The following is a 275,332-nucleotide window of genomic DNA, read 5'->3' as shown; positions in this document are numbered from 1 at the left end:
CTCTGCAAAGAAAAAAAAAGAAATAAAAAATAAATTATATTCATAAGACATCATCAAGAGAGTAATGAGAGTAAAGAGAATAATGAGAGTAAGCAAGTAACCACAGAGACACAGAATGATACACCCCACACAGGGGCACACACGTGCATACCCATGCACACACGGGCCATTGATCTCCCCAAAAACTCACATGCTCAGTGTTACAGCCAGTAACTCTTATCCCAGCACAAAGGGCTTTGGCTGCTCTCTCATTATTAAACACCCAGAACTGGACGAATCCTGCAACAAATTCCCCTGAAAAAGAAGAGGTGAAGAAGGAGCCAAGCATTCACAGGAGGAACTAGAAGCAGCATCCCATTGGCCAGTCCAGGAATTCCCTAAGCCAAAAGCTGAGGCTACAGCCAAACACCCCAGGCTGTAGGGGTGCAGCCCAGCACCTCTATGGCCCGTGGCTTGTGCATGTCAGTCCTAAACTTGTCCCCAAGGGAACTTCTTTTCATCTGGGGCAAGAGGACAAAGGCTGGGTCTCACAAAAGGACCCTTGTCTGCCTACAGCTTATAGGAGAAGACAGACTCCACAGAAAGATCACTAAAAAGATCCGAGAAGGCCCAGCAGGAATAAGCAATGATCAGATGTGGCTGCCTGTTGCTGTTTACACACTTCTCATCCAATTACCATGGGTTAGTTTCCCTGGCCATCACCTGCTTTCATCGAAATATCAAAGGCAAACAGTGATGTCTTTGATTTTTTTCATCCACAACTTAACTTCTGTGGTCTTATTATACTGAAAACTGTCTTTTTTAAGATAATTAATAGTTATCCTTCATAACAAAAGTAAATCTCTCTCACCACTCTGCTAGTGGTTCTTTCCTGTGAACTCAGTGTGCACCTTATCTTTTTTGTTTTTTTTGGTTTTTGTTTTTTGTTTTTTGTTTTGAGATTGGGTTTCACTCTTGTTGCACAGGCTGGAGTGCCGTGGTGTAATCTCAGCTCACCGCAACCTCCTCCTCCCAGGTTCAAGCGATTCTCCTGCCTCAGCCACCCGAGGAGCTGGGATTACAGGCATGCACCACCATGCCCAGCTAATGTTTTGTATGCACCTTTTCTTAACTATTATAAGAGGCCACACAGGTGGTGATGAAGAAGCTGGGATTACATCCTGTGAAATGGGGATAATAGCAATTCTAACTTCATAGTTTTCTCGTGATAATTAAATGACACAAAATCATGTTAAGTTCCAAGACAAGAGTCTGGTGCATTTTAAGTGCTCAGTAAATACTAGTAATTATGAATCGTTCTTATTTGCCACCATTCTCCAAGAGTGCAAGAAAATATTTATGACCAGACTTAGGGAGAAAATACTCACGTTGACCATATGGTGAGTAACAAGATGCAGTCTTCTTAGCATCACCAAAGTCATAGACCACAGGTATGGCTGGGCCATTGTCATTCCAACATTTCCCTCATCCGTATTTCACTGGGTATTTCTGCAGAGACCCAGAAGAGAGGTTTTGTGAGGACAGTAGAGATGCTGCCACAGTGCAGGGAGAGGAGGAGTTTCAAGTTAACTGCCATTAACCAAAACCAATCATAATAATAGTGATTCCTTTTCCCCATAGCTGTGTCTCCCCAACAGCCCCAAACCTCTTGTCCCTGTCTCTTTCTCCCTATGCTCTCCTGCCCCACAGGCCTCTTCATTGCCTGGCTTAGAGTTTCTAAGAGGCCAGACATGAGTTCACAGTGAACCAAAGGAAGGAGAAACAGCCAAACACTCGGTAGTGATGTGGAACCACAGGACAGAGCTGCCCCCTACCCTAGACACTTGGCTCTCTGTTCACCAAAGAAAGTGCCCCCCAGCCAGCAGCCCCGTGTACCTGGTAGAGGCCAAACAGATGATGTCCCAGTCTCTGGAAAAAGCCAGTGTTGGTGCGGTATCTCAGCAGGGCACTGTTTCTCCAATGCTGCATGGGGGACTTGTTGGGCACATGCCAGATGCTCAGGTCCTTGGCCTGGATGTTGTAGTAGCGGGGGTTCTGGAAAGCAACAGACACTGAGCCTGATTGGGCCAGGAGGCAGAAGGTCCACACATGCAGCCTCAAGTGGGCTGAGAGCTCTGGGATCCAGTAAGCAGATGGTTAGCCACGCTCAGATACCCTACTCCCAGCAGATGATCCCATCACCACTCAGGGCCCTAACAACCTTGTTGGGAGGAAGTTGTGATTCAAGGCATGTATTTCTCTCTTATTCTTCAGCCCTTCCCCACATCCCCACCTTCCACCCCTCCCTACTGCAGGCTTGTGGCCAGCCACACTGCACTCCTCACCCTCACCCTCACCCTAGTGGGTGGGAAGTGGCACCAACCTTGTAGTCATCGCTCGTGGCTGCCTCTGCAGACCCAAAGGTGTTGTAGTTGGCCCAGTTGCCGTCCCCCTCTGGGTAGTCTGCTTTGTTGCCCTGCTGACTGGACCAGCAATCGCCCACCGTGCACTTCCCATGCATGTCATTCTCATGCACGCTGGCCACCAGGGTCCAGCCACCACCCCCAGAGGTCTTGTCACAGAAGGTCTGGTAGACAACACCATTCTTGGTGCAGAGAAAATACAGGTCATCTGTAGAGAGAACCAGCCCAGAGCCTCCCTGTCTGAGAGCTCAGGGTTCATCTCAGCCCTGTGAACAGAAAAGCCCTAGGAAGTCAAAAGTACACTCAGAAGACTGCAACACATACTTGCTGGAAGATGATGCTCCGCGCGTCTTGTGTTCTGGTCACCTATGAGCAGAGGCACTGACTGCCTTGGCTTCATACTATCTTTTCAAAGAGTTTGTAGAGCAAATAGCCTTAGAAGAGACAGAGATGGTATCTCCCTCTCAACAGTGCCACCCTGTGGCCAGGAGAGGCCAGAAATCAGCACAGAGACACATCTGAGTCTATAGCAGGATGGGGCCTCTGTACAGCTCAGAGCAAAGGTTGTGCCCATTTCATAAGATTCAGCTTCCCTAAGCTCAGAGTTCCCCTTCTGTTCCCAAGCTTGCAGGAGACTGGCTCCACTGTGGCATCCCGGTGACCTTGCACATTTGCACATAGGCCACATAGGGACAGCTGACCTAAGCCTTGGCAGAAAGCCTGTGGTCTTCCTGAAACATGGAAAGATGGGAAGCTTGTGAGGACCTGCAATGAGGTCACTTCTCACCCCGCTCCCTATCTTTCGTGGAGGCTGTCATGAGACAGCTGTCATGACTGTGTCATCACCTCTTGGGTTCTGAAGAGGTATGAGGTTTTTCGCCTCACTTGCCCCCACCCCATAGGGTACACAGGCCATGAAACGGCTATGGCAGCATGGACTGGCTCCTCAGCCACTGCCCGTGTTGCATTGTCACCCGCCCTCTTTTCTGTGCCGTCTTGTGGGACAAGGGATGGGAAAAGCTGACACTTTTGCCAATTTTGAACTTGCTATCTATGTGAGTAATAAACTCTCTGGCTCTAAAAAGGGCTCGTTGTTTCCTTGCCAGCCACATTTGTCAGCCAGCTTGACAAACCCACTACTTGGGCAGATGTCACCTGGCCCAGTACAAGAAAATGCTGATGCTCTGGCTGCTGCTATTTCTGTGATTAATAAAGTTCTTTGTCTCTGGCTCGGGAGTTTCAGGTTTTCTGCCAGCGTCTATAAACCCCGGGCAAGTAGGGGCAAATCAGACTCATCACAGTTCTTGCCACCACTGTAAGCATAACCAGGAACACTGCATTCTCCCTGTGTTCAGAAGACTTTGTGACTGGAATGGGACACAGAAGCCTCAAAATTCCCACTAGAAACCTCCTTGCGTGGGAGCTGGGGCCAGAATAGTCTCCACGTGGATATGTCCCTCCTGATTTCCATAACTGGGCTCTGTTGAGCTAAAAAGTGGCTTTAAAGAGAGAATGGTGAGTTGGTTCATTACTCACCACCTGCACTATGGCAGCATTCCTTGACTTCTTTGCAGCTTCTAGTCAGGGAAGAAAAGGAGGAGGCACAGGTTTGGAACTCCCTCAAGAGCATCTCAAGAGAAGAGGCCGCTGTTGGAAGATGTGAGAATGATTCTCATTAAAAGTCTGACCACTGAGGTCATCTTTCCTGGCCAACCTCTGCCCCTGCATCACTCTGCTCTGAAGTCCCAGGAGGTCAGGGATTCTCTATGCTAAGATGGTCTGATCCAACAGCTGGTATAGGTTAAACACCTGGAATCTTCCACTCAACTAACTTTAATTAAATACCTACTGTGTGAACTACCTAGATGCCGGACAAAGACAATTTGACACATTTCTTTAAGAGACTACATTCTACAGGGAAGGAGCACATGGAAAGGGACCCAACTGAGATGGGAGGGCAAACCCACCTATGGGGGTGAGGCCTGGGAACTTGCTGGGGAAGGGACCGGCTGTAACTCAGAGCAGGCTGATTTTGATGGAAGAATGGGAGCTGGCTACAGGACAGGAAGAAAAGGGGAGAGTACACCCAGGAAGAGAAGAAAGCACATGAGATGGCCTGAAGCAATAGCAGAGCCCAGCCCAGCCCAGCCTGCTGAAAACTATAGGTCAGTCTCTTACTGCGGCTGGAACACATGTTGTAATACAAAGAGGTTTGGAAACCAAAGCTGAAAAATTAACAGAGGCCAGTGGTGGAAGCGCTGTGTATATTAGTCTAAAAGCCTAAAAATTATTCCAAAAGCCTGGCAGAGTAGGAAAAAGTGTAAAATTACAGGACTTAGGCCAGGCACAGTGGCTCATGCCTGTAATCGCAGCACTTTGGGAGGCCAAGGAGGGCGAATCACAAGATCAGGAGTTCAAGACCAGCCTGGCCAATATGGTGAAACCCTCTCTCTACTAAAAATACAAAAATTAGCTGGGTGTGGTGGTGCACACCTGTAATCCCAGCTACTGGGGAGGCTGAGACAGGAGAATCGCTTGAACCCAGGAGGCGGAGGTTGCAGTGAGCCAGTATTGTGCCACTGCACTCCAGCCTGGGTAACAGAGCAAGACTCCGTCTCAAAAAAAAAAAAAAATTACAGGACTCAAGTTAAAACCCAGACAACCCCTGATGACAGTGCCTCCTTGAGCAGACACTTAACATCTCTGATCCTTTTTCTTCACCTTTAAGATGTCATTAATAACTTCTTTATACTCATGGAGATCAAATGAGATGCATATGTAAATGATGGATTGAAATAAACAATAAACTCAGTATCAATGAAAAAATATCACTAGTGTGCCTACTGGAAGAATAGAATTGTGAAGATGGCAACCAGAGGAGGGCGTACCCTGGGCACAGCACTGATCACCCAGCTCCCTCTGGAGATCCCAAGGCCAAGGCCACAAGAGCAGCCAAGCAGGGACACAGTTTACTGTCTCACCTCATGAACCCCTCACAGTCACAGAAGCAGAGAATCAAGCCCCAGGACACACCCGAGCTAACATCCTGACTGCTTCAGACCAGACCCCAGGAGAGGCCAGAAATCAGCACCCAGTCCACACCTCAAGTTGGCTGCCTATCCTGGGTTCCGTGCCTCTCCAGGACTTCCCCCCTGGCCCTTGACTTCAGAGCCCTGCCCAGCTCTACTCCCTCCAGGGCCCTGCAAAGCAGAGGAGAGCCCAGGGAACTGCAGCTCCTACTGTCAGGAGTGATTTACCTGCACTGCACCTGCTGGTGGCCACAGAGAAGAATAACAGGAAGCAGAGTCTGGTCATTGTCCTGTAAGGAAAAACAAGACGCACAAGGTCACTGCTTGGCCCCTCCTTTGTCATCCTCTCATTCTTACTCCCTGACATTTCTGAGTCAGGAAACCTCACATGGAAAATGATGGGCTTATGAGCATTCTAGAACCTCCTGGAATATCCCCCATGGCTGTCCAGCACTACAAATACCCCAGAGGCCACGGGCTCATTTCCCTGAAACTCTCAGTCTCTAAAACTGAGACCAGACCTGAGCTGGCATCATTGCTCCCACATACATGGATCAAAAACACTTTTCTCACCAGCATAGACAGCTCCCTCCTTCCTTCCTCACAGATGCCAGGAGCTGAAAGTTCCCTTCTGGTGGATACTCAGAGCTCCCCTGCAGAGGATCCTGATGTGGGGTGAAGTGCTGGTCCCTTTATGTGGAGAGCTGTGGAGAGTCCAAAAGCCTGGCAGACTGGCACCCAAGCCCTGCCCAGCCCAGCCCTGATCAGCCTAGACTGCCGGCCCCTCCCTCTGATTCCCTTCCCTCTGAGGGTACCTGAGCCTGGGCCCCTGGAAATGAGAAAGGATGTGTGACTGGCTGGAGGAGCAAGGAGCTGTGTTCCTGGCCACACAGGTAACTGTCACCATCTGAGGAGGGGCGTCCTGCTTTGCCAGGGCAGGCCATACAATGTAGCAGTATCTAATCAGATTTGTGGATAGGTCACAATCCTCCCCTGAGTTCTTCCTCTCCCACCTCCCCCAGATGCCCTGGCCCCCTAGACACAGCTCTGTCAAGAAATCATCCTTTTAGACTGAGGTGACACTTCATGAAAAATAAATTAATTAAGAATAATAATTGGCTGGGCGCAGTGGCTCACGCCTATAATCATAGCACTTTGGAAGGCTGAGGTGGGCAGGTTACCTGAGGTCAGGAGTTCAAGAGCAGCCAACATGATGCAACCCCGTCTCTACTAAAAATACAAAAATTTAGCCAGGTGCATGCTGTAATCCCAGCTACTCTGGAGGCTGAAACAGGAGAACTGCTTGAACCTGGGAGGCGGAGGTTGCAGTGAGCCAAGATCACGCCACTGCACTCCAGCCTAGGCAACAGAGCAACACTTCGTCTCAATAATAATAATAATAATAATAATAATTAATAAATAGAGGAAAAGAAGACATCATCCTTCCAATCTTTCCTCCAGTTTCTCTATGAAGCCTTCCCTGACACCTCCACCCCCAGACAAAGCTGATGGCTCCCTCCTTTATCCCATTACTATACATTGTCCAAACACTAATTATTGCATGTATCCTGCTGTAATTTTATTGTTTTATTAACTCTGTTTTGAAACAATTTAAAATTTATTAAATGTTGCAAAAATAACAATGGTATAAAACCACACATATGCCCTTCACCTAGATTCAACTATTGTTAATATTTCACCCCATTTGCTTTATCATTCATGCTCTCTCTCTCTCTCTCTCTCTTTATATATATATATATATATATATATATATATATACCCACACCCACACAAAATTTTTTCGGAACCATTTGAGGGTAAGTTACATACATCATGGGCCTTTATTTTTAAATAAGTGTTTATGGGTTTTGTTTTGTTTTGTTTTGTTTTGTTTCATTTTTTGAGATGGAGTCTCGCTCTGTCACCCAGGCTGGAGTGCAATGGCATGGTCTCAGCTCACTGCAACCTCTGCCTCCTGGGTTCAAGTGATTCTCCTGCCTCAGCCTCCCGAGTAACTGGGATTACAGGCACCCGCCACTGCACCCGGCTAATTTTTGTATTTTTAGTAGAGACAGGGTTTTGCCATCTTGGCTAGGCTGGTCTTGGACTCAAGACCTCGTGATCCACCCACCTCAGCCTCCCAAGTGCTGGGATTACAGGTGTGAGCCACCGTGCCCAGCTAAGTATGTGATTTCTAATAATAGGAATATGTCATGTATAACCACAGTACAATTATCAACATCATATTATTAAAAACTCTTTTTTTGGACTGGAAGGGGTGGTGCATGCCTGTAATCCCAGCACTTTGGGAGGCCAAGGCGGGTGGATCATCTGAGGTCGAAAGTTTGAGACCAGCCTGACCAACATAGAGAAACCCCATCTCTACTGAAAATACAAAATTAGTCGGGCATGGTGGCGCATGCCTGTAATCCCAGCTACTCAGGAAGGCTGAGGCAGGAGAATTGCCTGAATCCAGGAGCCGGAGGTTGCAGTGAGCCAAGCTCACACCATTGCACTCCAGTCTGGGCCACAAGGGTGAAACTCCATCTCAAAAAAAAAAAAAAAAAAAACTCTTTTCTGTAGAAACGAGGTCTCCCCGTGTTGCCCAGGCTACTCCTGAACTCCTGACCTCAAAGGATCCTCCTGCCTCAGCCTGCCCAAGTGCTGGGATTATGGGTGTGAACCACTGAGCCAGCCTGTTAACTCTTTTTAATGTAACTGATACTTCCCTAGGGTACATTAACCCAGGGGTCATGGTGAGTTAGCATTAATGAGACAGAAATTTCTCTGGCTTTCATGCCCTCCCATTTTAAGGAGACTTCTGGTCCCCTTTTAAGTCCATAATCGCAAGGGGCGTCTTGTGTGTGCTAACAAACATTTCTGCATTCCACACATACTCCCAGCCCACCCTGACTCCTTTCAGCGCTACCTACTGCTGAGACCACAGCTGACCGCCAACCGTATGATTTGGCATCCCTGTTCCTCTGATGCTGAATCTGGTGTCGGGACAAGTTGCTGGTGTTTAAGGCACTGTTTCCGCTCACTTCCAGGCCTCCAGCACATCTTCTTGCTATTCAAGGCATGAAAAGTATTTTTCAGTGTCTCTTGCAGTCTCTCTCTCTTGGACTCAGACAGGAATCTAAGGACATGAGGATAGAGGACAAACCTGGAAGAAATCATACTACTCTGATGGACCTTTGTCTCTGAATGCTAAGATACTATTATTGGAAAGATTTTGTAAGCTCCTTCTCATGAAACTTTTGAATTTTTTTATTTGAGTACTTATATAGGTATTTGCTTAATACCTGTCTTGTGGGGAAAAGAAAGAAAGATCAGACTGTTACTGTGTCTATACAGAAAGAAGTAGACATAAGAGACTCCATTTTATTCTGTATTTGAGATGCTGTTAATCTGTGCCCCTACCCCTAACCTTCTCCTTGCAAGAGACATGTGCTGTGGTGACTCAAGGTTTAAAGGATTTTGGGCTGTGCAGGGTGTTCTTTGTTAAGTGCCTGAAGGCAGCTTGCTGGTTAAAAGTCATCATCATTCTCTTAATCTCAAGTACCCAGGGATACTCACACTGCCAAAGGTCGCAGGGACCTCTGCCTAGGAAAGCTAGGTATTGTCCAAGCTTTCTCCCCATGTGATAGTCTGAAATATGGCCTCGTGGGAAGAGAAAGACCTGATCATCCCCCAGCCTGACACCCGTGAAGGGTCTGTGCTGAGGAGGACTAGTACAAGAGGAAAGAAGGCCTCTTGGCGGTTGTTGGCAGTTGAGATAGAGAAAAGCATCTGTCTCCTGCCTGTCCCTGGGTAATGGAACATCTCAATATAAAAACCTGATTGTATGTTCTGTTTACTGAGAAAGGAGAAAACCGCCTTAGGGCGAAAGGCGGGACTTGCTAGCGCAATGCTGCTCTTTATGCACTAAAAAGGTTTATGGAGATGTTTACATATGCATATCAAGGCACAGCACTTTTCCTTAAACTTATTCATGTCACAGAGATCTTTATTCATATGTCTTACTGCTGACCTTCTCCCTACAACGATCCTATTATCCTGCCACTTCCTTTTCTTTAAGATGGTAAAGATAATTATCAATAAATACCAAGGGAACTCAGAGACCGGTGCTGGCGTGGGTCCTCTGTATGCTGAGCACCGGTCCCCTGGGCCCGCTTTTTTTTTCTCTATACTTTGTCTCTGTGTCTCATTTCTTTTCTCAAGTCTCTCGTTTCACCTAACGAGAAACACCCACAGGTGTGGAGGGGTAGGCCACCCCTTCACTGTCTCCTTCTTTATAAAGACAGAGTCTATGTCTGTGGTTGTCCACCAGATGTCCAGGCCTATGCACAATTTCTGGCACACAGTGGGCCTTCAATATGCATTAGTTGAATGAAAGAAATTGACTCCAGGTGGTACTAAAAAACACACATGAACGCTTCCTCCAATCCAAAAAAATTTCTAGGAATGAAAACGGCTATGCCATCTTTCCACCATCAAATATTCAATAAAAGTTAGAATGCATGCAACAGCTTGGTGTTTACCAATGCTTCAGAGGGAAAAAGGAAGAGATGTGGTATCCTGTTTGGGAAGGAACAACAGGGCAAAGGAAACCAGAGAAAAACAATGGCAGCCCCAATCAGATAGATGATAAGAAGTAGATGAGAGCCCAGGAACTGGCTGAAATGCAGAAGCACACAGGAGAAAAATAGGTCTCCTTGGTACTCTTCAGTTGAATTGGGTAATTTTCTACAGTAGATTTTACCCGCAGTACCAGAACTACTGGGAATGGCAATGAAAACATAGCTGGAAGAAAGGGGACCTGAGGCTTACATTACATATTCATAAATGTTTATTATCCACTTAGTACCTTTCTTTGTAAATTCTGGATTTTTTTTTTTTTTTAGACAAAGTCTCACTCTGTTGCCCAAGCTCAAACGCAGTGGCATGATCTTGACTCACTGCAACCTCCACCTCTGGGTTCAAATGATTCTCCTGCCTCAGCCTCCTGAGTATCTAGGACTACAGGCATGTACCACCATGCCCAGCTAATTTTTGTATTTTTAGTAGAGACGGGGTTTCACTATGTTGGCCAGGCTGGTTTCAAACTCCTGACCTCATGATCCGCCTGCTTCAGCGTCCCAAAAAAACAAAAAAAATTAAAATGCTTTGACTGTGCCAGGCATGGTGTCTCACGCCTGTAATCCCAACACTTTGGAAGGCCGAGGCGGGTGGATCACGAGGTCAGGAGTTCAAGACCAACCTGGCCAAGATGGTGAAACCCCGTCTTTATTAAAAATACAAAAAAATTAGCCAGGAGTGCTGGCAGGCGTCTGTAATCTCAGCTACTCAGGAAGCTGAGGCAGAGAATTGCTTGAACCTGGGAGGTGGAGGCTGCAGTGAGCCGAGATCCTTCTCAAAAGAAAAAAAAAATGTTTTGACTGGACTTCAAAAATTGTTTCAAAACTTTGTTGCAATTTTTAAAATATTTCTCAAAATTAAAATGTTTGGAAGGCTGCCCAAACAATGTAAACAAATTCAATTGAAACATGCATTTAACTTTTATAACTTATATTTATGACTCAACAACAAAAAAGCAAACAACCCAATTAAAAATTTGGGCAAAGTAGGACTTATAGTATGATGTTGAAAAAAAAAATGGACAAAGGACTTGGATAGAGTTTTCTTCAAAGAAGATATACAAATGGCCAACAAGCACATGAAAAGATATTCAACACCACTCATCATTAGGGAAATGCAAATCAAATCTACAGTGAAACACCAGTTCACAATCTTTAGGATGGTTATTACCACAGGGAAGGAAGGAGGTGAGCAGAAAACAAGAAATGTTGGTATGAATGGGCCGGGCACGATGGCTTATGCCTGTAATCCCAGCACTTTAGCAGGACGAAGTGGGTGGATCACTTGAGATCAGGAGATCGAGACCAGCCTGGACAACATGGTGAAACCACATCTCTACTGAAAAAGTACAAAAATGTGCTGGGCATGGTGGTGTGCACCTGTAATCTCAGCTACTTGGGAGGCTGAGGCAGAAGAATTGCTTGAACCCAGGAGGCAGAGGTTGCAGTGAGCCAAGATCGCATCATTGCACTCTAGCCTGGGCGACAAATGCAAAACTCGATCTCAAAAAAAAAAAGAAAGAAAGAAAAAAAAGAAATGTTGATATGAAGGTAGAGAAATTGGAAACCTTATGAATTGCTAGTGGGAATGTAAAATGGTGCAACCTCTGCAGAAAACAATATGGCAGGTCCTCAAAAAAGTAAACAGAATTTGGTTGGGCACAATGGCCCATGCCCATAATCCCAGCTCTTTGGGAGGCCAATGCAAGAGAATCGTTTGAGGTCAGGAGTTGGAGTCCAGCCTGGGAAATGTAGCGAGACCCCTATTACTATTTTAAAACATTTTTTTAAGAAAAAAATTAGCCAGGTGTGGTGGCACATGCCTATAGTCCTACCTACTCAGGAGCCTGAGGGTGGAAGGATCACCTGAGCCCAGGAACTCAAGGTTACAGTGAGCTCTGATGGTGCCACTGCACTCCAGGTTGGGCACAGAACAAAACCCTGTCCCGAAAATAAAAACAATAATAATAAACAGAATTACCACATGATCCAGCAATCCTACTTCTGGGTATATACTAAAAGAATTGAAAGCAAGGGCTTTCAATTTTACAGATATTTGTACACCCATGTTCATAGCAGCATTTTCCACAATAGCCAAAAAGTGTAAACAACCCAAATGTTCAACAACAGATTAATGGATAAACAAAACATGGTATTAGGAGTCTCTCTGAACATATTCTGGTTTTGGAGTCTGCTCAATTCACAAATTGCAGAAAATAAAAATAAATATAAATATAAATATGTATTTTTTAAAGAGTTGGGATTTCACCATGTTGCCCAGGCCGGCCTCAAACTCCTGAGCTCAAGCAATCTGCCAGCCTTGGGCTCCCAAAGTGCTGGGATTACAGGCGTATGCCAATATGCCCAACCAAAAACAAATTTTTTAAAATGTGGCATGTACAGTCAATGAAGGAAGGAAATTCTGACAGATGGTACACCATGAATGAACCTTGAAGATTATGCTAAGTGAAATAAGTCAGAAACAAAAAGATAAATATTGAATGATTCCACTTATAGGAGGTGCCTATAAAAGTCAAATACACAAAGACAGAAAGTAGAATAGTGATTACCAGTGGCTGGAATTGGGAGGCAGGAATGGGGAGGTGTTGTGTTTTTCTTCAATTTCAATGGCTTTAGAGGTACAAGTGGTTTTTCATTACATGGATGAATTGTACAGTGGTAAAGTCTGGGATTTTAATGTACCCATCACCTGAGTAGTGTACATTGTACCCAATAGGTGGTTTTTCATCCCTCACCCCCCTCTCACTCTCTACCCTTCTGAGTCTCCAATGTCCATTATACCCGCCTGTATGCCTTTGTGTACCGATGGCTTGGCTCCCACTCATAAGTGAGAACATGCACTGTTTGGTTTTCGATTCCTGAGTTATGTCACTTAGAATAACGGCATCTAGTCCCCTCCAAGTTGCTGCAAAAGACATTGTTTTATTCTACTTTATGGCTGAGTACTATTCCACAGTGTATGTGTATATATGTTATATACATATGCCATATTTTCTTTCTTTCTTTTTTTTTTTTTTTCTTGAGACAGAGTTTTGCTCTTGTCACCCAGGCTGGAGTGCAATTGCATGATCTTGGCTCACTCCAACCTCTGCCTCCCAGATTCAAGCGATTCTCCTGCCTCAGCCTCTTGAGCAGCTGGGACTACAGGCGCCCACGACCACACCTGGCTAATTTTTGTATTTTTGGTAGAGACGGGGTTTCACCATGTTGGCCAGGCTGGTCTCGAACTTGTGACCTCAGGTGATCCCCCCGCCTCAGTCTCCCCAAGTGCTGGGATTACAGGCGTGAGCCACTGCGCCCGGCTCATATACCATATTTTCTTTATCCACTCATCAGTTGACAGGCACTTAGGTTAATTCCATGTCTTTGCAATTGTGAATTGTGCAATAAGCATACACGTGCAAGTGTCTTTTTGATAGAATGACTTCTTTTCCTTTGGGTAGATACCTAGTAGTGGGACTGTTGGGGAAATAGGAAGTTATTGATTAATGGGTATAGTATGATTGGAGATAAAATATACCCAGTTTTTCAAAAAATAGGTATAGTATGAGATGATGAAAAGCTCTGGAGATAAATACTGGTAATCATTGCTCAAAATGTAAATGTACTTAAGGCCATAGAACTCTATACTTTTTTTTTTTTTTTTTTTTTGATACAGAGTCTCAGTCTGTCACCCAGGTTGGAGTGCACTGGTGTGATCTTGGCTCACTGCAACCTCTGCCTGCCAGATTTAAGCGATAGAACTCTACACTTACGGCACTTAAGACAGTGGCTGATGTCAGTAATCCCAGTACTTTGGGAGGCTGAGGGAGGTGGATCACTCGAAGCCAGGAGTTCAAGACCAGCCTGGCCAACATGGCAAGATCCCTGTCTGTACTAAAAATACAAAATTAGCCAGGCGTGGTGGTGCATGCCTGTAATCCCAGCTACTTGGAAGGCTGAGGCACGAGAATTGCTTGAACCTGGGAGGCAGAGTGTGCACCACACTGAGATCATGCCACTGCACTCCAGTCTGGGTGACAGAGTGAGATTCCGTCTCCAAAATAAAAAAGAATAGTACTGACCACCAGTTCAAGTTATGAGTTGGAAGGCTCAGGTTCAAATCCTGTTGGTTCTGCTTCCTACATATCACTTAAAGTCTTAAACCTTCCCCTCTTGGCTGGGTTCAGTGGCTCCCGCCTGTAATCCCAGCTCTTTGGGAGGCCGAGGTGGGCGGACCACTTGAGGTCAAGAGACTGAGACCATCCTGGCCAACATGGTGAAACCCTGTCTCTATTAAAAATACAAAAAGTTGGCAGGGCGCGGTGGCTCAAGCTGTAATCCCAGCACTTTGGGAGGCCGAGACGGGCGGATCACGAGGTCAGGAGATCGAGACCATCCTGGCTAACCCGGTGAAACCCCATCTCTACTAAAAATACAAAAACTAGCCAGGCGAGGTGGCGGGCGCCTGTAGTCCCAGCTACTCGGGAGGCTGAGGCAGGAGAATGGCGTAAACCCGGGAGGCGGAGCTTGCAGTGAGCTGAGATCTGGCCACTGCACTCCAGTCCGGGTGACAGAGCGAGACTCCGCCTCAAAAAAAAAAAAATACACAAAGTTAGCTGGGCATGGTGGTGCGTGCCTATAGTCCCAGCTACTGGACTAGCTAGTTTGAATAATTTCATCAGGCTCTGGGGCACAGGGGCTGTCCCTCGTTGTCAGGTATCTGGCACTGGATGATTAGGGTAGATGTGTAGCAAGGCAGAATATGAGCCTAGCAGAGGAGGTGGTTGTATGGGCTCTGGATTGGTCATTTTGCATATGAAAGGCATGCTCACAGGCAAGTTGTTTGCTATCTCTAAGAATCAGCCAAACTTAGGAGAGATAGTCTGTCCAGGGTCAGCAAGTTTTAAGGTGAAGATGTCAAAGTATCAGAAAATAAAAAGAGTGGCTAATACAGCCTTACCCCCATAGACTGAGATAAGTACACCTTAAATACATTTCTATCACCAGATTTATTAAACTCCACTGTAATAATTGTTTTGTTGGTCTTTTGCCTGTTGGACTTAATTCTGCTGGATAGGGCTTTTGTCTCCTTCATCTTTGTGCTCTCAGCTCAGAGTACAGTGCCTAGTCCAGAGCTTCTGAGCTCATGTATCGTAGCACCCTGGTATGGCATAAACAGGTTACAGGTGTCCCAGGAAATGTCGATGATTGTAAATTTTTTATAGTGATACAGAATCTAAAATTGTGTTTTCATAGGCATTTAGATTTTTACTCCAGTTAAAATTATATTTAAACATTATTTGTGTGACTCCCTCTGTATACTTCTTAAATTCAGTTATTATTATCTTGGCAAAAGACTTTGGGCATAACACCCACCATCAAAGAGTGTTCTCTATGGGCTACACCAAAGAGCATGTCCCCTGGAAATAGCAGGCAAAGAGTATCCTTCTGTGTGTCCCATGATGCAAAATTTGGGAGCTCTAGTCTAGCAGGATTAAAACAAGGGATGTTAATTAAAACAAATAAGATTGCATAAATGAATTGATGAATGTAATCAAAGTACTTGTTTTGCCTCTTAGACACTGCAGAACACTAGCCTCTCCAACCCTTGACTTTCAAGCTACAAAGAGAAAATAATACTTGTAAGGGTAAATTGAGGCTGGAGCCAAACCAGGAACGAAGACGTATGTAAGTCTGAAGGTGTGTTCAAAGATGAAGGGAAGTCTCGAACAAAGGGCCTGCTCGAACAAAGGGCCTGCTACGCCGAGTGACACTGCCATATGGGGACTAGATCCCTGCCTAACATTCTGACCTCTTTCTAATAAGAAAAAAGGGGCAACGTGTTCATCTGGCTGCTTCCTGTTGTTGTGGGTCATCGTAGGGTTTTTCGGAGGTCAGAACTTGGGTGTAGGGGTGGAGTAGCATCTGATTGAAAGTGATCCAGAAGACTTCTTTTATGCGGGTCTGGATGAAGCAGAGGATACAGGGAGCTATGAGCAGTAAGAAGCCAATGATTAGTAAGGGGCTTAGGAAGGGTAGGACCCAGCAAGCCATGGACGACTGCCACCACCCGAGTGGGGACTCTAATCCTGAAGGTTTTTTGTGGAGTCCTTCTCGGACTTTTTCTAGAGTGAGGAGGTTGGTTTCTACTAGTCCTGACTCATTGATGTAGTAGCAGCATTCTTCATTAAGGAACATACAGGTCCCGCCTTTGTCAGCCATAAGGAGGTCAAGTGCTCTGCGATTCTGGGTTGCCACCTGGGCCACTGAGGTGATCTGTCATTGGAGGGAAGCCAGGGATTCTGCCGAAGCTTCGATTGCTACCTGTAATCGGGCTGAAAGGTCTTTAGACGATCGGACAGAATGAGTTAAGGCTCCAGTTCCAAGGCCAGAGGCCACAAGGGATGTGGCTAAAGAGACTCCAATCATTAGCAGAAGGAATACTGCTCTTGCCTGGCGGGGGCGGGCAAGGAGCAGAAGAGAGGATAGCTCGGCTTCACTGTACAGGGTGATGCTGGGGACTAGGGAGATGGGAACGCATAGGGTAGTGTTGGAAGCCTTGAGAGTTTTTGACAGGGTGGAGTTGCACCAAAAATACCCACCTGGGGGGGGCAGTGAGATTTGTGGCGCTGATCCTGTCCAATTGCACCAGCAAGCATTAGGGGTGGAGTAGCAAAAGGGGAGTTGTTGTCTAAGCGGGTCTTGGAACAAAGGAACTTCCCCCAGGGTTTGGCTGGGATGGGGAAAGGAGGGTTTAGGTTAGAGGAGTTAAAAGGGCTAGGTAAAGGTACCACAACCAGTGGGGGCTTATTTAATGCTGCATACAAGAAACAATGGGAGATGTTGTGCACTCCGCCCATATGTACTACCTGGGCCCCTTCTCTGACTAGGATTAGCCAAGAAAACGAGTTACCGCTGCCCTGAGGCTTGTTGTCTGAGTTGGCTGTGTTGTCTGGGTTGGCTAGAGCTGAGATGACTTTTTCTTGTTTGATGTCAGAGGCCATGCTGACGAGGCTGCTTGTGACCCTGATGTAGGCTCTATAAATCTTGAGTCAGGCTACGGGATAAGATTCGTAGCCATGGTGGTAAAGGCGAGCCTCTATACCTGATGTCCACCGAGGGTCCCACGGGTTAGGAATGGTAAGGAAGAATGTAGGCACTTCTCCTCATCCGTATGATCTGACTAATTTAACTGCTGATGCCGGTTGCTGCCACTTGGTGTATGATATGTCAAAGTAAGTAAAATGAATGTTACAATAATGACATGGACACCCGCCCTTGGTTTCTACCCAGTAATTGAGACAGTCGTATTCTACCTGATCATAGAGAAAGCATATGACCGGGTTCCACCAGTCAGGGCAACTGTTAAAGGCAGAGAAGTTAAAGGCAAACTGACTCTGGCACCCTTGGGGCCAGCAGTCATCTGTGGCTAAGATGTGGGAACTTATGTGATTGTTTTGTGTGGGGAAAGAGAGGTCAGCCTGTTACTGTGTTTATATAGAAAGAAGTAAATTTAAGAGACTCCATTTGGCTCTGTATTTGAGATACTGTTAATCTGTGACCCTACCCCCAACCTTGTCCTTACAAGAGACATCGCTGTGGTAATTAAGGTTTAAAGGATTTTGGGCTGTAAGAATGTGTTTTGTTAAACAAATCCCTAAAGGCTGCTTGTGGTTAAAGGCCATCACCATTCTCTTAAATCTCAGTAAAAGAAAAACATCTGTCTCCTGCCCGTCCCTGGGAAATGGAACATCTCCATGTATCTGTATGTCTTACTGCTGATTTACTCCCTTATCTTTTTGAGCAATAAATACTGAGGGAACTCAGAGGCCGGTGCCAGTGTGGGTCCTCTGTAAGCACAGCACCGGTCCCCTAGGCCCCGCTTTTCTTTCTCTATACTTTGTCTCTGTGTATTATTTCTTTTCTCAAGTCTCTCATTCCACCTAACGAGAAGCACCCACAGGTGTGGAGGGGCAGGCCACCCCTTCATCTGGTGCCCAACATGGAAGCTTTTCTCTAAGGTGAAGGTATGCTGGAGCGTGGTCATTGAGGACAAGTCGACGAGAGACTCCCGAGTACGTCTACAGTCAGCCTTGCGGTAAGCTTGTGTGCTCAGAAGAACCTAGGGTAACAATGGGGCAAACTAAAAGTAAATATGCCTCTTATCGCAGCTTTATAAAAATTCTCTTAAAAAGAGGGGGAGTTAAAGTCTCTACCAAAAATCTAATTACGCTCTTTCAAACAATAGAACAGTTTTGTCCATGGTTTCCAGAACAGGGAACTTTAGATCTAAAAGATTGGGAAAAAATTGGCAAAGAATTAAAATAAGCAAGTAGGGAAGGTAAAATCATCCCACTTACAGTATGGAATGATTGTGTCATTGTTAAAGTAGCTTTCGAACCATTGCAAACAGAAGAAGATAACATTTCAATTTCTGATGTCCCTAAAAGCTGTGTAGTAGATTCTGAAAAAGAGGCAGGGATACAATCCCGGAAAGGAAAAGAAAGTTCACACTGTAAATGTGTAGCAGAGCTGGTAATGGCTCGGTCAACACAAAATGTTGACGATAATCAATTACAGGAGGTAATATATCCTGAAACGTTAAAATTAGAGGAAAAAGATCCAGAATTAGTAGAGCCATCAGAGTCTAAACCACGATGGCCAACTCCTCTTACAACAGCTCAGATGCCTGCAACCATAGAACCTCAAATGCAGGTTAAACAAGTACAAACTCCAAAAGAAGATCAAATAGAAAAAGATAGAATCTCCGTTGCGGCAATGCCAATCCAAATACAGTGTCCACAATATCAGCAGGTAGAAAGTAAGATTCAGCCGCCAGTAGCCTATCAATACTGGCCGCCAGCTGAACTGCAGTATCTGCAGCCTCCAGAAAATCCATATGGACAGCCAGGAACATTTCCAGTGCCACAGGGCAGGGCGCCATATCCTCAGCCGCCCACCATGAGACTTAATCCTACAGCACCGCCTAGTACACAAGGTAGTGCAATACATAAAATTATTGATGAGGCAAGAAAACAGGGAGATATTGAGGCATGGCAATTCCCAGTAATATTAGAAGCAAGACCACCTGGAGAAGGGGCCCAAGAGGGAGAGCCTCCCGTAGCTGAAGCCAGATATCAGTCCTTTTCTATAAAAATGCTAAAAGAGATGAAAGAGGGAGTAAAACAGTATGGACCCAACTCTCCTTACATGAGAACATTATTAGATTCCATTGCTCATGATAGACTCATTCCTTATGATTAGGAGACTCTGGCAAAATCTTCACTTTCACCCTCTCAATTTTTACAATTTAAGACTTGGTGGATTGATGGGGCACAAGTGCAGGTCCGAAGAAATAGGACTGCCAATCCTCCAATTAACATAGATGCAGATCAACTATTAGGAATAGGTCAAAATTGGAGCACTGTTGACCAACAAGCAATAATGCCAAATGAGGCCATTGAGCAAATCAGGGCTATCTGCCTTAGGGCCTGGGAGAAAATCCAAGACCCAGGAACTGCCTGTCCTTCCTTTAATACAGTAAGACAAGGCTCTAAAGACCCCTACCCTGATTTTGTAGCAAGACTTCAAGATGCTGCTCAAAAGTCAATTACCGATGAGAATGCCCGTAAGGTCGTAGTGGAGTTGATGGCATATGAAAACGCCAATCCAGATTGTCAATCAGCCATTAAGCCATTAAAAGGAAGGGTTCCCACAGGATCAGATGTAATCTCAGAGTACGTTAAAGCCTGCGATGGAATTTGAGGAGCTATGCATAAAGCTATGCTTATGGCTCAAGCAATCACAGGAGTTACTTTAGGAGGACAAGTAAAAACATTTGGGGGAAAATGTTATAATTGTGGTCAAATTGGTCATCTAAAAAAGAATTGCCTAGTCACAAATAAACAAAATGTAACTACTCAAGTTACTACAACAACAGATAAAGGGCCACCTGGCCTATGTCCAAGATGTAAAAAGGGAAAACATTGGGGTAATCAATGTCATTCTAAATTTGATAAAAATGGGCAACCACTGCTGGGAAACGAGAGAATGAACAAGCCTTCATCGCCATGGCACATTTATATAGAGGAAAAGGGAGAGAAAATGTTGCGGGAAGTCAGAGACCTTGAACGGAGGGACTGGCTGGAGCCACAACAGAAAAACATAAAATATAAAGATTTCATGGACATTTTATTACTTCTCCAAAATTTATACTTTTGTAATTTCTTATATCTGTCTTTAATCTCTTAATCCCACCATTTTCTTTGTAAGATGAGGAGGATATATGTAACCTCAGGACCCTGTGATGATTGCCTTAACTACACAAATTGTGTGTAAAACATGTGTGTTTGAACAATATGAAATCTGGGCATCTTGAAAAAAAAAAAAAACAGGATAACAGCGGTGTTCAGGAAACAAGGGAGGTAACCTTGAACTGGCCTGCCGGTGAGCCAGACGGAACAGAGCCATATCTTTTCTCCTTTTGCACACAAATAGGAGAGATATCGCTGAATTCTTTTTCTCAGCAAGGAATAGAGAATGCGCTGAGAAAGAGAATGCGCTCTAAGGGTAGGCCTATAAACGACCCCCTTGGAGGCGTGCCACCTTTTACAGTTGAAGCCGAAGGGATGAAATAAGCCCCGGCCTCCTGTAGTGCTCTCAGGCTTATTAGGAAGAGGAAATTCCCACCTAATAAATTTTGGTCAGTCAGGTTGTCTGCTCTCAAACCCTATTTCCTGATAAAATGTTATCAATGACTATGCATGCCCAAAATTTCATTAGCAATTTTAATTTTAACACCATCCTGTGATCTCATCCTGCCCCCACTTACTTTGTAACATTCTATTACTTTGTGAAGTATATAATCTCAGTGTCATGATGACAATGGTGGTTTTGTTGAAAAGAAAAGGGGGAAATGTGGGGAAAAGAGAGGTCAGCCTGTTACTGTGTTTATATACAAAGAAGTAAATTTAAGAGACTCCATTTGGCTCTGTATTTGAGATACTGTTAATCTGTGACCCTACCCCCAACCTTGTCCTTACAAGAGACATCGCTGTGGTAATTAAGGTTTAAAGGATTTTGGGCTGTAAGGAATGTGCTTTGTTAAACAAATGCCTAAAGGCTGCTTGTGGTTAAAGGCCATCACCATTCTCTTAAATCTAAGTAAAAAAAAAACATCTGTCTCCTGCCCGTCCCTGGGAAATGGAACATCTCCGTGTATCTGTATGTCTTACTGCTGATTTACTCCCTTATCTTTTTGAGCAATAAATACTGAGGGAACTCAGAGGCCGGTGCTGGTGTGGGTCCTCTGTAAGCACAGCACTGGTCCCCTAGGCCCCGCTTTTCTTTCTCTATACTTTGTCTCTGTGCATTATTTCTTTTCTCAAGTCTCTCGTTCCACCTAACGAGAAGCACCCACAGGTGTGGAGGGGCAGGCCACCCCTTCAGTTTTGGGTCCAGGTCTCTGACAGATAGAATCTCCAGCGGAATGGGTTGATAGGGGGAGTTTGGGTAGGAGTCTTACCTACGCTCAGGAGTACTGGATAGCTGAGGAAGGTTAGGCAGAGGGTCGTTACTGGAAGAACACATTCCTCCATACATCACAGCCTTGAGCCCGACACATCACATCCCCCATATGCCTCCACTTCCTGGGCCCGACACAAACACATCACAGCCTTGAGCCCAACACATCACATCCCCCCATATGCCTCCACTTCCTGGGCCCAACACAAACACATTCCTCCATATATCACAACTTTAGAAGAAAAACAACACCTGGAGAAGCTCCGATAAGGTTACAACCGTTTGTAAAAGCGCAGGAACCAATAGGAAGGCTGCTAAAAGCATAACTTAAAATGTAAACCAATTGTAATGCTGTAACCTAGAGAAATGCCTTGTTCCTCTGTAACCTGACAAGTCCTGTTTACCTCGAGCTATAAAAAGCAAGCACACGCATTGTTCGAGGCCCTCTTGAATGCTGTGGAATGGAGGGACCAAGTTCGAACTTGCAGTAAAGATCCTTGCTGCTTGGCTTTGACTCCGGACTCTGGTGGTCTTCTTTGGGGAATAAAAGGTCTGGGCATAACATTTGGGGGCTCTCCCGGGATTCCCCAAGCCCATCAGACCCCTGGTCAATGGAGCTACCAGGATCGATCTGCTGATAGGTGAGCTGGCTCGTCTCTGTTTGTCTGTCTGTGTCCGTTCTGAATCTGCGGCTCTCTGGGTCCGTTCTGAATCTGAGCCTCGTCTGTTAGCCTGTCTGAATCCGTTCAGAACCTGAGGCTCGTCTCTGTTTGTCTGTCTGTGTCTGTTCTAAACCTGTATCTGTAACTTGCGAGGTCTGAAACTGAAGTTGATGCAGTCCTGGCGGATGCGCTATAGGACAGCCAGCGGAGACCGGTGGGAGATGTCCCCCGGCTCTCATCTGATCTGATTCTGACCCAGATTTCTGGTGCGCGCTGGCGGCTCCCGTCTGATCCGATTCTGACCCAGATTTCTGGTGCGCGCTGGCGGCTCCCGTCTGATCCGATTCTGACCCAGATTTCTGGTGCGCGCTGGCGGCTCCCGTCTGATCCGATTCTGACCCAGATTTCTGGTGCGCGCTGGCGGCTCCCGTCTGATCCGATTCTGACCCAGATTTCTGGTGCGCGCTGGCGGCTCCCGTCTGATCTGATTCTGACCCAGATTTCTGGTGCACGCTGGCGGCTCTCGTCTGATCTGATTCTGACCCAGATTCCTGGAGCGCGCCTGCGGCTGACATAATTTGTTCCCTTGCAGAACCTGTTCCAGACGCCTCTCCGGGCACTACCGTTTAAAATGGGTAATTCCCAGAGCACTCCCCTATCTCTCCTTACAAGTAATTTCAAGGATGTTAGAGCAAGGGGCCGTGATCTTAGTATGGAAATCAGGAAGGGAAAGCTAATTACTCTATGCCGCTCCGAATGGCCTGCCTTTAATGTAGGGTGGCCACCCGAAGGGACATTCTGCCTTCCTGTCATCACTAGAGTCAAGTCCAAAGTTTTCCTATCAGGGCGTGCCGGCCACCCAGATCATATCCCATACATTCTTATATGGCAGGACCTAGCTGAGAACCCGCCCCCTTGGCTGTCCCCCTTCCTATTAGCCCCGGAACCCTTCAAGGCACTGGTTGCTCGGCCGCTAAAATCCAAGCAACCGACGGCCCCCCCATCCTGTTTTACCTGAGAGCGAGGACCCACTGTCCACAGAACCCCCTCCGTACCCCTCCGGACCCCAGGCCCCAGCCCCCTGGGCTGAGCCACGGGAGGGAGCAGGCAAACGGGAGGTGGCCAGAGCTCCTGGATCTGCTGAAAGTGAAAGTAACTCTGAAGGGCCAGCTGGGCGGACGTGAGGGCACACTTTGCAAGCTAGCCCCCACCCCCAGCTGCCCGACTCCACAGTGGCTTTACCCCTTCGGGAAATAGGACCCCCAGATGACATGGGAATCTCCAGGCTTCAGTACTGGCCATTCTCCACTAGTGATCTGTATAACTGGAAGACTCAGAATGCCCGGTTTTCAGACAACCCCAAAGATTTAATGGCTTTACTAGATAGTGTCATGTTCACCCACCAGCCTACTTGGGATGATTGTCAGCAGCTCCTCCGGATCTTGTTCACAATGGAGGAGCAAGAGAGAATACAGGTAGAAGCTAGAAAGCTGGTCCCGGGTGACGACGGTCAACCAACTGCCAACCCTGACCTCATAAATGCGACTTTTCCTCTGACCAGACCGGCATGGGATTACAACACAGCAGAAGGTAGGGGACGGCTACACCTTTATCGCCAGACTCTAATGGTGGGTCTCCGGGCGGCTGCTCGCAAGCCCACTAATTTGGCTAAAGTATACTCTGTTTTGCAAGGAAAGACAGAAAGCCCAGCCAGCTACTTAGAAAGATTAATGGAAGCCTTTAGACAGTACACCCCCATAGATCCAGAAGCTCCAGGAAGTCAGGCAGCTGTTGCAATGTCTTTTGTAAATCAGGCAGCCCCAGATATTAAAAAAAAACTCCAGAAATTAGAAAACTTAGAGGGAAAACAGATTCAGAACCTCCTCCAGATAGCCCAGCGAGTTTACAATAATAGAGATACTCCAGAAGAAAAGCAATTTAAGGCCACTGAAAAAATGACCAAGGTCCTGGCAGCAGTAGTACAGAAAGAGCATCTACAGCCAGAGAACACAACCTAGGCAGTGCCCCAGACATGATAATCTGAGCAAAGACCAATGCGCCTACTGTAAGGAAGTTGGCCACTGGGTAAGAGACTGCCCTAAGAAGAAACAACGAGGACAGGGACCCCCTAGGCCTACACCCATACTAGTCACTCAAGACGAAGACTAGGCAACGGGGTTCGGACCCCCTCCCCGAACCCAGGGTAACTTCGCAAGTGGAGGGGTCCCCAGTCCAGTTCTTGGTCGATACGGGAGCACAGCATTCGGTCGTAGTTAAAACTAATGGAAAATTATCCACCAAGTCCTCATGGGTACAAGGGGCCACAGGAATTAAGAAGTACCCCTGGACGATACAAAGGACAGTAAACCTCAGAGCCAGGAATGTAACCCATTCTTTCCTGGTCATCCCTGAGAGCCTCTCCCCCTTATTAGGGAGAGACCTGCTGACTAAAATGGGAGCACAGATCCATATCCTCCCTGAGGGGCCCATTGTGACCAATTCCCAAAATCAGCCCGTGCCCATCCTGACTATAACCCTAGAAGATGAGTACCAGCTCCACCAAGAGCAAGTGACCCCTGACCAGGACATAGCAACCTGGCTCCAGCAATATCCAGGAGCTTGGGCAGAGACAGGGGGCTTAGGACTAGCGAAACACCGTCCTGCCTTGTTTGTCGAACTCAAGCCTGGGACAGATGCTGTTCAGGTACGGCAGTACCCAATGCCCCTAGAGGCCAAAGTAGGAATTACGCCCCACATCCGTCGGCTCCTCGACCAAGGGGTCCTTCGGCCCTGTCACTCACCCTGGAATACTCCATTGTTGCCAGTAAGTAAACATAATAGCGGAGAGTACAGACCTGTACAAGACTTAAGAGAAGTCAATAAGAGGGTTATGGACATACATCCAACTGTGCCTAACCCGTACACCCTCCTGAGTACTCTAAACCCCAAACACCAATGGTACACTGTTTTAGATTTGAAAGATGCCTTCTTCAGTTTGCCTTTAGCCCCTCAGAGCCAAAAGCTCTTCGCCTTCGAGTGGAGTGACCCTGAGAGGGGCATAAGTGGCCAACTGACATGGACCAGACTGCCTCAGGGATTCAAAAATTCTCCCACCCTGTTCGATGAGGCCCTCCATGAAGACCTGGGTGAGTACCGACGCAAACACCCTGAAATAACTTTATTACAGTATGTTGATGACCTCCTGATTGCAGCCGAGACCCAAGAAGCTTGCCTCCAAGGGACCAAGGGTCTCTTACAAGCTTTAGGAAATCTGGGATACCGGGCCTCGGCAAAGAAAGCTCAAATCTGTAAACCAGAAGTAACATATCTGGGGTACCTGCTAAAAGGAGGGTGGCGCTGTTTAACAGACGCCCGGAAGCAGACTGTTCTGCAGATCCCCAGGCCACAGTCCACCCTGACAAGTAAGGGAATTCCTGGGGTCAGCAGGATTTTGTAGACTATGGATACCTGGGTTCGCAGAGCTGGCTAAACCCTTATATCAGGCAACCCGGGGACAGCAGCCATTTAATTGGACAGAAGAAGCCGAGATGGCTTTCCAACAGATCAAAACCACCCTACTCTCTGCGCCTGCACTGGGACTACCTGACGTCACTAAGCCCTTCCACTTATACGTGGACGAGAGCAAGGGTGTCGCCAAGGCGGTGCTAACTCAGAACTTAGGCCCCTGGTGGAGGCCAGTTGCCTACCTGTCAAAGAAATTAGACCCAGTGGCTACCGGGTGGCCCCCTTGTCTCCGAATGATTGCAGCCACGGCCCTGATGGTACAAGATGCTGATAAACTTGTCATGGGTCAAGAATTATGGGTCGGTACCCCACATGCCATCGAGGGTGTACTCAAACAGCCACCTAATCGGTGGATAAGTAACACCCGGCTCACCCACTACCAAGGACTACTACTAAACCCTCTCAGGATAACTTTCTTGCCCCCAACAACCTTAAACCCTGCCTCGCTGCTGCCTAACCTGGACCTGGATGCCCCGCTCCATGATTGCACTGAGATACTAGCTCAGGTGCACGGAGTTCAAGAGGACCTACAGGACCGCCCACTTCCTGACGCAGACCTCGTCTGGTTCACTGATGGAAGCAGCTTCATTCACCAAGGCCAGAGGTACACTGGAGCAGCAGTGACTTCAGAGACTGAGGTAATCTGGGCGGAACCCTTGCCCCTGGGGACATCGGCCCAGAAGGCCGAACTGATAGCGCTCACCCAAGCTCTTACCCTAGGGGCAGGGAAGAAACTGACAGTATACACAGACAGCCGATATGCTTTTGCTACGGCGCACATACATGGGGCCATTTACAGGGAGCGAGGGTTACTAACGGCTGAAGGAAAAGAGATAAAAAATAAGCAAGAGATCCTAGCCCTGTTAACAGCCCTATGGGAACCAGAAAAATTGGCTATTGTACATTGCCCAGGGCATCAGAAACCAACCACTCCAATTGCTCAAGGCAACTTTCTGGCAGACCAAACTGCAAGGAGTGTGGCAAAGGCTCCCAGTCAACTCCTTGCACTCCAGCTCCCTGATCCAGGCCCCCGGGACCTGCCATATCTCCCTGATTATTCAGAACAAGATCTCCAGTGGATCGACAAACTTCCCCTGAAACAGATCCAGAATGGGTGGTGGACTGATACTAATGACCAAACCATCCTACCAGAAAAATTAGGACAACAAGTGTTAGAACACATCCACCAAACCACCCACCTGGGTGCCCGGCGGATGATAGACCTGATCAGACGCTCCAAGCTCAAAATCAGACATATAGCTGAGACGGCCAGCAGCATCGTGACCAATTGCAAAGTCTGCCAGCTTAACAACGCCTACCCTCAATCCCAGGCTGCAACGGGAACAAGGCTCAGGGGAACCAGGCCCGGTATCTACTGGGAGGTAGATTTTACTGAGATAAAGCCAGGGAAGTACGGGTATCGGTACTTACTTGTCTTTGTAGATACTTTTTCAGGGTGGATTGAAGCATTCCCAACCAAGAGGGAGACTGCTCAGGTTGTAGCAAAGAAAATTCTGGAAGATATCCTTCCCAGGTATGGCTTCCCCGTCCAGATAGGGTCAGATAATGGACCAGTCTTTGTTGCTAAGGTAAGTCAGGATTTGGCTTCCATCCTTGGGGCAAATTGGAAACTACATTGCGCTTACAGGCCCCAGAGTTCAGGACAGGTAGAGAGGATGAATCGGACCTTAAAGGAGACCTTAACTAAATTGACTATGGAGACTGGCGCTAATTGGGTGGTCCTTCTCCCCTACGCTCTGTTCTGGGCCCATAATACCCCTTACAGACTGGGCCTTACCCCTTATGAAATCATGTATGGCAGACCCCCACCCCTGGTTCCCAGCCTAAAAGATGATCTGCTCAAATCTGTAACAGAAAATGTCTCTGAACTCTTATTTTCCCTACAAGCCTTGCAGAAAATTCATCAGGAAGTCTGGCCCAAGCTGAAGGAACTATATGAGACTGGTCCCCCACTGACACCCCATCCGTACCAGCTGGGAGACTGGGTCCTGGTTAAGCGACACCAACAAGAGACCTTAAAACCCAGGTGGAAAGGACCACTCCAGGTACTCCTAACCACACCCACCGCCCTGAAAGTAGAAGGCATCGCGTCGTGGATCCACTACACCCACGTCAAACCGGTGGACCCAACCTCCGACCTTCTTGGACCACTCACGGCAGCAACTGAAGCACCAACCACGTGGACTATGGACAGAGCTAAGAATAACCCCTTAAAACTCACCCTGCGCCGGCAGCATAGCTCACTGCAAACATGCAGCTAAGCAGTCTAACCCTAGCGCTAGCTGCCCTAGTGGCCACTGGGGCAAACACAAAACCAGTTTCTAATCCCTTTGTCTGGAGATTCTGGCTTTATGAAAACCGAACCCACCCTGGGCAACCTCATAAACCCGGGAAATTATTAGCCAGTGCTGATTGCCCCCCTCAGGGTGCAGTGACCCAATTTTGCTAAATTTTACTGGTTTTCAAATAGCCGAACCAAAGGTGCCAATAATATGTTTTGAGTTTGATCAGACTAAATACAATTGTAAACACTATTGGTGGCACCAAAACGCAGGCTGCCCCTACAATTACTGTAGAATGCATTCAGTCAGAGGGTGGTGCGAGCGATCTGGGGGGAACTTCTACTGACAGGGTAGAGGCGGCATCTATACTTGGGTAGTTAAAGACCCTTGGAACTCCCGCTGGACCAAGCCTCAACATGGAGCTGTATACTACTCCCCTTCCTCCACGTGGCCTAGCAGTCACCTCTATCTGTGGCGGGGCCTAGTTCTAGTACTGCCCCTGGTCCATGGGAATATCCAACGACAGGAAGACAGACTAACACAAGAGTTACGTCCTTTCTCCTGGTTAGAATTATTACGAGAAGGAGTAGAACTTGCTAACCTTCCAGGACTTCATAGCTTGTCCGGTTGCTTTCTATGTGCCACCCTAGGGCGCCCACCGCTAACCGCTGTCCCTCTGCCATGGGAATCCTCTACCCAAATTAACGACCTTCAGAATCTCACAAACGCCCCCATTCTTGATGTGCCACTGTACCTGAACCCCAGTCAGGAGAAGTTTCCCTACTGTTTTTCAGGCACCAACTCCAGCCTCTGCAACATCACTGTAACGCCCCCCAACACCAACCTGAGGGCCCCGCCGGGCATATTCTTTTGGTGTAATGGAACATTATCTAAGAACCTATCTGGTCCCTCTGTAACTAACCAACTGTGTCTTCCCATTACATTAGTTCCCCGGTTAACTCTCCTAACTGCTGGCGAGTTCCTGGGGTACACAGGTAACTGGACTAGTACTACTATTCACCCAGTCCCTAGACCGAGACCTGCACGAGCCATATTTCTCCCCCTCATTGCAGGAATCTCCCTCACATCATCCCTCATTGCGGCCGGACTGGTAGGGGGAGCCCTAGGTCACACCCTCACAGAAAATAACAAGTTGTACCAACAATTTGCTGTTGCTATGGAGGAGTCGGCTGAGTCCCTTGCCTCCCTCCAATGACAGCTTACATCCCTAGCTCAAGTAGCCTTGCAGAACCGGAGGGCCTTAGACTTGCTCACTGCTGAGAAAGGTGGTACATGTATGTTTCTGAAGGAAGATTGTTGTTTTTATATCAATGAATCAGGGCTTGTAGAGAACCGGGTCCAGCAGTTATGCAGGTTAAGCATAGAAATGAAAAAACAGCAGTTTGCCTCAGCTGCAAACTAATGGTGGAATTCCTCTATGTTTTCTCTGTTAGCCCCCTTCCTTGGACCCCTGCTAAGTCTGCTGTTTCTGCTTACTGTAGGACCTTGTGTTATAAACAGAATTTTGCGGTTTGTCAGGGAAAGGTTTGACACCATACAGCTCATGGTCCTCAGAGCTCAATACCAAACTGTGGACACTGAAACGGAGTCAGACCTATAGGACCCAAGATTGGCTCCAAAGGTACCTGAGAAAGGGGGAAATGAAAGAACACATTCCTCCACACATCACAGCCTTGAGCCCGATACATCACATCCCTCCATATGCCTCCACTTCCTGGGCCCGACACAAACACATTCCTCCATACATCACAGCCTTGAGCCCGACACATCACATCCCCCCATATGCCTCCACTTCCTGGGCCCGACACAAACACATTCCTCCATACATCACAGCCTTGAGCCCGACACATCACATCCCCCCATATGCCTCCACTTCCTGGGCCCGACACAAACACATTCCTCCATACATCACAGCCTTGAGCCCGACACATCACATCCCCCATATGCCTCCACTTCCTGGGCCCGACACAAACACATCACAGCCTTGAGCCCGACACATCACATCCCCCCATATGCCTCCACTTCCTGGGCCCAACACAAACACATTCCTCCATATATCACAACTTTAGAAGAAAAACAACACCTGGAGAAGCTCCGATAAGGTTACAACCGTTTGTAAAAGCGCAGGAACCAATAGGAAGGCTGCTAAAAGCATAACTTAAAATGTAAACCAATTGTAATGCTGTAACCTAGAGAAATGCCTTGTTCCTCTGTAACCTGACAAGTCCTGTTTACCCCGAGCTATAAAAAGCAAGTGCACGCATTGTTCAAGGCCCTCTTGAATGCTGTGGAATGGAGGGACCAAGTTCGAACTTGCAGTAAAGATCCTTGCTGCTTGGCTTTGACTCCGGACTCTGGTGGTCTTCTTTGGGAAATAAACGGTCTGGGCATAACATTACCAGCATGCGTAAGTCGTAGTTTAGTAGGGGCAACAGCCTGAGCAATCCACCTGGAATCATGCTGGGTGGGTGCTTTTTTCAGCTGGGACAGATGATACCAGCAGGGAAGGCTGAGGAGCTTGGCAGCAGTGGGTGTGGTAAGGATTACGGTATATGGTCCTTCCCACCGGGGAGATAAGGCTCGGGGCTGCAGCTGCTTGACCAGTACCAGGACTCCTGATGCTACAATGGTGGGATTTGTAGGGTTTGGGGAAGCGGGTGGGGGGAGACAGCAGTCTGTGTGTTTTCTTAGAAGCTTGCCTAGGAGGGTTAAGTAAGGGAGGTAGGAGCCTAAGGGAGGGGAGAGGGCTGGTAGCTCCTGGAAGAGGAACAGGCATCCATACAGTAGCTCAAAAGGGCTGAGCCCTGTGGGGGCCCGAGGAGCTGCCCTGAGACGAGAAAGAGCCAAGGGAAGGAGAGTTATCCACAAGAGGTGGGTTTCTAGAGTGAGCTTGGTTAGATGCAGTTTTAGGAGGCCGTTTGCGGGTTCTACCTTGCCAGACGACTGCGGATGGTAGGGAATGTGGAGCTTCCAGGTAATCTGGAGTGCGGCTGCCACCTGCTGGGTGAGTTTGGAAATGAAAGCCAGACCATTGTCTGATTGGATGGTTCAGGGGAGACCAAATCTGGGGATGATGTGCTCTAGGAGAATAGTTGCCATGACTTCTGCAGTCTCTCGAGTGGTGGGAAAAGCCTCAATCCATCCTGAGAAGGTGTCAACTAAGGTCAGCAGGTAGCGAAATTTTTTATGTCAGGGCATGTGAGTAAAATCAAGTTGCCAATCTTCTCCTGGCTGGTGGCCTCTAAGCTGATGAGTAGGCCCTGGGTGTCTCAGCCTACCTTGGGGGTTAGTGGCCGAACAGGTGACACATTGTTGATGTACTTTCTTAATTTGGGCCTGCAGTGAGGGAGGGTGAAAGATGGGTTCTAGGAAGTTATACATAGCCTTGGGTCCTATGTGGAGAGAGCGGTGTATGTCGGTCAGTATACATACTGCCTGAGTCTGAGGGAGCACTATTTGGCTGTCAATGAACACCCACCCATCCTTGTTCCGGGTAACACTGGGGTGGGCCATCAGGGTTTTAAGTTCTTGAGAAGAGTAGTCGGGGGAATATGCGGGGGAAAGAAAGAGTAAAGGCGCTCGGGGAGGGGAGGAAGTAAGGGCAGTGGCCCATGTGGTGGAGTCAGCTAGGCTGTTACCTTGTGACACAGGGTCCTTAGAATGCTGGTGGCTTTTGCAGTGGATGATGGTTATCTCTTTGGGGGCCTGGACAGCATCAAGCAACCTCTTTATATGTGGTCCATTGACTACTGGCATCCCTTTGGTGGTAAGAAACCCACGCTCTTGCCAGAGAGTGGAGTGAGTATGTGCAATAAGGTAAGCATATTTAGAGTCTGTATAGATATTAACCCTCTGCCCTTCAGAGAGAAATAAGCCACGAGTAAGGGCAGTGAGTTCAACCTTCTGGGAGGTGGTGCCTAAAGGCAAGGGCCTGATTTCAACCATTTGGGTTGCTGTTACGACAGCGTATGCCGCCTGTCCGTGGCCATCAAGGGTTAGGACAGAGCTCCCATCTACAAACAGGGTATGGTCTGGGTGTTCTAACGGCTGTTCAGAAAGACCGAGGCGGGCGGGTGGCAAGGTGGTGAGAACTTCCGGGCAGGAATGTGCGGGGACAGAATTGTATCCTGGAGTGGGCAAGAGGGTAGCAGGATTTAGAGGGGGTGAGGTGGTGAGAGTGATGTGAGGATTTTCAATGAATAGCAGGTGGAACTGTTGAAGCCAGGACGAGGTGAGATGGCTGAGACACTTGTGTGTGATGAGATCTGACAGTTGGTGAGAAGAGTAGACTGTGAGAGGATGTCCTAGGGTAAGCTTGAGGGCCTCTCGGGTAAGTCCTGTGGCAGCTGCCAGGGCTCGCAGAAAAGGTTGCCAGCCCTGGACTGTGGGATCTAACTGCTTGGAGAGATAGGCCACAGTCTGGTATGTGGATCCAACTGGCTGGGCTAGGAGGCCAGTGGCTACCTTCTGGCACTCCTCGGTGAATAGATGAAAGGGCCGAAGGGGGTTGGGGAGAGAGAGAGCAGGGGCAGAAAGGAGACAGTCCTGAGGCTTCTTGAAAGAGCTGGCAACCAAGGAGGGGTTGGACAGCAGTCCGGTGGGTGTCTCCTTGGCAGCCTGGTAGAGGGGCTTGGCTAGGACCCTGAAGTTGGGAATCCAATGCCTGAAATACTCTACCAGTCCTAGGAAGGACAAGATCTCTTCCACATCCTGAGGAGGCTGGAGAGTTTTAATGAGGCTTATTCTATCTGCCATAAGGCTTTTTGTAGTGGGTGTGAGTAGTATGCCTAGGTAGGTGACAGAAGGGGTGCAAAGTTGAGCCTTAGCCAGGGTAACCCAATAACCTCGGTCGCCTAGAAAATTTAAAAGTGTAGCAGTGTCTGCAAGGGAGCACCCCCAGGAAGGACTACATGGTAATAGATCATCTACGTATTGCAGAAGGGTGCTATGGGTTAGGAGGCAGAGGAGGATGTCCCATGCCAATGCCTGTCCGAAAAAATGGGGGCTATCTCAGAACCCATGAGGCAAGACAGTCTGGGTCAGCTGGGAAGAAACATGAATGTCTGGGTCTTCCCATGTGAAGGCAAACAGAAAGTGGCAGTCTGGGTGTAGAAGGATGGTAAAGAAGGCATCTTTCAGGTCAAGGACAGTGAAATGAGTGGTGTCAGGGGGAACATGCGAGAGGAGTGTATATGGATTAGGAACAACTGGAAAGTTAGGGACTACTGCCTCATTGATGAGGCGTAGGTCCTGCACAAGGCGATAGGCCCCAGAGCTTTTCCATGCAGGCAGGATAGGAGTATTGCATGGTGAGTTGGCAGGAACTAGAATGTGCTGTTGGAGCAGGCGTGTAATGATAGGTTTTAATCCCTGTCGATGTTCAAGGGAGATAGGGAACTGGGGTCAGAGGGAAACTTGGAAGGGTCTGTTAGCTGGATGCGGACTGGAGTATGGTGCTGGGCAATGATTGGGGTGGAGGTGTCCCACACTTTAGAGTTAATGGTGACTGGAAACGGGAATGTGGGGTCAGCCTGGCAAGGTTTGTCAGGTGAGAGGAGGGGGAAGAGGAATGCGAGGTGTGAGGAGAGGTTGGGTCAGAAGTGAACTGAGGCCCCTAGCTTGGAGAGGAGGTCTCGTCCTAACAAGAGGAATGGGCATGAAGGAATTATAAGAAATGAGTGCGAGAAGAGGGAGCCATCCAGGCGGCAAGACAGGAGGAGTCTGGCAGTAGGTGGAGGGAGTGCCGTCAATTCCCATGACTGTGACAGTGGAGGGGTGGCCGGGGCCACTGAAGGAAGGCAAAACAGAGTAGGTAGCCCCCGTGTCCATAAAGAAGGATATGGACTTACCCGCTACCTGGAGCATAACCCTGGGCTCGGCAAGAGTGAGAAGGGACCCTGAGTCTGGGCCTCTTCAATCTTCGTCAGTGTCAAGGACCTGGAAGGCGCCTCCAATACCTGGAGGAAGGTTGTCACGTGGAGGCGCAGTGACTATCCTTAGGTTGGGGCAGTCTGACCTCCAGTGGCCCATCTGCTGACAGTTCTGACAGGGGCAAGTTGGCTCCTTTGGGTTAGGGCACTGCCTGGCCCAGTGGCCGTCGTTGCCGCACTTGAAGCAGGAACCAGATGGCGCTCAGGGAGTACCTCCTTTCTGGGAGCTTCTGGAGCCGGCCGGCCTCAGGGCTGCTACCAAGACCTGGGTTTGGAGTTGTACCTTCTGTTTTAGCCTGGCCTGTCGTTGGGCCTCAGCTGCTTCTTCCTTGGAGTTGTAGACCTTGAAGGCCAGTTTGACTAAATCCTCGATGGGAGTTTGAGGGCCGTCCTCCACTTTTTTTAACTTTTTTTGGATATCAGGGGCTGACTGAGAAATGAAATATGAGGCCAAGACGGTCCCTCCTGCGGAGGAGGCAGGGTCAAGGCGGTTGTACTGAATAAGTGCCTCAGTCAGCCAGTTAAGAAAAATGGCCGGATTTTCATCTGCGCCTTGGACTACCTCCTTTAGTTTGTTAAAGTTGACTGATTTGTTAGAGGCTGCCTGCATGCCGGCAAGAAGGCACTGAACCATCATGTCTCGGTGGCGGTGGCCTGCCTGCCCTACCTGGTAGTCCCAGTTGGGCTCAGCCGAGGGCACTGCCTCGGTGCCGACTGGCATGGCAGCGTCAGTTAAATGAACCTGGTTAGCGTGCTGCCTGGCTGCCACTAGGATGCATTCCTGCTCCTCAGGAGACAGGGTTGAGGTCATAACGACATGGAGGTCATGCCAGGTGAGATCATATGCCTGGCATAGATACCTGAACTCTTTGATATAATGAGTAGGATTGGCCGAAAAGGAGCCTGCAAGCTCCTCAACCTTAGACAAGTCTGCCAATGCAAACGGCACATGGACTCGGACTACTCCTTCGGTGCCTGCTACCTCTCGTAAGGGACACAGGAGGTTGGTCCTGGACCAAGTATGGGCTGAGACAGGCGAGGAGGGGGAGGAGGTGGAGGTAGGGGAGACATAATCTGTCGGGTTTGGTAAGGGCACAGGAGGGGTGGAAGAGAGGGGAGGCGTTGACAAGGACGGGGATAATGGTGGGTCAGGGTAAGGAGGAGGTTGGGCAGGAGACTGGAGGGGTGGCTGGGATAGGGTGTCAGGAGGCTCAGAAAAAGAGGAGGAATCACCCCTCTCCTTGCTCGAGGGAAGAGACTTTGCGAGTAGGACCTGAGCTAACAAGCATTGGGTGCAGAGATCTGGGCAAGAATGCAAGCCTCAAAAGCCTTGAACATAGGGTATCTCGTGCCATTTACCTAGTCTCTTGCAGAAGCTGGTCAAATCCATGAGAATGTTAAAGTCTAGAGTGCCTTCTGCAGGCCACTGAGACTGATTATCCAATTTATATTGCGGCCATGCTATTGTGCAGAAGAAAATGAGCCACTTCCGTTTTATGTCTTGGCTGCGACTTAAAGTCTGGAGATTCACCAAGAGGTACCCCAGAGGGGATTTTCAGTCTGGTTTGGACTGGGTAGTTCCCATGGTCTCAAGGCGGGCAGTCCAGAGGCAATGGGAGTGTCCTCTCACTGCCACACGGAGTGCGGGGTATGGTGGCTTCCGGGGAGGTTGGACATCTCCCAGTCCCCGGTGCTGAGGTCACAGTTGACCAGAGAGAGCCCCTGATGCAGTCGTGCATTTCGGACAGGGACTCCCGGAGGGTGCCTTTCAGGACGGGGGAAAACTTACCCAGCAGTGATCAAATTGAGTCTTAAATTTGGTGAGGCGGCTCCAGGCTTGAGGAGGGGATCCTGGCTCAGGGAGAGGAGAGCCTGCCCGACCTAGCAGGGGTCTGGGGAGGGGTCTCCTCCTGGGTTTTGGCACCAAATGTAAGGGTAAACTGAGGCTGGAGCCAAACTGGAAACGAAGACATGAGGTGAATGGCAGTGAGAACAGCCTTTATTAGGATTCGCGGGTGAGGTTCCTTGGTCCAAAGGTGCGGGCCGAGGAAGTCATGCTGAGGGAGGAGGGTAGGGGCTTCTTATAGCCTGAGAGGTAGGGAAGCTGGTTGTGCAAACAGGGCCTGGGGTGTCTTGAAACTACTAGGGCAGGAGTTGAGTAAGGGTCACAAGGAAGGGGTCTTTGGAAACTGTTAACTGAAACTGCTGTTTATGAACTTGTGGAATGCAGGTGAGCTGCAGGTCATGGGGGAGTGTGGTTGCCCAGCCGGAACCTCTGACGTATGTAAGTCTGAAGGTGTGTTCAAAGAGGAAGGGAAGTCTCGAACAAAGGGCCTGCTCAAACAAAGGGCCTGCTACGCCAAGTGGCGCCGCCATGTCAGGTCTAGATCCCTGCCTAACAATACTTATCTTATAGGATTATGAAGATTAATAAGGAATAAGTGAAAATTTAGATAAAAAGCATTATGCAAATCTAATTATTACCACCTTTGGCATGAACAATTACACTACCATTTCCTCTACTGATAATTCTTCAACTTCGCCAGTCTGCCATATATCCTGCTCTCATTAGCAAATTATTCTTCAAACTCTTTTCTCCCTCAAATCCCTCTTCAAATTAAAAAACCTTTGGCAGCCTCTCTTTGCCTACTCAGCCACAAAAACCTTCAACTACCTAGCTGCAACTTCCCTCTGTTCTCTATGACAGGTCCTGGGGAGAATCCAGGGCCAACCTGACAGGTACACCAGCCACCAGGGGTGTAAAGTCTCAGGACCAAGCTATATTAGGCAAAAGTTCACCCAGAGAAGTCAGAAGCAACAGCATAAAGGGGCAACAGATGAGGCAAGGAGCCAAACTGTAGAGCTCTAGGAGCATGAATGTCAGGGTTAGAGGCAAAGTAAGGACATAAGCCATGTGTTTTCATCAAGATGGGCTCTGTGCGGCCGGGCGCGATGGCTCACACCTGTTATCCCAGCACTTTGGGAGGCCAAGGCAAGCAGATCACCTCATGTTGGGAGTTTGAGACCAGCCTGACCAATATGGAGAAATCCGTCTCTACTAAAAATACAAAATTAGCTGGGCATGGTGGTGCATGCCTGTAATCCCAGTTACTCAAGAGGCTGAGGCAGGAGAATCGCTTGAACCCAGGAGGCAGAGGTTGCAGTGAGGCAAGATTGCACCATTGCACTCCAGCCTGGGCAACAAGAGTGAAACTCCGTCTCAAAAAAACAAACAAACAAACAAACAAAAGATGGGCTCTGTGATGCTGCCCTAGCCAACAACTTCAAAACTCCAGTGGCTTAACAGTAACAGAGGTTTATTGGTTGCTTATGCAAACTCTGCTGCAGGTCTGAGTGACTCCCAGGGTAACTGTCTCCCACAGAGAAGCTCAGTAACTTTACCATCAAACCTTTTTGATTTCAGAAGGAGATAATAGATCTGGAAGATTGTGCAGGCTTTTTTTTTTTTTTTTTTTTTTTTTTTTTTTTTGCTTCACCTTGGAAATGAAATATGTTGCTTTTGCTCACAGCCCATTGTCCAAAACTAGTGAAAGTCCCCGCCTAATTCCAGGAGGAATGGTAAATGTGGATGTAGTAGATAGAATCCAAAGATGTCACCCACAATCTCTCCCCTCCCTAAACACACATACCACTCCTCCCTCCCATCGAGAAGAATCCTGGCCAGTGCCCTGGTTCACGTCTGTAATCCCAACATTTTTGGAGGCTGAGGTGAAAGAATCGATTGAGGACAGGAGTTCAAGACCAACCTGAGCAACATAGTGAGACCCTGACTCTACAAAAAATAAAAATAAACATTAACTGGGCATGGTGGTGCATGCGTGTAGTTCCAGGTACTCAAGAAGCTAAAGCAGGAGGATCGCTTGAGCCCAGGCGGTTGAGGCTGTAGCCTTGGTGACAGAGTGAGACCTTGTCTCTTTAAAAAAAAAAAAAAATTTAAAAATGGAGTCCATGCCACGCACAGTGGCTCACGCCTGTAATCCCAGCACTTTGGGATGCCAAGGCAGGCAGGTCACCTGAAGTCAGGAGTTCAAGATCAGCCTACGCAACATGGTGAAACCCATCTCTACTAAAAATACAAAAAGTACCCTGGCATGGTGGCCCATGCCTGTAATCCCAGGCATTTGGGAGGCTGAGGCAGGAGAATCCCTTGAACCCAGGAGACAGGGGTTGCAGTGAGCGGAGATGGTGCCACTGCACTCCCGTCTGGGAGATAGGGCAAAATTATGTCACTAGATCAATTAAGTAATTAAAATAAATAAAAGCATACTCAGCCAGGCAGCGGATCACTCCTGTAATCCCAGCACTTTGGGAGGCTGAGGCAGGAGGATTGTTTGAGCCCAGGAATTCGAGACTGGCCTGGACAACATAGTGAGACCCCATCTCTGTTTTGTTGAGAAATGAAAAGAAAAAAATAACAAATTAGAATCCTATTCAATAGGTGTCATCCTTAAGCACAGCTGTATCAGTTCGTAACACAACCACAGACTGAGTGGCTTAAAGAACAGAAATGTATTGTCTCACAGTTCTGGGGGCTAAAAATCCAAGATCAAGGTGTCAGCATGTTTGACTTCTTCTGAGGCATCTCTCCTTGGCCTGCAGATGGCCACCCTCTTCCCATTTATTCCTCATGCAGTCGACCCTTGGTCTGTATTAGTATCTTACTCTCTTATAACAACACCAGTCACATTGGATTCGAGCCCACCATAATGACCTCATTTAACCTTAATTACCTCTTTAAAAGCCCCATGTCCAAATACAGTCACACTCTCAAAGGTACTGGAAGGTTAGAACTTGAACCTAAGAGTTTGAGGGGACAATATTCAGCCCAAAACACCAGTGTTAGTGACAATATTTGTTACAATTCTTGACATTAAAGTGTAAAAGGAGGGATCCTATTGAGAAAAATCACGTTCCTAAAAAGAACAAAATAATTAGAGGGAAAAGGCCGTCTTTACACTGCCTCCCAAAAGACATTGAAAGGGGAGAAATCCTTAATCTTAATAATACTTTTTATAATCCCCTTTCTCTTCTCCATTTTTTCCAATCCCGCTCCCCTAACCCACAGAATCCTATTGCGCACCCTAAGTCCCCAGTCCCTGGCTCTTTGTAATGTAAATTAAGTCGCCTTCCCTGTAAATACCTTGCGCTGGCCTCTCCCAGCCTTTTCAATTCTGCCCTTTCTGTAATTCTGCATCACAAAAGTTCAGAACTGGTCTGGCCGGGATCTGCTCTCCCAGAGATGGGAAGTGGGAGGCAGTCTGGCAGTCTGGGTAAGGTATCAGAAATGGGGTCGGGAAGCCTGGAGGCCGGAACGCGGCACCGCCCCTGCACTAAGCCCCACCTCCAAACCCTGCGCAAGGAACATCCCCGCGCGTCTCCGCTGCCTGGCTTCAAGCCCAGCCCACGGTTCCTCCCCGTGCCTTGAAGATGCCACTGGGCTAAGCCTCCTTGCACAAATATTTGGAACCCACACCTTCTTAGAATCAAGACCTGGGAATTAAAGCCCCTCCACCATTAGGTCTTCCGCCCGGAAAGGAGAGCAAGAAGACGAGCGGCTACTTGGTGTACCCCTGGGCCGCATCCAGCAGGGCTCAGCCAGACCCCGAGGTCCCCGTGTTCCTTCCTCCCTAACTGGGACGGGCGGCATAGCAGGCTTCGTGACCCCAGCGCTTCCCTTCCGGCCACATTGGCCTCGAGGAAGCAAATTAGCGGAAGTAGTCTCCAGCCGCATCCAGGGTCACTCGGGGCTAGAGCCTCGAGGTCCCCGTGTTAGTTCCTCCCTAACTGGGCCCGGGGCGGCATAGCAGGCTTCGTGACCCCAGCGCTTCCCCTTAGGGCCAGACTGGCCCCGAAGGAAGCAAATTAGCAGGAAGTAGTCTCCAGCCCGGAGGCCTAGCTCCTTAAGAAGCGATCCCGGCGGGATCTTAAGAACTCCCTCGAATTTACTTGCAGGGACTTCAACGTGTGGAAGCTTCCTCTGTCTTTTGGGAATGGAGCCAGGTCAGGTCTGAGTCTCCCAGATCCCAAAGACACCCACAACCCTGGGGTACCTGGGACGGTCTCAAGCTTAAGTAGGAAAAAACCTGCATTTCAATGCATTTTCTACATCCTTCCAGGTTCCTTCTTTGAGGTACTGCATTTTAAGTCGTAGGTAATTGATAGTAAATTCTGTGACTTACATAATTTGTATTACTTCCTTTCCCACGCCCCAACGAATTTTTGCCTCCATTTGCAACTCAATGTGCTTTCACTCTGCATATAAATTTGTGTTTTTTCTATTCTCCCTTGAATCCGTTATAACATTTACCTGGCTCTCTCATACTGAGAGACAGGACTAGCTGGGTTTCATAGGCAGACTAAGAATCCCTAAGCCTAGCTGGGAAGGTGACTGCATCCACCTTTAAACACAGGGCTTGCAACTTAGCTCATATCGGACCAATCAGAGAGCTCACTAAAATGCTAATTAGGCAAAAACAGGAGGTAAAGAAATGGCCACTCATCTATTGCCTGAGAGCACAGCGGGAGGGACAAGGATCCGGATATAAACCCAGGCATTGGAGGCGGCAAGGGCAACCCCCTCTGGGTCCCCTCTCTTAGTATAGGAGCTCTGTTTTCACTCTATTTCACTCTTAAATCTTGCAACTGCACTCTTCTGGTCCAGTGTTTGTTACGGCTGGAGCTGAGCTTTAGCTTGCCCTCCAAAAACTGCTGTTTGCCACCATGGCAGACCCGCTGCTGACTTCCATCCCTCCGGATCCAGCAGGATGTCAGCTGTGCTCCTGATCCAGCCAGGCGCCCTTTGCCACTCCTGATCAGGCTAAAGGCCTGCCGTTGTTCCTGCGTGGCTAAGTGCTTGGAGCTGAACACTAGTCACTGGGTTCCGTGGTTCTCTTCCGTGACCCACGGCTTCTAGTAGAGCTATAACACTCACTGCATGGCCCAAGATTACATTCCTTGGAATCCATGAGGCCAAGAACCCCAGGTCAGAGAACAGGAGGCTTGCCACCCTCTTGGAAGTGGCCTGCCGCCATTTTGGAAGCCGCCGGCCCCCATCTTGGGAGCTCTGGGAGCAAGGACCCCAGGTAACATTACAAGTCAAATAAGGTCTTTCACCTGCGTTCATTTTCATATCGCTATTTTATATCATTTTCATTCATGATTTGACTTTTTTCTGAAAATTAATTTTTTAACAATGATTAGAGGCAGAATAATTATGATTTTTTTCCCTTTTTTTTTTTTTAATGTAGGGTGTCTCGCTCTATTGCCCAGTGGTGCAGTGGCAGAGATCATAACTCACTGCAGGCTTGAACTCCTGGGCTTCAGCGGGTCTCCCACTTTGGCCTACCAAAGTGCTGGGGTTACAGGTGTGAGCCACCGCCCCAGGGACGAAAACTGCAATATTAAAGAAACTGAAGCTTCAGGCCCCCATTCAAGGTCCTGTACCCAAGTTTGTATTTTTTTCTTAAAGAGATCCTCAGTCGGAGCCAGGCTCAGTGACTCACGGCCTGTAATCCCAGCACTTGGGGAGGCAGAAGTGGGCGGATCAATTGAGGTCAGGAGTTCCAGACCAGTCTGGCCAACGTGGTAAAACCCTGTCTCTACTAAATATACAAGAATTAGCTGGGCGTAGTGGCGCGTGTCTGTAGTCCCAGCTACTCCAGAGGCTGAGACAGGAGAATCACTTGAACCTGGGAGGTGGAGGTTGCAGTGAGCGGAGATCACACCACTGCACTCCAGCCCGGGCAACAGAGCTAGACGGTGTCTTTAAATAAATAAATAAATAAATAAATAAATAAATCGATCCTCAATTGAATGAACTTCAGGACTGCCAAACCTGTCTCTCCCCTGCTGCTGCCTGCTAGCTCTGACAGTTTCCATTAGGTAGTTGAAAGATAATTTGTTTTAAGGTAATATTCTCACCACAAAGAAATAATATTTGCTGTGATGTATATGTTAATTGGCTTGATTTGATCATTCCACAATATATACATGTATCAACATATCACTTGTACCTCATAAATATATGCAATTAATATTTGTCAATTAAAAATAAAAGTTGGCTGGGGGTGGTGGCTCACACCTGTAATCCCAGCACTTTGGGAGGCAGAGGCGGGTGGATCACCTGAGGTCAGGTGTTCAAGACCAGCCTGGCCAACATGGAGAAGCCCCATCTCTACTAAAAATACAAAAATTAGCCGGACCTGGTGACGTACGCCTGTAGTCCCAGCTACTCGGGAGGCTGAGGCAGGAGAATCGCTTAAACCCAGGAGGCAGAGGTTGCAGCAAGCCAAGGTCACACCATTGTACTCCAACTTGGGCAACAAGAGCAAAACTCTGTCTCAAAAACATAATAATAATAAAAATAAAAGTGTTACACGTGTCCATATAAGAGACCACCTGAGCAGGCTTAGTGTGAGCAACAAGGCTGTTTATTCACTTGGGTGCAAGTGAGCTGAGTCCGAGAAAGGAGTCAGCGAAGGGTGGTGGGATTATCAATTATCATTGGTTCTTATAGGTTTGGGATAGGCGATAGAGTCATGAGCAATTTTTTGCGGCCAGGGGATGGATATTACAAAGTACATTCTCAAGGGCTGGGAGGGTGTATTGTCACAAGGCCAGGGAGGATGTATTGTCACAAGAGCGGGGAGGAATGTTACAAAGTACATTCACAAGGATGGGGGAATATCACAAAGTTCATTATCACAAGGGTGGGGGAATGTCACCTCATGGTGGCTTGACCCTGGTGCCACCAGCTCAGAGGACCTTACCAAAGTTTCATACTTGCATGTGTTTTCTTGTGGCAAAAAAATAAAACATTTAATTTCTAGGATTTTTTTTTTTTTTTTTTTTTTTTTTTGAGATGTAGTCTCACTCTGTCATCCAGGCTGGAGTGCAATGGCATGGTCTTGGCTCACTGCAACCTCTGCCTCCCAGGTTCAAGCAATTCTTCTGCCTCATCCTCCAGAGTAGCTGGGATTACAGGTGGCCCGGCTAATTTTTGTATTTTTAGTAGAGACAGGGTTTCAACATATTGGCCAGGCTGATCTCGAACTCCTGACCTCGTGATTTGCCTGCCTCAGCCTCCCAAAGTGCTGGAACTGCAGGGTGAGCCACTGCGCCTGGCCGGGATCATCTTTTTTTTTCTACAGAGAGAAAATCAATTGTATCTCTACCAGACAAAACAATTTGCATTTCTATTAATATGAACAGGGATCATTTGTATCACTGTCAGGCTTCTACACATTTAACTTTTCTTTCTAGAGTTGCAAAACAGTACAAGACAAGGAAGGATACTGACCTCTAGAGAATCAGAAAACCCCCAGAAGCGCCCTCTCCTCTAGTCTAGACAAATCCTAGTAATCCACTGGAAGGATACCTGTATTTGTCCATTTCAGAAACTGTCACAATTTTTCCTTAACAGCAGGAATTTTGGTAGCAAAAAGTCATATTTATTATCACTGTGGGAGCCAAGGCCTTTGGTTCCCTGAAGTTTTCTGAAAATCACTGACACAAGGCAGATTAATAGGAAAAAAGGCATACAAAGCCTTCAGAATGAAGACCCAACCTCCCAATGAGGTGCAGAAGCTTATACACCATCTTGAGGTTACAGAAAGAATGAGAGTTTTGATGCTGCGGGAGAAAAGGAATTCTGTTGATGGGCAGTAAATGATTACTAGAGAAAATGATTGGATCAGGAAACAAATTGTAAATAGTTTTCTTTGGAATTTAGATGACTATGAGAAGCAGGCATTAACTTGTGAAAAGGTCTGTTCAGGTGTGGTTACATTTTTGGTCTTACAGGAGGAAAAGAAACCTACTGTTCTCCTTGGAGGGTCTGTATCTTAGGCAAATAAAGGAACTTCAGCTTCTTTGGGAGGGACCGTGTGGAGCGGGGATGGTCAGAGAGACCTTCTGGTTGCTTCTTTGGTTCAGTATGTCAACGTACTATATTTGGGGGTATCGATTTCTAAGCCTCAACATTACCTAAGTGTACTGTTCCCGATGAGCCTCCCTCCAATCCCTTTTCCCTTGTATCCCAATGGCCGGCAACTTGTGGAAATTCTTCCCAAGGCCTCTAAAAGTGGCACTTGCTTTTGCCTGGATGCTGATGCAAGTTGTGAATTGCACGCATGAATCACTATCACCGTCCATCCACCTCTCTCTTCTTCTAAAGCATTGAAACGGCACTGCAGAGAGGTGCCAGGTAACAAAGGCTCTCCTTCACCAAGCTCCGGCATGGCTTCTAGCAACTTAAGGCCTTGTCCCTAGGAAGACCTCACCCCCCCCCCCCCCCCCCCCCCCCCCCCCCCCCCCCCCGCTTAAAATGCCTGCCTGAAAAAGCTCATTGATGTCAGAAAAATTTACTGTTCATCCCAGCCCAAACCTAGTAATAGACATAGGCCCCTGAACTTCATCTTAGTGCAATTACTTAGAAAGAAAGCTTGCAATTAAAACATCTTTCTCTGCTTCTTTGAGATATAAATCTTCTACCCAGAGCTATTTTCAGTGGGACCAGAGAGTTTCTTTGAAATGCAAACATTTGAGGAAATAAATCTTGCTCCAGCTTCCAACCAGGTGGGTGCCTTTCTCTAACTTGCACCACTAGCTCCTGTCGTAAAAATAGGTGCTTATTTCTCTTCTGGACAAGCACCAATTCACAAATCCAGATTGTCTAGTCACATGGAGCAACTCTCCTTAATATCTTCATGCCTATCCCTTAGCACACCCCAGCCTTCAAAAGGCCTCCTGCCTTTTTTTTCTTTTTTTGAAAGTTGAGTTCAGTTCACCTTGGGCCCTCTTCCCTACTGCAATAGTTACTACTTTAAAAAACCTATCCTAGGCCGGGCAAAGTGGCTCATGCCTGTAATCCCAACACTTTGGGAGGCCAAGGCGGGCAGATCACCTGGGGTCAGAAGTTCAAGACCAGCCTGACCAACATGGAGAAACCCTGTCTCTACTAAAAATACAAAAAAATTATCTGGGCATGGTGGCGCATGCCTGTAATCCCAGCTACTCGGGAGGCTGAGGCAGGAGAATCGCTTGAACCCTGGACATGGAGGTTACGGTGAGCCATTGCCCTCCAGCCTGGGAGATAAGAGGGAAACTCTGTCTCAAATAAATAAATAAATACATAAATACATAAATAAATAAATACCTATCCTTACTTCTTGTCTAAACTATTGTCTAGCTTTGTTTAGCTTTGACACAGGCTTTACAAGCCCACAAATAACTTTAGGGCAAAGCCTTATAGATTCATCTGAGGCACTGTCTTGAAGCTCTCTAACATTTCTGTGATATGCTTCAAGCTCACTTCCAGCCTATTCCAAACCTTCTTTTTCGTTTTCTACTTCCAGAGACTTTTTCCTTTGGTTAATCACCTTGTAATTCTTAGGTCTGATTCTCGAGCTAGCACATTTCAGCCCCTACAAATAAATACCTTCTCCCAAAATGTGCAGCACCTTTGCCATGCTACATTCTATTTGTCTTTCTAGTACTATTTTAATAAATATCATAGCTCAAGCATGATCAACCCTCAACTTCTTTATACAGTTATAGGAGTCTCTGACAAGTCTTAGGACAAGCACGTGCATATTTTTTCTTGTCAACTTTTTTTAATGTGCAAAACATTAACATGGTTCCAAAAGTCAAAACTAGACAAAATGGTAAGTAAACTCAGAGAAGTAATACTCCATCATGTATCTATTTCATCCAGACCTTACCTACCTCTTGAAATAACCAATTTAGTTTATTTTCCTTCCTGTGTTTGTTTCTGCAAAAATAATCAAATATAGTTTGCTTTCTTATTTCCCCTCCTTTCTTATAAAAAATGTGGCCTTTTTTTTTTAATTTTTTCATAGAGACAGGGTCTCACTTTGTTGCCCAGGCTAGTCTCAAACTCTTGGCCCCAAGCAATTCTTCTCAGCCTTCCAAAGTGCTTGGATTACAGGTGTGAGCCACTATGCCCAGCCGCTTGTCTTTTCTTTTTTTTTTTTTTTTGACACGGAGTCTTGCTCCCCAGCCTTGTCGCCCAGGCTGGAGTGCAGTGGCGTGATCTCGGCTCACTGCACCCTCCACCTCCCAGGTTCAAGCAATTCTCCTGCCTCAGCCTCCTGAGTCGCTGGGATTACAGGCGTGTGCCACCACGCCCCGCTAATTCTTGTATTTTTAGTAGAGACGGGATTCACCATGTTGTTCAGGCCGGTCTCGAACTCCTGACCTCGTGATCCACCTGCCTCGCCTCCCAAAGTGCTGGAATTACAGGCGTGAGACACCGCACCAGGCGCCATTGTTTTTTTTAAATTGAGCAGCTTCCAGAACCTGCCCAGGCTCAGATAGACTCCCTATCAAGCTTTTGAATGTTTGCCAATCAGATAGGTAAGGTTAACTATTTTTATCCCCTCTTATCTCCAGCGAACCAGGCCTGTTACTTAGCATCACTGTTTAGAGGTTCCATGTCAGACCGGGCGCGGTGGCTCACGCCCGTAATCATAGCACTTTGGAAGGCCGAGGCAGGCGGATCACTTGAGGTCAGGAGTTCAAAACCAGCCTGGCCAACATGGTGAAGCCCAGTCTCTACTAAAAATACAAAAAAAAAAAAAAATTAGCCAGGTGTGGTGGCGGGTGCCTGTAATTCCAGCTACTCGAGAGGCTGAGGCAGGAGAATTGCTTGAACGGGAGGTGGAGGTTGCAGTGAGCCGAGATCGCGCCACAGCACTCCAGCCTGGGCGACAAGGGCGAGACTCCATGTCAAAAAACAAAAAAAGTTCCATGCCAGGAGAGTCTAGCTCCACCTAGTGGTAGCATATCTAGTTGCAGAAAAAGTACCTTTTCTTCATAGGTGTGCCTTTGTACTTTTACTTACCTACTGAATTTCCTGTTCTTTCCTCGCTAAATGGAAAAAAACCTGCATTCTAATCCCTTTCCTGTGGGTTGCAGCATGTGTCACACTCTCTGAGGGAGGTTTCTATGTGGTCCTTATTGGGCACTTCAACATCTTAAATCATGAGTTGGGCTCAAAGATAGGAGGAGTGGTGCTGAACTCTAGGATACACTTTCTCAACATACTAGAGACAAGGAAGTGAGGCTGGCTTGTTTGTTTGTTTGCTTGCTAGTTTTTTGGCCCTTCAACCTGCTCTATTGTCCACACACCAAGAACAAAGTGTTGGTAGTGGCAACTTTCAAAAATTCAGGGCCGACCTGAATGGCTCACGCCTGTAATCCCAGCACTTTAGGAGGCTGAGGCAGGTGGATCACTTGAGGCCAGGAGTTCGAGACCAGCCTGGCCAACATGGTGAAACCCTATCTCTGCTAAAAATACAAAAATTAGCAGGGCAGTAGTGGCATGTGCCTGTAATCCCAGCTACTCAGGAGGCTGAGGCAGGAGAATCGCTTGAGCCTGGGAGGCGAAGGTTGTGGTGAGCCGAAGTCTGGCCACTGCACTCCAGTCTGGTCGAGAGAGAATGAGACCCTGTCTCAAAAAAAAAAAAAAAAAGTTGTTCTAAAATGGGTATGGGTATCCCCACCGGTTACATGGCATCTCCCAACACTTCTCATTGGTTTCTCATTCACCCCTTTATCTTCATTCCTCATTCTTTAGTGGCTGCTCCCAACCACTCTGCCTTCTGCGTTCCTTTCTCCCCAGGGATGTTATAGACCACGACCAAAGGAATCTACATTTTACAAGTCTGCATTGAAAAACAAATTAATCTAGCTACTTTTTAAAAAACAGATTTTCAATCATGGCTAATCGCCAATTACCAACCCATCACCTGTTTTTGCACAGCCTGATATATAAAAATCGTTTTTATATTTTTTATTTTTTTGAGACGAAGTCTCACTCTGTCACCCGGTGTTGTACTCTCGGTTCACTGCAACCTCTGCCTCTCAGGTTCAAGCGACTCTCCTGTCTCAGCCTCCCAAGTAGCTGGGATTACAGGCACCTGCCACTGCACCCAGCTAATTTTTTGTATTTTTAGTAGAGACAGGGAGACAGGGTTTCACCATATTGGCCAGGCTGGTCTTGAACTCCTGACTTCAGGTGATTCACATGCCTCGGCCTCCCAAAGTGCCGGCATTACAAGTGTGAGCCACTGCGCCCAGCTGTTTTTACATTTTTAAATGCTTGAAAAAGATTCGATAATTATTTCATGACACATGAAAATTATATAAAATTTCACATTTTAGTGTCCATAAAAGAAGTTTCATTGGAACACAGCCATGATCATTCATTGTCTGTGGGTGCTTTCCCGATACAACTGGAGTGGTATCATTGTACAGAGACCTGCAGAACCTAAAAAATTTATTCTCTGGCTGGGGGCGGTGGCTCACGCCTGTAATCCCAGCACTTTGGGAGGACGAGTCGGGAGGATCACGAGGTCAGGAGATCGAGACCATCCTGGCTAACACGGTGAAACCCCTTCTCTACTAAAAATACAAAAAATTAGCCGGGCGTGGTGGTGGGTGCCTGTAGTCCCAGCTACTTGGAAAGCTGAGGCAGGAGAATGGCGTGAACCCAGGAGGCGGAGCTTGCAGTGAACCGAGATCGCGCCACTGCCCTCCAGCCTGGGCAACAGAGCGAGACTCTGTCTTAAAAAAAAAAAAATTGTTCTCCAGCCCTTTACAGAAAGTATGTCAACCCTTGAGCCGGGCGTGGTGGCTCACGTCTGTAATCCCAGCATTTTGGGAGGTTGAAGCAGGTGGATCATGAGATCATGAGGTCAGGAGTTAGAGACCAGCCTGACCAACATGGTGAAACCCCATCTATGCTAAAAATACAAAAATTAGCCGGGCATGGTGGTGTGCGCCTGTAATCCCAGCTACTCGGGAGACTGAGGCAGAAGAATCACTTGAATCCAGGAGGCAGAGGTTACAGTGAGCCGAGATTGCACCACTGCACTGTAGCCTAGGCAACAGAGTGATACTCTGTCGAAAGAAGAAAAGAAAAAGGGAGAGGAGAGGGGAGGGGAGGGGAGGGGAGGGGGGGAAGGGAAGGGGAGGAGGGAGGGGGGAGGGGGAGGGGGGAGGGGGAGGGGGGAGGGGGAGGGGGAGGGGAGGGGAGGCCAACCCTGACCTAGAATACCCAATTTAAAATTAACCATAGACAGCTCTTAGGTGAGGTGCTGCAAAGTGATTTACAGACCTTGCTACCTTATGTTTCCAAACTGCAGAATACATGTTACCGCAATTTTTTAAGTGAGAAAACTAAGGCTGACATAAAACTTTGCCAAGAGTCTGGAATTAAACAAGGTCTGTCTGACTTGGAAACTAGCATTTTTTCCAGTGCACAACACCCCCTCCTTAAATCTCTGAGGGGCACTACATTCTGAATTAATACAAGCAGTACCCATCCACTGGTCCTAATTTTCTCCCTTCAGTCCATTAATACAGTATATCTAGACTATAATTTTGTTTTGCCTGAGTCTTTATTCTCTGGGCTTAATGCTGATTCTTTCAGAAGTTTCTACATGACAAAATTTTAGGTCCCTTCACTCTCCAGATCACTCCTGAATATATTCATTTGTTGATAATGCCCTTAAAGTTTGGCACTTAAGACAGAACTTGATGCAGGGGTAGGGTGCCGTCAGCAGAGTGACCCCTAGTTCTAAAAATTCTACATCTTTCCTACTTTATCTATGAAGAGTTGACTTTTTGAACCCAAAGGCAGAATCTGACTTATTACTATCGAATTTCAATTCAATAAAATTTAATAAACTGGAGTTTACCATTCCTGATTATTTGAATCCTCATTCTGCACACTGATGATGTTGCAATTCCTACCAACTCCTTGCCATCCACAAATATGATATGCATGCCTTCTGTTTTTCATCCCGGTCACTAGCAAAACTGCATTAAGTTTTATCCTTTACTCCAGAAGGTTGCACTCATAGGCCCTCCATTTCATCAAAAGCCTCATACTTAATATGCCTCACTCTGTCCAGAGTCTGTCTGTTGGGATAGCAGACTCAAGTGAGATTTGTCACACTTCAGAGGAAACCCCAGGCCAAACATCATCACTTTTTTTTTTTGAGACTGAGTCTCACTGTCACCCAGGCTAGAGTGCAGTGGCGCCATCTCGGCTCACTGTGATGCCTGCCTCCCAGGTTCAAGCAATTCTCGTGCCTCAGCCTCTCGCGTAGCTGCAATTACAGGCACACATCACCACCCCACCCAGCTAATTTTTGGTTTTTTTGTTTTTTGAGAGAGTTTCGCCCTTGTTGCCCAGGCTGGAGTGCAATGGCGCAATCTTGGCTCACGGCAACCTCTGCCATCGGGTTCAAGCGATTCTCCCGCCTCAGCCTCCAGAGTCGCTGGGATTATAGGCATGTACTACCATGCCCAGCTAATTATTGTATGTTTAGTAGAGACAGGGTTTCTCCATGTTGGTCAGGCTGGTCTTGAACTCCCAACCTCAAGTGATCTGCCCCCTTGGCCTCCCAAAGTGCTGGGATTACAAGCGTGAGCCACCACGCCTGGCAATTTTTATATTTTTCATAAAAACAGTGTTTCACCATGTTGGCCAGGCTGGTCTTGAACTCTTTACCTCAAGTGATCTGCCTGCCTCAGACTCCTAAAGTGCTGGGTTTATAGGTATGAGCCACCGCGTCCGGCCCCAGTATTACTTTTAATGTTCTCTTTCCTCAAACCCACATACCCACCTCTACAAAAAAAGTTAACTTCTGTTTCCAGCTCCTCCTCCTGCATTATTTTCCATTCTGGGTCACTGAGCAGGATATAGGTTACCCAGCCTCCCCTCCTCAGTATCTTAATCCCAGACCTACCATTTGCCTAGGACTGGTTGTGTGAACTTAAGCAAATTCCTTAGCATTTCTCTGCCTCTCTTCCCATATGAGAAACAGAGATAGTAATAGTACCTAGTAAATAAGTTAACAGATGATAGTAGTAAGAAAAAGTGGGCCAGGCACGATGGCTCATGCATGTAATCCCAGCACTTTGGGAGGCTGGATCACGAGATCAGGAGTTCAAGACCAGTCTGGCCAATATGGTGAAACCCCATCTCCACTAAAACTACAAAAAAAAATTATCCGGGTGCGGTGGCAGGTGCCTGTAATCCCAGCTGCTTGGGAGGCTGAGGCAGGAGAATCGCTTGAACTCAGAGGGTGAGGCTGCAGTGAGCTGAGATCGTGCCACTGCACTCCAGCCTGGGTGACAGAGTAAGATTCAGTCTAAAAAAAGAAAAAAGAAAAGAAAAAATGTTCCATTTCATATCAGATTTTCATAGCTAGTACCAGAAAAGGGGCAATAAGCTGGAAAGGCTAAATAATTGGTTATTTTTTAATGTAAATTGTTGTTTTTCTTCATTTGTCTACTTTATTAAGCTGTCTTCATGTACCAAGAAACATACTGTCCCCTCATTTAGAAACAGACGAACTCCATTTTCCTCCACTATCCCCTCCCCTGTCCCCTGTCCCTGTCCTTGATCTGTAGATCCTGTTAAGACAGGTAAAACAATGTTGGTCAAAGGGTACACGCTTTCAGTGACAAGATGAACAAGTTCTGAATATGTAAGATAGAACATGGGAGGTGATGTGGCTGGGTGCGGTGACTCACGCCTGTAATCCCAGCAGTTTGGGAGGTGGAGGCGGGCGGATCATGAGGTCAAGAGATCGAGATCATCCTGGCCAACACAGTGAAACCCCGTCTCTACTAAAAATACAAAAACTAGCTGGGCATGGTGGCGCACGCCTGTAGTCCCAGCTACTCGGGAGGCTAAGGCAAAAGAACTGCTTGAACCCAGGAGGTGGAGGTTGCAGTGAGCCAAGGTCGCACCATTGCACTGCAGCCTGGCAACAGAGCAAGACTCTGTCACAAAAACAAAAACAAAACAAAACATGGGGAGGTGATGTATGTGTTAATTGACCATGGCAATCATTACACAAATGTATATGCATATCAAACCATGTTGTATACTCTGAAGAAAATTAAAAAACGACAGGAACAACAAACACATCCTTAACACTCAATCATTTTATCCCAGAGTACGCTGAGTTCATGTCTCAGGGGAAACACCAAAATCCATGGAACTGCTCTCATTTTCTATCCCCTAAATGTCACTTTAACATAGGAAATGTCCATTTTGGGGTTATTCTCATTCAAACACAGGCCAATGAAAAAAGCTAAATTAAAATGTAATTATCAAGGTAATGGAAAGATATCCTAATCTCTTAATTAACAAGACTATCAGGAATATTTCAAATGTCCAATCACTCTAGGAGTCCCAATTCTCTTAAGGTAAGAACTTCAGGATTTAAACAAACTCAATGTGAAAAATAAACATTTATTACAAAAATTAGTTTTGACATTTTAAAGTGAATGCAGACAAGGTGTTTTCCAGTTCAAAAGGTCTGTTGTAAGCTATAGAAGTAAATTCCAAGGCTGATAATAACTGACTCATATTCTTCATAAGTGGCCTAGACAACAAGGAACCATTCACCTCAAATTCACAGAGCCATGAATCACCTCTGCTTCCCCATGATTTTTTCCATATCCCTTCTACTCTCTCTTCCAACTATGACACAGAACTGAAACATACTTTAAAAATCTCATCCTTGGCTATGCACGGTGGCTCACACCTGTAATTCCACCACTTTGGGAGGCCGAGGCAGGTGGATCAAGAGGTCAGGAGTTTGAGACCAGCCGGACCAACATGGTGAAACCCTGTCTCTACTAAAACTACAAAACTTAGCCAGGCATGGTGGCATGCACCTGTAATCCCAGCTACTCAGGAGACTGAGGCAGGAGAATGGCTTGAACCTGGAAGACGGGTGATCACACCACTGCACTCCAGCCTAGGTGACAAAGTGAGACTCTGTCTTAAAAAAAAAAAAAAAAAAAAAAAACTCATCCTTACTGAACCATTTCATAAGCTTCATTTTGTCTAGTTGGATTTCATTTCTTCTGGAAAATTTATTTTTTTATTGGCATGTGACCCTTAACCGATGGCTTAATTAGCATTTTGTTTTTCTTTTTGGATCCTTAATAGAAAACTCAGTTCTGTTAGGGATTTGCAAATAGGATAGGGCAAAGTGGCACTCAGTATATCCTCCACAGAAAGAAAGAAGCAAAATCAAGCCAAGAGGACCCTTTATTTGTCCTCTTGCTAAGTTAATAGACTGGTGGGATGGTGGTAGATGCAGAAACAAAAATGTAAGGGCAAAGGGTCCAAATGGGGAGGAGGAAAGCAATGACAGCCAGGCCTGTCCTGCTCATTCGCATTTATTCACATGCAAACCACCCATGATCTGGTCTTCAAATTTCTTCTGAACTCCACCCCACTAAATATAGCAGCAGTTACTACTTTAGACAACTACTAAAGCACTTGTTCCCCAAATGACCTGAGAAATCCCCCCGCCTCAGCTCTGGGACAGTAGTTCCTACAGCCATAGGGAGGTCTGTTAATGCACCTGGCTGGACAGGAGGTACAAGAGTAAGTACTTTCTCCTCTTACTTGGTGGAACAGGCCAAGGAGATCCCCCAAGTACAGCATCAGCTTCACCCTGAGTACCTTCCTCCAGCAAAGGAAGGCCTGGCCACAAGAGGGCTCTGGAATGAGGGCCTGAAATTCAGAAGCTCTGCCTTGAGATAAGAACCCGGAAGGGGCAGGACAAGGCACTGGGAACTAGCCCCAGGTTGCTGGGAAGCAAGGCTTTGAGGCATTTTCCTGTTGTACAAAGGAGCCCAGGAACCCTCAAAGACTTTTTCCCCTACTTACTTCCCACAAAAAAGAGCCTTGACAAACCAAGGTTTTATTTCCAGCAACATCCAGCTGATACAAACACATAGAAATACAATCTCACCAAAGAGCTAAGAAGCCCTCTAACACACGCCCAATTTCAGCATACAGCTAAGACCACACAACACACACACACAGGCTCAACAAAGAGCTAAGACCACTACACACATCTCCACAGCACCACGAGCACATCTCAAAAGGGTCTGTCCAGTAGTTCCAGCCAAGGGAAGGGTGATGGCCTGAGCCACCAGCTCCAGCTTTCTTCTTTTCTATTCTTTCTTTCCTTTCTTTTTTTTTTTTTTTTTTTTTTTTTTTTGAGATGGAGTTTCGCTTTTGTTACCAGGCTCCTGAGCAGCTGGGATTACAGGCATGTACCACCATGCCTGGCTCATTTTGTATTTTTAGTAGGGTTTCTCCATGTTGGTCAGGCTGATCTTGAACTCCTGACCTCAGGTGATCCACCTGCCTCGGCCTCTGGGATTATAGGCGTGAGCCACCACACCCAGCCTCCAGTTTTCTTTTCTTTAGAGCAGTGGTTTTAAATATTTTTCACTTCACGTTCTCTGAAAATTTACTATGCTCTCCACAACAAGAGCTCCCATTTTCCACAGACACAGTCAATGTCAGTCGGCTTGTATTCAAGAGGAGGACAGGGCAGAGGGACTTCCCATGGGAAGACAGAACAGAGTGGGCCCCAGAGATAGAAAGACCCCAGTGTCATCACCAAACAACCATTTCAGCTGCTCTAGCCTCTAATCCCTACTCTAGAACAGCTGGCCCCGGTCCTCAGTACACAAGGAAAGAGCCCAGAACCAAGCTCAAGATCCCTATTTAAAGATCCCTACTGGCCAGGTGGGCAGTTGAGTGCAGATTCCTGGGAGCCCCACCATTTTTGCTGTCTGTTTAGAAGGGAAGTCAATGGCATACCCAGGATTCCTACCTGATCCCTCATAGAAATGGGGAATAAAAACTTTAAACAAGTTCCAGGCCACTCAGCAGTGGTAGGAAAGGAAGGGAGAAAATGAAGGAGGAAGGGGCACATAGTTGACATTATTAAAAACACATCCTAAGAAGTAGGGGGCCGTGTGGGGTGTAGAAGACAAATAAGGCATCCTGTGAAACGACAGACATCAGGGGCCAGAGTCCGGTAGCACCTGAGTAAGGCAAGTGCAGATGACAGGCGGTGAGCCCGTCTTGGCTCACACCAAGAATGACGAGGTCTGTTTGAATTCCCCCTGCAAAAATAAAACATCGGGTCAACTCTCAATAGTCGTCTTTAGCTGATAATCCCCAAAACACATAAACATGGGCTAGAAATCTCCTCACTCCAGCCCCAGGTAGCCCACCCCTGCCCAGGGCAGGCATACTCACTTCACTTCGAGCACTAGGCTGGCTGTAAATCACCTTCTTACTCGAAGTCCTGTGAACAAGCCAGAAGACAGAGACACTCAGCCACCTAGGTGCTTATTACCCCTCCTTGCCAACTTTAAAGGCCAGAACCGAGAATGCTACAGAAGCACAGAGTGCGCAGCAGAAAGGCATGGGTGGGGGGAAATAGAACAGGCCCAGGGCCAAGGCCACAGAGAAAGGGCTGGATATCCTAGATGCCTTCCCTCCAAACTGGTTGCTTCTGCCTTCAACCCATTCCCCCGGGCCCACTTCAGCTTCAAATGGCATGCATCCATGCTCTCAAACTTGGAGAACCCCAGGACAGCACCTCACTCACCCTTTCTTTGTTCCTGAAAGAGAAGAAATGGGATCATGAGTGTCAGCAGGACAGAAGACAGCATGGCTTGGGAAGATGGAGGGGCAGGCCCCCAGCTCTTGGTGTGTGTTAGATGGGTGATCAGTGTTTCCCCAGGGGACAACACCCACACACATGAGCACAGTATCAGGGTCAGTACTCAGATGACACCCATGCCAGGCCCTGGGATGGGGGCAGTACAAAGGAGAGCCTCTGGGGGCAGATACTTACTGTCAAAGTGGCCTCGGCTATAGGCAAACCAGATGCCAAAAATCAAGATTCCCAGGAGAATCAGGGTTACAAGGACAGCTGCCACGATGACCCCCACATTCCGCTCCACTGTGAGACACAAATGAGAAGTCAAGCACCAGGATACTCACTCACGGTACCGACAGGATCGCCAATGGCAGGATGAAAAGCAGACGCCGATCCCCACCCCGGGTCTGGGCTCAAGCCCTAACTCTCACCAGCTTCCATGCGCACAGCATTTGATGTCATGGGTGTCCCATACCCATTCCGTGCCTCACAGCTATATTCTCCAGTATCAGAGGCTGACAGGGGATCAAAGACCTGAGGGAGGAAAACAAATTGGCTTCCTGCTTGAAGAAGCAAAATAGCCATTTTTTAATGTCTCCTGACCCCAATCCCAAGTTCACCCTGCTGCCTGTTCTTCCTCCCACTTTTTGGGGTTCTATAACTGCATGCCCCACACATCTTTCACCACCACCCCATCCATACCAGCTCTCCTGTTGTGGGATTCAGGACATAGGAAGAGTTGCTGAAGGCACGGGTGCTCTTGGGATTCGTAGGCATCACAATCCCATCTTTGAACCAGGTGTATTCAGAAGGTGGGGAACCATCTTTTTCTGAGCATGTCAGCACTGCCCGGTTCCCAATGGTGGCAGAGGAGGGGATGCTAACTGTAGGCTTGGATGGAGGCACTGTGGAAGAGAAAGACAGAAGGTGCTGAGTACAGGGTGGGGGCTGCTTGAGTCTAAGTAACCAACTAGAATGGTACCCCCATCTATTCGGCTCAAGCCTCCCACCCTCACCATGCCCCTGGTTGCCACCTAACCAGGGCTTATCACCTCTCTGGCAGCTCCAGGACTCTGAATAGTCCCACCTGTGGGCATTCTCACCATCAAAGAGCTCCAAAGCTCAGCAGAGCCTGCTATGGGAAGTAACTAACTCCAGGCCCACCCAGAAGATATGTGGCACATACCAAGCACGATGAGCTTGACCTTGACCTCCCCATAGTTGTTGCCGCCTTCCTCAGAGACCATACAAGTATATGTCCCGGTGTCTTCACGTGTCACGGACTTGAAGGTGATACCACTTGGCAAGAAGGTCACTCGGTCCTCATAGGAAGCTACCACAAGAGGAGGCAAGGGCAAGGACAGAGTGAACTGGAGAGCTAAGGGAAGCTGATGAAGGGGGCATCCAAGGTACGCAAGTGCTCTCCTCTTCCCCCAGAAAGGGGAGTGGGAAGGCCATGAGGACTTGAGCCCCAGGGTGTGCCCTGGGATAAGGGCACAAAGCCTGGATCGTAGAATCCAGGCATGATAACCCCTCCACAACCTAGGCAATCAGGAAGGAGGAGAAGCAACTCACCTGTGATCTTGTTATTATAGCAAACAAGTTTGGTGGTGTCTCCTTGGTCAAACTTCCACTCCACACGGGGAGAAGAAAAGCCCGAGTAGGCACAGGACAACTTCACAGCTGCAGACAGGGTCAAAATGAGCCGGAGGAGGAAGCAGCAGCAAATACACGAGATGGGGAACAGCCCTAAACTGCAGGCTGGGCTGGGTGCTCTCTAGGTCCCCAGGCGGCCGGCAACTACTCACCCTCACACCCTCGAGAGCCACCCTCCACGGCCCCTCCCAACTCACGATTATTCTCAGGAATTCTGACTTCAGGTTCAGAAGAGTGCACTGTAACACTGCCCAATGCCAGGGAGCCTGAGGAGAAAGAGGTGGGCCCCGTCAGGAGTAAGCAGAGAAATGCCAGGAAGAGGGAGGCACAGACCCAGCAGACAGGGCTTCTCCACTCACAGACCCTAAGCAGAAGGGATTCCAGACTTATGCTCCTCCTGACTCTCACACTTTGTCACCATGATTCTAAATGTCTTCTTTAAGTGCGTTTTGCTACAATTGCAGACTAATACTTCTTTTATCAATGGAAATCTCTCAAATGCAGCTTCTTTTGCTTCTAATTTTTCTCCCTGTGACTCCCAATAATCTAATTAGATTTCTACTAGTCCAAGGGCAGCTTCCAGAATGACATTTCACCGTTCAGAGAAAGCTTCTCAACAAATGATTGCAGCCACTTGTCAAGACAATGATAGAAGGAAGCCAGCAGGGCTGGAGGCAAGGAATGGAAGGGAAGGGCAGAGCCATAATGAGGATAATAATACTCGACATTTGTGGAGCATGTGGTGCTTTTTAAAGTGTTTTTGCATACATTATGACACATTGCATCATTTGATCCTGGAAACAAGCATGACAGATCGGCAAGACGTGTATTATTATCCCGAGTTTACATGAGGAACTAAGAGTACAAGAAGTAAATGTGCCTAATGTCATACAGCTGGGGCCAGGCCCGGTGGCTCAGGCCTGTAAACCCAGCACTTTGGGAGGCCAAGGTGGGCAGGTTATGAGGTCAGGAGTTCGAGACCAGCCTGGCCAATATGGTGAAACCCTCGTCTCTACTAATAATACAAAAATTAGCCGGGCGTGGTGGCACGCCTGTAGTCCGTTACTTGGGAGGCTGAGGCAGAAGAATCGCTTGAACCGGGGAGGCGGAGGTTGCAGTGAGCCGAGATCGTGCCACTGCCCTCTAGCCTGGGCAACACAGAGAGACTCAATCTAAAAAAAAAAAAAAAAAAAAAAAAAATCACACAACTGGTTCTGAGGTGAAGCTGGGACTAGAAGTTGGTTCAGATCACCTCATTAGAATATTCTGCTCACCAAACGGAGAAAGAAAAGGTAGTGTGTGCTGGGTGGAGGGAGGGAGGAGCAACAAGGCTAATTAAGTAATATGGGGGAGGTGCATCAGGGTTCACGGGAGGGATCCACAAAGGTCAAATTAAGAAGCAGTGACCAGGCTGGGCGCGGTGGCCCAAGCCTGTAATCCCAGCACTTTGGGAGGCCGAGACGGGCGGATCACGAGGTCAGGAGATCGAGACCATCCTGGCTAACCTGGTGAAACCCCGTCTCTACTAAAAACTACAAAAAACTAGCCGGGCGAGGTGGCGGCGCCTGTAGTCCCAGCTACTTGGGAGGCTGAGGCAGGAGAATGGCGTGAACCCGGGAGGCGGAGCTTGCAGTGAGCTGAGATCCGGCCACAGCACTCCAGCCTGGGTGACAGAGCGAGACTCCGTCTCAAAAAAAAAAAAAAAAAAAAGAAGCAGTGACCAGGGATTCTGGGACCACACGGTGCAGCTACAAACCTGCACTTACACAATTATTCTCATTCACGTTTCCAAAGTCAAATTCATGAAATATCCTTTTATTCATGGCTTCAAGTCAGGACCCTGTCTTAGATAAATGTAGAATTCAAACACATCTGTTGAATTCAAGTAAATTTTTCCTTTACTTAATTATGCACATAACTGAATATGGTCTCTTGACCTCTGAGACTCCCCTTCCTCTCTGAAATATGAAACAGATGTGCTCTAAAGTCCTTTAGGTTTCTTTTTAATTTTGGCATTGATGTTTAGACAATATCTGTATACATGTATTTCAATCTGACATAATAACACTGGGCCGGGCGCAGTGGTTCACGCCTGTAATCCCAGCACTTTGGGAGGCCGAGGCAGGTGGTTCACGAGGTCAGGAGATCGAGACCATCCTGGCTAACACGGTGAAACCCCATCTCTACCAAAAAAAATACAAAAAATTAGCCGGGGGTGGTGGTGGGCACCTGTGGTTCCAGCTACTCAGGAGGCTGAGGCAAGAGAATGGTGTGAACCCAGGAGGCAGAGCTTGCAGTGAGTCGAGATCACACCACTGCACTCTCCAGCCTGGGCTGACAGAGCCAGACTCTGTCTCAAATAAATAAATACATAAATAAATAAATAAAACAACTTTATTTTTTTAAAAAAATAACACTATGAATTAGTCCAGATAAGTAGTCTCTCTCCCACTTTATAGATAAGAGACTCAAGATATAGGTTACTCTTACATCCTTTTTTTCTCTTATTATACTCTTTTTCTTTTTTTTTTTTTCTAAGATGGAGTTTCACTCCTGTTGCCCAGGCTGGAGTGCAATGGCACTCTCTCCGCTCACTGCAGCCTCTGCCTCCCAGGTTCAAGTGATTCTCCTCAGCTTCCCAAACACTGGGATTACAGGCACTTGCCACCACACCGGCTAATTTTTGTACTTTTAGTAGAGATGGGGTTTCATCATGTTGGCCAGGCTGGTCTCAAACTCCCCCTGCAGCCTCCCAAAGTGCTGGCATTACAGGCGTGAGCCATGGCGACCAGTCTAATTTTTTTTTTTTTTTTTTTTTTTTTTTGAGACAGAATCTCACTCTGTCGCCCTGGCTGGAATGCAGTGGTGCGATCTCGGTTGGTTCACTGCAACCTCTGCCTCCCAGGTTCAAGAGATTCTCCTGCCCCAGCCTCCTGAGTAGCTGGGATTACAGGCACCCGCCACTACGCCTAGCAAGTTCTAACTAGTTTTTTGTATTATTATTATTTTTTAAGATGGAGTTTCGCTCTAGTTGCCCAGACTGGAGTACAATGGCGCGATCTGGACTCACCACAGCCTCCGCCTCCCAGGTTCAGAAGATTCTCCTGCCTCTACTTCCCTAGCAGCTAGGATTACAGGCATGCGCCACCATGCCTGGCTAATTTTGTATTTTTAGTAGAGATGGGGTTTCTCCTTGTTGGTTAGGCTGGTCTCGAACTCCTGACCTCTAGTGATCCACCCGCCTTGGCCTCGCAAAATGCCAGAATTACAAGCATGAGCCACCGCGCCTGGCAATTTTTTGTATTTTTAGTAGAGACAGGGTTTCACCATGTTGGCCAGGCTGGAATTTTTTTTTTTTTTTAAGAGCTAGGGTCTTGCTGCATCGCCCAGGTTGGTCTAGAAATCCTGGCCTCAAGCAGTTCTCCTGCCTTGGCCTCCCAAAGTGCTGGGATTACAGATGTGAACCATCACGCCTGGCCATATAGTATGGTTTTCAAAAAAGAAGGGTATAGGCTGGGCACGGTAGGTCACATCTGTAACCCAGCACTTTGGGAGGCCAAAGAGGGCAGATCACTTGAGGTCAAGAATTTGAGACCAGCCTGGCCAACATGGTGGCCAGGTGGCGCGTGCCACCATGCCTGGCTAATTTTTTGCATTTTTAGTAGAAACAAGGTTTCACCACGTTGGCCAGGCTGGTCTCGAACTCCTGACCTCAAGTGATCCACCTGCCTCGGCCTCCCAAAGTGCTGGGATTATAGGCCTGAGCCACCACACCCCACCTGCCCAGCTAACTTTTATAGTTTTTTTGTAGAGACCAGGTCCCACTATGTTACCCAGGCTGGTCTCAAATTCCTGAGCTCAAGCAATTCTCCTGCCTTGGCCTCCCAAAGTGCTAGGATTACAGGCGTAAGCCACCATGCCTGTGGAAGTCTCTTACTCAACTCTCATTAAGAATGCTATTTGGCTGGGTGTGGCAGCTCAAAAGCCTGTAATCCCAGCAGTTTTGGAGGCTGAGGCGAGTAGGTCATAAGGTCAGAAGTTTGAGACCAGTCTGGCCAATACAGTGAAACCCCATCTCTACTAAAAATACAAAAATTAGCAGGGCATGGTGGCAGGCACCTGTAATCCCAACTACTCGGGAGGCTGAGGTAGGAGAATCGCTTGAACCCGGGAGGCAGAGGTTGCCGTGAGCCGAGATTGCACCACTGCACTCCAGCCTGGGTAACACAGCGAGACTTGGTCTCAGAAAAAAAAAAAAAAAAAGGGTGGGGGCACTTCTGTTCCAAAGCTGTCTGTGAGATAGGCTGAGGCCTCACCAGGACTACAACGCAAACTTGGCCTCTCCCTCTCTCCAATCTTGCTTCCTTCCCCTCCTTTCCATGGGCGTGGATCCCAAGTGCACTCCCTAATAAATGTCTTGTATGATTATTGACATCTCAGAGTCAGCTTCCCAAGAACCCAACCTATGGGTTGGGTTATTAGCAGCATCTAATTAGACTAAAAACTAGCCTTTGAAATTAACACACATATACACACAAATCACAACATATGAATTTGATGGTTGTTCCTCCACCACTTCTGGGTTTAGCTAAAGTTCTTTGTTGAGTCCTCTCAGATCATCACATTCACACCACATATGTACACAAACACATTGGGCTACAGGCATATTACCCTTTTCTTCATTAATCCTCACTGCCATCACCTGGTCTGGGCTTCTGTTCTTTTGTTTCAAATACATGAACCTCCGCCTTAGTGTCCTCCCACCCACCTCTGTTGCAGGATTAACTATGTCTGCCTGTGGCCTAACTGTGCCAATTCTCCCAAGGTCTACTGTGATGGCCTATCACATCATGAGTCAAGGCCAGCCTTATCACCATGCCTTTCCCATTCTCCAGAGGACACCTCAGCCATTCTGGTCCACATTCCCCTTCTTGTTCTTGAACAGGCCCCTGGAACCAGACTGCCTGCGTTCAAATCCCAGCTCTGGGCTGGGCGCAGTGGCTCACGCCTGTAATCTCAGCACTTTGGGAGGCGAAGCAGGTGGATCACCTGAGGTCAGGAGTTTGAGACCAGTCTGGCCAACATGGCAAAAATCCATCTCTACTAAAAATATATATATATAAATTAGCCGGATGTGGTGGCACATGCCTGTAATCCCAGCTACTTGGGAGGCTGAGGCAGGAGAATCACTTGAACCCGGGAAGCAGAGGTTGCATTAAGCTGAGATCATGCCATTGCACTCCAACCTGAACAACAAGAAACTCCGTCTAAAGGCCAGGCGCGGTGGCTCATGCTTGTAATCCCAGCACTTTGGGAGGCCAAGGCGGGTGGATCACCTGAGGTGGGGAGTTCAAGACCAGCTTGACCAACATGGAGAAACCTCGCCTCTACAATACAAAATTAGCCAAAGACAAAACATACAAAATTAGCCACGCGTGGTGGCACATGCCTGTAATCCCAGCTACTCAGGAGGCTGGGGCAGGAGAATTGCTTGAACCCAGGAGGCAGAGGTTGCAGTGAGCCAAGATCGCGCCATTGCACTCCAGCCTGGGCAACAACAGAGAAACTCTGTCTCAGAAAAAAAAAAAAAAAAAAAAAAAAAATTCCCAGCTCTGTTACTTACTAGATTATGTGACCTGGACAAGCCACTTGGCCTCTTCAAATCTGAGTTTACCCATCTGTAAAATGGGGATAATAACAGTTTCTACACCAAAGGGCTGTTTTGAGAACTAACCAAGCTAATACTGTACAAATAAAGTGCTTAGAGCAGTGTCTGAACAGGAAGCCCCAAATAAGTATTATATTTTATGATTATCATCATCTGCTCGTAGGACCTTCTGTACACGTACTTCTTTCTGACTTCAATGTTTTCTTCAACAAAACATATAAATAAAGCCTGAAAAGTACCTACTCCAGCCCACCAAACCACATCTCCCCTGTCATTGCAGCTGCCTTGGAAAGGCAGCCCCTTCTCTAGAACCTTCACAGATGGACCAGCAGAGCTAGGAGTTTGCTCTCACTGAATCCAATCTGTATCAGGACACTCACAGTTTTCCTGCCCATCCTCCTCATCTATTTTATATTTTCCCTTGCCTCCTCACAGCTCCCCTTTTGCACTTAACCTTGGGCCCATACATACCATACTGTACACACACATACAAATGCCCTACTAATGTACATGGTAAACCAAAATAGAAGGGAATTCCATCCTTTCCATTGTCAAGTTTAATTTTCTCTAAGTTCACAACAAGAAAAGCCACAAAGTTAAAGGCATCAGTAGATTTTTGGCCTGCTCAGGTTTTGGGCCCACGTATAGAAAGGCCATTCTCCGGCCAGGCGCGGTGGCTCACGCCTATAATCCCAGCACTTTGGGGGGCCGAGGCAGGCGGATCACAAGGTCAGGAGATTGAGACCATCCTGGCTAACACAGTAAAACCCCATCTCTACTAAAAATACAAAAAATTAGCCAGGCATGGTGGCAGGCACCTGTAGCCCCAGCTACTCGGGAGGCTGAGGCAGGAGAATGTCGTGAACCTGGAAGGTGGAGCTTGCAGTGAGCTGAGATGGCACCACTGCACTTCAGACTGTGTGACAGAGCAACACCCCTCTCAAAAAAAAAAAAAAAAGAAAGAAAAAAAGAAAGTCCATTCTCCATCCCACTACTGGATGAAGTGCTAGCATTTATTGAGCACATACTGTATTTGAGGCACTGTTGTAAGCATATTATAAGTAGTATCATTTAATCCCTGCAACAGCCTTTAGAGTTAGGTGATTCTATTGTTATCACCCATATTTACATGGGGAAACTGAGGCCCAGACTAGTTAGGTAGCTTGGCCAAGGCCACACAGTGAGTGGTAGTGCAGATTCACACCAATGCGGTCCAACTGCAGAGGCTATACAATGCTACACTACACTATACAGCCTTCCTAAAAATGCAAATCTGACAAGTCCTTTAAGCTTTTGATGATTCTACATTGCTTACATGATAAAATCCAAATTTTTCTGCAAGCTAAGAAAGTTCCAATAATCCCTATATTCTGCCAAACGCCCACCTCCCTCTCTCCCTGCTGGAAGTGCTGGAAGAAAGTTCCAGCACTATCTGACCTTTTGATAAGGTTATCATCTTCATCACCCACTCTACTGTTGCAATTTAACCTCTAGCAATACAAAACTACTTAAAATTCCTAGCAAAGACTGGGCTGTTTCACAATCTCTGCCTTTGCTCATGCTATTTCTGCTATGTGGAACACCCTTTTCCCCTCTTTATCTGGGAAGCAGTATTCATCCACATTATTTTCTGGAAAACAACCTCCCACATGCCCAGTCCTCACCATAGCCTCACCTAAGCCTCTTTCCTAGGCTTTAATTATCCCATCCAAAACACTGTCAAAGCAATTCCTACATTATAATGACATCATCTGTGTACAAGTATGTCTCCCATGGTAAACCCCAAGCGAAACAGGACCATGTGTTAATATTCTGAGTATCCCACACTTAGCATAATAAAACCGGTACCAGTTGACATTTAGTAAATGTTTTCTCAGCCTGGGCAACACAGTGAGACCCCCATTTCTACCAAAAAAAAAAAATTAACCAGCTGCAGTCACGCATGCCCACGAATACTGAGGACACTGCAGGATGTAATTCCTGGAAATTACTATGTACCTGAATAATAATGATGAAACAACCGTGGCAAATAGTATTTTCCAAAACAGCCACATCTATCTATATATTTATCTCCTCCCCCATGCTCTACTTACATTGTGACTGAGGTGAAGTCTAAGTTCCTCCCCAGGGGCCTGGCGCGGTGGCTCACACCTATAATCCCAGCACTTTGGGAGGCTGATGTGGGTGGATTGCTTGAGGTCAGGAGTTTAAAACCAGCCGGGCCAACATGACAAAAATTACAAAAATTAGCCAGGCATGGCACATACCTGTAGTCCCAGCTACTTGGGAGGCTGGAGTACCACTTGAGTCCAGGAGGTGGAGGTTGCAGTGAGCTGAGATCGTGCCACTGTACTCCAGTCTGGATGAAAGAGCAAGACTCTGTCTCAAAAAAAAATCTTTCCTCCCCATGAATCTGGCAGGGTCTTATGACTGCCAATGGCATAATGGTAGAAGTGGCATATTATTAAGGTTGGGCCTTATATGCATTTTCTCACTAAATTCTAAAATAAATAAATAAATAAATAACCCTATGAGACAAGTACTATTGAAGTGCTATCGTTACCATTTCATTTTACAGATGAATAAACTGAGGCTTAGAACAGTTGACCCAGGCCAGGCACAGTGGCTCACGTTTGTAATCCCAGAACTTTGAGAGTCCCAGGAGGGCAGATCACGAGGTCAGGAGTTTGAGACTAGCCTGGCCAACGTGGTGAAACCCCATCTCTACTAAAAATACAAAAATTAGCTGGGCATGGTGGCAGGCGCCTGTAATCCCAGTTACTCGAGAGGCTAAGGCAGGAGAATCACTTGAAGCCAAGAGGTGGAGGTTGCAGTGAGCCAAGATTAAGCCATTGCACTCCAGCCCAGGTGACAGAGTGAGACTTCATCTCAAAAAAAAAAAAAAAAAAAAAAAAAAAAAAATCCAAACCATATGGCTACAAATAGCAAGGTAGGAATCTTAACCCAACTTTGCCTGATTTTGAGGCTCTAAAACTATTATGCTATATGTAACTTTATTGGACAAGCAAGGAAATCCTATGTATCTTTCAAGATCCTGTTCAATGTCCATTGATCTGTTATACCTTTCCTCAGTCAAAATTAATCTCACTCCAATTTCTAGGCATATAACCTAAGACAACAATCAAAGGTAAGTTTAAAGATTTTGGCCGGGCACAGTGGCTCATGCCTATAATCCCAGCACTCTGGGAGGCTGAGGCAGACGGATCACTTGAGGTCAGGACTTTGAGACCAACCTGACCAACATGGTGAAACCCCGTCTGTACCAAAAATACAAAAATTAGCTGGGCATGGTGGCAGGCACCTGAATCCCAGCTACTTGGTAGGCTGAGGCAGGAGAATCACTTGAACCTGGAGGTGGAGGTTGCAGTGAGTTGAGATTACGCCACTGCACTCCAGCCTGGGCGACAGAGCGGGACTCCGTCTTAAAAAAAAAAAAAAGATCCATGTACAAGAATAATTTAACATTATTTAAGTTTTATTGTTTGTTTTTTTGGAAACGGAGTTTTGCTCTGTTGCCCAGGCTGGAGTGCAGTGGTGTGATCACGGCTGACGGCAACCTCCGTCTCCCAGGTTCAAGAGATTCTCCTGCCTCAGCCTCCCAAGTAGCTGAGATTACAGGCACACACTGGGCATGGTATGCCCAGCTAATTTTTATACTTTTGATAGACACGGGGTTTTACCACATTGGCCAGTGATCCTCAAGTGATCGGCCTCAAGTAATCCGTCTGCCTCAGCCTCCCAAAGTGCTAGGATTACAGGCATGAACCACCATGCCCAGCCAATTTAATGTTACTTAGTATAGCAAAGAAAAAAGAGAAATCTAAATGCCCAACAAAAGATGAATAAGTAAATTATGAGATAGCCATACTTTAGGAATACTATAGAAAGGACCTTATTTAAAGTATATTTTGGGTCAGGCGCAGTGGTTCACACCTGTAATCCTAACACTTTGGGAGGCCAAGGCAGGTGGTCAGGAGTTCAGGAGCAGCCTGGCCAAAATGGTGAAACCCCATCTCTACCAAAAATACAAAAAAATTAGCCAGGCGTGGTGGCGGGCACCTATAATCCCAGCTACTTAGGAGGCTGAGGCAGAGAATTGCTGGAGCCCAGGAGGTGGAGGTTGCAGTGAGCCGAGATTGTGCCACTGCACTCCAACCTGGGTAACAGAGTGAGATTCCATCTCAAAAAAAAAAAAAAAAAAGTATATTTTGTAGGAAATATAGACATATATCACACATTAATTCAAAAAGACTAGAATGAAACACCAGTAGTGTTTAGCTCTAGATAACAGAATTACACGTGATTTTATTTTCTCCATAGTCCTTTGCATTTTCCTATTTTTCTACATTGAGCATGTATCACTTTTTTTAACAAAAAGAAAAAACTTATCTTTTTAAAAAGTTACTCTCTTCTCCTCTATGCTCCCAAAACATTCTGTACTTTGTTGACAGTCCCTGGCACACACTGCTCTGTACTCTACCTAGTCAATATGTGTCTGCAATTTCTTGAGTTCTGCTTGTATCCTTCCCTAGCTCCCAGCACTACACTTTGCACAGAGGAGGTGCTCCATGAACTGCACCAAAGCACTGCTGGGGTGAGAAGACGGTCACAGAAGGCAGAGGCCTCCAGACTCTTAACAGAAACCACCAACAACCATCTCTTGTACATGAAGGGTCAGGTCAGACCCATAACAGAAAAGGACCTACTTCCTTCCACTACTTTACTAAGAAACCATTATTTTTTTTCTAGATATCCTGCTAATTATTAGAATTTTCTGGCCAGGTGCAGTGCAGCAGCTTATGCTTACAATCCCAGCACTTTGGAAGGCCAAGGTGGGAGAATCACTTGAGCCCAGGAGTTCAAGACCAGCCTGAGCAACATAGAAAGATCCAATCTCTGGAAAAAACTGCTTTAAAGTTCATATGGAACCAAAAAAGAGCCCGCATTGCCAAGACAATCCTAAGTCAAAAGGACAAAGCTGGAGGCATCACGCTACCTGACTTCAAACTATACTACAAGGCTACAGTAACCAAAACAGCATGGTACTGGTACCAAAACAGAGCTATAGACCAATGGAACAGAACAGAATCCTCAGAAATAATACCACACATCTACAGCCATCTGATCTTTGACAAACCTGAGAGAAACAAGAAATGGGGAAAGGATTCCCTATTTAATAAATGGTGTTGGGAAAATTGGCTAGCCATAAGTAGAAAGCTGAAACTGGATCCTTTCCTTACTCCTTATACAAAGATTAATTCAAGATGGATTAGAGACTTAAATGTTAGACCTAATACCATAAAAACCCTAGAAGAAAATCTAGGTAGTACCATTCAGGACATAGGCATGGGCAAGGACTTCATGTCTAAAACACCAAAAGCAACGGCAGCAAAAGCCAAAATTGACAAATGGGATCTAATTAAACTAAAGAGCTTCTGCACAGCAAAAGAAACTACCATCAGAGTGAACAGGCAACCTACAGAATGGGAGAAAATTTTTGCAATCTACTCATCTGACAAAGGGCTAATATCCAGAATCTACAAAGAACTCAAACAAATATACAAGAAAAAAACAAACAACCCCATCAAAAAGTGGGGAAAGGATATGAACAGACATTTCTCAAAAGAAGACATTCATACAGCCAACAGACACATGAAAAAATGCTCATCATCACTCGCCATCAGAGAAATGCAAATCAAAACCACAATGAGATACCATCTCACACCAGTTAGAATGGCAATCATTAAAAAGTCAGGCAACAACAGTTGCTGGAGAGGATGTGGAGAAATAGGAACACTTTTACACTGTTGGTGGGATTGTAAACTAGTTCAACCATTATGGAAAACAGTATGGCAAGTCCTCAAGGATCTAGAACTAGATGTACCATATGACCCAGCCATCCCACTACTGGGTATATACCCAAAGGATTATAAATTATTCTACTACAAAGACACATGCACACGTATGTTTATTGCAGCACTATTCACAATAGCAAAGACTTGGAATCAACCCAAATGTCCATCTGTGACAGACTGGATTAAGAAAATGTGGCACATATACACCATGGAATACTATGCAGCCATAAAAAAGGATGAGTTTGCGTCCTTTGTAGGGACATGGATGCAGCTGGAAACCATCATTCTTAGCAAACTATCACAAGAAGAGAAAACCAAACACCGCATGTTCTCACTCATAGGTGGGAACCGAACAATGAGATCACTTGGACTCGGGAAGGGGAACATCACACACTGGGGCCTATCATGGGGAGGCGGGAGGGGGGAGGGATTGCATTGGGGAGTTATACGTGATATAAATGATGAATTGATGGGTGCTGACGAGTTGATGGGTGCAGCACACCAACATGGCACAAATATACATATGTAACAAACCTGCACTTTATGCACATGTACCCTTAGAACTTAAAGTATAATAAAAATAATAAATAAATAAATAAATAAATAAAAGCTTTAGATTTCTATTCTAAAAAAAAAAAAAAAAAAAAGAAAGAAAGATCCAATCTCTATGTCTCAGGGATATCAATAACAAAAAATAAAAGAAGAAATACAACATAAAAAAGAATAAAAGAAATTTTAAAAAGAGAGGCTCTGATCTCTATAAAAATAAAAGAAAAAAATAATTTTCTTTGAGTTGAGTGTTGAGTTTGAATTTATTTATTTATTTATTTATTTATTTATTTATTTATTTTGAGACGGAGTTTTTGCTCTTGTTGCTCAGAGTGGAGTGCAATGGCGTGATCTTGGCTCACTGGAACCTCCACCTCCTGGGTTCAAGCAATTCTCCTGCCTCAGCCTCCTGAGTAACTAGAATTACAGGCACCTACCACCACGCCCAGCTAATTTTTGTATTTTTGGTAGAAATGGGGTTTCACCATGTTGGCCAGGCTGGTCTGGAACTCCCGACCTCAGGTGATTCACCTGCCTCAGCCTCCCAAAGTTCTGGGATTACAGGCGTGAGCCACCACGCCTGGCCAATTTATTTATTTTGAACTTTAATTTTAGGCTCGGGGTACATGTGCGGGTTTGTTATACAGATGAACTACATGTCATGGAGGTTTGGTGTAAAGATTATTTCATTACCCTGCTAATAAGCATAGTACCCAAAAGGTAGTTTTTCTATCCTCACCCTCCTCCCATCCTCTACAACTCAAGTAGGCCCTGGTGTTTGTTGTTCATTTAAAAAAGAAGAAGAAGAAAGAAGAGGAGGGGGGAAAAGAGGGAAAACAGTCAGCCAGTCTCTCTGGTTTTCTCTAATAATTCATCCAAACTTCCCTCTGGGCATATGAGATCACAAGACCCTCCAGTTGCCAGGGAGCCAGAGCCCTGCAATATGAAGGATGAGTCAGGGCTTCCTCACCCCACCAGCTATAGCATACCCAGTTTAACTTCATGTTTTCCCCCTAACCTCTAGCACAGTGCTCAGAATATAGTAAACACCAATGTTTGCTGGATTAACAAGTGAATTTCACATTGCAATATAATTAGAACCTGGACCTAGAGCTTCCACCCTGGTTTTCCCCTTCCTCCCCACCACTCAGCCTGTAGAGTCTGAAGTAACTCCCATAAGAGTTGGCCTCCTCGTAAAGATCAAGAGGCTCCACCGCCAGGGAAGTTCCACAGATGACAGGGCCTTTCCAGGGGTTGAGGTAGAACAGTTAAGGAATGCGTGGGCAAGAAGAAGGCTCTGTGAGGCCAACAACAGGTGAGCTATGTCTAAACAGCCATCCTTGGCTGCACTTTCAGTGATGTCAATCAGCTGGCTCGGGCCCTCTGAGGATAGCAGAAAGTGGTAATGGCAGGGTAAGACAGGAGCGCTTTCACTCCCTGGCTCCCTCCTGCCCACTCTGCAGAATTTCCGGTTCTACCTGCTCAGCTCCCCAACCACCCCTCTTCCCAGTGCAAAGGAAGGTTGAGCCTGCCTACCCAGGACTTACTTCAGGGGCCCGGCATCCACTTCCTGCCAGCCAGCTGCTTCCTCCTGTTCCGCCCCTACATTGTGAAACAAATGACGCAGCTGGACTTTAGACAGAAACCCTGCTTATCAGGGAGTCCAGGCAGATGAACTCTGGGTTTTCAATGCCAGGAAAACCCCAGTGTGCGTCTACTCTCACAGTATGTGTTCACTCATATTGCTTTCCACAACCCTCACACAATAGTGAAACCTCCTCCTCAATTACGTTGGACGCAAGGTCATCCAGGTCTTTCCTGAATCTCTGAAACAGAAATTGGTTTGAGTTTAGAGATCCCCAGGGTCTCTAGTGAAACCTAACAGATGTGATAAACAAGTCTCATTATTCCTATCACATAAAATGTGCATGGCATTTAAATCTATTTTTGGGTGTGGTGGAAACGTGTGTTGCCCATTTATGTGTCCACAGAACAAGTGCACATTGAACTCAGCTGACTTGGAGGGGGTGGGATGTATCCTAACAGCCAAGGCCACAATCCCTAGAAACCAATATGGCCAGGTGTGGTGACTCATACCTGTCATTCAGCATTTTGAAAGGCCGAGGCAAAAGGATCCCTTGAAGCCAAGAATTCAAGACCAGCCTGTACAACATAGTGAGACCCTGTCTATACTAAAAAAATTTTAAATTAGCCAGGTATGGCTTACCGCTCACACTTGCCTATAGCCTCAGCTATTCAGGAGGCTAAGACTGGAGGATTGCTTGAACCCAGGAGGTCAAGGTTGCAATGAGGCCGGGCACGGTGGCTCATGACTGTAATCCCAGCACTTGTGGGAGGCCAAGGAAGGTGGATCACTTGAAGTCAGGAATTCAAGACCAGTTTGGCCAACATGGTGAAACCCCGTCTCTACTAAAAATACAAAAATTAGCCAGGCCTGGTGGTGCACGCTTGTAGTCCCAGCTACTCGGGAGGCTGAGACAGGAGAATCACTTGAACCTGGGAAGCAGAGCTTGCAGCAAGATAAGATCGCGCCACTGCACTCCTCCCTGGGCAACACAGCAAGACTTTGTCTCAAAAAAAAAAAAAAAAAAGGCTGCAGTGAGCTATAATCATGCCACTGTACTCCAGCCTGGGCAACAGAGTGAGACTCTGTTTCAAAAAACAACAACAACAAAATGAAACCCCATGATATATATACATATAAGCAAGATGTAGAATATATGTATGTAGTATGCCTTTTTTTGTGTCAGAAAGGGGAGAAAAAACAAGTTTTATTTATATATACTAGTATCTGTAAAATGGAACACTGAAGAGAAACATAAGAAACTATTGGGGTTCAGGGGCCGGGCGCGGTGGCTCACGCCTGTAATCCCAGCACTTTGGGAGGCCGAAGTGGGTGGATCACGAGGTCAGGAGATCCAGGCCACCCTGGCTAACACGGTGAAACCACATCTCTACTAAAAATACAAAAAATTAGCCGGGCATGGTGGCGGGTGCCTGTAGTCCCAGCTTCTCGGGAGGCTGAGGCAGGAGAATGGCATGAACCTGGGAGGCGGAGCTTGCAGTGAGCTGAGATGCACCTCTGCTCTCCAGCCTGGGTGACAGAGCTAGACTCCGGCTCAAAAAAAAGAAACTATTGGGGTCTGGGGTGAACAGGAGCAATGTGGGAATGAGATACCCCACCCCTTTGATATCATTTTAATTATAACACCATGTCAATTAACCTCTTCTAAATAAATATTTTTTTAAAAAATCACAGTAGCTCTATCTTGAATCAGAACTGGGCTGGAGATTTCACAAGCCATGATCACAAAGGAACTGAAGAGCAACATCGTGAGGTAAAAGTGGTTTGGAGTGGCCGGGTGCAGGGGTTCACGCCTGTAATCCCAGCACTTTGGAAGGCCTAGGCAAGAGGATCACTTGAAGTCAGGAGTTCGAGACCAGCCTGGCCAACATGGTGAAACCCCATCTCTACTAAAAATACAAAAAATTAGCCAGGTGTGGTGGTGCCTGCCTGTAGTCCCAGCTGCTGGGGAGGCTAAGGCAGGAGAACTGCTTGAATCCGGGAGGTGGAGCTTGCAGTGAGCCAAGATCATGCTACTGCACTCCAGCCTGGGTAGCAGAATGAGACTCTGTCTCAAAAAATAAAGGGGGGGGGGGGGGGGTCGAGAGCCAGAAGGCAAAGACTAAATAAAGGGCACTGGAATTCCACTGCCACTCTTTTCCTAGTTTCAGGTAGAACTAGGAAGTGCCAGTCACCAGTTTCTAGTTCTGAGGGAACAATTCACTCTTGGGAGTAGGAGTAGAGGAAAGGAGGAGTAACTCACCAGTCTACAGTTTTGAGGTATGCCTGCCCCTGAAAGGGCAAAGCTAGAAGGGCTTGAGTCAGAAACATCAGTAGGAAACACTGGGACTCAGAGAATGACCCAGATGCAGGGCAGCAGTTCTGCCCTGCCCACCCGGAACTCCTCAGTGGTGATACTACACTCATGACAAGGGTGGGACAAGTATTACTTCTATTTTACAGATGAAAAGACTGAGCTACTGCCTAAGATCACAAACAGGGCAGAGAGAAAGCAAGCTAGAACGCAGGTGTGGTGGCCCGGCTCCCATTTCCATCCTCATTTGCACTAACCGAATGACTCCCCCCTCCCCCAACCCCATCCCAGATCTAGCCTGATTTAAAAGTTACAAGGTCAGTTCCTCCATCCCCTGGACATGTCACTTCCCAGGACCCACTGTCCTAACAGGCTAATGCGACATCATCTCAGGTTCCCTCTGCACTACTGTGGCTTGGTTCCCTGAAGACACCTCCAAGCTCAAAATGGTGCTATCAATGACCCTTCCAGTGCCAGTATATGATTATTTTAGGATTATCATAAATAATATAGGAAATTAGAGGAAGACAAAAGAAAGGAAGCAGTGGCAAAGGATAGGGAGGAAGCAGCTCCAGGAAACTTTTAAGCATGACAAATACTGTCACAGACAAAACTGTTACAAATACAGTCACTCACCCAGAAAAACTTCTGGGCTTAGGGGAAAAATACTGGCACAGTACAAAGGTTGGAAAAACCTTTAGTGCCAGAACCACATAACCAAAAATTAACTATGGGTGTCACTAGCAGTTCTAAAATACAAGCAGAAGTAAAATAGGCAAGGGGTAGGGGAAAAAGGGAAAATAAAGAAAAGGGAAATCGAAGAGTAGAATAAAAGGGAGACATGGCCAGGTGCGGTGGCTCACACCTGTAATCCCAGCACTTTGGGAGGCCGAGGCGGGTGGATCACCTGAGACCAGGAGTTCATGACCATCCCGACCAACATGGTGAAACCCCGTCTCTAGTAAACACAAAAAATGAGCCGGGCGTGATGGTGCATGCCTGTAATCCCAGCTACTCCGGAGGCTGAGGCAGGAGAATTGCTTATACCTGGAAGGCGGAGGTTGCGGTGAGCCAAGATGGCGCCATCGCACTCCGGCCTGGGCGAAAAAAAAAAAAAGGAGGCGGGGGAGACATGAATGAAGAAGCTAGTAGGAAAGTAAGTTTAAAGGTAAGTAAGACAGTAGATTCTGAAGCAGTATCCCAAACAGTTCTTGTGGTATAGGGTGCTTGAGATGCTGGATTCAAAAATGGTAAAAGGAAAAGCAAGTCGAGAGGGTTTGGTTCCGTTCCCAGGTTCCACCCCTAACTCTATTGTCAACCTAGAAGTCATTTCCCCTCTTGGACCTGTTTCCTTATCCGTAAAATACAAAGAGGACGAGATATGCCTCTGGTCCAATCTCCCCCAAGGGTTTATGTTGTGATAAGGTACAAAAGAACAGTCAATTCATCTAAGGGCAGGGAATCTACATACACCAGTACTGATTGTAATCATTCATTTATTTAACACTTTCTAAAAAAGAACCTTGGGGGTGGGGGGAGACTCGTGTAGAACACATACTGAGACAACTACCCACACAAGGACACGCACACTCAAGAATCAGACAGATAAACACAAAGTTGATGCCACAGGTTGACTAACGCACAAACCAACCGACTACACGCTCAGCCCCACACAAACATATCTAGAGACAGAGGCATGCCCTAGCAAGGGAGCCTCATTGTTCCTCAGGAAAGGGAGTTTACAAAGGAAACAAAAACTCTCATACACAGCCAGTGGGAGGGCAGAGCTCTGGCTCTGATGAGAATCCAGCCAACCAACAGATACACTCTCCCCCTGGGAAGAGTCACTCAGAACAACACGTTAAGGACTCCTGAGGTAGTTATTCCAGAAAGGAACTTCGCTGGAACCTCTGCTGCGCTTAGAGAAATTTCAGGTTTCTATTGCATTTCCTCTTTAGACTGTTCACCCAGACATTTTCCCAGAGCAACGGCCGCAATCCAAAGATTCAGAGGAGCCAGAGACTCCTTCAGCAAAAGCTAGGGAAAGAGACTTCCACCCCAGACCACCTCCATTCGATTTTCTCCAAGGACCCTTAAGGAGCCAAGGCTCCCGGTTGCGCAGCGGGGTTCGTGGATGCTGGGTGCGCGTTGGAGGGGCAGGCTGGCCCTTCCCAGGTGCGTGTGGAGCGCGCGCTGGGTAGATGAGTGTGGAAGGGTCCATGGCCCGACGGCCCTCTCCAGTGAGACGAGGAGTGTACCTCTGGTGTGTGCAGCGTGAGGGGTACGGTCACAACTCACCAGTGTGGGGGAGGGGAGCCACCTACTCACCCAGCTGTGAGAGTGGTGAAACAGGGAGAGCGAGGTAGGAAGGTTTCTGAGCTCCTCCCCTCCCGCGGGCTAGGGGCGTGGGGAGAGGCTTCCTCCAACCTCCGCCCCGATTCCTCCCGAAACTCCGGGAACTTACACAACAGGATCGCCAATATGAAGAGGTGCAACAGTTTCCTGTCGGCTTGCGCCTTTGTCCCCATCGCGATCAGGCTCCCGATACAACAGCCGCCGACGGGCTCCTAGGAACAGACACAGCTCCGCAGACTGCAGCGCTGGGACTGAGAACCAGCCGCCAGGTGGAGCCCCGCCTGGCCCCGCCCTCCACGGCTGATTGGCCAGCTCCCCACCCCTGCGCGTTCTGATTGGAGTAAGGAACCGCCGCTCTTCAGAGCGAGTCACCTCGGCCAGGTGTTACCCTGCCGCCACTCCCTGCCTCGGCGCACTGCGCCTTTCCCCACATGAGCTGCCTCTGATTGGCCCAGGAGACTGTCGCGTCAGGAGACGAATTCCGCACCTTCAGCAGGTGACGGCCCCTTGATTGGTTGGTGTTCCTGAAGTAGGGACTTCCTGACTGGCTGGGTTCTCAGTTGGAGCTGGAGGGCTGAGAAGTATCTCTAAGGAGGAAGTAAGGAAGGCAGTCGTGGTGTGGAATTTACGGAGACGGGCTTGGTTTGGGGTTTTGTGTTTGTTTGAATGTAAGTTGCTTGGTGCAACTGCACCTGCAGTTTGGTGCTGCAGAAACTTTGGTCCTGCCTCTTGGCAAGTGAAAACCACCTATTAATATGCGAGGGCAGGGGAGAAGACTGGGAGAGAAATGGAATGTTACCTTGACACCATCTCCAAACTGTTCCTCTGTCCACTCCACCGGCAGCTTTGAGAGATGAGCTGCGCTGGGAGGAAGAAAGGGAAAAAAACAAGGGAAAGGGAGCACTCAGTTGGAAAATGGGAGCCTGGTCAGTATAGTCCCAGCTACTTGGGAGGCGGAGGTGGGAGGATGACTTGAGCCCGGAGGCGGTAGTTGCAGTAATCCTAGATCGCGCCATTGAACTACAGCCTGGGCGATAGAGCCAGACCTTGTCTCAAAAAGCAAACAACAAAAAAAAAAATTTTAAAAACCCACAACAACACAATTTGAGAAAAGCGGAATGACGTTATCTCAAGAAGAAAGTTAAACAGATGTACACAAAACACACCCAGATGATACAAACTGAGCTGAACATGCTCTATAAACATCTTTGGGTGACTGTGGATATGTCCTTTACACATATTTGATCTGTGGACAGGTCCCTACATTTCAGAATTATTTGTTTTCTCACTGTGACTAATAGTTGTGTGCTGACTAAGCCACCTTTTTTCTTTTTTTTTTTTTTTTGAGACGGAGTCTCGCTCTGTCGCCCAGGCTGGAGTGCAGTGGCCGGATCTCAGCTCACTGCAAGCTCCGCCTCCCGGGTTTATGCCATTCTCCTGCCTCAGCCTCCGGCGCCCACCACCTCGCCCGGCTAGTTTTTTGTATTTTTTTAGTAGAGACGGGGTTTCACCGGGTTAGCCAGGATGGTCTCGATCTCCTGACCTCGTGATCCGCCCGCCTCGGCCTCCCAAAGTGCTGGGATTACAGGCTTGAGCCACCGTGCCCAGCCAGCCACCTTTTTTCTATAGACGATGTTGATACTCAAACTTTCTGTTAATATTTATATTGTTACATCATTTTTTTTTTTTTTTTTTTTTTTTTTTTTTTTTTTTTTTTTTTTTTGAGACGGAGTCTTGCTCTGTCACCCAGGCTGGAGTGCAGTGGCCGGATCTCAGCTCACTGCAAGCTCCGCCTCCTGGGTTCACGCCATTCTCCTGCCTCAGCCTCCGGAGTAGCTGGGACTACAGGCGCCCGCCACCTCGCCTGGCTAGTTTTTTGTATTTTTAGTAGAGACGGGGTTTCACCGGGTTAGCCAGGATGGTCTTGATCTCCTGACCTTGTGATCCGCCCGTCTCGGCCTCCCAAAGTGCTGGGATTACAGGCTTGAGCCACCGCGCCCGGCCTGTTACATCATTTTTAATTGAAATTCATGCTCAACACCTTTGCTAGTTGTAGTTTCTATTTTACGATGATTTAATTTTAACTGTACTAAGTATATGCAGACTGTGGAAAAAAACTTCCTTAGCATTACCTCATTGCAAGTGAAAAGACCACATTTTTATCCAAAAGAATGATATTGTTTGACATTTTGCCTTTTTCACCTTTGCTCTCATTCCTTTGTCCCCATCTCTTTGGCCAAAGTTCTGCTTCTGGTTCCGTTCAATGTAAACCACCTACGGGGTGCTTAATAGTCTTGGCTGGGTGCGTGGAGCACACCTGTAATCCCAGCACTTTGGGAGGCCGAGGTGGGTGGATCATCTGAGGTCAGTCTGACTAACATGGTGAAACCCATCTCTACTAAATACAAAAAAATTAGCCGGGCATGGTGGCACATGCCTGTAATCCAAGCTCTTGGGAGGCTGAGACAGGAAAATCACTTGTACCTGGGAGGCGGAGGTTGCAATGAGCTGAAATCATGCCATTGCACTCCAGCCTGGGCATCAAGAGCAAAACTCCATCTCAGAAAGAAAGAAAGAGAGAGAGAGAGAGAGAGAGAGAGAGAGAGAGAGAGAGAAAAGAAAGAAAGAAATTTAAAGTCTTGGAGAAAGGTATATACACTGACAGCTGGGCTCTGTGATATGTGCCTGTAATCCCAGCTACTCAGGCGGCTGAGGCAGAAGGAGAGGATCACTTAAGGCCAGGAGTTTGAAACCAACCAGGGCAACATAGGGAAAAGACTCAGTGTCTAAGAAATTTTATTTTGTTTTATTATTTATTTATTTATTTACTTACTTATTTATTTATTTATTTATTTATTTTTGAGATGGAGTTTCGCTCTTGCTGCCCAGGCTGAAGTGCAATGGCACGATCTTGGCTAACTGCAACCTCCGCCTCCTGGGTTCAGGCGATTCTCCTGCCTCAGCCTCCCTAGTAGCTGGGATTACAGGCATGTGCCACCACGCCAGGCTAATTCTGTATTTTTAGTAGAGACGAGGTTTCTCCATATTGGTCAGGCTGGTCTCGAACTCCCAACCTCAGGTGATCCACCGACCTCGGCCTCCCAGAGTGCTGGGATTACAGGCATGAGCCACCGTGCCCGGCCTTTATTTATGTTATTTTTGAAACAGGCTCTTGCTCTGTTGCCCAGGCTAGAGTGCAGTGGTGCAATCATAGCTTGCAGAAGCCTCCACCTCCTGGGCTCAAGCAATCCTCCGACTTCAGTCTCCTGAGTAGATGGGACCACAGGCATTGCCACATCCTGCTATTTTTTTTTTCTTTCTTTTCCTTCTTTCCTTCCTTCCTTCCTTCCTTTCTTTCTTTTCTTTCATTTTTGTTTTTTGTTTTGTTTTGTATACACGATGTCTTGCTGTATAGCCCAGGCTAGTCTTGAACTCCTGAGCTCAAGTGATTCTCCCACCTCAGCCTCCCAAAGTGCTGGGATTACAGGCATGAGCCACCATGCCCGGCCTTTATTTATTTATTTTATTTTTGAAACAGGCTCTTGCTCTGTTGCCCAGGCTAGAGTGCAGTGGTGCAATCATGGCTCGCAGAAGCCTCCACCTCCTGGGCTCAAGCAATCCTCCCACCTCAGTCTCCTGAGTAGATGGGACCACAGGCGTTGCCACATCCTGCTATTTTTTTTTCTTTCTTTTCCTTCCTCCCTTTCTTTCTCTCTCTCTTTCCTTTCTTTTTTTGTTTTTGTTTTTTGTTTTGTTTTGTATACATGATGTCTTGCTGTATAGCCCAGGCTAGTCTTGAACTCCTGAGCTCAAGTGATCCTCCCACCTCAGCCTTCCAAAGTGCCGGGATTATAGGCGTGAACCACCATGCCCCGCCAGAAAATTATATTTAAAAAATTTTTTAAATAAAACATTAGCTGGGTATGGTGGTGTAACCTGTAATCCTCTACTCTGGAGGCTGAGACAAGAGAATCACTTGTGCCCAGGAGTTCGAACCTGCAGTAAGCTCTGATTGCACCACTGTACTCCTGCCTGGGCAAAGGAACAAGAAAGACCCTGCCTCTTAAAAATATAAAAATAAATATAAAGAAATTTAAAAAGCATGCATTCACAAATATAATAATAGCCATGTTACACTATTGAGTTATATTCAATTTACAGTATACTAAAATGGGTAAGCCTTTTATTTTCACTTTAACTACTATTAAATTGGGTCTCCCACATCCTACACTTATGCATTTTTTTTTTTTTTTTTTTTTTAGATGGAGTTTTGCTCTTGTTGCCCAGGCTGGAGTGAAATGGCGCAATCTCGGCTCACTGCAATCTCCGCCTCCCGGGTTCAAGCGATTCTCCTGCCTCAGCCTCCCAAGTAGCTGGGATTATAGGTAACCATGCCCTGCTAATTTTGTATTTTTAGTAGAGGGGGTTTCTCCATGTTCATCAGGCTGGTCTCAGTGACCTCAGGTGATCCGCCCGACTCGGCCTCCCAAAGTGTTGGGATTACAGGCATAAGCCACCGCGCCCAGCCGCATTTCTTTCTTAACCAAAGTACATTTTGCGTTTATCTCTGTTCAATTTTATATTTTCTATTTTGAAAATATTAATAATGGACAAGTATACATGAAATAATGTTAATAACTAAAATGAAAAAAGTAAATACAAATAGTGTGCACCTCAGTTAATACTATATAAAAATCTGTGTATACATTTACAAAGCATGAAGGTATTTTAGAGCATGCAAGTAATTTGATGTTCATCAGATTCTTTTTCCCATAAAGTTGCTTAAATGTATAATAAATGTTACAATTTCATTGTCATTGACATTTGTTTTCTATAGTCTTTCAAAAAAGCAGATTTGTAAACTATAGACTGATGAGTTTGTCTGCAAAGTAGAGAATTATGGAAGGAATTATTCAACAGCCCCACACACAAAAAAGTAGACTGTGACTATAGACAGTTCAATAGAAATTTTGCAGAGAAGGCCAGTGGAGAAAAGGAGCAACAGCTGTAAGACATGTTGAATAAATGCAGAGTAGGTATTTTGTTTAGATGGAAAAGCTTGTATGTTAATAGCAATGATCCAGTAAAGAGCAAGAAAAATTAATCATGCGTGGAAAAGAGAGGCCAGGCGCAGCCGGGCGCGATGGCTCAAGCCTGTAATCCCAGCACTTTGGGAGGCCGAGACGGGTGGATCACAAGGTCAGGAGATCGAGACCATCCTGGCTAACACCGTGAAACCCCGTCTCTACTAAAAAATACAAAAAAAACTAGATGGGCGAGGTGGCGGGCGCCTGTAGTCCCAGCTACTCGGGAGCCTGAGGCAGGAGAATGGCGTAAACCCGGGAGGCGGAACTTGCAGTGAGCTGAGATCCGGCCACTGCACTCCAGCCCGGGCCACAGAGCGAGACTCCGTCTCAAAAAAAAAAAAAAAAAAAAAAAAAAAAGAGAGGCCAGGCGCAGTGGCTCATGCCTATAATCCCAGTGCTTTGGGAGGCCAAGGCAGGTGTATCACTTGAGCCCAGGAGTTCTAGACCAGCCTGGGCAACAGAGAGAGACCCCTGTCTCTATGAAAAAAATAAAAATTAAAAAATTAGCTGGGCATGGCAGTGCCTGTGGTCCCAGCTACTCCAGAGGTTGAGGTGGGAGGATCCTTTGAGCCTGGGAGGTGGAGGCTGCAGTGAGCCATGCTTATGCCACTGTATTCCAGCCTGGGTGACAAAGCAAGACCTTCTCTCAAAAATCGGGTGGGGGAAGAACAGTTGTGGTATCAAGTAATAGAGGAGAGAAGAGATGGCATCCTGAGCTCAAGCTGAGGGTTAAAGCAGAGAAAACCACCTATCATAACAAGAGAAGCATGTGGTACAGCTTGTAGATTTGTTGGTGAGAAGATAATGGCAATTTCTTTGATTTCTTCAGAGGTAAACTCATTAGCTAAGAGTGCAGAGGGAAAAGGAAGTTTAGGAAATCTAGAGAGTAGGGAGAAGTGGAGACTGAAGGTATACACTAGTGGCTGGGCTCAGTGGTTCACACCTATAATCGCAGCACTTTGGGAGGCTGGGCCAAGCGGATCACCTGAATTCAAGACCAGCCTGACCAACAAGGTGAAACCCCCTCTCTACTAAAAATATTAATTAGCTGGGTGTGGTAGCTCACGCCTGTAATCTCAATCTGAGGCTGAGGCACAAGAATCACTTGAACCCAGGAGATGGAGGTTACAGTAAGCAGAGATAGCACCATTACACTCCAGCCTGGGTTACAGAGTGACACTCTGTCTCAAAAAAAAAAAAAAAGGATACACACTAGAGAATTGTGTTAGAGGCCGGGCCGCGGTGGCTCACGCCTGTAATCCCAGCACTTTGGGAGGCCGAGGCGGGTGAATCACAACATCAGGAGTTCGAGACCAGCCTGGCCAATATGGTGAAACCCCTGTCTCTACTAAAAATACAAAACTTAGCCAGGCATGGTGGCGGGCGCCTGTAGTCCCAGCTACTTGGGAGGCTGAGGCAGGAGAATCACTTGAACCTGGGAGGTGGAGGTTGCAGTGAGCCAAGATTGCGCCACTGCACTCCAGCCTGGGTGACAGAGGGAGACCCTGTCTCAAAAAAAAAAAAAAAAAAGTGCATATCTCTTATTACAAGTGACCTGAGCATCTCCCTGGGTTAAGAGCCAGTTGTGTCCGGGTGCAGTGGCTCACGCCTGTAATCCTAGCACTTTGGGAAGCCAAGGCAGGTGGATCACCTGAGGTCAGGAGTTCGAGACCAGCCTGGCCAACATATAGTAAAACTCTGTCTCTACTAAAAATTACAAAAATTAGCTGGGCATGGTGGTGCATGTCTGTAGTCCCAGCTACTTGAGAAGCTGAGGCAGGAGAATCGCTTGAACCCGGGAGGTGGAGGTTGCAGTGAGCCGAGATCATGCCACTGCATTCCAGCCCGGGTGACAGAGCAAGACTGTCTCTCCAAAAAAAAAAAAAAAAAAAAGAGCCAGTTGTATTCTGTGAATTGTCCCTTCATATGCTTTGCTCATTTTTTAATTAGGATAGTTGTTTTTTCCTGATCCATTTGTACATGTTCTTTATATATCCAAGGAATTAGCTATTTGCGTATGCTCTGAATTGATTTCCCCAGTTTGCTGTTTCTCTTTTGGCTTGACTTCTGTGGATGTGTGTTTCCCATGCAGAAGGCTTTGGCTTGTTTGTTTTATTCTTTATCAGCCTTTTATGGCTTTTAAATTTTGAGTCATAGTTAGAAATATTTTCACCACTTTAAGGTAATGAAAGAGTTTGTACTAGTTTGTTCTCATGCTGCTAATAAAGACATACCTGAGATTGGGTAATTTATAAAGGAAAGAGGTTTAATTGACTCACAGTTCCACATGGCTGGGGAAGTCTCACAATCATGGCGGAAAGTGAATGAGGAGCAAAGTCACGTCTTACATGGCAACAGGCAAGAGACCTTGTGTAGGCGAACTACCCTTTATAAAAGCATCAGATCTTGTAAGACATATTCACTATCATGAGAATAGCATAGGAAAGACCTGTCCCCATGATTCAATTTTCTCCCACCAGGTCCCTCCTACAACATGTGGTAATTATGGGAGCTACAATTCAACACGAGATTTTGGTGGCAACACAGCCAAACCGTATCAGAGGTTTTCTTCCTAATAGTTTACATTTTTTGCTTTTTTTTTTTTTTTTTTTTTTGAGATGGAGTCTCACTCTGTTGCCCAGGTTGGAGTACAGTGGCACGGTCTCAGCTCACTGCAAGCTCCGCCTCCCAGGTTCATGCCATTCTCCTGCCTCAGCCTCCCAAGTAGCTGGGACTACAGGTGCCCACCACCACGCCTGGCTAATTTTTTTTTTTTTTTTTTTGAGACAGAGTCTCATTCTGTCACCCAGGCTGGAGTGCAGTGGTGGAATATCAGCTCACTGCAACCTCCACCTTCCGGGTTCAAGCAATTCTCCTGCCTCAGGCTCCCAAGTAGCTAGGATTACAGGTGCGCACCACCATGCCCAGATAAATTTTGTATTTTTAGTAGAGACCGACTTTCACCATGTTTTCCAGGATAGTCTCAATCTCCTGACCTCGTGATCCACCTGCTTCGGCCTCCCAAAGTGCTGGGATTACAGGCCTGAGCCACTGCGCCCAGCCAACACCTGGCTATTTTTTTGTATTTTTAGTAGAGATGGGGTTTCACCATGTTAGCCAGGATGGTCTCAATCTCCTGACCTCATGATCCACCCATCTCAGCCTCCCAAAGTGCATAAGCCACTGCACCCGGCCTTTTTTTTTTTTTTTTTTTTTTGAGACGAAGTTTTGCTCTTGTTGCCCAGGCTGGAGTGCAATGGTACGATCTCGGCCCACCCCTCCACCTTCCGGGTTCAAGCAATTCTCCTGCTTCAACTTCCTGAGTAGATGGGATTACAGGCATGAGCCACCACCCCCAGCTAACTTTGTCCAACATGGACAAAGTTTCTCCATGTTGGTCAGGCTGGTCTCAAACTCCCGTCTTCAGGTGATCCACCCACCTCGGCCTCCCAAAGTGCTGGGATTACAGGCGTGAGCCACCATGCCCAGCTGACATTTTTTACTTTCAATCTTCCATCCATTTGAAATTTATCTTAGTATACAGTATGGGGTACAAAACCCATCTGTATATCCATTCACATTGTTTTAATTACTAAGAATTTATTTCATTTCATTCATTTATTTATTTAGAGGCAGGGGTCTCATTATGTTGTCCAGGCTAGCCTCAAACTCCCAGTCCCAAGCAATCCTCCCACCTCAGCCTTCTGAGTAACTGGGACTAGAGTGGTGTACCATGAGGTCCAACTAATGAATCATATATTCAGGGGAGTCAAATCTTTTGGCTTCCCTGGGCCACACTGGAAGAAGAATTGTCTTGGGCTACACATAAAATACACTAACACCAGCTGGGTGCAGTGGCTCACGCCTGTGATCCCAGCATTCTGGGAGGCCAAGGCAGGTGGATTATTTGAGGTCAGGAGTTCGAGACCAGTTTGGCCAAAATGGGGAAACCTTGTTTCTAAAATACAAAATTACTAAAAATACAAAAATTAGCTGGGCATTGTGGCAAGTGCCTGGAGTCCCAGCTATTCGGGAGGCTGAAGCAGGAGAATCACTTGAACCCAAGGAGCAGAGGTTGCAATGACCCAAGATTGTGCCACTGCACTCCAGCCTGGGTGACAGAGTGAGACTCTGTCTCAAAACACATACACACACACATACACAAATCTTAAAATGTTTTAAGAAAGTTTATGAATTTGTGTTGGGCTGTATTCAAAGCTGTCCTGGGCCACGTGTGGCCCACAGGCCGTGGGTTGGACAAGCTTGATATATATGAATAGCTGGTGGGGCTTGCTGCCCCTCTTTGATGTTCTTTTTCAACCTTTTCTGGTTATTCTTGTTTTCAACTAAACATCATGATATATTTACAAAGTTGAGTCTTACTATCCAAGAACCTTTTTTTTTCTTTTCCTTTTTTTTTTTTTTTTTGAGACAGAGTCTCGCTTTGTCACCCAGGCTGGAGTATAGTGGCACGATCTCAGGTCACTGCAACCTCCACCTCCTGGATTCAAGCAATTCTTTTGCCTCATCTTCCCTAGTAGCTGGGATTACAGACACGCACCACCACGACTGGTCAATTTTTGTATTTTCATTAGAGACAGGGTTTCACCATGTTGGCCAGGCTGGTCTTGAACTCCTGACCTCAAGTGATCCACCCGCCTCAGCCTCCCAGAGTGCTGGGATTACAGGCATGAGCCACCACACCCAGCCAAGTCTTTTCATTTTTACAAGTCTAATTTTAGGTCTTTTTATTGTATTTTTACCATTTTCTTCATACAGGTCTTGAACTTTCTTGATAAGTATATTCCTAGTTATGCAAAGGAATGATGACAATTACGAATCATGTATAGAGTCTAAACTGAATTAGGAGGAAAATATGGGCATGAGGAAAGTAATAAGTTGTAAAAATTTGGTAAGGTAAATTAATTGAAGGACTTGATAGGTTCAAGAATATGATTAGGAATGGAAATGCTAGTAGAATGAGCTAGGAGGATTTCTTATTGGGAAATACCATCAGACCTAGTTTCTTAGGACTTTCCATTTTCTTGGCTTATCTTCACTTTAAAGTCTCTGGCTATGAGCTCAACATGTATTCTCTTTGAATTTTAAAAATCTCTTTTCCTGTAGTCTACTTCTTGTGTCTAACTGTGCTTAGTGTTTTTTTCTTTTTCCTTTGGTTAATATGAATCTCAAGGAGGCATGATCTATTATTTCTCATGTAAATACTAACCAAAATTGAAGTGGTATAGTTGTACTAATATCAGATAAAATGGATTTGAAGGTAGGAAGCATCCCCAGGGATAAAGAGGGACACAGTGAGAAAGGGATCAATCCAGGAGGGAAGCATAACAATTCTAAATTTGTATACATCAAATAACATAGTCTCCAAAATATGTAAAGTAAAACCGGCAGAACTAAAAAGAAAAATGGACAAATCCAAATCATAGTGAGAGATGTAAATATACCTCTGTAAGTAACTAATAGAACAAGCAAAAAAAACAATCAGTAGAGATATAGATTTGGGCCAGGTGCAGTGGCTCATGCCTATAATCCCAACACTTTGGGAGGCTGAGGTGGTAGGATTGCTTGAGCCCAGGAGTTCAAGACCAGCCTGGGCAACATAGCAGGACCTTGTCTCAAACAAAAAAAGAGAGAAAGAAAGAAAAAGGGAAGAAAAGGGAAGGGGAGGGGAGGAGAGGGAAGAGAGAAGGAAGGCAAAAAAAAAAAAAAGAGATGGATATTTGAACAACATAATTAGTAAATTGGACCTAACTGACATATATAAAACACTGCACCCAAAAGCTGCAGAATACATCTTCTTTTCAAGTGTTCAGTGACTATTTACAAAAACTGGCCATAAAGCAAATTTCAACACATTTTAAATGATTCAAATCATACAGTATATATTTTCCTACTACTCATATGAAAGGTACTCACCTTTCATATGCCAGGTTATAGTTTCACTGTTGGCCATACAATAATAAACAGTCCATCCTCTTAGAGAGCTCAGGCTATTTTGCTCCCCTTCACCCCCCACCCCACCCACTTCAATAAGCTGGTCTAGAAAGCTTAGTCTAAAGTGGGAAGAGCCATGCAATGTCGTAAGTGCTACAACAGAGGTACATACTTTATTTTTCCCATGTCTTATGTCCTTCACGGAATTCAGTTATATAATTTTATCTCGTTATTGTTCTCCCCTCTCCTTCAGTTTAAAAGCCATCTTGATGAGAACAACAAGTCTTATGCCAAAAACCTTCTTCTAATTCTTGTGAAATTCAGAACGGTACAAAGGAGACTGGAAACTTCCCAAACAGGGAAAATGGCACGTAAAGGCCAGCGTCAGGAAGGAGTAGGGCCTACTTAGGACACGAAGAAAACCAGCTTGTGGGGAGCAGCCACTGGAAGATAAGTTTGGAAAGGCAAAGTGGCACCAGATCTAGACTACAGATTGCTCAAAAGGCCAGGCTGAGACAAGTGCTTGAGCCACTAGACAACAAGGACCTATTATAAATTATCAATTCTGACTGATAAGATAAAAATGTTATTTTAAGATCAGACAGGCAGTGATTCTTCAGAAACACTGAAATTAGAAGATTCTGAAGGTCAGAAGGCTAGTGAGGCTCAGCTGACACCTACTGAGAAGTCATGTTTGAGGCACTGGAGGTAAGAAAGTGAAAGCCAGGCCCTGCCTTTGAGAAGCTCACAATCACTTAGTAGAGACAAACAAATGAACAACAAAAATGTGGTGTAATAGAAATGATGACACAGGTTTGTGGTAAATATAAACCTGGGATAGACAACATAGGATGAAAGGGCAGAGTTTAATTTAGTATGAAAAGGAAGGTGTAAGGCAAGAGAAGTGCATATAGCTGGTAAACTCCAGGACTTCAACCTCACCTGCTGAAATAGTTGTGAGGAAAGGGAAAGAGAATTTTAAAGGGCAAGGTAATCGCTTAGAACAGCCTATCGGGGTTATGAACCAAACAGCTAATGAAGGAGAAAGAGGAATGTTCTCTTAATGTTGATCAACCCACAGGGCATGGTTATGTAATGAGCCAGGTCCATTTACTTCCAGGATTCTCTCTAAATCTCATCAGTTATAAAACTGAAGAAAGCAGCCGGGCGTGGTGGCTCAGGCCTGTAATCCCAGCATTTTGGGAGGCTGAGGCAGGTGGATCACAAGGTCAGGAGTTCGAGACCAGTCTGGCCAATATGGTGAAACCCCATCTCTACTAAAAATACAAAAATTAGCTGGGCGTGGTGGTGGGCACCTGTAGTCCCAGCTACTCAGGAGACTGAGGCAGGAGAATAACTTGAACCTGGGAGGCAGAGCTTGCAGTGAGCCGAGATTGCACCACAGCACTCTAGCCTGGGTGACAGAGCCAGACTTGGTCTCAAAAAAAAAAAAAAAAAAAAAAAGAAACAAACAAACAAAAAAAACTGAAGAAAGCAAATGGTCTAAGTTGACAGGCCAAGAAGGGGGCTTGAGAGCTACTTTTTTTTTTTTTTTTTTTTTGAGACAGGATCTCACTCTGTCACACAAGCTGGAATGTAGTGCATAATCATGGCTCACTGCAGTCTCAACCTCCCAGTCTCAAGCAAGCCTCCTGCCTCAGCCTCCTAAGTAGCTGGGACTACAGGTGTGCACCACCACACCCAGCTAATTTTTGTATTTTTTGTAGAGACAAGGTCACACTATGTTGCCCAGGCTGGTCTTGAACTATTTGCCTCAGGCAATCCTTTTGCATCAGCCTCCCAAAGTGCTGGTATTATAGGTGTGAGCCACCACACCTGGCTAAAAAACCACTTTATGGTGATAAAAGATAAAGTGGTTACCTAGAAAGGGGGTAGGGTGGGATTGACTAGAAAAGGCCACTTAGAGATATTTTGGGGATTTCGGTGTTTGAGATCGTGTTTAGGGTGGTGGTCACAAGTGAGTATACTCAAATTCAGTGAATTGAATGCTTAAGAATTGTGCATTTTGGCTGGGCACGGTGGCTCACGCCTGTAATCCCAGCACTTTGGGAGGCCAAGGCGGGCAGATCACCTGAGGTAGGGAGTTCAAGACCAGCCTGACCAGCATGGAGAAAACCCATCTCTATTAAAAACACAAAATTAGCTGGGTGTGCTGGTGCATGCCCATAATCCCAGCTACTTGGGAGGCTGAGGCAGGAGAATTACTTGAACCCGGGAGGCAGAGGTTGTGGTGAGCCGAGATCGTGCGATTGCACTCCAGCCTGGGCAACAAGAGCAAAACTCCATCTCATAAATAAATGAAATAAAGACTATTCCAGTCGGGTGCGGTGGCTCACGACTATAATCCCAGCACTTTGAGAGGCTGAGGTGGGCAGATTACCTGAGGTTGGGAGTTCGAGACCAGCCTGACCAACACAGAGAAATCCCATCTCTACTAAAAATACAAAATTAGCAGGGCGTGGTGGCGCCTGCCTGTAATCCCAGCTACTCGGGAAGCTGAGGCAGGAGAATCACTTGAACCCGGGAGGCAGAGGCTGCAGTGAGCTGAGATCGCCCCATTGCACTCCAGCCTGGGCAACAAGAGCAAAACTCTGGCTCAAAAAGAAAAAAAGACGATTCCAACTGGCCCACTATCCCCCAAGTGTACCTCAATGGTGAGTTTGTGGGGGGCTGTGACATTCTTATGCATATGTACTAGAATGGGTACCTGGTGGAAGAACTGAAAAAGTTGGGGATCCATTCTGCCCTTTTAGATGAAAAGAAAGACCAAGACTCCAAGTGAGGGCGCCTGGGCCTCACTGAACAGAGAGAGGGCCTGTTCATGTCAGAGACTCCCTGCCAGAAAAGCCTTACTGATTTTGGTTTTCATTACTGAGACAACTGCTTGCACTGATCATTTCAGTTCATGAGCAGTCTGGTAATTTTAGTTTGTCTGGTGTTTGGGTTAAGAATATTTTACTGGCCAGGCGCGGTGGCTCAAGCCTGTAATCCCAGCACTTTGGGAGGCCGAGACGGGTGGATCACGAGGTCAGGAGATCGAGACCATCCTGGCTAACACCGTGAAACCCCGTCTCTACTAAAAAATACTAAAAAAACTAGCCGGGCGAGGTGGCGGGCGCCTGTAGTCCCAGCTACTCTGGAGGCTGAGGCAGGAGAATGGCGTAAACCCGGGAGGCGGAGCTTGCAGAGAGCTGAGATCCGGCCACTGCACTCCAGCCTGGGCGACAGAGCGAGACTCTGTCTCAAAAAAAAAAAAAAAAAAAAAAAGAATATTTTACTGTGTGGCCGGGCGTGGTGGCTCAAGCCTGTAATCCCAGCACTTTGGGAGGCCAAGACGGGCGGATCATGAGGTCAGGAGATCAAGACCATCCTGGCTAACACGGTGAAACCCCGTCTCTACTAAAAATACAAAAAATTAGCCGGGCGAGGTGGCGGGCGCCTGTAGTCCCAGCTACTGGGGAGGCTGAGGCAGGAGAATGGCCTAAACCCGGGAGGCGGAGCTTGCAGTGAGCTGAGATCCAGCCACTGCACTCCAGCCTGGGCGACAGAGCGAGACTCCGTCTCAAAAAAAAAAAAAAAAAAAAGAATATTTTACTGTGAACTTAATTACAACGACTGCATTGTAATTAATGCTATATTATGATATTGTTGTAAACAAAATTCATTCTCATATTGTCATTTATTCTTTGTGCGATTCAGGAGTTAAACTAGGAGCTTTGAAATCATTATTATTCATGACTCCTCTGCAAATGTGTCAGTCTGCAAAGACAATATCTCCCCCCAAATTTTGTGTAGCTTCTTTTGTTATGGAAAATGGACTAAAAAGAAACTGTGATAACTGGGGCGTTGTTTTTTTTAAAATAAACTGCCAACCACAGGGTAAAAAAAAAAAAAGAATTGTGCATTTTATATTTATTTATTTATTTTTTTGAGACAGAGTCTCGCTCTGTCACCCAGGCTGGAGTACAGTGACGTGATCCTGGTTCACTGCAACTTCCACCTCCTGGGTTCAAGCAATTCTCATGCCTATGCCTCAGCCACCAGAGTAGCTGGGACTACAGGCAAACACCACCATGCCCAGCAAATTTTTGTATTTTTAGTAGAGACAGGGTTTCGCCATGTTGGCCAGGCTGGTCTTGAACTCCTGGCCTCAAGAGACCCGCCCACCTCAGCTTCCCAAAGTGCTAGGATTACAGGCGTGAATCACCACACTGGGCCAAGCAAGAATTGTGCATTTTATTATAAGTAAATTATGCCTCAATAATAATAATAAAATGCTATAACCAAATTATAATAAAGACCTACAGAGGGGAAAACATAAGACTAAAAGAGTTAAGACAAAACAAAGAAGGAAATAAGGCCCCAGAAGAAACTTCCCAACCTTTCTGAAAACCAAAAGGTTTTGGGTATTTGGGGAAAGGGTAACTGACACTATTTGCCAGACTCTCGGTTAGACTCTTTCATATATTTCAACTTTATCTCCAAACTCAACAATGTCTGGCTAACCTCATACAGTAATGTGGTAAGATGAGCCCAGGGAGAAAGTAGGATAGCTGTGTGACAGGGAAGCTGGAGAGCCCAGATGAATAGCAGATTTCATTGTGTATGGAGTGCCTACTATGAGACAAAAGATGTAGGAGGGGCCAGGTGCAGTGGCTCACTCCTGTAATCTCAGTACTTGGGAGGCAGAGGCAGGCGGATCACTTAAGTTCAAGACCAGCCTGACCAACATGGTGAAACCTCGTCTCTACTAAAAATACAAAATTAGCCAGGTATGGTGACGCATGCCTGTAATCCCAGGATGGATTACAAGAGTGAAACTCCATCTCAAAAATGAATGAATGAATGAATGAATGGGGGCTGGGTATAGTGGAGAAGGCAGACGGGAAGAAAAGGACGTGAGAGAAAGGCAAGGAATGCAGGAAATGCGTGAAAGAAGTTCTTCATAAGCATGAAAACTCAGAAACCTAGATTCATTTCTGACTCAATCTTCTCTTTCACAGATTAAGGAATACATTTTCCAAAAATCAAACTTAAGAGATAAAAACTCTGCCACAAAAATATTTAAAATATATTATGCATCAAACTATACACTATATTAGAGGGAAGTCATATACCTACTGTGCAGTGCTAAATTTTGTTTCAGTAAGCATGCATAATTTCATCTTTTTAACCAATTAAATTTTGGTTTTTTTGAGACCGAGTCTGTCTCTGTCACCCAGGCTGGAGTGCAGTGGCATGATCTCGGCTCACTGCAACCTCCGCCTCCTGGGTTCAGGCAATTCTCCTGCCTCAGCCTCCCAAGTAGCTGAGACTACAGGTGTGCACTACCACACCCAGACACTTTTTTTATTTTTGGTAGAGATGGGGTTTCACCATGTTGGGCAGGCTGGTCTCGAACTCCTGACCTCAGGTGATCTGCCACCTCGGCCTCCTAAAGTGCTGGGATTATAGGCGTTAGCCACCGCGCCTGGCCAACCAATTAAATTTGTTAAATCCAGTATAAGAGATCTGTGTTGATAAAAACCGAAACCTGGTTTTGGTGGCACAGGAAAGGCTCCTCACGCCTGTAATCTGTGCATGACACATCAGTAGGGATGAAGGGTGCCATCCATTCCCTCACCCAAAGGCCTGGGATTGCCCTTTCACCTCCTCAATCCATGGACAAAGCAGCCATAGACAATAACCAAAGTTCACAGCAGCCAGCCAGTTGGGGCCATAGTTTGCTGACCTCTAAAGCAGTGGTACCTGCTTCTGGCTGCATATAAGAATCACCCCAGGGGCCCATAAAGCCACTAATACTCAGGCTCCACCCTCCATATTCTGAATTAAAAAATAAAACAAACAAACAAAAACTCGCTAGGTGATTCTGATGTGCATTCTGGGTTGAAAACAGCTATTCTAGAAGAACTGTACATTGTAGCCTCTCAGGAAACTGCTAGAATTTTGCATGTGGGGAGTGCTAGGGGAAGCAGATGAATGCTGAGAAATGATGATCCAGGACTGAATTGAGGTCTAGATAAAGATTAGAACTGTTTTCAGTCCACCTGACACATTAAGTGCTTCCAATACTTTGATTAAATGTTCTTTATTTGATGCTTTTGTGTGCACAACACTATAAGGAGTTGCCCAACTCACCAACTCAGCCCCTTCACAGCCTTAGTTAAGGTGGCCATTAAGGGGCCAGGAGGTGGCAATCAGTAAGCTGCCTCCTGCCTAACCCTTTTTCTCCAACCATTCTCTATAGGCCCCAGCGTAGTTGCGAGCCCTGTGGAGATAAATAAGGGTGAGAGACGGACAGGAATGACAGGTAGTCCCCATCACCTCCCAGCTAGCAGCCATACCTCCCCGTACCCAGTGTATCCAAGACTCCGGGCCAGTTGCATGGCCTGGAGGCCCCGCTTGCCCATCTGACAGAAGAAAATGAGATGCTCATCTTCCAGCTTTGGCTTCTCAGCAGAGTACAAAGCCTGGAAAGCAGCTGGCTCCATCTGCAGAGCACTCTCCAACTCGGACACTGGAGGAGCGGAGAGGGTAGAAGGGAAAGCCGACAGTTTGGCACTCAGGTTTGGAAGCTGGGCCTGGAAAGGCTGGGTCCTGAGGGCCCCCAAACAACATATGATAGCCATCCCCTACCCCCCCCCCCCCCCCCCCAATTTCAAGAACCAGAAACCAACGACTTTTGAATGCGAGCCACTCCCCAAGCCGTGATGAGGCGGGGCGGGATGCTCCCTCAGGCGTCCGGACTTGGGGAGGTCAAGAGAAGCTGGTCTGCCCCTGTCCTCTCCACCTGCTGTCTTCTCAAACTGGATGGGCCAGTTCCGATGCCAGGATCTGCCTCCCATCAGTCCTTCCTAGGAAGCTGAGGGCTGGCTCCCGGGAATGCAGGACCCCCATAATCAGTGCCTTCCCCATTCCATCCTAAATGAGGTCCCACTGGCAAAGACCCTCCTGAACGGCTCTTTTCCACCACCTGGGCGTCCCCTCTCCACCCTATACCCGGGATGTTGAGCGCCCCTGGGATGGTCCCAGCTGCCGCCTCCTCCCGAGAGCGCACGTCGAAGAGTCGGGCCCGGCCGGAGGCTAGGAGTGAACGGAGTTCAGGGAGCGAGACCGTCGGCGCTGAGGAAGGGGCGCGACAGCCTTCAGGAGAGGGGGCCTAGGAGTCACGGCCGCCACGGTATACCCTCACCTGGCAGCGCCCCTCCCAGGTAGGGTGTGCACGAAGATCCCTCAACCACGCCCCTTCGCTCCCCCACCCCACTCCCTGCCACGCCTCAACTCAGGGGGCCAAGAGGACCGCCGTCCCAGGCATCCCCCACAGGTACCTCCAGCCATGGTGCGCACAGCAACTGCGCGTCTCCAGAGTGCGGCCCCGGCCCGCCCTCTTGGAGCCTGCAGCATCTCCGGCTCCCTCCAAGAGCCGAGACCGGATCCGGAAGCGAGGGCACCGCCTCCCGCACCGCCCCCGCAGCACCTGTTCGCGGCGCCTCTAGCACCAGCCCACAGCAGAAGCCCTTAACATTCTCTAGCGTGGGCCAAAAACGACATACCGGTCTGGCACAGGAACCAGGTCTCTGGGTAATAAGTGCAGGAGCAGCACCCCACCCTGAACTTAGCACAGCCCTTACTGGTCAAAGAGCAATGCCCCTCCCTTCCAGCCTGTGGCCCCACAAAAGGAAGAAAAACAGACAACTGTGACTTTGAACAATTTTATCCTTAAAAAAAAAAAAAAAAAAAAAAAGGAAAAGGAAAGAAAAAAAAAAAAGACCCCCATAAGGGGGAAGGCCCCAAGTGGACCCCTGCCTGTTGTTCTCTCCGGCTTTAGAGACGTCTGCATAGGCCTCAGCTTCTCGCTGGCCAATCTCCTCTTCATGGGCACCAGCCACTGCTAAACATCCTTCCCCCACTTCTTGTGTAAGCTTGCTCCCCTGAGCCACAGGGTGCACCTCTATACCTCAGCTCCAGGGAAAGGAAGAACCAATGGAAGTGCCAGAGTCCTGGGACAAGCCAGAGCATCACCTGTCAGCAGCCCTCTGCTGGGCACTCTAAGCAAGTACAGGACAAGCCCCCCAGTTTAGTGTGTCCAGTATCCAGCATGGAGGCAGCACATGCATTGTGCGAGAGGAGCACAAGGGCCCAGGGGTTGCATGGTGGGGGTGGGCAAGGCTGTCAGTGCACCTCCACATTGTGTGTTTCACACCACTGCAGGCTGCCATATCCCAGGGCCTCAGTTCAAGGACACACCTTCTGAACTTCCCCCTGTCCCATGCCAGAAGTGGGCAGTGAAGGAAAGGGGCACAGGATTAGGCTGTTGCTCCTGGGCTATCTGCAGTTCTTGGGCCCAAAGCCCCTGAATCCCCACAGTTAGTTGCTGTCATTCTTGATGACGACCTCTAATCCGTGGTGCCGCAACTGAGCTCGAAGCAGCAGATTCTTGTTTTTAAGATCTTCCACCTGACATGGGAAGGAGGCAGTAAAGGGAATGGGTAGTAAAGTTGGCACTACCAAGCCCCTGAATGTATTCAGACATCCACTGGTAAGGGGGAAAAGATGAAGCCCTCTCCATGGATAACAAAGTACAGGGTGTCAAACTGGGTCAGTGGCTAGCAGAGCTGAGAAGGGCTGCACTGGGCGTAGGAGTCTGACCTGTTGTCGAAGCACGTCGTTGTCCAGCTGCAGTTGGTCAAGCCCCTGCAGTTCTTCAGACAAGCGGTGGTTACTCTGCCGAAGCTCCTGGATATAATCACAAGCTTTGGATAGAATCCCACCTTTACTCTGCAAGATAAGGTCAACAAAATCAGGACTAGGATTTCAGATACCCAGCTTGCTTTCCAAAAGTAGGTTCATACTTTGGACCTCATTTTCCTCTAAGGAAGGTGGTATAATATCTCCCAGAGATACAGGAACCTCAGGGAGAGATAAGATTACTGTCACAGTGTGCCCCTCTTTCTACCATTTCTGGAAACAATACCAGGAGACAGAATTCAGGCATCCTGCCCACTACCAGGGTCTTTCCATGACCTGGCCAGACTTGGTGCTCTCCATAGAGCAGTCTGGGATTATCTTGGAGAGCTGCACAATCCAGTTGTTGATCTTGTCTCGGCGGCGGCGCTCCACTGTGGGGCAAAGTGGAGGACAAAGTGACTCAGTGAAAACTCGCCACAAGTCCCAGGGTAAAATTACCTAACCCTCCTCCCCTCAGACATCACTGCTGAGATCACACCAGACAGCTCCTAGCTCCACCCGGATCATACCTACCTTCATTATGCTGAGCCCTGCGTTTCTCATCCCGAGTCGTCCGGGGAGCTTCTGACTTCCTGACAATAGAGCCCAGGGTGGCCAGAGTAAGAAGACAAAAGTACATGACTGGAGTTTGGGGTTAAGGAATTATACAAGATTTAGCAGGCACTAGGACCACTTATGGGTAGCTGGGTGTGCTGTCTCACACCTGTAATCCCAGCACTTTGGGAGGCTGAAGCAGGTGGATTACTTGAGGTCAGGAGTTCAAGACCAGCCTGGCCAACATGATGAAACCCTGTCTCTACTAAAGATACAAAAATTAGCCAGGGATGGTGGTACACATCTGTAGTTCCAGCTACTTGGGAGGCTGAGGCATGAGAAACGCTTGAACCCTGGAGGCAGATGTTGTGTGAGCTGAGATCACGCCACTGCACTCCAACCTGGGTGGCAGAGCAAGACTCTGTCTCAGAAAAAAAAAACAAAACCAAAACCAAAAAAAACCACTTAAGAAATTTGAGAAGAAACAAGTGTCACTCACGGCGAATAAGGGTGAGTCCTAGGGGCAATTGAGCGCTGGCTTCCTCCCTGCAGTACTTCTTGTGGTGACATCATCACAAAGAATTGACCTGCGAAGATGCAGGGTAGGTTCTGTCAGCACATGGGTAGGAACCTCACCAAGTCCTGAGGTGAAGACCCTGGGCCCCTCCTCTAAAAAGAACATGTTAATAGAAGAGCAGCCCCAGACTCAGTGCCTGCCCAGATCTTAATGATCACTAAGAGTCATGAGTGAAGGCTCACTGCCCACCAGTCATGTCCCACAGCCTATTCTAGCCCTTTCAACCAGCATCCTCATGCAGTATCTCACCAGTGCCAGGAGGGGTCGCCTGCCCCAGCAGTGCCTCTGAGCCCTGGGTAGTAACAACAGCAGCTGTACTCCCCGATGTGGTACCCCCTGCCCCATCTCCCACTGCCGTGCTGGGGAAGTAAGTATAGTGCGTCTCAGCAGCTGTCCCCTCCGTGTCAACTGCATCATCACTGGTGAAAGCACCCTGGATCACCGCCTGGGAAGGGGAGCAAGAGAACTGATTCTGGTAACAGTCAAAAACTTCTTCCCACTACACCACTCTGTAGCTTCTATCCCTTGGGGTGGGGGGTAGGGTGGAGAGGGAGAGAGGGAGAGGGGGAGATGGAGGGAGAGAGAGAGGGAGGGAGGGAGAGAGAGAGAGAGAGAGAGTGAGAGAGAGAGAGACAGAGAGGGAGAGACAGGGGCGGGGGGAGACAGAGAGAGAGAGAGAGAAACATCCAGGAAAGAAGAGCCTAGTGCTTTGGGACAAGGCAGCCCTAGATGCCTCACTGTTCCTACCTTCACCCCCATCCTACTAATACCCTTCTTCATCTTACTTCTCAGAACTCTAGTCACCTCCCCAGCCCATACCCTGTACCTGGGTCATGGATTGAGTGGCAGGGTAGCCACTGATGGCACCAGTTCCCTCAGTTTGGCCATCCAGCTGCCCCTCAGACACCTGGATCACCCTGTACATCACCTAGAAGTGTAGAGGAAGGCAGAGGGAGGGAAAGAGAGAATAAAAGATTAAGTGTTGGGAATCCTAGGGCCCCTCATAAAGCTTCCCTTGGATAGGGCCCCAAAACAAAGTCCTTCAGAGACACGGATTGAGCCATTCTCCCTTCTTTCCCCACACAGAGGTTTCAGCATACACCTAACCTCACACCAGTCTCTACTCCAGTATCAGCACCCCCCTCCCCTGAAACAGTCCACTCTTTCAACTCATCCTCCAAGCCAGGTCTCCCCAAGACATGTTCAATTACCTCCCTCAATCCCAACCCCAAATAACACCTGCAGCCACCTGGCCCCCTCCCTTACCTGGCCCCCATTCTCAGTTCGGAAGACGTACTTGACGTTGGGGTCAGGGAAGGTGGCAGCTGACTGGATGCTGGCAATAGCCACACTGGTTGGGTCTTCCCCAGTAGCCACTGCACCTGAATTAAAAGAACAAAAGAAAAGTCTGTGAGTTAACTGCCTTTCTACCCCCCTTCCACGTGCATGTCACTGAAGGAGGAGGATGCACAGGAGATGGTCTGGTGGGGGAGGAAGGGAGGCCATGATGGGTTCTTAGTCTTGGTTCTGTCTCTAGCACTCACCTTCCTGAATCTGCACTGTCCCCTCTTCCGTTTCAGCTGTTTTCTGCTGCCTGTTTGTGGTGAAAGGAGAAAAGGAAGAGTATGGGAAGAAGTCAATGAGAAGCTCACTGGCCCAGTAACATATGGCTGCAAACTCATTGGCATTCCCAACAGAAGCTGAGTTAGGTTAGGATAACAACTAGTGTTTGCTGTTTACTATGTACATAAGCACTAAGCTAAGTACATCACATGTACTCTTATTTAATACTAAAAACAACACCATGAGATAGATAGCACTACTTCCATTTTATAGATGAAGAAACCAAATCACACAGTAAGTGATAGAGTAGAACCTGAATCCAGGTCTGCCTGACTCCAGAGGCAGTGCTCTTGGCCATTTTGCATTCTTCCAGGCCACCCATCTTTCATCCCAGACCCTATCTCTTCTTCACTCACCCCTTCATCTCTCTGTGAGGGGGCACATCCGATGAACTGGTCCTTTTTTGGAGGTCTTTGTATCTCCTGATTCACAGGCCTGAGTGCTAAGTCCTGGTAGAAATCATGAAGTTTGCAGTGAGTCTAGGAAACAGAACAGTATCTCTGGTTCTAGAACTTAGGTTCCATGAACACACAACCAGGAAAATAACCCAGTCATCTGCAGGGGACAATCAGCCTCCACCATACTGATGTTGAGGACCGGCCTACAGTGATTGAAAAACCAACTCTACAAATAGTGTTCCTCGTCCCTCCATTATCACTCCAACTCCTGGTGGAGAGGGGATAATTATACTGGAAGACAGAAACAACGCTTTTTTTTCGAGACAGAGTCTCGCTCTGTCACCCAGGCTGGAGTGCAGTGGCGCGATCTTAGCTCACTGCAACCTCTGTCTCCTGGGTTCAAGTGATTCTCCTGCCTCAGCCTCCCAAGTAGCTGGGATTACAGGTGCACATCACCATGCCTGGCTAATATTTGTATTTTTAGTAGAGACGGGGTTTCTACTAAACCATGTTGGCCTGGCTGGTCTCAAACTCCCGACCTCATGATCTATCCACCTCAGCCTCCCAAAGTGCTGGGATTACAGGTGTGAGCCACCGCACCTGGCCGAAACAACACATTTCTCTTTTTTTTTTTTTTTTTTGAGACAGAATCTTGCTCTGTTGCCCAGGCTGGAGTGCAGTGGCACAATCTCGGCTTACAACCTCCATCTCCTGGGTTCGAGCGATTCTCCTGCCTCAGCCTCCTGAATAGCTGGGATTATAGGCGCCCACCATCATGCCCGGCTAATTTTTGTATTTTCAGTAGAGATGGGGTTTCACCATGTTGGCCAGGTTGGTCTGGAACTCCTGATCTCAGGTGATCCGCCTGCCTCAGCTTCCCAAAGTGCTGGGATTACAGGCGTGAACCACCGCACCCAGCCAACAACACATTTCTAAATGGATCATTATTAAAGCTATTATGACCTGCCATGATGGCAGCCTCACGGGAATCAGGAAGGGCCATGTATTGGCCCCACCATCAAAATATACCGTGTCAGCCGGGTGCGGTGGCTCAAGCCTGTAATCCCAGCACTTTGGGAGGCCGAGACGGGTGGATCACGAGGTCAGGAGATCGAGACCATCCTGGCTAACACCGTGAAACCCCGTCTCTACTAAAAAATACTAAAAAACTAGCCGGGCGAGGTGGCGGGCGCCTGTAGTCCCAGCTACTCTAGAGGCTGAGGCAGGAGAATGGCGTAAACCCGGGAGGCGGAGCTTGCAGTAAGCTGAGATCCGGCCACTGCACTCCAGCCTGGGCGACAGAGCGAGACTCCGTCTCAAAAAAAAAAAAAAAAAAAAAAAAAAAAAAAATACCGTGTCATGGACACTGATACTTCTTCCAGTTTCTCAGCCACATATTGTCTACCAAGACATTTCTGTTCTCAAACCTAGGAAGAGGAAATCTCAAGCCCACTACCACTGGAAGAATGTCCCTGACCACAAAGACTAGACTTGGCCTTTGGGCCCCATTCTACTAACAGGACTCTTGTTTGGGGGTATTCCGATTTATATAATCTGTTAGAAACCCTAAAGCCCAAGTGGATCCTCTTCAAGCACCCTCTATTTTATTCATCAAGCCTTCCTGTAGAACAACACAGTTGCTAAAATGTTGCTATGACAACTCCAAATCAACTGAGCCTCAGCAAGAAGGGGTTAAAAAAAAAAAAAAAAAACCGGGTTCTGAAGAAGAGACAAAGGGGGAAGAATCCACCTACAAGCTCTGCCTTAGGACCCTGACACCCAGCCAGAGGGCAGGAAAAACAAAGAGCTGGGCAGACATGCCTCCAGAAAGAAACAGCTACACAGTACAAAGCAGTAAGATAATCCCAACACAAAAGGGGCAAGATTTTTAGAAATTCTCTACCCATAAGGTCCTCCAAACCTTTCCTATCCAAGGAAAATTTTCAGTGGATAAGCCTTGGAAAGACTGCGTCCGAGGAAAATGTTGAAAAAGGAACTGAAAGTGAAACCGTCCAGAGGAAGTAACGCTGCAAGGAGATCCCAGTCGATAAGGGGAAGTAGCACTAGTGTTTTGGGACCACCTACATTTCCATCTTCAAACCTGAAGAGGAAATGCCCTGCGAAGCTTGCCGCGCTGACTGCAGGGGAAGGCAACGAAATAGAGGGCCCGACACAGGAGGCATCTCTATTGGCCACAGCTGTCAGCCGGGGCAGTCTCTGAGGACACCCAGCAACGGGGTCAGGGTACTTATTCAAATCTTAGTTGGACATCCGGAAGCATTTCCTAAGCATTAGGGATCTGTGACACGGAAACTGGAATGGGACGTTGTGTTGTGCACGCTCAGGACAGAAGGGCCCAGTAAGAGCCCTTGCTAAGTCTGGACACAAAGGGAAAAAAATCTACTCCCGAAAGAAGTCAGGCGCCTAGACCTTGCCTGAGAATGAGGCGTCTCCCTGCAGGCTCTCCAACCAGAAGGCGCTTACGGAGCTGAGCGCCTGCGGGGCGCGAGCCCGGGAGCCTGCGCCGTGACCCGCAGCCCCGCAGTCTAGCCCCGCGCCCCAGCTGCTCCGCGGAGGAGGCAGGAAAGGACATCGGGGACTAGGGAGCTCAGGCGCCCGGTGCCGGCGGCTGCGGCCCGCAGCTGGACAGCGCAGGAGGGCTGGGACGCTAGCGCTCGGGGGCAGGGAGTTTGGCCCACAAAGCAGGGTAGAAGATAAAGAACCAGCACAACCCCCCCCCCACCCCGCCCAAAATAAAGGCTTCCTCCCCAGCAGTGTTCTCTAACCAGAAAAAAGGAAACAAAATCAAAGCTGCCCTGCCTTGCCAGTCCACCTAGTTTCCAGACTTCTGCCCGGTCCTACACTCACCGGCCAAGGCCGTCTCAGCCGCCGATTTTCTCCAACTGTGTTCTCCCTCTCCCGACCTAGGTAGCTCCATAGACAGCTGCTCATGCGCACTTCCAGCTCGCAGCCATGTTGGTGAGGGGCGGAAGTGTCGCTCTCGCCCCGCCCACAAACTGAAACTCAGAGACGCCCCACTTCCGCTCACTCCATCTTGATGAGAGGTGGTGTTTGTGGGGTTTCTGTGAAGCTGAGAAGCAGCCGTGTCCTGGAGTATGTAGCTGAAGTCCTGGCCACTTTCGACAAGAACGGGAAAGAGACGACTAACTTGTACTGACATCTTAGTGCTGGCAGGGCATTTTTTCATTCCAGGAAGAAAGAGTGAGAGAATTCAGCTGAGATCAAGGGAGGGACGTCCGACGGAGGCGCCATCTTTAACAAGGGCTATTTGGGAGGCCATCTTGGCTCAGGGCGTCTTTTTGAAAGATTAGCTACCTGCTAGAGATTACGACCTATCAGGGCATGCATAGAACTGGGTATGTTCCTTGTTATTCGCGTCAGCGGTCACTAACCCAAAGACCCCAAAGCTTCTAGATTTCTAAAGGCTCACACTTTATGTGACAGGAATCTTGATTCCTATTCTTCTCAATCAAGACCTACCCTAAATGGATTTGGAGTAGTGTGGTATAATGGGAAGAATTCAAACTTGGGGACGAGGCAGATCCAGGTTTCAAACCCATCTCTGCCGCTTCTTACCTCTGAGACCTTTGGCAAACATTTTGACTTAATTGAGCCTTAGTTTCCTCATCTATAAACTGGAGATACTAGCACCAACCTTCCAGAATTATGTGGATTAAATAAAATAAAGGACATAGATTTTATGAGCACAGGCTACTACTTAGTCCAGTTCCTGGCACATAATGAGCATTATGTAAATATAAGTTTCTCTTCCTTATTTCGTGACCACCGTGAACCTAGCTCTAGTTTCTAGCCACTAGTCTCCATGACAACAACTGAGGAAGAGCACCCAAACAACAAGAAGAAAAAGAATGGTTTGCCAAATATATGAAGATATAATACCTATCACCAAAGACTTTAATAAGAGTAATGAGACTCCACACTATGTGTAAAAATACAGCTTTTATTCTGAGACATTGACCTTCACTAGAGTGGGACCTATGGCCCCAGCCTGGCTGGAGAAGCAGCCCCAGGGCCTGAGTGACACCATTTCCCTTTCCTGAAATAGAAAGAAGTTATTCTAAAGGAAAAACGAGAGCCCAGAGACATCTGTACAGGACCGCTCTTGCACATGGTGACTGGAGGCAGAGGGTGGGGAGCTGGAGAGGAGTCCAGTCCCTCCAACAAATGCTGAGGGTTTCAAGGAGCTTCCTGGACGTTTCCCTTAATCTGGATCTAAAAAGGACAGGAGGTATCTAAGGGTCCAAGAGCAGAACAGGAATGGGCAACTCTAGAAGTGTTTGTGTATGGAAGGCCCTAACCTGGCCCTGTCCCCCGTCTCTACCTTTGGCTTTCATGAAGAGAGATTCATAGCTCAGAGGAAGGGAGGAACTTCTCCAGTCTTCACTTTAAGAAACTCTTTTAACTTTTCTGCCTACCTTATGTTCCCTTTGGCCAGTAACCCACTCCCTGGGAACAAGATCTTGTTGACTTTCTTGGGAATCTCCTAAGAGATAAGTGCTTTGTGTCTGAGACAAGGCAATGCCTCCCACAGTCAGAGAAGCTGGAGGGCCAAAACCTATAGAGTTGGGCACTACAGCTGCTTAGGCTGCAGAAGAGACAGCTAGTCAGGAACCCTGGAGATTCAAGACAACTTACTGGTCCCCTTTGCCCAGGGCTGTGGTCCTAATCACAGTCCCTCACCTTTCTCAGGGTTAGCCTGTGTTTCAAATGCATACGATCGGCGCTGAGGGGACAACAGGGTGTCAGGAACCTGGGGTTCTCTGGGGGGCAGACTAAGACGACTCTGGGATCCAGACCCTTCCGCGCCTTCAGGTGGGATCTCCAGGCAGCTAAGGGGCCGAGGAGAATGGGCAGAGATCATGCTACAAGGGGAGTTTCTGGGGATGAGGCAGTAATCCCCACCCTCAGTACAGGTCTGGGTTCGCCGAACTCCCTGAGCCTCAGTCCTTTGGCGGTCCCGGGCTAGGGCCACAGCAGCATCAAAGGAAAGACTACCCCCATTCCTCCAAGAGGATCGAGAAGCTCGGGGCCCCCAAGCCCTTTCTCCAGGAGTCGCATCAAGCCGGCCAGGTCTCAGGCTTGGATTTGCAGGTGCCACATGAATCTTGCTACACATTGCACTGGGCATCTTGGCAAACTGTGGCTTGGGGGGCACCACAGGCACAGAGCGGACCTGTTGGACCTGAACGAGAGTAGAAGCTAGACGCATGCCCACGCCACCCAAGCCAAGGGAACAGGGACATAGACAGTGGTCTGAACTGGGCTGCCCCTCAGACTCTTTCTCCTCTGGCTGGGGTGGCTGTGGGGCTGCCTCTTCCATCTCAGAAGAGTGAGGATTGTCCTCTTCGGCACAGTCAACCTCCAGGGACTCTGCACCTGAGCCTTCAGAGAGGGTACCCTCTTCTAAATAGTCCCCTCCAGCCCTCTGGTCTCCCTCAGCCTCTCCATCCCCACTCTCCCGTTCCTTGCTGACCTCCCCTGCTCCTCCTTCAGTTGCTGCTTCTGGGCTTCTGCTGTCTTCACCATCTCCTTGGTCTTTTCTTGCTTCATAGTCCCCCTTCCCCCTCTGTCCTTTGTCCTCATCCTCTCTGACTCCCTCGGCCTCTTGTTTGTGTACAACTTCCCATTTCTCCTCAGCAACTTGATCTTCCTGGGCCCCTTGCTCTAGGTCCCTTTCAGCTTGTACCTGGACTTCCTTTCTTTGTTCAGCCTCTTCTCTCTCAATTTCTTTTTCTTTCTCCTCATCTGTATACTGCTCTTCTGGTTCCTCCACACTTTTAGCCTCCATACTGTCAGCCTTCTTCTGACCTTTGAACTTCTCTTCCTTGGCCTCTGTCTCTTCCCTACTCCCTTCTCTCAATCTGACTTTTGTCTCTTGTCTTCCCCCAGCCTCCCCTGTATCCTCACTGGCCTTTCCAGCCTCCACCTTGGTCTCTGGATTTCCCTCTGCCTCTTCCTTGATGTCTAGCCTGCCACCAGGCTCAGCCTCCTTGTCCTCCCCAACTTCCCAGCATGCCTGCTCTTCCCCAGCCTGTCCCGGAGCCTGCCTTCCACATCCTGCTGCCTCTCCCTCCAGACTCCCTGCACCCTCCCAGATTGGAGATTTAGGTCCCAGAAGGGGACTTAGGTCATCATAGGCACTCAGGAAAATTTCCTCCCCATTTTCCTCTTCAACTTCAGGCCTGGGGCCAGCGGAGTCCAGGGAACAGCAGCTGGGGGCCAAGACAAACTGTGCCTCATCCAGAGACAGGTCATCCAGGGGTGGCTCCACAGAGAACTCCTCCACCTGTAGGCACAGCATGGTGGCTCAGGACCAGAAGGCCCTGTCCACCCTTGACTCCATGCCACCCCCAAAGCCAGCACGGCTCTCCTTACCTGAGGCCCAACTCCCAGGAGCTCCTCCAGGTAGCCCATCCCAGGGTCGTCCTCCCCAGGGGAGAAGGCTGCTCCTGCTGATTCTGCCTGGGCCACCTCCCCATCCTCTGCCCCCACCCACTCAGGTTCTGAGCTGCTTGAGTCCTCTAGGAAGGAGAAGGAGTCCTGCACCTCCTGGGACAGGGAATCCTCCAGGGCAGGAGCCAAGTCGTCTGTGCCTGAGTCTGCCAGGGGACTTGAGGCTGGACTTGCTTCCAACTTTTCATCTGCTGGGGGAGAAGTAGTCCCAGGAATACAAAGGTCAAGCCCTGACCCAAATGTGAGTCCTGCTAGCATTGATATAGCAGGGGCCCAGCACTCCTAGCATTGCTACTCTGAATGACTGATCCTCTCAGACCAATGTCCTTAATTATTGGCTTGCTACCTTAATTGAGACCCTACCAGGTGCCAAGCACTGTGCTATACATTTTACAATGCATTGTCTTATTTTTTCCTCAAAGCTGTTATGTGGGGTATTGTCCTCATTTTACATATGAGGAAACTGAGGCTCAGAGAAATTAAGCAATTTGTCTAAGGTCATGTAACCAATAAACAGTACAGCCAAAATTTGAACCCAAGTCTGCTTAACTCTATAGCCCATGTTCTTACGCACTATCCTATCCTGCCTCAGGACTTCTCATGCATGACACTTCAGGAACTGGAGGCAGAGCAAGGATTAGATCCTAGCTCTGCTACTTCTACCTAAATAAATAGCAAATTGATTAACCTAAGTCTCAGTTTCCACTGCTGTAACTTAAGGATAACAATACCTGTGTCATAAGATTATGAGAAAATGAAACAAGCTAATTCCTGCAATCATAGCACTTGGAACTTTTTTTTTTTTTTTAAGGTGGAGTCTTACTATGTCTCCCAGGCTGCAGTGCAGTGGCACAATCTCAGCTCACTGCAACCTCCACCTCCTGGGTTCAAGCAGTTCTCCTGCCTCAGCCTCCTGAGTCTGGAATTACAGGCATGCCTTACCACACACGCCCGGCTAATTTTTTTTTGTATTTTTTTTAATAGAGACAGGGTTTCACCATGTTGGCCAGGCTGGTCTTGAACTCCTGACCTCCAGTGATCCATCCGTCTCAGCCCCCCAAAGTGCTGGGATTACAGGCGTGAGCCACCGCGCCTGGCCTAGCACTTGGTACTTAATAAACTCTTTTTTTTTTTTTCCTTTGAGACAGAGTTTTGCTCTTGTCACCCAGGTTGGAGTGCAGTGGTGCGATCTCAGCTCACTGCAACCTCTGCCTCCCGGGTACAAGCGATTCTCCTGCCTCAGCCTCCCAAGGAGCTGGGACCACAGGCGCCTGCCACCACATCTAGCCAATATTTTGCATTTTTAGTAGAGATGGGGTTTCATTGTGTTGGGCAGGCTGGTCTCCAACTCCTGACCTCAAGTGATCCACCTGCCTAGGCCTTGCAAACTGCTGGGATTACAGGCATGAGCCACCGTGCCCTGGCCAGTACATAATAAACTTTTTTTGTTTTTGTTTTTGTTTTTTTTTTTGAGACAGAGTCTTGCTCTGTCGCCCAGGCTGGAGTGCAGTAGCGGGATCTCGGCTCACTGCAAGCTCCACCTCCTGGGTTCATGCCATTCTCCTGCCTCAGCCTCCCGAGTAGCTGGGACTACAGGTGCCCGCCACCACACCCGGCTAATTTTTCTGTATTTTTAGTAGAGACGGGGTTTCACCGTGTTAGCCAGGATGGTCTCGATCTCCTGACCTCGTGATCCGCCTGCCTTGGCCTCCCAAAGTGCTGGGATTACAGGCTTGAGCCACCACGCCTGGCCTAATAAACTCTTGATAAATGTTAGCTGATAGTATTGATGTTACTGTTGTTATTACCCATCCATCTATTATATATTCCCACATTTGTCTTTAGTAATCCCTGCTGTATGTTTCTCACACAAGCCCCTGTTCTTGGGTACATCAATGTTCTGAAGGCTGCTAGAGATCTCCTCTCCATAGATTTCACATAACCTGATAATATTACTGAATTTCCCCAATCCTGAATCTAGGGAGGCAGCTGAAGGTAACCACCCCAAAGCCCAAGGGCTGAGGCCTCTGCCCTTCCTAGGGTGGATCTTCCAGCATCAGAGCTTCAGCCTAGAGTTCTAGTCCTCTTTCCCAGTCTTGATCAATCAGAGGGTCCTCACCTGGGGGGCCAGGGCCAAGGCCAGGGCCAGGGCCAGGGCCAGAGGCAGGGTTTGGCCGGTGCTGTAGAGCAGGGCACTCAAGGCCACGGGTGAGCCTGGCCAAGGAAACGTTAGAGATGATGTTCGGGGGCACATTGAGGATAGAGGTGATGTGTAGTGGGAGGTTGACATTGTAGGGGTCTGAGATGTGGACACCAGCGCAGCGCTCTGCACGGCTGCTGCCCCCAGACCGGATGGCTGACCGCCCAGCTCGTGGTGTGCCTGGTTCAGAGTTTGTGCCACCCAGTGCTTCTGCCTCAGGCTCCTGTTCACCCTCTGCTGCCTCTATAGAATCGTTCTCCAAGCTCTCAGGCAGCAATGGGCTTGGCCGGGGGCTGCTGGGCCCCACCAGCCCCTCTGGCTCTGTGGAGGAAAAAGAGGGCCAGGTAGGCAATGGCCTAAGCTCCAGGGACCTAGACATCTCAAGAAGGCTCTGGAGAATGCTCTCTGCTTTCTCAGGCCTGAGAGAAAGGACAGCCTGGAAGGCACCAGGCCCAGCTTCTTTTGATCACTACTGCAAACTTTTCACCCAGCCAGTAGGTCAAAGATCACCTCACCTTCACATACCTAGGAAACTCCCTTCTTTCCCTGCAGATACAGTCACTGGCCGTCATCACCACCACCACCACCACCACCAGCACCAGCACCACCATCACCACACACACATGCTGTCCCTTCCCATATGAACACTCATCAACAAACATGTTTACAATGTGACTGGTATGTAATAGGCACTCATTAAATATTTTTCAAAATGATTGAACACAGTTGGCTGCATGTTCACATGCACACACAAGCCCATGCTGGTCACATAGCACACACACATACACACACAGAAATGCACCCCTATACTCACCATCACTGGCCCCAGCCGCAGCACTCAGTGAGTCCATGCTTTTGGCTGGCCGCAGTGTCCCCTTGTTGGATTTGTCCTCTGTAAGACAGGGATGTGGGTAGAGCCAGGGCCTTGTGCACCCTCAGTAGAGCTCCCCCCATCTCCCCAGACTTACCCCTGTCCTCAGCCCCCCGTGGAAGTTTACGCTTAGTCTCATGGCCAGAGCGACCTAAATTGAAGATAGACCTCCACTTCCTGACCTTCAGAGACCCCTTCCTCCTACAAAGAATGGAGGGGCATAATTGGAGGTTGGAACATGATAGTTAGTGCTGGGGAGGAAGGCCCAGGAAGGAGGCCTTACTTGTGCTCTGCAATCTCAATGATAGTGTGGTAGGGCCGCATCTGTGGGGGTCCATCACCCGCCTGCAGGATACTAGGCAGGTGATAAGGCGGGGGTCTGGGCATAAGGTCCTCAGGGCTGCCTGATGCCCGGGTCCCTGGAAGTGATCGCCATCCACTCTCCACCTCACCACCTGGGAAAAGAAAAGGAATTGACCAGCCAGGAACAGAGCCAAGAGAGAGACCTCAGGCACCCAATCCTTCATCACCCCTCACCAACTACCAGGTTAGGGATACATTCAGAAGCCCCTAAAGATGGTACCTCCATGTCCATCACCTCAAAAGAGTACCCTCATGGACAAAGAGGGCCAGGAGATCCCAGGACGTTGGCCTGGTGGGCTGAGGGTGGGTATGAGCGATCACTAGCCTTGGGAGCCAGGATGGTGACTTAGAGGTCAAGCTATGCCCTAGACTGACAGCAGAAAAGGTCTTCTCAAGTCCTGACTGCACCATTATCTCCCCAGGGTTCTCTCCATGTGACCACTACCAACATCCCTGTATGAGAATCAACTGAACCAGGTGATCTGCAAGGCTGTCTATAACTGACTTGACTCCCCAAACAGTGGCATAGTGGAGGGCAGGAAGGACACTGACCAGAGAGGGCAGCACCCCCAAAGAGCTGGTCCACGTGTGTGAGGATGAACTCCACGACGATGGATTGCACCCGCACCTCCATGAAGGCCGCTGTCCCATTGAAGCCTGAGGCCTCTATGTCCTTAGACCTGTGGAGATGTGGAGTTATTCTCCCCCTCAGCCCCACCAAACTTCCCAATCCAGATTCTCCCTGAAAATACCTTATTGTCTCTCTCTCTCTCTCTCCCCCCTCTCCTCTCTCTCTGTCTCGAATGACCTTAACTCCATCTCTACCTCTTAAATTGTATGCATTATTCTTCCAATTCTCAAATGCCACTTGAAGACTTCCAGGAAGGAAGCCTTCTTGGACCCCTCCTCAGGGTTAATCTCTATTTCCTTTGCATAGCAGGGTGTCTAGTTTATAATGAATTTTATAGTGAATTACAGGACTTCTCATAATCTGTCTTGGACCACAGTGAGTGATATGCACAGTGAGTGCAACCAACAGACTGCAAGACATTTTGCTCAACAAACATTTGGCCTAAGACCCGGCACAGTGGCTCACACGTGTAATCCTAGCACTTGCACAGGGAGGAGGTGGGTGGATCATTTGAGGTCAGGAGTTCAAGATCAAGTGAAACCCAGTCTCTCTTTGTATTTTGTAAAAATACAAAAATTAGCCAGGCATGGTGGTTTATGCCTATAATCCCAGCTACTCAGGAGGCTGAGGCACAAGAATCACTTGAACCTGGGAAGCAGAGTTTGCAGTGAGCTGAGATCGCGCTGCTGCTCTCCAGCCTGGGCGACAGAGCAAGACTGTGTCTCAAAAACAAACAAAAAAATTGACATGGAACTATTATGTTCCAGTCCCTGAGCTCAGTGACACACTGTAGGAAAACACAAAAGTCCTGCTTTTTAGGGACTTTATTTGATCACAGAGAAAGGACTAAAATGGATGGTGCCCATCAGACCCAACATAATCTTGAACCTCCTTTTCTCACTGGGCTTCGTGAGCCCCACATCCTTCTCCAGTGTGCCCATACAGTCACACCTCATCCTGGGAGCAGCCTCCCAGAGGCCAGTGCCTCACAGGATCCCCATACACTGCTCACACAGGCACCTACCTCAGCAGGTTGGGAGCCCACACTATGGCCAGGTTGCGAGCATGCATGTTGGTCTGGGCACTGAATGAAGCCATGTGCACCAAGTGCGTCATGAGGAACTCCAGGGTCCTGCAGAAAGCGGGGGCAGGGATCACACAGGGAATGCACAGGGCAGGCATTAGGACTGGGACCTGGGAGTCAGTAGGACCCAGTTAAGGCTCCAGGCAGAGCGTGAATGAGTTGTCTCAGGTTGCTGGGCGGATGTGGAGTGCCACATACCTGTAGTTTGGGACAGGGAGTTCTCGAAGCACCTCTAGGATCTTGACCAAGCGCTCAGGTTCCAATTGCACTCCTACAGCCTCCTGATTGAGAAGGGTGCAATAAGCAGGAATCAGTGACCCAGCAATGCCCCTGCTTACTCCCCAGAGCTCCTAACCAAGTTCTCAGGAACAATGAGCACTGGACTCTGTGCTACCCCATCCTACATCATCTGTGGTGCACTGACATGGTAGAGAGAGCTCAGAATTTGGGGTCCACAAAGATGGCAGCTGAATTTTGGTTATGACACTTAATAGCTTTTGTGAACTTGGCAACTCACTGCCTTATCATCCTCCATCCGTAGAGCTCTGGTACTGGGATACTTCAGTGGTGCCACCCTGTGGGTGCCCCAGGGACCACCGAGTTGTTTCAGTGTGTCCAGGAAAGCCGTCTCCCACCCCAACCTAGCCAGTGTGGACTGAGCAGGGTGCTGCTAGCATTTAGGGTCTCTCAGTGCTGTTGTGCTCAATAAAGTGCAACTTATTTTTAAAGTGTTACTCAATTCAAAATAGCATATTTTTCATGTGTTTTCACACTTAAAAGATGTTCAGGCTGGGCACAGTGGCTCACACCTATAACCCCAGCACTTTGGGAGCTGAGTTGGGAGGATTTCTTAAGCTCAGGAGCTTGAGACAAGTCTGGGCAACACAGCAAGACCTTGTCTCTACTAAAAATTTTAAAAGTCAGCTAGGCATGGTGGTACACGCCTGTAGTCCCATCTACTCAGGAGGCTGAGGTAGAAGGATCACTTGAGCCTGGGAGATCGAGGCTGCAGTGAGCTGTGATCACACCACTGCACTCCAGCCTGGGTGACAGGAGACCCTGTCTCAAAAAACAAAAAACAGGCCGGGTGCAGTGGCTCACGCCTGTAATCCCAGCACTTTGGGAGGCTGAGGAGAGTGAATCACCTGTGGTCAGGGATTCAAGACCAGCCTGGCCAACACGGTGAAACCCTGTCTCTACCAAAAATACAAAAAATTAGCCAGGCATCGTGGCAGGCTCAACAGCTACTCGGGAGGCTGAGGCAGGAGAATCACTTGAACCTGGGAGGCGAAGGTTGCAGTAAGCCAAGATTGCACCACTATACTCCAGCCTGGGTGACAGAGTGAGACTCCATCTCAAAACAAAAAAAAGAAAGAAAAAAGAAAAAAATCAAAGATGTTCAACACACAATTACAGTGAATGGAGAGACATCCTTGAAAAAATTTGACTTCTACAAAGTATTCTCATTCTCTTAAGTGTAGGGAAGCTCTGGTCTATGTGCTTTCCAAGGCCCTTCCAGCTACAACAATCTGGCCTCTCCCTCCCCAAGTCTCACCACTGTGCTGTGTGCAATCTGCAGGCCTTAGGAGAAAGAAGGACATAGCAGATGGAGAGTGAAGAGAAGAGGGATGGGGCAGGACAAAGGTAGTAGGGGCTAGGAGATTTGGGGAGGTGGGGTCTTTTCCCCAGTAAGTTTTTCTGTGGTCTCTTTCATTCAGGATCGCTGGGACTCTGGCTGGTATGTGGCACACCTGGGATGTCAAAACCAGGCTGTCTACCCCTAAGCCCTGTCTTGCACCCCCCTGCCTCTCAACTCACAGCAAACTTGTCATACAGCCGGTAAGTGAGCAGGGGATCCGGCAGTTCTCTGAAATAGGCCTTGCACAGGGAGGAGACGCAGTGAATGTCCTGGAGGTAAACATCCCGACGCAGGTCTGGCTTCCGCTCTGACTCAAATTCCTGCCTGGGGAGGCACAGTGTGGTCAGGAGTGGTAGGGGTTGGGGTGATGTGGGGAGAGGTGGGTCCCTGTAGAGATGGGTCCCGGCATGGTCATGGGTCAACATGTGTGGGACTTGGAAGGAGAATGTTGGGACACGTACACGTATAAGCCAGTAAGTATAAGGTATTGCATATGTTGACACGTAGATGTGAACGTGAAGATGGGTACATGTACAGGTAAGTGGATGGATGCATGAACAGGGATATGTTAGGGATGTAGCTGTAGATATATGTAACAATGCAAGGGTATGTAAGAGTCAACAGGGTATGGTCCTAAATCTGTGCCACTGGGTACGTGTAAAAATGGGCAGGTATAACTCTTAGAAAGAAACATAAGTGTAAATCTTTATGTCCTAGGATTAGGCAACAGTTTCTATGATATGACACTAAAAGCACAAGCAAACAAAAAAATGGATACATTCAACATCAAAATTAAAAACATTTGTAGTCAAAAGTAACTATTAAAAAAGTGAAGACAACCCACAAAATGGGAGTAATATTTGCAAGCAATATATCTGATTGAGGGTCTAGTATTTGTAACATGTAAAGAACTCTCGTAATTCAATGATTAGAAAGACAAATAAGCTAATTTTTTTTTTTTTTTTTTTTTTTTTTTTGAGACAGAGTCTTACTCTGTCGTCCAGACTGGAGTGCAGTGGCACGATCTCGGCTCACTGCAGCCTCTGCCTCCCAGGTTCAAGCGATTTTCCTGCCTCAGCCTCCTGAGTAGCTGGAACTACAGGCACCCACCACCATGCCCAGCTAAACAAATAAGCCAAATTTTTAAACAGGCAAAGTTGGCACCATAGGAAAGGGGGAAAAATGGGCAAAAGATTTGAAAAAACACTGCTACTGCTCCAAAGAAGATATGCAAGTAGACAATAAGCACAGGAAAAGATGTTCAACATCAGTACCTATTACAGAAATGCAAATATAGGCCGAGGAGGTGGCTCGTGCCTGTAATCCCAACTACTCAGAAGGCTGAGGTAGGAGGATCGCTTGAGCCTAGGAGGTAGAGGTTGCAGTGAGCCGTGACCATGCCACTGCACTCTAGCTCGGGTGACAGAGTGAGACCTAGTCTCAGAAAAAGAAAATAAAAATAACAAAAGTAACTCAAATATAAATCACATTGAAATATCAGTTTACATTTACAGGGATGGCTATAATAAAAAAAGGTAGGCCAGGTGTGGTGGCTCATGCCTGTAATCCCAACACTTTGGGAGGCCGAGCCAGGTGGATCACCTGAGGTCGAGAGTTTGAGACCATCCTGACCAACATAGAGAAACCCTGTCTCTACTAAAAATGCAAAATTAGCCAGGCATGGTGGCGCTTGCCTGTAATCCCAGCTATTCAGGAGCCTGAGGCAGGAGAATCGCTTGAACCAGCAAGGTGGAGGTTGTGGTGAGCCAGAATTGCGCCATTGCACTCCAGCCTGGGCAACAAGAGTGAAACTCCATCTCAAAAAAAAAAAAAAAAAAAAATTAACCGGGCGTGGTGACATGTGCCTGTAATCCCAGCTACTCAGGAGGCTGAAGCAGGAGAATCGCTTGAACCCAGGAGGCAGAGGCTGCAGTAAGCCAAGGTCTCACCACTGCACTACAGCCTGGGCAGCAGCACAAGACTTCATCACACACACACACAAAAAAATACACAGGCCAGGGCATGGTGGCTCATGCCTGTAATCCTAGCACTTTGGGAGGCTAAGGCAGGCAGATCACTTAAGATCAGGAGTTCAAGAGCAGCCTGGCTAACAGAGTGAAACCCCGTCTCTACTAAAGATACAAAAATTAGCTGGGTGTGGTGGTGCATGCCTGTAGTCCCAGTTACTCGGGAGGCTGAGGCAGGAGAATCACTTGAACCCCGGAGGCAGAGGCTGCAGTGAGCCAAGATCGTGACACTACACTCCAGCCTGGGCAACAGAGGAAGATGTCTAAAAAAAAAAAAATTGAAAAATTGAAAAAAAATAATTAAGACCAGCCTGGCCAACATAGTGAAACCCCATTTCTACTAAAAATACAAAAATTAGCCAGGCATGGTGGTGTGCACCCATGGTGGTGTAGTCCCAGCTACTCAGGAGGCTAAGGCAAGAGAATCACTTGAACCCAGCAGACAGAGGTTGCAATGAGCCAAGATTGTACCACTGCACTCCAGCCTGGGCAACAGAGTGAGACTCTATCTCAAAAAAAAAGTAAGAAATGTCCTGGAATTAGATCGTGATGATTATTGTACTTCATCACTATCTAAAGTAAATATACTATGTGACTAGTATGTGAATACACTAAAAACAACTGAATTGTACATTTTTAAATGGTGAATTTTGTGATATGTAAATTGCATCTAAGTTTTTTGTTTTTTGTTGTGAAACAGAGTGTCACTCTGTCACCCAGGCTGGAGTGCAGTGGCGCAATCTTGACTTACTGCAACCTCTGCCTCCCGGGTTGGAGCAATTCGCCTGCCTCAGCCTCCCAAGTAGCTGGAATTACAGGTGTGTGCCAACACACCCAGCTAATTTTTGTATTTTTAATAGAGACAGGGTTTTGCCATGTTGGCCAGGCTGGTCTTGAACTCCTTACCTCAGGTGATCCACACACCTCAGCCTCCCAGAGTGCTGAGATTATAGGCATGAGCCACTGTGCCCAGGCCTAAGTTGTTTTTTTTGTTTGTTTGTTTGTTTTAAGTTGGGTGTGTGTGTGGGAATGGTGTATGTGAGAGAGGAGTTTGTGTGTGTGTGTGTGCAAGTTGGGGGAGGGACCATTGTCTTCACCTTTCCCGAGGAGTTGTTAGAGCACCTCCCTGGGACCTTACCTAGCATCTGTGTTTCCTTCTCCCCACTGCCTCTCACTCCCCGTCTCTGCTGTCCTCAGCAACTCTTACTATGACCTTCTGGCTCCCTGGTCTCCTGGTCACAGAGCCTTCCCGCTCTGTTTGACTCACCGAAGCTTCTGGATGTTGGAGGAGACCCCTGAGAGGCGGTAGATCCCATCCACCACTCCATACTCCTCCACAAATTCTGCACAGCTCTTTAGCACCTGGGGCACTGGGGACACAGATGGGGCAGAGACACAGAAATCAAAAAATCTGGGTGGTCACAGACTGCACTGAGTCTGAGAAATGGAATTTCTCAGAGAAGGGAATTTGGGGAGACCATGGGCAAAGCTCATGGAATAAAAACTCATCAGAAAGATTCTTACAGGTCACCAACTTCGACCTGCCAACCCCTCTACAGTACCTCTGCTTAGTGGGTCCTAAAGGTCCTGGGAAGTCACTGCCTCCAAACTACCCAATCAGCCCTTTGTTAGAAAGTTCTGCCTTTGTTAAAGTGAAATTTGTCAGGCTGGGCTCAGTGGCTCAGGCCTGTAAGCCCAGCACTTTGAGAGGCCAAGGCGGGTGAATTGCTTGAGCCCAGGAGTTCAAGACCAGCCTGAGTAACATGCGGAAACTCTGTCTCTACAAAAAATACAAACATGAATGGGGTGTGGTGGTGCACGCCTGTAGTTCTAGCTACTCAGGAGGCTGACATGGGAGGATCACCTGAGCCCAGGAGGCAAGGGCTGCAGGAAGCCACACTCTGGCCTGCTGGGTGACAGAGTGAGATCCTGTCTCAAGAAAAAAGAAAGAAAGAAAGAAAGAAGTTTGTCTTTCTTGGGCCATGTGTGGTGGCTCGTGCCTGTAATTCCAACACTTTGGGAGGCTGAGGTGGGTGGATCACCTGAGGTCAGGAGTTTGAGACCAGCCTGACCAACATGGTGAAACTCCATCTCTAATAAAAACACAAAAACTACCTGGGCATGGTGGCACATGCATGTAATCCCAGCTACTTGGGAGCTGAGGCAGGAGAATCACTTGAACTGAGAGGTGGAGGTTTCAGTGAGCCGAGATCACGCCACTGCACTCTAATCTGGGCAACAAGAGCGAAACTCCATCTCAAAAAAAAAAAAAAAAGAAAGAAAAGAAAAGAAAGAAACTTGTCTGTAATTACTAGTTATTTTTAAAGAGGCAGTAATCTGGTTGGTGGAGGGGGGCAGAGTCAGAGTCAAGGACTTTTTTTTTTTTTTTGAAACGGAGTCTCACTCTGTTGCCCAGGCTGGAGTGCAGTGGCATGATCTTTGCTTACTGCAACCTCCGCCTCCCGAGTTCAAGCGATTCTCCTGCCTCAGCCTCTCGAGTAGCTGGAATTACAGGCACTCACCACTATGTCCAGGTAATTTTTTTATATTTTTAGTAGAGACGGGGTTTCACCATGTTGGCCAGGCTAGTCTGACCTCATATTTTGCCCATCTCAGCCTCCCAAAGTGCTGGGATTACAGGTGTGAGCCACTGCGCCTGACCTGCTTTATATATGTTCTATCATTTTATCTTAAAAATTAGATATTCTGGGGGCCGGGTGCGGTGGCTCAAGCCTGTAATCCCAGCACTTTGGGAGGCCGAGATGGGCGGATCACGAGGTCAGGAGATCGAGACCATCCTGGCTAACCCGGTGAAACCCCGTCTCTACTAAAAAATACAAAAAAAAAAACTAGCCGGGCGAGGTGGTGGGCACCTATAGTCCCAGCTACTCCGGAGGCTGAGGCAGGAGAATGGCATAAACCCGGGAGGCGAAGCTTGCAGTGAGCCGAGATCTGGCCACTGCACTCCAGCTTGGGCGACAGAGCCAGACTCCGTCTCAAAAAAAAAAAAAAAAAAAAAATTAGATATTCTGGATGACAGACCTTTGACAATCAAATACAAGAATATCTGGGGAAAAAAAACTTTAAAAATTAGATGTTCTAGTCCCCATTTTACAGATAAGAAAACTGAGGATCAAAGAAGCACAGAGTGCTAAGGCAGGAGAATCACTTGCTAGAGGCAGGACTCTAATCAAGGGTGCAAAAACCTGTACTATCTTTCCCAACCCTGGGCCCCCTCCTGTTACCAGACTGTAAGCTTCTTAAGGACAAAATCTAAGTGTGATCCATCTTGTTATTCCTTATATTATCTGACATGGTGTCTCATACATGATAGATCCTCAAAAACCAGGTCAGGCGCAGTGGTTCACACCTGTAATCCCAGCACTTTGGGAGGCCAAAGTGGGTGGATCACATGAGGTCAGAAGTTTGAGACCAGCCTGGCCAACATGGTGAAACCCCGTCTCTACTAAAAATACAAAAATTAGCCGGGTGTGGCAGCGCACACCTGTAATTCCAGCTACTTGGAAGGCTGAGGCAGGAGAATTGCTTGAACCCAGGAGATGGAGGTTGCAATGAGCCGAGATTGTGCTGCTGTACTCCAGCTTTAGTGACAAAGCAAGACTCAGTCTTTAAAAACAACAACAACAACAACAAAAAAAACCATGTGTTGAAATCCATCTCCACAAGGCCATGTAGTTATCTTTCCAAAGCACTTTCCTACTTTAGATCCTTTGCCTCGCATACAACCCACTCTGCCCCACATTAATCCCCATTGCTTACCTTACAGATATAAAATAAAATATAAACTCCTCAGCCTGGTATATAAGACCCTTCACAAACCAGGTCCAGACACCATTTCAGCCACAGCTCTAGACAATTCCTTCACAACAAGCCTTGGTACCATTACTCATATTATTCCTTTGCCCGGAATTACCCTCCCTATGACTCTGCCTGGTGAACTTCTATGCATTCCTTAAAACACATCTTGGGCCAGGTGCGGTGGCTGACACCTGTAATCCCAGCACTTTGGTAGACCAAGGTGAGCAGATCACTTGAGGTCTAAAGTTCGAGACCAGCCTGGCCAACATGGCAAAACCCCATCTGTAATAAAAATACAAAAATTAGCCTGGTGTGGTGGCATGCATCTGTAGTCCCAGCTACTTGGGTGGCTGAGGCAGGAGAATTGCTTGAACCTGGGAGGTAGTGGTTGCAGTGAGCTGAGATTAGACCACTGCACTCCAGCCTAGGTGACAGAGTGAGACTCCGTCTCAAAAAAAAAAAAAAAAAAAAAAAGCACATCTTAAACATAACCTCCAATTCTAAACCTTTTTCTTATATCTATATTATAATTCACCACAGTCTTTGCTCATGTTTTTGTTTTTGTTTTTGTTTTTGTTTTGAGACGGAGTTTCACTCTTGTTGCCCAGGCTGGAGTACAATGGCGCAATCTCGGCTCACCACAACCTTCGCCTCCGAGGTTCAAACGATTTTCCTGCCTCAGCCTCCCTAGTAGCTGGGATTACAGGCATGTGCCACCATGCCTGGCTAATTTTGTATTTTTAGTAGAGACGGGGTTTCTCCTGTCTCGAACCCCCAACCTCAGGTGATCTGCCCGCCTTGGCCTCCCAAAGTGCTGGGATTACAGACATGAGCCACCGCACCCAGCTGTTCATGTTTGTATTATAGCACTTCTTGCAGTTTGTTACGATTAGTTTATTTTATATTTATACCTCTTGACATATAATAACATCCTCCTAGCATCTAGCACAATGTTGAAACAGAACAGTTGCTCAATAAATGTTTGTTAAATGACTCAGTGAATTAATCAATTATGAGAATCAATAACATCCCTTGGAGAATTAATGGAGAATATTGCCAATGAAATAATATTGGGTCCTATTAACTAGGACTCATCAGAGAAATGCGTCTCACATATCAGTGTCAGAAAAAGCTGTGTTTGGCATGGCAGCTCATGCCTATAATCCCAACAGTTTGGGAGGCCAAGGCAGGTGGATCACTTGAGGCCAGGAGTTCAAGACCAGCTTGGGTAACATAGCAAGACCTCATCTCTACAAAAAATAAAAAATGAGCAGGGTGGCTAACACCTGTAGTCCCAGCTACTCAGGAGGCTAAAGCAGGAGGATTGCTTGAGCCCAGGAGTTTGAGACTGCAGTGAGTGATGATGGCACCGTTGTACACCAGCCTGGTCAACAGAGTAAGACAAGAAGGAAGGAGGGAGGGGAGGGGAAGGGAAGGGAAGGGGATGGGAGGGGAGGGGAGGGGAGGGGGAAGGGGAAAAGAAAAGAGAAAAAAGAAAAGAAAAGAAAGGAAAGGGAAGGGAGGAAAGGGAGGGAGGGAAAGAAAAGAGAAAAGAGAGAGGAAGGAAGGGAGGGAGGGAGGGAAGAGAAAGGGAAAGGGAAGGGAAGGGGAAGGGGAAGGGAAGGGAAGGGGAAGGGAAGGGAAGAGAAGGGAAGAGAAAGGGAAAGGGAAAGGAAGGGAAAGGGAAGGGAAGGGAAAGGGAAAGGGAAGGGAAAAAGCTGTGTTTCTCCTAAACCATCTAATTTTTTTTTCTTATGGGCCCATGAGTCTTGCACTTGATTATGTTTGTTTATTTATTTATTTTGAGTTGGGGCGCATTCAAGCAATTCTGGTGCCTCAGTCTCCTGAGTAGCCAGGACTACAGGCACGTGCCACCATGCCCTGCTAATTTTTGTGTTTTTTAGTAGGGATGGGGGGTCTCACCATGTTGGCCAGGCTGGTCTCGAACTCCTGACCACAAGTGATCCACCCGCCTCGGCCTCCCAAAGCACAAGGATTACAGGCTTGAGCCACCGGGCCTGGTCTGTGTTTACCTCTTTAACCACTAGGAAGCTCAGAGCCCACCTCTAAGAACCATATAGAACCACATAATATGCATTTCTGGGTGCTGATCTTTCTCTTCTTCTTGTTTTTCCTTCAACCCAATTCCTTCAACCATTTATTCTAATTTTTTGTAAAGTTTTGGGTTTTGAAAGTCATCCCAAGCTCTTTGTTGAATAAAGTATGACAGAAATATGGAATGAAAATAATCAGTAAATTCATCAACCCCAATCTTTCCTTTTTCTTTTTCTTTTTTTTTTTTTTTTTTTTTTTTTTTTTTTTTTTTTTTGAGAAGGAGTTTCACTCTTGTTGCCCAGGCTGGAGTGCAATGGTGCGATCTCAGTTCACTGCAACCTCCGCCTCCCAGGTTCAAGAGATTCTCCTGCCTCAGCCTCCCAAGTAGCTGGGATTACAGGTGCTCACCACTCTGCCCGGCTAATTTTTATATTTCTAGTAGAGACAGAGTTTCTCCATGTTGGTCAGGCTGGTCTCAAACTCCCAACCTCAGGTAATCTGCCCACCTCGGCTTCCCAAAGTGTTGGGATTACAGGAATGAGCCACTGCGCCCAGCCCTTTTTATTTATTTATTTATTTAAGACAGAGTCTCACTTTGTTGCCCAGGCTGGAATGCAGTGGTGCAATCTTGGCTCACTGCAGCCTCAGCCTCCCGAGTAGCTGGGACTACAGGCGCACACCACCATGCCCAGCTAATTTTTGTATTTTCACTAGAGAAGGAGTCTCACCATGTTGGCCAGGCTGGCCTTGAACTCCTGACCTCAAGTGATCCACCCGCCTTGGCCTCCCAAAGTGCTGGGATTACAGGTGTGAGCCACCGCGCCCAGCCAACCACAATCTTTCAACTGTCATACAACCTGGCTTCCAGACCCTTCATCCTCCTGCACACAACAGCTAGGAAGTTGGGTGGGATTAGGGAAGCATCTAGGGTACAAAATTTAAGGAAGCAGTTATTCTCAGGGCCATGCAGATGCCAGCCATGCCCATGCACAGTCTTGAGTACCTCCTTGAGAATGAGGCACCTAGTGGCCTGGCGTGGTAGCTCACGCCTGTAATCCCAGCACTTTGGGAGGCTGAGGCAGGTGGATCACCTGAGCTCAGGAGTTCAAGACCAGCCTGGCCAACATGACAAAACCCCGTATCTACTAAAAAGTACAAAAAGTAGCCAGGCATGGTGGTGCGTGCCTGTAGTCCCAGCTACTCATGAGGCTGAGGCAGGGAGAATTGCTTGAACCTAGGAGGTCGAGGTTGCAGTGAGCTGAGATGGTGGTGCTGCACTCCAGCTTGGGCAACAGAGCAAGACTGCATCTTAAAAAAAAAGAGAAAAAAGAGGTACCTAGGGCAATTGTACGACACTGAAAGTGAGTGCTTCCTTAAATTTTGCACCCTAGCCACGTCTCTTGCCTTGTCTTAGTCTCAGCCCTACAGTTCAGCATCCATCCTTTCAGTACCTGCTCCCATTTTCTAGGATCCCACTGACCTCAGGTTCCCAGTATTGAATGCAGAGATAGGTCAGGCCCCTCCTTGTTTGAACTGCTGCTGTACTCTTGGGTGCCTAATGCTAAACCAACTCTTTTGACTCATAAATAGTCGGCTGTCACCTAAACCACCAAGTTTTTGTCACATGAGCAGCATCCAAACCAGGTCTTCTCCATCCTATCCTTCTCTGCTGATTTTGAACCTCCAGAGTCCTTTAAAGAGGACACTCAAAAACCTAAGGAGTCACAGCCATGGAAGAACTGGGTCAAGGAGATGGGGAAGAGACAACAGGGTCGCAGAGATGGGGGAGTTAGGGAGATAAAGATCAGAGAGCTGAGGTCACAGATAAAAGCTACAGACAGGATTGGAGGGCTGAAGTCAAAGGGATGGAGACATCGAGGAAATGAGAGTAGGGTAAGGGAGGAGGGCCCAAAGCTTACAGACCTGGAGAATTAGAAACCTGAACAATCAGCTGGGCACAGGGGCTCACTCCTGTAATCCCAGCACTTTGGGAGGCCAAGGCAGGTGGATAATGAGGTCAGGAGTTCGAGACCAGCCTGGTCAACATGGTGAAACCCTTTCTCTACTAAAAATACAAAAATTAGCCAGGCGTAGTGGCACCTGCCTGTAATCCCAGCTACTCTGGAGGCTGATGCAGGAGAATTACTTGAACCTGGGAGGCGGAAGGTGCAGTGAGCCGAGATCATGCCACTGCACTCCAGCCTGGGACAGAGCGAGACTCCGTCTCAAAAAAAAAAAAAAAAAAAAAAAAATCTGAACAATCTATCAAAGATTAGGAAAAGAAAGAACTGAGTACATATAGGGCTTAAGGAAGGAAGAGACCCATGTTGGGGCAAAGAGCTGGAGAGAGGGCTGAGATGGAGCAAGGTTGTGAGGATGGGGGAGACCAACGTGATCAGGGAGGATAAATTAACCAAAAACACAGATCTGTCTGCTTTCATTTTTTTGTGGATGTTGGGTTAAAGAGAGGAACCATCACCAGCCTCTCTCTGTCCTTCCTTCCACTTTCCACCTCTCTGTACCAGGAAGACCTGGGGGATAGAAGGAGCCACCACTGCTACTCTGGTGCCCAAGATAAACCCACCCTTGGGTTCAGGTGAGGTTCTGGTCTCCTGCTCTGGGATTCACCTAGGATCAGGACTCAGCAGTCAGATGTCTGTCCCCTCTAGAGAGCATGCCCCTTCCCTGCTAGGAATGCAGGAAGAGGCCAGGAGGGTTATAGGAGCAGGGTCTGGGCTGGCTATGGGTTCAGTGTTTCAAGATAGGGTTGGTTGGTGGGCCACAGGAAAGGGCAGTACCAGGAAAGGCTGAACTGAGGGTTTGCATTGAGCTGGGAGGAGAACATCATCCCCAATTAAATCTCGTGATCCTTGGCTAAGAATCACAGCTCTTGAGAGGAGTCCCTTAGAAAGGAGTAAGTCCTACACTGATAGCTGTGCCACCTCCACTCTGCCCAGTGAGAAGAGGAAGGCTCAAATAAGCTCGCTTCAGCTGTTTAACACTCTTCCTTGGGGTGTGGGCTTTCCCTTAACCAAGGGCAGTGGGGATAGGGGTCATCTTGAGGGAGGAGAAAAGGGGAAGGAGGTGTCTGGGGACGCAGGGGTGGGGCTAAGAGCAGGAAATGATCTGGGAACCACCATCACCCTCCCTCCGCTGCAAGCACCACAGCCCAGAGCAGAGGAGGGGACAAAGAGGAAATGACAGATTGGGGTGGGGTGGGATGGGGTGGAGTGGGGAGAGAATTATGCCCTTCTCTAGGAGAAGCTTGAAGTGCCAAAAACAAGCTGGGCTGGGCAGCCAGGATACCTGGGTTCAAATTCAAATTGAATCAAGAAATGATTTTAAGTGACTGCTCCATGCCAGACCCCGTGGTGAACTTGATATTGTCCCTGGTCCTTCTGGCTTCAAAGCCCACTCTAAGGTGACCCAAGGAGGGAGATGGGTGAGCTCCACAGAGAGCTCCACACCCACCCTCCTTTGCATCCTCCACCTCCAGCTTCAAGCCAGGCCTCACGCCCTCTCTTTCATTCTTCCCCATTTCAGCAGCTTCTCCCCTTGCCCCCCACTTTGAACCTGTTTCTCTTTTGCGTAGGGAGAACAAGAGAATCACAGAGACTGGAGGCAGAGGCTATTTCCAGCCCCACATCCTCCCCTGTGGCCCAGCAAGGCTGCAGTGGGAACAGAGCCCATGACCTTGTCCTTGGGTGTTCTCCAGCCAGGAAACCACCGGCCTCAAGGGCCATCTTGAGACCCTTCTGGGGCCATTCTCCTGTCTCCTTTCATTCAGACCTAAGGATGATCATTTCCCCTTCAGTCACTCCTCTCCTGACCCTGTCACCTCACCCTCCGTCTCCTGTTCCCAGTCACCTGCCCACTGTTTCATCCACTCCTCCTCGGTTTCCAGTCTCTCCATCCTCCACCTCACGCTCCCTGGGTGCTCAAATTCTTATCCCCTCAGCCACCCCATCCCCAGAAAGTTACACAAGGGAGCCGCCCTGCCTTCTTCACTGAGACACATTTCCTGTCTTGCCCACTTACAGGTCTCTTGAATGGTGATCCCAGGCCACTGCCCCTTCCCCAGGAGAACCGGAAACTGCTTCTGCCCTTCAGGCTCGATCGGGCTGCAGACGCCCAGTGCCTCCCCACCCACCCCGCAGAAGCTGAGCCGGCCTCCTTACCCTCCTGGCCTGAGTGCTGCAGGTGCTCCTGCAAGTCGCACCCAAAAACCCGCTCCTTCGAGCTGCCTTTCTTCTTTCCTTTCTGCCGAGACTTCATGGCCAGAGCCCCAGGGCACTGGCCCGGTCACCTCTGTGCCCCAAGACCTGTGCCCTACCAGTCCCCCATGGGATCCCAGCCAGCTGCTGGGCTTGGCCCGGCCCCAGGGAGGCAGGGCTCCCAACTGGGGGGTGGAGGGTGGCCTGGGCAACGGGCAGCAGCTCCTGCCCCTGGGGCCCCAGCCACACGGAAGTGGCTGTTGAAGAGGAAGCTACCAGGACCCTGGCAAGAAACAGTGTCCTGTGTCTCGTGGCCCAGCCTGGCACTCGCCCTCCTCGCCCCGCTCAGTTTTAGGGGGCAGGAAGCAGTGCAGCTCCTTAACCCACTTCCTGTTAGAGCATCTTTGCAACCACAGGGCCTAGGGTGGGGGAGGTAGCTGACATTCACATCCTCACCCATTGCTTGGACTTCGTTCATTGGTCAGGGAAGGTGATGTCAGAGCCCTGGGGTGGGGTGATGGCGTCTGGGGTGTAAGCAGGTGACCGACTCCCTTAGAGACCAGAATTCTTGGGTCCAAGACCTGGGGCTTGCCTTGGAGCAAGGGCTGTAAAAAGCACACGCACAATGGAGGATGCCTGGGTCCTGCCTCTGATGGGTCTAGCACCTCAGTCAAATCATGTTACTTCACTGAGCCTCAGTTTCCACACCTAGGAAAACGAAGGGAGAAGACTAGAGGACCTTTAAATGCTCCCACCTCTAAGAGTCTGTATAACTTATTTAACTTGGGTTCCAGTTTCTTTACCTGTAAAAAGGGTACACTGCTGCCTATTTCACATAGCTGTTGTTGAGTCTCCAGTACAATAAGGAATTCAGGCTGGCCTCAGTGGCTCACGCTGTAATCCCAGCACTTTGGGAGGCTGAGGCGGGTGAATCACCTGAGGTCAGGAGTTTGAGATCAGCTTGGCCAACAGGTGAAACCCCATCTCTACTAAAAATACAAAAATTAACTGAGCGTGGTGGCAGGCGCCTGTAATCCCAGCTACTCGGGAGGCTGAGGTGAGAGAATTGCTTGAACCTGGGGGTCGGAGGTTGCAGTGAGCCAAGATCGTGCCACTGCACTCCAACCTGGGCAACAAAGTAAGACTTTATCTCAAAAAAAAAAAAAAAAAAAGGAATTTAAAACACTTTGCAAACTAAGGCACTGGCCATCCTCGAAAGGGTTCTTAGCTCCACTCTCCTACCTGGGGACTCTCAGAGATGGCCAAAGGCCTTGTGGAAACCAATTCTTTCCCTATCCCTCCCAGCTACAGGTATCCTAAGTCCTCCCCTACTTGGGACTACCAGAAGGATGGTACCAAGACAGAGAGTATGTGACTCAGAGCTTACACAGTTCAAGGGGCAAGACAGGAACCAGACAGAACAAGTTTTGTTTATTTAAAAACAGAATATCATTTTATGTACAAATATGCACATATTTACATAAAATGTACATATTAGGATCTTAGATCTTCACGCTCCACATTCAAAGTCCTAGGCTGGCTAGGGAATGAAGGATGGGAGCCTTTCCTTTATGCCAGAAATCCAGCAGATTTCAGACTAAGAAGAGTTTGGGTACTAAATCTAGGTATTCTGGCTGAGTATATCTGGGTGTGCCAGCTAAAAATAAACCTCATTGAACTCCAGCCCCCACCCAGAGAAACATCCAGAAGAGCCTTGAATTAGTGATCCAACACCCAGGGGGAAAGGCGACATTCTCACCCCCAGCACCTCCTTCACCTCACCTGAACTCCTACTCTCTCAGTCTATAATCACTGCTCTCTCTCTCCCCAACACCACCACTGAACAGGAGCCCTTGTCACCAAGTCCAAGCAACTCCCCAAAGTATCACAAACAACTGTGGATGCAACTTTACCTTACCCAGTAACCACTAGGCTCACATCCCTAATTCCAGACTCCACCAGCTCTCAGGTGCCCTCCCAAGGGGTTGTCTGCATGAAGATGCCTTGGAAGGAGCCCCTTTCACAATCACAGGAATTAACCCCCTGGTGTTGGGGGGGGGGGCCTCACTTTAAGCCATCCCAGTAGTAAACATTGAATAAATCTAAAGCCTTTCTTTAATTTTTTTTCTCTTAGTAAAGGATTCAAAGCAGGCACAGTGGTGTACACCTAAAGTCCCAGCTACTAGGGAGGCTGAGGCAGGAGGATTGCTTGAGCCCAGCAGTTCAAGGCCAGCCTGAGCAACAGAGTGATACCCCATCTCTAAAAAAAATAAAAATAAAAATAAATAAAAAATACAACTAATGGAAAGGGCAAGAAAAAAATTAAAAATGATTTGGAGCAATATTCCTGCAAGAAGCTCCCGGCGCATATTTATTTACAGAAAATATGTACATGCAGCAGGCCCAGAGGCCACCAGAGGGCAGAGGGCTTCTGTAACAGTTCAAGCCTCTGACCCCGGGACTGGCTGCTTCACACTTGCCCCCATGGCTCCCAAGTGGTAGGAGACAGGTTCCCTCACACCGGAGGCAGATTTCAGGTCCAGTTATGCCCGCACACCTGGGTCTGATCCACAGTCTCCACCTCTTGCTTCTAACCTCTGCATCATTAATACTGCTCTGGGGTCTGAGAAAATACCTGCTTTTTCAGGCAGCCACACACAGCCACACGACACACATGCCAAACCCTGACGGTGTTGCCCACACAGCCACTCAAATCCTGTGGCACATACACCACAGTTCACTTGACTCTGATAGCACAATACACACCACGGACACAGTCACCCCTCCACACACACACAGTGAACACTCACACAGGCACACATGCACACACACAGTGACCTGCATGCATGCTGGGAGAGATTCAATCAGTGGAGCCCTCCCAATGAACAGAAGGGTTGGAGGTAAAGGTCGAGCAGTCAGTGGGATGGGGAGCATCTTCCGCAAGAAATGGGGGTGTTTAAGGAGGCCCCCAAGATGAGCTAAAATCTCCCATGTCAACAGAAGGAGCCAGGCCTAGGGAAGGGAGGCAGGCCTGGGTCAGACCAGGTGTCCCCGCCCATTGATGTAGATGCCATTGCCTGTGGGCTTGGCCCGTAGGGTCCCATTCTCCTGAACAAAATGGTTCATGGCCTGTTTGATGCCTTCATCCTGATCTTCCTCCTCCTCGGTCCGCCCAGAGCCTGGAGACAGCAGTTCAGTCTGTGTTTCGATCTCCCTCACCGTGGTCAGCGTGGAGTAACTGCGGCCCTCAGGCTCTTCACTCTGGAGACCAAGGGCAGAGGGCAAGTCAGAAACCAAAGCAGGGTGGCTGGACATGCTGGGGCACAGCTGGGTCATGGTGGGATCAGAGGCCAGGCACAAGCAGGGGTAACGGTTGCCTCAGAAGCATAGGGGCCCAGAGATCGGGGACCAGGAACAAGTGTTAGGCATGGGGAGGGGGAGACGGGAGAACAAACATGTAGCAGAGATGCGGTGCTGGGCTGCATGAGCCAGGGCTAAGGCGAGAGGGACTGGTAAGTGGGCTGCTGACGCACCATATCTGGGACCAGGACAGGGGCCCGAGGAGAGTGGTAGGGACACAGGTGGGGCCGGGGGCCTCACCATCACAGAGCAGCTACTGTTGTCCTTGAGACTATCAGGGTGGCCCTCGGCTCTCAGCCCTACACTCTCCTCCGGCTGCAGGGCCCAGACATGGGGGAGTTAGAACAGGGCTCAGCCTCCTCCCCTCAGCGTCTTCCCCTCTTGTCCTCCACCAGCCTCCTCCCTACTCACCTGTCCCCCAACCCAACAGGTCCATTCTCTTCTGGAAACAAACATCCTCATTTCCCCACTGCCACCCCAAACCCACCCTGGAAGCAGAACTGATGGTGGCTTCCCAGAGAAGGCCCTAGGCCAATGCTGAAGGGGGCCTTCTGGAGCAGCCCTAGCAGACCCAAAGCAACTACACCCTCTCAACTCTACCCTAGCCAGCCCCAGCTGTGAGTCAGTGGCTGACCCAGCAGAGAGCTGTGCTCCTGGTCTGCAGAGAGGCCCAGGCACAAGCAGACCCCAATGTGACTACACTCCTGCATGCATGCACCCGACCTTGGCACACACCTGGCTCCTGGGGTCCGTGTGATGAGAATGCAGCCTCCGAATGGAGTTCTCCCTGGTCAGGGTCAGTTCCTCCTCACTGGGAAAGACACACCCTTGTCAGGAGCTGAGGGTAGTGGCAGCCTTCCAAGGCGAGCCTATCCTGGCTGAGCCTAGTGAGAGAGGCCTGGAGGGTGTGGGTGCCATGCTGGCCCTGCAAGTGTGAGTGTGTGGCTGCAGATGGCAGTGCAGCTGAAGAGCATGTGTGTGCTGTGTGCGTGTGCATACTTGGCGACACCCAGGCACATGGATCTGACCCTCACTAAGGTGGAAGGATTGAGTGCTCCATCTGTGCTCCAGACCCTTAGCTCCTCCTCAGCCCTAGAAAGACCCTGCCCACCTCTAGTCTGAAACTCCTCAGTTTTCAGGCCACCCAGTCTTCTCGGTCCTGGCCCACCTCCTGCTATCCTCTTCTTTGTTCTTAGCTTAGTTCTACCCACCCCGGAGCGCCCAGTACTCACTATTTCTGGGTCATCTGCTGGGCCTTGCGCCGATGGTATCGGGACATGAGCACCACCACCACCACCAGAAGGCAGAACAAGAGTGCGGCGATCACACCCACCACCACCACTGAGGCTGACACTAGGTCCACCTGCTTCCCAGAGTCTTCCTGGGGGTCTGCTGGAAACAGGCCACTGTCTGAGGTGGAAGCCTGCAGCCACAACCCACCCCAGACCTCACAGCTCCCCCACAAAACATCTAAAACCACACCTGTTTGACTCTCTGCAAAAGACACACAGTCCAGCCCCCACTGAATAAACACTTGCCCAATTCACGTCTCTGTCTTGCTTCCCGCTGCCCCCACCAAGCCCTTGGCTCAGGTCCCTTGTTTCTTCTGCCCCGGTGCTTACCAAGAACATCCACAGTGACCTGAGAATCCCTCGAGGAGAACTCATTGCTGACATGGCAGACGTAGATGCCACTATGCTCAGTGGTCAGTGGGGGAAAGCCCAAAGTGTCCCCATCCACTCGTACCCCACTGGGCAGAGGCCCATCCAGCCTGGAAGACAGGGAAGCTGAAGGGTGCCAGCCCGGAAGGGCTGAAGCCACCATCACCCAACGTGTCCAGACAGCTCTCCACCCTCCACCCCCATGACGTCACCCAGAGCCGCCGGCTGTTCCCACGGTGCCCCTCCCTCCACCAGGCAGGTCTAGGCAGAAGTCCTTTCTCCCTGCTGCCCAGCCTGACCTGAGCACCCCCTACACACACCCGGGGAAGATCCACACGTGTGCCATCCCACATGCTTCCACAGGCATCACGTCATCCAACACTGGGTACCAGGTACACATGTTATAAAGTCCACACAACAGGACACTCCACTCCTAGCTGGGTGTAGAGGTAATTGGAAAATGTGACTGCCTGCTCCAACACCCATGATGTTGCATGGCAGGATACATGAGCATAGCCCCAGGCACAAGGCCACATGCATTGCTCATATGCTTACATGTGAGAACATGCCTGTCATGGGCTCACACACATGTGTACCCAACCTCTCCCTGACTCTCTAGATATTTCAGACCTTGGAAAAGGGCCAAGGATGCCTTGAGGGAACTGGAGGTAGTGGGTGTTTTCGAGGTGCTGGCAATATTGTGGTGGTTATAGGAGTGTTGGCTTAACAACTGCAAAAAGACAGCTGTCTTGTGCACTTTATGCTTTCACATAAATATACAAAATATTAATATCGAAATATTGTGTTATATTTCACAATTTAAAAGTTAGACAAGGCCAGGCACGGTGGCTCATGCCTATAATCCCAGCACTTTGGGAGGCCTAGGCGGGCGGATTACCTGAGGTCAGGAGTTCAAGACCAGTGTGGTCAACATAGTGAAACTCCGACTCCACTAGAAATACAAAAAACTAGCTGGGCATGCTGACGCACACCTGTAATCCCAGCTACTTGGGAAGCTGAGGCAGGAGAATCTCTTGAACCCGGCAGGCAGAGGTTGCAGTGAGCCAAGAATGCGCCACTGCACTCCAGCCTGGGCAACAGAGTGAAACTCCATCTCAAAAAAAATAAAAATAAAAGACAAGGGCCAGGCATGGTGGTTCATGCCTGTAATCCCAGAACTTTCGGAGGCCAAGGTGGGCAGATCACGAGGTCTTGAGATCGAGACCAGCCTGGCCAACATGGTGAAACCCTGTCTCTACTAGAAATACAAAAATTAGCTGGGGGCGGTGGTGGGCGCCTATAGTCCCAGCTACTCAGGAGGCTGAGGTAGGAGAACCACGTGAACCCAGGAGGTGGAGGTTGCAGTGAGCCGAGATCACGCCACTGCACTCCAGCCTGGCGACAGAGCGAGACTCCGTCTCAAAACAAAAATAAAATAAAAGACAAAAAATTTAAGGGCTTATCCATTTATTCCCTACTAATGACCATGTACCTTAGATTCCCTGGGCAAGCCAATAATATATGGTGACCATGCATATTCTTGTACAATGAGTATAATAATACAAGAGATGTGAATACATACCCCAATTTATTTGGGGGCTCAGAATATATTGTCCCATCCCATAGTGAGTATACCCTGGCCCTGAGAGGGCAGGAACCTAGTCTCAAGTTAGGCCTTCCCCAGGCTCGGGCCCTTACCGTGTCCAGTTGTATGAGGGAGGGGGCTGCCCTTCACTCAAGCACTTGAGCATAGCTCCTTCTCTGCCAACGTGCCACAGATTTTGGTCTTCAAGGCCCCTCACAGAGGCCTCAGCAAGGACTGGAATGGGAGGTGGGAGGAGAAAGAATGGGAATGATGCCTTTGATCATGTGGTACCTCAAAGGGCTCTGCCCCCACCCCACCCTGCCTGAAATACCCTCCCTTGCCCTTCTCCATCCTACTCATCTGCTGCCAAACCTAGCTCAGCCCCACCCTGCTGACAGCTCCTGGCCACACTGTTCCCTCCCCTCTCTAAGCTCAGAGAGTCTATATTGGTTTACCTGTACAATGAGGCCATAAGTCCCTCAAGGTAGTGACCCATCACACATTTTCTGGATGTCCTGTGTTGCCTAGCATAGTGCTAGTCACAGAACAGGTGCTGAATAAATGTTGCCTGATTCTTCACAATCCTACTAGTTCGTTCATTTCTTCAACAAACATTTGTTGAGGACCTACTTTGAGCCAAATGCTGAAAACAGTCTTATCCCCTCCAGAAGCTTGAAATCTAACTCTGGGAAAATAGTATCTACCATTTATCAAGCGCCTTCAATGAGCTAAGCACTGTGTGAGTTGCTCTGCGTTCATAATTTCTAATTCCCGTCAAAACCCTCTAAAGTTGGTATGAGTTACAAATAATTATACTCATTTTGCTGATAAAGAAAATGAAGCCTAACATGACTGAATAACAGCTGGTAAGTAGAACTAGGGCTTGTCTAAGTTTATCTGTTTCCAAATCCTAAACTAATATTTTAGAAAGTGTTTTCAATTCCATGTTTATAGTTGATTCTCCCAACAACCCCGTGAAGCAGGGCAATCTCCTTTGTAAAGATAAGGACACAGAAGCTCAGAGAGGTCTATCCTCTGGGATCAGGCTCCAGGTCTTCCATATTTGGACTAGTGCTCTCTTACACACTGTAGCCTCCAGGACCCAGGTTGGCCAGCCTGGCCTGGCTCAGGGACCTATGGCGTCCCACCAATCTGCTCAGAACCCCTTGGGCTTCCCTACCCAAGCATCCAAGTACTTACAGGACACGTGGAGGATGTGGGTGATCCTTTGGTCCTGTAGCAGGCCAGGATGGGACACTACACAAGTCAGTGGCTGCCCATTCATGCTGCGGCTAGGCACCAGGTGGAACTCTGAGGTGACGGCAGCAGAGCGGGAGTGCTTGAAGGAACGACTGGACGTTGTGCCTTTGACCTCTGTGTCCCAGGTCACGCTGGGGGCTGGGCTGCCCTCAGCTGTGCAGGAGGCTGCCAGGGTCAGGCCCTGGCCCTCTTCTAGTGCTGGCCCAGGATTCAGTGAGGGCAGGGGAGGCACTGAAAATGGGGAAAGGCAGAGGTCACAGGTCTGCACAACCCCTGTTAAGAGGCCCCCACTCATCGCATTTCAGTCTTGTGCAAGTACAAACTTTCAGGCCCCCAGGCCGGGCGCAGTGGCTCACACCTGTAATCCCAGCACTTTGGGAGGTCGAGGCAGGCGGATCACGAGGTCAGGAGTTCGAGACCAGCCTGGCCAATATGGTGAAACACTGTCTCTACTAAAAATATAAAAAATTAGCCGGGCATTGTGGCGGGTGCCTGTAATCCCAGCTACTCGGGAGGCTGAGGCAGGAGTATTGCTTGAACACGGGAGGTGGAGGTTGCAGTGAGCCAAGATCATGCCACTGCACTCCAGCTTGGGCGACAGAGTGAGGCTCCGCCTCAAAAAAACAAAAAAATAAATCACAAAACAACTTTCAGGCCTCCTTTCCTTCTCTTATTTCATGGAGACACAGATGAATGGTAGAAATTGAGGTGACTTTATATCCTTCCCTACTGTGTGAATTTTTTACAATGAACATAGGTCATTTAAAAAATAAAAATAATGAAGTAATTAAAAAACTAACCAGATATCATCTACATAATAATAATAACCACCACCTAGTAAGCACTTACTATGTGTCAACTATTATGCTAAATACTTTATAAATGTTATCTCAAATTCTGTCAACAAACAGTGAGTTAGGTATTATTATCTCTATTTTCCAGATGAGGAAACCAAATCACAAGGAAGTTAAGTGACTATCCCAAGTTATCAGCTATTAGGTGACAAAGCCTATATTTACACTTGGGTTTTTTTTTTTACTCCAAGGCTGATGTTATTAACTTATATGTGAATAATGGGGAACTATAAAAACCTTTATTGTATTTATTTATTTATATTTATTTATTCACTTTTGAGACTGAGTCTCCCTCTATCGCCCAGGCTGGAGTGCAGTGGCACAATCTCAGCTCACTGCAATCTCCGCCTCCTGGGTTCAAGCAATTCTCCGCCTCAACCTCCTGAGTAGCTGGGATTACAGGCACGAACCACCACGCCTGGCTAATTTTTGCTTTTTTAGTAGAGATGGGGTTTCATCATGTTGGCCAGGCTGGTCTCGAACTCCTGACCTCAGGTGATCTGCCCACCTCAGCCTCCCAAAGTGCTGGGATTACAGGGCGTGAGTCACCTCACCCAGCAAAAAAAAACCTTTGTTTATCTTCAAAATATTAACACAGAATGGAAAAGACTTGACCATAAGTCCAGAGTTGACCACAAGTGCCCACAATATAAAGTGATGGCTTAAAAAGTGATTGTGGCCGGGTGCGGTGGCTCACACCTGTAATCCCAGCACTTTGGGAGGCTGGGACAAGTGAATCACGAGGTAAGGAGATTGAGACCATCCTAGTTTACACAATGAAACCTCGTCTCTAGTAAAAATACAAAAAAAATTAGCTGGGCGTCGTGGCGGCGCCTGTAGTCCCAGCTACTCGGGAGGCTGAGGCAGGAGAATGGCGTGAACCCGGGAGGCGGAGCTTGCAGTGAGCCGAGATGGCGCCACAGCACTCCAGCCTGGGCGGCAGAGCGAGACTTCGTCCGAAAAAAATTAAATTAAATTAAAAATTTTTTAAAGTGATTGTGATCTCAGACCACATTCACTGAAGGTCCATATCAAGGAAGGTATTAGCCCCACTGGTCGCGTATGGCCACACCATAGCTGGGCCTGTGTCCACATTCAGGACCCACATTGTAAAAAAAAAAACATGGAGCACAGGATGGTGAGAGAGGCTCTGAAACTGTCTTTGGTGGAACTGTGTCAGGAACCAGTAAGTTTAGCTTGGAGAAGAGTAGATTTGGGTGGGGCATGACAAAGGGCCTCTGCTTTTGGAAAGGTTGTTGTGCAGAAAAGAGAATAAGCCGTGCCATATTGCCACAGGGCAAAAGTAACAGAGGGAGTTTCATGTCGTCGGAAGGAAGAACTTCCTAATAAATGGAATCTTCCCCAGCTTTTGGGGTTACTTGGAGAGAATTTCTGGATTGGGTACAAGGATAGCTAGCTGGATGAAGCTCCCTCACCTAAACAGGACCCTACTTTTTATTCCTGTTCTACTTCTGCCCCATCCATCTCTGCAGTCCCAATCTCTGCTTCCCCCTGCATCCACAGCAGCTCAGACCATCCCCAGAGAGCCCCACTTACCCAGCACTCGGAGCCGCAGCCGCGCCTGGAAGCTGCCGGCGGGGAAGGTGCTGACCCGGCACTCGTACTCGCCCTCGTCCGCCTGCACGGCGTTGCGCAGGAGTACCGAGCCGTCCAGGGGATTGCGTGGGGGCGGCGGCTGCTCCACTCGGCCCTCGTAAGCCGGGCTCACATGAAGCCCGTATTTGGAGTGCAGTAGCGCTAGTTCCTGGGCGCCTTCGCCCGCGTCCACCCGAGCCCATGCCACTTGCCCCACTTGCTCGCCGGAGTCCCCTCTGTAGAAGCAGGGCAATTTTGCGTCCTGGCCCAGCACCACAGTTACCACGTCTGAGGTCTCCAGCTCACCCGCGGGGCACCGGCCTGCAGGGGGCAGACAGGGACAGCCACGATTAAGGGTGCTGCCAGAGCTGGGGGAGCACATTCATAATGATAATGACAGCAAAGGTGGCCGGAACTCCTGGAGCATTTTGTGCTTGCAAAGCACATTCAGTTCATTACCTTATTAAATCTACAAAACATTCCCAAGAGGTAGGTGTTATTATCACCATTTAACAGATGAGGAAACTGAGACCCAGAGAGAGGAAGTGGCTTGCCTAAGGCCACATAGACAATTTATGGAAGACTCACACCCTCTTGCAGTTGCAAGGTGGGAGGTTATAACAGAACAGGAGACCCAGCCTCTGCCCTCAGGGAGCTCACAGTCATCAGGGAAATGGAATTTATGCACAAAGAAACAGGGAAAGCCATGAACAAACTTTCAGAGGAGTTTCAACCCACCAACCGGGAAAAAGTGGATAGTTTCAGAAAGTGTGGCTGGGAGCCACGGCAAGAATCCAAAACTGTTGGTGTCTGGAATGGGTCACATAGGGTAGGAAGGGTCTATTCAGTAGGCCCTTTGGAACATTCTTTTCATGGCTTGGAAGATGAGAGACCTGGATTCCCATAGCTCAGGAAGTATTCCATGTGGGAGGAAAGGCATGAACCAAGGCTCAGAGGCAGGAATGAGCAAGCCACTAAAGACAGAAAGGGCCCAGGTCAGAGGCCCAGAGAGATGAGATCAGAGCAGGCACACAGCAATGGGGTCAGAATTGTAAGCCAGAATCAGAGGCCAAGGGACAAAGGGCTAGGACAATGGGCTAGTATTTTGCATATTAATGAATCCCTCAGGATTTCTGGAATCAGAGCTATCCATCATGTTACCTTATCTGCAAATAAGGATCCACTCTTTGCTCTCATGGGACTTGAGGTCTGCTCAGGAGCAAGAGATACATATGGAGACACATATGGAAACATGTGATGATGGTTTCTGATTTAGTGCTCAGGGGTGTGTTATAGGCCAACTGTGGGATGGGGCAATCACTATGGGACTGAATCATTTGGGAGGGCCCCATGCATGAGTTAGGTAGGATTAGGAGGCAGAGAGGCCTAGAAAGGCATACTAAGTCAGGGACCACGGTGAGCAAACACCAAAGAGATGGAGAAGGTGGCTTGTTCAGGAAGCAAAGAGGAGAGGACCCAGCCTAATACAGGGTGTGTGTGTTGAGCAGGAGTGGAAAATATGGTTGGGGCAGGGTGGGGCCAAATCACCGGGGAACTTCCATACGAGCAAAGGAATTCAGACTTGGTCAAGAGGAAATGGGGAGTCACTGAAGGTTCCTTAGCAAGGGAGTGCCATGAGCAAGTGGTGAGGGGCAGTCACTGAAGGCTGCAGCTGCAGCCTGGGTGCAGTAGTGCTAGGAGGGGATAGGAGGGGACAGTTCCAGGGGGAGATTTGACAGGGAATTGGTCATTGACCAGAAAGAAAGATGAAGGAGAGGAAAGACTCAAAGACAGCTCCTAAATTTCTAGCATGAGTAACTTAGGAGGGAGACAGGGCCTGAGGATGTTCACTGTTGGGAAGAAATAAATTTGGAGTCATGGAATAAAAAGTGAAATATGGGGATTGGGGCCTGGGAGCAGAGCAAAGGAACATGCTGGGATGGCAAGAGCTCCTTGCTTTGGAATGCATGCCCCAGCAATCCCCAACAGTGTGTTGTCCCTGCCTCTGCCCAGCAAGCCACACACCTTGTTGTTCCTCACCTCTGCTCACAATACCCCCTGCCTGGAATGCCCTCCTCCCTATGTCTGGTAGCGCCTACTCATCATTTAAGACTCTGCTTAGGCATCATTTCCTCCAGGAGTCCTCCCTCCTCCCACCCCCACCTCAGGCAGCATTAGGTGCCCTTCCTCTGTGCTCCTCATCACCCTGCTTTCACTCCTGTCACAGCACTTTATCCCTGTTTTCTGGGCCTCACATCACATATGGAACCATTGTTTCCGATTTAGTGCTCAGTGTTATGTGGGTTCCATCAACATTTATTGACTGACTGACTGAATGAACAGGTGAATTAATAAATGAGAGAGACAGAAGAAAAGTGTAGAATGAGGAGGAACAGGCTGGGCAGAGTGGCTCACACCTTTAATCCCAGCACTTTGGGAAGCTGAGGCAGGCAGATCACCCAAGCTCAGGAGTTCGAGACCAGCCTGGCCAACATGGTGAAACCCTGTCTCTACTAAAAATACAAAAATTAGCCGGGCGTGGTGGCGGGCGCCTGTAGTCCCAGCTACTCGGGAGGCTGAGGCAGGAGAATTGGTGAACCCAGCAGGTGGAAGTTGCAGTGAGCTAATCATTCCACTGCACTCCAACTTGGGCAACAAAGTGAGATGCTGTACCAAAAAAAAAAGAAAAAGATTTAAAAAAAGAATGAGGAGGAACAAGCATTGGGCTGGCCAGGGAGGAACACTACATGGTAACCTTGGGGCGGAGGCAGGATAGGCTGGGCGGGCTACCTAGCTAATTGGGTTCACTGCCAAAGGGAGCACCTCCAGACTGGACAGAGGAAAAAAACAGGGATGGAAGGAGGCAGGCATGAAGGGAGGAAATGAAGCTCCACTAGAATGGATCAGAGGGTTTTAGTGAGGCAGCACATAGAGCACAGGAAAGGGTTCCTGTGGCCCTGCTACCAGGAGAGGGAAGAAGGATGCTGTTGGTTGCTAAGAGGGCCCAAATGGGACAGGATAGACCTGCAGGGCCAGATACCAGGGCCCTGACCTGCCTAAGCTAATGTTGGTCCCACCCAGCCCAGCCTGGGAGTCCAGCTAACCACCTGCACCCATCCCAGGCTTCTTCTCCTCCTGGCACTGGAAAGAACAGGGCTGCCAAGGAAGGGCTGCGAGTGAGCTTGGGTAGGGATCTCCAGCACAACATATCCTTTGCTTCAAACGCTGTTGTCTGTGAAGGTCACAGGGATCCCAAGACCTGCCCCACTGGGATACTCAAACCTTTCTAAAGACTATTTCTGAAACAATATCAGATGGCATATTTTCCAACCCTATTCCTATACTAGTCAACCACCTGCTGCCTCCCCACCACTAATCACCTATATTTCCCTTGGAAAATACCTTCTTAGGGTACAGCAGGCATTAGATATCCAGTGCATGCCTGAATCTCAGTCCTCCATGTTCTCACCTGTGAGTCGATGATCCCCACCCCTAGGGGACAAACTGAAGCTTCACAGACTGAGGAACCCAGTAAAACAGGAAATTCCTTTCTGGTTATCTCCCACAGATCCTCATTGTTCTAAATCCACTATTTAGTAGGAACATCTCAGCCTGAGGCAACACCCTCCTCCAGTTGCATACCCCTCTACCACCCTAGGGTACAAGAGAAGAGAAAATAGAATTTGAGCCCTAGAATCCCTGTCCTTGGCTAAACAGACCCAGGAGTCCAGGCTTCCAGGCCAGGGCAGGCCAGGACTGCCTCCTCCTTCTCTCCTCCACCCAGTGTCAGCCTGGCGTCAGCATGATGATGTCATCAGACCAAAGGAGACACATTGCCTGCCTGGTGAGGTCACCTTGCGGGCATGTGGTGGCCAGGCCAGGCCAAGCCCACGGACCCTTCTGTTGCAAATTGTTTGCTGAGGCTGGTGGACTTGGGCTGGTTGGACACTCCTCCCTCTGACCCTCCCACCCCTCCTCCCTGGAGCACCAGGACGCTGGTCAGGAGGCTTGGTGACTCAGAAGCTGCTGCACAGCAGCAAGCCTAGCCACAGCCACCACCACCTTGCGCAAGGGAGAGAACAGGCCCAACTGGCCAGACGGGATCCCTGCCCTTGGCCTCCCCACCCCGGCCAGGCCCCCACGGGCCTCTTTGGAGCCCAGTCCTTTGTGTACCCCGCCCGCTCCCAGACAGGCCCTCCATTCCAGGTTTGGGCTGGCTGGCTGTTCCCCACCCTATGCCTGGGTCTCAACACTCCTTTCTATGTGAGCCTGGCCTCTGATCTCAGGAGGGGAAACTGAGGCTGGCACTTGCTGATACCCAGCCATCAAGAGCATCTTTAAGGAAGTAGGTTTTCTTTATGAGGGGCCTTTCTCCATCAGGATCCCCTGCTGGGACTTACAGGTGTGAATGTAGGGGTCCTAGAGGTGGGTGTCTGAGAAGGAGGGAGTAAGTATGAGTTTTTTGTATATGGGAGCTGTGGCTAAGGGCCTGGACAGTCTTAGTGCTGGTTCAAAAGCATGTGAGGCTATCTCCTTGCATAAACTGGTGGGTGTTTGGCACATATATGTGTTCATGTCTTACCTTAGGGGCATATATGTACTTACTTGTCTGTGTCCAGAGGGAAGAGCTATGTACCAGTATGTGTGAACGTGTGTGCACACACGATTCCGTGTGCGTGTCACACCCTCTGTATGCATGGAGTGCATTCTTGTCTCGCGGAACTCTGCACACATAGTAAATATTTTGCTGTCGGTTTATCTTGGCTTCCGCATGTCTCTCTGTCTCAGCTGCCCTTGGTCAGTGGTATGTGGCTCTGAGCCTTTGCCTCTGCCTCCTGCCTGGAATGTCACCCCCATCATCCCTCCCCATCTCACCCCAAGACTTGAGGACAGATTCATCTCAGGCTTAAGGTGGAAGTACCTAGAGATGAGGTCACTGTCCCTCCAGGTGATGGGAACTTGCCATTAAGGACTCCCCAGCTGAACAAAACAAACGTTCCCTCTCCTCTTGCTCCTCAGGTTCCTACTAAAAGGACTCCCACATTTCTCACCACTACCCCCAGCCACTCCCCTGGGCCCCTCAGCAGCTCTGGCCCCCCAAGGAGGCCTCTCTCTGGAAATCTCTGTCAGGGTTCTGCTGCTGCCACCACCAGAAAAACCAGCTCTGGTTCCAGGCCTGGGTAAGGGTTGTCTGGTGTGGGTTTGTAGGGTGAGGGGAATCCTGCCTGGGGCTAGGGGGAGGGGTCCAGGCTGTCTAGGGTCTCATGCTCCTTTGTTAACTCCTGCCTCCCCTTACAGCAACAACCTCCACCCGAGAGCTGGAGTATGTGGGTGAGTTTGGGATGAGAAAGGACCTGGGAGGGACGCACCGAAGCTCCCCATCCGGAACAGGTGACACAAACAACCCAGCAAACCCCTTTCCATCCACTCTTTTCCCCATAACCTTGGCTTTGGAGTGCTAAGGAACTTTAAAAACCAGAAGATTCCCTCTCCACCTTCATCTGCCTCCCTCACTTACCCTCCATTGTCCTAAGCCCCCCAGCTTAGTGAGAGCTTCCCAGCCTGGGCAGAACGCCCACCCACAGATTAGTGTCTGGGGAGGGGGGCCACACAATCACAAAGGGAGATGAGAACAATGGGAAGGACAGGCCTTGAGGCAGCCCCGGCTATGGCCCAGACACAGCTCCCAGCACAGATAAGTCCCCTAAACCCCCCGGAGCCAGAGTCTGAGCCTGGCTGAGTCACCACAACAGCCACACTGTGGGTGGGAGACCCAGGATTCAGCTTCTCCCAAACTCCTGAGATCCTAACCCCTGCTCCACACTGCCCCTCCACCCACCATGGCCTGCTCTGCCCCGTCCCAAATCACAGCCTCAACTCCAGCTCTCAGGACACACCAGATTTAGAGGGAAGGGGGTGGGGGTGGCCAGAAAACTATGAGAAAATCTCCCGAGGCCAGAGGCTGCCTGTTCCAGTGAAAGAGTGACCTCAGCCACCTTCTCCACAGCCTTCCTTCAGGAGGCATGGCAGATGCCTCCGCAGTTCTGAACTTCACCTCCTCTTTTTTTTTTTGACACAAAATCTCACTCTGTCACCCAGGCTGGAGTGTAGTGGTGTGATCACAGCTCACTGCAACGTCAATCTCCTTGGATTCTGGCAATCCTCCCAAGTAGCTGGGACCACAGGTACACCACCATGCCTGGCTAACTTTTGTATTTTTTGTAGAGACGGAGTTTCGCCATGTTGCCCAGGCTGGTCTCAAACTGCTAGGCTCAAACTGCTGGGCTCAAGGGATTCACCTGCCTTGGCCTCCCAAAGTGCTGGGATTACAGGCGTGAGCCACCACGCCTGGCCCCCTCCTCATTTTAGATTCTCTTCCCAAATTTAGACCCTAGACTTCTCTACTCCCTTCCCTTCTGACTTCATTCCCCATATCACTTCCATCCCTTCTCTCTGCCTAGACTTCGGCCAGAGCAAGGGCAAATATTTGGAGGCTAGAACATTCAATCATTCTCTTCTCACGGGGCTTGTGCCCCAAAGTAGCTAATCCCCATTCACTTTGCCTAGAGAACCCCCAGATCCTGAGGCTCTGGTCTACCTGATGGAATCATGAACTCTAACCTCCTCATCACCATCTCTGTAGCTAGGGTCTCCTTGGCCTGGCCTCCTTAAACACTAGGGTGGGAACAAGGTCACTGAGGTCACAGGGCTTCCCTGGGATTCTCCCAGTTCTCACCACCTCCCTTGCTGGCTTTCCCAGGTTTGGGTAGGTCCTACAGGAAAGGGCCTGCCCCCCTCTGTAAGCAGGAGTAGAAAAGTAAGGATGGGCCCCTCCCTTTTGAAGAAACTAACTTGAGACAGAAAGCTGATCCTAACCCCCAGAAGGCAGACCTCAGAATGCAGAGCACTCACCCTCTGGTCCTGCAGGGCTCCTGAACCCAGACAAAGAGCTAGGGACTAGGATCCTAATGGGGAAAGGGGTGTCTCACGGATTTGGGTCCCTCAGCCCCAGGGCAAGAGATGGGGGAGGGAGAAGGGAGGAGACCTCACCCGGAAACTCAACCCATTAAGGAGAGACAAAGAGCTGTGGTGCTGAGGCGCCTCCCAAGCCTGGGCTCCTTTCCCTGTCAGGGGTGGGGCAGGGCCCTGGGGCTCAGAGCTCTAATGGCCCAGGATTTGGGTAGGGGGTGAATTTGCAGTAGGGCCAGGAAGGCAGTATTCTGGGGAAAGGTACTCTGGTACCCTCTGAGAGATGGGACCAGAACCCTTTTCCTCCTCCTATCTCCACAACTAGATCCAGTGACCCTTCCAACACCACAGCACCCCACTTCAACCAGGGCTGGAACATCACAGAGTCATCATATTTGAGCTGGAAGGTCAGTAGAGATGATCTGGTCCTAGTTCTTGGTCTACTGAAGTCTGGTTTCATCGCTGCCCAAGGTTACCAAATAGATTAATAGCGGAAACGGGATCTGGACCCAAGACTCCTGACTTCCCAGTCCAAGGATTTTTTTCAGAGACATGAAATATTCCAGATTCCTGGGAGCCATTTAAGATAGTCTATACACAGAAGAGCCAGAATGGGGGTGGTAGTGGAGGTAGGACCATCTGATCCTCAGGCTAGTAGTCTCCAGCCCCCAGAGCAACCTCAGCTCTGTGCAGGTTATAGCTGCAGCAGCAGCATAGTGGCCTCCTACCAGCTACCAGCTTCCTGGGGCAATCTGGAGCCAGGCTTCCTCCCTTACTGTCAGGCATTGCATGAGGTCTAACTAGAAGGGGGTCTCCTTTCCCCTTCCCTGGGCTTCTCTTAGTAAGAACAGTTTTGCCATCATAGAAAAGGAAGACAAAAACCATGTGATGCAGTCACCATTGCATCTCCAGCATCTAGTATCCAGGCTGTAGCCAGTGTGCATTCAAATGTACTATTCTTCAATGAACTTAGAATCAGAACACCAAGATACTAACCCTTGTCATACTCCTAACACTGAGCAGAGATAATCAGGGATTCCAGACATAGTGACTTGGCCTGGGGGGCTGGGAGGGAACATGAAAAGGAAGGACTACACTGGCTCTTCTGGGGGCACTGCTGGAAGCTGGGGTTGGGAGAGAGGGATTGGCTCCTCAGTTCAGAGTCAAAGGAAAGAGATTGTGTGTGTGTGTGTGTGTGTGTGTGTGTGTGTCAACTCCTAACATTGAGTAATCTTGAAGATCTCACTTGCCTATCTCTCTCAGTTTTTTCATCTGTAAAATGAGAGACTTGGAGTGGTGATCTCTTTGATCTCTTCCAAGTCCTGAGATGGCATGACTCTACTCTTTAGGTGTGGGTAGATCCCACAGGAAAGTGACTGCTGGTTCCCCGACTCCAGCAACTAGGCTCCAACTTTTTGGCCTAAACAAGTGAGAAGGATTATCTGGAAAATGGGAACTAAAACACAGGTGGTAGGGGACTGTGAGGAGATGGCAGGGGTAGGAGCTGAGTATCCTACAACTGGAGGCTGAGCCATGACCTATTATAAAATCAGAGTGGGAGCAGCCCATACCTCCACCAATCCACACATCTAGGCCTTATTCCCCTCCTCAAAGCTTCGGCTGGAGAAGGAGGTGGGGGAATCACTGCCGGATCTTGCTGGGCAACAGAGGCTCCCTTGCTACTGCTCCTGGGCCCAATAATCAAACTGTCCTATCCAGATCAGGCCCCATCTTTTGAAAGAGAAAGATTTCTGTTACTCATTACCCTAGGAACAGCCTATGGAATCCCACTGAGTCTCACTGTGCACACACATGCACACACACTGTCCTCTACTCTGAAGATTATACATTCCTATAATTCATATTTGCTCTATATACGTTAGACAGACAGGAGGTGAGGAGTAATACAAGGCATCTAGTTAAGAAAATGGGGGAACAGGAGATGAACAAAAGGGGACCACATCCTATCTAGATGGTTCCCTATCTTAGACCCCCACCCATCTAAACCCCCCTTATTACTACCCTGGCACCTAATACTGTGTCCAGGGAAAGGGAGGGGTAAGAGTGACAGTCATTCTCAGTTCTCCTATAGTCCCCAACAGGTGCGCCAGTCCTGGTGCTCTAGAACATCATGGAGAGAAGAGAAGGAAATAGAAATCCCCCATCTACTCTGTGGGCATCAGGCTTCCAGCACCCTGATGACTGCCGAAACCAGCTGAGCCCTGAGTCAGCCCCAGTTCCAGGCAGCCGTTCTAGAGCCCAGGGGGTAGGCCAAGTTACCTCCAGGAAACCCTGGGGTGAAAAGAATCCTCACAAGTCCCATCTCCCTGCCCACCTACACTGGGTCTCTATTCCCTAAGACAGCTCAGGCCTAGGCAAGGCTTTGGCAGAGGTGTCAGGGATCCCAGACATAGTGACCTGGCCTGGGGGCTGGGAGGAAACACGAAGGGGAAGGGCTATACTGGCTTTTCTGGGGCCACTGCTGGAAGCTGGGGGTGGGAGAGAGAGACTGGCTCCTCAGTTCAGAGTCAAAGGAAGGAGAATGTGTGTGTGCATGCATGTGTCTATGTGTTTGTGCATGTGTGTCAGTGCCGGGTTGGGCTCAGAAGCAAGTGTCCTGATGGTTCAGGCAAGTCCTACCTGTAAACGATGCCAGCAGTAGCAGCAGCAGCAGCCAGGCCTCAGGCCCCCACATCTCGGGTCCCAGGGACAGGGGCATGGTTGAAAGGCAGACTGCCCAGCGTTTCTGAAGTTCCACTGAGATCTCCCTGGGAGCCAGCTGCAGACGAATAAGGAACTGACCCAGAAGGCAGGAAGCTGCAGAGTTCTTGCCTCTTGTACTTGGGTCTGTACTGGGGGACCCAGCACCGGCCCCGTTCTACCCACCCAGCCGTAACTTCCCCCAAGAAGCCGTGGTCCGGAGCTCCGAGCTCCCCCAGAGCTGCTTCCCACGCTGTGGCCAACAACGACGGCAGAAACCTGGGAACCTGCTCAGCAGGTCAGAACAGGTGCGTCTCTGGGGGCTGGGCCTGGCACGGAGACTCAGCAGCCACCGCCCCCACGGCCTGGACTAGCTAATGGGCGCCAGGGAGGGAGGGAAGAAGGAAAGGACCTGGGTGGGGGCAGTGGGGTCCCATCCTCAGCTCCAGGCTTTACCTGCGAGTATGTGGAAGGGGCTGTGAAGGGAGAGGCAAGGGCGGGGGCTAAGACAGGCCCAGGGTACCAGGGCAGGCCAGGATGAACAGGGGCAAGGCCCTTGTGGGTAGAAAGGAACCCAAGCGTCCCACACCCCAGCTAGCCTTGCTCCTCCTGGGGGCCTTGACAAGTTCCCGGATCTCCTGGAGGGTCTCAGCTTTGGAGCCACAGAATCAGAGAAGGCCAGAACTGAGGAGGAAGGAGTCTGTCAGTGCTGGGCTGTATACTTCATTCTTCAGATGAGAAAACCAAGGCCCAGAGAAGGGGAGGGACTTGCCAGAGGACACACAACTTAGTCTCCTGGTTTGCTCAGACACCTCTATCCCTGAGGTAGGGAAGTAGTTCAAAGACCCCTGATAAATAACTTACGTAACTCCTCTAATCCCAACTCCATATAGGAGAAGCCAAGGAAGCTGCCAAGGAATTAGCCCTAGGGGTTCCTGGCTTCCCTATCAGGGCCCTCTCTTAGCTTCAACATCTTGTTACCCAGCCAGGAGTCCCAAAAGCGCAGCAGCACAACTTGAATGACCAGAGGTTCGTCTCTAGCCTCTCCATGGTCATTTTACCCAGTGTATTCCTAGGTCATTAGACCAGGCCACATGTCTGGACTTTGCAAGGACAATCTTAATTTCAACGAGCCCTGTATTCCTATAAGTACACTCATCCTTGTCAGACCACATGTTTCCATTCTGAATGCATAAAAAGTGACCGCCAAGTTACACAAAACCTTACTGGCCTCTGTGGGATAGCCAGAGGAAGAGGGCATATTCTGCGCTCACTGAAAATTTAGTGAAGGGGAAAAGCAAGATCACTTGCAGACTAGGGCTAAAACAAAAACCAGGTAAATATAGAGATAGATGTGGGAGAAGAAAAAAAATAGATTAAAGTTTTGCAATAGGACCCTTCCATCTGGAGGAGGCAGAAAGGAGGAATAAAGAAGCCGTAAGGAAGAGTTGTTCTGTGTAGATTTTCCAGCACCACCATCCCCACCAACTCTACCTGTCAAACTCTTATTCATCTTTCAAAGCTGACCTCAAATGCCACATCTTCGTGAAGCCTTCTCTACTCCTCCCACCCCAAATTAATCTTTCTTCTATTCTTCCTCAGCCTTTGCTAGTCCTTTTATTATAGCTTATGTGCTCATAATTTGTGCACATCTTATCTCCTTAACTAAATTGTAAGCTTCAAGTCAAAAAAACATTGATTGAGGCCTGCTGTGTGCCAGGGATTCAGTCAGTGTATTAAATTGTGGGACAGGGCAAGAGTTGTAGCCTGTGAACTCCTTGAAAGTTGGGCTTATTTTATAATCTTGTCTCAGTCTTCCATGCTAGGACAGGCCACAGCATTTCATGGGAACTGACTACATTTTGGTGAAGGCATGAATTTCTGAATAAATGAGTTGTCCAGATGGAATGGGTGGTGAAGTAGGATCAGTAAAGCAGAGATCCTGACTAGCTGTGAGTTACTATCCTGAACTGGGGTTGTGACCTGTACTTTACTCCTGTCACTGGACTATGACCCCAACTCTGGCTCTAGATCCCAACTGTCAGCAATGACCACGGCAGTGACCTCTTCTTCAGGGACTATTTCCTGCAGGTCAGAGGCTCTTACAGGCCAGGCCAGATGCCAGAATTCCCCAGTTTCTCTCTGCCTCCAACCCTGTCCCCTCTTCAGGTCCCCAACTGTGCCAGGGGAACAGCCCCACCCAGATGCTGCTTTGAGATCCACTGTGGCAGGGGTGGAGTAGGGCCAGCGGGAATGGGAGGAGGAGTATCCTGTGTTATAATTATAATTATCACACCTTGGATCCTATCGCATGCTTTCGGAGGAGCTGCTTTCCTTCCCACGGATTCACCCCTCCAGGTACAGGAAGCTACAGGAGAAACTGAGGCACGGGAGTGGAAAAGCAGTTAGTTCACAAGATGGGTATCCAATCTCCTTCAGCCTGTCCATTCACGGTATACCCCTGTGAAAGTGCTACCAGTCAAGATGTCTCTGAACCCCTGGTTAGGCCCCTTAATCACTCACCCTGAACTCTAGCCATACAGAGCATGGAAGGGAGGCAGAGCTGTCCAGAGGTGGAGTTATGGTATGGCTATATTCATTTTTTCATGGGAATGTTTGGGTCCCAGTAAACACCAGATGCAGCCTTGAAGTAGGCTAAGGGCACCACAGGGCCTAAGAAGGGGTACTAGAGTCCAGCAGCCCACTCCAGGCCTTTGACGGAGGTAGGGATCACTCTCGCTCCTCATTTCACAAATATCTATCTCAAGTCCCTCTGTCCCCTCCCTCCCCTCAGCCCTGTATGTCTCACAAGGGCCATGCTCTTGGAGAATATGCCCTCAAACTTAGGTCTTTCTTACCCTCTCCTAGGATGAAGGCTGGGGAAGGCATATTCTAGGATTGAGGCTGGAAGGAAATATTGGATGAGGAAGATTTTCAAGACCAATGCCTGGTATCCTGGTTTGGTTCTCCCTTCCATATTGAATTCTCATTCCTCACATGCCTCACTCCTACCCTCTTCCTACCCATATTGTGGACCCTAAGAATGAGAACAATTCAAGCCATGATAGTGTCTTTATCATGTGTGTTTGTCTGGGTGGCATTACTGCATGCACGCCTGCACCCATGCATTCCTTCAACAGACATTAAGTGAGTACCACTATGTGTCAGGCTCAAGGGAGGAGACCAAGACACATAACACATAGTCCCTGCCCTCAAGGAGCCCTCAATTGGGAGAGTCAGACACAGAAACAACTGTAACATGCTGTATCCCACCATCATGTGTTCCCTATGTATCTCTGTACGTGTACATGCTATGCACATATGTGGAACTGTCTCTGTGTGCACAGCAGCGGATGTTCTTCATGATCTGCATGCATCCAAGCGTCCACTTATACCTGTCTCTGTCCCCATGACAGGCTGCACGCCTCAGCCAAACCGGTTGGAGTGGGTTGTGCTGAAATTTTTGTTTGTGTCAATGGGACTTGAGGTGAGTCAGGGAGGGACAAGGTTGGGTGGGGTGGTGTGGGGGAGAAGAATAGTGAGAGTGAGGGTCAGACTGAGTGGGGGAGGGAGGGAGTGGGCCCAGGTGGGAAGGGGTGGGAGTGAGGGTGGGGTGCAAGAGGATGAGTTGGGGGTAGGAGTAGATGAGAGAGCTCCTTGGTGAGTAATATCCTGTCTGTCTGTAGTGAGGTCCCAGGTCAGAGAAGAGTCAGAGGCTGGGGGAGAGTCCCTTGTGCTTAGGGAGAGAAGAGGGTGAAAAATAAATCAGAGTATAACTAGTTGGAAGCATGAATGTGGATAAAATATTTGTGATCCATTTCTGTACAGCTTTGTCTCTGTGATAAGCTATTCCTGATCTGCTCATTGCAAACTTTCTGCAGTTTGTACAGAAAGGTGTTGGGGAGCTGATGACACGGTGAAAGATTACCAATATGGGCCTTGATCTCGCCCGCCGGGACGGAGGCTTCAAAGTCACTCCTCCTGCTCTTCCTTAGGGTCACTCCCCCCATCCATGGAGGTATGGGTATACCCCTATACAGAGCACAGGGGCTCCAGCAGCTTTTCCTCCCTAGAAAACACCTTTGCTCCCCTCCAGATGGAGCTTCACTATGCTCAATATTAGGATGGTGGCCTTCTGTTTTCTAGGAAATTACATTGAAACATTGCCATGTGCTATATTGTTCTTTGCCTATCCTGCAGGCCCACCGATTCCCCAATACCCAGCCCCATGCTTTAATGATAACCACATTTCTTGGTTGCCTGACAACCCTTAGAGCTCAGGGGACTGAATTTGCTTGTTCCTCGAGGGCCCTAAAGCTGGAGTATGCCATCCAGGGGAGGAGGCAGTTGAATGCAAGGCATGTTCAGGTCCTGTTTCTCAGTAGGTCCAGTTGTGTGCAGAGCCCCATTCTCCTTGCTCTCACCCCATGAACTTCCCAAGTTTCCATGAACACACACGAAATCCAGGACCAGAGTATCGGTTAAGGCACAAATGTCTTTGTTTTGACACTAAGACCCCACTGTAGGGAAATTCTACTCCCTGCAAAGGCCCTACGTATTGAAGCTCACTCAGATCCTCATCAAAAATTGAGACCTTATGACTGTGCCTGAGGACCCCAAACTGGTGCTACAGTTCTAGAAAGCAGCCAAAGGGAAGAAGAATGGCCACTTCTGGAAAGTTCTAAAGCTTCTTGCAGGAAAATCAGATGGCTGGCTCTGTCCAGCAGGAAAAAAAGGGCAGTAACCCAGAGAGAGAAACACAAAAGTCGAAACAGTGATAGACAGATCTCAAGACACAGTGAGAAAAATGGAAACTTAGAGACAGAAAAATACACAAATTCTCCTTGACTTTTATGATGGGGTTATGTCCTGATAAGCCCATTGCAAACTGAACATATAACTTGAAAATGCATTTAATATACCAGTCGCTAGCCCTAGAAAATATCAAAATTCAAAATTCAAGTATGGGTCCTACCGAACACATTATCATTTTTGCATCACTGTAGTTAAAAAATTGTAAGTTGGGTTGGGCATGGTGGCTCACATCTGTAATCCCAGCACTTTGGGAGGCTGAGGCGGGCGGATCATGATGAGGTCAAGAGATTGAGACCATCCTGGCCAACATGGTGAAACCTCATCTCTACTAAAAATACAAAAAATTAGCTGGGCTTGGTGGTGCATGCCTGTAGTCCCAGCTACTCAGGAGGCTGAGGCAGGAGAATCACTTGAACCCAGGAGGCGGAGGTTGCAGTGAGCCGAGATTATGCCACTGCACTCCAGCCTGGTGACAGAGCAAGACTCCGTTTCAAAAAAAAAAAAAAAAAGAAAAGAAAAGAAAAAGAAAAATTGTAAATTGAACCATCATAAGTCAGAGATTGTATTGGACACACACATACACACACACACACACACACACACACACACACACACACGAGTTATTGAAGGGGGAGAATTCAAAGAGACAAAGTGGCTGAAGTGGCCAAGACAAAATCTGAAACAGAGACAGAAAGACCCTAAGAGAAGTTTCTGGTTGCCATGATTACTCAAGTCCTTCTCTCTTCCGCTGTCAATTCCCACCACTCAGCAATGACCCAATGATACTTTCCTATTCAACATTGCCTACTCCCTCAACAACGTAAGCTCCTCCCCATCCTTATTCCACCTCTCCATCATTCTCTAACTCGGCTGATTACCACTCCCCTCCACCCTAAAGTCTGCTTACAATTTCACCTTTCTCTCAATCTCCTAGCTCACATCCAGTCAAAGGAGCTCTCAAGATCTGACCTCACACAGTCTCTTTGCCTGATCATTGCTCTGTCCTTTTGTCTATGTCTTTATTCTGGCTGAGTTGAGAACAAAGAGTCAGAATTGGGGCCAGGATGGCGTAGGGCCAGGAAATCAAGCTGTGTGAGAAATAGAGAAGGGTCAGGGGACAGCAGAAGAAGAGTCAAAGAAAGGGCCTGAAGGATGGGGACAGCCTGGGAGACACCGGCAGAGGGAACTGTGTGAGTCTTGAGAGTGTGACCAAGACCCTTTGGTGCAATTGTTGGCTGGCTCTTTCTTTCTTTCCCTTTCTTTCTTTCTTTCTTTCTTTCTTTCTTTCTTTCTTTCTTTCTTTCTTTCTTTCTTTCTTTCTTTCTTTCTTTCTTTCTTTCTTTCTTTCTTTCTTTCTTTCTTTCTTTCTCTTTCTCTCTTTCTTTCTCTCTTTCTCTTTCCTTTCTTTCTTTCTCTTACTTTCTCTCTCTTTTCTTTCTCTCTCTCTGTCTCTCTTTCTCTCTCACTCAGTCACCCAGGTTAGATTGCAATGGCACAATCGCGGCTCGCTGCAACCTCGGCCTCCCAGGTTCAAGCGATTATCTTGCCTCAGCCTCCAGAGTAGCTCGGACTACAGGCATGCACCACCACGGCTAGCTAATATTTTTATTTTTATTTTTAGTAGAGATGGGGTTTCACCATGTTGGCCAGGCTGGTCTCGAACTCCTAGCCTCAAGTGATCCACCCACCTTGGCTTCCCAAAGTGTTGGGATTACAGGGGTGAGCCACCACACCCAGCCCAATTGTTGGTTTTCTGTATGTACTGAATAATGCTAAGAAGCAGAGATGGTTCCAGGGTCAGAAAATGGGGCTAAGGGAGGGAGAAGATAGAGTAAGAGCTTTGTGAAGGTTTGAGGCAAGGGGCCATAGATTTGGGGCTAAGACAGACATCTAAGGCTAGGTAGGAAGCTGGGTGCTTGCTTGCTAGAGATCACATAGACTCTTGGCCAACTGAGACAAAGCCAACATCAGAGGATCACATCAGGATTACAAGACTTTCAGGATATCCAGTCCCTGCCCTCATTTCTGGACAGAAGTTGTCCCTGGATATTATTAGCAGGTGAAAGCAGGTTCACAGCCCTGGCTGCCCTTTTCCCTGTCTCTCACAATTTTCTCTCAGTTCTCCCTTTCACTTATCTTAATGCCCTTTCAGTTTGTATCATTGACAAGGTCATTATAGACCACTGCAGATGCTGTCCTGCAGTGTGAAGCATGTGTCATGCAAGTCCAGGTTGGCTGGCTTGCTTTCTTCCTCTCTCTGTTTCTCTCTTTCTGGCTTCTCTTCTCTCTCCTTCAAAATATAGATTTGGTTCAAACTAACCTAAGAAAGTAGGAGTCCGCGGCCGGGCGCGGTGGCTCAAGCCTGTAATCCCAGCACTTTGGGAGGCCGAGATGGGCGGATCACGAGGTCAGGAGATCGAGACCATCCTGGCTAACATGGTGAAACCCCGTCTCTACTAAAAATACAAAAATCTAGCCGGGCGAGATGGCGGGCGCCTGTAGTCCCAGCTGCTCCGGAGGCTGAGGCGGAGCTTGCAGTGAGCTGAGATCTGGCCACTGCACTCCAGCCCCGTCTCAAAAAAAAAAAAAAAAAAAAAAAAAAAAAAAAAAAAAAAAAAAAAGTAGGAGTCCTAGGCAGTTCCTCTCCCAGGGTCTTGGGATGGCAAAGCAATGGACAGATGCTTCCAGCTATTAGGAGGAACTGGAAGCATCTAGGTACAGAATTGGAGAGGGTACAGCCAAGGAGTATGTGAGGTTCAAGCTCTATGTCTAACTAAGATGCCTACTGCTAAGGACTCAAAGTCAGAGAGGAAGCTGGGAGAGAGGAGTTGGAAAGGCCCCTGGAGTGGGGAGTTCCCATTTCTATCCAGGAGAGGCAGAAAGTAAGTCTGACAGAACAGCCAAGACTTAGGCAAAAGCAAGAGACTAAAATGGACATAAAGGCCAATAAGGTTTAAGCAAAATTGCCCCACCCCTAAGGCAAGCCCTTGCCTAATCCTAGGAGTATGACAGATCTGAATCCAGCTGTTGGGAGGTTAGCCAGTGAGAAGCCTGAGGGAAAAGACAGACTTTTAAATTTCAGCCAAGGACAGTAAAACTTGGTGATTTTTAAGAGATTCTTACCATGATTTTTGGAAAACTGAGAATACTGCCTGTCATACTTAGGGAAAGCTATAGTTGGGAGGGCAGAGACTTTCAAAGCTATTGTTGAATCTTGGCTTTAAGGCACAGGTGGGGAACAGGTCCTGGTAATCTTCCAGTCTCTATAACTGTGCCTTTCCTGCCCATGCCATCCCCATGCTGTGTTCTCTGAGGACCAAGAGTTGGGAAGAGGAGGGGAAAGCCCTGCTGTGCTATCAGACCCTGCATTACATGCCCATCCTCACTGCAGCCCTGGTCACTCTCTCCTTTCTTCCTTTTTTCTTTTTCTTTCTTTCGACAGGGTATCGCTATGTTACCCAGGCTGGTCTTGAACTCCTGAACTCCCGGCCTCAAGTGATCCTCCTGCCTGGCCACTGTCTATGGTCTCAGTATCTCAGGGATGATGGGGAGCAAGGTGATGTGTAGAAACCAAAGGCCACAAGTAGCAGTCATCATTCCCACTTACAGCCCAGTCCCAGAGGACACAGATCCTGTTTTTGCCCCACCCCAGCTGTGTTGGGAGGAAAATTCTGTCTGTATTTCCTCCTTCAGCTGAAACCAGTAAGCTTGCATCTGGGCCTCTTCAGTTATCACTTGGTCCTTGGGGACAGAGTTAGTATCTGGAACCTGGCTTAAATAAAAGATATCAGGGAAGGAAGGGTAGGGGTCTGTTTTTCTCATTTTCTCACTTTTCCCCCACTTCACCCTTCTAAGGCTGCGTGGGTTCTCTCTCTCTCTCTCTCTCTCTCTCTCTCTCTGTGTGTGTGTGTGTGTGTGTGTGTGTGTGTGTGTGTGTGTGTGTGTGTGTGTGTGTCCCCTGAGAGACTGGGTTCTGCTACCCTCTAGAGGCCAGAGCTGAAAGGACTCTCCCTACCCAATCAATCGGGACCTTCTTTGGGAATAAACCAACAGCCTATTTGATGAATGACAAACTGAGAAGGCCTAGAGAGAAACAATGCCTTTGAGGGTCGGGGCATAGTCGGGACTAGAACCCAGGTCTCCTGTCTCTCGGGCCAGTGCTCAGTCCACTTTCACTTCCCCCACCCTCTGACTTTTGCTTCCCCTTCCTTGCCCATCGCTGGGGTGGTTAGCCGGAGTAAGAAACCCTGAAGCCAAATGATCCCTCCCGGCCCTAGTGGAGCAGCACCTGCACCTCAAATGTCATAATCGCAAATCAGTTCACAGCTGAGATCACAAGAGTTTATTCTGAGGAGCCGACTGTCCTCCGACTTTCTGAAGTTAACAATCTTGCAAGATTTTTATTGACCTGATACAGCTACGGTTCTCGATAGCAACCCAGGTGTCCTGTCTCCACGGTGACTGCTGCTTTGCGACCTTCGGTTTGCAGCGGTCGCGCTGCAGCCGCTGCAGTGGTTGCTGGGCGACGGCGGAGAGAAAGCCGGGGCTTGAGGTGGGAACCCCGGTTGGCATCTGGTAGGGGGAGGTTCCCGGGGAAGCCCGCGGAAGGCGAGGTGCCCAGCCTGCCATGTAGGGGCTCGTTCCAAGCCGCAGACCCCACCGCTCTTCCTCTCCCCGGGGCCCATGGCGGTGGCCGTGCCCCCGGGTCGGGCCGCAGGCTCAGGCTGGGCCTGGAGGCCAGTGGCGCGGGACGCGCTTTTGGCTAGGGCCTTCCATTCATGCACCGAACTGCGGGGACGGTTCTATCTCGTAGGTGGTCTCCTAGCAGGAGGAACGAGACAGCCCAGCAGCGATACGGTGGTCTTCGACCCGGCTAGGGGCCAGGCCGTACGATTGGGATCCCGGGGCAGCCCCCCGCGCAGTCACCACGACGCGGCACCCGTGGGCGGGCGTTGGCTCTGCGTGGTGGGCGGCTGGGACGGGTCTCGCCGCCTGGCCACAGTGACCGCGCTGGACACAGAGCGCGGTGTGTGGGAGGCGTGGACAGCGACCCCTGGTGACTGCCCCCCCGCCGGCCTCAGTAGTCACACCTGCACCCGCATCTCTGACCAAGAGCTGCAGGTGGCTGGCCGGGAGGGCGGTATCCACACTCAACGACGCTATGGAAGCATCTACACATTAAGGCTGGACCCCAGCGCCCGCACCTATTGGTATGGCACCCCCTGCCCAAAACCTTTCACTCTCCTTTCATCTACACTCCGGAAAAACAAAAGCCTGAACATTTCTCAGGCAATTTATCCACGTCCTCACCCTCGCACCCTCCGAGCCTACCATGTTTAACCTAGCTGAGCTCTCTACAGTATTACCCTTCCTCTCATCCCACCTACCGCACTGCCCTATGCCTCTTCTCCATCTATCCTTGGCAAGGGCGGTGGCACTTACATTTTCCAGAAAACTCACTCAGGCCTGAATTTCTGCATGTCCACAGCTACAAGCAAGAAGGCTGCCACATAGCCTCACGCTCAGGTCACTGTGCGGCCCTGCTCCAAACTCCTGGACCCCATCCAGGTCATCAGCTATTGCTCGTTGGAGGTTGCAACTTAGCTGAACCAGAAGTAGCTGGGCATTGGAGTCATGGGAAAATAAAGGTATTAGCTCCCCACACGTCTTGTTTACGATGGGAAGAGGCTGAAATTGTGATGCCCAGGTCTCTTCAGACAGTGCTTTCTTTCTCCCCAAGGAGGAACCACCTGTTGCTCCTCATTTGGTGGAACAGCTTGCAAGGCTTGTGAGCAGTGGGCAGGGGTCCCAGAAGGGGCCCCATGGACTGCGGCATCACTCATGTTCTGTGGTTGGGCCCTTTGCTGTGCTGTTTGGTGGAGAAACTCTGACCAGAGCTAGAGACACCATCTGCAATGATCTCTACATCTATGATACCCGTGAGAGCCAGACTAATGGCTGAAGGGGGGAAGGTGGATAGATGGAGGAAAGGTGGGAAGATGGGGGAACCTGAAGACTACAGAAAGAGGATGGAGTGATGGGGTAGGGAGGATGAAAAATTAGTTGACAGGAGTTAAAGGAGTACACAGAATATTAAGCATTTGAAGAGGCCTACAAATGAAGTGAGCAGAAAAACAGTGGGCAAGCCCTTGGTCGTGTTGTGTTCTGTGAATGACAAAGTGGTACTGCCTCAATAACCACCCTCTGCCCCATCCAACAGGCACATCTCCTCCTCTGTGGTTCCACTTACCCTGTGCAGATCGCGGGATGAAACGCGTGGGCCATCGCACCTGCCTTTGGAATGATCAGCTTTACCTGGTTGGGGGTTTTGGTGAGGATGGCAGAACAGCCAGCCCACAGGTTTGCATTCTGGACTTCCTTATCTAAATGGTGCCGAGACACACCACTAAGCTTCGTTTTGTTTTGCTTTGTTGCAAATCTATAAAGCATTATCACCACAGCTATCTGCTTCACTTCAAATGCTTATTAAATTTCAATCTGAGACTCAAGATTTGTCTCTGAAATTTTTGGGGGGAGGGGGAAAGGCAGTAAATAAGTGGACATACCTTTATTTGCAAGGAAAGGATAAAATAAATATGGGTCCTATTCTCATGAGTCATTAACCTGATGGAAACAAAAACCACAAATCATACGCTGTTCCAAAAACAATTTCCACCCCTAAGTGGGAGAAAACTTCAGGCTACAGCTAAACATTGTGACCAAAACATTTAATTAACAAAAAATATTACAATAGCAGAGAAAATAATAACAATAAAGAGAAATCAGAAGTGGGAGTCAGGGTAGAAAAAAATGCAAAGGCCTTGGTCCCTAGGAGACCAACACGCCAGCTGAGCTGGCCTTAGCCCCAGCCCCTTCTGAGTTTTCCTTGGCTGCTGGCTTCTCATCTTCTCCCATGAGACGAATGTTGTGCTTTTCCCGGAATTCATTTAGTTCTTTTCCTTTTGCCTGAAGCTGCTGTGTCAATGTCTCAATGATCTTCTGTATCTAGAGGACAAGTGACAGGGATTATATAAGGAATTCAGGACTCCTTTCCCCCACCTGGAATGGACTATGGCTGGAGGAAGTGTTAACACGTTAAACCTTACCTTTAACCAAGTAGAGGAGCCCAGACATTAAAATTATTCCTTTCTTGAAAGCAGTGGTTTATACACTTTAATGTACTTAGAATCACCTGGGCTGCTTATTTTTATTTTTTACAGAGACAAGTTCCCACTATGTTGCCCAGGCTGGTCTCAAACTCCTGCCTCAAGCAATCCTCCTGCCTCAGTCTCCCAAAGCACTGGAAATACAGGCATGAGCTTATTTTTATTTTTTCATTTTTTATTTTTATTTTTTTTTTGAGATGCAGTCTCGCTCTGTCGCCCAGGCTGGAGTGCAGTGGCGCAATCTCGGCTCACTGCAAGCTCCGCCTCCCAGGTTCACGCCATTCTCCTGCCTCAGCCTCCCAAGTAGCTGGGACCACAGGTGCCCACCACCATGCCTAATTTTTTGTATTTAGTGGAGACGGGGTTTCACCATGCTAGCCAGGATGGTCTCGACCTCCTGACTTCATGATCTGCCCGCCTCGGCCTCCCAAAGTGCTGGGATTACAGGTGTGAGCCACCGCGCCCAGCCTAGCTTATTTTTAAAATGTCACTTCATGGCACTCCCAAAGGTTCTGATCCAGTGGGTTCGGGAAGCGGCATTTAAAAATTAGTCCTTCAGGTGATTTTGATTCACATACCTGTGAACCATATACTATGAGAAACACTAATCTAACCCCAATCCTCCCACCCCAATTCAGCCAGGTCACAGAGCCCACAGCAGTCAGCAATTCCTCTTGTCTAAGAGTTGGCCTTAGCATAGCATAATGAGCATAAGGCTATTTTATGCTGTTGTCTTTTTTTTTTTTTTTTGAGATACGGTCTTACTCTGTCACCCAGGCTGGAGTGCAGTGAGGTGATCACAGCTCACTAAAGCCTCGACATTTTAGGCTCAGGTGAGTAGCTGGGACTACAGGCACATGCCACCATACCCAGCTAATTTTTTGTATTTTTTGTAGTGATATAATTTCACCATGTTGCCCAGGCTGGTCTCGAACTCCTGGACTCAAGGAGTCCACCCACCTTGGCCTCCCAAAGTGCTGGGTTTACAGTCACTGTATCCGATCCTATTCAATGATTCTTGCTTACCTGCTCCTTGTTGTTCTCCAAAGCAGGCAGCACCTCTTTGACAGTTCGCTCCACCAGCACTCCTCCAACCATGCGGTAGCACTTACGAGTTTCATCTACCTCCTTCAGTGTATCGATCACTAGGCTGGGATAGGAGAACAAGGCAGGACCTGAGGATTCAGCCCCACTCTACTACAAATCCCCCTCACGGAGTAGCCCATAGAACTGTCCTACTGTTTGCCGCTCCCTGACTTTCTCACCTGTGCTCATTCAACTCCATCTCCAACTCAGCTGCTTTGGATGCGAGGCCTCGCTGTTCCTGCCGAAGGCGGTTGAAGCCAGCAATTACCTAACAAGGTGAGAGAAGAGATGAAAGAGGGGATAGTGGAAATGGCAGAGGGTCCAGATAGCACATAGGGTGGCAGGCTTTACAAAGGTGTAGTGGGCACCTACCTTGGAAAAGGAGTAGAACCACAAGTTTGCGATTTTGACCTAAAATTTTTCTGGAACTCCATTCACCAAACACGGAGGGCCTACTGAGGGATATCATAGAATAGATTTGGCCTCTGGCTTCTCGTAGCTTATAGTTTGTTGGGAAATAGGCATTTAATATAATGGGGGCCAGGTGCGGTGGCTCACGCCTGTAATCCCAGCACTTTGGGAGGCTGAGGCAGGTGGATCACGAGGTCAAGAGATCGAGACAATCCTGGCCAACATGGTGAAACCCCGTCTCTACTAAAAATAGAAAAACTAGTTGGGTGTGGTGGTGTGCACCTGTAGTCCCAGTTACTTGGGAGGGTGAGGCAGGAAAATCGTTTGAACCCAGGAGGCAGAGGTTGCAGTAAGCCAAAAGAATGGGGGTGGAGAGCTACTGGAGTACCTACAGGGGAGCCTAGACTTGCAGTGAGGGCTGTCAGGAAGGGCTTTGTAATGAGAAACTCTTGTTTGGATCTGCTCAGTATTCCATCCATTGGGGAACTGCCCCTCCTTAACTTGGTGTGGTTCTTTTGGGGCTATTAACCACATGACCCCTGACCCAGGGGCAGTGACCTACAGAGTCTCTCTACAGGAATTGGAATTTTGCAGACAAATGGGTACAGAAGACAGCTGGAGTTAAGATTCCTTTTGGTTCTATAGAGATGACCTTCCATTCCTATTCCTAGATTCCCTAAAGCTGCCCCAGTTCTTGAACTTTGTTCAGTCTATTTAGCCTTTTTTTTTTCTGTTCAATTCTGTGAAATACCCACTATTATTCAAAAATAGCCCTTAAAAAAAAAAAAAAAGACCCAGGCGTGGTGGCTCACACCTGTAATCCTAGCACTTTGGAAGGCCGAGGCAGGCGGATCACGAGGTCAGGAGATCAAGATCATCCTGGCCAACATGGTGAAACCCCATCTCTACTAAAATACAAAAAATTAGCCGGACATGGTGGTGTGTGCCTGTAATCCCAGCTACTCAGGAGGCTGAGGCAGGGGAATTGCTTGAACCCAGGAGGCGGAGGTTGCAGTGAGCCGAGATTGCGCTACCGCACTCCAGCCTGGTGACAGAGCAAGACTCCATCTCAAAAAAAGAACAAAAAAAAGAAAGAAAGTTGGTCAGAGTTGGTTTCTGTAGCCTATAAACCCTAACTGATACACGCTTCCTGAGGGATAATGTAATGGTCTTAAATGAAACCTGAAAAATCAGAGTGTGGGGAAAACAAATGAAAAATATGAGGCTCAGAGACAAAAGACCAGGTTTCAGGTTCTGCCTCTGCTACTTTATTGGCTCTATGGCTGGGACAGACATTTAACCCTGTAGTTCTTAACCATGGCTATGTTAGAATCACCTGAATCATTTTAAAAACATGAATAGTGAAGCCTCAGAACAACTATACAACTACTGGGGGTAAGGCCCAGGCCTCAGTATTTTTAAAAAGATCTCCCATGTAATTCTATTGTGTAGTGTGAACTGAGAACCACTGGATCAACCCCTTTTAGACTTAGTTTTCTTACCTGCAAAATGCAGATTATGATTCCTACTTCATAAGGTTGTTGTATCATGTGAGCCAATGAGTGTGAAACGTCTTTGTGAACAGTGAAGTATATTAATACTGTCATGGACTTCTCTCCAAGTCCAGAACTGCCCCTTTAGACTCTCCTGGCCATCTGACAACAGTGGACTCAATCCATTCCAACCATTACCAAATCTCTCACTCCTATTTGTAAATATCATCTCCAGTCACACAGCCAGAAACTTTGCCCTAATAAAGATGATTAACCACTTCATCTTTACTAGGGTCCCATCTCTTTTTTTCTTTTTTTTTTTTTTTTTAAGAAAGGTCGCACTGTGTCACCCAGGCTGGAGTGCAGTGGCGCAATCACAGCCCACTGCAGCCTCAATCTCCCTGGGCTCTGGTGATCTTTCTGCCTCAGGTTCCCAAGCAGCTGGGACTACAGGTGCACACCATCTAATATTTTTGTAGAGACAGGGTCTTCTTATGTTGCTTAGGCTGGTCTCAAACTCCTGGGTTCAAGCACTCTTCCTGCCTCAGCCTCCCAAAGTGCTGGGATTACAGGCATGAGCCAACATGCCTGGCCTAGCCCCTTAGCTCTAGCTCGCCCTCTGCAAGGATCATATACAGCAAATATTATCCAAATGGCTGACCTGCACCACCCTTATATCCCTTCTACTGCCAATAAACCAAGGAATAATACTTCACCAAAAACTTGCCATTCCAGCAACTTCTTTCTCCCATCTATCACCCCTTCATCTCAATCTACTTTATCCATTCATTTCAACAAATGCCCTGGAAATCTAACTGAGCTACAGGCTGTTTTTCCTTAACCTTCACTGCTTATCTCAAAACCATCCCATTTATATTAGCTTTTTCTCTAGAAAAATTTTCTCTAGAAAAAGCTAATTCCAGATCAAAATAATTCCATCTAAAAAAAAATTATGACTAAAGCAGGTTCTAGATGTTCCCTTAGCACCCATATGATCCACTTTTCTGGATGTATGTTGTTAAATACATCAAAGAAATCAGCTTAAGTGTCTAAAATTTCTGATGCCCCAACTTTTAACTCCTGGGCTCAAGTGATCCTTCTGCCTCAGCCTCCCAAGTAGCTGGGACTACAGACATGTGCCACCACAGCAGTTTTTTTTTATTTATTTATTTTGTAGAGATGGTCTCGCCATGTTGCTCAGGCTGATCTTGAACTCCTGGCCTCAAGCAATCCTCCCACCTCAGCCTCCCAAAGAGCTGGGATTACAGGCAGCAGGCTGGTCTCAAACTCCTGACCTCAGGTGATTCACCCACCTCAGCCTCCCAAAGTGTTGGGATTACAGGCGTAAGCCACTGCACCCAGCTGAGATTTTTTTTAAATTCCAACTTTTCTTCAACATTCTTGCTAATAACTAATTTCCTCTTGTTCCATTTTATGAACTTTTAATCAAATACCAAACTAAAATCTACTTAAACATGTGAGTTATCCACAGTTATTATGTAAAATTTCAGCCATAAGTGCACGTAAAGGAAATGAAATCTCTTAGCAGCTGATATAGTTTATGTGTCTCCTCTAAGTTTCATATTGAAATATAATCCTCAATGTTGGAGGTGGGGCCTGGTGGGAGGTGTTTGGATCATGGGGGTAGATCTCTCATGAATGACTTGGTTGCCATCCCCTTGATGATAAGTCAGTTATTGATCTGAGTTCACATAAGATCTGGTTCTTTAAAAGTATGACACCTACCCCTCTTTATTCCTCCTGCTCCCACCATGCATGAGATACCTGTCCCCTCCCTTTGCTTTTCTTATGATTAGAAGCTTCCTGAGGCCACCCCAGAAGCAGATGCCACGTTTCCTGTACAGCCTACAGAACCATAAGCCAATTAAACCACTTTTCTTATAAAGTACCCAGTCTGGGCCGGGTGCGGTGGCTCAAGCCTGTAATCCCAGCACTTTGGGAGGCCGAGACGGGCGGATCACGAGGTCAGCAGATCGAGACCATCCTGGCTAACACGGTGAAACCCTGTCTCTACTAAAAAAAAAAATACAAAAAACTAGCCGGGCGAGGTGGCGGGCGCCTGTAGTCCCAGCTACTCAGGAGGCTGAGGCAGGAGAATGGCGTAAACTCGGGAGGCGAAGCTTGCAGTGAGCTGAGATCCGGCCGCTGCACTCCAGCCTGGGCGACAGAGCGAGACTCTGTCTCAAAAATAAATAAATAAATAAATAAATATAAATAAAAATAAAAATGAAGTACCCAGTCTCAGGTAATTATAGCAACACAAGAACAGCCTAATACAGCAGCTAACTGCAACTTAACTGTAGACTATATGCAAAATAAGCCAATATTAAGCCATTTCTGGGGTCTGCCAGGTAATGGAAACAGAGAAGTTATCCTTTATTCCCACATTTTTCCTTTTAAAACACAACTTTTCTAATGGTCTTCTCCCCTATGGCTAGGACCTAATTATCCTTCCCTTTCCTCATTCCTTATTCTCTTTAAGTTGTCTGGTGTAAGCACAGATTGACACGTCAGTGTTGTGTCTCCCAACCCTATTAAATCATCATCTATGTACAAACAATTTTTTTATTTTCATCTGTTGCCCAGATGGAGTGCAGTGGTGCAATCATGGCTCATTGCAGCCTTGAACTCCTGGTCTCAAGTGATCCTCCTGCCTCCACTTATACTAGTAGTTGGCATGACAGGTACCCATCACCACTCCTGGCTAGTTTTTTTTAACTTTTTGTAGTGATGGGGTCTCACTCTGTTCCCTAGGCTGGAGTGCAGTGGCACAATCATGGCTCAATGCAGTCTTGAATTCTTGAGCTGAAGCAATCCTCCCACCTCAGCCTCTTGAATGACGGGACCATTGGCATGTGCCACTATGCCCAGCTAATTTTTGTATTTTTCTGTAGAGACAGAGTTTTGCCATATTGCCTAGGTTGGTCCTGAACTCCTGGGCTCAAGCGATCCTCCCATCCTAGCCTCCCAAAGTGCTGGGATCATAGGCATGAGCCACCAAGCCCATACCCTATTGATATATTCTTAAAAACTGCTTAACTAAGGCTGGGCGTGATGGCTCATGCCTGTAATCCCAGCACTTTGGGAGGGTGAGGTAGGTGGATCATGAGGTCAAGAGATCCAGACCATCCTGGCTGACATGGTGAAACCCGGTCTTTACTACTAATACAAAAAACTAGCCGGGTGTAGTGGCATGTGCCTGTAGTCCCAGCTACTTGGGAGGCTGAGACAGGAGAAGTGCTTGAACCTGGGAGGCAGAGGTTGCAGTGAGCCGAGATCATGCTACTGCACTCCATCCTGGGTGACAGAGCGAGACTCTGTCCCCCCAAAAAAAAAAAGTTTAATCCTCTGCTGTTAGAACATTTAGGTTGTTTCCAATTTTTTTGTAATAAACAGTACTAATGTAAAATCTTTTTGGACAGGCCTGGCCCAGTGGCAGTTTGGGAGGCCAAGGTGGGCAGATCATTTGAGGTCAGGAGTTCATGACCAGCCTGGCCAACATGGTGAAACCCCATCTCTACTAAAAATACAAAAATTAGCCAGGTGTGGTAGTGCACACCTGTAGTCCCAGCAACTCAGGAGGCTGAGGCAGGAGAATCGCTTGAACCCGGGAGGTGGCGGTAGCAGTGAGCCTAAGATTGCGCCACTGCACTCCAATCTGGGTTACAGACTGAGATTCTGTCTCAAAAAAAAAAAAGGCCAGGCGTGGTGGCTCATGCCTGTAATCCCCGCACTTTGGGAGCCCGAAGCAGGCGGATCACCTGAGGTCAAGAGTTCGAGACCAGTCTGGTCAGCATGGTGAAACCCCATCTCTACTAAAAATACAAAAAATTAGCTGGGCATGGTGGCGTGCACCTGTAGTCCCAGCTACTTGGGAGGCTGAGGTGGGAGAATCACTTGAATCCAGCAGGCAGAAGCTGCAGTGAGCTGACATCATACCATTGCACTCCAGCCTAGGCAACAGCCAGTCTGTCTCAAAAAATAAATAAATAAATAAATAAATAAATTAAAAAAAAAAAACAAAAAAAAAAAACAAGGCTGGGTGTAGTGGTTCACCCCTATAATCCCACCACTTTGGGAGGCCAAAGCCAGCGGATCATTTGAGGTCAGAAGTTCAAGACCAGCCTGGCCAACATGGTGAAACCCTGTCTCTATTAAAAATAATACCAAAAAAATTAGCTGGGTGTGGTGGCACATGCCTGTAATCCCAGCTACTCAGAAGGCTGAGGCAGGAAAATCACTTGAACCCGGGAGGCGGAGGTTGCAGTGAGCTGAGATCGTGCCATTGCACTCCAGCCTGGGCGCAAGACCAAAACTCCGTCTCAAAAAAAAAAAAAAAAAGGAGAATCACTTGAACCCAAGACATAGAGGTTGCAGTGAGCTGAGATCACGCCACTGCACTCCAGCCTGGGCAACAGAGTGAGACTCCATCTCAAAAAAAAAAAAAAAAAAAACCAAACAAACAAAAAAAAAACCACTTTGGACAAAGAGTGCACGATTTATAGCCACTTTTCTTGAATTTCTTGAATGGTATTCAAAAGTAAGGTCAATGAGTAAAAGGGCCATTAGTATTATTATAGCTTCCATTGCATGTCGCTTGAAAGCTCTCCAAGATGACCAGATTAATTTACATTGCTATCAGCAATATCATGATTATATGTCTTTCCCCAGAGCCCTAATGGTAGCTTTTATTATTTTTGTTAATTTAATACTTTTTAGAGTTGGAATGTAACTCCAGAAACCTTGGAATCACCCTTGATTCACTATCCACATCAAATTAATTACATCTGTACTACTATAACCTCCTTATTTCTATACTGTCTCCTGATTTGCCCCCTTTAATCCACTCCCCACATTGCAGCATCAGTGACCAAAAATATAAATCTAATCAATTATTCCTATGCCTAAAACCTTCCCAATGCTCACAGGATAAAATCTAAACTCCTCAAAAAGTCCTATAAAGACCGGGTTCCAGCTTACCTCTCCCAATCAGTTGTTCCCTCCACATCTTAACTCAGCACTCAGTGTCCTATGTCACTGGTAGTTTCCCTTAACAGCTGTCTTCAGGCATCTGCATAGAATCTTCACCCTATCTTTGGTGTACTTTCCCAAACCTCTCTCATTCAGTTTTTCTCTGCCTAAGTCTAATTCTTTCTTCAGGTTTCAACTTAGATTCTTCTGGGAAGCAGAAGAATCTGGCCATCTTCCACTCCCGTATGTTAACCCTTTCTATGTGCTCACATATAAATGCATATTAGTTACTTAATTTGACAAAATATTTTCTATGTATATTGTGTTATTTTCCACCATGGAGACTGCCTTCTATTATCGTCTTTTAAAATTTTAAATATGCAAATGCAACCTATTTTAAAATATCTATTTCTTTCATAGTCCTACTATAATCTGCCTTCCATAGTCTCAACAGTAAAGGAACACCCATTATATGCCAGGCACTGTGCTAGACTATCTCACTTAATTCTAAAAAACAAAAAAGACTGTAAGACCTGTACCTTCAATTTGTAAATGAGGAGACCAAGGCTGGTGAAGTGTTGTGTGGTGGTCAAAATAACCTAGTGTGGGTCCGGGCACAGTGGCTCATGCCTGTAATCCCAGCACTTTGGGAGGCAGAGGTGGCCTGATCGCTTCAGGCCAGGGGTTTGAGACCAGCCTGGCCAACATGGTGAAACCCTGCAGATCACTTAAGGCCAGGAGTTCCAGACCAGCCTGGCCAACATAGTGAAACCCTGTCCCTAATAAAAATACAAAAATTGGCTGAGCGTGGTGGGGGGAGCCTGTAATCCCAGTTACTAGGGAGGCTGAGGCAGGAGAATCGCTTGAACCTGGGAGGCGGAAGTTATAGTGAACCCAAATTGTGCCATTACACTCCAGCCTGAGTGACAGAACAAGACTGTGTCTCACAAACACAAAACAAAGCAAAACAGTGTGGGACGGGCACAGTAACTCACACCTATAATCCCATCACCTTGGGAGGTTGAGGCAGGCAGATCACTTGAGCTCAGGAGTTTGAGACCAGCCTGGCCAACATGGTGAAACCCCATCTTTACTAAAAATACAAAAAATTAGGCGGGCGTGGTAGCTTATGCCTGTAGTCCCAGCTACTCGGGAGGCTGAGGCAAAATAACTGCTTGAACCTGGGAGGCGGGGGTTGCAGTGAGCCTACATCACACCACTGCACTCCAGCCTGGGTGAAACAGCAAGGTTCCGTCTCAAAAAATAAAAAATAAAATAACCTAGTGAACTGCAGAAATCATACCTGTATCCAGGTTTGTCTAATTCTAAAAATCTATCTCTGTTAATGTATTATTCCTGGCTTGTCAAATATTAATTTCTTATAAAAGCAAATTTATATTCCTGTTTTCTTTTTTGTTTACCATATAGTTTTAATAATTTTAGGAAAAAATCTATAATCATTACCTTTCTCTCCAAAATGTCCTTGGGTCTTCTTACATGACATTTACTCTTACTGGTTTCAATGGAATAGAAGAGGTAGAGAATTATGATTGGATGAACCTGGAAAAGCATGATCTGGGATACTGCTCCACTAATTACCTTCTTTTCAGTTCAGTGCCCCCTTTTCTGGAGAACATACTCAACTCTCTGTCAAAGAAAACTTTTTGACCTTATTACTCCATCAAATAATAGTACTCATCCCTTCTCTTAATGAAATTTTTATTTATTAATTTTTGTAGAGATGTGTGTGTGTTTTTTTTTTGTTTGTTTGTTTTTTCCTGAGACGGAATCTCGCTCTGTCGCCCAAGCTGGAGTGCAGTGGCACGATATTGGCTCACTGCAACCTCCACCTCCCGGGTTCAAGCAATTCTCCTGCCTCAGCCTCCTGAGTAGCTGGGACTACAGGTGCTCGCCAACACGAACACACCCGGCTAATTTTTTTTTTTTTCCCAGTAGAGACGGGGTTTCACCATGTTAGCCAGGATGGTCTCGATCTCCTGACCTCGTGATCCACCTGCCTCAGTCTCCCAAAGTGCTGGGATTACAGGTGTGAGCCACTGCGCCCGGTCCGAGATGGGGGTCTTACTATGTTGCCCCTTACTATGTTTGAAAGCTGGTTTCAAACTCATGGCTTCAAGAGATCCTCCTGCCTCAGCCTCCCCAAGTACTGGGATCCAAGGAGCAACAGAGTAAAGTGGAAAGAACCCAAACTTCCCATTCTGACCTGGGTTGAAATCCCAGTTTTGCCATTTACTTGCTATATGACTAGTTACTTTCCTTGTTTCCGCATTTATAAAATGGACCTAATATACCACAGGGCAGGATTTCTCAACATTGTCACTACTGACATGTTAGGCCAAATCATTCTTTGCTATAAGGGCTGTCTCAGGCACTATAGGATGTTTAATCCCTGGACTATACCCTCTAAAAGCCAGCAGCAACCCCTTTTACTTGTGACAACCAAAAATGTCTCCAGACATTGCCAAATGTCTCCTAGGAAAAGATCATGCCAGTTGAGAACCACTGCTACAGGGTAACAATGAGAACTAACTGAGATAATAGGTCAAGTGCCCGATACAATGTAGATCTTCGACTCCCCTTTGGTTTCCAGGTCCCTTCAGTTCTCCTTCCTATCTCAAGCCTCCTTCTTTCTCCTTTCTGAAAGTTCTTCCTCTTTCACTCCTACAATGGCCACAGGATCTAAGATTCTATTCACAGCACTTCTTCATTACCTTATATTATTTTTGAAATTATTTTTATTCATACTCTCATATTTTCATGGTATATGTGATAATTTGATACATTCATATAATCAAATCAGGGTAATCTATACTATTTCAAGTGGCATTCTTAGCTACTTCTATAGTTCCAGTAATTGCCTTTATTCTAATTGCCTGCAAAACCAGGCCTTTTCAGAAATTCTAGTCCCACATTTACAAGTTAGAGGAAGGAGCTTTATTGTGCCTGACAGAAATGGCTTAACATCAGACCATGACAAGTTCCTTCTTTTCTGAATGTTTCTTCACCAATAAAATACAGATTAATACCTGCCTCACAGAATGCATAAGGATTAATTACTTCTTTTCTGATGTTTCTTCACCAATAAAAAACAGATAATATCTGCCTCACAGAATGTCGTAAGGATTAAGTAATTACATCAAGAACTTAGGACAATATCTATCATATAACAAGTTTTCAATAAATAGTAGCTGCTATTATTATAGATCATCTCCACCTAAATGTCCCATGGATATCTTAAACTCATGTTGTTCAAAGCTGAAGTGATCTTATCTCTTCTACTTCTGCTACTGACATCACTCTAGCCCACCTGGTAGGAAACCCTAGTTTCATCTTTTGTTTTGTTTTTAAAGATGGGGTCTCCCTATGCTGCTCAGACTGGTGAAAAGTGGTTATTCACAGGCAAGATTATAGCACACTATAGCTTCAAACTCCCAGACTCAAGTGATCCTCCTGTCTCAGCTTCCTGATTAGCTGGGACTACAGGCACCTGCCACCATACCCAGGTTCATTTTTGAACATACCATAATCCCATCAACTGCCAAATGTATTGCACTTACTTCAGCAATTTCTCTTAGGCTCACTGACATCACCTTAGTTCAGATGTTCATTACTTTCTTGTCTGAACACTGCAATAGTCTTCTAAATGATCCTATTTTTAGACTCCCCAAATCTACTGTACACACTGCTAATTTAATCTTCCTAACACTTAGATGACATAGAAAAATGTTCAACATATACTATTAGGCTTAAAAAACAGATTACAATCCAATACATACTGTAGTATAATCCTAATTTTATAAAATATGTTAAAAAACAAAACAAAACGCCCCCCTTCCATCCACACATATATACATAAAAAGATAAAGGAGGGGGGAAAATCTCTCAAAGGATATACTCCAAAATGGCAAGAAAAGTTATCTCTGGATAGTTGGATTACGGGCAATTTATTTCCTGGTTTGAACTTTTTCCTGTATTTTCTACAGTTCCAACAATAAATGTATTATTTTATGTAAGAGTTAAACAATTAATAATATAACATATATCCTTCTGCAACTTCCTCACTGCTTATGTTAAAAGGTCACAAATTCTTTGCCCTGCACTCAAAGACCTTACTCAACTACTCTCCTCTTATATTCCCTACTTTCTATTTCCACTGCTACCTGTTCAAATCCATCCACTCCTTCAGGGTTCTGCTTAATTATCTCTAATACAATCATGGCATAAGTGGAAAAAATAGGTCTACCTGATTCTTAAGTCCCTCATTTAAAAATCCTGCTCTTCCAGTTACTGACCTTGGGCAAGTTAACTAAAACCTCTGAAATTAAAATGTCCTCACCTATAAATGGAGGACAATACAACCTACTTCAAATGGCAGCAATTAAATAACAGAAGGTAAGCCTGAGCAGTGGCTCAGCTCATGCCTATAGTCCTAGCACTTTGGGAGGCCAAGGCAGGTGGACTGCTTGAGCCCAGGAGTTCAAGACCAACCTGGGCAACATGGCAAAACTCCATCTCTACAAGAAATACAAAAATAAGCTGGGCAGGGTAGCACATGCCTGTAGTCCCAGTAACTTGGGAGGCTGAGGTAGAAGAATCACCTGAGCCTTGGGAGGTTGAGGCTGCAGTGAGCTGTGATCACACCACTGCACTCCAGCCTGGGCAAAAGAATGAGACTCTGTCTCAATTAGCAACAGAGGGTAAAACAAGTTAAGTGTCTAACACAATGTGTTATTTTCTTCCATCTTGTTTGTAAGGGACATACGTGGCTCAAATTTGCAGCAGTGATAAATCTTGCAATGTTTTACCCAGTGTTCTCTCCAGAATAAACAAAGGCAAGAGAATGTTAATCAAGGAACAGCCTCAAAACTCAATTATCACACTTCCTCAGTTTCCTGAGGGAAGTCTAAGAGCTTCTCTTTAGCTCCCCTAAAACAGTGGTTCTACTCTTGTTCTACTTATTTTTTCTTTCTGTACAAACTATGGAAAGTGATCATTTTCATACATAACCATGGCTTTATCATCCATAAACTCAATTCTCAAATCTGTATCTCCAACTCAGATTTCTTTCTGTATCTCAAGATTTAAAAATCAAAGTGTCTACTGAATGTTTAACCTGGTTGTCCCACAAGAAAACAAAACTCAAAAATCCTAAAATAAACTTTTATTTCCCTCCAAATTGTCTGTCTTCCTACATTCCCTATGGCACCATTATCCACCAAAGACAGAAACCTGAGAGACATCTTATATTCCTCTTTTATCCCCTTTTCTCCATATTCAAGTTCTGTAATCCATCTCAAACATTAAGTCCCACCTGCATCCCAAACATGCCAGGCAGTTTCAGGCCTTAGTGTTTTGGAACACATTATTCCCTCTACCTAGAAAATCTTCCACTTCCTTCTTTGCTTGACTAACTTCTCATCCTTCAGAATTGAGCTGAAGGATTTTCTCCTCTAGAAAACAAAAGCCAACTAGCATTTACTAAACACACACTATATTCTAATCACTGTGCAAAACACTTTGCATGCATTGTCTTGCCCAATACTCTAAATTCAGTGATAAGGTAGGTACTGTTATGTTTCTACAGATGGGGGAGGCCAAGATGTAACTCATGGGAGGTCATATATAAATAGTAAATAGTAGAAATGAAATTCAAACTTAGGTCTGACCCTAGTGCATAAGAATGCTCTTAGCCACCCTACTATACCACAGCTTCCCTTTTCCAGCCCCACCCCCATAATCCTACAACCTCGTGATTAGTTAGGGGTCTCTCCTCTAGCTGCCATAATGAAGGGATTGTGCAGCACACTATAAATCTTTAATGTCTGGTTTGTCTTTTCTCAAATGAGTCTGTGAGTAAAGCAATTTGAAGACAAAGTCTATTTCATTTACAATAGTCTCTCATTATCCAGAGTTATCCTATGTCTGAAAATAAATGGAAAATTCCAGAAATAAACAATTCATACTTTTAGTTTGTTTTTTGAGACAGAGTCTCACTCTATTGCCCAGGCTGGAATGCAATGGCGCAATCTTCGCTCACTGTAACCTCCGCCTCCCGGATTCAAGCGATTCTCCCTGCCTCAGCCTCTTGGGTAGCTAGGATTACAGGTGCCCGCCACACCTAGCTAATTTTTGTATTTTTAGTAGCGATGGGGTTTCGCCATGTTGGCCAAGCTGGTCTCGAACTCCTGACCTCAGATGATCCACCCACCTCGGCATCCCAAAGTGCTGGGATTACAGGCCTGAGCCACAGCACCTGGCCAACAATTCATAAGTTTTAAGCTGCACACTGTTGTGAATAGCGTGATGAAATCTCGAGCCATCCTGCTCAGGATGTGAATCATCCTTTTGCCCAGCCTATCCATGCTGTATATGCTACCTGTCCTTTAGTCATCAACATCTCCTGCTCAACATTGTCATGGCTCAATGATCCAAGATCATCTACAGCAGATGATTCTCCTTCTGACTTATCAATAGTGGCCTAAGGCTATATCACAATGCTGTCATTCACCTTACCTCATCAGGAAGGCAGTTTATCATCTCACATCATCACAAGAAGGGTGACTACAGTACAATAAAATATTTTGAAAAAGAGAGACCACATTCATGTAACCTTTATTGTAATAACTGTTCTATTTTATTAGTTACTATACCTATTATATAAATTAGACTTTATCATAGGTATGAGAAAAAACAGAGTTCAATACTATTCCAGGTTTCAGGCATCTACTGGGGTCTTGGAATATGTTCCCCTCAAATAATGGGGAACTACTATATCTGTATCGCTGTACCCAGCAGACTGCTTGGCCCATGGTAGCCTTAAAAAGTATTAGGGGGAGCCACACAAGGTGGCTCATACCTGCAATCCCAACACTTTGGGAGACCAAGGTAGGTGGATCACCTGACGCCAGGAGTTCGAGACCAGCCCGACCAACAAAGTGAGACCCCCCCCATCGCTATCAAAAAAATTTTTTTTTAATTAGCCATTCAAAATGGCTTCTTCCTATAGTCCCAGTTACTCAGAAGGCTGAGTCAGGAGGATGGCTTGATCACTCAGGGATTTTGAGGCTGCAGCAGGCTATCATCACACCACTGCACTTAGCCTGAGCAACGAAGTGAAACTCTGTCTCTAAAAAAAAAAAGTATTGTGGCTCATGCCTGTAATCCCACCACTCTGGGAGGCCAAGGCAGGCGGATCACTTGAGGTCAGGAGTTCGAGATCAGCCTGTCCAACATGGTGAAACCCCATCTCTACTAAACATACAACGATTAGCCAGGTGTGGTGGTGCACCTGTAATCCCAGCTACTCCGGAGGCTGAGGCACGAGAATCGCTTGAACCTGGGAGGCAGAGGCTGCAGTGAGCCGACATCAGGCCACTGCACTCCAGCCTGGGCAACAGAGACTCCGTCTCAACAACAAAAAAGTATTAAAAAATATTAGGTTCCTCTTCCCTTCCCCCACCCCAAGTCAGAAACTATATTCCATAGCACTTTATACTTCTCTTAGGACACTTATCTTCCACCTCATATGAGCATTTTGCTTCCTTATTTATCCCACCAGACTATGCTCTTCGAGACTAGCATGGGCAACATGGTGATATCCTGCCTCTACAAAAATTAACTGGGCCTGGTGGTGCAGGCCTGTAATCCCAGATACTCGGGAGGCTAAGGCAGAATTGCTTGAACCCGGGAGGTGGAGGCTGTGGTGAGCCGACATTCTGCAACTGTACTCCAGTCTGGATGACAGAGCGAGACTCTGTCTCAAAAAACAAAAAAAAGGCCGGGCGCGGTGGCTCAAGCCTGTAATCCCAGCACTTTGGGAGGCCGAGACGGGCGGATCACGAGGCCAGGAGATCGAGACCATCATGGCTAACACAGTGAAACCCCGTCTGTACTAAAAAATACAAAAAACTAGCCGGGCGAGGTGGCGGGCGCCTGTAGTCCCAGCTACTCGGAGGCTGAGGCAGGAGAATGGCATAAACCCGGGAGGCGGAGCTTGCAGTGAGCTGAGAACCGGCCACTGCACTCCAGCCCAGGCGACAGAGGGAGACTCTGTCTCAAAAAAAAAAAAAACAAACAAACAAAAAAAAAAAACAAAAAAAAAAAAAACAAAAAAAAATAAAAATCCTTTATGCTGATACATCTGCCTGTATTCATTGTTCAACAAAAACTTAACCTATAATCAAGACAGCTGTAGGCTGGGAGCGAGTGGCTCACCTCTGTAATCCCAGTATTTTGGGAGGCCGAGGTGGGCGGATCACTAGGTCAGGAGTTGGAGACCAGCCTGGCCAATATGGTAAAACCCCATCTCTACTAAAAATACAAAAATTCGCCGGGTGTGGTGGCGCGCGCCTATAGTCCCAGCTACTCGGGAGGCTGAGGCATAAGAATAGCTTGAACTGGGAGGCGTAGTTTGCAGTGAGACGAGATTGCACCACTGCATGCACTCCAGCCTGGGCGACAGAGCGAGGCTCCGTCTCGAAAAATAATAATAATAAAAAAACAGCTGTTACCTGTTTTCATTTCTATTGTGTAGATTTCCTCCCACTCCTATTTTTCCACTTACCAAAACAGGGTTCCCAAGGAACAAAGGGTTTTCTGATTAAGTTTTCAAACGCTTCTCGATGCTAGCCACTGGGGAAAATGCAAACTCCGATTAGAAAGGGATTTCTGGTCTCTAAAGAAATTCGATAAGCCGGGCGCGGTGGCTCAAGCCTGTAATCCCAGCACTTTGGGAGGCCGAGACGGGCGGATCACGAGGCCAGGAGATCGAGACCATCATGGCTAACACAGTGAAACCCCGTCTGTACTAAAAAATACAAAAAACTAGCCGGGCGAGGTGGCGGGCGCCTGTAGTCCCAGCTACTCGGGAGGCTGAGGCACGAGAATGGCCGGAACCCGGGAGGCTGAGCTTGCAGTGAGCTGAGATTGCGGCACTGCACTCCAGCCTGGGCGACAGAGCGAGACTCCGTATCAGAAAAAAAAAAAAAAAAAAATTCGATCTAGTAATGAACTCTCGAATCAAAATAGTATATAGAACACTAGGCTGTTCGAGTATGAGAGTCACGTGGCTCTGCAGCGTGACAGCGATTGTCAACGTTGGTTCAGGATCACGTAACAGACTACACAGCCAGCCTGTTAACTAATCCTCTGGGGTTGGTTTCGAGCTGTCTTGCCCAGCCATAACCTGTCTGGAGGGGCTGAGGAGAGATAGAGAAAGCAGCAAACCATCTTCCCTCAGACCTGTGCATCTTCCCAGACCCTGCATGTCAGGGCTTTCCCCTTCCTGAGGCTCACCCAACACCCCAGGGAGGCGTGGCTCTCACCCACCCACCCGTCTACCTCTCCCAAGGGGTTCGGCTAGCTTTTCCGGGGACCCTTCCCTCTCTAGGTGCCACGCACATGTGCTACTGGAGTAAAGGCCTGCACAAGCCACAGGCGCCCCCTTCTCGCCAGTATTCCAGACGCAGGTGGACACCCTCCTTCGCGTTAGCCACTCCTCACCTGCTCTGCGGACACCGCCCCCTTCCCCGCGCCGCTCCCGCTGCTCTTGCCGGCGCGACCACTGTTCTCCGCCATCTTCGCCGCCTGCTGGGTTTCCGGCTGGCGCAGCTCAGCCCCCCCGCCTTGCGTCACGTCCGGCTTGCGAGTTACCGCCCACTCGCCGCGGCGCTTCTGGCTGCAGGCCGTCCTCCGGATCCGATCCTGCGAATGGTTTTGGCCATATCTTCATGTAGGACCTACTCTCCCGTCGACCGCAGTGAATCCCACCTGCGGTGCTTTAACTTGTGCAACAGAGATGCTGCCCATGGCGGGGAGGGATGGGCAAACTGGAGCGGGAGGCGGGAGGGTGGAGGGCGGGGCGCGGCTTGGGGCTTGGGTTCCTTTGCGCCTTGCCCACCATGGAGGGGTTGGACACGAGGGAGGGCGAACTTTCCCCTGAGAGATTCTGGGGAAAGGGGAAATAAGCTTCGAGTCAGTAAAACTGCACAAATGCACAGTCAAGAAGAGAGTCTTGGGAAAACCAAGGATCGTTCCCGGAGATGACTTTTGGACTGCGGAAACGTTTGTCAAAGGAAAGGGGCTTCAGTTTAATGTGAGATCATTGGAAATTGAACTATTCAGGCGGCGAGCAGAGCCCCTTCCTCCATCTTCCCACTGTATGATCTTGTCCCTTAGCACATAATTTCTTATACAGTAAAGAGCGTTTTGAAGATTAGAAGGGTTTTACTGGCAGGGCCCTGATTCAGGCTCACAGTATAAAGAGAGAAGTCAGAGAATCCTGGAAATTTATTGCTTGAGGCAGGGGTTGGTGTTCTCATTTCTCACCTTCTTCAGGCTGGGCTTCATCACCAGGCCTCCTCACAGATTCCTGTCCCTTCTGTGTCCCGGACTCCGGATACCTCGACCTTCAGTACCTTGTGCTCAGCCCAGGTAACACGTTTTGTTGTGTCCTCAGTAGCTGGCACTTAGATGCTCAGTTTGTTAAATGGATAGTGGGAGACACAGGAGTGTCAACTATCCACACATTTGATTGGTGAGCCCTACTAGCCCTGGGTCAACGTGACCTGTAAGAGCATAATCAAAAGGAAGTCCAGCTTTCCTGCCTCTGCACTTGAACCCCTTAGCATTAAATTTGTTTCCCCGTGTTATGAAATCTGAGAATCCTGTCTATGCTATTTACAGGCCCAGAGCCATGGCTGTCTCCTCTTCCTCCTGCGAACTGCCCTTGGTGGCTGTGTGCCAGGTAACATCGACGCCAGACAAGCAACAGAACTTTAAAACATGTGCTGAGCTGGTTCGAGAGGCTGCCAGACTGGGTGCCTGCCTGGCTTTCCTGCCTGAAGCATTTGACTTCATTGCACGGGACCCTGCAGAGACGCTACGCCTGTCTGAACCACTGGGTGGGAGACTTTTGGAAGAATACACCCGGCTTGCCAGGTATCAGGGAAAGAGCCAGGGAGAGGTAGAATCTTAGTTGGACAGTGTCCCTGGATTGCCAGATATAAGGGTAGAGCCTTGAGAAGTCAGTAAAGAGTTGTCAGTGTCCCTTCCCCCCAGGGAATGTGGACTCTGGCTGTCCTTGGGTGGTTTCCATGAGCGTGGCCAAGACTGGGAGCAGACTCAGAAAATCTACAATTGTCATGTGCTGCTGAACAGCAAAGGTGAGACTTTATAACCCTTTAGCCTGCCTCTTCCCATGCTCTTCTACCTAAACTTAGATTCTCCAGAATTGTTTCTCAACTCTTATTTCCTTGACCCAAGGATTTAGGGGTGTTCCTACTTCAGTTCCTAGCCTATAAACTATCTCCTCCTTGGGAGGAGTAAGCAAGGTTTCTAGAACACCAGCACTGAATATTCCTTCTTTCTTACTGTAGGGGCAGTAGTGGCCACTTACAGGAAGACACATCTGTGTGACGTAGAGATTCCAGGGCAGGGGCCTATGTGTGAAAGCAATTCTACCATGCCTGGGCCCAGTCTTGAGTCACCTGTCAGCACACCAGCAGGCAAGGTGGGAGTTGTGAAAGAATGAGGGAGGGGAACAGGAATACTCTGAACTAGCAGTAGAGGATAGAAAGCCCTAAGAAAGGGGGTAATGGAAGTATGATTAGCTGCTGTGACAAACAGAGCAGGAAGACTACTAAGTAGGCAGTTTTTCATTCCAGGTTGGTCTAGCTGTCTGCTATGACATGCGGTTCCCTGAACTCTCTCTGGCATTGGCTCAAGCAGGAGCAGAGATACTTACCTATCCTTCAGCTTTTGGATCGGTTACAGGCCCAGCCCACTGGGAGGTAAGACGACACCTTTTTGAAACATAAGGGCCTTATTTAACCTCATCCTCCCTGCTTGGCCCTACCAGTTAAATTCCTTCCCCTTTCCACCTAGTGGGAAAACTCATTCCCCAGATAATTCTCATGTTACAGAATAGTTAAAATAGTAAATCATTCCCAGGCAATTATCAGAATAGTCACAAGTGGTAGATTGGTCTGTAATGTCCCTCAACTGTCACTTCCTCACTATTTGCTACATGTACTTACGTGAACACACATCTCATCCCCAGGTGTTGCTGCGGGCCCGTGCTATTGAAACCCAGTGCTATGTCGTGGCAGCGGCACAGTGTGGACGCCACCACGAGAAGAGAGCAAGTTATGGCCACAGCATGGTGGTAGACCCCTGGGGAACAGTGGTGGCCCGCTGCTCTGAGGGGCCAGGCCTCTGCCTTGCCCGAATAGACCTCAGCTATCTGCGACAGTTGCGTCAACACCTGCCTGTGTTCCAGCACCGCAGGTCTGACCTCTACGGCAATCTGGGTCACCCACTGTCTTAAGACAACTTCTGTGAGTTCAGACCCACCCCCACCAGCCCCCACCCCGCCAATGTGAGCTGGTGCTCATGTGACTTGGAGGCAGGACCCAGGCACAGCTCCCCTCACTTGGAGAACCTTGACTCTCTTGATGGAACACAAGCTTCACTTCTTAGGAAAGAAACTTTCACCTGAGGTCAGATTGCAGTTTCAGAAAGGTGGCATTTTATACAGTCATTGTTTATTTCATGAAAACTGAAGTTCTGCTGAGGGCTGAGCAGCACTGGCATTGAAAAATATAATAATCATAAAGACTGTGTCTGGACATCGCCTTTGGGAACTAGAAGGGGAGTTGGTGTTGTACCAGCTGTACTAAGCTCCAGTTCTAGACCTGGCTCATTCAACATGCGTCCCTACATAAATAAAAGTGCAACACTCAGTGCATGTCCCAGCCCCATTCTCCCAAGCATGGGAGTGGGCGTAGGCATGGAGGAGGGGGAAGGAAAAAGGAATTACTTCACTTTCACCTATGATGCCCTTTGCCCAAGCCAGAAGAAAGCAAAGGGGAAAAGGGCTGCAGGGTACATTATTTATTTTCACTTGAACATGGAAAGAAAGTGTCACACTCCCCCTTCCCCTTTATAGGGGGAGTGTATTTTAATCAGCAACCTCTTCTCCATCCACCCTGTCTATGTGTGTACACATATACCACCACAATTGGGAGGCGTGACTCAGCTGACCCAGTCTTCTTCTCTGTTCCTCCGTTGAAGAGGGTTTGACAAATGGGTAAAAGGAAGGAGCCACATCAGGCAGAGGTTTCAAGCCACGGAATGGAGGAAAGGCGGCAGAGAGGAGCAGCACCAGAGGCCAGGAGAGAGTGGAAAGGGTCACAGCTTCTTTGTTTTTAAAAAATTCTGTAATTTGGAAGAGGGTGGTGATTAATTTTCAAAATACACTTCAGAGTCCCACCTTCCACACAGCTCCCTTACTCACAGCCCTTTGGTTTTTTAGACAACATTTAAGAGCTCTCATAAAGCCAGAAGTATTGATAACTCCTTAGTGCACCCAAAAGCAGTGTTCACATCAATCCCTTACAAAGACTATGTGCTGTAGACTTCGCTTCTCCCTATACATTTGTCTTACGGCTCAGTGGTAAGGTAGCTGTAGAGACACACATTAGGGGGTAAATGGAAAAGGGAAACAAAGGGGAAGCCCAGGCACATGGGTGCAGGGAGGGGTGGGGAACACCACTTCCACTTTCGTCTTTTTCTTTAAAAAAAAAAAAAAAAAAAAAAAAAAAAGGCAGGGGTGTGATTGGTTGGAAGGGTAGAGAACAAACCCCAGAACAGTGTAAGCTCCAGAGGTGGGTGATGGGAACAGTCCCCAAAGTGAGAACAGGGAAAAGGTCAGGGCAATGCTTGCAGCATCAAGTTCCTCAGGAGTTTCTGTCGGCCCAGCTCATAGTCCTCCTCGTCTACATTTACCAGCAGCTTGATGGCTTCATGGCCCACAGCTTGCTTGAGGGAGTCTGTGATGAAGACACCTTTAAGTGCCTCTAATAAAGAGCCATTGATGTAGTCGCGCCAAAATGCGTCGAGGTAGGTGAGCTCAGAGAACTTGATGTCACAGATGATGGAGCCCAGGTCCCGGGACTTGAGGATGGTGTTAGCCTGGTTAAAGCGCTCAAACTGGCGCTCAAGTGGGTCCTGCTTGTTAGAGAAGACGTTGCCCTGCAGAGCAGTCTCATGCTGGCAGTACTCAGCCCGAACCCGCAGTCTGATGTCTGTTGGAAACAGAAGATACAGAGCAGAAGAGGTTACAGTGAGGGGTGAGTTTACAACCCAAGCTTGAAAACTGAAAAGCATAGCAGAATAAAAAAGTAGGGAATATCACCTGACAGCTTCTCTACCTCTTCCCCAGGACTATTTCTATGTATCTCTGAAACCCTTGCCTGAATGCAGGAGGTTCCCTTAAACTGGACATGCCCAGGTCAGCACTGTTCCCATTACCCACAGGTAGCAACTTGCTTATAGGAGATAGTTTCCTAATTACCAGGCACAGAAGTTCATTTTAATACTCTATCTTGACTTGGTTCATCCTACAATAAGGATGTCATAACAATATCCCTGTGATGTAGTATTAACTAAGAAGAGTTGAAATGTACCCTGCCATAGTCACAAAGAGCAGTTCTTCCACCAGATACCAAACCATTCAGCCTCACTTTGCAATGGCAATCAAAGTGAATCTCACACTGAATAGCATAAACTGCCTAGTGTCCCAGCAGTTCTTTATATTCTGCTTCAAGTCTGCTCCACCTCTGGAACCCTTGAACTTCCTCACCACATGTCTGCTTTTCCTTGGGATCTGGTGTCACTGACTTCCGGCGTTTTCGCTGGCTCCCAAGTGTGGCTCTCCCTCGGGCTGGCCGCTTGCTACACATCTGAGGACCCGAAGTGGGGCAGCACACCACAGGATAGTGGGGAGGCACTGACCAGAAAGTAAAAGGGAAGAAAACAGTAGGGTAAAGGCAGAAATTCAAACACTTCTCTTGGAATGAGGAAGGAATCATTTAGACTTAGCACTAAAAGCAGTGGAAATAATGTGACTTGAAAAGACATAATGTGAGAGCAAATACAGGACCTAGGAGAAACGTCAACACCTCACCTGATTTTTTTTTTTTTTTATGGGGCAAGATGTGGGGCACAGCATCCTTTCATTTAAGCTGGCAAAGCCCAGAATGTGATGGGATCAGTGTCCTTTTACTTGATGATGGAAAGTAAGGGGAGTTAATGTCTTCTCACCTGTTTTAGGGGGCTGGGGAGGCCTTGGTTCTGGATCACTGAGGGCTCTGGGGGTCACATAGCGAATTGATGTCTCCTCCAGATATTTGTCTACAAGATCAGGGCACACTGTAGGAGGAGAAGTAATCATTCAGGAAAATATATACCCTTCCCTTCTGTCAGTCCAAACCCCCAATGGGCCTCACAACTTACTCTAAGTACTCCCCAGGGTCAGTGTGTCCTCCCCTTTGGATGCCTATGCTGCTCCTTCCTGGCCTCCCACAACTCTTCCCTGATTCCAGCCCCTAATACATCCTCACCAGCCCGTCTTCTCTTGAGGGTGACATAGGGCAGCAGGTCGTGGCGAGTGATGATGCGCAGCAGCTGCAGCACCTGGCGAAAGTTACTTTCATCACAGCGGCCCTGGCGCTCCAGTGCCAGTAAGAAGTCACGTCCATTTCGGATGAGTCCACGCTCGTGGTCATCAATGACATCAACAAAGAGGAAAGAAAGCACGCGCACATCTCTGTGTGTCAGATGAGTGCCCACGATGTCAAACATGCGGTGCAGGCTGTACAGCCCATGTTCCTGCTCACCATGCTCTTCTGGCCACACCTGGCTTGCCTGCCGCTTTAGGCCCGCCATGCTGGGGGCTCAGGTACGCAATGCTTTCCAGAATCCCTGCTCAGCAGCTGCAATCCACACTGTACTGAAAGGGCAGTGAAAGAACCGATGAGACACTCAAGGGCAGGAACTAGTCTTAGGCATTCCCATATTCCCAGTCGCTAATAATGCCTGGCACAGTATAGTGCTTTATACATGTTTATTACATTTTTTAAAGTGTTTGTTTATAAATAAACACTGGCCGGGCACAGGGGCTCACACCTGTAATCCCAGCATTTTGGGAGGCCAAGGCAGAAGGATCACTTGAGCCCAAGCATTCAAGACCAGCCTGGGCAACATATGGAGACTCCTGCTTCTACAAAAAAGAAAAAATTAGCTGGGCTTGGTGGTACATGCTTGTAGTCCCAGCTGCACAGGAGGCTGAAGTGGGAGGAAGGCTTGAGGCCAGGAGTTCAAGATCAGCCTGGGCAACATATGGAGACCCCTGTTTCTACAAAAAAGAAAAGATTAGCTGGGCTTGGTGGTACATGCCTGTAGCCCCAGCTACTCAGGAGGCTGAGGCAGGAGGATCATTTGAGGCCAGGAGTTCAAGGCTGCAGTGAGCTATAATCCTGCACTGTAGCCTGGGTGACAGAGTGAGACCCCCATCTCAAAAAAGAAGAACTAGTTTAAATTCTGACTGTTCTCACTGAAAAGCTGTGTAGCTGTGTGACCGTAAGCAACTCACTTAACTCCAAATGCTCAGTGCTGTCATCTGTAAACAGGGATGAATGAATCTATACCTCAGAGTTGTTAAGAATCCAATGAGAAAATACATGCAGAATCACTTGGTAACCCTTACATAAATGGTTGTGAAACAGATTTCAAAGATACAAGCATCCTTGGCCTTTGCAGCCCAGAATCATCCCTCCACATTTTTCCTACAATCCAACCACATTCAGAAACGATAACTGCTCAGAAAGTTTATCAATATTTACCAAAACTCATGGATTTAAAATAACATTTATTACGTTTCTACAATAAGCATTCTTGTAATTCTGTGCCATTTGTACTCCCTTGATCTTCGCACTATTTGGCAATACCAACTTTTTTTTTTTTTTTGAGATGGAGTCTCACTGTGTCACCCAGGCTGGTGTGCAGTGGCGCAATCTCGGCTCACTGCAACCTCTGCCTCCCGGGTTCAAGCGATTCTCGTGCCTCGGCCTCCCAAATAGCTGGGATTACAGGCAAGCGCCACCCTGTCTTGCTAATTTTTGTATTTTCAGTAGACACGGGGTTTTACCATGATGGCCAGGCTTGTCTTGAACTCCTGACCTCAGGTCATCCGCCCGCCTTGGCCTCCCAAAGTGCTGGGATTACAGGCGTGAGCCACTGTACCTGGCCTTGGCAATACCAACTTCTAAGCTTTTCTCATGGATGTCATTTACCAATCCCCTATCAATGACCAATCACAGCCCCACATTCATTATATAGTTTGGCACTTGATTCACAAAGTTCCTCCATCATTATGGGCTATGGTTAATAACAATGACACAGTCATTAATCATTTCTCAAATTCAACAACTTTCACTCCACTCAAGTCACTCATACTTACTGCTCCACCAGACAGTACCATCCAATACTGTCCATTCTCTGGTCACAATCTCCAATCACACAATCAATCCTAAATTCCTGTTAATGCTACTTCTAGATATTTCTTAAATCTGTCCTACCTTTCCATCTCCACTGCCATGGTTCAGATTACAATAATCTTTCACCTGGACTACTGTTACTTTAAAAGTTCTCTGCAACACCAATTTTAACCTACCTAAATCCATCCACTGCCACATCTAGTTCAGTAAGCTGTCTAAAGTCCACAACTGACCAAGTCACTTTCCTGCTTCAGACCCATTGATAGCCCCTTCCTTATCTATAAGAACACTCCAAACTCTCTTTTTTTTGAGACAGAGTCGCTCTGCTGCCCAGGCTGGAGTGCTGTGGCACAATCTTGGCTCATTGCAACCTCCGCCTCCCGGGTTCAAGCGATTCTCCTGCTTCAGCCTCCCAAGTGGCTGGGACTACAGGCGCCCGCCACCACGCCCAGCTAATTTTTATATTTTTAGTAGAGATGGGGTTTCACCATATTGGCCAGGCTGGTCTCGAACTCCTGACCTTGTGATCTGCCTGCCTCGGCCTCCCAAAGTGCTGGGATTACAGGCGTGAGCCACCACACCTGGCCGAACACTCCAAATTCTTTACACACACATCAAGCCTTCTAAGATCAGGCCTACCTTACCAACCTCATCTCCCACCACATCCACTTTTTATTCTCTAACATTATAATTTGTTTATAGCTCACATACATCATGCGATTTGTTTCTCTATACCTTCTTCTCTTTGCTTGAATGCCCCTCTCCCTTCTCCCTTCCACACCCCCATCACTCTTTTTCAGATGGCTAACTCCTACTCAATTCTTTAAGAGTCAGCTCAGATGCCATCTTCAAAATGCATTCTCTACACCCCCATGCTGAGGTAAGTAGTCCTCTTCCGTGCTCTTATTGAACACTATGCATATCTCTTTTACACCATTTATCACCATGTACTAAAATTATTTGTGTATTTATTATCCCATTAGATCCTACTCAACTCCTAGAAGGACTATGTCATATTCATCTTTATATCCCTAGTGACTAGTAATGGACAGAGCCTCAAATATAGTAGGAGCAACCCACTGTTGAACTGAACTTAATCTCCAAGAGATCACCTCCAGCAATTCCAATTCAGAAACAAACTCACAAAATTCCAAGAGAGGACCCCATTAAAAACAGAGATACAGGTAACTCAGTTACCATGCATATATTCTAACTAGCCATAGCCTCCTCTGCAATGTCCAGAACTACCCACACCATACCACACCACACCACACCACACTACACTACTCGACAATAAGACAGGTTGCTCTGTCCATTTATACAAAAAGGAACTGAGGCTAGACTAAGAAACAATAAAATAATAAGCTTCTTTGGAAAAACAAAGATGATAGAGACTTGGAAAGCTGAAGAGTAAGTAGGAACTAGTCCTCTCTTCCTCAGATGAGAAACTAAAATGAAAGCACAGAGAAACTCATTCCCTTAAGAAAAGGGGAGGTACACTCTGGGATCACTTAACCCTATACCATGGGTTCTGATATGTAGAAAGGAAATGTAATCCATATATAATTTTGAGAGCCCAGATGCCCCACCCAAAGCATGGAAAATAGCTATCCAACTATAGACTGGTATTCCTTGTCTCTTCCTCTCGATTCACCTGTTGCTGTCACTGGGTACAAATGAAGGTGCTAAAGGAAAATAAGTTCTTGCTCGTAGCAGGCAACATGAGAAAACTGAGCCTCCTCAGAGCTCCTGTAACTTCTCCTTGTTCCCTATCCCACCTGTTCCCTTGGGCCAGCTGTTGATTATGAGGATCTCAGATAAAGCAGATGGGTAGGTTTCACATTAAACCAACCAGAAGAGCCAGTTGCTCCACAGTTCCCAAATTTAAAGTGTGCTTAAACCCGAGGAAATGAAGAAACACTGTCCCCACATACTCTCACAATGGAAAATGAGGCAAAATACAGGAAAGCACTGTGGTCCTATTTACGCATCAATGGATGCAATTCTATAAGCTTCAATCCCTTGAAGTTAACTCCCTACATTTGAGAGGAAACAAACACACTAGCCACCTTTAAGTCCCAGATCCCAGGCTAGATCATCAATGTACTAGGAATTATAAGAGCTTTTAGGTCAGTGGTTCTCAACCAGGGGCAAATTTGACCCCTGGGGAATATGTCGCAATGTCTGGAGACATTTCTGATTATCCTGCCTGGTGGGGAAGGGGACTGCAATCAGCACATAATGAGTAGAAGCCAGGATATTTAGAACCATCCTATAGGACAGGTGCAGTGGCTCACGTCTGTAATCCCTGCACTTTAAGAGGCCAAGCGGGGAGGAACACTTGAGCCCAGGAGTTTGAGATCAGCTTGGACAACATGGTGAAACCCCATCTCTACAAAAAATAAAAAATTAGCCAGGCGTGGTGGCATGCACCTGTGATCCCAGCTACTTGGGAGGCTAAGGTAGGAGAATCGCTTGAGCCTGGGAGGTCAAAGCTGCAGTGGGATGTGATAGCGCCACTACACTCCAGCCCAGGTGACAGAGACAGATCCTGTCTCAAAAGAAAAAAGAAACATCCTATAATGCACAAAACAGTCTGCCACAACAAAGAATCATCCAGCACAAAATGTCAATAATGCCGAGGATGAGAAACCCTATTCTAGGTGGAGCATGATGAAGGGTCAAAAGAATGCATGTCACTTTCCACACTAGATCTAGAAAAAGCCATTTGGTCCCTCCAATCCAAACCCATCAAACAACATTCCGGAAGAAAATAAAAGCCTATCGGACATACACATTCATTTAACTCCCAAGTCCAACTGCACTAAGGTGTTTCATGCCATTCCAACCTTGGGTCCTCTGTCAACCTCCTGCTGTTGCCATTCAGCTGAAGAACAGGTGGTAGTTCTACACCCACTTCTGCCCCATCCCAGGAGGTCTACTTTGACCTAGTTCAATCTGGAGTTCTGTGGGGATATTAGAAATGTAATCCTCTGCAAGACAGACACAAAGGATCCTGCTCGTAAGCCTCAGGGCCATCTTTAAAGTCTTGAAACTGGATGAGTAGCAGACTCTCCTTGTTAGGTCACTAATCAGACTTATATTGCTTATTCAATGAAGCAAAACATAGAAATATGTAAGTTCCTCAAGGCCATGTCCTTGGGAGAAATATGAGGATACTGTCATGCAGGTTAAGAGGCAGCCCTCTTCACTTAATGCAACCCAGATAAGGGTTCCAAGAATCTATCTAACTTTAACATTAAAAGAATGTGATGAGGCCTGGCACGGTGGCTCACACTTGTAATCCCAACACTTTGGGAGACCAAGGCAGGACTGCTTGAGCCCAGGAGTTCGAGACCAGCCTGAGCAACATGGCACAACCCCATCTCTACAAACAATAAACAAAAATTTGCTGGGCATGGTGGGACATACCTGTGGTCCCAGCTACTCTAATCGCACCACTGCACTCCAGCCTGGGGTACACAGTGAGACCTTGCCTCAAAAAAAAAAAAGAAAAAAAATGTGATGAAAGTTCAGCTGATTAGTAAAATTAGAAAAGAAAACATGACCAATTTCTTCTAAAACCAAAATATACTCAGATTTCTGTGGCAGTGAAGCAAGGGAGCTCAACTTAAAACATACAGAGATCCTAGATGACAGGTATCAGAATGGTGAGGAGAATGTAGCCCTCTGAACAGAAGATGAGAACTCAAGTCTTGGTATCTGAAACACTGCCAAATACCAAAAGACAAAACTCCAGCACACAAAAGTCCTGATCCCACTGACTGGTCTGGCTCTATGTGAGACAGTAACACTGAATTCTCCCCTACAGTTTCTAAGAATAATTGATTCTGAGGAATTGCTGTATTTCCTGGAGTTTTACTTTTTTCTTTAGAGAAGTCCAAGTCAGCCAAGGGCCAACAGACAGTCTATAGGTATCTTCAGGATTTTCTCCTGATTGGTCCTTCTCTACTATGTTTCTACTTCCAAGCAAAGTCTGGTCTCATCCCAACCAGGAATAGCTGTAGTTTTTGAGGTACTTGGCTCTCTCAGAAGCCCTTAGGGGAAAGCCACGTGAAAGAAATAAAGAGTGCTGTCTTGAAATGAAAACGACAGTCATCTTTTCTGAACAGGGATGATATTTGTAATTTCATAGGAGAATTAGAGATATCTGACTTTCTCAGAAGTCCTCAAAAGAAAAGTCATGCAGAAGTGGTGTCTTGAAACTTGAAAACTACATAGAAAATCTTAAAGATGGTTAAGAGTACATTCTTGCTCGTGGGACTAGGAAATGTAATCAAATACCTGGAAGTCAAAATTACATAGTATGTTTTCAAAATAAAGATGCCAGGAACCCCCCAACAGCTAGAAGAGAAAGTGAGAGGAAAAGTTTCCCATGGAAGGAAGGTGTCCCAGCAACCCTGCAAGGGCAACATTTAGTAGACAATGTACTAGAATACAGCCTTCCATATGTTAATAAAAAAAAAAAGTTTCAGAGCTGACCAAGAAGACTAGACAATAACAAACCAAAGCTGGGGGATTGTCCCAAGACATCTAAATCTCCTTCTCTTTTCCCTCCTATCTCCAATTAACTAAAGACAGTGATTACAACAGATCTCATGCACTCAGATGGGTGAATGAAAACTCATTTTCCCTGGCATTCTCCTCCTCATTAAGGGACCCAACCTCAAAATAACTCTCATGCGATTTCCATTCCCTTCCATTGTTTGAAAACAATAAAAAAGTTCCAGACTTACCTCCGCAAGAAACTTAATTTCCCAGGTCTCTTCCTAGCACAAGTTTCACAGCCAGCAGCAAAACAAAAACAAATAAGGAGGGGAAAACAATTAATTTTCAAGTTTTACTCTGAAACCTCAAAGGCCCATAGAATTAGACAATCTCGCTGCAAAAGTACACAGACAAGCCTAAAGACATTTAGAGAACTCACCCCCAACAAGTCTCCAGGCTTCCCTAACTCTCTGTTAGTCAATTTACAAAAACAATACCAACTCCAAGAATTTCCAGTCTCAATGGCTTGCGGTAAGAAAGCTCCCAAATTTAAGAACTTCTGGGAAAACCAATTACCCTCTGGCACCTTCTCATCTTCCTCCACAATTCCTTATTCCTATTTTGTTACAATATTAATGTTAACTTTCATCTTCAGAAAAAACAGGGAGGCAAGTGGTTACAACAGACCAGCACTATCCTCAAAATTCTACCTTTGGCCCTTTCCCTTAACTAGCACACAATGAGAACAAAATATCTAATGGCACAGCATCCACTCATACATCTGTTTCACCAGGGAAAGTTTTTCTACATACAGTATCCATGTTACCCCCTCCCTTCTAGACCTAAACAGCAAAAGGGTCTGGAAACTACAGCACTTATTTAATTAGCCTATCTAGATGCCACTCTATCTTTTGTCTTTCCCTCCTCAGACTTCCAGAGCCTCCACCTTAGCATATAGAGTTCCAATATAGCCATGTCTGCTCCCCCACTCTTGTATTGCTAATGCTAAAAACTAGAAAAGTCCTTTGCTCCTCCACACTTGGACGACACCGGCTTCCCCATTTTCCCAAGCAGGAAAAACAAGGGAACAGTAAGCTAGGGAGTCTTTTGGAAAATAAACCCAGTTGAATTTTCATCCAACCCCAATTCTGCAAACCCACATGACCATTCCCTTCTGCCCTTCCCACCCTCTTAAAAGCTAAGGATCTGGCAATTCGAATTGGCTGCAACTGATGCTGCTTAACTCTGTTCTCTCCTCCTTTCCACCGGGGAAAGGGAAACCCCCGAACCTCTATCACCCGTGCAGCTCCACTGTCCTATCTCCCATTCCACTCCTTCTTCCCAAACTTTCTTCCTCCCAGTCTCTCACTTTCTCCATTACCTCCTCCCACCGACACTCTCTCCATTCCCCAAACCTCCGTTCTCTCCTTTTCCACCCAAATTCTCCCCTAGGCCCTTCCCCCTCCCACATCCAATTTAACACTTTAGAAGCCCCCCAGAATCGTCTAAACTCCAATTCTGAGCTTTCCCCACCTCCTCGCAACACCCCTCATCAGAGTCCAGTCCTCCCTCCAACCACATGCCACAGGCCCCTTCCCCTTCACACTCTCAGCCTCTCCCTCCCGCTCCTACCCCCTTCAATACGAGCGGATCGCAGCCCCACTCCCCACCTCGGCCACTCTAATACCCCTGGCTGGGCCCAGTCTCAGCCCTTGTTTACGCCCCTCCCCATGCCCTCACTCCTCCGTCTCGACCCCTGCCCTCTCCCGCAGTTGCCATCTCCCCTGCACGCCCCCCTCGGCAGCTCCCCTCCCCCACCTCTCAGCGTCCCGTCACCTCCCTCTCTTGAGGTTCTCAGGCTGGACGTCGCCACCGCCTCCCCCTCCACTTTCCTTCCCCAAGCCCTTTGCGGCCCCGCCCGGCCCCGCCCCGTCCCGCTCGACTCCCTCTCCCCACTCCGGCCGCCCCGCCGCCTCACTCTCGGCTCAGGCTCGGCGCCGCCATATTGGATCCATCCGCGCCGCTCTCCCGTGCCTGCCTCACGGCGCCGCATCCGGGCTCCAGCCGCCGCCGCCGCCGCCGCCGCCGCGGGCGTGGGGGAGGGGAGAGGCGGGCGGGGGTGGCTGCATCCTGAACGGCGCCTCCCGGAACCCGGCCGGTTAGTGGCGGCTTCGAGGCCATAGTGAGACATGAGCCGCAGTAGCCATAGTAAGTGAGGGCAGCCTGGCAACGGCATTAAGCGGGGAGTGGATAGCTTCACTTCGGGAGGAGAGATAGGGATTGGCAGCCATCTTGCTTTGGGGCAAGCTGGCAACGCCGGTATTTCTTGACGGCTGCTTGGGGCGGTAATAAGGAATGGGAAAGGATGGCATTATTGAATGTGGAAACATTGGTGGCGCCACAGCTGGCTGGTGGCCACTTCAAGACCCACTGAAAGGCTGGGATTGGCAGCCATGACTCATAAGGGCGGAATAGCACGGGGATCGGTTTGTCTGGCGAACTTGAGTGAAGGGTCAAGATCTGGATTTCACCTTTCCTCTGAGCTTCCTGATAACCCGGACGTTCCGTAAACCCGGATCCGGAGCCGAAAGCGCTGCCCAGATCCCGTCTCGGAATTCATTCGTTCAGCATTTACCTTTTGAACGCCGGTTTCCTGTAGCAAGTGTCGCCTAGCTGATCCGTGTGGGGCTGTTGGGAATTGGGGGTGGGGAGGATGGTGCGGGTACATTCTGGAGCTGCTAACAGCCTGGTGTGGCTTAAGAAAGAGGTAATAGATAGGGGAAGACCAGATTATGCGAAGCCTTGTAAATTAATTGATTTTTATTCTTAAGACTTTTCATTGTCTTTGAAGTATCTCAACAGAGGTGTGAACAATTTTATGGCATTTTAGATCGCTGCGTGCAGTGTGAAGGATGAATTGAGGGGACAAAGTGAGAATCAAGGAGAGCAGTTGTGAGGCTCTTTTCCAGGCGTCTGCCTGTAGAAGGAAGAGTGCGGATGGGGAGATACAGATTGGATTAAGAGGTACCAATGTTGTGACTTGGACAACTGGGGAATAATGATACCATTTTCTTTTTTTTTTTTTTTTTGAGACGGAGTCTCGCTCTGTCACCCAGGCTGGAGTGCAATGGCCGGATCTTAGCTCACTGCAAGCTCCGCCTACCGGGTTTACACCATTCTCCTGCCTCAGCCTCCCGAGTAGCTGGGACTACAGGCGCCCGCCACCTCGCCCGTCTAGTTTTTTGTATTTTTTTAGTAGAGATGGGGTTTCGCCGGGTCGGCCAGGATGATCTGGATCTCCTGACCTCGTGATCCGCCCATCTCGGCCTCCCAAAGTGCTGGGATTACAGGCTTGAGCCACAGCGCGCGGCCAATGATACCATTTTCTTTCTCGTTTAGGGGGAGATAATGAGTTTTAGGTGCCCCTGGGATATTAGCTAATGTGGGTTGGGAACCCAAAAGAAAGGTTTGAGGTGTGGGTGCATGTGCATATGGATGACTGTTGAAGCCATGAAGTGGGCTGGAGAGAAAGATACCTGCATTTGCAGAATAGGTTGAGGGAAGCCGAAAACAAACACTGAGAAGGGGCAAACTGAAAGGAAAGAAGAAAACCATAGAGAACTATCAAGGAAACTGGTTAAAGCGTTTAGTGTAACAGAGATAAAGTAAAATGTGAACTAAAATATATCCATCAGGGCCGGGCGTGGTGGCTCACACCTGTAATCCCAGCACTTGGAGAGGCTGAGGCGGGTGGATCACTTGAGGCCAGGAGTTCGAGACCAGCCTGATCAACATGGTGAAACCCTGTCTCTACTAAAAATACAAAAATTAGATCGGTGTGGTTGCACATGCCTGTAATGCCAGCTACTTGGGAGGCTGAAGCATGAGAATTGCTTGAACCCAGGAGGCAGAGGTTGCAGTGAGCTGAGATCACGCCACTGCACTCCAGCCTGGGCACCAGAGCAAGACCCTGTCTCAAAAAAAATAAAATAGGCCCAGCACTTTGGGAGGCCATGGTGAGCAGATCACTTGAGGTTAGGAACTGGAGACCAGCCTGGCCAACACGTTGAAACCCCGTCTCTACTAAAAATACAAAAATCAGCCAGGTATGGCAGTGCGTGCATGTAGTCCCAGCTACTGGGGAGGCTGAGGCACAAGAATCGCTTGAACCTAGGAGGAGAATGTTGCAGTGAGCTGAGATCGGGCCACTGCATTCCAGTCTGGGTGACAGAGTGAGACTCTGTGTGGGGAAAAGAAAGAGAGATCAGCCTGTTACTGTGTCTATATAGAAGGAAGTAGACATAAGAGACTCCATTTAGTTCTGTATTTGAAATGCTGTTAATCTGTGACCCTACCCCCAACCTTGTCCTTGCAAGAAATATGCGCTGTGGTGACTCAAGGTTTAATGGATATTGGGCTGTGCAGGATGTGTCTTTGTTAAACAAGTACCTGAAGGCAGCTTGCTGGTTAAAAATCCTGCCCGTCCCTGGGCAATGGAACATCTCCGGGTAAAACCCATTCTGTGCTTTATTTACTGAGCAAGGAGAAAACCGCCTTTAGGAATAAGGTGGGGCTTGTTGGAGCAATACTGCTAAAAGGCTTATGGAGATGTTCGCATATGCATCTCAAGGCACAGCATTTTCCTTTAAACTTATTCATGTTACAAGAATTTTTGTTCATATGTCTTACTGCTGATTTCCTCCCTACAATGATCCTATTGTCCAGCCACTCCCTTATCTTTTTGATGGTAAAGATAATTATCAATAAATACTAAGGGAACTCAGAGGCCAGTGCCGGTGTGGGTCCTCTGTAAGCACAGCACCGGTCCCCTGGGCCCCGCTTTTCCTTCTCTATACTTTGTCTGTGTCTTATTCCTTTTCTCAAGTCTCTCGTTCCACCTAACGAGAAACACCCACAAATGTGGAGGGGCAGGCCACCCCTTCACTCTGTCTCCAAAAAAATAAAATAAATAAAATGTATCTATCAGATATTGCAACAAGGGCCAGGCACAGTGGCTCACACCTGTAATCCCAGCACTTTGGGAGGCCTAGGCGGGTGAATCACTTGAGACCAGGAGTTGGAGACCAGTTTGGCCAATGTGGCAAGACCCATCTTTACAAAAAATACAAAAATTAGCTGGGTATGGTGGTACGCATCTGTGATCCCAGGTACTCTGGAGGCTGAAACACAAGAATCATTTCAACCCAGGAGGCAGAGGTTGCAGTGAGCGGAGATTGCACCACTGCACTCCTGGCAACAGAACAAGACTTTGGTTTTCTTGTAAATAAATAGGCCGGGTGTGGTAGCTCACACCTGTAATTCCAGCACTTTGGGGGCCGAGGTGGGCCAATCACCTGAGGTCAGGAGTTCGCAACCAGCCTGGACAACATGGTGGAACTCCCATCTCTACTAAAAATACACAAATTAGCCAGACATGGTGTCGGGCACTTGTAATCCCAGCTACTTGGGAGGCTGAGTTGGGAGAATCACTTGAACCCAGGAGGCAGAGATACAGTGAGCTGAAATTGCACCATTGCACTGCAGCGAGACTCTGTCCCCTCAAAAAAGATACTGCAACAAGGAGGTCATTTAGGAAATTTGGAGAAAGCTATTTTGTAGTTATGGTGGATAGAAACCAGATTGAATTGAGAAGGCACAACATATAAAGACAGTTTTTTCATGGTGTTGATGTAAAAAGGAGACTAGTGGTAGGGTGTTGCAGGAGGGAGAATTCCAAAGAAAGGGAAGAAGTTTTAGGTACCTGTGAGATAGATAGATAGATATGTCCTAGTGGCATGTTTAATATACAGATCTAAAACTTAAGAAAAAATATAAGTGGAGGAAAAGAGCAAGCACAGAATAAATATGACACATTTACACATGCATTAAAAAATTATGAAGAGTGGGCCTAGGAGGGATGAGACATACTTTTCATTGTACATCTATCTTTATTGCTTGAAATTATTTTTCTTTTTTTTTTTTTTTTTTTTTGAGACGGAGTCTCGCTCTGTCTCCCGGGCTGGAGTGCAGTGGCCGGATCTCAGCTCACTGCAAACTCCGCCTCCCGGGTTTACGCCATTCTCCTGCCTCAGCCTCCGGAGTAGCTGAGACTACAGGCGCCCGCCACCTCGCCCGGCTAGTTTTTTGTATTTTTTAGTAGAGACGCGGTTTCACGGTGTTAGCCAGGATGGTCTCGATTTCCTGACCTCGTGATCCACCCGTCTCGGCCTCCCAAAGTGCTGGGATTACAGGCTTGAGCCACCGCGCCCGGCCTGAAATTATTTTCTATGCACATCTTATTTTATAGAAAGCTCCTTTTTTTTTTTTTTTTTTTTTTTTTTTTGAGACAGAGTCTCACTCTGTCACCCAGAGTGACAGTGGCACGATCTTGGCTCACTGCAACTTCTGACTCCCAGGGTCAAGCAATTCTCCTGCCTCAGCCTAAGTAGCTGAGACTACAGGCACATGCCACCATGCCTGGCTAATTTTTTGTATTTTTAGTAGAGACGGGGTTTCATTATGTTGACCAGGCTGGTCTCAAACTCTTGACCTCATGATCCACTTGCCTCGGCCTCCTCAAGTGCTGGGATTACAGGCGTGAGCCATGGTGCCTGGCCAGAGGCTACTTTTTAGAAAGTCCTATGATCTATAGGCCAGAAGTTCTGAAACATCAACCTTTCTGTGATAGTTGAAGCCATAGATTTGGATAAGTGCCCCAGAAAAGAGCAGAGGGCTAAGAAGAGTGCTCTGGGAAATTCCAACATTTAAGGCACAAGTGGAAAAAGAGCTCTTGGAGAATCTTTGAAAAGGAACAGCGAGTGAAGAAGAAGAAAACCTGGGAGATAATTATCACAGAATCAAAGGGGGGTGGATGTTGAAAGTGTCATATGTCCCCAGAGAGGCAGCTAATAGGAAAGGTGCTTTTACCTCTGAACCTAGGTTTCTTGGAAGCTTAGCACAAGAGTCAAATCCAGATCCTGAACCTTTCCCCAAGTATCAGTGGGCAGTACAACCCCCAGGCTATTCTGCCCTTATGCATCATGGATGCCAGTCCCAGTCTTTCAGTGAGTCTTCAAGTCAACATCAGCCAGTGCTGGCACCATCAATCTTACTACACTCAAGAATGCTACCCTGGCTGGGTGTGGTGGCTTACACCTGTAATCCCAATACTTTGGCCAGGAGTTCAAGATCAGCCTGGGCAACATAGTAAGAGATCCCATCTCTACAAATTTTTTTTTTTTAATTAGCTGGGTGTGCACTTGCCTATAGTCCCAGCTATTTGGAGGCTGAGGTGGGAGGATCACCTGAGACTGAGGAGTTTGAGGTTGCAGTGAGCCCTGATGGCACCATTGCACTCCAACCTAAGTGACATAGCAAGACTCTGTTTCTAAAAAAAAAAAAGAAGAAGAATGCTACCTTCTTCCAGTCCTCACTATGGCCCTGAAGCTGCCATCAACAAAAACCTGTTTTTCTAGAAAAGGTGAAATTAAGGAATTGAAAGTAGGAGTATTAGTCTGAGTTAGAGGTCAGGAACTAACTGTAGTTTTCATGGGTTTTTCTAAAACCTCCCAGGGTGATAGTAAGAGTTGGCACAAAGAGAGGTTATTTAATAGGTGCTGAAGGCTGGGTTTGGAGGATCACTTGAGCCCAGGAGTCTGAGTCTGCAGTGAGCTGTGATTATGCCACTGCACTCCAAAAAGAAAAAGAAAAAAAAAAGGTGCTAAAGGGCAGTAAAGCCAGATGGCATAAGCTTCAAAGGGAGAAGAATTTTTGCAAGAGGATGGAAGCACAGTGGTCTGAAAGTAGCAGTGGGTAGCAAAGAGACAGCTGATACCTTGCCACCCCTTCCCACAGGAGCAAGAATAAACAGCCTCTAGAACGTTGAAGGGAAAAGGTGTTCATTAATTGGGAAAAGTCAAAAATTTCTACCTCACCTCTGACCATTTTTTCCTCTATACCCACTGGAACGCTTTTCTTTTGTAAACAGCCTCCCTTATATATTCATTGTCTTCACAGATTGCTCCTTAGCTTTTCCTAAACTTTTTCTAGAGGAATAGCCATCAGGACAGAGGTAGCTCTGATGTATGGAATGCAGATGTAATTCATATAAACCCACAAAAAAGGCAGACGCAGGCACTACTTCTTAAAGTAGAGTAATATTCTCTCTCCATATCCATATTCTCTAGTGGTTTGACACCTAGTAGTCTTGGCATCATGATGGTAATTCTTTTCCATGAACCCACCTTTCCTCTCCAAACCTAACCCAGTTCCATTCCATTAGAGAAAGCTGAGGATTGCCTTTTCTAGTCATAGTATCATGTCCAGTCTGCTTATTGCAGCCAATGGGGAAAAGAACAGATTGCTTTCTTCATTGAGAATGGAAAGCCTAGCCGGGCACAGTGGCTCACACCTATAATTCCTGCACTTTGGGAGGCCGAGGCAGGAGGATCACTTGAGGTCAGGAGTTCAAGACTGGCCTGGCCAACATGGTGAAACCCCGCCTCTACTAAAAAAATACAAAAATTAGCTGGGTGTGGTGGCATGTGCTTGTAATCCCAGCTACTCGGGAGGCTGAAGCAGGAGAATTGCTTGAACCTGAGAGGTGGAGGTTGCAGTAAGCCGAGATCATGTCACTGTACTCCAGCCTGGGCAACAGAATTGAGCTCTGTCTCAAAAAAAAAAAAAAAAAAAAAAAAATGAAAGCTGAAGGAAGGGCTGAGATTTGCCTTCATTAGGCCTTCCAAAGTAATCTCTCTTCCCCTACAGGACTCACAGAACACAGTCTTTTCCCCTGGGGCCAGACTTCAATGACCAAATTTTCCAAATTCCAAACATTGGGACAGTTGCCTGGCCAGCTGTTCCTAAACTAGTCAGTTTATTTGGAGGGATGTTTTCTGCTTGGGGAGGCCTGGAAGTTCACTCTTTCAACATGAAGTCTTAAGATCATAATGCTAACAAAGAGAGCTGTGCAGATTCCCTGAGCTAAGCCAAAGGGACCTCCTGTGTAGAGATGGGCACCCTCATGTCCATCACTGAGAAAAAAATATTTCAAACGGTTTAGGGTTTTTTGTTAGCTACAGCTAGATTGCTGTTCCTCAGCTTAAACTATACATCATCTGTACAGTTAAAACTAAAACTTCATCTCTTGCCTTATGAACCACCCTCTCCTTGATTCAACTAAAAACTTGGGAGAACTTCCTCTGAGAAGATTGAGAACGCTGTGTAGAATTATCTTGTGGAAGTCCTCTGCTTGTTATGTTTCTTCCTTTACATTAGTTCCTATCTCTTCCTCAGCTGAGAAAACATCCCTCCAGCTTTCAAAGACTGGCCCCTTCAGTTCTACCCTGATGCCCATCCTTTTCTACTTATCAAAACACTACTCCCACAGTTACCTCTTCCTTCACTGGAATCTGTAACCTGGAACCCTTAAGCTGTCTCTTCACAAGCTCACATTTCCACTGTGTCCTTAACTGTAGTTTTCAACTCCCTGTAGTTCTCAGTAATTAGAAAGGCCTTTTTACTATCCTTAGATAAATCTGTTTGTAACTTCCACTTATTGGTTCTGTTTTTTCTCTCTGGGTCAACACATCAGAGCCACATGTCCCTACTAAATATTTTTTTACAAGTCAGTGGTAGTACCAGTTTAGAGTAAAGCAGATCTGTTCTCTTTCTTGATCTGAATACTCTATTAAGGCTGCTTGTCCTAGTCCATGTTCCTTCCCAGCTCTGCGAGATTAATCTTTTCAAACCAGATATTCCCTTAAGGAAGTCTATATCTTACTAGCACTAGCCCCTTGTCACAAGTATCCTCTTGACTCTTCCAGGGCCACTAGGATCCCTGTGTCCCTACCAGAGCTTTACTCTTCTGCTTTACCCTGCAGGGACTTGCTGACCTGATGATCTGATCTACTTCTTGGTTTCCTATTAACTCTAAGCTGCGGCAGTTACTCATTTTCATCCAGGCATTATACTACTGGCTCCTCCTAATTTCAGTTCAGGTTCGAACCTAGCTGTAAGTCCTTAGCTAGAATTCTGGCTTCTATGACTCCTGAATGAAAGAGTAGGGACCTCAGCCATGCACGGTGGCTCATGCCTGCAATCCCAGCACTTTGAGAGGCTGAGGCCGGTGGATTGCTTGAGCCCAGGAGTTCAAGACCAGCCTGGGTAACATGGCCAAACCCTGTCTCTACAGAAGAAAATACAAAAATTAGTCAGTCATGGTGGCATGTGCTTGTAGTTCCAGCTACTCAGGAGGCTGAGGTGGAAGGATCACTTGAGCCTGGAAAGCCGAGGTTGCAGTGAGCCGAGATCACACCACTGCACTCCAGCCTGGGTGACAGAGCCAGACCCTGCTGCCTCAAAAAAAAAAAGAAAAAGAGTAGGACCACAGTCAGTTGCTGAATCCTAATGATCTGCTGTTAAGTCTCCTCAACCTGTTCCCTTTTCTTCATTCCCCAGCTCTGACCCTCACTAATATGACAGGCAAGTTCCTTAACTTCTCTAAACTTGTTTTCTTATCTGTGAAAGAAATATAACATCCACCTCACAGATCATTGTTGTAATGATTATATTAAATGATGTATAGAAAGTGTTGCACAAGTCCTAGTGCTCGATAAATGTTACCTAATATTTATTATTGTGTTATATATAACAAACTTCACCAGGTTTCAGAAATTCAGCAGACTCTTTATCAGTGACTCTCTGCTGCCCCCATGGGGATGACTTTTTCCAAGTCATTGGTTATTCCAAAAACGGTACATAAAACAACCCTGTCTCACCAATCCCACCAGTTAATTAGAGAATTAACCAATTTTTCTTTGGGTGGTTGTTCAATTAAATAAAAATGCTCTTATATTCTAGACCATTCTCTTTTTATTTTTTATTTATTTATTTTTTTTGAGATGGAGTCTCGCTCTGTCACCCAGGCTGGAGTGCAGTGGCGCAATCTCAGCTCACTGTAAGCTCCACCTCCTGAGTTCATGCCATTCTCCTGCCTCAGCCTCCCGAGTAGCTGGGACTACAGGCGCCCGCCACAACGCTCGGCTAATTTTTTGTATTTTTAGTAGAGATGGGGTTTCACCGTGTTAGCCAGGATGGTCTCAATCTCCTGACTTCGTGATCCGCCCGCCTCTGCCTCCCAAAGTGCTGGGATTACAGGCATGATCCACTGCGCCCAGCCTAACTTTTTCAAATAACATAACAGGCTGGGTGTGGTGGTTCATGCCTATAATCCCAGCACTTTGGGAGGCCAAGGCAAGTGGATCTCTTGAGGTCAGCAGTTTGAGACCAGCCTGGCCAACATGGTGAAACCACGTCTCTACTAAAAACACAAAAATTAGCTGGGCATGGTGGCAGGCGCCTGTAATCCCAGCTACTCCAGAGGCTGAAGTGGGAGAATCACTTGAACCCTGGAGGCAGAGGTTGCAGTGAGCTGAGATCATGCCACTGCACTCCAGCCTGAGCAAGAGTAAGACATCTCAGAAAAAAAAAAAAGATACACTGCATCTATGATGTTCTCCTAATCTGTTAATGTAGTAACACTGACAAGAAAGGAAACTCATTGAGTGATTTATTTTTAGTTTAGTTTAGTTTAGTTTGAGACAGAGTCTCAACTCCGTGGAGTGCAGTGGCACAATCTCAGCTCACTGCAACCTCTGCCTCCCAGATTCAAACAATTCTCCTGCCTCAGCCTCCTGAGTAGCTGGGACTACTGGCGCCTGCCACCACACCCGGCTAATTTTTGTATTTTCAGTAGAGATGGGGTTTTACCATGTTGGCCAGGCTGGTCTCGAACTCCAGACCTCAATTGATCTGTCTGCCTTGGCCTCCCTATGTGCTGGGATTACAGGCATGAGCCACCGCGCCAGGCCTGAGGAAAATTTTTTAAAAATAATTGAGACTGTTATGGTGACACGACCACCAGAAGCTACAAGCAAAATACTGATAAACTCAACCTCATATGTGAAAATTTTTCACATTGTTTAAAATACTATGAACAAAAGCAAAGACAAATAACAAACTGGGAAAAATATTTACTACTCATCACAAATGGCTAATCTCTTTAATATTTTTTAAAAAATACAAATCAGATCAGGCACAGTGGCTCATTCCTGTAATCCCAGTACTTTGGGAGGCCGAGGCGAGAGGATCTCCTGAAGTCAGGAGTTCAAAACCAGCCTGGCCAACATGGAGAAACCTGTCTCCATTAAAAATACAAAAAGTAGCTGGATGTGGTGCGGGCACCTGTAATCCCAGCTACTTGGGAGGCTGAGGCAGGAGAATCGCTTGAACCTGGGAGGTAGAGGTTGCAGTGAGCCGAGATCACACCACTGCACTCCAGCCTGGGCGACAGAGCAAGAATCTGTCTCAAAAAAAAAAAAAAAAAAAAAAAAGCTGGGTGTGGTGGCTCACACCTGTAATCCCAGCACTTTCGGAGGCTGAGGCAGGTGGATCATGAGGTCAGGAGATGGAGACCATCCTGGCCAACATAGTGAAACCCTGTCTCTACTGAAAACACAAAAATTAGCTGGGCATGGTAGCGGGCACCTGTAGTCCCAGCTACTCAGGAGGCTGAGGCAGGAGAATCACTTGAACCCGGGAGCCGAGATTGTGCCACTGCACTCCAGCCTGGGCAACAGAGCAAGACTCCATCTCAAAAAAAGAAAAACGAAAAAAACATTGGGCATGTGGGCTCACACCTGTAACACGCCCAAATCCCAGGACTTTGGAGGCCAAGGCGGGTGGATCACCTGAGGTCGGGAGTTCGAGACCAGTCTGACCAACATGGAGAAACCCTGTCACTGCTAAAAACACAAAATTAACTGGGCATGGTGGTGCATGCCTGTAATCCCAGCTACTCAGGAGGCTGAGGCAAGAGAATCGCTTGAACCCCGGAGGCAGAGGTTGCGGTGAGCTGAGATCGCGCCATTGTACTCCAGCCTGGGCAACAAGAGCGAAACTCCATCTCAAAAAAAAAAGCAAATCAGTAAGAAAAATAAATGATAATTTAAAAGGGGGAAAGGAGGTAAGACTTTACAGAAAAGAGCTGGGTGTAGCATGCACCTGTATGTAGCTGCTTGAGAGGCTGGGTCCCTTTGAGCCAAGGAGTTCGAGACCAGCTTGGGCAACGTAAGGAGATTCCATCTCTAAAATAAATGAATTATAATGAAAGAATGTACAAAACAGGAAATACAAATGGATACTGCAGTGGCTCATGCCTATAATCTCAGCACTTTGGGAGGCTGAGGTGGGCAGATTGCTTGAGCTCAGGAGTTCAAGACCAGCCTGGGCAACACGGCGTGAAACTCCATCTCTACAAAAATATACAAAAATTAGCTGAGCATGGTGGCATGTGCCTACTGTAGTACCAGCTACTTGGGAGGCCGAGGTGAAAGGATCACTTGAGCCCAGGAGGCAGAGGTTTCAGTAAGCTGAGATTGCACCACTACAGTCCATCCTGGGTGACAAGAGCAAAACTCTGAAACATAGGTTTCACTGTATATTCTTTTGTCCTTTTTAAATTTGGGGCAGGTGCATGTATTACCTATTCAGAAGTAAATATTTTAAAACCAAATGTATGTAAAAGTTTGTTCTCATGTTATCACATTTGTGCTTTCCCTGCTCTCTCTTTGCCTGTGTGTTTAATGTATTCATCCTAAGAGTTCCAGTTCAAAGGCCATCAGCCATATCTGATTCTCTCAGGCATAGTTACTCAGATAGTACTTTGTATATCTCCAGAATAGGGATTTCTTATTTTATGGTAATTGTGACCATATTAGTTTCTCCTACCCAAAGAGGAGGTAGAGATGAAGTCCCATTAATGGTTAAACGCAAAGTCTGCCGGGCGCGGTGGCTCAAGCCTGTAATCCCAGCACTTTGGGAGGCCGAGACGGCCGGATCACGAGGTCAGCAGATCGAGACCATCCTGGCTAACACGGTGAAACCCCGTCTCTACTAAAAATACAAAAACTAGCCGGGCGAGGTGGCGGGCGCCTGTAGTCCCAGCTACTCGGGAGGCTGAGGCAGGAGAATGGCGTAAACCCGGGAGGCGGAGCTTGCAGTGAGCTGAGATCTGGCCACTGCACTCCAGTCCGGGCGACAGAGCGAGACTCCGCCTCAAAAAAACAAAACAAAACAAAACAAAACAAAAAAAACCGCAAAGTCTGTAGTTCCAAAATCCCTAAGAGTGATACCAATACCACAGAAGGTACTGTGCATACCTCAGCCCATTCAAGGGAGGGGGTTAGAGTCCCTGCAGCTCTACTGTGCTTAATGCAGAACCACCAGGCTCTCCTTGTGTTTTCAGAAACAGGTTCAGTATTGATCACTGTCTGCCATTTAGGGCCTGCTACTGCTTCCAATCCCTCAGATCCCTGCTGCTAATTTTATATTGGTCTAGCGATGGTAGAAAAGTATATCAGTTGGTTAAGTGTGTGACTTCTAGAGCCAGGCTGTGCTCTGGATTGAATTTCAGGTCTACCATTTAATTGCTGTGTGATAGGGCTTTTTTTCATTCAACTTGTGCTTCAATTTCTTCACATGTAAATGAGGATAATGAGAGTACCCACCCCAGGACTATTGCCAGAAGTAAAGGAGCTGATGTTTGTAAAATGTTTAGGACAGTACCAAACACATAATAAGCACCATATAAATGTTAGCTTAATATTATAATTATTTTTACCAAGTGATTCTAAGTGTGAGCCCAGTTTCTCATAGCATAAGAGACCAAGCTATAATTTACAATAATTCTTTGTTGAAGTCTCCAGGATAATTAAAGGTAATAACAAAAGAGAGTAACTTCCAAAACTGGCTATCCATCTACACTAACCTTCTATAACACGGCTTCCTCCCTATAGCAGAGCCATCATTTCTTTCACCATTCTGAGTTATTTTCCAGCATATTAGAGTCCAGACCAATGCCTTAAAGAACAGAGGAGCCGGGTGCAGTGGCTCATGCCTGTAACCCCGGCACTTTAGGAGGCCGAAGAGGGCGGATCACGAGGTCAGGAGATAGAGATCATCCTGGCTAACACGGTGAAACCCCGTCTCTACTAAAAATACAAAAAATTAGCCGGGCGTGGTGGCGGGCACCTGTAGTCACAGCTACTCGGGAGGCTGAGGCAGGAGAATGGCATGAACCGAGGAGGCAGAGCTTGCAGTGAGCCGAGATCATGCCACTGCACTCCAGCCTGGGCGACAGAGCAAGACTCCATCTCACAAAAAAAAAAAAGAACAGAGGAAAAGCTTCTCCTTTTTTCCCTAATCCAAGGTTTATTTTTCTAACCCAATATTCACTTCTCTTTCTGTCCCAGGAGCTGCCTTTTCCCATCATGACAGACAGTGGGGCTTTCAGCTACCTTCAGGGGCTCTCCAATGCACCCAACTGTCCTATTGCATTGCCTACATTTCTTAGAATTTAGGTATTCAATCAATCCTTTTCGATTCCTTTTTTTTTTTTTTTTTTTTTTTTTTGAGATAAAGTGTTGCTCTGTTGCTGAGGCTGGAGTTGTGTGGTGCGATCTCACCTCACTGCAATGTCTGCCTCCTGGGTTCAAGCAATTCACCTGCCTCAGCCTCCGGAGTAGCTGGGACTACAGGCACACACCACCATGCCCCACTAATTTTTTGTATTTTAGTAGAGACGGGGTTTCACTATGTTGCTCAGGCTGATCTCAAACTCCTGAGCTCAGGCAATCCACCCGCCTTGGCCTCCCAAAGTGCTAGGATCACAAGTGTGAGCCACCACGCCTGGCTGAATTCTTTTTTATAACTATTTAAGGATAATTTCCATGCGGATGGGGAGTCCACCTGCCTATGCACTACTGTATTTCCAATGCCTGGAAAATATTAGGAACTCCATAAACATCTGCTCATGAATGAGTTCTTCCTCTGAAAAACATGAGGCTCAGGCCTACATACTCTTCCTTCAGTCTTCTCAATTTTAGTTTCTTGTCTCATGTGAGCATTACTTAATAGTAAGCTAAATCCATAGTTTAAAACTAAACATTTCTCTAAAGGAGGCATATCCTATAGAGATGCAACTATGCCTATAATAGAGGCAGGCCTATGTTTATAACAGAGACAGCGCTTTGTATTATCATACATATTATGTGCTATGCTTTACTAAATGGTTTAATAAGGTGGTTTTCCGGCCGGGTGTGGTGGCTTATGCCTGTAATCCCAGCACTTTGGGAGGCCGAGGCGGGTGGATCACCTGAGGTCAGGAGTTTAAGACCAGCCTGGCCAATATGGTAAAACTCCGTCTCTACTAAAAATACAAAAAATTAGCCAAGTGTGGTGGCGGACGCCTGTAATCCCACCTACTCGGGAGGCTGAGGCAGGAGAATTGCTTGAACCCAGGAGGCAGAGGTTGCAGTGAGCTGAGATTGCACCACTGCACTCCAGGCTGGGCAACAAGAGTGAAACTGTGTCTCAAGAAAAAAAATAAAAATAAAAAAAAGGTGGTTTTCCAAAACTATGAAACAAAACAACATGCAGCTTTATAAAGACGGCTTTTCTGGTGCTTACTTTATGCATCGAGATACTAATTGATGTTAAAAATATTGATTGAACATTTAATCTGTGGCAGACGCTATAGTAGGTTTTAGAAGCACAGCATTGAACAAGATAGATACACAATCTCTACCCTGATTGAGCTTCTAGGCTATCAAGACAATTATACAATTAATAAAGTGTGATGAGGATGAGTAGTTACCATAGAAGTATTCTCAGGGATAGAGTTCTTCTGCCTGCACTTGAACAAGAGGAGCGCTATATTGATTGTTTTTATAGTTTGGGACTCCAGGTAAGATTTTGTTTGTAAACCTGGCTTTACTACCATATAAAAGTTTGAACACTGCCATTTATTTATCTGAAGTTTATCCTGACAGCCTATTATGTAAATGAATGGCTACTCCGTATATAGTTATAACTATATAAGCTTTTTTTTTTTTTTTTAAATTGAGACAGTTTCACTCTGTCTCCCAGGCTGGAATGCAGTGGTTCAATCATGGCTCATTGCAGCCTTGACCTCCCAGGCTCAAGTCATCCTCCCATCTCAACTCCCCAAGTAGATGGAGACACAGGTGCACACCACCACATCCAGCTAATTTTTAAACTTTTTGTGAAGACGGGGTCTCTCTATTTTGCCCAGGCTGGTCTCGAACTTCTGTGCTCAAGCAATCCTCCTCCCTTAGTCTCCCAAAGTGCTGGGATTATAGGTGTGAGCCACCATGCCCAGCCTTATAAGCCTTATTATCCTCATTTTGTAGTTGAGAAAATACAGTTAACAGAGTTAAAGAACAGAGTTAAAGTAACTCTTTTATTTATTTATTTTGAAACAGAGTCCCCTATCTATCGCGGCTCACTGCAAGCTCCGCCTCCCAGGTTCACGCCATTCTCCTGGCTCAGCCTCCCGAGTAGCTGGGACTACAGGCGCCTGCCACCACGCCCAATTTTTTTGGTATTTTTAGTAGAGACAGGGTTTCACTATGTTAGCCAGGATGGTCTGGATCTCCTGACCTTGTGATCCGCCCTCTTCGGCCTCCCAAAGTACTGGGATTACAGGCATGAGCCACTGCGCCCCGCCAACACTCTTAACATTGTACTGGAGGCTGAGCACGGTGACTCACGCCTGTAATCTTAGCACTTTGGGAGGCCGAGCTAAGATCACCTGAGGTCAGGAGTTCAAAGCCAGCCTGGCCAACATGGTGAAACTCCACCTCTACTAAAAATACAAAATTAGCCCGGTGTGGTGCTGCGCACCTGTAATCCCAGCTACCTGGATGAGTGAGGTAGGAGAATCGCTTGAACCCAGGAGGTGGAGGTTGCAGTGAGCCGAAATCATGCCACTGCATTCTAGCCTGGGTGACAAGAGTGAGACTGTCTCAAAACGAAACAAAACAACAACAACGAAAAACAACACTGCCACAGGCTGGAATGATTCACTGAATAAACTGAAATAAACATAAATAAAATAAATATATTTTTAAAAATTTGGTCTTACTTTGACCCCCAGGCTGGAGTGAAGTGGTATAATCTTGGCTCATTTGCAATCTCGACCTCCGGGGTTCAAGCGATCCTCCTGCCTCAGCCCCCAAAATAGTTGGGACTACAGGTGCACGCCACCACTCCAGGCTAATTTTTGTATTTTTTGTACAGATGGGGTTTTACCACATTGCCTAGCCTATTTCCGAACTCCTGGGCTCAAGCCATCTGCCCACCCCGGCCTCCAAAAGTGCTGGGATTACCTGCGTGAGTTACTGCACCTGGCCAAACAGGATATTTAAATCCACAATTAATGTGTTTAGGGTTCAAGCCATTCTCCTGCCCCAGCCTCCCAAGTAGCCGGGATTACAAGCGTGCGCCGCCACGCCTGGTTAATTTTGTATTGATAGTAGAGACGGGTTTCACCAGTCAGACTAGTCTGGAGCTCCTGACCTCAAGTGATCCACCTGCCTTGGTCTTCCAAGGTGCTGGGATTACAGCCTTGAGCCACACCAGCCAAACAGGATTTTAAATTAAAGCCAAAATTGCCAGCGTGGTGGCTCATGCCTGTAATCCCAGCACCTTGGGAGGTCAAGGCAGGGGGATCACCTGAGATCAGGAGTTGAAGAACAACCTGGCTAACATGGCGAAACCCGGTCTCTACTAAAAATACAAAATCAGCTGGGCGTGGTAGCACATGAATGTAACACCAGCTACTCAGGATGCTGAGGCAGAAGAATCACTTGAACCCGGGAGGCGGAGGTTGCAGTGAGCCGAGATTATGCCATTGCAACTCCAGTCTGGGCATCAAGAGTGAAACTCCGTCTCAAAAAAAAAAAAAAAAAAAAAAAAAAAAAGGCAAAAATTAATGTGTTTAGGTTTTAAGACCAACTGGAATTTATTTATTTATTTATTTATTTTTGAGACAGAATCTCACTCTGTTGCCCAGGCTGGAGTGCAATGGCCAGTCTTGGCTCACTGCAACCTCCCAGGTTCAAGCAATTCTCCTGCCTCAGCCTCCCGAGTAGCTGGGACTACCGGCGCGTGCCACCACACCCGGCTAATTTTTGTATTTTTAGTAGAGACGGGGTTTCACCATGTTGGCCAGGCTGTTCTTGAACTCCTGACTTCGTGATCTACCCGCCTCGGCTTCCCAAAGTGCTGGGATTAGAGGTGTGAGCCACTACGCCCGGCCTTGGAATGTAACATTTTGCAAAAGGATTACTGAGTACTGTGTGCCATCCACTGGGGTTAGAGAGACAGGATTTCTTCCTAGATTAGTTAATTCCAGATCAAAACATGTCTGGGGGACTGGGCCAGGTGGCTCACACCAGTAGGCTGGGGCAGGAGGATCGCTTGAGCCCGGGAGATGGAGGATGATGCAGTAAGCTATGATCGTACCACTGTACTCCAGCCTGGGCAACAGAGTGAGACACTGTCTCAAAAAAATAAATAAATAAAAAAGTCTAGGATTCAGTGAATGGCTAGACTAAGGCTCAAATCTTGCAGTGATGTGTCTTTTGATTCTGCATGGTTTCTAATCTTTATCAGGAGTTAAAAACACACCTCAACAGGATAACTGCATCTAGAGGCCGGACTATATAAGCAAAGGAAAAGTTCTTCGGAAGAGGAAACACACGAATTGCTCGTTTCAGGAAGGCAGTGCCTTGAAAAGTGCCTTGGGGTTGGGGGCTGGGGGAGAGATAGCTTTAGGAGAAATACCTAATGTAAACGACGAGTTGATGGGTGCAGCAAACCAACATGGACAAGTATACCTATGTATCAAACCTGCACGTTGTGCACATGTACCCCAGAACTTAAGGTATAACAATAATAATAAAAAGAACTAACTAAATAAAAGTGCCTTGAGCAGCCTGAAGTTCTTTTTTTTTTTTTTTGAGACGGAGTCTCGCTCTGTCACCCGGGCTGGAGTGCTGTGGCCGGATCTCAGCTCACTGCAAGCTCCGCCTCCCGGGTTCACGCCATTCTCCTGCCTCAGCCTCCCGAGTAGCTGGGAATACAGGCGCCGCTACCTCGCCAGGCTAGTTTTTTGTAGTTTTTAGTAGAGACGGGGTTTCACCGTGTTAGCCAGGATGGTCTCGATCTCCTGACCTCGTGATCCGCCCGTCTCGGCCTCCCAAAGTGCTGGGATTACAGGCCTGAGCCACCGCGCCCGGCCGCAGCCTGAAGTTCTAAGAGCTTTCCAAGTTTGGGAAGGTGTCCGGGTTTTCTGCGATTACTTCTCTGAGCATGAACGGAAGTTACCCTTTGGGCCTTCTGCGGTGATTTTAATGATAGGTGTCATATATAGGCCGGAGTAATCTGTTTACATTCTGTTCTTCTCGATGCACTCACAAGCGGGTAACTAGGTGACAAGAAAACAAAGATCTTATTCAAAAGACAAGTCTTACGGCAACCCAAAGTCTCATATTCCCATAGTAAAGATGGCGGCGCCTTGAGGTAAGCTACAGGCAACACCACTTCCGCGTTTCTTTTGCGCCCTGGTCTAAGATGGCGGATGAGGCCACGCGACGTGTTGTGTCTGAGATCCCGGTGCTGAAGACTAACGCCGGACCCCGAGATCGGGAGTTGTGGGTGCAGCGACTGAAGGAGGAATATCAGTCCCTTATCCGGGTTAGTTGTGTTTCTACAGTCTAACGCGTAGCAGAAGGGTTGGGAGACATCAGGTGTCCTCAGTAATAGGCTCCGTGTGGAAGCTGCTTCCGGTTTTTAAGTTTAACGCCCAAATTCATAGAAATGGGACTGTTGCGGGGTTCGGGGACTAAGGAAGGATGGTGGGGAAAGGGCAAAAAAGATTCAGGTGAGGGTCACAGTGGGGCCAGACCTTGCGGCTAAAAGCAGCAGTTATTTTAGGGATACGCTTCCCAGGAAGGTGACGTGTCTTCCCGGCTCCAGGTGTTTGTTCAACTGGATGTAGGAGAGGTGGTCAGAAATCCTCAGGGCGCCAACTCCCAGTCCCCATCTCTCTGCCCCCTCTTTAACTCTTCACTCTTTTTTTTTTAAATTAATTAATTAATTAATTTTTATTATACTTCAAGTTCTAGGGTACATGTGCATAACGTGCAGGTTTGTTACATATGTATACTTGTGCCATGTTGGTGTGCTGCACCCATCAACTCGTCAGCACCCATCAATTCATCATTTATATCATGTATAACTCCCCAATGCAATCCCTCCCACCTCCCCACTCTTTTTTTTTTTTTTACCGAGTCTGGCTCTGTTGCTAGGTTGGAGTGCAGTGGAGCGATCTCGGCTCACTGCAACCTCTGACTCCCGGGTTCAAGCGATTCTCCTGCCTCAGCCTCCTGAGTGCCTGCCTACAGGCACGCGCCACCACACCTAGCTAATTTTTGTAGTTTTAGTAGAGATGGGGTTTCACCATGTTGGCAAGGATGGTCTGATCTCCTGACCTCATGAACCTGATCCACCCGCCTCGGCCTCCCAAAGTGCTGGGATTACAGGAGTGAGCCACCGCGTCTGGCCTCACTCTTCACTCTTTCAAATCACGTTAGGGCTGAAAATTCAAGTAGGTGTTAACTACAGAGAGTTGGGGAGTTTACCTCATAGTTAGAAACGCTCTTCTCAGCTCTCTCTCCTCTGTGGAAGGTGAAAAAAGTTTGTCTTCCTTGTAGTTTCTGTCTGCTTCAAAGACCAGCAGTTCTAGTTCTCTTACCTCATGTATTCATTCACTAAAAAAAAAAAAAAAATTACTGTGTACCTAGGGAGGAGATACCAAGCCGAATAAGGAGGAACTTACTGAGGTAGACAAAACTAGATCATTATAATACAGTGTTTAAGTGGAGAAAGAGACAGATGAGACAGATATGGATAGATATAAAGCAAGAAATGGCTAGGATGGTTTTTGTTTGTTTTGGTTTTTTTTTTTTTTTTGAGATGGAGTCTTGCTCTGTTGCCCAGGCTGGAGTGCAGTGGCTCTATCTTGGCTCACTGCAAGCTCCGCCTCCCGGGTTCAGGCTATTCTCCTGCCTGGGACTACAGGTGACCTCCACCACGCCGGGCTAATTTTTTATATTTTTAGTAGAGACAGGGTTTCACCGTGTTAGCCAGGATGGTCTTGATCTCCTGACCTCGTGATCCGCCCTCTTCGGCCTCCCAAAGTGCTGGGATTACAGGCATGAGCCACTGTTCCCGGCCATGGGTAGGATGTTTGAGAGCATAACGGGAGATACCCAGTTTGCATTTGGTCAGGGAAGGTTTCCTGGAAGAGGTAATGCTTTAGCTGAAACTTAAAGAGTAAACATAAGTTAGCCTGATAAAATGTAAGAGTAGAATGACATTCAAGCCAAAAGGAACAGCATGAGCAAAGGCATAGAATCTAGCAATGGCACAGGCACCGCCATGATGTGTTTGAAGAAACAAAGTAGCTCAGAGTTGTTAGAGCATCAAATGTGAGGCAGGGAATGGTAGACAAAGCTAGGAGACAGGTTTGAGCACTTGAATTTTCTCTTGGAGGCTTTGGGATGCTGTTAAAGGATTTTAAGCTGAGAAACAACATGGCCAGGTTTGGGTTTAGATCAGTCGCATTGGCAATAAGGGGAAAATACAATTGACAGGGACAAGACTGAAGGTATGAGACAAGTTAGGAGGCTGTCATTAATCTCAGCAAAACAAAAGGCAATCTAAACTAGGCAGTTATGAGGATAGAGAGGAGAGGTAGATTTGAAGAATATTCAGAAGGTAAAATTAGCATGACATCATGGATTAGTGTAGTAAGGGATAGGGAGGGTCAAGGATGATTCCCAGGTTTTTGCCTTGGGTGAATGCTCATACTGCCACCTGAAATTGATACTTCAGGAGGATAATTCTGGAAGTGTATCTGAAGGAATATTATAAATTCCAGATGGAAATACTGAGTTTGAAGTACCTGTGAAATGAAGGTAAAACTGTCAACATACAGTTGGATACTAAAGGCTAAAGTTCTGAGGAAAGAGCTGGACCAAAGATAAAAATCTGGGAGTTATTAGCATGTGGGTGCTAGTTGAAACCAGGACTATATGAGGCTAGAAGGAAGGGAGTTACCCAGGGAAGGAGTCTACCATTAAATGAGTTGTGGGCTGAGGGCAGACACTATCAGAGAAGTGAGAGAAGAATCCAGATGATATCTTCAGATCTTTTGTGCTTGCTAAATTGAGTGAAGCCCAAACATTCTATTCTCTGTTCTGGACAAACCCCCACTTACCAGTATAGCCTTGTCTTCAGCATTGCTAATGTTAGAAAAATTAGGTAAACATATTAAGAAAAATAACCGGCCGGGTGCAGTGGCTCACGCCTGTAATCCTAGCACTTTGGGAGGACAAGGCAGGTGGATCACCTGAAGTCAGGAGTTCGAGACCAGCCTGGCCAACATGGCAAAACCCTGTCTCTACTAAAAATACAAAAATTAGCCGGGCATGGTGGTGCAGCACACCTGTAATCCCAGCTACTCAGGAGACTGAGGAAGGAGAATCGCTTGAACCCGGGAGGTGGAAGTTGCAGTGAACCCAGATCGCGCCACTGCACTCCAGCCTGTGCGACGGGAGCAAGACTCCATCTCAAAAAAAAAAAAAAAAAAAAAAGAAAGGTAACCACATACTTTTCTTTTGAGTAGAGGGGGACCACCCTTGGCCCTAACTACTCTCTCAAAGACCTCATTCTCTGCTTTCAGTATGTGGAGAACAACAAGAATGCTGACAACGATTGGTTCCGACTGGAGTCCAACAAGGAAGGGACTCGGTAGGTAGACCCTCCTGGGAGGTGTGGAGTGGGAGTCTTATATAAGTTAGGCAATTTGGTATCCTAGCGCCCACTACCAAAGCTGCCCTGTCTCATGTTAGCTGTCTCCACTCCCACAGCTCCAGAGTTCCCCAGTTCCCATCCTATGAGTCTCCCAGACTGGTGGCCTAAGCCAAGTTGTCATTTGAGTATTGGAAGAATAGGCAAATTGGACTGAGGTTTGGTCTTTGTTACAGGTGGTTTGGAAAATGCTGGTATATCCATGACCTCCTGAAATATGAGTTTGACATCGAGTTTGACGTGAGTGTGATAGAGTGGGAAATATGAAGGTTAGTAGAAGGGGAGGGATTAGATGATTGGTAACAAGCTATCCTTTCTTGAAGGGACCAAAGAAAACTTTAAAAATGGGAGGGAAAAGCTGAGGTTTGAGGCAAGCATAAGTTATAGTTACTCATCTCCACGTCCAGAATCCTGGTATGGACATGCTGCTTGGGGAGTTTTACTTAACATTTCATTTTAACCAAGAAATATGTATGTCTGATTATATTAGTTCCTTTCTATCCTGATTCTGTTTTATTAAGGTTTTATACTTTCTCCAGATTCCTATCACATATCCTACTACTGCCCCAGAAATTGCAGTTCCTGAGCTGGATGGAAAGACAGCAAAGATGTACAGGTAGGACTGAATAGGAGATGGCAAAGAGTCAAAGAAGGCCTTAAGGAAGAACTTCGTGGCGGGAGGGAGATCATCGGGAAAAATAGCTAATGGATGCTTGGCTTGATGTCTGGATGATGGGATGATCTATGCGTAAATCACCATGGCACGTTTACCTGTTTAACAAACCTATACATCCTGCATGTGTAGCTCTGAACTTAAAAGTTGTAAGAAAAAAAAAAAGGAAGAACTTTGGAGGCAGAGATTTTTCCAGGGTCTGTTGGCCTAGTGGGGTGCCAGGCCCTCCTCTGCTGAGCCTAGGCAAAGTACTTAGCTGACGTTGTTCTCATTTCTGATCACTAGTAGTCTTCCTATGCCCCCGAGGCTGCTGTGCTTTATGGTAAACTTTGCATGTCAACACCTTCTTCATGTCCCTCTCATAGGGGTGGCAAAATATGCCTGACGGATCATTTCAAACCTTTGTGGGCCAGGAATGTGCCCAAATTTGGACTAGCTCATCTCATGGCTCTGGGGGTAAGTTTTGTGTATTTTGGCATAAAAGGAGGAAGAGGGGCTTAGGCCCTGAGCATTGTAGGAAAAGCAGCTAAGAATAAAAGGAATAACAGTGTTGTCCCTTAAGCATGTCCCCCCAGAATCTGTCTCCAGGAGGGAGCTTCTAATGGAACAAGAAGCATTGACTGGTAGTAATCTCACAGGATTTTCCTTGTATTGCAGCTGGGTCCATGGCTGGCAGTAGAAATCCCTGATCTGATTCAGAAGGGCGTCATCCAACACAAAGAGAAATGCAACCAATGAAGAATCAAGCCACTGAGGCAGGGCAGAGGGCCCTTTGATAGGCTACGATACTGTTTTCCTGTGCATCACACTTATCTAACTGCTTCCCCGGACACCCTCCACCTCTAGTTGTTACTAAGTAGCTGCAGCAGTCATTGCTGGGGGAGAAACAAACAAACACCAACCAGTATTGCTACTTAGTTTCTAAGGCTGCACAGGGAAGGGAAAGACTGGGCTTTGGACAATCTAGAGGTAATTTATATCCGCCCCCAGGTGGAGCAACATGCAATCCTGGAGGCATGGGGGTAACTGAAAGTGAGTACATAAAGTCTTTTTGGTTTCTGGAGATAACCCATCAATAAAAGCCGCTTCCTCGGGTAGCCTGTGGTTCTCATTGGAAGCTGTTAACATAGGGCAAATGGGCTAAAACCTGAGGCACATGAAGAGCTACGCCGGGTTGGGTTGGGAGGGATTCGGAAATAGGGGATGCTGTGGTCAGGAGTGGAAATGAAATGTTGACTATTCCCCCTGCTGCTCAGATCTGCCTTTGTCTTTTAGTGGTGAGCCATGCTTCGCCCTGCTGTATTAGCCTGCAAGAAGTGGTTTTGCAGGACCAGCACTTCCCGCCCTCCAGGGATCTTCCCATCCCTCTGTGAAGTGCTAGATGCTTCCCCACTGGTCTGCGGGCTGGACCCAGGCCTGCAGCTTGCCACACTTGCACCCCTGCTGTTTGGGAAGGATCTGTGCTATAAGCCTCGCGGCCATACTACGACTGTCAGATCTCCATCCCTATGGGCTACAGGATGGGGCGACGACACCCTATACCTCAGGGACTTGCTGTGGAGTCATGGATTAAAGACCACTCTGGGCAGCGTTGAGAACTAGCGACCCTAAACTTGGCTGCGTTTCCATGGTGTCGTTCGCGGAGCCGTGGGGTGGGCTCACGCAAGCGCCAAGTGGCCGGGTGGGAGGAGTTTGAATGTGGATGCGCAGGCGCTTTGAGAGACGGTGAAGCCGGTGGCCGGCGGCCGGGCGGGACCAACAAAGATGGCGGCGGCCCCTGCGGCGGGAGCGATCTGGGCAACGGCTGCGGCTAAAGCTGCAGCCGGGCCCACTGGGGGGCTGCACGGGGGTAGTAGGGGGTGGCCCTGAACTGGGGTCTGGCCCCGGCTGGCCTCTCCCGCCGCCTCATCGGGGGACAGGTACGGGCCAGGGCGTTATGGCATGGTGGGGTGTTGGGGGCCGCAGAGGGAAGACTGCTCCAGACCCGAGAGGACACGCCACAAAGGCGCGTGGGGCCCGGCGGGGCCTGGGAGAACTGGGCTGGAGGGACAGCGTCCCTGGACCGCGGGGAATACGCCGCCGGATTCCGTAGCCAATCAGCGGCCTCGGCCTTTCTGCCCTCGAGGGGGGCGGACCCGGCTAAAAGCCCTGCTGTGGTGGGAGAGGTGCAGAGATTAAGGGTCAAGGAGTTGTTCGTCCTCTGTCCCCCACCACTGCCTCCTGAACCTCGACACCATGTCGGAGGTCGGAGGTGGGGGAGGGAATGGATCATAAGTCACCTGTTTAGTCTGCTTCATTTGCAGCCCAGAGAGGCAGGGATTTGAGGATGGAGGACTGTCTTTTGGGCTGTTATTCTTGCATCTACACTACCATTTGGCTAGAGATCTTAAGAGGCACATCCTACTTTACTAGACGGGTATGGGGTCCTATGTTACGTTAGAGCCGAGATAGGAGTTATCACTGGCTTTTCAGTAAAGCTGTATTCTGCAGGGAGGGGACGGGAGTACAGAAAGGGTCAAAGCCATGGGGTGCTATCTTTCATTTGTTTACTCAATAGATACTAAGTATTTACTTTGTACCAAACACCATGCCAGGTACTGGGGATACATACGATGGCTGATTCGATAGATCTGGTTCCTGCCCTCAGTGCATATACTGCTCCCCACTTTCGTTGATGTGGTAGTGGTGATGACTGAGCCAACCTAATGTGGAAATGAGAGGACAGCAAGATTGTGGGTATGGAATGGGGCAAAGCAATAAGGGAAAATTAGCGTGGCAGGGTTCAGTACAGCAGCCTGGGTTCCCATTTCCCCCCATATTCAAATGCTGACACTTTCTTCTCCTCCCAGGTCCAGCCTGTGGTGTCCACAATGCCCCAAGCCTCTGAGCACCGCCTGGGCCGGACCCGAGAGCCACCTGTTAATATCCAGCCCCGAGTGGGATCCAAGCTACCATTTGCCCCCAGGGCCCGCAGCAAGGAGCGCAGAAACCCAGCCTCTGGGCCAAACCCCATGTTACGACCTCTGCCTCCCCGGCCAGGTCCCCCTGATGAACGGCTCAAGAAACTGGAGCTGGGACGGGGACGGACCTCAGGCCCTCGACCCAGAGGCCCCCTTCGAGCAGATCATGGGGTTCCCCTGCCTGGCTCACCACCCCCAACTGTGGCTTTGCCTCTCCCATCTCGGACCAACTTAGCCCGTTCCAAGTCTGTGAGCAGTGGGGACTTGCGTCCAATGGGGATTGCCTTGGGAGGGCACCGTGGCACGGGAGAGCTTGGGGCTGCACTGAGCCGCTTGGCCCTCCGGCCTGAGCCACCCACTTTGAGACGTAGCACTTCTCTCCGCCGCCTAGGGGGCTTTCCTGGACCCCCCACACTGTTCAGCATACGGACAGAGCCCCCTGCTTCCCATGGCTCCTTCCACATGATATCCGCCCGGTCCTCTGAGCCTTTCTACTCTGATGACAAGATGGTGAGAACTCGTCACAAATGTGGCCTTCATGCCCATGTTCCTCTGTGCTTTCCTGCCATCCTCTGCCTTTCCTGTCCCCCGTTTCCCTGAAGTTCCTTTCTCAGCCCTTCATTACAGCAGTTTGGACACACCTCTCCCTTGCTTAAATACCCTTGAGCCTCCTAGACCCTTTTTTGGGTTGTTGGTGACTCCCCAGCATGGTGTGCCCAGGGTCCCCAGGGAATTAGCCCAACTATTCAGAATTCTTCTTTGGGTCCCCAGGCCCTTACTTTCCCTTGCTGCACTTTCTCTACTGGGACTTTGCCTAGGCCTAATTAATCTCTGCAGCTAAAGAGAGGCGAGCGCACAACATCTTAGCAAATGTGGTTGCACATTTTCTGAGCTAAGTAAGCTAGGCTGATTGCAATTGGAGCCAGCAGCAGAAGGGCAAGAAGGGGCCACGGGGGCAGGAGGGGGTTTTGGGGGCAGAAAGGTGGGAGTGGTGAGCAGCTGGGCAACCATGCCGGTGCTGGGGGAGTTGCCCCAGGAGCTGCAACGTCGGCTAGCTGAGCAGAGGAGTAAGTGGGCAACAGGTGGGACAGCCATGGCTGAGTCCGTGGTACATTCAGCTGTGATGGGCTTACTGCTCATGACCAGTGAGGTAGGGAGACTAGAATACCTAGTGAGGGGAATAGGGTAGAGTTTGGGAATTAAACATGCATGGGATGGGGGAGGCAGTGGGCAGCATGCTGTCGAAAGGTTAAAGTGCCTGGTAGGATATATAAGAACTTGCTGATTGTACTCTGACCTTCCAGGCTCATCACACACTGCTTCTGGGCTCTGGTCATGTTGGCCTTCGAAACCTGGGAAACACGGTGAGAGCCATTCTCCTGTCTTTCCTCTCTAAAAGGAATGTGAAATGGTGCTGGGGGTGGGGAAAACCCACGAGCTTAGGGAAGGCATGTGGAAGGAGAGTTCTGAAGCTCTTCTAAGGCTTCCTGGGTAGTGGTCTGGAGAGATAACAGCAGTGTCCCTGCTGCTCCCCAGTGCTTCCTGAATGCTGTGCTGCAGTGTCTGAGCAGCACTCGACCTCTTCGGGACTTCTGTCTTAGAAGGGACTTCCGACAAGAAGTGCCTGGAGGAGGCCGAGCCCAAGAGCTCACTGAAGGTGGGGCAACAACTCCTGCTCCTTCTGTTCGAGTCCCTTTTTCCCCAACCACTTGCAGGTCCATCTGCCAGTACTGGTGGCCCCCAACCCTTAAATCTGGCAGTTGTATCTACTTTTCCCAGTGCCTACTTTCCTAAAGGTTATTTTCTGCCCTCTGAGCCACATCTTGCTTGCCTCTTCCAGACATTAACCTTTGTTTCCCTTCCCTAATTCCATCCCAACAGCCTTTGCAGATGTGATTGGTGCCCTCTGGCACCCTGACTCCTGCGAAGCTGTGAATCCTACTCGATTCCGAGCTGTCTTCCAGAAATATGTTCCCTCCTTCTCTGGATACAGGTGGGAGAGCTGGAGGGTATGGGATTTCTCTCTGGCCATGTCTGGGGGTAGGGCCAAGCAAGGGCCCTGGCAGCATTGTTCTGAGCTTTGAGATGTTCTTCATCCAGGAAGTGGGGACCGATATCTGGGCAGGGAATAGTGTCTGTGGACTAGGAGGGGAGTCGGTTGCCCATACTCTTTGTCTGGCTGTAGCCAGCAGGATGCCCAAGAGTTCCTGAAGCTCCTCATGGAGCGGCTACACCTTGAAATCAACCGCCGAGGTCGCCGGGCTCCACCAATCCTTGCCAATGGTCCACTTCCCTCTCCACCCCGCCGAGGAGGGGCTCTGCTAGAAGAACCTGAGTTAAGGTAAGGGTCGTTCCCTCTACCTCCTCTCCCCAGTAGTTTATCAGCAGCATTCACACTTCATAGAACTGAACTAGTCAAGATGGAGGATGTAGGGTCCAGGAAAACCCTTTAGTATAGAAAATAGTGTGAGACGCAACGTAGAAGTAGAAGGAAGGAAGAGGGGGAGCCTTAAGGGAGCAGATGGAGGCAGAAGATCATGCTAGGGATGTCACCAAATTGAAGAAGGGGATAATTAATTTACAGGTTGAGGAAGACAGCATATTCTTCCCTTGTGTACAATCCTTTCTTTTCCTCTCACCTCAGATATCCCCAGAAAGTTCATTGAGACATTATTCCTTTGACTTTTCCTTGAAATATAGGGAAGAAGCAGGGGTGTGGGTGGGGTGTAGGGCTCTGTGGGTCGTTTCAGTGGGTGTTGGGGATGCCCAGTGTTCCTGCTGTCTCATGGGTGCTCCCCACTTCCTTTGATCTGTGGTAGTGATGATGACCGAGCCAACCTAATGTGGAAACGTTACCTGGAGCGAGAGGACAGCAAGATTGTGGGTATGGAATGGGGCAAAGCAATGAGGGAAAATTAGTGTGTGAGGGGGGTACAGGCTTGGGGGCAAAATTGATACTATTGAGGGGTATGGGAACAAGACTGGATGATGCAAATGTGAAGTTGTGTGAAGAGTTGATTAGGAGTGTTGGTAGTGGGAAAGGAAGGGTCAGGCAAAGGGGCAGGAAGAGATAGAAATCAGAGAAATCATCTCATAACATCCAACAATGACCTTTTCTCCTGTCCCTGTGCTTCTGTCTAGACCTGTTTGTGGGCCAGTTGAAAAGTTGTCTCAAGTGCCAGGCCTGTGGGTATCGCTCCACGACCTTCGAGGTTTTTTGTGACCTGTCCCTGCCCATCCCCAAGGTGGGATTCCAGAGGATTCCAGGGTGGACAGGACAGGGGCTCTGTGACCCAAGCCTACCCACCCCCAGAGTGTGGGCGGGAACCCTATGGGTTTCTGGAGCAGAACTGAAGCCTGGATTGATTGAGAAGAGGTGGAAAAGGAAATTCAGAACATGTTGACCTTTCTTCCCCTTTTCCCCCAGAAAGGATTTGCTGGGGGCAAAGTGTCTCTGCGGGATTGTTTCAACCTTTTCACTAAGGAAGAAGAACTAGAGTCGGAGAATGCCCCAGTATGTGGAGGTTCACAAGGGATATAGTAAGGGTGGAGGGGACTCCATGTGGATAAAATGGATTGCATGATGCCTTAATATGGTGAATAATATTTATGTATCTGGGTTTGTGTTGGAGTCTCAGATATGTTCTAGTACTCCTAGAGCAAAGGGGAGAAGCTGAGAGGATCCGGCCGTAATGAAGTGCATACGAAATTTATATGTGGATTGGAGTGTCAGAAAAGCCAATTGAGGTTAGGAGCACATTAACCTAACACTGTTTGCCATTTATTCAGGTGTGTGACCGATGTCGGCAGAAAACTCGAAGTACCAAAAAGTTGACAGTACAAAGATTCCCTCGAATCCTCGTGCTCCATATCCTAATCTTCAGATTCTTACTTCTCTTAGGATACCTCCCATACCTTCTCTTTCCTCACCCTCCATGTTTCCAGAGAATTGAATTTTCCTTAGGAAAAGCCTGCCACCCCCTTTTCCACAAGCTACTCCCAGTGTTTTGGGAGTGGGGAGAGGACAGCTTTCAGGACAGAAGTCCCCCTCAGAGGCCCACTGCCTCCCAAATGCTCCTTAACCAGGACTTAGATCTGAATCGCTTTTCTGCCTCCCGAGGCTCCATCAAGAAGAGTTCAGTAGGTGTAGACTTTCCACTGCAGCGACTGAGCCTAGGGGACTTTGCCAGTGACAAAGCCGGTGAGTCTGGTGGGGAAAGTCCTAAGGAGCCAAAGGAGTGGGGGCACAGCTCTGATTGTAGAACTTGATCATCTCCAACCCCGCAGGAAGTCCTGTATACCAGCTGTATGCCCTTTGCAACCACTCAGGCAGCGTCCACTATGGCCACTACACAGCCCTGTGCCGGTGCCAGACTGGTTGGCATGTCTACAATGACTCTCGGTGAGAACAGCCTCCTATGTACATCTTGCCCCATTCCCACTCAGCCCTGACACCCTTCCCTTCTATGAAGCCCCAGGAGAGCAGAGTGCCAGGTGAAAGGAGAGGCGGAGGTCTTTTCTGATCTCTTCCTGGATGCTCTGAGGTTCGGTCTTGTAGGGACAAGGGAGTAAACAGTAATGACCACAACCCTTTCCCGATCTCCCTTTTTCCTAGTGTCTCCCCTGTCAGTGAAAACCAGGTGGCATCCAGCGAGGGCTACGTGCTGTTCTACCAACTGATGCAGGAGCCACCCCGGTGCCTGTGACACCCTCTCTAAGCCCTGGCACCTGTGAAGCCCTTTAAACACCCTTAAGCCCCAGGCTCCCCGTTTACCTCAGAGACGTCTATTTTTGTGTCTTTTTAATCGGGGAGGGGGGAGGGGGTGGTTGTAGCTCCATTATTTTTTTTATTAAAAAATACCCTTCCACCTGGAGGCTCCCTTGTCTCCCAGTCCCATGTACAGAGCTCACCAAGCCCCTGCCCGTGTACAGCCCCCAGACCCTCTGCAATATCACTTTTTGTGAATAAATTTATTAAGAAAAAATGATGTGCTTATTTGTATTTTTACTTAGGGAGTGACAGAAAACTGGGCCTAATTGGAGTCTTCCTGGGACCCAAGTTCCCTCTCTAATAGGTGGGGGCGCTCTCAGATCCAAGGGGGAAGGTTTCGGAGATGGTGCTGGACCCGGACCTGTGCCCCCCAGCAGTGTAGGTTAAGCACTGGGAGGAAAAAGAGGGAAGGCATACTTGAGGCTGTGTGCAGGCTCTGGGGCGTCTGGTTTGGTTGGCGATGGGGGATGCCGCTGTTGACAAACACTGGGTACGTTGCCGGGTGGCCCTAGCTCCCGTAGGCCCGGTCTGTTGCTAACATCAAGGAGCTGTTTATGGAGCCACCTCCCCGTGGACTGGCTTCCAGTGTCCCTATCTATTGTCCCTACGACCAAAGCTCCTGGGGCCTTCCCTCTAGGGTTGTCACCCTAGCTGGACCTGGGAAACTTGTGCTGGGGAACGCTAACTCCAGCATTAAGCGCTCGTTGCCTCGGTCCTGAGGAGGGCAGTGCCGGATAGGACCGCTCACTCCCAGCTCGGAGCTGACGCGATTAACCTCAAGCACTTAGAGCTGCCGTCGCTCCGCCTCTGCCAGTTCAATGTTTTCATTGGTGAACGTGATCCGGGGCCTTCTAGGGCCTGCCAATCCAGATGTAGGAGAACTATGGTCAGGCGCGTGCCGCGAGAACAGAGTGGACGGAGAGTAGGAGAGACCGAAAAGGCTGGGGGTGGGAGTAGCGGATTTGAAGCACTTGTTGGCCTACCGAGGCGTGGCAAACAGAGCACCTCAGAACTCAGGCGTACTGCCCGCCGCCCGAGCCTTGCAAGAGCCGATAGCGAGGGTGTGGTCCTTATCTGCACCCAGCGGAGCGCCGGCGGGGTACGGTCTTAGGACCTCGACCTCCTTCTGCCTCATTTTTTCTCCTCTCTTGTGGGTGAGTCCTGGCCCCTGGACGGGGACCTCACTGTTCCACCAGCCCATCTGTGCACACTTAAGTTTCCCTTAAAGCAGTGAGTGACCGGGGATAGAACTCAAAACCGGCGGGGCTTCTGGAGCGCAGGGTGTCCCCGGTCTGCCTGTCCATATCGCCCCCTTTCCCCCAGGTTTCCCCATGGGCCGGACCGTGGTCGTGTTGGGCGGAGGCATCAGCGGCTTGGCCGCCAGTTACCACCTGAGCCGGGCCCCCTGTCCCCCTAAGGTGAGTGCTCCACCTGTGCCAGAGGGAGTTTCATTTAATGCTCTTTTCCCATTTCCATCAAAAGTTAGATGGATCCTGGCCCTCTGAATGTGCCTCTTCCCCTCACCTCCTGACCTCTCCCCGACGGCTACAGGCGGTGCTGCAGTGTCTCTCCCTCTTGTCGCCAGGTGGTCCTGGTGGAGGGCAGTGAGCGTCTGGGAGGCTGGATTCGCTCCGTTCGAGGCCCGAATGGTGCTATCTTTGAGCTTGGACCTCGGGGAATTAGACCAGCGGGAGCCCTAGGGGCCCGGACCTTGCTCCTGGTGAGAGGCTTGTGGGATGTCTAGGAGAGAGGTTGTGGAGGGGGCTTCCATTGGGGAATAGAGTTTAGAGGGGGAAGTATGTTTGGTGGGTCAGACCTTACCTTAGTTTCTCCTCTTCTGAGGGCCTGTGGAGAGCAGGTTTCTGAGCTTGGCTTGGATTCAGAAGTGCTGCCTGTCCGGGGAGACCACCCAGCTGCCCAGAACAGGTTCCTCTACGTGGGCGGTGCCCTGCATGCCCTGCCCACTGGCCTCAGGTAACACCAGCACCTCCGCTCCTTTTACTGTGCCCTCATCCTCATATGCCTTCCATTTCTTTTTTTTTTTTTTCTTTTTTTTTTTTGAGACGGACTATCGCTGTCGCCCAGGATGGAGTGCAATGCTGCAATCTTGGCTCACTGCAACCTCCGCCTTTCGGGTTCAAGCGATTCTCCTGCTTCAGCCTCCCGAGTAGCTGGAACTACAGGTGCCCACCACCACGTCCAGCTATTTTTTGTATTTTTAGTAGAGATGGGGTTTCACCATATTGGCCAAGCTGGTCTCGAACTCCTGACCTTGTGATCCACCTGCCTCAGCCTCCCAAAGTGCTGGGATTACAGACGTGAGCCACCGCGCCTGACCTGCCTTCCATTTCTTCATCTCCCTTTCAGCCTTCCCAGCAAAAGGAAGCCAAATGAGTGGAAATGACCCCAGCGCCTGGAGCTGGGGAGGTATGTCAGGAGCTTCCCCCTCACTAAGTCTTTCTCCATGCAGGGGGCTACTCCGCCCTTCACCCCCCTTCTCCAAACCTCTGTTTTGGGCTGGGCTGAGGGAGCTGACCAAGCCCCGGGGCAAAGAGCCTGATGAGACCGTGCACAGTTTTGCCCAGCGCCGCCTTGGACCTGAGGTGACACTTGCCCAGAGGCCCCAAACCTCTTCCCTCCTAAACCAGCTGCAGAGCTCCCTGTTCAAATCTACCACATAGGGGCTCTTCTGTATCATTTGGAGATGCCCTCTTCTCTTCATACCCCACCCCCTCATAATTCCCGAAACTCATTATTGGGAGTAAAGGCCTTCACTTCCATCCTTCTGTCATAGTGGGAATGTCTCCTAAACCAAACCCTATCCCACCCCCATTCTCTACCAAATACGGACTGTGGAAATCAGTCAGTGCAGATTATTCTTTGGCTCCTTAGTCCCACTCTCACCCTTAAGGTGGCGTCTCTAGCCATGGACAGTCTCTGCCGTGGAGTGTTTGCAGGCAACAGCCGTGAGCTCAGCATCAGGTCCTGTTTTCCCAGTCTCTTCCAAGCTGAGCAAACCCATCGTTCCGTATTACTGGGCCTGCTGCTGGGGGCAGGTGAGGGGGGGATTGATTCAAAGGGTGAAGATATTAAGGACTGCCAAAGTGAGGGAGTGGGGACAAAGGGTGCTATTCAATGATTCTTTTTTTCTTTTCTGAGACAGAGTCTTGCTCTGCCACCTAGGCTAGAGTGCAGTGGTGCAATCTTAGATTGCCTCATTGCAACCTCTGTCTTCCAGGCTCAAGCAATTCTCCTGCCTCAGCCTCTTAAGTAGCTGGGATTACAAACATGTGCCACCACTCGCAGCTAATCTTTGTATTTTTTTTGGTAGAGATGAAGTTTCACTATGTTGGCCAGGCTGGTCTCAAACTCCTGACCTCAAGTGATCCACCCGCCCTCTGCCTAAAGTGCTGGGATTACAGGTGTGAGCCACTGCATCCAGCCTCAATGATTCTTCTTTGCTTCCTCTGCAGGGCGGACCCCACAGCCAGACTCAGCACTCATTCGCCAGGCCTTGGCTGAGCGCTGGAGCCAGTGGTCACTTCGTGGAGGTCTAGAGATGCTGCCTCAGGCCCTTGAAACCCACCTAACTAGTAGGGGGGTCAGTGTTCTCAGAGGCCAGCCAGTCTGTGGGCTCAGCCTCCAGGCAGAAGGGCGCTGGAAGGTAGGGGAACCCCTGGAGTGTAAATGAACCTGTTAGTGTGTCCATCTTTATCCAAGTGGTTTAACTAGGCCAGGGCCAATAGGACTGGCGTTCCTCATTGTTTTCGTGCCTTAGAAGCTACTTAGACATGGGCTACCCCATAATCCTAGGCCCTATTTGTGAACCTTCCTCAAAGAGCCTATGCAAGTCTGTGGATAGAAGTAGTACTTATAGGCTGGGCGCGGTGGCTCAAGCCTGTAATCCCAGCACTTTGGGAGGCTGAGACGGGCGGATCACGAGGTCAGGAGATCGAGACCATCCTGGCTAACACGGTGAAACCCCATCTCTACTAAAAAATACAAAAAACTAGCCGGGCGAGGTGGCGGCGCCTGTAATCCCAGCTACTCCGGAGGCTGAGGCAGGAGAATGGCCTAAACCCGGGAAGCGGAGCTTGCCATGAGCTGAGATCCGGCCACTGCACTACAGCCCGGGCGACAGAGCAAGACTCCGTCTCAAAAAAAAAAAAAAAAGAAGTAGTAGTACTTATAGAGATAGGGGAAAGAACCCAGCTTCGCTGAACATTTCAGAACAGCCACACTGGCCTGTCTCGTCCACTTCCTGGAGTACACAGAGAAATGATTTTTTTGTGAAGTCTACACAGTCACCCATTCTCTTCATTCTGAGTCAGTACAGTCTCCCCAGCCACATGGGTGCCTGGGAAACAGAGTGAAGCACCAGAAGTCTCTTTTCACTAATCAGATTCTCATTTTCCGGGTCTTTCAAATGTTTTCATGCTCTCAGGTATCTCTAAGGGACAGCAGTCTGGAGGCTGACCACGTTATTAGTGCCATTCCAGCTTCAGGTAATGGGATAGCCACCTTCCCCTTCCCCAACCCCTACCAGTGAGAGGCAAAAGCTGTACCTTCCTGGGTCAGCAGGACCACACCATGCCCCTGAACTGGTCATCTCTATGGGAGTCTAATCCCAAAGAGGACTGACAACTGTAATGGGAATGCCTCCTGAGTCAGGCCTCTGCCTGATCTCTAGTGCTCAGCGAGCTGCTCCCTGCTGAGGCTGCACCTCTGGCTCGTGCCCTGAGTGCCATCACTGCGGTGTCTGTAGCTGTGGTGAATCTGCAGTACCGAGGAGCCCATCTGCCTGTACAGGTATGATAAAGGGACAGAGAGGCCGGCCATGGTGGCTCACACTTGTAATCCCAGCATTTTGGGAGGCCAAGGTGGGTGGATAAGGAGGTCAGGAGTTCGAGACCAGCCTGGCCAACATGGTGAAACTCCATCTCTATGAAAAATACAAAAATTAGCCAGGTGTGGTGGCTCATGCCTGTAATCCCAGCTACTTGGGAGGCTGAGGCAGGAGAATCGCTTGAACCCAGGAGGTGGAGGTTACAGTGAGCTGAGATCTCGCCATTACACTCCAGCCTGGGTGACAGAGCGGGACTTTGTCCCCCGTCAAAAAAAATGGGAAGGAGAGACAGGCTTAACTAGAGCCCTTTCCTTCTGACGCATGAATGTCCTTCTCTCCAGGGATTTGGACACTTGGTGCCATCTTCAGAAGATCCAGGCGTCCTGGGAATCGTGTATGACTCAGTTGCTTTCCCTGAGCAGGATGGGAGCCCCCCTGGCCTCAGAGTGACTGTGAGAGGAGGAAACTTTGCCTAGTGGCATTTCCAGAGGGCTCCTCTGTGCTCCAGTGTAGGCAAGGCCAGACTGATCAGTGCTATATTCCCTCCCTAGGTGATGCTGGGAGGTTCCTGGTTACAGACACTGGAGGCGAGTGGCTGTGTCTTATCTCAAGAGCTGTTTCAGCAGCGGGCCCAGGGAGCAGCTGCCACACAATTAGGACTGAAGGAGCTGCCAAGTCACTGCTTGGTCCATCTACACAAGGTAAGTTGGGATAAACTTCCCTCAGCTCTCCACTGAAGACCTTGAAGACAGGGACTGGAACATTTGTCACTGTATGTCAGCCAAGGCCTAAGACATCAATAATAAACTTTTCCCTGCATCCTCTCCTCTCTTCTCAGAACTGCATCCCCCAGTATACACTAGGTCACTGGCAAAAACTAGGTAAGTTGGGAAAACAGCTGGGCTGAGGAGGGCCAAGGGCATCAGACCCCCGGCTATAACATTCCTTTCATCCTTTCCTTCCAGAGGCAGCTAGGCAATTCCTGGCTGCTCACAGGTTGCCCCTGACTCTGGCTGGAGCCTCCTATGAGGGGGTTGCTGTTAATGACTGTATAGAGAGTGGGCGCCAGGCAGCAGTCAGTGTCCTGGGCACAGAACCTAACAGCTGATCCCCAACTCATGAAAATAAAAATTGCTGAAGCTTGGCTTGGTCTGGCTGTTCTATCACCTATAGGCATAAGAATGCAGGGGAGCAAAGAGGCAAAGTGTGCCTGGGATGCAGAAAGTAAGAGCAGATGCAAGACAAAGTCCTTTATTAGAAAATATATCAAAATCCCAGCCCCCTGAGCCGGGACCAGAAGGGGGAGCTATTCCAGCATGGGCAGAAAATGCCTAGGGAGGGGCTTCCTTCACCAAACAACTTCCCGGGAACCATAAATAGAATAAATATTCACAGAGGTCCCAGGAGAAGCCAGATCACTCTTCTCTCTATGGAAGAGGAAGGGGCTTGGGGTCCAGCCCTGCTCCTACCCTAGCGGCAGGGACTCCCAGGAATCGTCACATAAAATCATGACATCAAGGATTCACAGTCATAAGCCCTACAGGAGACCCTAGAGAGAGGGACCCCTCAGGTCTACGGGAGCCCAGCTCCAGTCCAGCAGTGAGGAGAGGCCCCTACCCCCTAGCACGGCACCAGAGTTCAGTTCCCCCACATCCCTCTGAGAACAGTGAGGAGCTAAGGGTGGGGAGAATACAACCCCATGAATTCGGTTTCATGATTAAAGTAGGCAGGAAGGAGTCAGTGTGAACCTCGGAGGGCTGTGTGGTTGGCAGTAGGTGGAGGCCCAGGCCTGGATGGGGGCCGGCGTTGCAGCATCTCTTGACGGAAGGCTTGGGAGGAACCAGGTGGGTAACGGGGCCCAGAAGGAGCCCGAGGACCCCGAGGGTCAGTCCCAATGTCTGCTGTGATGTTGGTATAAAGAGGCCCCAGCTCTCGAGCCAGCAATTGGTATGTCAGTGAGTTCATCCCATCTTGCGTCCAGGAATTCTGGGTACGGACCAGGAGGTCAAATCTGAGGGTTAGAGGTTGGAGACTAAGACCCAGAAAAGAACAGCCAGAAATCTAGGGACCTTTAGAAGTTTCCTGGCTAGGGGTACAGAACCCTAAGAATTCAGTAACAGTTTCCAGGCAGTCCTTCCTTCTTCCTACCTGTGGGGATTTTCCTCGTTGCCCTTATCTCCTCGGTGCTTCACCATCTTATAGTGTCCCACAGATGTGGGGGGCCGAGAGATCTTCATCCCAGCCAGGCGCACCCTATGGGAAAAGTGAGGGAATCATGGGGGATCCAGAGTAGAGGAAAGCAAGGAAGGGATTAAATGTTTCTGTACACAAAAAAACAACTATTACTCAGTAGGAAAAAAAAAAAAAAGCCCAGGACAGAAGTCAAACAGAAAGAAGAAAATGGCTGAAGAGAATATAAAAGCTGGATGTATCCAAATCCTCAGGGCCCAGTGCCAGTCTCCCTAGGGCCTTCAAACAGTTGGCAAAGGTAGGTTTGTACCTACTCCCTTGGCTTCCTAAAGGGCTCCTAGGAGCTGCCCTTGCAGTCTAGGAAGGACGCGGAGAGAGGCCATTCTGTCAAAAGGATAAGAAAAGCCTGGGAGTTGCAGACCCAAGCTCAGCAATTCTTAGTTAGAATAGTGACTGAGCTACCCCAGCTTCTCTCCCACATCCCCCATGTTAAGAAAAAGGTAGGCCAGGTGCAGTGGCTCACACCTGCAATCCTAGCACTTTTGGATGCTGAGGCAGAAGGATCACTTGAGGCCAGGAGTTCAAGACCAGCCTGGGAAAATAACGAGACCTTGTCTCTAGGGGGAAAAAAAAAACAACGAAAGAAAGAAAAGAAAAGGGTAGAGCCAGGTAATCAGGACCTTGAAAGAAACAAGCTTCACCTCTGACACACAGAAGCATGGAGTGCAGATGGCCTGGGAAGGAACTAGAAGCATACTTATGTATATTTACAATTCACTGGGTATTTCACACACATACAGAGGATGAAAATTCAGAGATGTCATCACAGAGGACACAGGGGGAATGGAGGCAATTGGTCCTGCATACCAAGCCCAAATATTCATACCACAGACATGAAATTGGGTCAGCTGAGGCTGAAGGTCAGAATGTTTCACATGCTAAAAATGAGTTGGCCCTATGCCAGTGGCACAGGCCTCTTACAAAGTGATTCTGGGAACATAGAGCAGAGCCCCTCTCTCCTAACCCCATAGGAAGTGGTCTGGCTGGAACCCTAGCAGAAGGCAAGACTAAACTGTCTCTGGGCCCCTTTCCAGTTCTGGAATCCAGCGATACTATTTCCTATTGATCTTACGTCCTCTCCCAAGAACAAACTAACCAGGAGACTGAAGGATGATAGTGGGCAGCAGCATGCAAGCCTGCTCTGGGTATCCTAAAAAGACTAAGGGAAAGGAATGGGCTCAGTGCAGGACCAGGGAGCTAAAGGTTAGTGTTGAAGGGATATGGCCAAAGGTGGTCTTAGAGGACAGGGATCCAGACTGGGGTCAGGAGGGAGGAAGTGGCAGGAAGTCTGACCTGGTAGCAATGTCATCATCCTCACCACCCCAGCCCCAGTATTCATTGGGGAAGCCATTCATCTTCAGGTACTGGTCAGGAGTAAGCGCCGAGACTCCTCCGAAGTACTGGGGGTATGGGAGGCTAGGAAGAGAAAGATCCTTGCATGCCCCAAGTCTTCTGGGGAGATATCCCCAACCACAATCCCCTTGACTCTCCTCCTTCCACAGGATGGTAGGCTTCCCTGTTTCCCAGTACCCTTCCATGCCCTCTACCTGTATCCAAACTTGTTCATAGCAACAGCAACATGGCGGGGTCCCCGGGGGTCACACACATACAGATTGTGGTCATTTTCTGGCAAGAGGTCCACATCATGCAAGAACAGGCAGTCCCACTCTTCATCACGCAGGGCCTCTCGCACCCCAACATTGAGCAGTTTTGCCCTGTTAAATGTTCCATTTCCAGCCTAGAAGATAATGGAGGGGGACCAGACTATGTCTGTAGTGGTACAGAGAAGAGGGGGCTAAAGAATAAAAGTGAAGGCCAGGCACAGTGGCTCATGCCTGTAATCCCAGCACTTTGGGAGGCTAAGGTGGGTGGATCACAAGGTCAGGAGATCGAGACCACCCTGGCTAACACGGTGAAACCCCATCTCTACTAAAAATACAAAAAATTAGCTGGGCGTGATGGTGCACGCTGTAGTCCCAGCTACTTGGGAGGCTGAGGCAGGATAATGGTATAAAACCCGGGAGGCGGAGACTGCAGTGAGCCGAGATCGCGCCACTGCACTCCAGCCTGGGCGACAGAGTAAGATCTCAAAAAAAAAAAAAAAGAATAAAAGTGAAAAGAGGGAAATCAAAGTGGGGTGGAAGGCAAGGATCTTTTTCATTTTTCCACTTAGTCATTTGACAAATCTTGCTTGTGTATTGATATGGGCCTGATACTTAGATGCTGCTGTCTAACATTTAATCCTGACAATCCGCAACCAACAATGGTGTGGTGTGGAACAGGTGGTATATTAGTTATCTTTTGCTCTTTCCTCATGTTAGATGTTTAAGTATCTTGCCCAGAGTCATACATGTTAACAAGTGATGGAACTGGCTGGGCGCGGTGGCTCAAGCCTGTAATCCCAGCACTTTGGGAGGCCGAGACGGGCAGATCACGAGGTCAGGAGATCGAGACCATCCTGGCTAACACGGTGAAACCCCGTCTCTACTAAAAACTACAAAAAAAAAAAAAAAATAGCCGGGCGAGGTGGCGGCGCCTGTAGTCCCAGCTACCCGGGAGGCTGAGGCAGGAGAATGGCGTGAACCCAGGAGGCAGAGCTTGCAGTGATCCGGCCACAGCACTCCAGCCTGGGTGACAGAGCGAGACTCCGTCTCAAAAAAAAAAAAAAACAAGTGACAGAACTAGAATTTTAGCCCTATTGTGTCCAATTCCAACTCTGCATAAGCCATTCAAGAAAGGAAAAATCACAGAAGAGTGTAGGACAGTGGGAATAACCTAAGCAGATTAAGGGGAAGTATGGGACTAACAAATTTGGAAGAACAGTGCCAGGTGCTTCTCCACACTCTAACAGTCTGGCCCTCTTAAAATTATTCTAGGGACCCATTAGATGAAAGTGGAGTGGCATGTGCTTGAGGTTTCCTTAGAAGAAAGAAAGTCAAAAAGGTGGAGATTGGGGTACCTGGTGGATGACATAGATGCCATAAGCAAGCTGCTGGCGCTGCAAGAAGGGGTGCAGGTGGTAGAGCAACAGGCGCAGGTGGTGCTCCCGGGCACGATGAGGCACAATGATGGCTGTTCGGGAGCGGGGCTCACAACCTGCAGGGCGGTACCGGCCCCCTGGTTCTACCCGGGGATTCCGCTCCACAATCTCTGCCAGTGATGGCACCGGGCTAAAGGACACCGACACAGGACCCACTGTTGGGAAGGAATGGCAAGTAGAGGGATCAGACAGGCAAAGAGAAAAGAATCAAACTAGGGTCTGGGAATACCTCTGGCACTGGCAGTCTGGTTCTGGGGCTTAGTTCTCAGGGCTCACTCACAAATCTCACATGCCTTGGATTCCCCATCACTGGGACAGCTCTACAAAGGCTGGAAGGTGCAGGATCCCTACCTAGCCTTCTCTTCTTATTTTAGGGTTGCATAACTCTCCTGTCTCACAGGGTTGGAAGCTATAGTTGAAGGCTGGAGAGAACAGGACTTGCAACTAATTAAACCAGGGCTCATCTACAAGGAAAACAATTCCTAGCCTGGGGCAGGAAGAGCCCATAAAGGGGCAAGCAGTAGAAAGTGAAAACCCAATAGTCTAGTCTAAACTCCAAATTCAGAGTCCACTCTATCTCAACCTCAGCCTACCTGCAGAGTCCATGATCCTCTTCTAAGTTCCACTTCTGCCACTCCATACCTCCCTATCCCCCTGCCTCCCTATCCCCGCACCTTGTCCTTCCTTTCACCACCCCCTTCCTCCTGCACTTACCTAAGAGAGGAGATCGTTCTGGACAGTAGGGCAGACCTTGAGGAGCTGGAGGACCCCCTGGGGCCCCAGGCAGGTGACTGAGGTTACTGTAGACATCACGAGGGTGAGAATAGTCAAATGTCGGCCCCTGATCTCGGCCAAATAGGGCACTGAGACTTCGGAAGCCCCCCAGTGACAGGTACATCATGACAGCCAGCTGGGAGCCCACAAGCAGGGCCAGCGTGCAAGGCCGCTCCAGCAGCCTCCGCAACATCCTGGGGGTGAGATCTAGGGAGGGAGAGGGGAATTCTAGGGCTAGACAGGAAGAGAGCAAGCCAGCAGAGAGGTCAGTAGGTAGGGTTGAAGGTGGTGCCAGGAGTAAAGAGGAAAAAGAGGCAGAAAACAAAGTCACAGAAGGGAGCACACAGGTGCACAGTCACGCAAGGAAACAAAATAGAATGTAACCACCAGTAACCCTACCACCTGTCACTTCAGCCCAAGTTTCACTCTCCTCTACCTCCCCGGAAACCACTCCCACCATCTACTGTCAGTCCTCACCCCCAAAAATGTTTACATCATTCAAATCCCATGTTCATTTCAGAAAAGTCTCTAGAGACCCCTCTTCCAATTTTAGAGGGGAAGAGATAGACTCACGTAGGTTCAAGCTGTCTTCTTAGGGATCATGGGGGCTCCAGGTGGTCCCGGGGGGACAGAGATGTGAGGCATTATCTAAAATTGGAAATGTCACAGAGGGCAGAGAAAGGCTCCATCCAGCACTCAAGCAGCGAATCTGGGACCAGCTGGAACAGAAGTGGTAAAGGATAACTAGCTACCTGCACCACCAGAGATCAGGATCAGGGTGCAGCTGGTTTCCCAGCAGGGGAAGTGAAGGAAAGTGGTTGGAAAGGAAGAGGAGGAGCAGGAGATGGTAGGTCCCTCGCCTCTCTCCCGTGCTACCCTGGAGTGATAAGTGTCAGGTTCATACTTAACCACCCCCGTACCCCTACCCCAACAGGACAGATTGGGGAGTGGGGACAGGGCAGCTAATGGAAACATTGTTTTCCCCCAGGCAAAGAACTTGTTCAAGTGGCAAGAGAGTCATGACAGGACCGTGGAGTGGCCTAAGGAGTACCCAGGGCGGAAGTAGGAAACAGGCTCCTTCTGTTCTTAATGTGCCTAGGTGCGAACTCCTCAGGTGTAGGGACCGTGACCACCTGGGGGCTGTAAGCGAACAGCCCCGGAGCTCGGCGGAGAGTAGAGTGGGGGTGGCGTCCTCCACCTTTTCTAGCTTTCCCCTGGGGGAAAGGTAGCGGGGGTGGGGAGGAGGGTTACAGCTGAAGAGAAGGGGTGAGGGGGAGCAGGAGCAGAGACAGGGGTGGCTGGAAGGGCTCACCTGAAGGGGCGTGGTCCGCGCTGTGCAGGGGGTTAAAACCCAGCTCTTTCGGAGCACGCCCATCCTATCCCAGTCTTGCTTTTGCCCTACCTTGCAACATGAGCCCTCCCGGCCCCCGTCCATACTTCCACCTAGGACCCCATCCCTGCTTAGGCTCGTCTCCAGGCGTTACCCAAAGCTTCTCACTCTCTCGAATGCCCAAACCTTTATCCCAGGCCTCCGCGCCCACGCGTCCCCAGCGAACATACCTGGTCTTTTGCTGCCTGTCGTCACCGCCACCCCAACAGCCGGGCAGGAATCGCTGTCGCCATCTTGGAAGCGGGCGCTGCGGGGGCGGGGCCTCGCGTCACGGGGCGGGGCCTCGGGGCGGAGCCACCCGGGCTTACTAGGCGCCCGGTCCGAGACACCGTGTGGTCGGGTGCTTGTGCCGGAGCTGCGCCAGAGCCTACCCACCTCGAAAGCGTTGCAGGCGACACTTTGGGAAGCGGGTGCGAGGGCTCAACTCCACTACGCAGACTGCTAGTGGGATTTCATTTCCTGCCCCTCAGATTAGTAAAAGCAGAAGCTCAAGCGATTCATTTTCCTCTGGGCCGAGACTGACCACCAAGAGGCTAGTGAGCCGGTTTCTGGTGCTCCGCTGACCTCGTTATCACCCTGGAGTTGGCTGAACCCTCTCCCAGTGTGTCAGTGGCACGTCCTGCAGCCTACTGCCACTTAGTATCAATAGTTCCTCACTCAGGCTACAGCGTTGCGGACCGCTCTAGAGCATTTTTGTATTCCCATGGTATCCCGCAGGCCTGGAAATAAAAAACGATTAGTTAATAAAACAATGAAATGTGGAGGAAAAGGCAGCGTCTTCTTTAAAGTAAAATTGTGTTTCCTCAGATATTAGAGTAAAATGGATGCTCCGTTAACATGCAATATATTTACGACAGACACTACCCCTAGCATATTGTGTTCCTTAGAAGCAGATGTTCACGCTGAAGAAACAGAGACTTGAATAACTCACAAAATCTGCCCCAAAAAGCCCATGGTCTTGTGTATCTTGTATGGAGGGAGGGATGTAAACAATATAAGGTGATAAATATGCTGGCCTAGAAGTGGCAACTCATTCATACGTGGAGATTCTAGAAAGGCTTCCTGGAAGTGACAGCTAATGGGAAACCTGAAGGACTTGTCTATAGCATATCCTTCTGCTTTAAAGATTCTGTTTTCGTGGAGTTATTTTACAATTCATGTAGGTAACTGATCTGTATGCAAATTCTGTCCTGTCTGGTAGAGGTTCAATTAACCTGCTATTCCCCACACTGTGCGGAAAAAAAGCAGTTTTGGCCTCCATTTTCATGTTCATTTCTGTTTTCCTGATCCATAAATATGTCCGTTGTCTAGATTTTCTCTTGTATTAATTATAACATCTGCTAGTTTCTTCATGAGTTAAATGACATCAACACATGTTCATTTTTTTCTTAATTTCTTTTTTCTTTCTTTTTTTTTTTTTTTTTTTGAGACGGAGTTTCGCTCTTGGTTCCCAGGCTGGAGTGCAATGGTGCAATCTCAGCTCACTGCAACCTCTGCCTCAGCCTTTCTGAGTAACTGGCATTACAGGCATGCGCCACCATGCCCGGCTCATTTTGTATGTTTAGTAGAGACAGGGTTTCTCCATGTTGGTCAGGCTGCTCTCTAACTCCCGACCTCAGGTGATCCACCTGCCTCAGCCTCCCAAAGTGCTGGGATTACAGACGTGAGCCACCACGCCTGGCCTTTTTCTTTATTATTATTTTTTAATTTAAAAATTTGTGACACGGTTTCACTCTGTCACCCAGGCTGGAGTGCAGTGCCAAGATCACAGCTCACTGCAGCCTCAACCTCCTAGGCTCAGGGGATCCTCCCACCTTAGCCCAGTGAGTAGCTGGGACAACACAGCTGCTGTGAAGTAGCTGTGAAGACACGGAGTTCTGCCATGTTGTCTTGGTTGGTCTCCATCTCCTGGGCTCAAACTATCTGCCCGCCTTGGCTTCCCAAAGCGCTGGGATTACAGGCATCAGCTACAGCATCAGGCCTCTTAATTTTGTTTCTCTTTTTCCTTCCTTCCTTCCTTCCTCCCTTCCCTTCCTTCCTTTTCTTCCTTTCTTCCTTTCCTTCACCCCCACCTTTTTTTTCCCCCAAATACCTAGTCTTCAAGGAGATTTTTTTTTTTTTTGGAGGTGGAGTCTTGCTCTGTTGCCCAGGCTAGAGTGCAGTGGCGCGATCTCAGCTCACTGCAACCTCCGCCTCCTGGGTTCAAGAGATTCTCCTGCCTCAGCCTCCCGAGTAGTTGGGATTAAAGGTGCCCACCACCAAGCCCGGTTTATTTTTGTATTTTTAGTGGAGACAGGATTTCACCATCTTGGCCAGGCTGGTCTTGAACTCCTGACCTCGTGATCCACCCACCTTGCCTCCCAAAGTGCTGGGATTATAGGCATGGGCCACTGCACCCGGCCTATGTGTTCATTTTTATGTTGGTATTGACAAAGACCCTCTCCTTAACCAGACTTTCACCAGGCTCCTTTGCGACCTCTTTTTGGCTAGGTCTTGTCCTTTCACCCTGTCTTGGGCCTGGCTAGCCAGTTATAGGAAGAATCCTGCCAAGTCAGTTTAGGGATAATTCCCTGCCCACTTCTCCACCCTTTATATCTGATCTATCTGATCACCCTCACCTCCCTTCAGGAAAGATCCTGTTAGGTCAATTTAGCAAGAATCCTCCCAGCCTTAATGTAATTTTCCTTCCATCCACTGACTCTGATTCTGCTCATTGACTATTGCAATAGTCTTCCTTACTGTTTTAACAAGTGTCAGAATAATTTTTTCTTTAACAGTTTAAGGGTCATAATTTACCTTTTTCTGAAAATTGCCTTTTTTTTTTTTTTTTTTTTTTGAGACAGAGTTTTGCTGTTGTTGCCCAGGCTGGAGTGCGATGGCACCATCTCGGCTCACCGCAACTTCCACCTCCCAGGTTCAACGGATTCTCCTGCCTCAGCCTCCCGAGTAGCTGGGATTACAGGCATGCGCCACCACACTCAGCTAGAAAATTAAGTGTTAACAGATGAACAGTGTTCCAGGCAGAGGAAATCATAAGGGTCTGGAAATGAGGAAGATATTAGGGAGTTGGGGAAATTAAAACTGGGCCCGCAAGGCTGGACAGTAGAGTGAAGGGAATGAGATATGAGACTGGAGAGGTAAGCAGATAGCAAATAATGAAGGACTCCACAAACCACATTAAAAGAGTTTGGGTCTTATCCAGAGGGCAAGAAGAAGGCATTAAAGTGCTGTAAATAGAGAGTGCTATGATCAGAACTTTAGGAAATGTGGAGCGCTAATTGAAGTAGTCAAGACCAGAGGCAGGGAGACTATTTAGAAAGTTACTGCAGAAATCCAGGAATAAGATGAAGCTCATGCAGAATAGGTAATAACTGTGGGACTGGAGGGAAGAAAGTACCTTTGAGAACTTTCAGGAGGCAAGCAGGACTTGAAGATTGACTGGATGTGCCAAGTTAGGGAATTGGACTCCAAGAGGACACCCAGATTTCTAATTTGGACCACTGGGTGGTGCCATTTAATGACAAACAAAACTTAGGAAGAAGCATATTTTGGGGAAGGGGTAGAGATGACAAACTTTAGACATAATGAGTTTGAGGTGCCTGTGAAGGCTCAAAATGAGATAATGCTGGGTTTAAATACAATACCAACTTTGAAACCCATTGGCTGTGTACTGAGCAATACACTCTCTGGATTTCATCTGTAAAATGAACTCTAGTCTTAAGGGGTTTTGTGATCATTAGTGAGAACTATGGAAAACTTTTGAGCACAAATAGAAGCCGACACAGAACCTTGATTTTTTTTTATTATACTTTTTTTTTTTTTTTGAGACGGAGTCTCGCTGTGTCGCCCAGGCTGGAGTGCAGTGGCGCGATCTCGGCTCACTGCAAGCTCTGCCTCCCGGGTTCCCGCCATTCTCCCGCCTCAGCCTCCGAGTAGCTGGGACTACAGGCGCCCGCCACCGCGCCCGGCTAGTTTTTTGTATTTTTAGTAGAGACGGGGTTTCACCGTGTTAGCCAGGAGGGTCTCGATCTCCTGACCTCGTGATCCACCCGCCTCGGCCTCCCAAAGTGCTGGGATTACAGGCTTGAGCCACCGCGCCCGGCCTATTATGCATTTTTTTTAAAGAGACAGTTTCACTATGTTGCCCAGGCTGGTCTTAAACTCCCGGGTTCAAGTGATCCTCCTGCCGTGGCCTCCCAAACTTGATTTTTTGTTTGTTTGTTTTACTTCCATTTATTATTATTATTTTTTAGCTTCTGATATAGTATAACTCAAAAAGCCTTGATTTTTTAAGATCTCACTGTGTAGTGGAAAAGACAGACTTAGATCATTGTAATGTGGTTCTTGGCCTGGCATCATAGCTCACGCCTATAATCCCAACACTTTGGGAGGCCGAGTTAGGTGTATCAGTTGAGTTCAGGAGTTTGAGACCAGCCTGGGCAATATGGCAAAATTCCCTTTCTATGAAAAATACAAAAATTAGTTGGGCATGGTGGCTTATGGCTGTAGTTCCAGCTACTCATGGGGCTGAGGTGGAAGAATCACTTGAACCCAGGAGTTCAAGGCTGCAGCGAGCTGTGATTGCACCACTGCACTACTCCAGCCTGAGTGATAGAGCAAGACCCTGTATCAAAGAAAAAAGAGAGAAAGAGAGCAAATGCGGTTCTCCCAGAGAACCCTTCCTTTGAGCTTCTGCTCCTCCATTGCATCCTGTCTTACAGGACTGACCCTCACTTTCTTTTTTTTTTTTTTTTTTTTTTTTTTGAGACGGAGTCTCACTCTGTTGCCCAGGCTGGAGTGCAGTGGTGCGATCTCTGCTCACTGCAAGCTCCGCTGCCTCCCGGGTTCACACCATTCTCCTGCCTCAGCCTCCCTAGAAGCTGGGACTACAGGCACCCGCCACCGCGCCAGGCTAATTTTTTTGTATTTTCAGTAGAGACAGGGTTTCACCGTGTTCGCCAGGATGGTCTCGATCTTCTGACCTTGTGATCCACCCGCCTCGGCCTCCCAAAGTGCTGGGATTACAGGTGTGAGCCACCACGCCCGGCCTTTTTTTTTTTTTTTTTTTTTTTTTTTTTTTTTTTTTTTGAGACAGAGTTTCTCTCTTGTTGCCCAGGCTAGAGTGCAATGGTGCGATCTCCAGCTCACCACACCTCTGCCTCCCGGGTTCAAGCAATTCTCCCGCCTCAGCCTCCCAAGTAGCTGGGATTACAGGCATGCGCTACCATGCCCGGCTAATTTTGTATTTTTAGTAGAGACAGGGTTTCTCCATGTTGGTCAGGGTGGTCTCAAATGAAGGGGTGGCCTGCCCCTCCACACTTGTGGGTGTTTCTCGTTAGGTGGAACGAGAGACTTGAGAAAAGAAATAAGACACAGAGACAAAGTATAGAGAAAGAAAAGCGGGGCCCAGGGGACCGGTGCTCAGCTTACAGAAGACCCACACCGGCACCGGCCTCTGAGTTCCCTTAGTATTTATTGATAATTATCTTTACCATCAAAAAGATAAGGGAGTGGCTGGACAATAGGATCATTGTAGGGAGGAAATCAGCAGTAAGACATATGAACAAAAATTCTTGTAACATGAATAAGTTTAAAGGAAAATGCTGTGCCTTGAGACGCATATGCAAACATCTCCATAAACTTTTAGCAGCATTGCTCCAGCAAGTCCCACCTTGTTCCTAAAGGCGGTTTTCTCCTTGCTCAGTAAACAAAGCACACAATGGGTTTTACCCTGAGATGTTCCATTGCCCAGGGACGGGCAGGATTTTTAACCAGCAAGCTGCCTTCAGGTACTTGTTTAACAAAGACACATCCTGCACAGCCCAATATCCATTAAACCTTGAGTCACCACAGCGCATGTTTCTTGCAAGGACAAGGTTGGGGGTAGGGTCACAGATTAACAGCATTTCAAATACAGAACTAAATGGAGTCTCTTATGTCTACTTCCTTCTATGTGGACACAGTAACAGGCTGATCTCGCTTTCTTTTCCCCACACTCAAACTCCCAACCTCAGGTGATCTGCCTGCCTCGGCCTCCCAAAGTGCTGGGATTACAGGCGTAAGCCACCACACCCAGCCTTCACTTTCTATCCCCTTCTCTATCTAACCATTTTCTTCTTTTTTTAGAGTCAGAGACTCACTCTGTCACCCAGGCTGGAGTTCACCTTGAACTCCTGGGTTAAGGTGATCCTCCTGCCTCAGCCTCTCAAGTAGCTAGGACTACAGATGTGTACCCAGCTAATTTAGTTTTTTGTGGAGATGGAGTCTCACTCTGTTCCCCAGGCTGGTCTTGAACTCCTGGCCTCAAGTGAGTATCCTGTGAGCCACCACGAAGGACTATCTACTATCTTCTGACCATTCCCTTACATTAATTTGTAAGCTCCCTCTTTTCAAGAACCTTCACTTCTGCTCTGTGTCACCCTGGCCACACCCTGGACTTAGTCATCACCTAGAACTGTTAGGTTTCTGAAAACTTAAATTTTAATATGCTGGTTTCCACCACAATATCCTGTCTTTCTATATTCTGAATAAATCCTGGGGCCCAGTCATGACACATAACACAATAGAAGAAACCCAGTTTAGTAATCAGAAACTAATTTAAATCTCTACTTAATTTCTGAAGGAAATATCAGAGACAGGGGAAAGGGGCAGTGAATTAGGAGCACATTTTAATGGACAGCCCAATGTCTTTAAAATCCTCTTTCTCGGCTGTGCGCAGTGGCTCACGCCTGTAATCCCAGCACTTTGGGAGCCCACGGCAGGCGGATCACCTGAGTTCAGGAGTTCGAGACCAGCCTGACCAACATGGTGAAACCCTGTCTCTACTAAAAATACAAAAATTAGCCGGGCGTGGCGGCACACGCTTGTAATTCCAGGTACTTGGGAGGCTGAGGCAGAAATCGCTTAGACCCGGTAGGTGGAGATGGCGCCACTGCACTCCAGCCTGGAAAACACAGTGAGACTCCGTTGAAAAAAAAAAAAAAATCCTCTCTCTCCCATTCAACATTTTTACTTGGATGGTATTTCTCCCCAAAACTATCCCTTCCGAATCCCCTCAGACCACACTGTTTTTCCAGATCTCTCTCCCACTCAGCTCTTTCTCTTACCATATTATCCTCCAGTTTCTGGTTTTCTGGTCTGTTCTCTTTACCTGTTTACCTCACTTTGGTTTTGAATAACATAGAAGAACCTGAACCTGACCTAGCAAACGGAAATCATGCCCCCAACAGCCTCCCACCATCCATGGGTTCCCTGTGGTCTTACAGCTTTTTTTTTTTGAAACAAGGTCTCATTCTCTCACCCAGGCTGGAGTGTAGTGGCACAATCACCGCTCACTGCAGCCTCCACTTCCTGAGTTCAAGTGATCCTCCCACCTCAGCCCCCACCCGCCCCCGCCCCGTTCCCTGAGTAACTGGGACTACAGGCATGCACAACCACACCTGGCTCATTTTTTTTTTTTTTTTTTGAGATGGAGTCTTGCTCTGTCACCCAGGCTAGAGTGCAGTGGCGCAATCTTGGCTCACCGCCACCTCTGCCTCCTGGGTTCAAGCAATTCTTCTGCCTCAACCTCCCAAGTTACTGGGATTACAGGCGCCCACCACCGCGCTGGCTAAATTTTGTATTTTTAGTAGATACGGGGTTTCATCATCTATCTACTAGGCTGGTCTTGAACTCCTGGTCTGGTCTCGAACCAGAGACCAGGTTCTCAAACCAGGCTGGTGTCGAACTCCTGACCTCGTGATCCACCCGCCTTGGCCTCCCAAAGTGCTGGGATTACAGGCATGAGCCACTGCACCCTGCCTTTTTCGTATTTTTTGTAAAGACCAGGTTTCTTCATGTCCCCCAGGCTGGTATTGAACTCCTGGCCTCAAGTGATCCTCCCACCTTCGCCTCCCAAAGTGCTGGGACTACAGGTATGGGTCACTGTGCCCAGCCTTACTGCTTACTTCTAGTAGTGACAGACACCTCCTCCAGAAACACTTCTCTGATCTCATATTCTGTGCTAGGTGCCCCTCCTTGATCATGGCACCTATCACACAGGTCTCAAATTTTTGTCCTACCTGACTGTCTCAGCCACCAGGTAGCGAACTCTCTGAGGATTAGGACCATGTCTTTCCTTTTATCATCCCTTCAACGTAAGCCAGAACTTTTTGCACAAATTTACAAAATGGCCCTTAGATCTGACCTAGACAGTTCCTTGGTGTAACTGTTTTCTCACTCTAATGCAGGGGTTAGAAGTCGGGGAGCAGACAAAGGAAGAGATATAAGGAAAGGAGAATTGGCCTTTATTGACCACTTACTAAAAACCAGACACAGTGCCAAACATTTACATCATTATATTCTTAAGTCTGGACCTCTCTGTAAGGCAGGTAATAGTACACACGTTTTATAGGTAAGGAAACTAAGGTTTACAGAGATCAAGTAATTAAGGTTGCATCATTACATGTAAGTAAGTAGCAAGGCTTAGATTCAATTTGACTCCAAAAATCCATGTCCTTTCCACATGCTGTGGAATGTTTACAATGTTTACAAACCATTGGCTTATTTATTGAAAAAATAAATGGGATAAACAGTCAATTCTCAATGCCAGATTAGGTCAATTAATATCTTTTACTCTTCAGATCAATTTTCAAGTGAAAATTCTTATGTATTCTGCTCCCTACTGTTTATTTGCATATACATTATCAATAGAATGTGTTGACCAGGCACCCTGGCTCACGCCTGTAATCCCAGCACTTTGGGAGGCCGAGACAGGCAGATAACTTGAGCCTGGGAGTTCAAGACCAGCCTGGGCAACATGGAAAACCCCATCTCTACTAAAATTACAAAAAATTAGCTGGGCATGGTGGTGCATGCCTGTAATCCCAGCTACTCGGCAGGCTGAGGCAGGAGAATCACTTGAACCTGGGAGGTAGAGGTTGCAGTGAGCCGAGATCACACCATTGCACACTAGCCTGGGTGACAGAAAGAGACTTTGTCTAAAAAAAAAAAAAAAGAGAATGTGCTAGTGTGTCTCTATGAACTTGGATGTGTGTATGTCAATGTGTCACTGTTGGTGTGGGTGTGTGGGGCCTGTTTGTTGTCCCAAGACTGTGAGGGATACTTAAATCTACTTCCTCCCCTCCCTTTCCTTCCTAATGCTACTTAAGTACTCTGGGTCTGTCCCCATGTAAGATCCTGCCTGGGGAAGTTGTTCAGTGTTGTTGCTCCCCCGCCTTCCCTGACACCCCTCTTTCTGAGCATTTTTAGCACTCGTGGTTTCCTCCAGCTGTCATCTGGTTTCTCCTGGTCCCAAAGATTTTGGCTTTGCCCCAGCAACAGTCAATAGGGAAGGTATTCAATTGGTTCAGAAACATCCTCTCAGCCAATAAAATGTTAATACATTGAAATTCACTTTCTTCTCCCTTCCTCCCCCACAAGCCCTGACCAATGAGATGCTAGTTTTGTCACTTACTGCCAATCTGGTATTTTAGAAAACAATATACTGTAATACTGTATGAAGATTACAGAAATGAGACTAGAGATGGAATAGAAGTGTAAACGCCCATTCCACGGCACCCTCCAGGAACCCTGGCTATCCCACCTCTATTACAAAAATAGTGGCTGGACAAATGCCCAGATTTCCTCTGTTCAAACCACAGAAGCAGAGAATCTCAGGGGCAGAAGGGGCTTTAGGAAATTGGCTCAACCTATTGCTTCAACCTCCTCCCCCACCTCAAACACATACTCATGCACAACACTTGCCATCTCATAAAATGGTTGTCCAAACTCTTCTTGAACTTCTCTAGGGACAGGGCACTGACTCCCTTGTCATTCAAGGCCTTTTCTTTTTCCATTTCCTCTTTTCACCTCCAGGACCAGATATTTGAATTGTTTCAGTGCCTCCTTACTTCCTATTATTACTGTTTCTGTTCCTCCTTATATATCTACACCCCAGCTCAGGCCCATGAAGGCAATAAATAGGCAGATGGGAAATAGAGCTCACTGTGGCTCCTACAGGGAGATATGTGCCCCCCTACAACCCCATCCCTAGCAAGAACTTGTTAGACTCCTGTTAGGTAAAGCTTACCTACAACCTGGGTCTTGGAGAGGTGGTAAGGCAGAGACCATTCCAGAAAGGGGTCAGGCCTTGCCTGGGATTGAGGGCTGAGATGCCCATCACTTCTCTTTGACGAGCTAGCTCTCTCTGCCCCTCTTTCACCTTAGCTCCCGCTCACTTACCCAATCACAGAGGTGGCCTCAGCTCCAGTGAGCATAGCACATATAACCACTACAACCTCCATGGCCTGCCTCAACCCCATAGTCCCAGCTTCACATTCCAAGCAGTGTTTGGCATCCCAGCCAGGGGCTGCTATGGCAGAATGAAGTGCCTTTGGTTCCCCCATTCTTCCTTCTTCCACCTCCACCTCCACCTCAGGGTCTTCTTTACCTATAATTTCTCCCTCAACCCCACATCAAGTACCTTCCCCAATCCCTAGCAGTACTGCTTCTGCCTCTCAAAACTCCAAATTCTTGCAGGGTCTACCTACCACCCTTGCCCATCCCTGTTCCATCCATGACACACGCAGGACTGCCCAAGTTTTTTTTTTTTTGAGATGGAGTCTCACTCTACCACCCAGGCTGGAGTGCAGTGGTGCAATTTCAGCTCACTGCAACCTCCACCTCCCAAGTTCAAGCAATCCTCCTGCCTCAGCCTCATGAGTAGCTGGGGCTACGGGCACTTGCCACCACACCTGGCTAATTTTTTGTATTTTTTTTTAGTAGACATGGGGTTTCACCATGTTGGCCTGGCTGGTCTTTAACCCCTGACCTCAGGTGATCCACCCACCTCAGCCTCCCAAAGTGCTGAGATTACAGGTGTGAGCCACCATGCCTGGCCCCCTTTTGTTTGTTTTTTTGAGTTGGTGTTTTGGTCTCTCACCCAGGCTGGAGTATAGTGGCACGATCATAGCTTACCATAGGCTTGAACTCCTGGGCTCAAGCAATCCTCCTATTTTAGCCTTCCAAGTAGCTGGGACTGCAGGTGCCACCACGCCCAGCTAATTTTTCAATCTTTTTTTTTTTTTTGGTAGAGATGGAATCTTTCTATGCTGCCCAGGTTGGTCCCAACCTCCTGGCCTCAAGAAATCCTCCTGCCAAAGTACTGGGATTACAGGCGTCAGCCATCTCATCCAGCCCCAAATTCTTTCTCAAGCAATGCACCTTGCCCAGAGGGAAAATTTAGTCCCTCCCTCTCCTCGGGCATCAGGTATTCTGCCATTTTGGGGCACCTGGCTCCCTTGCCTCAGATCCTTTTCCAGGTTATTCTTTTTGCCTTCTTGCCTATTTCCTGCCAAACCACGTCCTGTTTTTTCGTTTTTGTTTTTGTTTTGAGACGGAGTCTCACTCTGTCGCCCAGGCTGGAGTGCAGTGGTGCGATCTCGGCTCACTGCAAGCTCCGCCTTCCGGGTTCACATGCCCGGCTTTTTTTTTTTGTATTTTTAGTAGACACGGGGTTTCACTATGTTAGCCAGGATGGTCTCGATCTCCTGACCTTGTGATCTGTCCACCTTGGCCTCCCTAAGTGCTGGGATTACAGGCGTGAGCCACCGTGCCTGGCTGTTTTTGTTTTATGAAATTTTATTATAATCTCACATCTTCTAGGCATTCTGCTGAGTTTACACTGGCAGATTCTGGAGACCCCATTCCATCTTCAGGTAGTCACAGGGGTAACCTCTCACATGGCCATGGCTATAACCTTTAGTATTTTGAAAATATTCTAGCATTTGTTCCCAGAACAACTCTGTGGAAGTAGATACTATTAGTCCCATATGAGCAATCTAAGGCTCAGCATCAGTGACTTACCCAACACTACTCAGCTAATAAGATGCCGAGCCCCAAATCGAATCCAGACCCGCTGGCTCCCACTCCAGTGCTCTTTCTACTGTTATGAAACCCAGACCCCTCAACTATCACCCTTATTACTAAGCACTCATTTGTGTTGATGCAGTTGTTCTTGTTATCTGTTCTTGTTATCCTGCACCTTCATGTTCTTGTCAATTGTATTTGTAGCCATGTGTTTACTATGTCTCCTTCCTGTGATTGGGAACCTCCAGAGGTGAGGGATGAAATTTTCCTTTCTCTGTTGGTCCCTCAGAACCCCAGATAGGGGTCTGCCAACCAAAGGAACGGACCCTGAGGATAAAGGCAGGCACCATGGATGTGGATCTTCGCCACCTTCAAGTGCATATAGAGAGTGGATGTGGACAGAAATTTGATAATAGTAAGTAACAGCGCTGCCATTTGTTGAGCACTTACTAGATGCTGAGCATTATGCTAGTTCTTTATTTACATTATTTAATCCTCACAACAAACTTCTAAGGGAGGTCTTATTATTGGCAAATGAGAAATCTAATGCTCGGAGACATGGAGTTAGGATGCAACCACATCTGTCTAACTCCAAAAGGATCATATAAATAGCAGAATTAAATTTAGATTTTAAAAATATGTGCCGGGCGTGGTGACTCACGCCTGTAATCCCAGCACTTTGGGAGGCCGAGGCAGGTGGATTAGCTGAGGTCAGGAGTTCAAGAGCAGCCTGGCCACATGGCGAAACCCTGTCTCTACTAAAAATACAAAAATTAGCTGGGCATGGCTGGGCACAGTGGCTCACACCTGTAATCCCAGCACTTTGGGAGACGAAGGCAGGTGGATCAACTGAGGTCAGGAGTTCGAGACCAGGCTGGCCAACATGGTAAAAACCCGTCTCTACTAAAAATACAAAAATTAGCCAGGCATGGTGGTGGGTGCCTGTAATCTCAGCTACTTGGGAGTCTGAGGCAGGAGAATTGCTGGAACCCGGGTGGCGGAGGTTGCAGTGGGCTGAAATCACGCCATTGCACTCCAGCCCTGGTGACAACAGCGAGACTCTGTCTTAAAAAATATATATATATATATTAGCCAGGGCATAGTGGCGGAAGCCTGTAATCCCAGCTACTCAGGAGGCTGAGGCATGAGAATCACTTGAACCTGGAAGGCGGAGGATGCAGTGAGCTGAGACTGTGCCATTGCACTCCAGCGTGGGCAACAGAGGGAGATTCTGTCTCAAAAAAAAAAAAAGAAAAGAAAGAAAGAAAGGAAGAAAAAAAAAAAAAGATAATCCCTCACTCCCTGAAGGCCCACCCTACCCTTTACTTTTCTTTTCCCAAAAAATAAAATTCAGTAAGAGGAAAGCAGAACAGGTTGTACCTCATACATAAGCACACACACATTTTCACACACACACACACACACACACACCACTTATACCTATCATCACCACCCTGGATTTCCTAGCCCCAGGGTGAGGGCTATGAGGGGTCAGGGGTCAGGTTCCCCCGGACCCTAGTCCTTGTTCCCTTCCCTGGTGCTAAATAAAAGTGAATAAATACTAAATAAATACAACTGGGGCCCAGGCCCACCCTGCCTTCCCCCTCCCTCCTGTGACCCGCAGGGCAGAGGGGGCAGTTTAGATGGAGGGCTGTCTGTCAGCCCCTTCCATCCACTAACCCGTCACTGCCTCCCAGGGCAGGAAACCAGGGCAGGGCCAGCCTGCACATAAGGGCGAGAGGAGGGGCAGGTCTCATGCCCACAGCCCCTCCCCACTGAGTCTTAGCATGAGGCAGCAACAGAAGCTCTCTCTTTCTCCCAGCTAAGTCCGAGGCCCCGGTGCCCAGAAAGGGCAGCCGGGATAGTGAGGTTATTTCCTGCCCACCCAGGGGCGCCGCCGAAGGATCTCCAGAATCTGTGCTCTTCGGTGCAGCCAGTCCTGGGGAGTGGGGCGTGGTGTTGAAGGGGTTGGCCGGGGCACAAAGAAGCTGTATCGGAGGCGTGCATCCTGGGGGTTGCCAGCCACTAGGACTTGCAGTGTCAAAGGCTGGGCCAGTGGCCCATGGCCTGACAGTGTCTCTGAGGCTGCAGTGGCCCCGCTGTAGCGCAAGCTGACTGCCCCAGGCAGTACCACATCTGTGGGGGAGGGCATCAGTGTGTATTCACCATTGAGGGCATAGGAGCCATCTGGCAGCTTCAGGGCCAAGTAGATGCTCCGGTGGCCAGGGTTTCCCTGCTGCCGGACAAGAATGTGGGTGGCCCCTGCGGGGATAGTGACCACACTGTTGTATCCGTACCTGTGTGGAAGGAATAGACGGAGAGCTCAGGATCACCTGAATCCCCTCAGCTTTCTGAGCTGTGTTTATGTGACTACATGTGTGTACATGTGTGTAGATGGTTGTCACCCCATCCTATATGAACTGTTCAGTCTGGATCAGAGCTACATGCACATGTGCCCTTTTGCCTCTTATCTCTGGACTTTTACACCCACTGCCCCCTTATTGAGGTGCCCTTCCAAGTCCCACTTCCTTGGTACCTAATTCCTACCCTCCTTCTGAGACTCAGCTCAGGGGTCACCTCCAAGGAAGCCTTCCCTGATGTCCACAAGGGCACTCACAACACCCTGTTCCGACCTCGGATGAACACATGGGACACTGCACTGTAGCTGCCTACTCATCTATCTCCGGCTAGACTGTGAGCTCTTTGAGAGTGGAAACAGTGCTGAGTTCCCCTCTGCATCTCCAGGACCCAGAATGTCCAGGAAGGTAGAGAGAGGAATGACGGTGAAAGAACCTGAATTTTTTGAAGGAGCCTGACTGCTTGCTGCAGCCAGAACCGTCCCCTCCGCACACCATGCACTTGTCAAACTTCTTCTTGGAGCCAATGATGCGGTCACAGCCAGCATGGATGCAGCGGCCCTGGACACAGACCGAGGAGCTGTCCGGGGAACAGGGGGTCCCATCTACCACCTGAGGAGAAGAGAGAGAACAATGCCGAAGGTTCCTCCTAAGTCAAGAGGGGTTGGTAAGTCAAACAAGACCCATGTCCCATCAGGGAAGGGATGTCGGAAAAGTTGGATGAAGTAAGGGATGTAGATGGGTGAGTGCCAGCCACCATGTGGGTGATAATCATAACAATAATTATTATCACATATAACATCTAGCCAGCATTTTCAGAGCACTGAGTATGAATCACACAGCAAGCTAAGTGTTTTACAGACACAAAAGTAAATCTCACCACCACTATTTGAGGTTTTTAGGGATGGAACGTTGAGGTTTAGAAAGGTTAAGGAACCTGTCCAAAAGCCATACAAATGGCAAGCAGAGGAGCCAAGATGGGAAGTGCAGGTCTGTCTGGTCCTACCAGCAAGCCCTAAACCTTCATGGCACTGTCCCTAAATGGACGCTAGAGGGCAATCAGCCTGTAGAAATTCTCAGGTTGGGGCAAAGGGAGCAAAATGCTCCTAGGGCTTGTTTTTCTTTGTGCAGCCTTCAACCCACCACCCTATCACAGAGACGGAATGTGGGGACTTCAGTCATCTCCAGAAGGCCTGTCCATTGAGGGCTGGCTGTCCAGGAGCTGAATGAGGCCACCACTGTAATTTGACAGAGGAGCCCATGGAAGAGGGGTCAAGGACTTGCCCCAAAGGCCACACATTCCATTCTCACCAAATGCAGCACTAGAAGATGGGGAGTCAGAGGAAAAGAAACCACAGGAAATAGGATAGGCTAGAGGGCCAAGTATCTGGAGTCTGGGGCTTGTTTTCCTGATACCCATGTACAGATAAGTCTGAGTGGAATCCTGGACTGGGCTGGCATGGCTGTGGAAACAGGGTTACTTTGGGGGATCTTTGTCATCAGAAAGCAGAGGGAGCACTGGGCGGGGGTATGACCATAGACAGGGCCTGGGGGTGTCCTGACCCTCACCCGTGGCTCCAGCACATAGTAGTAGCCCAGTGCCCGGGCCTGGCAGGTGAGTTTGCACTGGTCTTGGGGGGCCACGCCTGTGTAGCGAGGAACCCAGTCCATGGGCCCTGGGAAGCTCTTGAAGAGGTCGGTGCGGTGGTTGTAGGCAGCACACTGTTCCTCGCGGAAGGTCAGGGCTGGAGGGGTAAAACAGTCAGAGCCCCTCCTTCCTCACATCACCCCATACCCCTCCACCCAGCTCCTGAGAGCTTTAGACAGCACAGCTCTGCTCTTCCCCACAGACGGCCAAGGACAATTCCCAGAGGTTAAAGGCACTCCCCACAACAGCAGGGGAATCAACACCCCCTTGGTCTTGCACTCAAGGGACAGTCCTTTCTGCTCTACTGTCCCCTCCCAAGGGCTCCCATCCCTGCTACTCCTCACCTGAGCCAGTTGGGCAGTCCTCGGTGTTGCAGGAGCAGAAGCGGGTACGGCGGCCCTCACAGTACTTGCCACCATTCCGGGGGACAGGCCTAGTGCAGTCTCGGGAGGAGAACTGGACACCACCCCCACAGGTCCGAGAGCAGTCACCCCATGGTCCCCAGGGACCCCAGCCACCAGCCTGTGGAGTCTGCAAAGGCACAGAATGGAAGTGGGGCATAAGTGAACTCTCTCCCGGGCTTAGGGCTGATCCCCACACCCCTGGGCCCTTTACCCCACCCCTGCCCTAGGATCTCACATTGAAGTCCTGGAGCTGGTCCATGTGGAGGCAGCGACCACCCATGCAGGCTTGTGCGGGCCCGCAGGGTGTGCCATCGGCCCAGGGCGAGTGTTTGGTCTGGCACATGGCATGGCCATTGAGGTGGCCAGAGCACCAGAGGGCAGCACAGGGTGGTGGCAGCTGTGGACAATGGCGTGAGTCGGGCCCGAAGGTCAGCTGGCACTGGCGGTCAGCATCATAGTCCTTGCCAGGGAAAGTCACAGGCAGATGCAATGGAGCCTCTGGTTTATCTAAGAGACAGTGCCCTGAGAAGGGGGTTGGGGCATAAAGTCAGCAACAGGCTGAGAGGAGCATTCAGGATTGCCAGCAGAAAGCTTAGGCTCCCTGGGGCTTTATGGAGCCTATAAAAACAATCCTAGGACTATAAGAGGATTAAAATTTTTTTATTTATAATTTATATTTTAATTACTTACTTTTTTTTTTTCAGAGACAGAGTCTTGCTCTGTGACTCAGGCTGTAGTACAGTGGCATGATCATGGCTCACTACAGCCTCAAACTTCTGGGCTCAAGCAAACTTCCTGCCTTGGGCTCCTAAGTAGCTGGGATTACAGGCATGTGCCATGTCCAGCTAATTTTTTGGAATTTTTTGTTGCCATAAGGTCTTGCTATGTTGTCTAGGCTAATCTCAAACTCCTGGTCTCAAGCAATCCTCCCACCTCAGCCTCCCAAAGCATTGGGATTACAGGTGTAAGCCACTGTGCCTAGCCCTGTAAGAGGCTTTAATGGGCAACTATAATTTATTGGATGCTTATTATGTGATGAGCATTGGCTAAATGCTTGACCAGCATGTATTTAACCATGGCAAATACCTATGAGATAGGTACCACTATTATACTTATCTGACACATCAACTACAAACACAGAGAAGTGAAGTAACTTACAGTCACACATCTACACCTGCTTAAAGAACAGAATAAGAGGCCAGGCATGGTTGCTCAATGCCTGTAATCGCAGCACTTTGGAAGGCTGAGGTGGGAGGATTGCTTGAGCCTAAGAGTTCGAGACCAGCCCAGGCAACACAGTGAGACCTCATCTCTATTTTAAAAACAAACAAACAAAATGGATAGGAACTCAGTTCTGCCTATTCTAACCAACTATAGAATACTTGAGTTTGCTTCTCATCAACATCTCTGCCTAGTGGCAGTCATCCTGCTATTCTTGCATACCTCACTGAGTGACAAGGTAATCACGTCCTTCACAGCCAGCCCATTCCAGTGGTGGACAGTTCTGGCCCTCAGAAGGTCCGTTCTAATTCTACTGAGCCAAAATTCACCTCCTCTAGCTATGCTATTTATTCTGGGAGGAAGTGAGAACTACACAAAGACAGAAAGACAGCAGCATTTCTCACCCTTTCCCACACTGCAGAGGAAGCACACTTGGGGGAGGCAATTTGGCCCATGCAGAATGCAGCAGAAGTGAGAGTGCCCTGGAGGACAGGAATTGAGTCCTACCCAGGGAAAGGTAAGTGCCATCTGCTTACCATAGCCATTGTCCAGGAAGTCAGTGATGAAGCGGGCACTGCAGGGGGACCAGGGCTCCTCAGGATCCACATGAGCCATCACAGGGGCCATGACATGGTGAGAGGTGCTCAAAGGCCCATTCAAACTGATGCATGGCTTGGAATTGTCATGGAGCATGTTGAAGACATGACCTATGGGAGCAGAGGCCCTGATAGGATCTGAGGGTCCCTTCCTCATGCCCTGAGGGACTCCATCATAAATCTGGCTGCAGCTGTGGATGATCAGATCCATTCCCCACCTCACCCTGCCCCCAGTCCCTTCCTTTCTGGTACTCTCAGGGCTCCCAGTATGTAGCCCCGTCTCTTTCTCTGTCTCCTCTTCTCCAAAATATACTCCGAGCCCCTCCCTATCCATTTTTCCTTATGGCCAACATTCCCAACTGTGACCCCACCCATTCCCTCTCTGACTTCCCCTCCAAATACACACACAGAGAGAGAGAGAGAGAGAGAAAGAGAGATCACAGTAGTTTCTACCAACTAATTTAATAGAAAAATGTAAATGTATGTCTACACCTGGAGCAGAGAGGAGTAATAGCCCTATACCTAGGCCTGGGGGAAGAATACCTTGGGGCCCCCATTAACACTGTGGTGAACTTAGTACCCCCTCCCCCACCTTCTCCTCCCTAATACCTTTCTCATCCACCCCCACTTTACCCAGTTCATGAGCTGCAGTGAAGGCCGACTGGAGCCCATCATCCTCCACGATAGCACAGCTCCGAGCCGGGTCGCACACGGTGCCCACATCAGCCATACCCAGTGTGTCGCAAGTGGAGACTCCACACAGGTCCTGTGGAGAGGGATCATAGAAGGTGCATAGACAGCCAAGACACCTGGGTCCATTGGGTTGAGATCTAGATTCCTGGGGACCTGGGCACTGAGGACCCAGCGCTGTCAGGGCCTAGGTAGCCACACATGGCAGTGTGGCTGGGGCAAGGCACCATGTCACACAACTCCAGGAACATCATTTGCATCATAGTCTATGTAGTGGTGCTTCTTAGAATTGTGCAGTGCATGGCCTGCGGTGCTGACTGGGGCCTCACCTGACGGGTAAACAGAATGGCTGTGTCAAAGTGGTCAGGGTCCGAGTCCTCAGGGGTGTTGAGGCCCCGCTGCCAGGCACAGAAGCTGCGCAGGGTCTGGGCAGCACTGGGCCCCACTTGGGGCCCCTCCTCGCCTGACCCCAGGATCACTAGCCGAGTCACCACCAAGCTGACAGGATTGCGGATGCTTGGGTGCTTGAAGGCCTTGGCCGCTGCTGCCATCACTGTTAGCAGGTAGCGCTTTAGCCCTGCACCGTGGAATGCGGCCATCTTGTCATCTGCCACCACCAGCGTCTCCACGAATCTACTCAGTGAAGCAAAGCGCTGGAGAGAAAAAGGGAGAGGAAGAACCTGAAATAGCCTGTCAGACCCATGGGTTGGTCGATTCTCCAATCCCTCACTTCCTGGGTCTTGAACTCAGCATAGTCAGCTGGGTGCCCCCCCCCCCCTTTCTGACTCCTGGCGGGTCTTGGTTGGGCCCTTCCCCCAACACCAAATCCCAGGGCTTTTGTGGTAACTCTGAGGAGTCAACAGCTGGTTCTAAGAAGGGGAGGAGAAGGGGACGCCACATCCCAGGGCTGCGGGAGCCCCAGAGGTGAGAGCAGCCTGGACTGCCATCAGGAGGCACTTTGGGGTTCTCCAGGCCTGAGTGTGTCTGGGACCTATGGGACCAGGGCTAGAGGGCTGGGCTGCAACGTGTCTGCCCTGTGTGGTTGGAGGAACGATTCAGTTAGCAGCTAGGGCCAGGGCCAGAGCTCAGCGTGGCGGGTGTGGAGCGAGCGTCTGGTCTGGATTAAAGCTGGAGAAGGAGGAGGGAGGAGGGAAGGGAAGAAGCGGGAGACTAGGAGTGGGAGGGAGGAAAGGATGGAGCCTCAGGCAGCCTCGCAGTCCAGCCACAGTGTGGGAAGGGGATTGACCAGAAGGAGGTATGGGATACCCTCCCTCTCTCGCCACTCCTGCCGTAGTTTGCAGTTTGCCACAGTGATTTTAAAGGCAGCATCAGAAGCCAGACACTAAGCCCTAGGGCCTCAAATCTCACTCCTTTAGCTGGGGGTGGGGGATGAAAATCAAATTTGGGGCAGAGAAAAGAGCCAAGGCCAAGGGGCTGTTAGGAGACCTTTACTGCTGGGGACTGTGCCAGTAGGAGATGCCATGGCCAGGAAGGGGTGGGGTGGAGAGGGGGAGCAGTTATTCCCAGCCCGGAGTCTCTGGCCCACCTCTGAAGGAGAAGGGTGAAGGGGAGAGGCCTGAGCCTTACCAAGAAAGGAGGCTCATGAAAAGAGGAAAGGCAGGCAGAAGGGAGGGAAGCAGAATGGCCAGAAGTGGAAGTGGGTGGAGAGAGGGTGAATAGGGGTCAGTAGGACAGACATGGCGGGAGGACACCGCAAGACACAGACTCCAGGGCTGCCTACCTTGGCTCTTCGGGGTCTGGGGCTGGGGCTTCCAGGAGGAGGCTTGACGTTGCACATGGGACCTTGGCCACTGGCAGGACTCTTCCGGCGTAGGATGTGAGCCCCAGGTCCCCCAGCGGAGTTAGGGGTGCCTCCCTCCAGGGGCTGGAGGTGGAGTTCAGCCCCCCGATACTGTAACACCCCTAACAGGGCTCCCCCATCCCAGTGCAGAGATGCCACCGACTCCGGATCTCCATTGATGGTGCCAGTAAGGTAGGTGCCAGGCTCTGCTCCACCCAGCAGCTCAGGCGCCTGGCCCAGGTACTGCACTGTCAGCCCCTCGACCTGCACGCCGGAGTCCTGCTCCAGCTCTAGTAGCAGCGTCTCCCCAAAGGCCTGCAAGCGGCACAACAGCCTGGCAGGGGCGCCCGAGCCAGGCAGGACGCTGCCGTTGAGCTTCTCTGGAAACACGATCTCCTCCTCCCGGGGGAGGGGGCTGGCCAGCCAGGCCGAGGGCAGGAGAGAGGCCAGCAGTAGCAGAAGCAGCCACACCAGCCAGGAGAGCGGCACAATGGGGAGCAGGAGGCAGGGTTGGGCTCCCGACAGCCAGCGCCCCGCCAAGCCCCTCCCGGGATGCGCGCCTGTCTGGGACATGGCACTGGTACTGCAGCTGGAAAGGACTGAGGCCGTCTGGGGCACCAAGTCCTCCACACCCTAGCTTTGGAAAGCTCCTCTCTGTTAGCCTGGGGGCTTGGACTCCTGCCAAGGTCAGAGGCAGTTTTCAGAAGGGCTGGGGACCTTTAAAGGAAATGGAGAAAACTTAGTCCTTGGGCTTGGGAGAGGCGCCCAGGGGTCTGGCTTCTCCAAACTCTCCTCCTGAGCCCTCCTTTCCTGGATCTTTGTCTTTCCCTGCCTGTGTCTTCTGTAGCTTCTCTGGCCTCTCCCTCTGTAGGAGGACTCTGTCTGGGCCGCTTCTGTGCCTGCCCTGTCTCTGCCTTCTTCCGCTGTGCCTTTGTCTCTCTTTCCTCCTCTGTCTCTCTCGTGCCTATGGGTCTGTGGGTCTCCCTGTGGGTTCTCCCCAGCCTCTCTCCGCGCCAGCTCTTTTAAGCATGGTGAGCCTCTGCGGTTGATTGGCTGATCTCTAAGCCACTCAGCTGAGCTCTGTCGGTGGGACTCAGATGGGTGTATCATCGCTTCCCAAAAAAATGGGACTTGCCCAGGGGAGGGGAATCTCTAGCAGTCGAATGGATAATAGGCACTGGGCCAGCTGATGACATAGCCTTTTCCCAAACTCCACAATCAGCCCTCAGCTGTCTCTTTCCCTTTTTGGTGGGACAGAGCCCCAGGAGAGGCAGAGAGTGAGGGAAAGGGCCTGGCCAGCATGCACAGATAGGATAACAGTCCTGGGAGAATTCCTGCTCTTATAGTCTAACCTAGCATGGCCTCTCTTTTCTCAAGGCTCCCTCATGCTGCCCTTTGGCCCCAGTGGCTGGTTTCCAGGGCTGCGGGGACTGAGTGAACTGCCTGAGAAAAGAGGGTAGGGAACAGGTAAGGAGACATCAAGAGGGAAGAACAAAGAAAGGAGGTAACTTGACATGGCTCAGGGTAGAACTGAGCAACTGGGAAGAGTAAAAGAGGCAGGGTAATGGGGGAAGCAAGGAGACAGTGATCATGGAGTTGACTGCCCAAAGGTAGGATGATCCTGCTTGGAATGAACGTACTGGAGGCGGCAGATGACAAGGCAGGAGGGGTTAAAGACTTTTCCTTTTATAGGCTGATCCAGGATGGCACCTCCTCTTTTCTAACGTCCCTTCTATCCCTCAGGATCCCCCTTCCCGAGTTACCACTACCCACCCCCTCCAAAGCCCAGAACAGCCATTCCGCCTCCGTTTCCCCCCAGGGTTCCCCCTCCCCACTTCCTGACTCCCCATTTCCCTGGCCCAGCTCCCAGTAGCTTCCCCCAGGCTTTTGGCCCTTCTCCTACCCACTCCCAACTGCCCTAAACCCTCCCCCAGGCTCAAGTCAGCCAGCCCCCAGCATAGGCAAGACTTGCTCTCAGGAACCCAGATTCACCCAGTATCAGTCTGGGGGAATCCCCACCTGGCTCCCACCACCCACCCCACCTTGCTCTGAGAACCCAGTGGTTCCTGGAATATCTAGTAATCTTTTTAATTCTCCCTGTGGCAGGGAGAGGGTGGAGGCAGCATTGTGCTTATAGGGAAATTAGGGTACTGGGAGAAATCCATTGCCTGGGGTGGGAGAGTGGCTGGGGAGGAAGAGGTGGTGTTAGGGAAGGAAGCAAATTATTCCTTTGACTTTGGATAGGAGGGAACTCGCAAAAGAGGTCTTGGGTGTGAACTCTCAAGGCAAGGAAGGGTTCAGAAGTAGGGGCAATTTCTGCTCACCCCATCCTCTGGCTGCTTGTTTCCCCAGGAAATCCCCAGGAAGGAGAGTGCAGTCAGCAGTCCCTTTCCTTTCCCAGAAGTGGACCACCTCCTCCTGCCTCTATTCCCCTATTCACTCTGCTTTGTCACCTCCTGTCCCCTGCATATCATATCCGTCAGAATACTTCATTTCCCCCTCCCTTCCTGCTCAGGTCGGTAATACCTGCCCTGGTGCCTGTCACTTCTTGGATCACCCACTCCCTTGTGACTGCCAGACCCACCTCTTGACCCACCACTTGTCTGACCCTGGTTCTAAGCCAAGGGGGCTGGGACTAGAGGAATCAGACAAGGGATGGGAGACCAGAAGGGGCAGGGGCAAGAGGAGCTATCACCAGAGAACTCTACTGCCCCTTTCCACTCCCCTATTTGAGATGAGGACAAAGGGGGTGACTAAGCAGTGAAAGACAAAGGGCTTTAGAGTGGTTGCAGCAGTGTGTGTGGGGGTGTTGGCAGCCGGGAGAAGGCACAAAAGCTGCAGTGTCCTAGGCAGCCCCTCAGAAGCCCCCACGCCAGTCCCAGCTCTAGCTGCCCCCAGGGCCACGCAACCCAGAGTCTATCCTGACTTCTCCCAAGCTGGATCAAGGCAAATAAATGCAATCCTTCCCATCCCCCACCACCATGGCCACATTTGCTGTGTTTCAACAATAGACAGAAAGAAGGCCCAGGGAAAGAGCAAGGAATGAGGAGAGCAGAGGGACCAAACCTCTGCCCTGGCTCTGTGGCAGCTCCCTTGTCTAGCTCAGGTCCTGGTCAGTTCCCACAGCCAAGGATCTGGCCCCACCCTTTGGTACAGTTCCCATTAGGTCAATTCCCAGGCCAGAAGTCTGGCTTTCCCCTCTTTCTCTGCAGTGAAGAATTCCTCTGTCTCTGCTTCCTGGTCTGTCTGCCTCACCCTGCTGCGCTGCTGGTGGGCTGTGTCCCAGGGATCCTGTCTAGGGGATATCTGGGGAAGGCGTCTTTCCAGGCTCAGAGTTGGAGAGTAGTACAGACTCTACGGGTGGGTGGCCCAGCTGGAGTTGGGCTTAGAGGCAGAGGGAGAAAACAGGAACTAGCCTCTAAGGCTGGAAAAGTCTTTGTCCATACAGAATTGGGATCAGACTCCTGGTGCTACTACATTTCCATGCTATTGGCCATTACCCAGGAGGGCTATATAGCAGGGTCAGAAAGACGTTAGGGAAAGGTGGCTGACGCAAGACGGAAGTGGGGTATGAGGCATCTCTAAGGGTGCTTCCTGGGTCTATGATTCTGTAGGTTCGGGAAGCCTGGCGGATGTCAGGGTCACCCACAGAGGACCTCCATTCCCCCATGTGGGATGAGGTGGCTCCTACACACCCCGATACTCCCCTCCGCACCACCAATGCCGGTGGCCTTGGCAATCCTATTGTTTTTTGTTTTGGTTTGGCGGGAGCTCTCAGACCCGCCCAGCCCCACTTAGGCTCCTTTCTCCAATCTCAATTTAGGACATCTGGAAATTAGCTGGCTTTCCCGACTCCGATCTTTTGGATTCAGTGATGGGAAGGTAATTGGCAAAGCCTGGGGCTACCCTATAAGGGCAGGGCTCAGATACAATCCGAGAGCAGGACTGAAGCGGGAGGGCGGCCAAGGCGGAAGGGAGTAGGGAAGAAAGCGCCGCGCGTTTCCGAGATACGCAAGCGGGCTCAGCGAGAGAGCACGAAGTATTTGCCTCTCGCAGGAACGGCAATTTTCCCTTGCTCGCTCCTAGAAAAGCCAGCCAGGAGCTGTGGGAGGAACCGCCCTCAGTAAAGATGATGGCTGTCACCGTTATCTAAACGCAAGTGAAGCCGAGTCACAGGACCCGGATGTTGTCAGGTCGACGGTAAACGACCCTGCCAGCTTCCAAAAGGGCGGCTTCACTGTGCGAATAGGTGAGAAGCCAACAAGGAGGCGCGCTGGCGTCACTTCCGCCCGGTTCTCCTTCCCGCAGTCTACAGCCGGAGTAAGATGGCGGCGCTGAGGGCTGTGTGCGGCCTCCGGGGCGTCGCGGCCCAGGTGCTGCGGCCTGGGGCTGGAGTCCGACTACCGATTCAGCCCAGCAGGTGAGATCGAGGGCAGCCTTCGACACACTTTCTCCAAGGCTAGGGTTTCTCAGGTTGGGGACGCTTTACTCCCCCAGAAAAGAATAACCCAAGACTGTGACCCCATTGTCCATCCCTGATTTCTTGGGCTACAAGATGCGGTGTCGCCCACTCTGGCGAGGGAGGGGAGAGGGTCTAGAGTTCGTTCAGTCCAGAGGTGAAATCAGCGGAGTGGGAGACTCTGCTTTTTAGCTTGAGTAATTTGAATGCACCTCTCCTGTCATACCTCAGTAAAACTCAGCCAAAGAGCCAGAATGCTCGCTGTCTCTGTCGTTGACCTTGAATAAACACTTTTCTCACGTTCATGTTCACCTGGTTGATAATATCAATACGATGAAAATATAAAGAAGCTAGGATCCCAACCTTGCATGCCCAGGGGTGATGGGTGAAATTATTCCAGGAATAATTTGTTAGTAGGAATTGAACCTTTAGAGTTCCAGCTTATTTTGCCGAAGCTACATTAACTTCAGATCAGTGACTTGGCATTAAAAAAACCCAGGACATTGGCCGGGCGCGGTGGCTCACGCCAGTAATCCCAGCACTTTGGGAGGCCTAGGCGGGCAGATCATCTGAGGTCGGGAGTTCGAGACCAACCTGACAAACATGGAGAAACCCCCATCTCTACTAAAAATACAAAATTAGCCGGGCTTGGTGGCGCATGCCTGTAATCTCAGCTACTTGGGAGGCTGAGGCAGGAGAATCGCTTGAACTCGGGAGGCGGAGGTTTCAGTCAGCCGCCATTGCACTCCAGTCTGGGCAACAAGAGCGAAATTCCGTCTCAAAAAAAAAAAAAAAAAAAAAATCCAGGACATCCTTCCTGGGTCCCATTGAGAGTAAATGGGAACACAGGAACCACACACTGTTCAGGCCCTTTCTTTGTCTAGGATTTGTCTTTAACTCCCCAGAGGTGCTCGGCAGTGGCAGCCAGATGTGGAATGGGCACAGCAGTTTGGGGGAGCTGTTATGTACCCAAGCAAAGAAACAGCCCACTGGAAGCCTCCACCTTGGAATGGTGAGTGACCAGAGTTGCTGTCCCAACCCACACCCATCCCTGCCTCCAGCTGATTTCCTTTTCTTTTTGTGAGACAGGGTCTCCCTCTGTCTCCCTGGCTGCAGTGCACTGGTGCGAAAGTAGCTCACTGTAGTCTTGAACTTCTGGGCTCAAGGCAACCTTCTGTCTCAGCCTCCCCAGAAAGCCAACAACAGGCCTGTGCCACCATAACTAGCTAATTTTGAAAGTTTTCCTTTTGTAGAGACAGGATCTTGCTATGTTGACCAGGCTGGTTTCAAACTCCTGGCCTCAGGTAATCCTCCCAACTCAGCCTCCCGAAGTGCTGAGATACAGGCTTAAGCCACCATGCCTGGCCTCCAGCTGATTTCTAAGTGCTCTTGAGCTCTCTGTCTTAGGCAAGTTTTAGCCCCATCCTGTTTGTTTCTTTCGCGATGAAATTCAACAGACATAATAGTGATAATAACAGGTATTTGTGAAGTAGAGAAGGAAAGGAAGGATGTTGCAGAAGAAAATAAAGAATGGGTCCCAGTAAATACCCAAAAGTCCTTATCAATTTAAATCTTTTTTTTTTTTTTTTTTTTTGAGACGGAGTCTCGCTCTGCCGCCCAGGCTGGAGTGCAGTGGCCCGATCTCAGCTCGCTGCAAGCTCCGCCTCCCGTGTTCACGCCATTCTCCTGCCTCAGCCTCCCGAGTAGCTGGGACTCCAGGAGCCCGCCACCTCACCCGGCTAGTTTTTTGTATTTTTTAGTAGAGACGGGGTTTCACCGTGTTAGCCAGGATGATCTCGATCTGCTGACCTCGTGATCCGCCCGTCTCGGCCTCCCAAAGTGCTGGGATTACAGGCTTGAGCCACCGCACCTAGCCCAATTTAAATCTTAATGCCAGCTTTTCCCATGTTCAATACATGTAAGGTTCACTACATTATCTCCCTCTCCAGACAAGGTGGTGGTTTTCCCGTTGGTACCCAAATGAAACCTATGTGAATACAAACCATTTTTTTCCTATCAAAACTAGCTCTTCCTTTTGATTTTTGGTTTTGATCATTGGCACCCTCATTCCCCTAATCCCTCAGGATTGAAACTTTTTAGTCATCTTTGGCTGTTTTATCTTGCCATCCATGTCTATGTCCAGTAAGTTACCAAACCATGTAGATTCTTTCATAATGTCTCACATCTGGTCATCTCTCCTTTTTAATTTTCATTGCCATCATTCTTATTCAGAGTTATCTTGTATTAGACCCTGATTATTTTAGGAGTCTATTTACTGAATTTTTGCCACTGATGTTGTCCCCTTTCCATCTATCCTATACAATGTCATCACCTTCATCTTCCCCAAACATTATTTTACCATGTTATTCATACTCTTGCTCAAAAACCTTCGAAGACACTTGCAGTTACTTTCCACAAACTTACAGTAACAATAGCTGAGTGCTTCCCATTTGCCAAACATTTTCATATGCATTATTTTGTTTAATGTTTACAACAGCTCTATGAAAGTATTACCCCAGTTGTGAGGAAAGCATGGTCTAGGGAGATTAAAACTTGATTAGGCCGGGCGCGGTGGCTCAAGCCTGTAATCCCAGCACTTTGGGAGGCCCAGACGGGCGGATCACGAGGTCAGGAGATCGAGACCATCCTGGCTAATACGGTGAAACCCTGCCTCTACTTAAAAATACAAAAAACTAGCCGGGCGACGAGACGGGTGCCTGTAGTCCCAGCTACTCGGGAGGCTGAGGCAGGAGAATGGCGTAAACCTGGGAGGCGGAGCTTGCAGTGAGCTGAGATCCGGCCACTGCACTCCAGCCTGGGTGGCAGAGCAAGACTCCGTCTCAAAAAAAAAAAAAAAAAACTTGATTAAAGGCCGGGCACGGTAGCTCACACCTGTGATCTTAGCACTTTGGGAGGCCGAGGTGGGTGGATCACCTGAGGTCAGGAGTTCAAGACCAGCCTGGCCAGCATGGTGAAACCACACCTCTACTAAAAATACAGAAATTAGCCGGGCGTAGTGGCATGCACCTGTAATCCTAGCTACTCAGGAGGCTGAGGCAGGAGAATCGCTTGAACCTGGGAGGCGGAGGTTGCAGTGAGCCAAGATCATGCCATTGCACTCCAGCCTGAGTGACAGAGCAACACTGTCTCCAAAAAAAAAAGTTAAGGACACACAGGCAGATTTGTACTCTTTGTGTCTGTCACACTCCAAAGCCCATGATGAAGAATTTTGGTGGATAAGGTGGGCTCTGGTTTCAAATCTCAACTCTCAATTTACCAGTGAATAAAGCACCTATTTATAGCATTATTTTAAGGATTAAATGAGATAACATGTGCCTGGCACATGTAAGTCCCCTATAAGTGTTCATTGTTATTAATGATATGTACAGATAATTGAATCACTGCCCCCTACTTTGTCCCAATACTTATCGTCCCTCTCTTGGAAAGTCCCAGTAAGAGTTCCACGGATGTTTACTTCCTTGTTTCTAAGATTTGGCCCATGTTGATTTCATAACCTGGAATGCCTCTTCTCCCTTCTAGCTATCTAAATCATTTCCTATATTTAAGCTCAGATCCTACCTACATGAAATCTTCCCAGTGTTCTTTCCTTTTTTAAAAAACTTAATGGCGGCCGGGCGCGGTGGCTCAAGCCTGTAATCCCAGCACTTTGGGAGGCCGAGACGGGCGGATCACGAGGTCAGGAGATCAAGACCATCCTGGCTAACATGGTGAAACCCCGTCTCTACTAAAAATACGAAAAACTAGCCGGGCGACCTGGCGGGCGCCTGTAGTCCCAGCTACTCGGGAGGCTGAGGCAGGAGAATGGCGTGAACCCGGGAGGCGGAGCTTGCAGTGAGCTGAGATCTGGCTACTGCACTCCAGCCTGGGCGACAGAGCGAGACTCCGTCTCAAAAAAAAAATAAAAATAAAAAATAAAAAATAAAAACTTAATGGCTAAGGCACTTTCTTGGTTACTTATAAATTTGACCTCTGTTCGTAGTTTTTCACATGTACTTCTTTCCCAAATTAAAATGTAAGCTTCAGATTAGGTGGGCATGGTGGCGTGCGCCTGTGGTCCCAGCTGCTCTGGAGGCTGAAGCAGAAAAATTGCTTGAATCTGGCAGGTGGAGTTTGCAGTAAGCCGAGATGGTGCCACTGCACTCCAGTCTGGGCGCAGTGTGAGACTCTGTCTCAAAATAAAAAAAAAAACAGTAAGCTTCTTAAGGGTAAAAGTTCGTTAGTGGGAGTAAGCATTAGGTATACATTTCCTGACTGGTTGGCCATTCATTGGATACATTTGGAGGGCAGTATATCATAGTAGTTAAGATGTTTGGATCCTGGAGCTAAACAGGTTGGGTTAAAATCCTGGTTCTGCCACTTACTAGTTTTGTGATCCTGGAAAAGTCATTTAAGCTCCATGGCCTCAGTTTATCCAATAAAATGGAGATAATGATAGTACCTATTACTCATAACATTTGTAGGAATTAAATCAATTAAAGTGTCTAAGGTAGTGCCTGGCACATAATAAAGCTATATAAGTGTTATCTATTATTAAAAAGATATTGTATGCACACTGACTATGGACCATGAAAAAACGTATTCTAGGACACACAGAGTGAGATTCGTGGTGTCTGTCATCAGAAAGTTTAGATCTTCCTTTTTCCCATCTAAGGGTCCTCTTCTGGTTATAGTGGAGATTAGGAAATTAACAAAGTATGCAATGGTGAGTTAGAAGATCTATAGGAAGAGGCTAACTCCCTGCTGGTTTTTGGGGGATCCCAAGGGAATAACCATTTGGCTCTGAACTATTTCCTACTTCTCAGATGTGGACCCACCAAAGGACACAATGGTGAAGAACATGACCCTGAACTTTGGGCCCCAACACCCAGCAGCGCATGGTGTCCTGCGACTAGTGATGGAATTGAGTGGGGAGATGGTGCGGAAGTGTGATCCTCACATTGGGCTCCTGCACCGAGGCACTGAGAAGCTCATTGAATACAAGACCTATCTTCAGGTGTGGGGGGCGAACAGGGGCCTTTTGGTGGGATCTGGGGCTGCTTTAGCCTGGGGCTTTGCCAGTTTGCTCCCCTTAAAACCTGAGGGGAAGAGGGTGTTGAGAGGAGTAACCCGTTCAGGTTACTCTTGGTTGGGTGGATGGAGGGAAGTGGCAGGGGATGCTTGAGTCATCAGGATTTGGTTTATTCAGCAGCAGTGCTTTGAAGCTGGAGCTACACTCAGCTTTTCTCTGGCTGACTTTTTGGCTGGCCCCTTTGCCATTACTTGAGTGCCTCAGTTTCCCTGCTCTTGCGTTAGACTATTGCGTCAAAGCCAGTGTCCCTAGGGGCAGGGAAAGAGAAGAGAGACGTTAACTTGCTAAGATTAACAGCTGATTCTTGTATCTTCCAGCTGTCTATGTTTGTTTTCAAAACATTCAATGAGTCAGAGCAACTGAGAGGGGGTTTATGACAGAGTTTGCCATTTTTAGGAGAACTGTATGACCCAAATGATGAGGGTCAGATTTGAAGGAGTTGGATCTCTAATAGGAATCTGAAGTTTTTTTCTTCATGAAGAAAGGTCGTGATAACAGGATGGTAGGATTAGGATTTAGATCCAGCCCATTGTCGGGGTGAACAGTGACTAGAATGTGATTCCCCAAGAGAGTCTCAGCGATGACAGTTTCTGGTCCCAGAGTCTATGGGTTAACCCCTGTAGCATTAACCCTTGTCACAGTGGCATCAGAATAAGAACAGGCTGTCCCAACTAGTAGCATCTTAGCTCCACCCTCTTCCTGGAAGCAGAAGCTGGTTCAGCAGACAGCTAGGACTTAGCTTTTTGGCATTCTGGAGGAAGGACCATTTCTACCTGGTGCTCTGTCTTCCTCAAATACCTCACTCTGGTCGGGCGTGGTGGCTCACACCTGTAATCCCAGTGCTTTGGGAGGCCGAGGAGGGTGGATTACTTGAGGTCAGGAGTTCGAGACCAGCCTGGCCAACAAGGCGAAACCCCATCTCTACTAAAAATACAAAGATTAGCCAGGTGTGGTGGTGTGTGCCTGTAATCCCAGCTACTCGGGAGGCTTAGGAAGGAGAATCACTTGAACCTGGGAGGCAGAAGTTGCAGTGAGCCAGGATCGTGCTACTGCACTCCAGCACCTGGGCAACAGAGCAAGACTCTGTCTCAAAAAAAAAAAAAAAAAAAAAAGATAAAAAAACCCCTCCCAGATATTCTTAAGACTGATTGCCTTTCTCCTTCAGTATCTCAGGTTTTTTGTTTGTTTGTTTGTTTTTTCCCCTGAAACGGAGTCTTGCTGTGTTGCCCAGGCTGGAGCGCAGTGGCATGATACTGGCTCACTGCAAACTCTGCCTTCCGAGTTTAAGCAGTTCTCCTGCTTCAGCCCCCGGAGTAGCTGGGATTACAGGCACGCACCACCATGCCCGGATAATTTTTGTTTGTTTGTTTGTTTTTGAGACGGAGTTTCATTCTTGTTGCCCAGGCTGGAGTGCAATAGTGCGATCACGGCTCACTGCCATCTCCTCCTCCCGGGTTCAAGCGATTCTTGTTCCTCAGCCTCCCAAGTAGCTGGGATTACACGTGCCCACCACCACACCCAGCTAATTTCTGTATTTTTAGTAGAGACGGGGTTTCACCATGTTGGCCAGGCTGGTCTCAAACTCCTGACCTCATGAGCCACCCGCCTTGGCCTTCCAAAGTGCTGGGATTACAGGTGTGAGCCACTGCGCCCGGCCAGTATCTCAGTTTTTTAATTTTTATTATTTTTTGAGATGGAGTTTTGCTCTTGTTGCCTAGGCTAGAGTGCAGTGATAAAATCTTGGCTCACTGCAACCTCTGCCTCCTGGGTTCAAGTGATATTTCCTGCCTCAGCCTCCCGAGAAGCTGGGATTACAGGCATGCACCACCATGCCCAGCTAATTTTGTATTTTTAGTAGATTACAGGCGTGAGCCATGTGCCCAGCTGGGGACTCTTGACAGTGGTATCCTGGAGCTAGTTCATACTGGCTTGCAAGAGTGCAGTTGTGAAATTTTCAGGGGTTTTGTGAGCCAGTTGTTGAACACAGCCATTGTTAGAAATTAATTTATATAAACTTATGATTTAATACATTGTATTAAAAGCAAAGGTAACATTAAGTATTCAAAGCTCATTACTTGATATATCATTGTACAATAATGTTTTACCACATTGTACTATGCTCTGCCCTTGAGGTATTTGCTTTGAGGTATTTGTGTCTGTATGATGAAAATACCGTATAATAGTGTGGTACTCTTCCCAATGCTGCATTCAGTTACATGATATTGGTAACTTAAAATTGGCCGTTGTAGGAGTAGTTTTACCACAGAAATTGGCAAACACAACAAATCAGAGTCCTCCCTCACTTTGGAGAGCCAGTTTTTCAACATTCACCAGCATACTACTGGTTTGGGGAATATTTTACCTGCCTTATTGGAGCTCCTAAAACTGGAAAGGCTTATGCAGCACCAACTTTTGGTGCCCACTGAGAGCAAGGCTTCAGGCAGCCAGACTGTGGGCTCCTGAGTCTGTTAGATGTGACCCACATTCTTCCCTCTTCCCAGGCCCTTCCATACTTTGACCGGCTAGACTATGTGTCCATGATGTGTAATGAACAGGCCTATTCTCTAGCTGTGGAGAAGTTGCTAAACATCCGGCCTCCTCCCCGGGCACAGTGGATCCGAGGTATGGCCCCCTGGCTTTTTGCATGGCCCACTGTGAGCATAGCACAGTGCCTTTTCCACCACTTCCCCGTTGAACCCAAGCTTAGTGTTCAGACCCCAGGCTCTGCCCAGACCTCTCTGTCTGCCTCAGTGCTTGGCTCCTATATACGGTCTTCTTCTTGTCTTCACAGTGCTGTTTGGAGAAATCACACGGCTGTTGAACCACATCATGGCTGTGACCACACATGCCCTGGATCTTGGGGCCATGACCCCTTTCTTCTGGCTGTTTGAAGAAAGGGAGAAGGTAAGGGAGGGAGGAAAGGATAGGAATAGGGAAGGAAGTGCAGGAAGTAGAAAAGGTATAAAGGAGACAGGAGATTAAAAGAAGAGAGAACATGGGAGAACATTTAGAGGGAGAAGGTATGTTTAACTTGGGTTATGTTTGTAGAGACTGTATCATGAGGGGTTGGTTGGGCACAAGAAGGCAGAAGGTTGGAGGTGGAGGCCGTCATAGGACCTGGGGGCCTGGGACTTTGACACTGATTCCCAGCATGTTCTATCAAGATGTTTGAGTTCTACGAGCGAGTGTCTGGAGCCCGAATGCATGCTGCTTATATCCGGCCAGGAGGAGTGCACCAGGTGAGCAGGTCCCCGGCTTCCCCAAACGTCCAGCTCAGGCCTATTTTACCTGTGGCCACTGGAGGGCAGTGCTGGATGATGAAACTCCAAGCCTGTAGCCCTGGGGGAGGGGATGCTGAGCTGGCTGTCCTCAGCGGAGGCTATGCCACATTCAATAGCACCTCCGTTTGGCTTCTAGGACCTACCCCTTGGGCTTATGGATGACATTTATGAGTTTGCTAAGAACTTCTCTCTTCGGCTTGATGAGTTGGAGGAGGTAAGCTAGGAGTCAGTGGGAAAAATCTCTCTTTCCCCAACAAGAAGGGCTTGTGGGGTTTTATTCCCCAGTTGTAAAGAAATACAGAGATATTTGAAGAGTGTAAGGAAGAGTATTAACACACCAGTTTTCTCGATCAATAGATGCTGACCAACAATAGGATCTGGCGAAATCGGACAATTGACATTGGGGTTGTAACAGCAGAAGAAGCACTTAACTATGGTTTTAGGTGAGGGGAATACAACTTCTCTCCTTAGGAGTGGGGATGGGAGTGGGGGAGTTCCAGCCTAATATCTTGTCTTTTAAGACTTGGCATCCTTCTAGTCATACCCTGAATGTGAAGGAGCAACAGGGGAGCCTAAGGAAGAATGAGCATCCTTACTTAGTTTGTGGAGAGTGGCCCTTATTCCCATTATGCTCTCCACAGTGGAGTGATGCTTCGGGGCTCAGGCATCCAGTGGGACCTGCGGAAGACCCAGCCCTATGATGTTTACGACCAGGTTGACTTTGATGTTCCTGTTGGTTCTCGAGGGGACTGCTATGATAGGTAAGGCCCCAATCCTTTCTCAGCTGATCATCCAGCTAGTTTCCCCTGCCTCTTCTCTTTGCTACTTCCTTCTTTACCCTACTTCTCAGTGTCTGTGGGAGCTCTTGTGTGTGTTAGATGAGGTTGCTCTCAAAACACTTGCACATATATGGAATCTTAACTTATTTTTTTCTTTTTTGAGACGGAGTTTCACTCTTGTTGCCCAGGCTGGAGTGCAACGGCACAATCTCGGCTCACCCCAACCTCTGCCTCCCAGTTCAAGTGATTCTCCTGCCTCAGCCTCCTGAGTAGCTGGGATTACAGGCATATGCCACCATGCCCAGCTAATTTTTGTATTTTTAGTAGAGACGGGGTTTCTCCATGTTGGTAAGGCTGGTCTCAAGCTCCTGACCTCAGGTGATCCACCCGCCTCGGCCTCCCAAAGTGTTGGGGTTACAGGCGTGAACCACCATACCCGGCCTATGGCATTTTAAAATCTTTACATTATCCTTTTCTTAGATGGAGCTAGCTCTGGCTGCATTTTATAACTGAGAAAGCTGAGGCATAAAAGTTAGGGATTAGCTGGGATTATTCTGCAGGAGTGGTTGAGACTAGAATCCTCCTGATCCAGTGTTCTTTCTAGTAGATTCTAAGCTTCAAATTCTCCTCCTGGGCCGGGCGCAGTGGCTCACACGTGTAATCCCAGCACTTTGGGAGGCCAAGTTGGATGGATCACTTGAGGTCAGGAATTCAAGACCAGCCTGGCCAACATGGTGAAACCCCATCTCTACTACAAATACAAAAAATTAGCCGGGTGTGGTGGTGCATGCCTGTAAGTCCAGCTACTTGGGAGGCTGAGGCAGGAGAATTGCTTGACCCTGGGAGGTGGAGGATGCAGTGAGCTGAGATGGAGCCACTGCATTCCAGCCTGGGCAACAGAGTGAGACTCTGTCTCAAAACAAAAAACCAAAACCAAAAACAAAAACAAATTCTCCTCCTGTTTTCTCACCCTGAGTCAGATTTGTTACTGTGTATTTTTTGTTGGTCTGTTTGTTTTATTTTTTCAACCTGGTAGCTGCTGTATATTTTTGTTTGTCCATTTGACTCTCACCCATTCTGTGGTCCAAAAAGTGCTTAAGGAGGTAATTAAAGAAATAAGTACTACAGGCCATGTTCTGAGAAAATAAGGAGAGGGTTTGGGGAAGCACCCAAGAGTAGAAGCAAAAGACTATAGGGGGCTGGGCATGGTGGCTCATGCCTATAATCCCAGCACTTTGGGAGACCAAAGCGGGCAGTCACTTGAGCTCAGGAGTTGGAGATCAGCCTGGGCAGCAAGGTGAAACCTCGTCTCTACAAAAAATATTCGAATGTGGTGGTGCATGCCTGTAATCCAGGCTACTTTGGAGACTGAGATGGGAGGATCACTTGAGCCCAGGAGTTCGAGGCTGCAGTAAGCTGTGAAACCCTGTCTGAAAAAAAAAAAAAAAAAAAAGATTGCGGGGTTTATAAGCCAAGCAGAGATGCTGTACTTGGAGAAAAGAGTGGGGAGAGTTGACCTAACCCTTTTGAGGGTGGCCAAAGGCCATCCTTCCCAGCCCCATACCTGCTCCTCTGACTGTTCTTCTCTTGCTCTGTCTCATCTACTTCAGGTACCTGTGCCGAGTGGAGGAGATGCGCCAGTCCCTGAGAATTATCGCACAGTGTCTAAACAAGATGCCTCCTGGGGAGATCAAGGTTGATGATGCCAAAGTGTCTCCACCTAAGCGAGCAGAGATGAAGGTTGGCTGCAGGGAGGGGAAAGCGTGGGGTGTTGGAAAGGGGCCAGTGGCTGGGGAGGAATATCCTTGAATTAAATCCTATCTTTCAGTTTTCTTTCTTTTTTTTTTGAGACAGAGTTTTACTCTTATTGCCCAGATTGGAGTGCAATCTTGGCTCACTGCAACCTCCACCTCCCAGGTTCAAGCAATTCTTCTGCCTCAGCCTCCCAAGTAGCTGGGATTACAGGCATGTGCCACTATGCCCAGCTAATTTTTTGTATGCAGTAGAGACAGGGTTTCACCATGTTGGTCAGGGTGGTCTTGAACTCTTGACCTCAGGTGATCCACCTGCCTTGGCCTCCCAAAGTGCTGGAATTACAGGCGTGAGCCACCACGCCCAACCCAGTTTTCTTTTTATAGAGAATTCACTGTATAATAAGAGATTATTTAAAAATTTTTTTTATTATTACTATTTTTGAGACGGAGTCTCACTCTTCGCCAGGCTGGAGTGCAGTGGCGTGATCTCAGCTTACTGCAACCTCGGTCTCCTGGGTTCAAGCAATTCTCCTGCCTTAGCCTCCTGAGTAGCTGGGATTACAGGCACCCACCACCACGCCCAGCTAATTTTCGTATTTTTTTTTTTTTTTTTTTTTGAGATGGAGTCTCGCTCTGTCACCCAGGCTGGAGTGCAGTGGCCGGATCTCAGCTCACTGCAAGCTCCGCCTCCCGGGTTCGCGCCACTCTCCTGCCTCAGCCTCCCGAGTAGCTGGGACTACAGGCGCCCGCCACCTCGCCCGGCTAGTTTTTTGTATTTTTTAGTAGAGACGGGTTTTCACCGTGTTAGCCAGGATGGTCTCGATCTCCTGACCTCGTGATCCACCCGTCTCGGCCTCCCAAAGTGCTGGGATTACAGGCTTGAGCCACCGCGCCCGGCCAATTTTCGTATTTTTAGTAGAGACGGAGTTTCACTGTGTTGGCCAGGCTGGTCTTGAACTCCTGACCTCGTGATCTGCCCACCTTGGCTTCCCAAAGTGCTGGGATTACAAGTGTGAGTCACCGCGCATGGCCATATAAGAGATTCTTAATCTTCCATATTTCTCCTGTTTTATTCTATATCCTCTCTGCTTACTGACTGACATGTGGCTTTAGTCTCCCAGAGGGTAGAGATTATTTTCTGTGCTGGAGAAGGCCTAGGAGACAGAGTTTGGATTTGGTTTATTGATGCTCCTTTTTCCTCTCTTCAGACTTCCATGGAGTCACTGATTCATCACTTTAAGTTGTATACTGAGGGCTACCAAGTTCCTCCAGGAGCCACATATACTGCCATTGAGGCTCCCAAGGTGAGGAGAGGAGGGGAAGGAAAAGACCATATGTAAGGTACCTAAAGGTTAGATGTTTATCAAGACGCTCATTCATAAATGAGAGAGAAAACAGGAGGATGAATAGAGGTTTTGTTGGCAGAGAAAAACACTCTTCCTGTTAATAGAGACATCCAACCTTCTTCCTTGAACAGGGAGAGTTTGGGGTATACCTGGTATCTGATGGCAGCAGCCGCCCTTATCGATGCAAGATCAAGGCTCCTGGTTTTGCCCATCTGGTAAGAATCAATCCCAGTAACTTTAACTCCATTTAATTAAACCTGACCTTGGTTGAGGTTTTTTTTGAACTCTTTTCTCTCCCCCCACCTTGCAAGTCTTAACCTAACATTGTTGCCATCTCAATCTCCCTAGGCTGGTTTGGACAAGATGTCTAAGGGACACATGTTGGCAGATGTCGTTGCCATCATAGGTACGAGGCCTATTGTGTAGTAGAGGTATCCTAGACAAAGGAGTTGGGGACGCCCACTGGGGATAGAAAGAGAACACTTCCTGTTTACCATAGGCCATGGCATGGCCTCGAGTCCTCAATCTCTTGAGCACAGTAACAGGTTCTGGATCTTGGGTAACACCACTTTCTTTGTTTGTTTTGCCTCACAACAGGAAGATAAGTAACACCACTTTTTCCCTCCATCCTCTCACCTAGGTACCCAAGATATTGTATTTGGAGAAGTAGATCGGTGAGCAGCGGAGCAGCGTTTGATCCCCCATGCCTATCAGCTTCTTCTGTGGAGCCTGTCCCTCACTGGAAATTGGCGTGTGTGTGTGTGTGTGTGTGTGCGTGTGTGTACATGTTCATGTACACTTGGCTGTCAGGCTTTCTGTGCATGTACTAAAAAAGGAGAAATTATAATAAATTAGCCGTCTTGCGGCCCCTAGGCCTAAACTTCTGGTATCTGTTTCTCAGTATCTTAGTGTCCTTCACTTGGACTGTGAACCTGAGATTGTTCATTAACCCTCCATTCCTGTTAGATTCAGTCAGGTCTTTGCAATTTTTCCTGCTCGTCTCCACCCCCTTCTCTGACTGTTGTCCTTTCCACTTCTCTATTCCCCGTTTCCTCTTTCCCCTAGTTCCCTCCTTGCCCATACCTTCTCAGTGCCCACATAAATTGGTAAACCGCTCCAATCAAGACCTGGGGTAAAGTTCCAGTTGGGAGGGAAAGGGCTATAGTGGGGTCTGAGGAAATGTCGACGGGCAGTTTAGCACAGATAAATCTCTGAACCAGGTGGAGTGGGAAATGGCAGATGTAGACAGTCTTTCCTGAGTGTGAGTCTCCTCATTCTATGGGTTAGGAGTTGGTCATTGACGCTTAAGAGCCCAGATCTCCCAACTCCCTTAGTTGGCCCTTCCGGGAGCCGCCCGGTCTCTTGTGCAGGAAGGGGAAGGGGCCAAAGCGTGGGGGAAGGCGTGGCAGGAAGGGGGGGACTCTGTGGTCAGGGAACTGCTTGCTGAGCACAGCTGCACAGTGCTGTCAGAAAGGCCGATCTCCAGCCCAAGATGATTCCAGCAGTGGTCTTGCTCTTACTCCTTTTGGTTGAACAAGCAGGTAAGAGGGTTTGGTGAGGATAGCGTGAGCTGGCTCCAGGGTGGAAATCCAGAGCATGGGTCTGAGGGCCAAGTCAAACACAGATGAAAGAAGACTGACAGTGGGCAGGTGGGCATAGGGAAACCCTGAGGCTAGTCCTATCCAGCCCCGACCCAGGGCACCAGACTCATAGCTCCTTCTTTCTTGTTGCCTTCTTACCTCATTCCAGACTTTTCTTCATATTATTATTACTATTATTTTGGAGACAGAGTCTTGCTCTGTCACCCAGGCTGGAGTGCAGTGGCGTAATCTCTACTCACTGCAACCTCCACCTCCTGGGTTCAAGCGATTCTCCTGCCTCAGGCTCTCGAGTAGATGGGACTACAGGCGCCCACCACCACACCCGGCTAAGTTTAGTATTTTTAGTAGAAACCGGGTTTCATCATGTTGACCAGGGTGGTCTTGAACTCCTGACTCAAGTGATCCACCCACCTCGACCTCCCAAAGTGCTAGGGATTACAGGTGTGAGCCACTGCACTCAGCTATTATTATTTTAAAAAGACGGTCTTGCTATGTTGGCCACATAGGTCTTGAACTCCTGGCCTCAAGCAGTTCTCCCACCTCAGCCTCCCAAAGCGCTACTGTGCCTGGTTGACTTTTCTCTTTACAGGGTTGATAGAAAGTGGCAGGGGAAGGGTCTGGTTGTATGGCATGAAGGGCGGGTCTGGTGAAAAGCTTTGTTTCCCATGATCAGCGTTTCCCATGGGGTGCATTTGGTCTTGTCTGCTGGGAGCTGATCTCTAGCTGGTTTAATATACAAAGCACCCTTGGCGCCTGTAATCCCAGCTACTCAGGAGGCTGAGGCAGGAGAATCACTTGAATCCAGGAGGTAGAGGTTGCAGTGAGCCAAGATTGCACCATTGCACTCTAGCCTGGGCGACAGAGTGAGACCCCGTCTCAAAAAAAAGAAAAAAAAAAAGATTATATATATATATAATCGTAGAGAGAGAGAGACAGAGAACCCTTTAGGAAGGTAGGAGTCTGTTCTTGTGCTTGGGAGTAAGGCAAGGATATAGCCAAGACAAACAGACGGGATTGCTTTTTCTATGGGTCATTGCTAATGCTCCATTCTGTCAGCAGTTGATATGAGGATGGGCAGCATGAGATGCCCAGTTCCAGAGACCTGAGCGTGAGCTAAGAAATAGAGGCAGAAATGGGAAGGTCTCTGCAGCTCTACGGCTCCAGTCACTAAGAATTCCCACTCTTTGTTCACTCTGAGTTGTCTGTGCCAGATTGGTGTGTGTGTGTGTGTTGGTGGCAGCTGGGTGTCAGGGAGGAGGAGGTCAGTAAACTTCAGGGGAACTGTGGAAATTGAAAGACAATGACTGGGGAGGAATTCCAGCAGCCTAGCTGAGAAGGTGGGAGCAAGTATTAACTTAACCACTGGTCTGCTGCCGTGGGATGAGGAGGGAGGAGGCCCACTGAGTCCCAAAGGAAAGCATGGGCTTTAGAGGCAGAAAACCTGCATTTGAGTTCCAGCTCTGTCACTTAACTCTGTGGCTCTGAGTGAGTTACTTAGCTTTTCCGAGCCTTGGTTTCGTCACCCATAAAATGGCAATGATGATGTTTCCCTCACAGGGTAGTTTTAAGATTTGTGCAATATCATGTGTGTGAAAGAGTGTTGCAGAATAAAAAGTACTTGACCGATGTCAGTAATTGACCGGCATTAGTCACATGTTCCCTACTGGTCTTCTGATAGGGGGTGAGAGCAGTCTCTGGCGCCCAAACTTGATTTGATTTTTTTAAATTGCACAAAACTTCCCCCTCAGAGGCCCAGAGAGTGAGTAATAGGGCAGAGTAACGGGAGCTGGTATCCACATAGCTGTGGTCATTCCCCTAGCCTTGTGTTCAGAGCCAAAGGTATCTGTACGGTCTGGGAAAAACAGACACTTTTTTTTTTTTTTTTTTTTTTTACATATTTAAGTGTCTTGTGGCGGGACAGAAAGCAACAAGGCTGAGGCTAGGAGATGACCAATGACAGAGTAATTGCCTTCTCTCCCTTCCCCAGCTCACATCCTTCCTGTCCAGCCCTCAGCCACAGGTCACAGGACTTAGTAGAGACACTTCTGTGGTTTCTTCACTGAAATTTGCCACTGCCTCTCCCTCCCACTACCCCTCTTGGCTGAGGTTTTTGTTTCAGTCGGGTGGACTCAGATGGGTCCCTTGAGGTGGATAAATCGCTCAATGGTGCCTGAAAAACCCACAGTGCTACAAAGAAAAGGTTGGGGGCTGAGGGGGAAGGCCTCAATTATTAGTCCACAAAAGTCCCATCTCAATAGAACCCTCACACTTCCTATCCTAGCCCGACCCTACGGTGGGGGGAGAAGAGGGAAAGGTAAGGGCAGTGGGAGGCCAGAGAGAAACAGAATTTCTTCCCTTAGACGGCTCCCCTCCAGGCTTTGTCCTACCTCCCAGAGCCCCTTCCCTTCTCTCCTCTGAGTACGAGATCCTCCCTGATGCCCCTGACCCTACGGGCACCCTCTATCCCCTCAGCGGCCCTGGGAGAGCCTCAGCTCTGCTATATCCTGGATGCCATCCTGTTTCTGTATGGAATTGTCCTCACCCTCCTCTACTGTCGACTGAAGGTAGCACTGGGCAGGGTGGGGTAAGGGGCTGGAAGGGGAAGTGGGAGGGGGGCAGCAGCAAGGATTCGAAGAGAAGGAATAAAAGGGGCTCCCCGACAAAGTTTGCAGGAAAGGGGGATGGGCCACTAACTTCCCCTTTTCTGATAACATTTCCCTCATTCCAGATCCAAGTGCGAAAGGCAGCTATAGCCAGTTATGAGGTATGGACCCTCCCACACCTGGTGTCAACAACTTTTCAGCCCTTCAGCCCTTCTGGGGCTCCAGCCTGGGATTCCGGGCCTCCGGGAGGGCATGCCTCTCAGGTGCTGATCTGCATACACCTCAGAGGCCTCCCTCCCACCTTACCTAGCCAAGCCAGAAGTAAAATATTTGACAGGTGACAGGGAAGAATCAAGCATAGAGTGACAAAGAATATGTGAGAGACTTGGATGTGGTATGTCGGGTGTATATGTGTGCTTGTAGCCATGTGGGCATATAGGCATCCATGGTCCAGAGCATCCATGTGAGTGCCCTCTCACATGGTGGCTGGCCGCCCACGCCCCATGCCTCCCTGGGTGGGGCAGATGCTGAGGGACCCTGGAGAAGGTGTGGGTCTCTAATGCTTTGCTTCTTTTGTCTCTGCAGAAATCAGATGGTGTTTACACGGTAAGTGTGCCTGCCTCCCCTACCTGGGAAGTCAGCAGAAGAGGGTGGGATTTTGAGCGATCTTTGGAAGGGGCGGGGCCTGAGGAGGTGGGAGGGGCCTTTGATGGGCTCCAGCTCCTGATCACCCTTTGACTCCCACCTCCAGGGCCTGAGCACCAGGAACCAGGAAACTTATGAGACTCTGAAGCATGAGAAACCACCACAGTAGCTTTAGAATAGATGCAGTCATATTCTTCTTCGGCTTCTGGTTCTTCCAACCCTCATGGTTGGCATCACATATGCCTGCATGCCAATAACATCAGCTGGTCCTACCCCTATAATGATCCTGTGCCCTAAATTAATATATACCAGTGATTCCTCCTTCCCGTTAAAGACTAATGCTCAGATGCTATTCACGGATGTTTATATTCTAGTCTCACTCTCTTGTCCCACCTTTCTTCTCTTCCCCATCCCCAACTCCAGCTAAAATATGGGAAGGGAGAACCCCCAATAAAGCTGCCATGGACTGGACTCTATTCATTCATTCATTTATCATATATTTATTCAGTCTCTACTAAGCACCAGATACAGTTTTTCACTTCCAGAACTCATAGTCTAACGGACTTCAGGGCTATTTTGCTGACTGAGGGGTAAACGTTGACTATGGCTGGGGGAGGGATAAAACCTTTGACCTCCAGGTGCTCTGAGGATGGAGCTGGAGCAGGTACTAGTGTGTTGGGAGTCTAGGCATATTTGGAAACATAAGAAATGACTTCCGTATCAGCATGGCCTTCTGTGTTTGACGATTGAACCAAGGTTGGGTTGTAGGGGAGCCTGGGTGTCCCCAGATGGTCACCAATCCAGACAGCACCAATCCAGTACATGCATATGGGAATTAGCATAGCTGAAAAGCCAAATATGCAGAATGGATGGTATGACTAGGCATGTGTGAAGCTCCTAATGGAAGGTTTTATAGGAATAGTGAATTTTCATGGCGTCTGGGGCAAGTGGGAGCTTAGAGGGCCAGATGGGTTAGTGGTAGGTAAGGCAAAGGGAAATAAGTTGGGTCCAAATGGCGGGTCATCTCCCTCAAGTGCATGGGTGGTGGTCAAGGCCCTGTCAATGCCTGTCCTGTTTTCAGAGTTATGAGGAATATTTGCCTGGAAGAATGTAAACCTCAGGAGATGCTGCCAGTCCTACTTGTGACCCACAGTCTTTTCAGAGTGGGTCTAGAGACTCCAAGCTTAACCCTGGCATAACCCCCAACCTCCACAGTGCTGCACAACACTTCACACTGCACAGCGACTTACACTTTTCAAAGTATTTTCCAGCTCATTGTACCATTTGATCTGCTAATTAACCCTGTGAGGAAATTCAGGCTCTTTGAGGTTAATTAACCTGTCCAAGTTCAGCTTGCAAGGAACCGACTGAGATCACTTTCGTCTCTGCACATTTTGCCACATGAGAAAAAGCAGATATTGGGAAAGAGAAGGGGTAGTGAGTAATCATGAATGGTGAGGGTCATGAAGGCCAGATGAAGGAGGTTGATCAATATCTGGAAGGAACTGGAGCCATCTCCAGTGTCTGCAGGGGAAAGGTGATTTCAGATGAGATATGAGAAATGAGCCAGGGTAGGAAAGTAACTTTTTCTTTTTTTTCTTTATTTTTTTTGAGATGGAGTCTCCCTCTGTTGCCAGGCTGCAGTGCAGTGGTGCGATCTCGGCTCACTGCAACCTTTGCCTCCCAGGTTCAAGCGATTCTTGTGCCTCAGCCTCCCAAGTAGCTAGGACTACAAGCACCGCCATGCCCAGCTAATTTTTTTTTTGTATTTTTAGTAGAGATGGGGTTTCACTATGTTGGCCAGGATGGTCTTGATCTCTTGACCTTATGATCTGCCTGCCTTGGCCTCCCAAAATGCTGGGATTACAGGTGTGAGCCACCAAGCCTGACCTGGAAGTAACTCTTTTGAAGATAAAGTGGGAATAAAATTTTATCGGAAAATGTTTCATTTTCCCTTGCTCTGCCTCTTGGGATTGTAAGTCTCTTCCCATCAACTCAGACTGATTTCCATTCCATTTTCATTTAATCCAGGTATCACAGCTCCCAAAGTTTTTCTAGTCCCACATGTCCACCAAATTGGATACTTGCCAGGCCTTTAAATGGCTACCACAGCTACTAGTTCCAGGCTCCAAGATGGCTACCAGGCCAGTTCTATGAATAGTGCCTGGATAGCGGTGGAGGAGAGGCTTGGAATGGGTCTTCCACAGGCAGTGTCTAGGTAAGAGGATTTTTGTTTGTTTGTTTGTTTGTTTGTTGGGACAGAGATTCACTCTTGGTGCCTAGGCTGGAGTGCAATGGCACGATCTCGACTCACTGCAACCTCCACCTCCCAGGTTCAAGCGATTCTCCTGCGTCAGCCTCTTGAGTAACCGGGATTATAGGCATGTGCCAACACTCCCGGCTAATTTTTGTATTTTTGGTAGAGACGGGGTTTCACCATGTTACCCAGGCTGATCTCGAACTCCTGACCTCAGGTGATCTGCCCACCTTGGCCTCCCAAAGTGCTGGGATTACAGGTGTGAGCCACTGCACCCAGCTGGGCTTTTGCTTTTAGTTAAAAAAAAAATATATTGGGGGTCTCACTGTGTTTCTCAGTCTGGTATCTAACTCCTGGCCTCAAGTGATTCTCCCAACTCAGCCTTCCAAAGTGCTGGGATTACAGGTGTGAGCCTCGGTACCTGGCCTGGACAAGAGGTTTTAAATGGAGAAAGTAGAGCACTTCCAGGGAGAGGAGCAAACTTGAGTCTTTTATTGTGGGAAAGGGGGAAACATAGTGTTGCCCTGGCTCAGAAGGGAAAGGAGGGTCTTGGTTGATACCTTGGGAAGCTTTCTTTTCTTCATAGACTAAGAGGAGATTCTGAGGGGTACCCTCGTTTTCTTTTTTCTTTTCTTCTTCTTCTTTTTTTTTTTTTTTTTGAGACGGAGTCTCACTCTGTCACCCAGGCTGGAGTGCAGTGGCAC

At 48.3% G+C, this 275,332-nt stretch overlaps 18 protein-coding genes and 1 long non-coding RNA gene across 52 annotated transcripts in view; 8 read left to right on the top strand and 11 right to left on the bottom strand.

The window, feature by feature from the left end:
• The window catches only part of ITLN2 (intelectin 2), an 8,133-nt gene extending 1,933 nt beyond the window's left edge, over positions 1 to 6,200 (bottom strand). The window contains 8 exon segments of the mRNA XM_030936723.1: positions 191 to 294; positions 1,368 to 1,488; positions 1,876 to 2,034; positions 2,363 to 2,610; positions 3,939 to 4,049; positions 4,409 to 4,411; positions 5,660 to 5,721; positions 6,005 to 6,200. Of these exon segments, the coding sequence (XP_030792583.1) occupies positions 191 to 294; positions 1,368 to 1,488; positions 1,876 to 2,034; positions 2,363 to 2,610; positions 3,939 to 4,049; positions 4,409 to 4,411; positions 5,660 to 5,717 (804 nt within the window). The 5' untranslated portion in view covers positions 5,718 to 5,721; positions 6,005 to 6,200.
• A 46,134-nt stretch (positions 6,201 to 52,334) lies between these two features.
• On the bottom strand, positions 52,335 to 76,040 carry F11R (F11 receptor). The gene is made up of 10 exons (XM_010367095.2): positions 75,702 to 76,040; positions 57,443 to 57,511; positions 57,165 to 57,272; positions 56,776 to 56,922; positions 56,292 to 56,494; positions 56,021 to 56,123; positions 55,785 to 55,892; positions 55,536 to 55,548; positions 55,181 to 55,229; positions 52,335 to 55,044 (listed from the first exon to the last, which is right to left on the bottom strand). The coding sequence occupies exons 1-10, from the start codon at positions 75,763 to 75,765 to the stop codon at positions 55,009 to 55,011; spliced, it is 900 nt and encodes a 299-aa protein (XP_010365397.1). The 5' UTR covers positions 75,766 to 76,040; the 3' UTR covers positions 52,335 to 55,008.
• A 16,684-nt stretch (positions 76,041 to 92,724) lies between these two features.
• On the bottom strand, positions 92,725 to 94,312 carry TSTD1 (thiosulfate sulfurtransferase like domain containing 1). 3 transcript variants are annotated; one of them, XM_010367098.2, is made up of 4 exons: positions 93,984 to 94,310; positions 93,655 to 93,738; positions 93,010 to 93,172; positions 92,725 to 92,923 (listed from the first exon to the last, which is right to left on the bottom strand). In XM_010367098.2, the coding sequence occupies exons 1-4, from the start codon at positions 94,057 to 94,059 to the stop codon at positions 92,872 to 92,874; spliced, it is 375 nt and encodes a 124-aa protein (XP_010365400.1). In that variant the 5' UTR covers positions 94,060 to 94,310; the 3' UTR covers positions 92,725 to 92,871. The 3 variants fall into 3 exon arrangements, with proteins under 3 accessions (XP_010365400.1, XP_010365398.1, XP_010365399.1); XM_010367096.2 differs by having other exon boundaries at positions 93,655 to 93,777; positions 93,984 to 94,309; XM_010367097.2 differs by having other exon boundaries at positions 92,860 to 92,923; positions 93,000 to 93,172; positions 93,655 to 93,777; positions 93,984 to 94,312.
• Positions 94,313 to 94,353: 41 nt separating this feature from the next.
• On the bottom strand, positions 94,354 to 101,557 carry USF1 (upstream transcription factor 1). 4 transcript variants are annotated; one of them, XM_010367102.2, is made up of 11 exons: positions 101,404 to 101,523; positions 98,494 to 98,586; positions 98,059 to 98,108; positions 97,812 to 97,896; positions 97,341 to 97,442; positions 96,764 to 96,959; positions 96,437 to 96,524; positions 95,917 to 95,975; positions 95,680 to 95,774; positions 95,305 to 95,433; positions 94,354 to 95,112 (listed from the first exon to the last, which is right to left on the bottom strand). In XM_010367102.2, exons 5-11 carry the CDS (start codon positions 97,437 to 97,439, stop codon positions 95,023 to 95,025), a joined length of 756 nt encoding a protein of 251 aa, XP_010365404.1. In that variant the 5' UTR covers positions 97,440 to 97,442; positions 97,812 to 97,896; positions 98,059 to 98,108; positions 98,494 to 98,586; positions 101,404 to 101,523; the 3' UTR covers positions 94,354 to 95,022. The 4 variants fall into 4 exon arrangements, with proteins under 4 accessions (XP_010365404.1, XP_010365402.1, XP_010365401.1 ...); XM_010367100.2 differs by lacking the exon at positions 101,404 to 101,523 and adding an exon at positions 100,457 to 100,583 and having other exon boundaries at positions 97,781 to 97,896; XM_010367099.2 differs by having other exon boundaries at positions 94,357 to 95,112; positions 97,781 to 97,896; positions 101,404 to 101,557.
• Positions 101,558 to 102,497: 940 nt separating this feature from the next.
• Positions 102,498 to 124,347, bottom strand: ARHGAP30 (Rho GTPase activating protein 30). Of its 5 annotated transcripts, none has more exons than XM_010367104.2 (12): positions 123,898 to 124,347; positions 115,113 to 115,215; positions 111,998 to 112,142; positions 110,378 to 110,460; positions 110,120 to 110,227; positions 109,017 to 109,144; positions 108,385 to 108,556; positions 108,199 to 108,302; positions 108,045 to 108,122; positions 107,150 to 107,551; positions 104,953 to 105,221; positions 102,498 to 104,863 (listed from the first exon to the last, which is right to left on the bottom strand). In XM_010367104.2, exons 1-12 carry the CDS (start codon positions 123,992 to 123,994, stop codon positions 103,244 to 103,246), a joined length of 3,309 nt encoding a protein of 1,102 aa, XP_010365406.2. In that variant the 5' UTR covers positions 123,995 to 124,347; the 3' UTR covers positions 102,498 to 103,243. The 5 variants fall into 5 exon arrangements, with proteins under 5 accessions (XP_010365406.2, XP_030792637.1, XP_010365407.2 ...); XM_030936777.1 differs by having other exon boundaries at positions 105,124 to 105,221; XM_010367105.2 differs by having other exon boundaries at positions 104,953 to 105,218.
• Positions 124,348 to 125,342: 995 nt separating this feature from the next.
• Positions 125,343 to 144,228, bottom strand: NECTIN4 (nectin cell adhesion molecule 4). Of its 4 annotated transcripts, none has more exons than XM_030937172.1 (9): positions 143,859 to 144,228; positions 134,211 to 134,570; positions 131,740 to 132,030; positions 130,653 to 130,773; positions 128,916 to 129,064; positions 128,526 to 128,685; positions 128,029 to 128,104; positions 127,534 to 127,608; positions 125,343 to 127,194 (listed from the first exon to the last, which is right to left on the bottom strand). In XM_030937172.1, exons 1-9 carry the CDS (start codon positions 143,935 to 143,937, stop codon positions 126,970 to 126,972), a joined length of 1,536 nt encoding a protein of 511 aa, XP_030793032.1. In that variant the 5' UTR covers positions 143,938 to 144,228; the 3' UTR covers positions 125,343 to 126,969. The 4 variants fall into 4 exon arrangements, with proteins under 4 accessions (XP_030793032.1, XP_010365408.1, XP_030793033.1 ...); XM_010367106.2 differs by having other exon boundaries at positions 128,526 to 128,682; XM_030937173.1 differs by lacking the exon at positions 127,534 to 127,608.
• A 3,109-nt stretch (positions 144,229 to 147,337) lies between these two features.
• KLHDC9 (kelch domain containing 9) lies at positions 147,338 to 155,242 on the top strand. 3 transcript variants are annotated; one of them, XM_030934899.1, is made up of 5 exons: positions 147,338 to 147,405; positions 152,966 to 153,943; positions 154,222 to 154,381; positions 154,474 to 154,672; positions 154,954 to 155,242. In XM_030934899.1, the coding sequence occupies exons 2-5, from the start codon at positions 153,417 to 153,419 to the stop codon at positions 155,118 to 155,120; spliced, it is 1,053 nt and encodes a 350-aa protein (XP_030790759.1). In that variant the 5' UTR covers positions 147,338 to 147,405; positions 152,966 to 153,416; the 3' UTR covers positions 155,121 to 155,242. The 3 variants fall into 3 exon arrangements, 2 of the variants coding, with proteins under 2 accessions (XP_030790759.1, XP_030790760.1); XR_748399.2 differs by lacking the exon at positions 147,338 to 147,405 and having other exon boundaries at positions 152,872 to 153,285; positions 153,547 to 153,943; XM_030934900.1 differs by lacking the exons at positions 147,338 to 147,405; positions 154,954 to 155,242 and having other exon boundaries at positions 153,275 to 153,943; positions 154,455 to 154,634.
• A 200-nt stretch (positions 155,243 to 155,442) lies between these two features.
• PFDN2 (prefoldin subunit 2) lies at positions 155,443 to 173,553 on the bottom strand. Its single transcript, XM_010367118.2, has 4 exons — positions 173,404 to 173,553; positions 157,165 to 157,253; positions 156,926 to 157,049; positions 155,443 to 155,738 (listed from the first exon to the last, which is right to left on the bottom strand). The coding sequence occupies exons 1-4, from the start codon at positions 173,476 to 173,478 to the stop codon at positions 155,562 to 155,564; spliced, it is 465 nt and encodes a 154-aa protein (XP_010365420.1). The 5' UTR covers positions 173,479 to 173,553; the 3' UTR covers positions 155,443 to 155,561.
• Positions 173,532 to 176,642, top strand: NIT1 (nitrilase 1). Of its 3 annotated transcripts, XM_030935484.1 has the most exons (8): positions 173,602 to 173,632; positions 173,901 to 173,995; positions 174,238 to 174,333; positions 174,586 to 174,840; positions 174,961 to 175,064; positions 175,278 to 175,411; positions 175,566 to 175,691; positions 175,961 to 176,642. In XM_030935484.1, exons 2-8 carry the CDS (start codon positions 173,943 to 173,945, stop codon positions 176,225 to 176,227), a joined length of 1,035 nt encoding a protein of 344 aa, XP_030791344.1. In that variant the 5' UTR covers positions 173,602 to 173,632; positions 173,901 to 173,942; the 3' UTR covers positions 176,228 to 176,642. The 3 variants fall into 3 exon arrangements, with proteins under 3 accessions (XP_010365418.1, XP_010365417.1, XP_030791344.1); XM_010367116.2 differs by lacking the exon at positions 173,901 to 173,995 and having other exon boundaries at positions 173,532 to 173,632; XM_010367115.2 differs by having other exon boundaries at positions 173,539 to 173,995.
• On the bottom strand, positions 176,428 to 188,045 carry DEDD (death effector domain containing). 7 transcript variants are annotated; one of them, XM_010367109.2, is made up of 6 exons: positions 187,726 to 188,045; positions 185,996 to 186,028; positions 179,304 to 179,692; positions 179,005 to 179,112; positions 178,544 to 178,690; positions 176,428 to 177,986 (listed from the first exon to the last, which is right to left on the bottom strand). In XM_010367109.2, exons 3-6 carry the CDS (start codon positions 179,626 to 179,628, stop codon positions 177,610 to 177,612), a joined length of 957 nt encoding a protein of 318 aa, XP_010365411.1. In that variant the 5' UTR covers positions 179,629 to 179,692; positions 185,996 to 186,028; positions 187,726 to 188,045; the 3' UTR covers positions 176,428 to 177,609. The 7 variants fall into 7 exon arrangements, with proteins under 7 accessions (XP_010365411.1, XP_030791347.1, XP_010365412.1 ...); XM_030935487.1 differs by having other exon boundaries at positions 179,304 to 179,687; positions 187,726 to 187,888; XM_010367110.2 differs by lacking the exon at positions 187,726 to 188,045 and adding an exon at positions 187,566 to 187,667.
• A 17,773-nt stretch (positions 188,046 to 205,818) lies between these two features.
• UFC1 (ubiquitin-fold modifier conjugating enzyme 1) lies at positions 205,819 to 211,316 on the top strand. Its single transcript, XM_010367119.2, has 6 exons — positions 205,819 to 206,366; positions 209,419 to 209,486; positions 209,723 to 209,786; positions 210,086 to 210,162; positions 210,585 to 210,675; positions 210,877 to 211,316. Exons 1-6 carry the CDS (start codon positions 206,244 to 206,246, stop codon positions 210,955 to 210,957), a joined length of 504 nt encoding a protein of 167 aa, XP_010365421.1. The 5' UTR covers positions 205,819 to 206,243; the 3' UTR covers positions 210,958 to 211,316.
• LOC115899020 lies at positions 207,339 to 219,834 on the bottom strand. The gene is made up of 3 exons (XR_004058619.1): positions 219,772 to 219,834; positions 212,831 to 212,921; positions 207,339 to 207,442 (listed from the first exon to the last, which is right to left on the bottom strand). It is a non-coding gene; the product is annotated as an uncharacterized LOC115899020 (long non-coding RNA).
• Positions 211,915 to 218,164, top strand: USP21 (ubiquitin specific peptidase 21). Of its 5 annotated transcripts, none has more exons than XM_010367121.2 (13): positions 211,915 to 212,138; positions 212,814 to 212,955; positions 213,069 to 213,689; positions 214,484 to 214,543; positions 214,716 to 214,836; positions 215,061 to 215,172; positions 215,365 to 215,520; positions 215,999 to 216,063; positions 216,321 to 216,424; positions 216,607 to 216,693; positions 216,969 to 217,380; positions 217,467 to 217,581; positions 217,795 to 218,164. In XM_010367121.2, exons 3-13 carry the CDS (start codon positions 213,090 to 213,092, stop codon positions 217,883 to 217,885), a joined length of 1,923 nt encoding a protein of 640 aa, XP_010365423.1. In that variant the 5' UTR covers positions 211,915 to 212,138; positions 212,814 to 212,955; positions 213,069 to 213,089; the 3' UTR covers positions 217,886 to 218,164. The 5 variants fall into 5 exon arrangements, with proteins under 5 accessions (XP_010365423.1, XP_030790862.1, XP_030790863.1 ...); XM_030935002.1 differs by lacking the exon at positions 212,814 to 212,955 and having other exon boundaries at positions 211,923 to 212,138; positions 216,969 to 217,049; positions 217,275 to 217,380; XM_010367123.2 differs by lacking the exon at positions 212,814 to 212,955 and having other exon boundaries at positions 211,949 to 212,138; positions 213,069 to 213,428; positions 213,571 to 213,689.
• On the top strand, positions 218,811 to 223,941 carry PPOX (protoporphyrinogen oxidase). Of its 4 annotated transcripts, none has more exons than XM_010367127.2 (13): positions 218,811 to 219,104; positions 219,274 to 219,368; positions 219,536 to 219,670; positions 219,809 to 219,924; positions 220,421 to 220,553; positions 220,862 to 221,006; positions 221,424 to 221,614; positions 222,395 to 222,455; positions 222,641 to 222,759; positions 223,138 to 223,248; positions 223,348 to 223,497; positions 223,635 to 223,677; positions 223,762 to 223,941. In XM_010367127.2, exons 2-13 carry the CDS (start codon positions 219,282 to 219,284, stop codon positions 223,902 to 223,904), a joined length of 1,434 nt encoding a protein of 477 aa, XP_010365429.1. In that variant the 5' UTR covers positions 218,811 to 219,104; positions 219,274 to 219,281; the 3' UTR covers positions 223,905 to 223,941. The 4 variants fall into 4 exon arrangements, with proteins under 4 accessions (XP_010365429.1, XP_030790864.1, XP_030790866.1 ...); XM_030935004.1 differs by having other exon boundaries at positions 218,811 to 219,180; XM_030935006.1 differs by lacking the exon at positions 219,274 to 219,368 and having other exon boundaries at positions 218,892 to 219,104; positions 223,762 to 223,940.
• Positions 223,942 to 224,031: 90 nt separating this feature from the next.
• B4GALT3 (beta-1,4-galactosyltransferase 3) lies at positions 224,032 to 230,544 on the bottom strand. 2 transcript variants are annotated; one of them, XM_010367124.2, is made up of 8 exons: positions 230,421 to 230,544; positions 229,434 to 229,579; positions 228,801 to 229,067; positions 228,006 to 228,241; positions 226,594 to 226,784; positions 226,340 to 226,462; positions 224,945 to 225,049; positions 224,032 to 224,807 (listed from the first exon to the last, which is right to left on the bottom strand). In XM_010367124.2, the coding sequence occupies exons 3-8, from the start codon at positions 229,051 to 229,053 to the stop codon at positions 224,534 to 224,536; spliced, it is 1,182 nt and encodes a 393-aa protein (XP_010365426.1). In that variant the 5' UTR covers positions 229,054 to 229,067; positions 229,434 to 229,579; positions 230,421 to 230,544; the 3' UTR covers positions 224,032 to 224,533. The 2 variants fall into 2 exon arrangements, with proteins under 2 accessions (XP_010365426.1, XP_030790867.1); XM_030935007.1 differs by having other exon boundaries at positions 228,801 to 229,579.
• An 11,991-nt stretch (positions 230,545 to 242,535) lies between these two features.
• ADAMTS4 (ADAM metallopeptidase with thrombospondin type 1 motif 4) lies at positions 242,536 to 251,832 on the bottom strand. The gene is made up of 9 exons (XM_010367130.2): positions 250,755 to 251,832; positions 249,343 to 249,666; positions 248,957 to 249,089; positions 248,264 to 248,434; positions 246,742 to 247,028; positions 246,447 to 246,633; positions 246,024 to 246,199; positions 244,891 to 245,066; positions 242,536 to 244,394 (listed from the first exon to the last, which is right to left on the bottom strand). Exons 1-9 carry the CDS (start codon positions 251,385 to 251,387, stop codon positions 243,968 to 243,970), a joined length of 2,514 nt encoding a protein of 837 aa, XP_010365432.1. The 5' UTR covers positions 251,388 to 251,832; the 3' UTR covers positions 242,536 to 243,967.
• Positions 251,833 to 254,762: 2,930 nt separating this feature from the next.
• On the top strand, positions 254,763 to 268,402 carry NDUFS2 (NADH:ubiquinone oxidoreductase core subunit S2). Of its 3 annotated transcripts, none has more exons than XM_010367128.2 (14): positions 254,763 to 255,234; positions 256,179 to 256,285; positions 260,097 to 260,287; positions 262,864 to 262,984; positions 263,154 to 263,266; positions 263,527 to 263,601; positions 263,780 to 263,857; positions 264,001 to 264,086; positions 264,285 to 264,404; positions 266,033 to 266,162; positions 267,385 to 267,480; positions 267,654 to 267,737; positions 267,871 to 267,928; positions 268,163 to 268,402. In XM_010367128.2, exons 1-14 carry the CDS (start codon positions 255,140 to 255,142, stop codon positions 268,198 to 268,200), a joined length of 1,392 nt encoding a protein of 463 aa, XP_010365430.1. In that variant the 5' UTR covers positions 254,763 to 255,139; the 3' UTR covers positions 268,201 to 268,402. The 3 variants fall into 3 exon arrangements, with proteins under 3 accessions (XP_010365430.1, XP_010365431.1, XP_030793029.1); XM_010367129.2 differs by having other exon boundaries at positions 255,108 to 255,234; positions 256,158 to 256,285; XM_030937169.1 differs by lacking the exon at positions 256,179 to 256,285 and having other exon boundaries at positions 255,115 to 255,234.
• A 504-nt stretch (positions 268,403 to 268,906) lies between these two features.
• FCER1G (Fc fragment of IgE receptor Ig) lies at positions 268,907 to 272,847 on the top strand. Its single transcript, XM_010367131.2, has 5 exons — positions 268,907 to 269,063; positions 271,596 to 271,687; positions 271,852 to 271,887; positions 272,312 to 272,332; positions 272,478 to 272,847. Exons 1-5 carry the CDS (start codon positions 269,015 to 269,017, stop codon positions 272,538 to 272,540), a joined length of 261 nt encoding a protein of 86 aa, XP_010365433.1. The 5' UTR covers positions 268,907 to 269,014; the 3' UTR covers positions 272,541 to 272,847.
• A 1,369-nt stretch (positions 272,848 to 274,216) lies between these two features.
• TOMM40L (translocase of outer mitochondrial membrane 40 like) overlaps positions 274,217 to 275,332 on the top strand; it is a 10,383-nt gene continuing 9,267 nt past the window's right edge. Inside the window, exon 1 of one of the 2 annotated variants that reach the window (XM_030937168.1) lies at positions 274,217 to 274,589. The gene's annotated coding sequence lies outside the window, so the exon portion shown is untranslated. The remainder of the gene's footprint in view (positions 274,590 to 275,332) is intronic. The other variant, XM_030937167.1, reaches the window with a different exon arrangement.

The sequence above is a fragment of the Rhinopithecus roxellana genome, chromosome 8, assembly GCF_007565055.1.
Source record: "Rhinopithecus roxellana isolate Shanxi Qingling chromosome 8, ASM756505v1, whole genome shotgun sequence".
NCBI lineage: Eukaryota > Metazoa > Chordata > Mammalia > Primates > Cercopithecidae > Rhinopithecus > Rhinopithecus roxellana.
This window is presented reverse-complemented; position numbering and strand designations above follow the sequence as displayed.

Excerpts from the sequence above, each read along its gene's own strand:
- UFC1 (XM_010367119.2), top strand. The coding sequence starts at position 206,244 with ATGGCGGATGAGGCCACGCGACGTGTTGTGTCTGAGATCCCGGTGCTG. Across the intron at positions 209,487-209,722 it reads TCCAACAAGGAAGGGACTCG|GTGGTTTGGAAAATGCTGGT; the intron begins GTAGGTAGACCC and ends TCTTTGTTACAG. Across the intron at positions 210,163-210,584 it reads AAGACAGCAAAGATGTACAG|GGGTGGCAAAATATGCCTGA; the intron begins GTAGGACTGAAT and ends TCCCTCTCATAG.
- ADAMTS4 (XM_010367130.2), bottom strand. The coding sequence starts at position 251,387 with ATGTCCCAGACAGGCGCGCATCCCGGGAGGGGCTTGGCGGGGCGCTGG. Across the intron at positions 248,435-248,956 it reads CACTGCAGCTCATGAACTGG|GTCATGTCTTCAACATGCTC; the intron begins GTAAAGTGGGGG and ends CTGCTCCCATAG. Across the intron at positions 246,200-246,446 it reads GGACTGCCCAACTGGCTCAG|CCCTGACCTTCCGCGAGGAA; the intron begins GTGAGGAGTAGC and ends TTACCCCTCCAG.
- NECTIN4 (XM_030937172.1), bottom strand. The coding sequence starts at position 143,937 with ATGCCCCTGTCCCTGGGACCCGAGATGTGGGGGCCTGAGGCCTGGCTG. Across the intron at positions 134,571-143,858 it reads ACTGCTGGCATCGTTTACAG|GCCGGTGCCCCGCGGGTGAG; the intron begins GTAGGACTTGCC and ends TGCCCCCTGCAG. Across the intron at positions 129,065-130,652 it reads CCCTCATACAACTGGACACG|GCTGGATGGGCCTCTGCCCA; the intron begins GTAAGGGCCCGA and ends CCTGTCTTCCAG.
- NDUFS2 (XM_010367128.2), top strand. The coding sequence starts at position 255,140 with ATGGCGGCGCTGAGGGCTGTGTGCGGCCTCCGGGGCGTCGCGGCCCAG. Across the intron at positions 260,288-262,863 it reads AATACAAGACCTATCTTCAG|GCCCTTCCATACTTTGACCG; the intron begins GTGTGGGGGGCG and ends CCCTCTTCCCAG. Across the intron at positions 263,858-264,000 it reads GGCTTGATGAGTTGGAGGAG|ATGCTGACCAACAATAGGAT; the intron begins GTAAGCTAGGAG and ends CTCGATCAATAG.
- NIT1 (XM_010367115.2), top strand. The coding sequence starts at position 173,943 with ATGACTTTTGGACTGCGGAAACGTTTGTCAAAGGAAAGGGGCTTCAGT. Across the intron at positions 173,996-174,237 it reads GAAAGGGGCTTCAGTTTAAT|GCTGGGCTTCATCACCAGGC; the intron begins GTGAGATCATTG and ends CACCTTCTTCAG. Across the intron at positions 175,065-175,277 it reads TGTGCTGCTGAACAGCAAAG|GGGCAGTAGTGGCCACTTAC; the intron begins GTGAGACTTTAT and ends TTCTTACTGTAG.
- USF1 (XM_010367099.2), bottom strand. Across the intron at positions 97,443-97,780 it reads GAACTGAGAATGGGGGCCAG|GTGATGTACAGGGTGATCCA; the intron begins GTAAGGGAGGGG and ends CTACACTTCTAG. Across the intron at positions 95,976-96,436 it reads AGGACTCACCCTTATTCGCC|GAAGTCAGAAGCTCCCCGGA; the intron begins GTGAGTGACACT and ends CTCTATTGTCAG.
- F11R (XM_010367095.2), bottom strand. The coding sequence starts at position 75,765 with ATGGGGACAAAGGCGCAAGCCGACAGGAAACTGTTGCACCTCTTCATA. Across the intron at positions 57,273-57,442 it reads CAGAATTCCTGAGAATAATC|CTGTGAAGTTGTCCTGTGCC; the intron begins GTGAGTTGGGAG and ends CCCTGTCTGCAG. Across the intron at positions 56,124-56,291 it reads ATCCCACAACAGGAGAGCTG|GTCTTTGATCCCCTGTCAGC; the intron begins GTATGGATGGGG and ends TTCCTCCCTCAG.
- USP21 (XM_010367121.2), top strand. The coding sequence starts at position 213,090 with ATGCCCCAAGCCTCTGAGCACCGCCTGGGCCGGACCCGAGAGCCACCT. Across the intron at positions 216,425-216,606 it reads TGTCCCTGCCCATCCCCAAG|AAAGGATTTGCTGGGGGCAA; the intron begins GTGGGATTCCAG and ends CTTTTCCCCCAG. Across the intron at positions 216,694-216,968 it reads TAGAGTCGGAGAATGCCCCA|GTGTGTGACCGATGTCGGCA; the intron begins GTATGTGGAGGT and ends CCATTTATTCAG.
- TSTD1 (XM_010367096.2), bottom strand. The coding sequence starts at position 94,059 with ATGCTGCAGGCTCCAAGAGGGCGGGCCGGGGCCGCACTCTGGAGACGC. Across the intron at positions 93,778-93,983 it reads TGTGCGCACCATGGCTGGAG|CGCCGACGGTCTCGCTCCCT; the intron begins GTACCTGTGGGG and ends CCCCTTCCTCAG. Across the intron at positions 93,173-93,654 it reads AGGGGCGCTCAACATCCCGG|TGTCCGAGTTGGAGAGTGCT; the intron begins GTATAGGGTGGA and ends CCGCTCCTCCAG.
- FCER1G (XM_010367131.2), top strand. The coding sequence starts at position 269,015 with ATGATTCCAGCAGTGGTCTTGCTCTTACTCCTTTTGGTTGAACAAGCA. Across the intron at positions 271,688-271,851 it reads TCCTCTACTGTCGACTGAAG|ATCCAAGTGCGAAAGGCAGC; the intron begins GTAGCACTGGGC and ends CCCTCATTCCAG. Across the intron at positions 272,333-272,477 it reads AATCAGATGGTGTTTACACG|GGCCTGAGCACCAGGAACCA; the intron begins GTAAGTGTGCCT and ends TCCCACCTCCAG.
- DEDD (XM_010367109.2), bottom strand. The coding sequence starts at position 179,628 with ATGGCGGGCCTAAAGCGGCAGGCAAGCCAGGTGTGGCCAGAAGAGCAT. Across the intron at positions 178,691-179,004 it reads TCCCCAGCCCCCTAAAACAG|TGCCTCCCCACTATCCTGTG; the intron begins GTGAGAAGACAT and ends CTTTCTGGTCAG. Across the intron at positions 177,987-178,543 it reads CAAGGAAAAGCAGACATGTG|ACATCAGACTGCGGGTTCGG; the intron begins GTGAGGAAGTTC and ends TGTTTCCAACAG.
- B4GALT3 (XM_030935007.1), bottom strand. The coding sequence starts at position 229,053 with ATGTTGCGGAGGCTGCTGGAGCGGCCTTGCACGCTGGCCCTGCTTGTG. Across the intron at positions 226,785-228,005 it reads GCATCTATGTCATCCACCAG|GCTGGAAATGGAACATTTAA; the intron begins GTACCCCAATCT and ends ATTATCTTCTAG. Across the intron at positions 226,463-226,593 it reads ATGAACAAGTTTGGATACAG|CCTCCCATACCCCCAGTACT; the intron begins GTAGAGGGCATG and ends TTCTCTTCCTAG.
- KLHDC9 (XM_030934899.1), top strand. The coding sequence starts at position 153,417 with ATGGCGGTGGCCGTGCCCCCGGGTCGGGCCGCAGGCTCAGGCTGGGCC. Across the intron at positions 153,944-154,221 it reads CCCAGCGCCCGCACCTATTG|CTACAAGCAAGAAGGCTGCC; the intron begins GTATGGCACCCC and ends GCATGTCCACAG. Across the intron at positions 154,382-154,473 it reads GGAGTCATGGGAAAATAAAG|GAGGAACCACCTGTTGCTCC; the intron begins GTATTAGCTCCC and ends TTTCTCCCCAAG.
- ARHGAP30 (XM_010367104.2), bottom strand. The coding sequence starts at position 123,994 with ATGAAGTCTCGGCAGAAAGGAAAGAAGAAAGGCAGCTCGAAGGAGCGG. Across the intron at positions 112,143-115,112 it reads TCCAACATCCAGAAGCTTCG|GCAGGAATTTGAGTCAGAGC; the intron begins GTGAGTCAAACA and ends GTGCCTCCCCAG. Across the intron at positions 108,123-108,198 it reads ACGGGGGGCTGAGGACAGGG|AGGACAAATCCAACAAGGGG; the intron begins GTAAGTCTGGGG and ends CCTGTCTTACAG.
- PFDN2 (XM_010367118.2), bottom strand. The coding sequence starts at position 173,478 with ATGGCGGAGAACAGTGGTCGCGCCGGCAAGAGCAGCGGGAGCGGCGCG. Across the intron at positions 157,254-173,403 it reads GGGCGGTGTCCGCAGAGCAG|GTAATTGCTGGCTTCAACCG; the intron begins GTGAGGAGTGGC and ends TCACCTTGTTAG. Across the intron at positions 157,050-157,164 it reads ATGGAGTTGAATGAGCACAG|CCTAGTGATCGATACACTGA; the intron begins GTGAGAAAGTCA and ends CTCCTATCCCAG.
- PPOX (XM_010367127.2), top strand. The coding sequence starts at position 219,282 with ATGGGCCGGACCGTGGTCGTGTTGGGCGGAGGCATCAGCGGCTTGGCC. Across the intron at positions 219,369-219,535 it reads GGGCCCCCTGTCCCCCTAAG|GTGGTCCTGGTGGAGGGCAG; the intron begins GTGAGTGCTCCA and ends TCTTGTCGCCAG. Across the intron at positions 220,554-220,861 it reads AGCGCCGCCTTGGACCTGAG|GTGGCGTCTCTAGCCATGGA; the intron begins GTGACACTTGCC and ends CTCACCCTTAAG.